Source organism: Heptranchias perlo, chromosome 12 (genome assembly GCF_035084215.1).
Source record: "Heptranchias perlo isolate sHepPer1 chromosome 12, sHepPer1.hap1, whole genome shotgun sequence".
Lineage (NCBI taxonomy): Eukaryota > Metazoa > Chordata > Chondrichthyes > Hexanchiformes > Hexanchidae > Heptranchias > Heptranchias perlo.
This window is the reverse complement of record NC_090336.1, coordinates 38,081,685-38,294,816: the sequence shown is the minus strand read 5'-3', so window position 1 is coordinate 38,294,816 and position 213,132 is coordinate 38,081,685. Positions and strand designations below refer to the sequence as shown.

At 46.1% G+C, this 213,132-nt stretch overlaps 1 protein-coding gene across 2 annotated transcripts; it reads left to right on the top strand.

Moving 5' to 3' along the window:
- Positions 1–40,345: 40,345 nt before the first annotated feature.
- syt19 (synaptotagmin XIX) lies at positions 40,346–195,969 on the top strand. Of its 2 annotated transcripts, none has more exons than XM_067993997.1 (7): positions 40,346–40,424; positions 63,396–63,583; positions 67,182–67,321; positions 67,447–67,854; positions 71,494–71,613; positions 72,294–72,405; positions 192,948–195,969. In XM_067993997.1, exons 2-7 carry the CDS (start codon positions 63,409–63,411, stop codon positions 193,253–193,255), a joined length of 1,263 nt encoding a protein of 420 aa, XP_067850098.1. In that variant the 5' UTR covers positions 40,346–40,424; positions 63,396–63,408; the 3' UTR covers positions 193,256–195,969. The 2 variants fall into 2 exon arrangements, with proteins under 2 accessions (XP_067850098.1, XP_067850099.1); XM_067993998.1 differs by lacking the exon at positions 192,948–195,969 and adding an exon at positions 170,108–171,067.
- Positions 195,970–213,132: the final 17,163 nt, after the last annotated feature.

The window sequence follows — 213,132 nt, the reverse complement described above, 5'->3', positions numbered from 1 at the left end:
CCACCCTCTGGGTGAAAAATGTTTTCCTCAGCTTCCCTCTCATCCTTCTACCAATCTATGCCCCCTGGTTATTGATCCCTCTGCTAAGGGAAATAGGTCCTTCCTATCCACTCTATCTAGGCCCTTCTTAATTTTATACACCTCAATTAAATCTCCCCTTAGCCTCCTCTGTTCCAAGGAAAACAACCCCAGCCTATCCAATCTTTCCTCATAGCTAAAATTCTCCAGTCCTGGCAACATCCTTGTAAATCACCTCTGTACCCTCTCGAGTGCAATCACATCTTTCCTGTAATGTGGTGACCTGAACTGTTTGCCGTACTCAAGCTGTGGCCTAACTAGTGTTTTATACAGTTCAAGCATAAACTACCTGCTCATATATTCTATACCTCGGCTAATAAAGGAAAGTATCCCATACGCCTTCTTAACCTGTCCTGCTACCTTTAGGAATCTGTGGACATGCACTCCAAGGTCCCGCAGTTCCTTTACACCTCTCAGAATCCTCCCATTTATTGTGTATTCCCTTCCCTTGATTGCCCTCCCAAATGCATTACCTCACACTTCTCTGGGTTGAATTCCATTTGATACCTTTCTGCCCACCTGACCTGTCCATCGATATCTTCCTGCAGTCTACAGCTTTTCTTCTCGCTATCAACCACACGGCCAATTTTTGTATCATCTGCAAATTTCTTAATCATGCCCCTTACATTTAAGTCTAAATCATTGATATATACCAGAAAAAGCAAGGGACCTAGTACTGAACTCTGTGGAACTCCACTGGAAACAGCCTTCCAGTCATAAAAACACCTGTCGACCATTACCCTTTGCTTCCTGGCACTGAGCCAATTTTGGATCCAACTTGCCACTTTCCCTTGCATCCCATGGGATTTTACTTTTCTGACCAGTCTGCTGTGAGGGACCTTGTCAAAAGCCTTGCTAAAATCCATGTAGATTACATCAAAAACGGTACGCACATCGGCCCTCCTCAAAAAATTCAACCAAGTTAGTCAGACACAACTTTCCCTTAACAAATCCATGCTGACTGTCCTTGATTAATCTGTGCCTTTCTAAACGACAATTTATACTGTCCCTCAATAATTTGCCCACCACCGAGGTTAGGCTGACTGGCCTGTAATTACTCGATCTATCCCTTTCTCCCTTTTTAAACAACGGCACAACGTTAGCAGTCCTCCAGTCCTTCGGCACCACGCCTGTAGCCAGAGAGGATTGGAAAATGATGGTCAGAGCCTCCACTATTTCCTCCCTTGCTTCTCCTAACAGCCTGGGATACATCTCATCCAGGCCTGGCAATTTATCTGCTTTCAAAGATGCTAATCCCCTTATTACTTCCTCCTCACTGTGTTTATCCCATCCAATATTTCACACTCCTCCTCCTTAAACTACAATGTCTGCATCAACCCCCTCTTTTGTGAAGACAGTCGCAAAGTATTCATTAAGAACTATACCCACATCTTCCACCTCCAGACATAGGTTACCTTTTGGGTCTCTAATAGGGCCTACTCTTTCCTTAGTTATCCTCCTGCTCTTTATATTTTTTTTATTCATTGGATGTGGGTGTCACTAGCAAGGCCAGCATTTATTACCTATCTCTAGTTTCACTTGAGAAGGCTAGACCATTTCAGAGGGCAGTTAAGAATTAACCACTTGCTGTGGATCTTTAGTCTCCTTCCCTAAAGGACGTTAGTGAACCAGATGGTTTTTACAACAATCTGGTAGTTTTATGTTCATCATTACTGATACAACCTTTTTATTCCAATTTTTTTTATTTTTAATTAACTGAATTTAAATTCCTCAGCTGCCATGGGGATCTGAAATCATGTCTCTGGATTATTAGTCCAGAGGAACATAGGAACAGGAGTAGGCCACTCAGCCCCTCGTGCCTGCTCCGCCATTTGATAAGATCATGGCTGATCTGTGATCTAACTCCATATACCTGCCTTTGGCCCATATCCCTTAATACCTTTGGTTGCCAAAAAGCTATCTATCTCACATTTAAATTTAGCAATTGAGCTAGTATCAATTGCTGTTTGCGGAAGAGAGTTCCAAACTTCTACCACCCTTTGTGTGTAGAAATATTTTCTAATCTCGCTCCTGAAAGGTCTGGCTCCAATTTTTAGACTGTGCCCCTACTCCTAGAATCCCCAGCCAGCGGAAATAGTTTCTCTCTATCCACCCTATCCGTTCCCCTTAATATCTTATAAATAGTCCAGGCCTCTGGATTATTAATCCAGTAACATAACCACTATGCTACCGTACCCACAGCTTATAAAACATCTTTATGTTTATACAAGTTTATAAAACATCTTTGGGTTTTCCTTGATTTTACTTGCCAATATGTTTCCATGCCCTCTCTGTGCTTTCCTAATTTCCTTTCTCATTTCACATTCCCGACATGAACCTTGTAGATGGTGGAAATCCTTTGAGGGGTCAGGAGGTGAGCCACTTGTCACAGAGTACCCAGCCTCTGCCCTGCTCTTGCAGCTACGGTGTTGATACAGCTGGCCTAGTTAAGTTTCTGGTCAATGGTGGTCCTCAAGATATTGATGAGAGACTCAACAATGAGGTACAGTTCCACCACACCCACGTGGTCATTCTTCATGTGTGAACTCAAAACTGTGTTTAACACAAATTTGAACCTGATGCTTTCCTCACTTGAAATCCAAACATGCACACTTTCCAGTAAGGGTTACTGGATAGCACCCTTGCTAATTTTGCCCTCCCAAGCTCAGGGTTACCAAAGCCGGTTATACTGCTTGAATTGCTGCCCTGGCTGAGATCAGATAACTTGGGACGAAATGGAACTCAAACCTGGAACCTTCTCGTCTATATGACTAAGAAGTGCTATATCAGGTAGTGCATTCGCCAACAGTGCAATGGGGATAAGGAGGTGTTTTTCAGGACATTTGACATGGTTTTGAAAAACAGAGTTAACAGTGTCAAAATTGCAAAGACATAATCTGACATGGAATAAAATTTCCACCGCTGTCACCGCTTCCTGAGATCCACGTTCAACTCCATGTGCCGCCACAATCACGCCCTCGACCTCACTCTATTTCAGAGTTGTCCTGTTCCGCAGTTCCATTTCATCCTTTGCCTCATCCGATGCTTTAACAAAAAACTTTTTTCTTTCTTTCAAGTGTCAAGGGCAGCAAGCTTCAACAGCTCTCAGATACCGACGCCCTCCTGATACTCCTTCCCCATCACTTTTCTCTGACCCCATCCCCTCCCTCCAATCTCACCCTTTGTCGTGTTTTCACTATCCCCGCTGACCTTCCCCTATCTGACCCTGAACGATCAGTCCTCAGCAAAGGCCTTAGCTTCATCCCCTTACGCCCCCACCTCAACGAATTTCGAGCTTGACACGATGCTGAGCTCTTATTCTGTCGCCTTCGCCTCCGTGCCTCCTTCTTTGGCCAGGAGTCTTCTCTCCGCACAGCGGACCCTTTCTCATGTCTTCAGAATTCTCGTTGCATCTGGACTCCTCCCTCTGGCCTCTTACCCTCTCTTGATCTTTTCATTGCGAACTGCCAGCGTGACATCGGCCGTATCAATTTCTCTACTCCCCTCACTCACTCTAACTTACCACCCTCTGAACTTGCAGCACTCCGTTCTCTCAGGTCCAACCCTGACATTGTCATTAAACCTGCTGACAAGGGTGGCACTGTTGTTGTGTAACAAACAGACCTCTACCTTGTGGAGGCTGAATGCCAACTCTCCGACACCTCCTCCTACTCTCTCTGGACCACGACTCCACCACTGAACATCAAGCCATAGTTTCCCAGACCATCACTGACCTCATCTCCTCTGGAGATCTTCCCCTACGACCTCCAGCCTCACAGTCCCCCAACCCCGCACAGCCCCCTTCTACCTCCTTCCCAAGATTCACAAACAGGACTGTCCTGGGAGACCCATGGTTTCAGCCTGTCCTTGCCCCATGGAACTTAGAACCATAGAACCATGGAAAAGAAATAGCACAGAAGGGGAGCATTCGGCCCAACGTGTCCACGCCGGCTCGAAGAACAACCAGGTGCCCATTCTAATCCCATCTTCCAGCACCCGGTCCATAGCCCTGCAGCTTACAGCACTTTAGGTGCAGGTCCAGGTACTTTTTAAAAGAGTTGAGGGTCCCTGTCTCTACCACCAATTCGGGCAGAGAATTCCATACACCCACCACCCTCTGGGTAAAAAAAGTTTTTCCTCATGTCCCCTCTAATCCTTCCGCCAATCAGCTTAAATCCATGTCCTCTAGTTCTTGAACTGTGCGCTTGGGGAAACAGGTACTTCCTGTCTACTCTATCTGGGCCCCTCATAATTTTTACCACCTCAATCAAGTATCCCCTCAGCCTCCTCTGCTCCAAGGAAAACAACCCTGGCCTATCCAATCTCTCCTTGTAGCTGCAATTTTCAAGCCCTGGCAACATTCTTGTAACTTATTTCCTACTATTGCAACTCTTTTTTCTCCCCTTGTCCAGTCTCTTCCCACCTACATCCGCGACTTCTGATGCCCTCTGCCACTTTAACAGTTTCCAGTTACCCAGCCCTAACTGTCTCCTTTTCACCGTGGATATCCAGTCCCTCTACACCTCCAGCCCCCACCAGGGAGACCCATGGTTTCAGCCTGTTCTTGCCCCACAGAACTTATTTCCTCCTATCTCAACTCTTTTTTCTTCCTTTGTCCAGTCTCTTCCGACTTACACCTGCGACTCTTCTGACACCCTCCGCCACTTTAACAGTTTCCAGTTCCCCGGCCTAAAAGTCTCCTTTTCACCATCGACGTCCAGTCCCTCTACACGTCCATCCCCCTCCAGGACGGCCTGCGGGCCCTCCGCTACTTCCTTGAACGGAGGCCCATCCAGTCCCCATCCATCACCACCCCCCTCCGCCTGGCAACAACTTCTCCTTTGGTCCACTCACTTCCTCCAAATAAAAGGTGTCGCTATGGGAACCCGTATGGGTCCCAGCTATGCCTGCCTTTTTGTGGGATATGTGGAACATTCCTTGTTCCAGTCCAACTCAGGTCCCCTCCCTCACCTCTTTTTCCGGTACATTGGTGACTGTATTGGTCCCGTTTCCTGCTGTTGCCCCGAACTGGAAAATTTCATCAACTTTGCTTCCAATTTCCTTCCTTCCCTCACCTTCACATGGTCCATCTCCGATGCTTCCCTTCCCTTCCTCGACTTCTCTATCTCCTTTTCTGGGGATAGGCTGTCAACCAATATCTATTATAAGCCCACCTATTCCCACAGCTACTTTGAGTACACTTCCTCCCACCCCGCTTCCTGTAAGGACGCTATTCACTTCTCCCGGTTCCTCCGTCTCCGTCACATCTGTTCTGACGTTGCCATCTTCCGCACCATTGCTTCCAATATGTCTTCCTTTCTCCTCAATTGAGGACTCCCCTCCACTGTAGTTAACAGGGCACTCGACCATGCCCGTCCTATTTCCCGCACTTCTGCCAGGGCCCCTTCCCTTCCCTCCCTGAACCATGATAGGGTCCCCCTTGTCCTCACCTTCCACCCCACCAGCCTCCACATTCAATTTAACATCCTCCGCCATTTCCACCACCTCCAGCGTGATCCCACCACCAAACACATCTTCCCTTCCCGTCCCCTTTCAGCATTCCAAAGGGATAGCTCCCTCCGCGACACCCTAGTCCACTCTTCCATCACCCCTGACATCCACTGTCCTCCCCACAGCACCTTCCTGTGCGAGCGCAGGAGATGCTAACCTGCCCCTTCACCTCCTCCCTTCCCACCGTCCAGGGCCCCAAACACTCCTTCCAGGTGAAACAGCAGTTTACTTGTACTTCTTTCAATGTAGTATACTGTATTCGCTGCTCTCAATGCGGTCTCCTCTACATTGGGGAGACCAAACATAGATTGAGTGATTGCTTTGCTGAACACGTCTGCTCTCTCCGTAAGCGTGACCCGACCTGCCAATCGCTTGCCATTTTAATTCCCCGTTCCACTCCTACTCTGACCTCTCTGTCCTCGGCCTCTTACACTGTTCCAATGAAGCTGAACCTAAGATCAAGGAACAGCACCTCATCTTTCGTTTAGGCACTTTACAACCTTCCGGTCCCAACATTGCTTTCAGTAACTTCAGATCATAACCCTGCTCCCATTTTTTCGGACAGCAAGTGCTGGGAATGGTTCTGCTGCTGTCATTTCCAGCTACTTCTGACCAATCTTTTGTTTCTTAACCTGTCCCATTACCACCTTCCTTGCCTTGCACCATCATCCCTTTTGTTATTTAATCACTCCTGACCTCTACCCTATCATAGACCTTCTCTTTTGTTCTTTCCTTCCCTCCCCTCCCTTCTCCCTCCCTTTCCCAGACTCGGTACTTGCTTAAAAACTTTAACTCTATAACATCTTCCAGTTCTGACGAAAGATCTTTGACCTGAAACGTCAACTCTGTTTCTTTCTCCGCAGATGCTGCCTGACTTGTTGAGCTTCTCCGGCATTTTCTGTTTCCCTTATATAAAATTTCCTTACCGCATACCTTTTCAAATGCAACAATTGTTGCTTAGGCTACATCTCCCACAACAAACAAAATCCTAACTAGTTTCAGATCAAACAAAAGGAACCTTTTGTTCTAAGCTCTTTATGCAGAAAAAAGTCATATCAAAACCAATTTTTAAAATTGCTTATTTGAAACCTTTGGAATTCCCCAATCCATTGTTTTCCCCAATCCTTTGTATTGCTCAATCTGGAATGGCTCATGTATCAGTATAGGGCATTGTCCTGAATACCAGCTGTATAAGAATACAGCTATTCTCTAAAGAATTAACCATACAAGATAAAATTGAAAGCAAAATACTGTGGATGCTAGAAATCTGAAAAAAAAACAGAAAATGCTGGAGAAGCTCAGCCACTCAGGCAGCATCTGTGAAGAAAGAAACAGAGTTAACGTTTCAGGTCGAAGTCCTTTCGTCAGAACTGGAAGATGTTAAAAGAGTTAAAGTTTTTGAGCAAGTACAGAGCCAGGGAAAGGGGGGGAGGGAGAGGAGCGGGAGGAAAAAACAAAAGGGAAGGTCTGTGATGGGGTAGAGGGCAAGAGTGATTAAATGGCAAAAGGGATGATGGTAGAAGGCAAGGAAGGAGGCAATGGGACAGGTTAAGAAACAAAAGATTGATCAGGAGTGGCTGTAAATGGCAGCAGCAGAACCATTACCAGCGCTAGCTGACCGAAAAAATGGGAGAGGTGGTTATGATCCGAAGTTATTGAAATCAATGTTGAGTCCTGAAGGTTGTAAAGTGTCTAAACGAAAGATGAGGTGCTGTTCCTCGAGCTTCCATTGAGCTTTATTGGATCAGTGTAAGACGCCGAGGACAGAGAGGTCAGAGTGGGAGTGGGAAGGGGAATTAAAATGGCAAGCGATTAGCAGGTCAGGGTCACACTTGCGGATAGAGCGGAGGTGTTCAGCAAAGCGATCACGCAGTCTGCGTTTGGTCTCCCCAGTGTAGAGGAGACCGCATTGAGAGCAGCGAATACACTATACTAAATTGAAAGAAGTACAAGTAAACCGCTGTTTCACCTGGAAGGAGTGTTTGGGGCCCTGGATAGTGGGAAGGGAGGAGGTGGAGGGGCAAGAGCTCGCACAGGAAGGTGCCGTGGGGAGGAGAGCAGGTGTTGGGGGTGATGGAAGAGTGGACTAGGGTGTCGCAGAGGGAGCAGCCCCTTTGGAATGCTGAAAGGGGACGGGAGGGGAAGATGTGTTTGGTGATGGGATCACGCTGGAGGTGGCAGAAATGGTGAAGGATGATACGTTGAATGTGGTGCCTGGTAGGGTGGAAGGTGAGGACACGGGGGACCCTATCATGGTTCTGGGAGGGAAGGGTAGGGATAAGGACAGAAGTGCGGGAAATAGGAAGGACACGGTCGAGTGCCCTATCAACCACAATGGAAGGGAATCCTCGGTTGAGGATAAAGGAAGACATTTCGGAAGCACTGGTGCGGAAGGTGGTATCGTCAGAATAGATGCAACAGAGATGGCGAAACTGGGAGAAGGGAATAGAGTCCTTACAGGAAGCGGGGTGGGAGGAAGTGTAATCAAAGTAGCTGTGGGAGTAGGTGGGCTTATAATAGCTATTGGTTGACAGCCTATCCCCAGAAAAGGAGACAGAGAAGTCGAGGAAGGGAAGGGATTCACTGGAGATGGACCATGTGAAGGCGAGGGAAGGGTGGTAATTGACTTGTTTTGTGATCTTCAGAATAAACATACTCGATAAAAACTGGCAGTCCATTTCAATTAATGCTGCATGGCTAAGGTATGCCTCCTGACAACTCCTATACAGATATTCTATAAATTGGGCAAATTGTATGTGTCATGTTATCAGAGCCAATACTGGAAGGCAGAATATTCTGTGCTGGTTTTGAAAAAGTTGACATTTATTTCTCCAATATTTCAGATAAATACAACAACTATAAGAATGCAAGCCTATAGTGTAAACAACAACAACAACTTGCATTTATATAGCGCCTTTAAAGTTGTAAAGGCGCTTCACAGAAGCGTTATCTAACAAAATTTAACACCGAGCCACATAAGGAGGTATTAAGACAGGTGCTTGATCAAAGAGGTAGCTTTTAAGGAACGTCTTAAAGGAGGAAAGAGCGGCTGAGAGGTTTAGGGAGAGAATTCCAGAGCTTAGGACCCAGGCAGCTGAAGGCACGGCCTCCAATGGTGGAGCGATTAAAATCAGGGATGCGCAAGAGGCAAGAATTGAAGGAGCGCAGGGATCTAGGAGGGTTATAGGGCTGGAGGAGGGGCGAGACCATGGAGGGATTTGAAAACAAGAATGAGAATTTTAAAATTGAGTCGTTCCCGGACCGGAAGCCAATGTAGGTCAGCAAGCACAGGGGTGATGGGCGAACAGGACTTGATGTAAGTTAGGATACATGCAGCAGAGTTTTAGATGAGCTTAAGGTTATGGAAGATGGGAGGCTGGCCAGGAGAGCATTGGAATAGTCAAGTCTAGAGGTAACAAAGACATGGATGAGAATTTCAGCAGCAGATGGGCTGAGGCAGGGGCGGAGATGGGCGATGTTACGGAGGTGGAAGTAGGTGGTCTTGGTGATGGAGTGCATATGTGTTCGGAAGCTCATCTCACAGTCAAATAGGACGCCTTGTTGCAAACGGTCTGGTTCAGCCTCAGACAGTGGTCGGGGAGAGGGATGGAGTTGGTGGCTTGGGAACGGAGTTGGTGGCAGGTGACATTGGTCTTTAGTCCTGAACTCGCATCTTTCTCTAGTTTCTCTCTTATCTCACCTCATGCCCTCTCTGAGTTCATCTTGACCATGAGACCCACCTCCTGCTCCCTCGACTCTATTCCCACCAAACTGATGACCACCCAGTTTCCCTTCCTGGCCCCCATGTTAGCTGATATTGTTAACGGTTCCTTCTCTGGACAATATTTAGTAGGAGGAAATTTTTGCTCATCCACGACTGGATGTTGGATAAGCAGTGTGATAAATGAGAATCAGTGGAGGAGTCGAGAGAGGTGGTGGTGAGGTAGAGCTGGGTGTCATCACCATATATGTGGAATCTGAAGTTGTGCCTTTGGATGATGTGGCTGAGGAGCAGCATATAGATGAGAAATAGGAGGGGGCCAAAGATAGATCCTTGGGCGACTCCAGAGGTAACGATGCAGGAGTGGGAAGGGATGACATTGCAGGTGATTCTCTGCCTACGAATGGATGGATAAGAATGGAACCAGGTGAGCACAGTCCCACCCAGCTGGATGAAGGAGGAGAGGCGTTGGAGGAGGATGATGTGGTCAACCGTGTCAAAAGTTGCAGACAGGTGAAGAAGGATGAGGAGGAATAGTTTTCCTTGGTCACAGTCACATAGGTTGTCATTTGTGACTTTGATAAGGGCCGTTTCAGTATTATGGTAGGGTGGAAACTGATTGGAGGGATTCAAACATGGAGTTGCGGGAAAGATGGGCATGGATTTGGGAGGCGACAACACGTTCAAGGACTTTGGAGAGGAAAGGTAGGTTGGAGATGGGGCGGTAGTTTTCAAGGACAGAGGAGTCAAGGGTGGGTTTTATGAGGAGGGGTGTGATGATAACAGATTTGAAGGGGAAGGGGACAGTACCTGAGGAGAAGGAACTGTTAACAATATCAGCTAACATGGGGGCCAGGAAGGGAAGCTGGGTGGTTAGCAGTTTGGTGGGAATAGGGTCGAGGGAGCAAGAGGTGGGTCTCATGGTCAAGATGAACTCGGAGAGGGCATGAGGTGAGATAGGAGAGAAACTAGAGAAAGATGCGAGTTCAGGGCTAGGGCAGGGGGGGAGCTGGGGGGGGAAGTTTGGCTTGGTGGGCTAGGGGAAGGGAGGGAAGCGGCAGAGGCAGCTGAACAGATGGTCTCAATCTTAGTGACAAAGAAATCTATGAGCTCCTCACACTTTTCATTGGAGGTGAGGGTGGAAGGGACGGGAAGAGAGGTTTAAGAAGGTGGTTTGTAGTGGCGAAGAGGAGCCGAGATTACCTTTGCATTCCAGGATGATCCTGGAATAGTGAGCAGTTTTGGCAGAGGAGAGCAGGACCCAATAATGCTTAATGTGGTCCAGCCAGATTATGGCTAAGCCAGTTGTTCACCATAAATGTTCAAGTCTGCGTTCCTTGGATTTAAGGAAGTAGAGATGAGGGCCATACCAGGGGGGCGTGACCAGGGTGAGAGTGGGTAATAGTTTTAATAAGGACAAGGGCATCAAAGGTGGAGGTGAGGGTGTGATTGAGCAGATCGGTAGCTGCAGAAATGTCATGGTGAATGGAGGGCCAAAGGCTAGACAATTGGGAATTTGAAAGTGCAATTGTAAGTGACTTGGCAGAGAGTTTTTTCTAGGGGTGGACGCAGAAGGAAGTGGGGTTCGGAGGGGGAAGGGGGATGTGGGTGGAGAGGGATACAAGGAAGTGATCAGAGATGGTCTTATCCATGATTGACACAATGGGAGCAGAGAGGCCTGTAAATGGCATATATCTCCTGTAGGACAGGCATCCGACACATGCATTGGTATTAACTTTTATGCAAAGTGTAGTGTAAGCTACTGTATCATTTTTATAGTAGAAGGCAACTAGTTGGCATCTGTTTATGAAAAAATATATTGCATACAAACTAAACTAAAACTTTCTGAAGCAGCTAAGTCCTGAGATGGTCTTACATGAACAATGTAAAATGCCCTGTTTGTACTGTCATTTGGAAACAAGAGTGCTTCCCAATTCTGGCAAAGTACAGGCCTCGATATCGCCCAGCGAGAATGGTGCATGGGAGGGGTTAAGGTTAGGCCGAATCCACTTACCGGCCTGAGGTTGCTCCATTCCAGCCCAGCGCCATTTCATCTTTGCCGACTTTCAAGTCAGCCGGGGCTCCCGCCTCAGGCAGGCGGGGGCCTACTTTAAATTCAAAAGTCATGGCCCGATGACATCATCAGTGCTGCAATGTCGGGGGAAAGCCCACACAGTGTAAATCCCGACAGCTGAACCACGGCGGGAGGCACAGACTGGCCAGAGGAGGCCAAGGTAAGTTTTGCAAAATTACTTTTGTGAGAACTCCATGTGGGCCAGCAGGAAGGCTCCCCCCAGGACCCACAAGGAGTCTTCGGGCCTCCCCAACCCACCCTTACCTCTCCCTCTGCACGCGGGAACTGGCTGTCAAAGCCCTTGCCCAGCGTTAACTTCACGCCAAGGACCATTCATTTGAGTCTCTGGTGTCCTAAGGATCCCGACCCAATTTCCCACTCCCACCTGCCGGCCCTGATGTCAGTCCTGCTTGTTTCAGGAAGGAGATTATCCTACGTTATTTAAATAAAGCCAGTGAGTTAAAATGGCTCAGGCTTTACGCTGAGATCCCCATGGGGGTTTCCCTCCGGCCCGTAGCCCTGCCCGTCCCAAACGTGCCCCCCAGCAACAATCGAGGCCATGGTTTCAAAATAACAACAGAAACATTCCAAAGTAAAGCCCTACGGATTCTAGCCCTGTGGACCAGGAACCATTGTAGGTCAGCGAGCACATGGGTGATGGGTGAATGGGACTTGGTGTGAGTTAGAATACGGCAGCAGAGTTTTAGATGATCTGAAGTTTCCGCAGGGTGGGAGGGGGGAGTCTGGCCAAGAGATGGCAGTAGAATAGTAGAGTCTGGAGGTAACAAAGGCATGGATTAGGGTTTCAGCAGCCAATTGGCTGAGGCAGGGATGGAGACGGGCAATATTACGAAAGTAGGCAGTCTTGGTGATGTAGAGGATATGGGGTCGCAAGCTCTGCTCAGGGTCAAATAGGACGCCGGGTTACAAACAGTCTGATTCAGCCTCAGACAGTGGCTAGGGAGGGGGATGGACCTGGTGGCTAGGGAATAGAATTTGTGGCGGGGACCAAAGACAATGACTCCATAGGTAGGTACAGCACAGGAAGATGCCATTCAGCCCATCGTGCCTGTGCTGGCTCTTTGAACAAGCTATACATTTAGTCCCATTCCCCAGCTCTTTCCCCATAGCTCTGTAATTTTTTTCCCTTCGAGTATTTATCCAGTTCCCTTTTGAAAGCTACTATTGAATCTGCTTCCACCACCCTTTCAGGCAGTGCAGTCCTTCCTAAAATGTGGTGCCCATAATTGAACACAATATTCTAGCTGAGGCCTAACCAGTGTTTTATAAAGGTTTACTATAATTTACTTGCTTTTGTACTCTATGCCTCTATCAATAAAGCACAGGATCCCATATGCTTTTTTAACTGCCTTCTCAACTTGTCCTGCCACCTTCAAAAATTTGTGTATGTGCACCCCCAGGTCTCTCTATTCCTGCATCCCCTTTAAAATTGTGCCATTTAGTTTATATCACCTCTCCTCATTCTTCCTACCAAAATGCATTACTTCACACTTCTCTGCATTAAATTTCATCTGCCATGTGTGCCCATTTCACCAGTCTATGTCCTCCTGAAGTCTGTTACTATCCTCCACATTGTTTACTACATTTCCTAGTTTCATGTCATCTGCAAACTTTGAAATTATACCCTCTTTACCCAAGTCCAGGTCATTAATATATATCAAAAAGAGCAGTGGTCCTAATACTGACCCCTGGGGAACACCACTGTATACTTCTCTCTAGTCTGAAAAACAACCGTTCACCACTACTATCTGCTTTCTGTCCTCTCACCAATTTTGTACCCATGCTGCCACTGTCCCTTTAATCCCGTGGGCCTTAATTTTGCTAACAAGTCTATTATGTGGTACTTTATCAAATGCCTCTTTAAAGTCCATATACACAACATCTACTGCACTACCCTCATCAACCCTCTCCGTTGCTTCATCAAATATCTCAAATCAAGTAAGTCAAACATGATTTTCCTTTAACAAATCCGTGCTGACTTTCATTTATTAGCCCATACTTTTCCAAATACCAATTAATTTTGTCCCGGATTATTGTCTCTAAAAGTTTTCCTACCACCGATATTAGGCCTGTAATTGCAGGGTTTATTCCTCTCCCCTTTTTTGAACAGGGGTGTAACATTTACAGTCCTACGGCACCATCCCCATATCTAAGGAGGATTGGAAGATTGTAGCCAGAGCCTCCGTAATTTCCACCCTTCCTTCCCACAGTAGCCTAAGATGCATTCCATCTGGACGGGTGACTTTTCTACTTTGAGTACTGCCAATCTTTTAAGTACCTCCACTTTATCTATTTTTATCCTATCCAATATCGCTACTACCGCCTCCTTTACTGCTATAATGGCAACATCATCTTCTCTAGTGAAGACAGATATGAAGTATTCATTTAGTGCCTCAGCCATGCCCTCTGCCTCCACAAGAAGATCTACTTTTTTGTCCCTAATCGGTCCCACACTTCCTTTGACTACCCTTTTACAATTTATATGTTTATAAAAGACTTTTGAGTTCCCTTCTATATTGGCCGCTAATCTATTCTCATACTCTCTCTTTGCCCCTCTTATTGCCTTTTTTGGATCTCCTCTGTACTTTTTGTATTCAGCCTGGTTCTCTACTGTATTATGAACCTTACATTTCATCATAAGCCTCCTTTTTCTGTTTCATTTTAATCTCTGTATCATTAAATCATCCAGGGAGCTCTAACTTTGGATGCCCTTCCTTTCCCCCTTGTAGGGATGTGTCCACTCTATACCTGAACCAACTCTTTAGTGAAGGCCTCCCATTATTCAATTACTGTTTTGCCTACCAATTTTTGATTCCAATCCACCTGGGCAAGATCCCTTTTTAACTCACTGAAATTTGCTCTCTTCCAGTTAAGCATTTTCACATTTGATTGTTCCTCGTCCTTTTCCATAACTATTCTAAACCTAATGATATTATGATCACTGTCCCCCAAATGCTCCCCCATTGAAACATGCTGCTCCTGCCTCACACCTTCCCCAGAACTAGATCCAGCAATGATTTCTTCCTTGTTGGGCTGGAAACACACTGTTCCAGAAAGTTCTCTTGAACACATTTCAGGAATTCCTCCGCCTCTTTGCCCTTTACATTGTTACTGTCCCAGTCTATATTAGGATAATTGAAGTCCCCCGTTATAACTACTCTATAGTTCATGCATCTTTCTGTAATTTGCCTGCAAATGTTCTCCTCTATCTCCTTCCCACTATTTGGTGGTCTATAGTATATACCCAGTAGTACAATAGCTCCTCTATTGTTCCTTAGTTCTAACCAAATAGATTCTGTCTTTGACCCCTCAACTACATCTTCCCTTTCCAGTGCGAGAATAGTTTGTTTGATCAATACTGCCAACCCCCACCCCCCCCATTCTTTCCTTCCCTATCTTTCCTGAATACCTTGTAGCCAGGAATGTTGAGTACCCTATCCTCCCCTTCTTTGAGCCAGGTATCTGTTATTGCTACTATATCATAGTCCCATTTGGCGACTTGAACCTGCAGCTCACCAACCTTATTTACCAAGCTACGTACATTATTGCACATGCACTCCAATCTCATAGACTGCCTTGCATTTGCCTCCTGTCTGATCCATCCTATTTCTGAACTATTCTTTACTCTAGTGCTACTTGACCCTCCCAGTCCTCTGTGCACCTTGTTTCTCCTCTCTAATGATTCATCCTGGTGCCCATCCCCCAGCCAAATTAGTTTAAGCCCTCCCCCACAGCACTAGTTAACCTCCCCGCGAGGACATTGGTCCCAACTCTGTTGAGGTGCAACCCATCCATCTTGAACAGATCCCTCCTGCCCCAGAACTGGTCCCAATGTCCCAGGAAATTGAAGCCCTCCCTCCTGCACCATTGCTCCAGCCAGGCATTAACCTGTCTTTTCCTAGTATTCCTATATTCCTTAGCACATAGAACTGGGAGTAATCCAGAGATTACTACCTTTGAGGTCCAGCTTTTTAACTTTCTCCCTAGCTCCTGAAACTCTGGCTGCAGGACCTTGACCCTTTTCCTTCCTATGTCATTGGCTCCCACGTGGACCACGACTTCTGGCTGTTCCCCTCCCCCCTCAAAATGTTCTGTATCCTCTCAGTGATGTCCTTTATCCTGGCATCAGGGAGGCAACACACCATGTGGGACTCATGTCGGCAGTTGCAGAAACGCCTGTCTATTTCCCTGACTATCGAATTCCCTACAACAACTGCATTTCTTTTGTTGCCCCCCCTCCCCATGCAGCCGAGTCTCCCATGGTGCCACAGATTTGCTCCTGACTGCACTTCCCTGAGGTGAAAACACCCTCACTGATATTCAACACTGAATACTGGTTTGTGAGTGCCATATTGCCAGAGGACTCCTGCACTGCCTGTCTGTTCCTCCTAGTCTGACTGGTGGTCACCCATTCTCTTTCCACTTGAACTCTCTGTAGTTGCGGGGTGACCACCTCCTGAAACATGCTATCCATGAAACTCTCAAATTCCCGTATGCACTGTAGTGACGCCTGTCACCCCTCAAGCTCAGAAAGCCTGAGCTCGAGCAGTTGGCAGCATTTCCTGCACATGTGGTTCTCCACGACACAGTGTTCTGGAGTTCCCACATGGCACAGGATGTGCATGTGACGGGCCTCAGCTGTCCTGCCATGTTAGCTAGCAGTTATTTGAACTTTGTTTAGCTTTAAGGCACTTTACTGTTTATCTGCCACTAAAACACTAACCACTAAAAAAATACAACCAGTGAACTAAATACTTACTGACTTACCCTCAGTACTCCTCCTTGCCTTGTTTTGCTTCCTCGTGTGGCTCCCTTTATGCTTCGCTCAATCTTAGTCTATAGTGCTTTGGTATTAAATCACTTAGCACCTAATTCCCACACTCACTGAATTCCCAGTTGAATGTCCTCACTCTATTAGCGCTTCACTCTGTTAGAGGTTCAATCTCTGTCTTTCCCAACCTCTGTGCTCAAGCTTGGCTTCAGACTTCCCAATATTTAATTGGAGGAAATTTCTGCTCATCCAATACTGGATGTCGGATAAGCTGCATGACAAATCAAATGCAGTGGACGGGTCGAGAAAGGTGGTAGTGAGGGTGTCAGCAGTGTACATGTGGAATCTGAGGTTATGTTTTCGGATGATGTCACATGTAGGAGAGGGAGAAGGATAGACCCTTGAGGGGACTCCAGAGATGGCAACTACACATCCCATTCCTACCATTCCACTGTCCCATGTCACATTTCCCACAATGTTTGAGTGAAAAATGAAGAGGTTGCTGTCTTGCCTGTACCTGAAAGCAGGATCACAACAACATTTCTGCAGACATTTGGGTGAAGCGAAATTGTATATTAGTCTGTAGCCTGTCTAAATCTTTATGTTCTTTACAAAGGCGAAGCATGCACAGAACAAAGGCAAAGAAGTGCCATGAGTGGAGGAAGGACTACCTGAGTAGACATGAGGAAGAAGCTCTACAATTCCTCGACAGACACAATGGGAAATGGTAAAACTGGAAGACAGCTTTGGTTTCAAGTTGATAATGGGATGGATCACTTCCAATATTGAAATTTTGCTGTCTTCACACATTCTGCTTACTTGAAAGCCCTCCTATTACTGCTCAGGAACTTCTGATTCACATATTACAACGCACCCTCTTAAAATGAATATCCTTTGTGCCCTTCACAGGTGCTGGTCCTTTAGAGAAAGAAAGATCTGACAAGCAGCCTGGCAGCTCCATAGTGCCCATTTCCGCACCTGATTCACTGACTCCATCATGGCACCGTACTTACTCAAGTACAACCCAAATACACCTGGTCAGAAGGAGATAAATAGTGAGGCAGATGGTACATCACAGGGTGAGTCACAGAGCACCAATGAGCAGGAGGAACTGAAAAGGAATCATGAGGAAACAGCCGTCTCTCCCCAGAGGGGGCAGACACGATTGCTTTAAGCCGAGGAGCCCAAGAACCAAGAGCTCAGGGGCCCAGTCTTTAAAATATCTATAAATCGGTAGCATAGGTCTCATGTGCACACAGTGGAGACAGTCTCCTATCATGTATTGCAGCAGGTGGATAAGTTGGAGGAGTCCAAAAACCACATCTGCAACACCATGAATAAGGTATCGCATGGCATGAAGAGCACTCTGGTGCATGTGACAGTCCAGGAGATCTGTACAACATCAAGTTATCAGGAGGAAATACTAAGGGCAATTGTTGCTTCTCAAGAGGCAGCAACAATTACTTCAACAGATGCCCTGAAAACTACTCTACTTTTAGGCTTTTAGGACTTAATTAGGGCGTTCAATCTGCTCTCATGCAGACCATTAGCATAACAGCCTGTGCCCAGCACTTGTGGGTTGCAAGCAGTGGTCACTGATGACCCTGTTTCTCTGGATGTTGACAATGCAGCTGCATCAATGCAACCCTCTCCCATGCTAGTACAGGATGGACCTTTGGGGGCAGTAGGCATTGGACCCTTAAGCGACACAATACCAGAAGCAAGTCCTGCAAGGACATCAGAATCATTGAGATAAGTACCACTTCAGTCTTTGAGAGCACCATAATACAATCCCAGCCACAAAATCTCACAAGCCCCTGACACTGAGGTAGCACCACAAGGGAGTCAGAGATTAGGGTCAGAAGTGAAAAGAGTTTTTCAGAAAAGGGAGACTGATGGTGATAAGTAGCAGTAGTAGTAATAATAATAGGGAATAATGAATGGACAAGAAGGAATTAAATATGTAAATATTTGGCAATTCAGTGTTTGTGTCTTATTTCAATGGAGCCTTCCTGTTACCTTTCTTTTGTGGCGATTGTTTGCAAGTGTTTTCTGCAAGAGGATATTAGAGCTTTCATAGAGTTGGATAATGATTATCAGAGAGCAAGGCAAGGGATAATCAAGGGCTTTTTGTGTTATGCACCCTTTCTAGTGTAAAAAGTTAATCATGTTATCCTATCTGATGGCACATGGTGCTGCCAGCAGGTTGTCCTGTGCCACCTCTTCTCTTTCCTGGGTGTCCTTCTTCCTCTTTATCTGTGGGTGGAAGTCCCAACCCCTTTCTAATGACCAAATTATGGAGGATGTAATTCCAGAAAGCCTTGCTGGACTTTACTTTTGGGAGGATTCCTCTGACATATCAAGACCATGGAAACAGGACTTGAGAATCCAATCCTGTGATCAAATATTACTCATGTAGCACTCAATACTTCCTTTGGTTTCAGATGATGGAAAGGAGTTATCAGTCATGGATGAAGTGGGCACCCCAGTCTCCTATCAGTTCATCCTGATACAGTGCTCTTGCTGAGCAGTACAGGTATTCTGGATTGTTTGAGAATAAAAGAATCATGGCTGCTTCATCAATGGCGTCCTACACTTGGGGGAATCCAGCCGCTTGAAAAAAGTTGATTTCATGTCCTGTACTGTCCACGCCGCCTCTCCCCGCACCCCGCCCCCCCACCCCAGCTTTGCTGGGTCCATAGGGAAGTTAAAAAACTCAGGGCACATGAACAGGGTATTTGTCAACCGTTTAATGCACCAATGTAGTGCAGATTGATTTAAAATCATAGAAATTTATGGCATAGAAGGAGGCCATTCGGCCCATCATGTCTGTGCAGGCCAAAAAAGGGCCATCCAGCCTAATCCCACTTTCCAGCTCTTGATCTGTAGCCTTGTAGGTTACGGCACTTCAAGTGCACTTCCAAGTTCCTTTTAAATGCGATGAGGGTTTCTACCTCTACCACCCTTCCAGGCAGTGAGTTTCAGACCCCTACCATCCTCTGGGTGAAAAACATTTTCCTCAACTCCCCTCTAATCCTTCTATCAATTAGTTTAAATCTATGCCCCCTGGTTATTGACCCCTCTGCTATAGGAAATAGAGCCTTCCTATCCACTCTATCTAGGCCCCTCATAATTTTATACACCTCAAATAAATCTCCCCTTAGCCTCCTCTGTTTCAAATAAAACAGCCCCAGCTCCAGTCCTGGCAACATCCTCGTAAATCTCCTCTGTACCCTCTCTAGTGCAATCACATCTTTCCTGTAATGTGGTGACCAGAAACGTACGCAGTACTCAAGCTGTGGCCTAACTAGTGTTTTACACAGTTCTAGCATAACCTCCCTGCTCTTATAGTCAATGCTTCGGCTAATAAAGGAAAGTATTCCATATGCCTTCTTAACCACCTTATCTACCTGTCTTGCTACCTTCAGGGATCTGTGGACATGTACTCCAAGGTTCCTCTGTTCCTCTACGCTTCTCAGTATCCTCCCATTTATTCTGTATTCCCTTGCCTTGTTTGCCCTCCCCAAATGCATTACCTCATACTTCTCTGGATTGAATTCCATTTGCCACTTTTCTGCCCACCTGACCAGCCCATTGATATCTTTCTGCAGTCTCCAGCTTTCCTCCTCACTATCAACCACATGGCCAATTTTTGTATCATCTGCAAACTTCTTAATCATGCCCCCTACATTTAAGTCTAAATCATTGATGTATACCACAAAAAGCAAGGGACCTAGTACTGAGCCCTGCAGAACCCCACTGGAAACAGCCTTCCAGTCACAAAAACACCAGTCGACCATTACCCTTTGCGCCACTGAGCCAATTTTGGATTCAACTTGTCACTTTCCCTTGGATTCCATGGGCTTTTACTTTTCTGATCAGTCTGCCATGTGGGACCTTGTCACTTGCTAAAATCCATGTAGACTACATTAAATGTGCTGCCCTCATCAACCATCCTTGTTACCGCCTCAAAAAATTCAGTCAAGTTAGTCAGATACGATCTTCCCGTAACAAATCCATGCTGACTGTCCTTGATTAATCCATACCTTTCTAAATGATGATTAATACTGTCCCTCAGAATTGTTTCAAATAATTTGCCCACCACCGAGGTTAGGCAATCTGGCCTGTAATTACTTAGTCTATTCCTTTCTCCCTTTTTAAACAACAGTACAACATTAGCAGCCCTCCAGTACCACGCCTGAGGCCAGAAAGGATTGGAAAATGATGGTCAGAGCCTCCGCTATTTCCTCCCTTGCTTCTCTTAACAGCCTGGGATATATTTCATCCGGATCTGGCGATTTGTCTACTTTCAAAGCTGCTAAGCCCTTTAATACTTCCTCTCTCACTATGTTTATCCCATCCAATATTTCACACACTTCCTCCTTAACTACAATTTCTGCATCGTCCCCTTCTTTTGTGAAGATAGACGCAAAGTATTCATTAAGAACCATACCCACATCTTCCGCCTCCTCACCTAGGTTACCTTTTTGGTCTCTAATAGGCCCTACTTTTTCCTTAGTTATCTCTTGCTCTTTATGTATTTATAAAACATCTTTGGGTTTTCCTTGATTTTACTTGCCAATATTCTTTCATGGCCTCTCTTTGCTTTCCTAATTTCCTTTTTAATTTCACCCCTGCACTTCTTATACTCCTCTAGGCTTTCTGCAGTATTGAGCTCTCGGTGTCTGACATAAGCTTCCCTTTTTTGCCTTGTCCTACCCTGTATGCTCTTTGACATCCAGGAGGCTCTAGATTTGGGAGTTTCCCCTTTTTCTTTGTGGGAACATATTTGCTCTGAACCCTCACTATCTCCTCCTTGAATGCCTCCCATTGTTGTGACACTGATTTACCTTCAAGTAGCTGTTACCAGTCCACTTTTGCTAAATCACTTGTCAGCTTAGTAAAATTGGCCTTTCCCCAATTGAAAACTTTTACTCCTGTTCTATCTTTGTCCTTTTCCATAACTACTGGTTCATGATCACTACCACCAAAATGCTCTCCTACTGATACTCCTTCCACCTGCCCAGCTTCATTCCCTAAAACTAAGTCCAGAACTGGCCCCTCTCTTGTTGGGCCTGCGATGTACTGACTAAAAAAGTTCTTGTGATTTATGTGAGTAATATCACCAGAAGTTGCATGGAAACATCTGGATGCATAAATGTTTAGTTTTCACCTTTACAGCCACCAACAAAGCTGTGCCCCTGGTGGAAAGAGGCAGGTCAGGTCCAACCTCTGACATATCTCACTTACTGTATTCAGGGGAAACTAGCCTTCTCAGACACGGCCTAGGAGAAATATCCAGATTGAAACTCATTCATCTGTAGACCCTGTGGCGTGATACCTACACATTAGGTGTTGTCTGGTGCATGATACTGCATTCTCCTGGCTTCTATCTGCTCCTCCTCCACAAACTCATCTTCCTCCTCTTCAAAGCGCAAGACCAATGGAATATCCAGACAGAAATGTATTATTTCCCTAAATACAGCTTTTTATATAGCCAGAAAAAAATCAGCAAATGCCTCTTAGTAAAAAGATGTTGCAGCTTTTAAATACTACAAATCACTTCCAACCAAAGCACCATTGCAGGATTGCTACGCTGTGTAATCTATATGACCTTCCCGATTCTTTCTCACCCCTGGTACAACATTTAGGCCCCACATTACACCTTTATAGTGGTGGTGATTTGTGGGGGCAGTCAATGGGTGGTAAATCAGGGAAGCTTTGTGCAAAATTAAGTCATGCCCCCTGACTTTATCTGCATGCATCAAGGTGGGCCATGGGCAGCCAAATCAGCGTTACAGCAGGGTGGCAGGAGAGAAACCATAGCAACCAAGTTTTGGGGCTAAGTTTTTTTTTATTCGTTCATGGGATGTGGGCGTCGCTGGCGAGGCCAGCATTTATTGCCCATCCCTAATTGCCCTCGAGAAGGTGGTGGTGAGCCGCCTTCTTGAACCGCTGCAGGAGAAGCCCTCTTGAACAGTTGCAGGAGAAGACCTCTTCATCTCATTTTACTTGTCAAGCTGCCTCTATACCACCTGAAAACGGACAGTTTCAGCAAGTAAAAACCAGGCCATTGAGTCTCTCTGAGCACAATGCATTTTCTAAAGTGTATAGTACACAAAGCAAAGGCCTCTCCGAGCTCATTTTGTCCATGCTACCGAGCTTCTGCTCTCTTGACCCTATTCCCTAAATTTTATAATATTTTATTCCAACATTAAAACCTGCAACCTAAACAGACGAGACAGAGTGTTCATTTGATATCCTAAACAGAGTTGCTCCCCTTGTGAGATATGCACAGATTTATGTAACTGTGGTATTTGAAGGGAACAAATTTATTTATTTATATACCTCATAAACGTCTTTCCAAATCCTTCCAGAAACTATGAACCTCTCCGACACACACCCCAGCACCCCTACCCCCTTTAAACAGTCTGACTTCCAATTCACCAGAGATCCACCATGGGAGATGAGTTAGTGACTAAAAATATTAGTACTTAGGCAATTTTTGTTGCTTAGGAATCATTCTAAAATAAAGGGATTTAGGAAATTATTCCAAAAAGTAATCTATATGTTATTAGAAAAAGATTAAGTATGAGAGTGTCCTTTTCTAGTGGGCCAATTGGCCCATGGTATAGTGACTCTTTTGTAAAGTTTTCAGATTTTCAATGATCCATAGACTGACAGAGTCTACATGACAAGCAATGGCAGCCATCAGAAAATTTTGACAAAGGGTCCACACCCAAAACGTTAACTCATCTGTTCTCTACATAGATGCTGACTGACCTGTGGGGAGTTTCCCACATTTTCTGATTTTGTTTTGGGTTTGCAGCATCAGCAGTCCCTGGCTTTATTACAAGGATAACAAACTGATCACAGGGACAGGTAAAAACCAATGGATCACAGAGATACAAATAAATCCAGAGTACTTTTCTAGTAACTTGATTGACCCATGGGAATCGCATGACCACAAAATCTTCCTCCTGTTGCTCCCGCTAACCTCTTTTCATTAATCGGTTGTAATCTCATGACCATTAATCGATTATCAATTGGATTTCATTTTTTATGGTAATGGCAGCAGTCTCAAGACCCACTCCTCATCTGTGGGCTCACCTCCTCCCTGATCCCAAGACCTGCAACTTACCTAATTTAAAAAAATCCTCCTTCCCGCTCCCCAGCTTTGTGCTCCACTTCCCAACCCCAAAACTCAAGTCATTGCTGACAAATTGTCCTACAATAGTGCTCAAGTATTCTGGATTAACAACAGAGATAACACATGGAATTTATTTCCAATCTGTCCTAAAATCTTAGGAAAATTATTGTTAGCTTTCATTTTTATAAGTTTGACATTCAAGATGATGCACTTGATGAAAACATGGGGTATAGGCGGGATAATATGCTTTCTCTGATTTAGAATTTGGTGAATTTATTTGAGTTTATACTGAATAATTATTTAACTTTTAATTCATTGGATTTATTACTGATGCCATCCCATCATGGTGAATATCAGAAACTGCATTTCAGGCTCCAACTACTCATGAGCAATGTAACTGGAGATCTACCAGAGGAAATAATAAATGTACAAATTTACCCCATGTTTTTGTATCGTGGTTTATGAAGAAGTACAAAGAGAAGATACAGGGTTGTAATGGCAACTAGGAAAGCAAAAGTTTTAATTATTTTTGAAGTTATTTTTCACTCTTTTTACTTTTCCCTTGCACTGTGACTCAATCATTTAGACACTGGGCACACGACTTTCTTCAAGGTGACCAGAACTCTTGTAATGATGCTATGCAACTGTCCTCTAGGCTCAAGTGGACTTGTATGTTGTTGCCATCATCTCCAAGGAAGTACCTTACCTCTGCTCAAACAGCCAAACAACCATACTGTGAGGTACTGCGGACACAGACTCAACATCCCACAATCCTTTTCAATGGCTCACTCAGTTAAAGATTTAATTCTCCTGCCTTCCGACCCCCATTCCATCCACCCCCCCCCCACCCCACCCCACCCAAACTGAAACAGTTGAAAGTGCCTCACGGGTCACAAAATATAGCTAAAAATATTGTCAAAATTCCACAAAATCAGTTTTAAAAATTGATACATAACCACACCTTTTCCAGGTAGGGCCATCCACTCATGCTCTCATATGAACTAAATAAAACACAACATGCACAATTCAGTTTTAACCCTTGAAATTTTGGGCACCAAAATAAAAGAGAGTTGTAACAAAAAAATGTACACATATTTCCAACATGCCTACACCCACATATTGTGAAGGAAGTGTATTAAGACCAACTTTTTGATAACCAGCAATTGTAAGAAACGTATTAAATACAAAAAAAATAGTTTGTGTTCATTAGTTTGTTATACATCTTTCGGATGAGACGTTAAACCAAGGCCCCATCTGCCCTCTCAGGTAGACGTAAAAGATCCCATGGTACTATTTCGAAGAAGAGCAGGGGAGTTCTCCCCATTGTCCTGGCCAATATTTATCCTTCAACCATCATCACTAAAACAGATTATCTGGTCAGCTTCACATTGCTGTTTGTGGGATCTTACTGTGTGCAAATTGGCTGCCACATTTCCTACATTACAACAGTGACTACATTTCAAAAGTAGTTAATTAGCTGTAAAGTGCTTTGGGATATCCTGAGGTCATAAAAGGCACTATATAAATGCAAGTCTTTCTTTTTAAGCAGGATTTAGGACCTGGGGAAGTGCAGTTTCACAGAATATTTTGTTGACAGAATGAAACCACTAGATGGCACAATTTGACTTAAAATTATTTCAATTTCCTTTGAATTCAGGGAACTGATGATTTGTCAAATGTGGAGTTCAGTTCCCAATGGTCAGTATACTCAATTTGTGGCATTCCTGATTTCCCTATCACTTAATGACTGGAAAATCAGGAGCAGTGCAAATAAGATAAGTTGACTTTAGTACCTAATTCTCCAATTCACACTCCCATCGAGTGAGATTCTGCGCTGTAAGCGAAGGCTTGCAAAATTTACCATACAAAGTGTGCTGAAGTACAAAAATATCCTGGACACATTTTTAATAAGCTTAGGCTGATGTTCCATTGCAGCTGCTGGCCTTGGAACAGCAATGCAAACCTCACAAACTGCATTTATGGGCCTGACATGTTGCTACGGGTTGTCAGCAGTGATGTGTCAGGAGCATAGCCTAGCACATAATTCCTGACAATCTAGAGCTCTCTTAAACACATGCACAGAGTTCCACTCACCGGGTTGGGGGAGCACTTTCTCGTAATATTAAAACATCAAAATGTCAATTTTTGAAGTGCCCTCGGGGTCCAACAGAAACCCTGGTCACTCTTAAATGTAGATTTGCACTGGCTGGAGTTAAACTACACCTAGTGCAAGCTGAAACCAGTGAAAGGGGCCTTTTGAAGGTGGTCTTACACATCCTGGGTTTAGAGCACTTGGGAGTGAGACTGCCATCTCCCGTATTATACTGCCACTTTCATAACAATGCACAGTCAAAACTGTTTGGCATCACAGTAAAAGTGGCAACATAGAATCAGACAGCATTGGAGGCCATTCGGACCATTGTGCCCCGCTCTCGTTCCCATGGCCCTGCAAATACTTCCTTTTCAAGTATATATCCAATTCCCTTTTGAAAGTTACTACTGAATCTGCTTCCACCACCCTTTCAGGCAATGCATTCCAACTCGCTGCATGTAAAAAATTCTCCTCATCTCCACTCTGCTTCTTTTGCCAATTATCTCAAAAATATCTATATAATTGCAGCCTTAGAGTAGCACATATTGAGGGTGAAATATGTGCCAGGAGTGCATATGGCAAAACCACGGGTTAGGACTGCAGTTTTATGATACATACTCCTGCCACATGCCAGGACCGGGTATTTGGAATGTTTATCCCTTATAGTGCCTAAATAACAGTATTTCTTGTAGTGAGAATCAGGTTGGAGATTTTTGACTACATATTAAACAACTCAAGAACCTAGTTACATATTTAAAACATCGGAAAGAATGGAATGGAAAAGACTATTCTCCCATCAAGTCCATTCCTTTCATAGACCATGTACAAAGGGAAATGACTGAGAAGGAAGTTTATAGAGGTATGTAAAATATTAAAGACAGAAAAGTTAAATCTATTTCAAGGTAAACTTTGTCAGTAGGATAAGGCCATATGTCCAAGCTGGTGAAAGGCAAAATGAGGGCAGTGGAGGCAAAAACCTTGCATTGTTTATGATAGCAGCACAGTAGCTTTTTCTGGATGGATGAAGTTAGATAGATCAAATATCCTAATTCATCTACATTTTTCTTGCTTTATTTTCTATCCAAAATGCTTCCCTAACATCTCACGAGCAAAGTTCGATGGCCAGGAATTTCCTCCAAGCTGCTCCCACTCCACTGGAGAGTTAAGCTTGTGCTGTCAATGTATATGTTTAAATGAGGGGACCTTGAAATGCGCACAGTCCTTCCCATGCAACAGGACTGTGCGCATGGGAAGGCATGATTTCCACATTATAAACAAGACCACAGAACACAATGAATTTAAATGCTGTTTGGTTCTAAATGCTGCTCCAATTCTACTTTCTGTAATCCAAGACCATAAATCTACACCAGGACATTTTTTTGTCAATAAACTGGCTTGGAGATCTTTGGATATAGGAATTAAATAGGAAGCTGAATGTTCAAGGGGTTAAAAGTTTAGTAGTTTTGAAATAATTTTACAGACCATCAAAGGAAGGCACCATCCGTTTAATGTGGTACAAGGCTGCAACAGCAATAATGGATTAGTGTGGATATTTCTAAGAAGAAATTATACACTATGCACAGGAATCTCACATTTGCTGAGGAAAGATTAAAGTGCAGATGTTTCATTTGATTATTGGGAGCTGACCTTGCCAGATGACAGCAGCACCTTATCTCATGGCACTGGTTCAGGCTTTAAAAGGTATGCGTACACATAATTTTAAAACTTACTATGTGCATTTCACCTTTCCTTACAAACTAATTTATTTAAGCTTATTAAATCTACTTACTTCTTTTTTAGTTATAGCCAATTCTCCAAACTTGCAATGATAGAAATGATACTCACATTACTTAGTGAATTGGATCTACCAACTCCCATGTTTTTCCTGAGGAAATGAAGCAGCTCCATTAGAGAGAGATTTACAGCCTATTGAATCTCAGTGGCTGTGCCTCCATCTTAGTATTTCAAGTGCTAAGCGTGTGATTTATTCAAGGAATGAATCACAGAAGCCTGTGGTGATTTGCTTTTCCCCCCTAACAACATGGCAAGGATCAGAAGCACATTGTGTGGTGAATTACGGGCCAGGATCCTTGCAGCTAATGGCACGGTGCTTTAAAGCACCAGAGTGCTGCTTCCCTTCTCTTACCTCTCTCCCATCTATTATTTTGTTTTTCTCTATTTTTCTCTGTGCTGGTACTTCAGAATTTGGTGCTCTAGATTCTGTTTGTGGCCCGATATGTTATCCAAAACTGCACTGTTTTATAGAAACATGCCTACCTACATGTAATTTTCCCCTGGGCAATGCATGCTAGCCTTTTCTCTGCTCAATGAGCAAGTATTACATGAGATCCCGACCAGCCCAATGCTATTGATGCCACTGAAATACCTTTTCTTAAAGGTGGACTGCCATTATGCAAAATTGTCTGGCAATCTTTTTTCATTTGTTTACATGCACACATTATACTGTAAATTGCATTGAAATGTGTTATCATTTCACTGGTATGTGACATCATTCTGCTTTATCCCCCCTTCCTAAATGAAAAAAAAGGCCTACCTGACACTTTTTCATGAAAACAATTTAAAAGAGACCAAAGTTTTTTGTTTGGAGAGGTAAATGATCCTGGCCACATTTTCCTCTGTGTTACCGTGGTACTGGGACAGGCACAGGTAGCAAATTGGACAAGACTCCTTCTGCCGATCTCCGCCTATTTTCTCATTTGTTCCAGTTTTCCACTGTCATTTCTGCACGAGGTCAGAAGCACTTGGTTTAAAAGTTTGGCCCAAAAATGGGTGGACCCATTTCAATGATGCAACAATCACGGTGTGATGATATACGTCAGTTGCCATTATTATCGCCTCGTTAATACTGCACATTATTCCCATATGGACACAACAGGCATTCAATGTTACTAGGCAAAGGGGGAATCCAGAAGAAAGTGTTTTTAGTAACAGCAGCCTCTTTAATCAAGAGAGGGAGGATCAAGGCAACTAGCCTTATTGGTATAAATTTGCATTGTTATTGGAGGTGATGCTCCATTGCTCTGTGAGCTGCTGCAGGCATTGGTGAGTTCCCAAGTGTAGGCAGAAACGTGGTCCAAAAAAATTAAATAAAGCGGAGACTGGAAAATTTGCCAGTCAGAACTAGGTCAGTCAGGGGGCAGACAATCCTGGTTGTATCACTATTGTCCTGATAATTTGCGGTCGCGTCGATTGCCACCACCATAGTGGCAGTAACATAATCTGGATTTCAACATGAGGATGAGAATTTTAAAATCAAGGTGTTGGTGGACTGGGAACCAATGTAGGTCAGCAAGCACAGGGGTGAAGTGTTAACAAGACTTGGTACGAGTTAGGATACATGCAGCAGAGTTTTGGATGAGCTCAAGTATATTGAGGGTGGAAGATGGGAGGCTGGCCAGGAGAGCATTGGAATAGTCAAGTCTGGAGGTAACAAAGGCATTGATGAGGCTTTAAGCAGCAGATGGGCCTATGCAGGGGCTGAGACGGGCAATGTTGTGGAGGTGGAAGTAAGTGGTCTTTGTGATGGAGAAGATACAGGTCAAAAGCTCAACTCGGGGTCAATTAGGATGCCGAGGTTGTGAACAGTCTGTTTCAGCCTGAGACAGTGGCCAGGGAGGGGGGTGAAATCAGTAGCGAGAGAACGGAGTTTTTGGTGGGGACAAAAGACAATGGGCTCGATTTTAGCACCCGCGATCGGGTGCGTTCCTGGCGGGGGTGGGGGGGGCTACGAAAATCGGGGATTCCTGGGGCAGGTCGGGAGCCCGGCTCCAACCCGCCCCATTTCCGGGTTCCCCACTGACGTGCTGACATGCGCACGCAGCCCCCGCATTTGGGACTCCCGCTGGCAATTAAAGCCGGCGGGGTGCCACTTAAGGTATTTATTTAGGTATTTCAGGTCGTTTAGAGACCTGATTAATATGATATTTTAGGAGGGGTGGGATTTTGCAAACAACTGGGACTGTTTCCCGTACTGGGGGAAACACTCCCAGTTGAAATGGACGTGATGCAGTCATCAGCCTGTGGCAGCTGCAAAGGTCCATTTGACAGGTGGTGGGGGGGGGAGACCCTCACTCATTGCAGGAGGCCACTCTGTCACCTTGGACAATGTTTGGCCTCCACCACCCTCCTCCTAACAATAAAATTCACCAACTTGCACACTTACCCCAGTGTCCAGACACATGTACCTACCTTGCGGACTCCCTCAGAATTGCAGATTCCGGATGGGGGCCGCCGTAGCTGCAGTCATGACCTCCTCGGAGGGCGAACAGCATCACCAGCCTCGCCGGCCACGCCGTCCACCTCTGACACGTGGAGCTCCACAACACAGTGCTGTGACACATCCACCTGCACAGCAGGAGGGAAGGCAATCGCAGAGAGAGTCCGCCCGCCGCGCAGCTTAGCAATGGGGAACCCGGAAGAACAGGTAAGTGGATCCAATCAGCCTGCGATTGCGCGCGGGGCAGACTGATTTCACCGGACGCGCTACCCACACTCCCAATCGATCCCCCGCCGCGAACCCGCCGCCCTGGTAATATCGGGCCCAATGTCTTTGGTCTTCCCAATGTTTAATTGAAGGAATTTGCAGTTCTTCCAAGACTGGATGTTGGAGAAAGATGGTGTGATTAACCGCGTTTAGAAGCTACTGAAATAAAGATGAAGAGGGATAGTGCACCGAGGCCACAGTCACAGAAGATGCCACTTTTGACTTTGATTATTGCCGAAACCTGATCGGAGAGGTTCAAACATGGAATTGTGGGAAAGTTGGCAGACAGGTATGGGGTCAACGGACAGCAGCATTGGCTTCCACTCCACAGTTGCAGATAACGCAGTGTCTTTTGGAACACAGGCCATAGCTGTTGGGAATTGCAGGCAACACAAACTGCGCAATGCCTCCTTCTCATTCTTACAGCTGCCCTGCCAGTTGGTTATGTGTATCTATGAATGCTGCTCATCCTCCTTCTCTTCTTGATGGGCCGAAGGGCCTCTATCCGTGCTGTATGACTCTAAGAAAAAGTGATCACAGGATAACTATGGATGAGCATGGCCACTTGGCTTGCCTGGAATCAAGTGTTGATCTATCTTAGTGTGAAGAATGATTTCTTGATATCATTCCTACATTTGAATTTATGTTGATTTCTCCTATACTAGCGATCCTCCTTGTGGCTTTTCTCTGCACTGGCCACAGCACAGCCTCAGTGACCAGCACTGCACAAGGGAGTCAAGGTGTGGTCTGAGCAGCAGACTGTTCACAACTTCCTCTGACATAAAGGCCTGGACCTTCCTTCTGGAATCCACCCACTTCTGGGTGGTGGTCTGACAAGTGGAGTGGGGCAGGCTACCTCAGCCAAAATTCTGCACCAGAACTGGCCACCTCGATTTCTGCCATGATTTCCTTCCCATGACCCCTCTGTGGTCCTGATCATTCAGCTAGCAGTGCACCCACCAGAATTAAATGAACAGCGGGGGGAAGTTGCTAAGTTCAAACACAAGGGCGGGCAGTAACTGTTGCCAATTGAGAAGTGACAGCAACTGCTACAGTCTCCTCCTAATGTTTGGCTAGAGGCTACATTGATCTCCTGGACTGCCACAGGAACATAGGATTAGGAGTTGGCCATTCAGCCCCTCGAGCCTGTTCCGCCATTCAATTAGATCATGGTTGATCTGTATCTTAACTCCATCTACCCGCCATGGCTCCATATCCCTTAATACCCTTGCCTAACAAAATTTTATCAATCACAGTGTTGAAATTTTTAATTGACCCCCAGCCTCAACAGCTTTCTGGGGGAGAGAGTTCCAGATTTCCACTATCCTTTATGTGAATATGTGCTTTCTAACATCACCCCTGAATGGCCTAGTGCTAATTTTAAGGTTATTCTCCTTTGTTCTGGACTCTCCCACAGAGAAAATTGTTTCTTTCTATCTACCCTATCAAATCCTTCAATCATCTTAAACACCTCAATTAGATCACCCCATAATCTTCTATACTCAAGGGAATACAAGCCTAGTCGATGCAACTTGTTCTCATAATTTAACCCTTTTAGCCCAGTATAATTCTAGTGAATCTGCGCTGCACCCCCTTCAAAGCCAATATATCCTTTCTGTGGTGCAGTGCCCAGAACTGAATGCAGTGCTCTAGATGGGGTCTAACCAGAGCTGCAACATGACTTCCACCCCTTTGTATTCCAGCCCTCTTGAGATAAAGGCCAACATTCCATTAGCCTTTTTAATTATTTTTTGTACCTATCCACTAGCTTTTAGTGATTTCTGCATTTGGGCCTCTAAATCTCTCTGCTCATCCACAGTTCCTGGTTTCTCGCCATTTAGAAATACGCTGATCTATCTTTCTTAAGTCCAAAGTGGATGACCTCACTTTCCACATTAAACTCCATTTGCTACAGTTTTGCCCACTCACTTAATCTATCAATGTCCCTTTGCAACTTTCTGCTCCCATCTACACTATATAGTGTTGTCAGCAAACTTTGATATACAGCTCTCTATTCGTTCATCTAAGTCATTTATAAATATAGTAAAAAGCTGAGGCCTCAGTACAGATTCCTGGGGGACACCACTAGTCACATCCTACCAATTTGAGTATATACCCATTATCCCTACTCTCTGTCTCCGACCTACTAATCAATTCCCCATCCAATAGGTTGCCTCCAATTCCATGTGCTCTCATTTTTGTTAACAGTCTCTTACATGGAACCTTGTTGAATGCTATCAGCATGATCTGTAAAAACTCCAACGAAACTCCCTTGTCTGTTGGGGGAGTGAGGCCTCCACATTGCGAGTAGCTGCTGGTGGGATTGCGTGGGCAGGCATAAGTCCCACCCTGCCACTTCACCAACACCAGGGGAATGTGGTAGTGGTATGGGATAGTATAGTCAGGGGGATAGACTCTGTTCTCTGCAGCCGCAACCAAGAGTCCCGAAGGCTGTATTGCCTGCCCGATGCCAGGTTTAAGGACATCGCCTCACAGCTGGAAAAGAACTTGGTGCATGAGGGGGAGTATCCAGTTGTCGTGGTCCACGTAGGAACCAACGACATAGGTAGAACTAAGAATGAGCTTCTGCTGAGACCGATTGAGGAGCTAGGGTCTAAATTAATGAGCAGAACCTCAAAGGTAATAATCTCTGGATTACTACCTGCAAACAGATCAGAGAGTTAAATGTGTGGCTCAAAGAGTGCTGTGGGAGACAGGTTTCAATTCATGGGGCACTGGCGCCAGTACTGAGAAAAGAGGGAGCTGTTCTGTTGGGACGGGCTCCACTTAAACCAGGATGCGACCAGCGTACTGGCGAATCAAATAACGAGGGCTGTAGACAGGGCTTTAAACTAAAAAGGGGGAGGGAGGGATCAGGCGAGGGGAAATTTCGAAATCTAATGAGGAAAGTCAAGCAACAGAGCAGCGTAGTGATTTGTGTAAAGATAAGCAGAGTGTGGCAGGAAGGGACAGAGAGTTTATCAATAATAGGGCATCAGCAAATAATGTCAAAGCAGGAAAAAATGGTAAAAAGTCAAAATTAAAGGCCCTTTATCCAAATGCACGGAGCATTTGTAACAAGATGGATGAGTTAGTTGCACAAGTAGAGATAAATGGGTTTGATCTACTAGCCCTTACAGAGACATGGTTGCAAAGTGACTGAGGTTGGGAACTAAATATTCCAGGGTACATGACGTTTAGAAAAGACAGGCAGAATGGAAAGGGAATGGAAAGCCCTAATAATAATGGATGACATAAGGACAGTGGTGAGAAAGGATCTTGGCTCGGAAGATCAGGAAATAGAATTAGTATGGGTGGAAATAAGAAATAAGAAGGGGTAGAAAACATTGGTGGGAGTAGTTTATAGGCCCCCTAATAGTAGCTATACCGTTGGACAGAGTATTAATCATGAAATAATAGGAGCTTGTAACAAAGATAATGCAGTAATCGTGGGGGACTTTAATCTTCATATAGACTGGACAAATTAAATTGACAAAGGTAGTCTGGAGGACAAGTTCTTGGAATGCATTCAATACAGTTTCCTAGAACAATATGTCATGGAACCAACCAGGGGACAGGCTATTTTAGATCTTGTCTTAAGTAATGAGACAGGGTTAATTAGTAATCGCACAGTAAGAAATCCTCTGGGGAAGAGAGATCATAATATGATAGAATTTCACATTGAATTTGAGAGTGACGTACTTAAGTCAGAAACTAAAGTCTTAAACTTAAATAAAACCAATTACATGGGTATGAGGGGCGAGTTGGCTAAGGTAGATTGGGAAACCAAATTAAAGGGTATGATGGTTGAAAAGCAATGGCAAACATTTAAAGAAATATTTCAATATTCTCAACAAATATACATTCCATTGAGAAATAAAAACTCCATGGGAAAAGTGATCCATCTGTGGCTAACAAAAGAAGTTAGGGATTGTATTAGATTAAAAGAAGAGGCCTATAATGTTGCCAAGAAGAGTACTAAGCCTGAGGATTGGGAGAGTTTTAGAAACCAGCAAAGGACGACCAAAAAATTCATAAAAAGAGAGAAAATAGAATATGAAAGTAAACTAGCAAGAAATATAAAAACTGATTGTAAGACTTCTACAAATTTGTAAAAAGGAAGAGAGTAGCGAAAGTAAACATTGGTCCCCTAGAGGCTGAGGCAGGAGAAATTATAATGGGGAATCACGAAATGGCAGAGACATTAAACAAATATTTTGTGTCTGTCTTCACAGTAGAAGACATAAAAAACATACCAGACTCTGGGGGAATCAAGGGATATGGGGATCAGGCAGGTAAGTGGAGTTGAGGTTGAAGATCAGCCATGATCTGATTGAAAGGCGGAGCAGGCTCGAGGGGCCATGTGGCCTATTCCTACTCCTATTTCTTGTGTTCTTATGTTCTTACCATCTCATTGCCGTTTGTGGGAACTTGCTGTGTGCAAATTGGCTGCCGTGTTCTGGTTCCTTTACTTCTTTCCTTCCTTCATTTCTTCCTCTGGTATGGCCCCCATCTTCACTCCTGCAAGCCCAAGAGCCACAGGCTTGGGTGTATCCGGTGTATAACACGCTTAACCATCCATCACCATATCAGGATGGACAATATCAAGCGCTGTCAGGCCTCACCCTCCTCTACAAAGACTGTCTACTACTCCAGGGTCATCCTGGAAAGCAACGATAACCCTCTGCTTCTTTACTGCACCATCAATCATTTCCATAAAACATCCCTACTTACCCCTCACCATTAAGTTGTGAGGAACTCACTGTTGCCGTGGAACACTATCCCCCCTCGTCCTCAACCTCATGGCCTATGGTCATCGTTCACCATTGTGCCTGTGGACTCGGGCCTGCTGCAATGCGTGGTGTGGAAGGGCATCTCGGGAGCAGCAGCAGGTGTACCTTTGAATGGCCTGTGAACCTAGAGAAGCTCCCATGAAGGCCTGCCTGCACACAGAATATCAAAACAGCAAATAACACATTAATGTAGTGTCATGCATGTTGGTAGGACCAACACAGAATACGCTATCATTTACAGGGAATAATACTGAAAGAGGTTGAGAGAGAAAAAGATGTAAGTATTATTGTACACAGATCACTGAAGGTTCATGACCAATGTAGAGAGGCTGTAACTAAAGCTAATCTTATTGGGTTGTATTAATTGAACCATTCAATACAAATCAAAGGACCACCTTCTGTCATTGTACAGGATTGCACCTGGAATACTGCACCCAGTTTTGGTCCCTTACTTGGTGGTGATATAATAGCCTTGGAAAAGGTTCAAAGGAGAGCGATGAGAATAATTCCTAGCTTAAAGAACCTTAATTACACAGATAGGCATAAAGAGCTGGGTCTATTTACTTTAGAGCAGCGTAGACTTAGATGCGGCCTGATAACAGGGAGATTGGAGAATGGGGGTGGGTAGAGAGGAACAGGGCAGGATAAGTCAGGCAGCGTCGGGAGCAGCATCAAAAACATGGTGAGTGGGATCGATGCTGAGAGAGGAGCAGATAGCAAAGGGATGAGTGAAACCTGGGGAACCTTACTGTGGGAAATGGAAGCTGCACTAATGGCTAAGCACCCACCATTTCAACAGCAAGATTATGCAAAATCCCAAATTTCCCGTCCTTCAATTAAGCTCCACTCCCAATGCTAACTTTGCCATTATAAAATGGTACATAACTGATGCATAGGCTTGACCTGCAGAACCTGGACTGTTGGAAAAGTTGCTGCAAAGCTTATATTTTCTTTTGAAGAAACATTGAAATGTAATTATATTTTGCTCCCTACATTAGTTTCTGTTGGTGTAAAGCGTGCCACTTTTCTGTTGTAAGGTTTTTTCCCTAATACTTTTCTACAGTATTGTGGTTTGCTGCTGAAATTCAATTTGCTGAGGATGGGAAAGCTTTTGTGGGTTCTTATAGCTCTCCCTGATTTAGATGAGGGAGACAATTTCTTGATTGGATACCAAATGCAAGTGCAAAGCCACCTGATGCATTATGTACCCGTCAGTAATCCAGGAACATGCATTTGCTGTGCCTTCCTGGGCATCTCAGAAATTACCTATTTATGATCCATCCACTTCATGAAGGAGACTGCCATGCAGCTATGTCATTTCCTAGAGGCTGACCTGCAGACAACTTGTACCACAGGGACGGCTGTCCCTGTCAGCAAGAAGGCCAATACATGAAACCGCCAGCGACATATGGTCTCACATTTCCAATTATCTTTATTCTTTAAACAACTACATTAATTGACTGTCAGATTGTCTCCCGCAATGTTGTGTTGCTGAGTCCTCACTTTCTTTGGTTAGCATTTTTGTATTCAAATGTAAATCACGAGATACATACAGGCTAAGAAAGTCATTCAGCCCATCTTAGGTCATATCTCCAAATCAACTGTCCCCTATCACAGCATCCCTCTGGATCTTGAATGACTCTAAAACCTAGATTTTCCAATCGGGTGTATTTCTGACTGAAAGAAGGACAAATCATGAATCACACCCACTTGACATTATGAGTGCTGACTCCACCATCATTTCTGGGGTCAGCCACATTTTAATATTTCTGGTGAGCTCCTGGGTTTAGGTCAAGCAAGATAAGTGAATTTAGGTACACCTTCTAAGCATGCACTGTACCAAGTAATGTGCAACATTCAATGACCTTCCTCTTACACTGTGTTTGAATTGCTTACCATAAATGCCCTTGAGATAGCATGCTGCCCTTTATATCCCAGGCTTCACCTTAAATTGCTTTTCCACTCATATCTTTACATACTTTTAGACCAAAAAAAACCTCACATGTTCTGTAACTATCTGTTGCATGCATGTCATCACAGCCATATTATGGGCTGTATATAAAAGTAACAAAAATTACATAGAATTATATAGAAACAGGCCATTTGACAAAACAGGTCTATGCTTGTGTTTATGCTGCACACGTGCCTCCTCCCACTTCACTTCACCTCACCCTATCAACATATCCTTCTATTCCTTTCTCCCTCATGTACTTATCTAGCTTCCCCTTAAATGCATCAATGTTATTTGCCTCAACTACTCCATGTGGCAGCTAGTTCCACATTCTCACCACTCTCTGAGTAAAGAAGTTTCTCCTGAATTCCTTATTGTGTTTATTGGTGACTATCTTGAATTTCTGGCTCCTAGATTTGAATTCCCCCACAATTGGAAACATCAAATTGAACTCCTTTAAATTTTAAAGACCTCTATCAGGTCACCTCTCAGTCTTCTCTTTTCTAGAGAAAAGAGCCCCAACCTGTTCAGTCTTTCCTGATAGTTGTACCCTCTTAGTTCTGGTATCAACCTTGTAAATCTTTTTTGCACTTTCTCCAGTGCTTCTATATCCTTTTTGTGATGTGGAGACTAGAAGTGTGCACAGTACTCTCTAATTGTGGTTCAACCAAGAGTCTATATAAGTTTAACATAATTTCTCTGCTTTTGAATTCTATTCCTCTAGAAATCACCCCCAGTGCTTTGTTTGCACTTTTTATAATTTTGTTAACTTGTGTTGCTAATTTTAATGATTTGTGAATCTTTACCTCTCAATCCCTTTGCACCTCTACCCCATTTAGAGTCTTATTATCCAAGGAGTAGATGGCCACCTTATTCCTCCTTCCAAAATGTGCCACCTCACATTCATCCATATTGAAATTAATTTGCCATTTACACACCCATTCTGCAAGTTTGTTAACGCCTTCTTGTTTTTTGTCGCAGTCATCTGCAGTATTAACTATACCTCCCAATTTGGTGTCATCTGCAAATTTTGATATCGTATTTCCAATTCCCGATCATTTATGTAGATGGTGAACAATAGTTGTCCCAGCACCGATCCCTGTGGAACACCACTTCCCACCTTTTGCCAGTCTGAGGAACTACCTTTAACCCCTACTCTTTGTTTTCTGTTTTGTAACCAGTTTGCTATCCATTCTGCTACTTGTCCACTGACTCGTAATGTGCCCAAAAAGAGAGGAGGGGGGCTCAAAGCCGTGTGAGAACCAATGGGTGGTTATAACATATATAAATTGAGACTTAAAGCGTACTATTTAGAATATACTCGGAGCGAAAACTGGGCCACTCAATATCTTATCACAAGGGCCATTTGAGTTTGATCACCTTGTCGATGTAAAACTTTGCCAGGTTGTATCGCAACGTATTATATTTTAACATCTTTCACTACTTACCTTGTAACTTCTCAATAAAACCTTTCCGCATTGGAACAAGACATACTCCTAGCCTTTTTGATTAAAGGCCGAACCGTAAACAAATTACTTACATCCTCACTGGTGGTTTATGTGCCCACTTTCCTCACTTTGATTCATATGTGTTCAGTTCTGATTTACTGCTGTTTTATGAATAAGAAATTGACCAAATGAGGTGTACATTTGGTACATAATTTGCATATCGTATGTGACATTAGAAATGTGACACAGGAATTTTTTTTTTTATTCGTTCACGGGATGTGGGCGTCGCTGGTGAGGCCAGCATTTATTGCCCATCCCTAATTGCCCTCGAGAAGGTGGTGGTGAGCCGCCTTCTTGAACCGCTGCAGTCCGTGTGGTGATGGTTCCCCCACAGTGCTGTTAGGAAGGGAGTTCCAGGATTTTGACCCAGCGACAATGAAGGAACGGCGATATATTTCCAAGTCGGGATGGTGTGTGACTTGGAGGGGAACGTGCAGGTGGTGTTGTTCCCATGCGCCTGCTGCCCTTGTCCTTCTAGGTGGTAGAGGTTGCGGGTTTGGGAGGTGCTGTCGAAGAAGCCTTGGCGAGTTGCTGCAGTGCATCCTGTGGATGGTGCACACTGCAGCCACAGTGCGCCGGTGGTGAAGGGAGTGAATGTTTAGGGTGGTGGATGGGGTGCCAATCAAGCGGGCTGCTTTATCTTGGATGGTGTCGAGCTTCTTGAGTGTTGTTGGAGCTGCACTCATCCATCACTCATCATGATACCTGATGGGTGATGGAGATATGTGCTAAGCGTACAATTTTTATATATGCACGAGCTGATCTCCATGGTATGTTACACGCTAAGTCACAGGAGGTGCTGTTTTATATGGTCAGGAACATTAAACCATGTCAAGTACAATGTTTTATTCTGTTGCTGGAGTGCCAGTATGTGTCTCTCCAACGCTGCAAGGTACAATTGTTCTGCATTCTTGAAATCAGTGCTTGCGTCACTGGGAGGTCAGACTGACATTTTTGCTCTTACAGACATTCTGAATCCTAGGTCAATAAAATATTTTCCGTGACTAATACCACACCATGCCATGCCACCACCCCCACCTGAAAGAGAAAGAAGCAAAAAGAGCTAAGGAAATGGTAGCAAAGGATAAACACAGAAAAAGAAGCGGAAGAGGAGAGACAGAGAGAGAAACAGCAACACGAAGACAACAGAGACAGGTAAGAGAGAGACTATATTGTCTGCCTTATCACGTGCAATGTCATGAGAGTATATTAAAAACAGTACATCTAGTGAATGCAGATGTGACACTCCAGATCTGACACTTTGTTAAAGATGACGGTTGCTTCTAAGCTGCAGTCTAAAGCTGATAAGCACATTCCAATCTTCAAAGTCCCATAACCAACAAAAATCAAACTCTGATTGACCTTGCTGTCAGCATTGGCTTAGTGGTAGCTAAATTTGTTGCATATTCAGGGGTTGCTTAAGATCCCTAATAACTTTGGGCTGTTACAAAACCTTTTATTTACTCTGTTTAATTCAAAATATGCCAGTACATTAAGTGATGAAATAAGTATATGCATATTAAAAAAAAAATCAGGTAATTGTTCACAAATGAGATTGACCGTGAAGATCTGGTAAGACTAAATGGGAGGTTGTTTTCTTTCTAATGTCCTACAAAAAAATGTACCTACAAGTAAAATACAAGCTCCTTCTAGTTTAGTTTTGACCACTTTTAGATCAAAGGATAAAGTATTGGAAAACATCCAAAGTGGGTCAGACTCAATGAACCACAGCCTGTTACTGTGTGACTAAGAAGGAAGGATTGTACTGGCATTATACTACTATGGCTCCCCATGTCCAGCCACCCCATAAGTGACAAAACTAAATATTGTTTCCAGGAAAAATTATTTTGGTGTTATGGCTATCTCAAAATCCTAGAACATTTCCCACAAACAAAAGGAAACTGGACACCGCACACTCATCCTGGTAAAGCGCATATAGTCAATCAATGCAACTATTGTTATTGCGAGTATTTTCGTCTGTGTATTTACATTTTGCTTCCTGATTCAGTTCACTGGAAAATGGTGTCAAATAACCTCCAAAACGTCTTCGTTCTGCATTCTTGTTAAACTAGAATATAAGCACCTTATCAACGAAGGAGGAGAGTTTAAATATTAACCAAAGCGTTCACTGGCTGATTTGAATATTGCCTCACTTGTTCCACTTGTGTCCGTCTACATTTAATTCTCAGGAACAGAAAGTCTTGCCAAGTCAACAAAGATTATCTTTTTCCGGTAGATTTTAATTTACAGGTAAAGTGAGTGGAATTTCTTTATCCCTAAACTTAAAATTTGACTTAGTTATTTTTATTGCTTATTTATGAATCTAAACTAAGGTTAGGACAACTGCTTACTACAAACCTGAAACCTGATTGCATTATGTCGGTCTGCTAACCTGTTTACTTTTCACAGCATATGAAATCCTATTATAGGTAAAACACAGCATTGAAAATAAACGGGTCAATTTTGCAAAAACACTAAAGACAGTTGTTCTTTTTGTTGATTCATTATTAAGTTACATGCAAGTAAAATCTTTAGCAAGTTTGTGTATGTCAGTGTGCGTAATCACAACATCAATCTGCTGTCGCGGTTTTCTGGATTTTGTTATTGTGGTTATCTGCAATACTGGACATAAATAGTTGCTTACAGGTTTAATTATAGCTCCGAGAATTTATCCAGCTTAGCCATGCAGCCAAGAAATTTCAAGTTTGATTCCTGGTCTGTGCTGAGTTAGAAGTGTTACAGTTGGCTTCAGCACTCCTGATTTAGGAAGGGGAAAATCGGCGTGAGTTCCCACTCTTGACTGTTATCCAGCTACTCCTACTGGAAGTTTGTCTGGATGTTGAATTAAAACCGGATTAGGCTTGCCTGTTGAATAGCACACTAATGCATATAGTCATGGCTCACGTATGAATAATGGCTACTTAGGTAAAGTACCAAAGGATGATATCTGTGTAACTGTACCCCAGTAAATAGTCATTGCCATCAGAAAAGGAAAGGAGGAGAGAAGATTGCCTAGTAAAGAAAAAAAGTATAAAAACTTGCATTTTACAGCTTAAATGTTTGATGTTGGCCATAAACAGTTGCTGAAACTTCATTAGTCTGAAGCACAGAAATATGCTTCTTTAGTTCTGAGGCTTGCTAATACTGGGTTCCCTTAAGCTGCAGCTCAATATAGTGAAGTGTTATTCATGGGACGATTTCTCATATGTATGTTTTAACTTCATGTTGAGAACCAGGAGTGGCACCTCTTGTATATTTTAGGGAAGTCAAATATTTAACATGGATTCTTGTCTGGATGCCAAAATTTAAATTAGGAATAATCTGTGTATTGTGTAGCTGCTAAGTCAGATGTCCTTGTGGCTTTCTTTTTTTGTACGTGGCTAACTGGAGTTGGTAAGTTAAAACAGAGCAAATCTTAAAAGACAAAGCTCGACAAAGTTTGTTACTATAGTAATCTAAGAATGGTTCCAGGGATGAGGAACTCCAGTTACGTGGATAGACTGGAGAAGCTGGAGTTGTTCTCTCTAGAGCAGAGAAATTTAAGAGGAGATTTGATAGAGGTGTTCAAAATCATGACTGGTTTAGATAAAGTAAATAAAGAGAAACTGTTCCCATTGGCAGAAGGGTCGAGAACCAGAGGACACAAATTTAAGGTGATTGGCAAAAGAACCAAGGCAACATGAGGAAAAACTTTTTTACGCAGCAAGTAGTTATGATCTGGAATGCAGTGCCTGAAAGGGTGGTGGAAGCAGATTCAATCATGGCTCTCAAAAAGGAATTGGATAAATACATGAAGGGAAAAATTTGCAGGGCTACTGGGAAAGAGTAGGGGAGTGGGACTAACTGGATTGCTCTTACAAAGAGCTGGCACGGGCTCTATGGGCTGAATGACCTCCTTCTGTGTTGTAACCATTCTATGATTCTATGATTCTAAGTTAAACAATTGAACTTGCAATAATACAATGCAAAATATGCTGTTTTCCTGATAACATACAAAAGCTTAGCATTGAGACGGGTAGACTAGTAACCCATTTCACACTGGGCTACGGCAGGCACCTGTTCCTAAAATCTTGTCATTTTTGGACGTGCTTGGATGTAAAGATCTATTCCAGTATAAAGGTGCTACAAATTGCTAGGGAATACAAAAAAAATGAACCTATCATGTACTGAAGAGAGAATATGAAATGTGTACATTATGAAGGGGTATCTATTAGCAAAATAGGAAGGCAAGGGGGTTTAGATTATTGATCAGTCATTGAGAGTATCAACAAGGCTAATAATTTACTGGGATCATCTCAAAAGGCCAATTAACATTGAAAAATTACTATAATCTTGTACAGATCATTGGTGATGCCATATTTGGAGCACTATGTGCAGTTTTGGGCATGCTACATTAAAAATGCACTGATATATTAGAGAATGACAAGGACGATGTGGCAAAAATGGAAATTTCCATTTTTATTTTATATAATTTTAAAAATAGCTAGGGTTGGAATAGAGGTTGTTCTCCTTCACTAAGGTTCAAAATGATTAGTTTGTGAGAAAGAAGGAAATGCCTTTTGTTCATAAATCAGTTCAGATAAAGATACTTTGATTCTGACACAACAGGTTCAAAGCATGTTAGCGCATGTAGCTTGACGGATGTAGATGTAATTCCTCTGGTTCTCCAGCAACTGTGATTTAACTGCTGGTTGCAATGGCATCATGCTCTTGGTTGCTAACCGAATGGAAATCCATTGTGAAATGTTATTTAAGATTAGTCTCATGTCATTATTATTTTGATGACTAGTGCAATCAATGGTAGGTGGTATCATCTTCAAGGAATATGCTTGAACTCCAAAGCAAAACATCCTTATAATCCAGGGACTATCACATGGTCTTTAATTTTTTTTATCTGCCTGCTCTCTATACAGAATAGAAGGGCAATGCTCTGTAAGAAAAAAATCTTATGTATATAACACCAAATACTTTGTTGAGAGACCTTGGATTCCGTTTAATGTAGTAATGAACCCACTTTGTATGTCATGTAAGCTTGATTACTGCACTGAATAGTTTCTCATCCCTCTTTGTGCATCTCTATATTATTTGATCTGTACAAAGATCCTAACACAGTTAAACTCTGGATAATAAATTTCAACATCTCTAACTTCCAATTTTCAAAACATGAGCCATGAAGGCACAAAAGATTTGCCAATTTTTATCCATCCTTTGTAATTGAAAATCCATTAAAAACAGCAGAAATCAATAGTATTTCCTTCTATTAACTTTAAATATTCTATGAAACAATTCTACAGTACAAGTAACTACTCCCGATCGTTATCACAGAGATAGCAGAGATCCTTTAACCATTATTTTTCTTCTTCATGGTCATTTTGGTTTGACCACCATCAATCACAAGATCAAAGGGTCAGTTTGCTAACAGCTATCACATTTCAGTAAAACATGATTAAACAAAGAGTTACTTCAAGATGTCCCAATATTTTAACACAGCAATTCACGCTCACCAATACTCAACACAACTTAACTTCAAATCACTCGACATTTACTTCAAATCATTAAGCATTTAAGAAATTCAAAATGCCAATTTTTATGTGATGATCTTGTGTCTGGAATTTGAGACGCTCACCGTTTCCTTAAAAGAACCTGAATTTTATGTGGCCACAGCAAAAATCTGGTTTCCATAATTTAATAGGTCAATAAACGTCAATAACTCCAATTTTAATTCATCAATATTTGAATTAAACATAAGACAAAACAGATATTAAACACAAGACAAACAGATAAAATTATCAATATAGCACATGCTTACTAAAATCCACTACATTACATTGTCTTTCGTTTTGTTCTTTCTTCAGGCGTGCCTTTCCTACAAACTGTAAAAATACTGGAAATAACTGATTCACAGCTAAACAAAACCTTTGTTACATTACACAAAAAGGGAAACACATAACAAACATTAAAAAGGGCCATTGCCCACAACAGCGAAAAGAAAGCACTCACAATGAGAACAGACTTTTTAAAGAGACAGTACACGGAAAACAAAAGAACACTTGTGACCCTTTCCCTTTCTCCTTCTTGATTCCATCATAGAACCCCATTCTGTACCAACTGAAAATCTCAAGCTCACAGTCTGTGTCCTCACCCAAGCCTGGTGTGGTGAAGGACCCTGCATCTTTTTGTTCTTCTTTATTCCTCATCTTTCAACCTACCCTTCTGAATTTCAACTTCCTCTCTCAACCTCCCTAACTCCTGTGGCTGAAACAACAAGACACCCACTTTCCTGTCCTCTTTAATTCCTTTCTCCTTTTCCAGATTTTTTAATCTTAGTCTCCACCTCACACAAAGTCTGACAGGTTTTAACTAATACAGTACTAGTTCCCATGTTCTCATTGTCCTCCTGCACAATCTTATCCACATTTGCTTGATTTTGAATCCATTTTGTCACCTTTTGACACAAGTCCCCTTCTGGACTAGTCAAAAACGACACTAAATTTCTTACACATAATTTCTCAAACTTCTTATCTTCTCCCTCTTTCTGAATCCTTTCTCGGGTGGCACTATAAGGCAGTCCCTCTGAGGTCAGACATGCTAACAGCCATGTCACGTCTTTTGGACTCAAGTCCTTGGACAGTTCCATAACCTTACATAGATCTTCGGCCACACTTCTCCGCCTTTGTTACTGGTATGTAATAAAACCTACACTCCCCTCAAGACAACCTCAAGGGCTTTCTACACAACCGATGTGGTGTCTCAAGGGTTCCCTACCCAATCGCCATGGTGATCAATCAGGTCGGCTGAGTCTATCTGTGAAGGGCAAAAAATCAACTCTCTTTGTCAGTCTCCTGGCTGGCTTGTCATTGTTGGAATCCCTTATGCCGGTACGGTGATTCCTTTCAATTAGTCCGAACAGACACCATATTGGTTAGAGAATTGAGGTTTTTATTGTTCACAGATAGCGTTTGATCATTTTATATAACAATCATTGAGCAGTAACAAACAGCCAGCACAGATGGCCCGTTCCTAGTTGTTCCTCGGAGAGTTGTACGGGGTTAGGCTGAAGCCAGCATTTACATCCCCTGGAAGTATGTAACTGTCGGAGAGTTATACAGGGTTAGGCCTGAAGTCAGCATGGATCCCCAGGATATGTCTAACTCTCCTTCTCCTCCGACTGTGGGGCTGCTGGTTAAAAGCCAGTCTTTATAGACCCTACTTCTGCCTGAGGAATATGCAGTTTTGCACGTACTGTTTGCAGGTGGTGGGCTAGATAATAGTATCAGTTCCTCTTTTTCTTATCTGGGCAAGGGTGGTCAAAATTTTCCTGGAATCGGTGCAAAGGTTATTCTGCAAGCGGTACCATTTTCGCTGAAGGAGAACAAAGGTTCGCCAAAATAGCTGACTCAGGCAGTTTCCTGAGGGTCTGCAGCTTTCCTGTTGTCTGACCACATTGATCTGTTAGAAGGGTCAATAGTTTTCCATGCTGCTGCTTCATTATACTTTATCCACTGCCTGGTTCTGTCACCTAATCTTTATTCTTTATCCTGTTTATAGCTGATTAAATATTTAATACATTCTTAGCTTATTTAATAGATTCTTACACAGTGATCTAACAAACATCCTGAATGTCTATGCTATGGAGTTGTTCCATGTTGCCACTGGAGCAGTCACTAACTTTAGCCGATCAGCTGTGCACCAATGCATAAAGCCAGTGATCAATACATTGTTGTGTTAGAACAAGCAATTTAGAATCATAGAATCATAGAAAGGTTACAGCATGGAAGGAGGCCATTCGGCCCATCGAGTCCGCACCAGCTGTATGCAAGAGCAATCCAGTTAGTTCCACTCCCCTGCCCTATCCCCGTAGCCCTGCAAATTTTTTTCCTTTCAAGTACTTATCCAGTTCCCTTTGAAAGCCATGATTGAATCTGCCTCCACCACCCCCTCGGGCAGTGCATTCTAGATCCTAACCACTCGGTGTGTAAAAAAGTTTTTCCTCATGTCACCTTTGGTTCTTTTGCCAATCACCTTAAATCTATGCCCTCTGGTTCTTGACTCTTCCACCAATGGGAACAGTTTCTCTCTATCAACTCTTTCTAGACACTTCATGATTTTGAATATCTCTATCAAATCTCCTCTCAACCTTCTCTGTTCCAAGGAGAACAGAGACGGTATCCCTTTTAGAGTTGTGCCCTCTAGACTATATTGCCTCTCCTCGCTCTTCCTACCGAAATGTATCACTTCGCATTTTCCTGCGTTAAATTTCATCTGCCAGGTGTCCACCCATTCTACCAGCCTGTCTATATTTTCTTGAAGTCTATCACTATCCTCCTCACTGTTTACTACCCTTCCAAGTTTTGTGTCATCTGCAAATTTTGAAATTGTGCCCTGTACACCCAAGTTATTGATATATATCATGAAAAGCGGGGTCCTAGTACCGACCCTTGGGGAACACCACTGTACACCACCCTCTAGTCCGAAAAACAACCGGTCACCACTACTCTCTGCATCCTGTATTTAGCCAATTTTGTATCCATGCTGCTACTGCCCCCTTTATTCCATGGGCTTCGATCTTGATGACAAGCCTATTATGCAGCATTTATCAAACGCCTTTTGAAAGTCCATGTACATTAAATCAACTGCATTGGCCTCATCGACCCTCTGTTACCTCATCAAAAAACTCTATCAGGTTAGTTAAACACGATTTGCCTTTAACAAATCCATGTTGGCTTTCCCTAATCAATCCACACTTGTCCAAGTGACTGCTAATTCGGTCCCGGATTATCATTTCTAAAGGTTTCCCCACCACCGAGGTTAAACTGATTGGCCTGTAGTTGCTGGGTTTATCCGTACAACCTTCTTTGAACAAAGGTGTAACATTTGCAATTCTCCAGTCCTCTGGCACCAATCCCGTATCTAAGGATGTTTGGAAGATTATGGCCAATACCTCTGCAATTTTCACCCTTATTTCCCTCAGCAACCTAGGATCCATCCGGACCAGGTGACTTATCAACTTTAAGTACAGCTAGCCTTTCTAGTACCTCCTCTATCAATTTTTAGCCCATCCAGTATCTCAACTACATCTTCCTCTACTGAGACTCGGGCAACATCTTACTCCTTGGTAAAGACAGATGCAAAGTACTCATAGAGCACCTTGGCCATGCCCTCTGCCTCCATGAGTAAATCTCCTTTTTGGTCCCAGATCAGCCCCACCTCTCCTCTTACTACCCGTTTACATGCCTGTAGAGGACTTTTGGATTTCCTTTTATGTTGGCTGCCAGTCTATTCTCATACTCTCTCTTTGCCCCTGTTATTTCCTTTTTCACTTCCCCTCTGAACTTTCTATATTCTGCCTGGTTCTCACTTGTGTTATCAACCTGACATCTGTCATACGCCCCTTTTTTTTGTTCCATCACTATCTCTTTTGTCATCCAGAGAGCTCTGGCTTTAGTTGCCCTACCTTTCTGCCTCCTGGGAATGTGCCTAGCCTTTACCCGACTGTACTCGACTGTATCCGAACCTCCTGGGTCTCCTTCCCCATGGACTGTCGGCTCCAGCATGACAGATCACTGCAATTGTACAGTGGCAGAAATCTCAAAGGTCCAAGGGGTCTTAGATTGCACCAGGTAACAGGAAAGGATTCCACTCTCTCAACGTACAGCTTTCTTGTGACCAGCAACACAATGTTATATAAGTGAATGTTCGCTTCTCCAGGAGCTGCCATGATGCCTTCATTTTAAATCAGTCGTCATGCCAGTTCTCTTTGACCGAGAAATCAAAGTTCTGGGTTGGCTTCTGGGAGATCAAGGCTATCCTCTGCAACGATGGCTCATGAAATGTGACATGAGCTGAACAATAATGAGGTCCCTTCATACACCAGAGTAAATGCTGAACATACCATTGACATGGTGAAGGTGTGCTTCAGGTGCCTGGATTGATCTGAGGGCATTCTGCAACATATTCTTGCTGCACAACTCTGCCTCAATAAGAGACCTCATTGTGGAAGCACTGGAGGAGGAAGCAAGGAGAGCAGCAGCAGCCTGAAGAGGATATGGAAGACAACATGTTGCTGGTTGCAGGGGACATTTAAGCCACTCTCATACAGGAGACCTTTTCTTCACTTCCATATCAACCGCTGCATTAACAATGATGTCTACATCTCCCCTATTCCATTTACAAATATGCCATCATCTGCAGACCTGTCTCTGTAAGTAACTCACCAAGCTTCAATTCACGCCACCCGATAAAAGCAACTTCCAAACCTTTCCAAGACCAATTAGACCTGATTTCGCAATTCCAGCAAAATTGGATCTGCACACCTGTGCCCACAGGGTGGTGATGGTGGTGGGGGGTGGGGGGGGGGGTGTTGGGCCTTGACAAATTTTGCAATGTTAGCTCTACTACTTTGGATCAGCTACAGTTATAGAAAAAGCTGACCCAGAGAGCTTGGCCTATAGCACATTTGGATGGAAAGTGCAAAAATCAGGTGAGGAAGCAACTTTAAAGGGCTGACATTCACCATTAAAGGGCTGAAGTTCACCATTAAAGGGAATTTGTGGCAAAAAGTGAACTAATTGAGGTAAGTTCTGTCTTCACCATCTGGGCAGTCATCTGACAGAATGCATTTCCTGCCCGTAATAGAAGTCACCCGATTTTCAATCTGGTGAGGATGAAAATTTAACCTATTGTTTCCAATGGTACAATGGAGGTAACATTTTACCCTTGGTGCTGAACAGTTGGAGGTCCTGCTGCAGGCGGAGCTAAGGAAGGTACTCTTATTTAGGACTGAAGGTCACCCTCCAGTAAAAATACAGTTGGTAGCTGCAAGGAGGGAGGTCGCCAATTAAGTCAATGTAGCCACCCATCTCCTTTGTACCTGTCTGCAAACGAGGAAGAAGTGTGTGCTGCTATCAGGAACAAGGCGAAGGTGAGTGTGCTCCTCATTTCTGTACACATTTCTTCTGAGTTCTGATGAAAGGTCTTCGACCTGAAATGTTAACTCTGTTTCTTTCTCCACAGATGCTGCCTCACTTACGGAGCTTTTCCAGCATTTTCTGCATTTATTTCACTTTTCTTCTGAGGCCCATCAAGCAAGACACAAACATAAGTTGGGAACTGCCACACTCTCTTTGAGATACCATTTCAAGCATTGTACACAGCCTTTTTGCTCACGCTGTTTCATTGTATCTAAGTTGCATGGCATACTTTTGTTGATGGTGGAGGTGGCAGCTGAGGAACAGCAAACAGATACGAATGTGTCCAGGATGAGTTGCTTCTTGGTGTTGGGGGGTTTCACAGTGGAATAAGCAGCCCTGGAAGTGGAGGATAGCCCTGTTTTCCTAATTGCCATACAAGTAGTATTTAATCTCCTTCAAATAATGCAGTCACTGTGGACCACCGCACAATGAAAGCATCACAGTTGCTTCCTGTGGAACTGCCACCAACGTGCATGATGATGTTTGTGATCAAATTCCTCCGACATGTTCAGGTGCAGACCCTGGATAGTGATGGGTGTGGTCTGAATGCTTCAGAATGCACTGACATTCCCTTCAGGAACTTCCCTTCGGAATCTCAGTTATGCAGTACGTTTGGAACCTCCAAACAAATATGCATGCTGACCTCTTTCTCCTCCACTGGGGAGTCCTCCTGGAGTGGGGGCGGAGTTTTGCTATGGCAAGCCACACAGGCCACACAGGCCTCCCATAGCATAGTGTTAATGGTGGCCTCAGTGCTACTGATATAAATCCAAAAAAATATTTTAACATTTTTTTCAAATTTACCATAATTTTCCTATCATAACAATATGCCTGTTCATACATGAAAACAGCAGGGAGAAGACAGATTGGCTGCTGTTGCAATTCCATCCCAAGTCCACCCAACTAAAAAATCTAGGCATCTCTCTGAATGTTGCTGTAAACAATTCTGATGATGCCTGCCCCTTTAAGCTGCTGCAGGTCTTTAATCCTGCAGCTGCACAGTATTTATTTTCCAATGAGGCTGACTCCGGAAATCACAGCAGTGTCATGTCTCCACATCACTTCTATTCAGGCTCAGGGCTGTGTGGAAACTCTAAGCAAAGGTGTCAAAAATTGGAAGAAGTGTTTTATTCCCCAGCAGTAACATCACTCAACTTTCTGTGCATAAAAATTCACCAAAGAAAATAAAATTAAAACAGACTGTCAGTACAAACACTTTGTAAATAATGTGCATGGCTTTGTTTTGAAGATGGAACCAAATTCAGTCTCTGTTTATTTCCAACTCTTGGTTTAAGATTTTTCTTGAATATTAGATGGCATACCAGGTAGCAGCTGCTGCCAAGACGGATTTAATCGAGTCAACTGAATGCATTATACTGCATTCCTTTGGTACAGAATGCAAATGACTCCCAATTATATAACTTTAATGTGCATATCGATATCAGCTTTAGCATGGTGTACACCACACATTACCAATACATTTCTGGGTCAAACTGCACCATGATCGGTAAAAATTGTTAATCCTGTGCATTATTATGTTTATCGAGTACAAATTTATTTTAATTATTTTTGGAACTGAAGATGGTTACTACAAGGTGTGATATAAGCATTCTGTGTAGGTGGAAAAGGACAATTCATCAGAATTTGTATGAACATGTTCAGGTAATCATTTGCGTATATGTGACAGGTAATCATTTCCACAGAGAGCTGATCTGTTTAGCTACATGCACTGATGAGATTTTGGCAAGCTTGCCACTTATGTAGGAAGAAGACATTTCTGTGCTTATAACCACTAGCAGGAGGGAGCCAAGCGCAGTTTGCAATGAGCTGCAGATGATTGAAGTTTAATGCTTGGAAGATTTTGGAAAAATGGGACTGTGGTTTTGACATTTTACTTCATTCAGGGAAATATTCTCTGGTCTCATATGTTTCTTTACTTATAATTTGCATTATTCAGCACACTGGGAATAGCATCCATATGTATGCTGATGACGCCCAGTTCTATGTTGTGGTTTGTTCGTCCAATCTAATCTTGGCAAGATTAAAGCCCTCACCCTGACTGCTTGCTCAAGTTGAACCAGGGAATGCCAACCTTACTGTCCAGTTCAACCCAGATCTGAGCTCCAACCCCATATCCTATCCGTCATCCTCCATATTATTATTAATATATGAGCCCAGACAGTAAGGGCTGGCTGGCTATCTTTACCCAACATCCAAACAAGCACATTTCCAGCATGATTCACTGGATGATGATGACAGGAACAGAAATCTTGGATGATTTTCCCCTCCTTAACCAAGGGGCATTTGGATCTTCCTGGTCTGTATGGTTCATTACTCACTTGGTTAACTCACTGAGCTACTGGAGGAGCTTGCAGTCAATTTTCAAGCCTCCCTCAAACCACCATACTGCTGCTTCTCTTTTTTCCCCACCAATTGCTGTTGCCGAATCCAGACCTCAGTGTGGGTAAGACAAATTTGGCACAAAAAGTACTGGGTTATATTGCAAATGGTTCTTTAATAAAATGTGGCATAAAACATGTTCTTGAAAAAGATTACTTGGCCCTTGCTGTTCACTGCCATGTTAGGGAGATGTGTAAATATTGATAACCACTTGGACTGTATGAGGCAGATCATAATTTCTCAATCACTATAGCAGAAGAAGAAAATTTCCTTATAGCTAACTGGATTACTTTTGATGTAGTCACTTTTGGTGCAGTCACTGTTGTTATGTAGGCAAATGCAACAGCCAATTTGTGCACAGCAGGGTCCCACAAACAGCAAATAATTGAATGACCAGATAATCTGTTTGTTGGTGGGAGTTAGCTGAGGGAAGAGTGTTGGCCAGGGCACCAGGAGAACTCCCTGCTTTTCTTTGAATACTGCTGTGGGATCTTTAATGTCCACCTGTGCAAGACTTCCACCTCCCTGGATGACCCACAATGATCAAAGATTAAAAACATTGACTACTACCTTCTATCGTTATCCTTGCCTTGCAAACAGACCGGGCAAACTTGTAAGTGGTGTATGAATGTAGTATAACCTGTTATTTTTGCATTAAACTATCAGAGGTGCTAATTTAGAAAATACTTTGTTGTTGGCAGATGTCAAGAGTTGTGGATTATCTACAATACACTGTGTGTCAGGTATGAGTTGAAGTTGAGAAAGCCTCATGGGCCATAGTAATTTAATATTTTTGTTTGTTTTGTTGACAAATGTTTGTCTATATTTAATAAACCTACAAGGCAGCTGCTTACATCTCAATTTACAATGACCTGCATAACATCCTTTGTGTAGTCTTTTACTGAAGTATAGACTGCTTAGGATATGTTGTTATCTAATTAAAGAACTGAAATCTGATCATTTTTATTTTTAAAATGTCCTCTTTATAGTATTTTTAGACTATAATATAATCAACCAGTTTTGAAAGTGGAAAGGAGCATGTCTGGCCTGTGGTAACACGAGCATTTGGCCGATATGTATTTATATTTCTTCCTTAAATTTTGTTTGATAACGCTCCTGTGAAGCGCCTTTGGACATTTTACTATGTTAAAGGTGCTATATAAATGCAAGTTGTTGTTGTCGTTGTTGGTGTTTATCTGACTGGGTGAATGCTTCTCCAAGAGTTGTAAAGGGACAATAGGGGATATTTGAGTGAGGAGGGAGAGAGGACATAGACCATACTAAAAAAAAAATTGAGGGCTTGTGTCTTCATTCACTGAGTCACTGGTATATATTGCACTGATGTACAAGTTGTTAACCATGAGTAAAAGATACAAAATGTACATTGACATCCCATTACTGCAGTAATACTTTTGTTATTATAATGTATTATGCGATCACTCCATAACTGCCATATCAGCTGTGGCTCAGTTGTTGCACTCTTGCTTCTGAGTCAGAAGGTTGTCGGTTCAAGTTCCACTCCAGAGACTTGAGCACAAAATCTAGGCTGACACTACAGTGCAGTACTGAGGGAGCGCCGTATTGTTGGAGGTGCTGTCTTTCGGATGACATGTTAAACTGAGGCCCTCTCAGGTGGATGGAAAAGATCCCATGGCACCATTTCGAAGAAGAGCAGGGGTGTTCTCACTGGTGTCTTGACCAATGTTTATCCCTCAACCAACATCACTAAAAAGGATTATCTGGTCATTATCAAATTGCTGTTTGTGGGAGCTTACTGAGCGCAAATTGGCTGCCATGTTTTCTACATTACAACAGTGACTACACTTCAAAAATATTTCATTGGCTGAAAAGCGCTTTGGGACGGCCTGAGGTCGTTGAAAGTGCGATATTAATGCAAGTCTTTCTTTAATTGTATATCATCTTTGTAATTTTACCTTTGTTTACGGAACTTAAAAATTAAATGCTAGCACCTTTGTTTATCAGACTTTTCAAGCCCTCTGAAAACTGAATTATTATAATTATTACAATCTTGCTGCCATCTTCACCATCCCAAACAGGCACACTTGCCCAAGATTCCTTAAGACTCGCAACCCTTAACTCTACAAATTACCCTATTTGCACAGAAATCAGTGATTGATTGATTTGACATTACGAGCCTGACATGACTAATCAATCCCCATCAAAAGGCAACCATGACTTTAAAGGCCCTGCTTGCAAAATCCCTCCGATACATTATTGGAAAATCGCCAGTATGTGTCTGTTCTAATTAGATAGATCAATAGTGGGTGACAGAGACCTGGCATTGTTTCAAATCTCTCTGAAGCCACAATGTTCATTTAAAAAGAAACAAGCATTGAAATCATTGCTCAACTGTAGTGACAACCCTGAAATACCACTATATTCCTCTGTGTGATAAAACTGTATTTCACAAAATATCTATGTGTGTATCCTTTTCTCTGTATAAAAATATACAAAAAAAAACATTCACCCAGTTAAACACATGCATGTATATACAGCCTTACTCAAAGTTTTTTTTACATTGTTTTTCAGTTTTAATCTGCGGCAGAAAAATATTTTGTTATCAAAGGTTCTCCTGTCAAATCAGATATTGTTAGTGACAAGATGATGTTGGAGCATTTAAAGTTTACCCAGCTGTTATCTTTCTGGAAGTAAAGCAAATGTGTAAGTGTGAAGAAAATGTCAGAAAACAAAACAATGGAGGTTGGGGCAAGATTTACTCAATTTCTTTCTTTTTGGAATGGGATATTAGGAACGTCACATGCCCATTTCAGAAGTATCTTTGACCCTCTCCCCTGGGTCTTTAGGAGGTCTGTACCTAGCCACTGGTAAGTGCATGAGGTATCTGCTATCTGTGTCCCTTTGATTCATCTTCCTTCTGTGGGAGAATTTTCAGTTTCTACTTATCTCCTCCCCCAGTATCCTGGTCACGATCAAGAACTTGCCATGTGAGAAATCACAGGTTTAAAACTGTGCTCCATGATGCAATACTTTTACACACGAAAGCATAGGTTAGCAGAGTTATTTTGGCAGTAATGTAACTTATGGTGCAATTACCTCAAGGTCATATTTTCCCTATTGAATCAAAACAAAGCCATATTTCATTGCCACAGAAATACTGGTTATTAGTTGATGTACTACACCAACTCAACTGAAGTGGGTTTAACTGCTGCTAACACATGCCCCTTTAGCCATGCAAGTGAATTAAGTAGCCTTCATTAAAATCATAGAAATGATAGAATGAGGCTAATAAAGCAAATGCCTATGCCAGTGCCGGCTCTTTAACTGAAGCTAACTACTCTAATCCCTTTTCCCTGTACCCTTTCATATTCTTCCTTTCCAAATGCTTATCTAATTCCCTATTGAATTATGCTATAGTCCCTGCCTCTGTAGCTACTTGTGATAAAGCATTCCATGTTCTAATAATACTCTATTCTATTGATAATCATGAGTTCTGTATCCCCTTGTTGGACTCCAAGGGTTGATTTTCCTCCCTCCCCCACACCCAAGTGTAAGTCAGGCAGAACTGCAGAACGGAACTACACCTGCCTGTATTTCTGGGATCAGGTAATTTGCATTTTGCAGGCATACCTAGTGCCTGGTCCCGTTAGAAGGAGGGAATTGATGTGCTGCTACAGATGTTAAAGCTCTGCAACTACTTCAAGAGATAATCACTGTTTGGGATGTTGACTGTATTGTCTAGCTGAAGACATGTCCGACAGCAGTCTGCTCCACTCGCCATAAGTCTACTACAGGGTATGGTACAGTTATGGTTAATGGAGCTATGTTGGATTCGAGAGAAATAGGGGAAAAGAAAAATGACTCTGAAGGATGAGGAATGGCATTGAAAGTGCAGGACTGTGTGTTATTTTCACCTCTTGAGTGACACAATCAATAATATATGCCATCAGTGATATGCTGACCTGAAACCACCCTCTTTGATTATCATTGTATTACTGTAGCTGCGCTGGTAACAACAGCCATGAATATCTATATTACATGATCCTCCAGGCACTGTAGGGAATTATATTGCCATTGTATCCAGCAGCCTAATGCTCATGAGAGATTCCAGGTTCATGTTTGCCAGCAGATGACGTGCAACAGGTAGTAATGATTTTATGCAATAGTAGAGTTTTCACAGGTTCTGGATGTAGTTGACTTGACCAATATGAAAGCAAGAGCACCGTAACACAATGTCATTGAGATAGTGTACATAAATCACATCTACTAGGTGATGATTATGCAAGTTGTAAATGATGCAGAACAGAGCCCGCGTGACTTTCATTTAGAACCAATGCTGTCTATGCTTTGGTTATTTAAACAAAGGAACATGGGAACAGGAGTGGGCCATTCAGCCCCTTGAGCCTGTTCCGCCATTCAGTTAGATCATGGCTGATCTGTACCTCAACCCCATTTACCCACCTTTAATCCATATCCCTTGATACCCTTACCCAACAAAAATCTATCAACCTCAGTCTTGAAAATTTCAATTGACCCAGCATCCACAGCCTTTTGAGGGAGAGAGTTCCCGATTTCTACTACCCTATGTATGAAACAGTGCTTCCTGATTTCACTTATGAACGGCCTAGCTCTCATTTTAAGATTGTGGCCCCTTGCCCTGGATTCACCCACCAGAAGAAATAGTTTCTCTTTATCTACTCTACCAAATCCTTTTATCATTTTAAACAACTCAATTAGATTACCCCTCAATCTTCTACACTAAAGGGAATATAAGCCAAGTTTATGCAACTTGGCCTCATAATTTAACCCCCGGTATAATTCTGGTGAATCTATGCTGCACCCCTTCCAAGACAAATATATCTTGCTTGAGGTGCGGTGCCCAGAACTGAACTCAGTACTCCTTGGGTCTGACCAAGACTCTATGCAACTAAAGCATAACTTCCTGGGGAAAGAGCGGGGGAGTGGGACGAATTGGATATTTCTTTCAAAGAACTGGCACAGGCATGATGGGCCGAATGGCCTCCTTCTGTGCTGTATGATTCTATGATTCCTCACCTTTGTATTCCAGCCCCGAATAAAATTGATGAACTCCATATTTAAGACATGGGTGACGTTGATAATGGACTAAACTCTTGGTTTATGAGTCCAGTATGTGATATTCATAACCCTGCAGAGCATAAATGTGATAAAAAAACCCAGGTGAGAATTTCCGCTGGGTTCACATGATCTCGCACCATAACTTTAGCAAAAATGCTGGAGAAATGGTGTAAACGGCCATTTTTAGCTGTTTCTCTGGTGGTTCTGCCAACTTTCGCCAAAGTTACATACGTGAATTTTGATGGTTCAATTTAGTCTTAAATTTTCATATGAAAAGGGAGAATATATCTTCTGTACTGTTTAGCAGTAACTACGTCTGGTTAGTGTATCGTTACACCCACATGTAGGAGCATTAACCAGTACGTTTCCGACCCAACGAGGAAGGAGGCATTGATGGACTTGGTTCCAGGGAATGAGACGGCCAAGTGGAGCAAGTGTCAGTGGGGGAGCATTTAGGGATCAGCGATCATAGTATCATAAGGCTTAGAATAGTTATGGAAAAGGACATGGACCACTCTAAAATAAAAATACTCAATTGGAGGAGGGCCAATTTCAATGGGATGAGAACAGATCTGGCCCGGGTGAATTGGAATCAAAGATTGGCAGGCAAAACTGTAATTGAACAGTGGGCGGCCTTTAAAGAGGAGATGGTTCGAGTACAGTCTAGACACATTCCCATGAGGCAGAAGGGTAGGGCAACTAAAGCCAGAGCTCCCTGGGTGACAAAAGAGATAGTGAGTAAGATGAAATGGAAAAAAGGGGCGTATGACAGATGTCAGGTTGATAACACAAGTGTGAACCAGGCAGAATATAGAAAGTTCAGAGGGCAAGTGAAAAAGGAAAGAAGAGGGTCAAAGAGAGAATATGAAAATAGACTGGTGGCCAACATAAAAGGGAATCCAAAATTCTTCTACAAACATGTAAACAGTAAACGGGTAGTAAGAGGAGGGGTGGGGCTGATTAGGGATCATAAAGGAAATCTACTCATGGAGGCAGAGGGGATGGTCGAGGGTCAAAATGAATATTTTGCATCTGTCTTTACCGAGGAAGAAGATGCTGCCAGAGTCTCAGTAAAGGAAGATATAGATGAGATACTGGATGGACTAAAAATTGATAAAGAAGAGGTATCAGAAAGGCTAGCTGTACTTAAAGTGGAGAAGTCACCCGGTCCGGATGGGATACATCCTACGTCGCTGAGGGAAGTAAGGCTGGAAATTGCGGAGGTACTGGCCATAATCTTCCAAACATCCTTAGGTACAGGGGTGGTGCCAGAGGACTGGAGAATTGTAAATGTTACACCCTTGTTCAAAAAAGGGTGTAAGGATAAACCCTGCAACTATAGGCCAGTCAGTTTAACCTCAGTGGTGGAGAAACTTTTAGAAACGATAATCCGGGACAGAATGAACAGTCACTTGTTCGAGTGTGGATTGATTAGGGAAAGCCAGCGCAGATTTGTTAAAGGCAAATCATGTTTAAGTAACTTGATTGAGTTTTTTGATGAGGTAACAGAGGGGGTAGATGAGGGCAATGCAGTTGATCTGGTGTATATGGACTTTCAAAAGGCATTTGATGAAGTGTCGCATGGTAGGCTTATCATCAAGATTGTGGCCCATGGAATAAAGGGGGGCAGTAGCAACATGGATACAGAATTGGCTAAGTGACAGGAAACAGAGAGTAGTGGTGAACGATTGTTTTTTGGCCTGAAGGGAGGTGTACAGTGGTGTTCCCCAGGGGTCGGTGCTGGGACCACTGCTTCTCTTGATATATATTAATGACTTGGACTTGGGTGTACAGGACACAATTTCAAAATTTGCAGATGACACAAAACTTGGAAGGGTAGTAAACAGTGAGGAGGATAGTGATAGACTTCAAGAGGATATAGACAGGCTGGTGGCATGGGCGGACACGTGGCAGATGAAATTTAACGCAGAAAAATACGAAGTGATACATTTCGGTAGGAAGAACGAGGCGAGGCAATATAAACTAGAGGGCACAATTCTAAAAGGGGTACAGGAACAGAGAGATCTTGGGGTATACGTGCACAAATTGTTGAAAGTGGCAGGGCATACGTTTAAAAAGCATACAGGATCCTGGGCTTTATAAATAGAGGCATAGAGTACAAAAGCAAGGAAGTTATGTTGAACCTTTATAAAACACTGATTCAGCCACAACTGGAGTATTGTGTCCAGTTCTGGGCACTGGACTTTAGGAAAGATGTGCAGGCCTTAGAGATGGTGCAGAAAAGATTTACTAGAATGATTCCAGGGATGAGGGACTTTAGTTATGTGGATAGACTGGAGAATCTGGGGCTGTCCTCCTTGGAACAGAGACGGTTGCGAGGAGATTTGATAGAGCTATTCAAAATCATAAAGGGTCTAGACAGAGTAGATAGAGAGAAACTGTTCCTATTGACGTGACAAGCCCAACAAGAGGGGATGCAATTCTAGATTTAGTCCTGGGAAATGAAGATGGACAAGTGGATGAAGTGACAGTGGGTGACCATATTGGGGATAGTGACCACAGTTCAGTTAGTTTTAGCGTTATTATGGAAAAGGACAGAGTTAAATCAGGAGTAAACGTTTTAAATTGGGGGAAGGCAAATTTTACAGAACTAAGAGGTGATTTGGCAGAAGTGGACTGGACACAACTACTTGAGGAGAAATCAGTGGCAAGCCAGTGGGAGGCACTAAAAAGTGAAATTCTACGGGTACGATGCAGACTCGTCCCCTCAAAGAAAAAGGGTGGCACTGCCAAATTTAGAGCCCCCTGGTTGTCTAGAAGTATATGGGGCAAGATAAAGCAGAAAAAGAAAGCTTATGACTGTCACAGAAAACTGAATACTGCAGAAAGCCTGGAGGAGTATAGAAAGTACAGGGATGACGTAAAAAAGGAAATAAGGAAAGCAAAGAGAGGGCATGAAAAAATATTAGCTAGTAAGATTAAAGAAAACCCAAAGATGTTTTATCAGTACATTAAGAACAAGAGGATAGCTAAGGAAAAGGTGGGTCCTACCAGGGATGATAAGGGTAACTTGTGTGTAGAAGCAGAGGATGTGGGTAGGGTTTTAAATGAATATTTTGTCTACGTATTCACAAAGGAAAGGGATGATCCGGACATAGTAGTTAAAGAAGAGAGGTGTGAAATATTGGATAAGGTAAACATAACGAGAGAGGAAGTATTAGAGCGACTGGAATCCTTGAAAGTTGATAAGTCACCAGGGCTGGATGGATTATTTCCTAGGCTATTGAAGGAAGCCAGGGAGGAAGTAATGGATGCTCTGAGGATCATTTTCCAATCCTCACTAGATACAGGGGAGGTACCGGAGGACTGGAAGACTGCAAACGTAGTACCATTATTTAAAAGGGTACGAGGGAAAGGCCGAACAATTATAGGCCGGTCAGTCTTACCTTGGTGGTGGGCAAACTATTAGAATCAATACTGAGAGATAGGATAAACTGTCACTTGGAAAGGCATGGTTTAATCCGGGATAGTCAGCATGGATTTGTTCAGGGAAGGTCATGCCTTACAAATCTGATTGAATTCTTTGAGGAAGCGACAAGGAGGATTGATGAGGGTAGTGCAGTGGATGTTGTCTACATGGATTTTAGTAAGGCATTTGACAAGGTCCCACATGGCAGACTGGTCAGAAAGGTAAAAGCCCATGGGATCCAGGGAAATGTGGTGAATTGGATCCAAAATTGGCTCAGTCACAGGAAATAAAGGGTAAAAGTCGATGGATGTCTTTGCGAATGGAAATTCGTTTCCAGTGTTGTGCCACAGGGCTCAGTGTTCGGTCCCTTGCTGTTTGTGGTATATATTAATGATTTGGACTTGAATGTAGGGGGCATGATTGGCAAATTTGCATACGACACTAAAATTGGCCATGTAGTTGATAGTGAAGAGGATAGCTGTAGACTCCAAGAAGATATTAATGGGTTGGTGGAGTGGGCAGAAAAGTGGCAAATGGAGCTCAACCCGGAGAACTGTGAGGTAATGCACTTCGGGAGGGCAAACAGTAAAAGGGAATATGCAGTAAACGGGAATATATTGAGAGGGGTAGAGGAAGTGAGAGACCTTGGAGTGCATGTGCACAGGTCCCTGAAGGTGGCAGTACAGGTAGATAAGATTGTGAAGAAGGCATACGGAATGCTCTCTGTTATTAGCCGAGGTCTAGAATACAAAAGCAGGAATGTAATGATGGAACTGTATAAAACACTGGTAAGGCCACAGCTGGAGTATTGTGTGCAGTTCTGGTCGCCACATTACAGGAAGGACATAATTGCTCTGGAGAGAGTGCAGAGAAGATTTACAAGAATGTTGCCAGGGCTTGAAAATTGCAGCTATGAGGAGAGATTGGATAGACTGGGGTTGTTTTCCTTAGAGCAGAGGAGGCTGAGGGGAGACTTGATTGAGGTGTACAAAATTATGAGGGGCCCAGATAGAGTAGACAGGAAGTACCTGTTTCCCCTAGCGGAGAGTTCAAGAACTAGAGGACATGGATTTAAGCTGATTGACGGAAGAATTAGAGGGGAAACGAGGAAAAACTTTTTTACCCAGAGGGTGGTGGGTGTATGGAATTCGCTGCCCGAATTGGTGGTCGAGGTAGGGACCCTCAACTCTTTTAAAAAGTACCTGGACCTGCACCTAAAGTGCTGTAAGCTGCAGGGCTATAGATCGGGTGCTGGAAGGTGGGATTAGAATGGGCACCTGGTTGTTCTTCGAGCCGGCGGGGACACGATGGGCCGAATGGCCCCCTTCTGTGCTGTATCTTTTCTATGGTTCTATGGTTCTAAGGGTCAAGAACAGAGGGCATAGATTTAAGGTGATTGGCAAAAGAACCAAAGGTGACAGGAGGAAAAACTTTTTTACGCAGTGAGTGGTTAGGATCTGGAATGCACTGCCCGAGGGGGTGGTGGAGGCAGATTCAATCATGGACTTCAAAAGCGAACTGGATAAGTACTTGAAAGGAAAACATTTGCAGGGCTACGGGGATAGGGCGGGGGATTGGGACTCGCTGGATTGCTCTAGCATAGAGCCGGTGCGGACTCGATGGGCCAAATGGCCTCCTTCCGTGCTGTAACCTTTCAATGATTCTATGATTCATTCTGGCCGATGTTATCTAGGCTATGTTGATACTATAAATTTGGAGGCTAAAATAATATTTATTAATCTAAGCTGAAATGAATTAAGCAAAAAGCAAAAAAAGGTGCAGATTCTGGCAATCTGAAACAAAAACAGTACAGTTTGGAAACACTAAGCAGATCAGGCAGCATCTGTGGAAAGAACAGGCAAGTTGATAATCCAATGAAGCCTGAGGATGAATTTAGGATGGGCCTCAGGCCTCTCTCTTTAAGCACGGAGTTCAACGTGCTAATCATTTCGTGCCCGTCATCGGGTGCTATTGAATTAGGACCCATTCATACAGTCTTTCCTTTCAATGCATATCTCTCTGAAATGTTATAAAGTAGAGAAACCTAATTAAATGTAATTGTATTCTGCAGAGTTTATTATTTCTAATGGAATCACTTGTTATTTTCCCAGTGCATATGGTTGAAAAGTAATCATGAAAGAAATAAAAAAAAGTATTTAAAAATCTTTTTCTTAAATGCATGCTTTCAGATATTCTTACATGGGATAGGTGGGGAGAGGGCAGTTCTACAAGATTACTGTAGGTGAAGTGCTGCAGATTGCTGTAAAGATGATGTGCAAAATCAGGATATGGTCCTCAGAAGTACACGGGGCTTTTAATAGCACTTGCTGTGCACGAACTGGGACCTGCTTAGATCATCTTGACCTAAACTGCATGCAGTCATGCAATGTGGATACAGCATTAAAGGGAAAGGAGTGAATGTGACATTAAAGGGGAAGGTACCACAAGCGATTAGCCCTTCAAACAGTAAATCCTTTGTCCGAAATGTATCCAAGAAGGTTTTTTTAATAATTAACTTTCAAAAAGGTCACATTTCAAGTCTTCTCCTAGAGGCCTGTACATTTCATTATGCAATGATTCAGGCACACAACATGTACCCCAAGAGTTAACTACTGCTTTAAATGGAAAAGCAATTCTACAGTTAAAGTCTTTAACAGTTAAAGCCTTCATCCGTTGGTGCCAATTTTGTATTAAAATCCCTTTCAAAATTTACCAGCATTTCCCCTGGGATATTTTGACTCTTTTATCTGCACATATAAACTGTTGACAAAAGTACTTTTAAAGAATCCTTTCTTGAGACTACTAGAATTTACAGCCCATTTTGTAATATTTTTCTTGTGTTTTTTGGTTTCTTTTTCTTGTCACTTAGGAGTTCAGGTACATTTGTTGCAACTGTTGGGCCAATGGCATTTTACACCAACCTCATCCAAAATAGGAATCCCCTGTTTTTGAAAGAGTAGGACCAATGGAAGGATGCAAGGCAGGTCAGGCTGCAGCAAGTAGCTAGTACCCTTGCACCTGCATTTACAAACTAAGGTGCACATACCTCCATCTATCATAGGAGCAATGCTTGTGCAGACTGCAATTTGTAAGGGACAATGTGACTGAATTGTGTCATATGCTGCAAAGTGACCTGCAGCCAAACTCATTCACAGCCACAGCACTGCCTGTGGCTAAGAAGCTCACAACAGCTCTTGACTTCTATGCTCCTGGACATATTATAAACAAGAGTTTTAAATTACTTGTACAATATCTTTTCCGTGTACCATAAAAATCTATTAGTGGGAACCTGCCATCGGCATTCACTAAAATGTTCTTCTGGTGTAACTTTGTTTTATCTTTCAGACACAGGTGGAACATGGGTAGTACCAGCAAATTCCTGTTTTTTATTCAAAACCTGAACATTCATCTGGACAGCACAGTGAAAGTTGGCCTTTTGGTTGCAGCAGCCCTTTTTCTGTTGGTATGCATGATAATTCTAGGGTGGCAGATCTACCTTTACTGCAAACACAGCAAAGCAAAGACTATAAAAGGTGGGTTTTGGGTAAATTCTAGAAAAGAAACGTCTGAGATTATTCAATGCTTAGAACTTCATTGTCAGTCCTTACCTATTTGACGCCAAATACAACTCTAAACACCATTGCCGTCATAATCTATGGCAGTAATGCTATTTAGTGACTTGAAAGCCGTATCACCTCTCTTTAATGGTAGCACTCGATTATTAAATTGCAGTACTGTGGGACAGTGAGAGTCACATTCAGGAATTGGTGAGATTTAGAATGCCATTTAATTAGTTATTACTGATGCACCAGCCTCAGTCCCACAACACATGTGCCACAATCTCACCTCAACACTGCTGCTCCCACCTTGGAGGTGTTATCACAACAGTACTATCTCATTTAGTCCCATGCTAGTTAAGTGCTATTGACCCAGAAGGGTCAAGTATTTCCAGCAGAACTTGCAATTCGCATTAATGAATTCAAAAAACTATTTTACAACAGGGAACTATTGTGAGGGAGGAAATGGTTGCTTGTTCTGCCTCTCCATGTTGTTCCTCCCAAAGTGCATCACTTCACACTTATCCACATTAAATTGCATGTGCCATGTGTCTGCCCATTTCATCAGTCTGTCTATGTCCTCCTGAAGTCTGTTATTATCCTGCTCACTATTTATTACATAAGAACATAAGAAATTGGAGCAGGAGTAGGCCATACAGCCCCTTGAACTTGTTCCGCCATTCAATAAGATCATGGCTGATCTTCTACCTCAACTCTACTCTCCTGCCCTATCCCCATATCCTTTGATTTCCTTAGTGTCCAAATAACCATTGATCTCAGTCTTGACTCAATCTTTGTTTCCAGTCCACCTGCACTAGATCCCTTCTCAAATCACTGAAATTGGCTCTCTTCCAGTTGGGTATTTTCACCTTTGATTTTTCTTTGAGAGAGAAGCAGGTTCATTTCATTTTCACCCAAACTTTTTCATAAACTTGCAGTAGTGATATTAGACACTAACATGAGGTCAATAGCACAAATCTGAGCACTACAGAACCCATTGTGATCGATTTAACCTCATTCTATTATTATTTTGTGGAGATAAATAGTTAGAAGATAAAGGATAATTTTGTCAGGCTCCACTCCTGGCATTGAGCCTCACTAGGTGGGAGCATGGGTAGCAGAATTGGTTCTATAATGTTATAGTCCCTCTCTCTGACTCATGTTCCTGTCTGGTGAGGCTTTGCATTAGAATTGGAGCCTTGCAAAATTACCCCTTTAGTTTATGTCTAATTGTTGATTTTGGAACTCTGTGACGAAACTAGTATCAGCCACCTTGCTTATTGAACCAATATCGTAACAATGCTTTCTTTCAATCATATCTTTTTGGCTGGGAGGAAAGTATCTGATATCACTCCTGTAAATTTATGAAAAATCTTGGATGAAAATTAAATGGACCTGCTTGTCTTCTGACTGGCTCCACCCTCTCTTCATGGCTATTATACTAGTTCCCGAATGGTGGCACACATGGGTGTATGAATATAACTTGAACGTAGCATTTAGCACAGATCTCCCCTTTGCTCCAGCATTAAGGGCAAAAATACATTTATGCTGTGTATGGTGTGAACTGTATTTATGTTATTGATGCTAGGCTAACATCATTTTGGGAGGTGTGATTGAAGAAAAGTCAAGGATGAGAAAAGGTAATTTGGCCCATTGACGTTCATCCCTTCAGTACAACTGAGGAAATGAACGCTGAACAATACAGCCAAAAACAGTAGAGAACAAATTGGAGGAAGTCATGTTTAAACTATATAGTCCTCTGGCCAACTAAAGCATGAGTACGATATCCCAATATGGTCACTCAGAGATTCAATCTTGGAGGTGGCGCAGAGAAGAGCCACAGGATTGATTCCTTGGTCTTGATTTTAACACCAAGTGGGTTTTTGTGGGGTGGTTGGTGAGGTGAGTTGGAAGCTCACCCACTACTGCAGGAATGAGGCCCAGGCTATTTTAATTCCTGGGGTTTATTAACATGCCACTGGTTCACGTCCTGCCTGGGATGGATGGGAAGCGACTGCCGGCCTAAAGAAAATAGACCCATGGCCACCCTGCTGTCACAAGGTAGGTTGCAGGATCAGTTCTGAAGGCATCGCGCAATGGGCTTGGGCTTAGGAAGGGATTGGCCGGGTTTGGGGGATGGGGGGGTGGGTGACGGGGCAGAGAGACCTGAACTTTTCTTGTGGGGCCTGGAGGAGCACTCTTGCTCTTCCTTGCCCCACAAACTTATCTTTCTCAGCCTCTTCCGGGCTGATCCTCTTCTGTCCCAGACGGCCTGGAGGGAAAACCACAAGGGCTTCCCCACTCAGGCCTGAGTTAAAATTGCACTCGGGTCCCTTGGAATCCACACGTGCGGTACTTTGATGGATGGTGTCTAACCACTGCAGCCCACACTGAAGTGTGTGGCAGCTCCAGGCAGATCTGCAGTGGATGTCACCATAACAGAGGTCCTTGGGTCCTTTTACTATGTTAAAGGCACTATATAAATGCAAGTTGTTGTCTATGTTTTCTCCTTGGATGCTCAGACTGCTGCCAGGAGGCCTGGGGTGGCAAACTGGAGATGCTCCAAGCAATTGGGACTGAGTTTACAGATTAAGTATCTCACAGGGCTTCACTGATCTCGTTGACGCTATTAGGTCTGCTTTCCTACAGATCAGTGTTCAAAAACAGCCAGTGCATGAGAGTACCCATCAGTACCCAACATGCATATGTAAAGAAATCCCCTGCCGGATTTGGGTGGGGGTCCCTGCCGCCTGCTCAGGAGAGCAGATTAAAATCACAGACCGTGAGATCCTGGCAGCTGCAGGGCGGGTTAGTAACTCGTGGCATTTTAACTGCCTACAGCCTAGCATCAAAAGACTGAGGCGAGAGGAAAAGATGAAAGGAAGAGCTGTATAAGATAGTGAGCAGTGAAAAAAAGGTAAATCTGGCACACCAGTTCAAATTAGACCATGACAGTAGGACAAGGTTTAGAATAGCAAATGGTAAATTTAGAACTGATGCTTTGGCACAGAGTTATCAACATACAGAATGTATTTCTGGGTGCTGTAGCAGAAACAAAATCCCTGGAATCATTTAAGAAACAGCTAGGTGCTATGATAGGGTTCTGTAAGTTCTTTGTGGTTGGATGGGTCAAAAAGCTTTCCTCTCCAAATCCATCATGTGAACTTGTGAAATGTGTTGTAACATAACACAAATAAATTTTAGGTTTTGTACACCTACAATTAGGATATAAAGACCAGATATGGAAATTCCCTGTATCCTACTACAAATTATTTTTCAAACTCCCAGTTGTGGTATCAGGAAGGAGTGTAATATCCTCCTGTGCATGTCATTTGAACACTGCACTAAGACATTGCAAGGCTACCAAGACTATACACATAATAATATAAAAACCGGTGCTTGTGAGTCAGTTGTCTTCTTCCAGGATACTCTCAGAAACCCTTCAACATGCTGCACCAGGAGATGATGGGACCCAGGTTTGGGACTGTGGTCTCCCACATAGTGAGTGCCTGATTTTAATCATTCCATTAATACACATTGCCTGCTTAACTTTCAACTAACATTGTGTTTGCAGCAAAAAAGGTCGTGGATGGGACTGATCCCAACAAGCAATCCACAGAAAAAAGCAACTTATCATCCTGTAGCAACTCTACGGACTTTCTGGACATGCCCGATGAAGATGAATATTCAGATCTGAATAAACACAATTACAAGGCAAGCGAATTTCAGGATTGTTAATATATTTATTCTTTTACTTGACAAGTTGAAATAATTCATGTTACACATTGATTAATGTATTCATATAATGTAGTCATGTGTGTATGTGTCTTTTTTTAAAGGTATACAAGCTCCAAGAGAGTATACAAAAGCTGAACTTTTATCTTCAAAGTAGGGACCCTGATCATCTTAAACTGATTCAATCAAACGACGATCTCGTCGCTGACTCAAAGTATGAGGTTGCAGGAAAGATGACATTTTCTCTATCATATGATAAAAAACAATCAAAATTACAACTGACAGTTTCTAAAGCGTCTAATCTTCCTGCTCGACACTACGATCAAAGTGCTGACTCTTTCATTCGGTTAAAGCTATTTACCAGTTTACCGTCGCAGCAGTCTAAATATCAATGTATCCTTCACCAATGGGACACAAAGATTGTGAAGAACACTACAAATCCCTCTTTCGGAGACCAGTTTAACTGTTCCATTGAAAAGAATGTTCTCAGGAAGGCTACTTTAAAACTCCAGGTACTTATTTGTTTTTTTTATTCTTGTACTTCAATCCTCCTGCTGGCTTTTTATGTTTATTCAAAGATCTCATTACAGCAATCATTCTTTTGCCAATGTCAATAAGCCACTGAGTTTGGGGTTCAGGTAAACTGTTCTGTTATATTTTGGCTATAGTGTGGGAGGCTCTCTCATCACTGCTGTCTGTTCGCTGTCCTCCTCCTGTTGTCAGGCTCTTGCTTTGTGTGATAATCATAGACTGAATAATTTATTGCTGTATATCATTCACCAGAGGACAGATCACAGCCGTCTATGTATGAATGAATACAGCGATGGACCTCATTTGGTTCTGAATGCTTCTGTTCCTTGTATCGCAAATGTTATAGTTTTGAGTTTTGAATCATTGTGAAGTTTTGGTGCTTTTATGCTTCTTTATCTGTAACAACTTTTTGTCAGTAACATTCTTTCAGTGCTTCACTAAGTATAGCACAAAAACACTAAAACAAGTTATATTAATGTTAAATATTACATAAGCGAATCAAATTCATTATTAAATTGAAGGTCGCACTTGTAATTATAGTACTTCAGCTTTTCCAGAGAAATAATCACCTGACTTGTCTCTCCTCCAACTACTTTGTAATGAAATCATTGCCTCTAATTAAATCAACCAGGTTGGGTTTGTTAATGTAACATCTTTATGTTTCAAGGAATTGATGTGGTGTTTAACGCAGAGTAGCCCTTCACCGGATCAGAGTCATAATTTAACTCGGACAAACTGCTACTCTAATTTGGTGAGAGTCAGAATGTTAATCCCTAAGTTATTAGAATCACTATGTTAGCCTTGAAGTTGGTCAAGTCTGCAAGTGAAACCGAATAGCCTGCTTTCTCACACAGAGATGGTTTGTGACACAAGGACATTATAAACTGGGGAACAGAAGGAAAATAAATAAATACTTTGTAAAACATCAAAAATACATTCCCTGAACCAAATGTATGCCAAGATGGTTCGTTGTGATCACGGAAAGCTGCAGTTTAATTCTATCTAAAAGAACTGGTTATTCCTTATTTTTAAATTTTGTAACAATTGTTTACAACCCAGTAGATTGCCAGGCAACTTAATAAAGCATTAAGAGACAACCACGTAGGTGAGGTGAGAGTAGCTGCCCCTGACATCAAGGTAGCATTCAACCGAGTTTGGCACCAAGGAGCTCTAGTAAAACTGAGGTTCATTGGCAGTCATACCCTCCAGTGGCTTGAATGATATCTGACACAAAGAAAAATGGTTGTGGTTGTCAGACGCCAATCATTTCAGCCTCAGAAGAACACTGCAGGATTTTCTCAGCATCCTTGGCCCAATCATCTTTAGCTGCTTCATCCATGACCTTCCCTCTATCATGAGCTCAGGAGTGGCACTGTTCGCTGTTCAGCTCCATTAATAACTCCCCAATAATGAAGCACCCAGGGCTGACTAAAGTTGACAAGTGGAAGGTAAAATTCATGCCACATAGCTACCGGATAATGACCCCCATCTCAAAAAATAGAAAGCCCAGCCATCTCCCCCTGTTCTTTAATGGCACTACCATCACCAAGTCCCCCACCATCAACATCTTGGGAGTCACCATTGAGTCACCAAGCTTATCTGGACCAGCCAAAAACTTCACTGTGGCTACGTGAGCAGGGCAGAGGCCAGATACAATGCAACAAGGTGCTTGCCTCCTGCCTCCTCAAAGTCTCTCCACCATCTACAAGGCTCACGTCAGGAGTGTGATGGAATACTTACCACGCCCTTGAATGGGCACAGCTACAACAACACTCAATCATTCAGGGCGGAGCAATTCGCTTGGCTAGTCCTTGTATCAATATCCACCCATTCCACCGTCAGCGCATTGTGGCAGCAGTACATATGATCTACAGGATGCACTGCAGCAACTCACCAAGGTTCCTTCGAAAGCACCTCCCTCCCCTGCAACCTCAATGAGCAGCAATGTCGTATCAACCATTATCACCTACAAGTACCCCTAAGTCACACACCATCCTGACTAGGACATATATTGCGGTTCCTTCATCGTCACTGCACCAATATTCTGTAATTCCTTACCTAACAACATCATGGGAGCACCATTATAACAAGTACTACAGTAGTTCAAGGAGAAGGGCCATCACCACCTTCTCAGCAGAACTAGGGGTGAGCAATTAATGCAGCCTTGCCAACGTCACCCACATCCTGAGAACAAATAAAAAAGACTGGTTATTCAATGAGTTTTGATCTTTCAATCTGTAGGAGCACCATCAATGACATTATTCAGAAAATGAATTGTTCAAATAAAACCCCTTGAGGATAAATAGTTACCTACTGCAAAATTCAGAGTACTCATCTATTTTAAGCACTGATAGTTGAACATTTCATTTTTCATCGACTGCTTTCATAAAACCTGTGAGTGCAGCAATGACATTTCTGTCTCAGAATCTAAAATCTAATTAGATGTTCTTTGCTGGTTGGCATTCTATTAATTTCAATCATTAGACATTTGCAGAAAAATCATTGCTGACAAAAATAACACACACAATCGTCAGGTGATGGGCACCAGTTTACTTTAATGAAATAATCACCTCTACCGTGACATGAAAACAAATAATTTACAACCCTACAATTTATACTCTGTGAGTAGAATCATCTTAATGTGCCTATCTTGTAAAGCTTTTGACATCACAACATACTCTGACAATGATGCCCGCTCTATCATCACTGAGATATGTCTGGTGAGAGAGGCCTGAAGTAAGATTAGGCTGTATATTTTCCTCTGCACATTGTTCGTGAAATATAAATACACTTAACATTTATTGGCTTTTTGTTATTATTAGTGAACAGATGTACTCCTGTATTTGGAAAAGATGCACAAGGTTTGAAAAGTGAAAAAGGTTCAACAAAACAGAGGTGGTTATTTTATTTGAATCCCTTTTTAAAAATATTCCTTCCCCCCACAAACCCAGTTTTAGCTGCTCCCAGCACCGGCTGTTCACTGGCTAAGAGGCTGAGCAGATTCCCAGGCTTCTGTCAATACTGTTCTGTAACCAGCTTCATGGAGGAGCGTGAGCAGGCTAACAGTGACTCACCCTTGTGAGGTTGTACCTGGTCTCTGTTCAACATCTCTTCACTGGCATGGCCAGCAACGGGATTAAGACAAAAATCATTTGCTTCTCTATATTTACTATTGCTTTATATCAAATCTTCAGGTCCACACTGTAGATCTTAGCACCTCTGTATTTTGCTATAGTTCTCCAAAGTGGTGTTCTGATCCAATGCCGTGTGTTACTATTTCTGAAAAATTTGAGAAATCTGCAGAACCACACAAAATATTTCATAATTCAGAGTATTCTGACGATACTCAAAATTTCTAATGTGTGTATACTTTTTGTATTTAATTTCCCCTCCCCTGCACACCATCCGTCCACAGTGACTTGTGTGTGATCATTTTGCTGTTTTCTTTTACACTGTTTAAACTTCACTTGACTAACAGGCTAGACGGAAACATTTTTAATACACCAATAAACAGAAGTTGGCAGTCTGTGTATGCAGCTCTTGTTGACATTTAATGGTCTGTCTTCTCTGAACTTTAGTCCTTTGTGCAATGTAATTCTGAGTAAATATTCTTTTGCCAGGTCTGGGATTTTGACAAATATTCACGACGTGATGTTCTAGGAGAAGTGCGGATGTCATTTAGCAACTTGGATTTATCAAACACAGTAGAATTGTGCAAGGAGTTACAGAAGGTCCAAAAGGTACAAATGATGTTATTCTCTGGGCTCTCCACTACAATAGTATCCTTTGTTTATCATCAGTATTAGTATTATTCAGTAGCCACTTATTGAACACCACAATTCGAACCAAAATCTTTGTCATTGGAGTACTCTGAAGAATACTACAAAATGAAGTGAAGGGACGCTAGCCTGTACCTGCAATTTGCAACACAGTTTAATTGTGCCACTATGGGGTGTTGCTGAGTTGAGGCCGGAGATTTTCCCAGAGGAAGAGGAAAAAAATTATCCATTGTAGTTCTATTTGATACTTCTAATCTGATTGAGCCCTTTCATTTGCTGTATGGACACCGGGATAACCGTGCTTCCCATGTCTTTCCCAAGAGGAGGAGAGGAAAGTCAACATCCCACAGCAAGTCAGGAGTAGCAAATAAACTGCGAGCCACATGTGAATGGAACGTAGGCCACAAATGCCCAAAAAGTCACCTCAGAAGAACCATCGCAATGTAACGCAATGTGCTGTTTGCTCCAAGAACTGGCTAGCAAGCAAGAGATTGCTTGCACTTCCAGGACTCCAGCAATAAAAACCTGCCTGAAGATGCAGCTGGTGCACCAGATTTCACAATTGACAGAAGGTGAAACGACTAAGGCACCTGTGTAAACATCAGGTCTATTATCATTTTATTTGTTTTTGCTTCCTTCAGGAGGTCGTTGGAGAAATCCTCGTGACTCTTAAATATCTTCCAACAGCCCAGAAATTGGAAGTTGCACTGCTGAAGGTGAAAACTGGCTGCCTGAGCAACAGTCCAGATACAGGTATTCAAGGATCTAATTTTTATATCACATTGAACCTGGGCCATTTAGGGATAATGCCTTTTGATAACAGTAATTTAAATCTTAGTATATGCTCAGAAGTTAGCAGACATGTTTTCACTTAAATTTGTATTCAATAAACCCTTTCCTCTCAGGCAATTTTCCTCAGGTAAATGTCTTCAGTAATCTTATCTTTATTGTTCTTCTAAGTCTAGTGTGTTTATAATGGATGTTCAAGCCTGAATCGTTAAATATTCTATTGGGACTGGAGGTAGTGCTGTGGGTCGGTGACTTAATGCACTGATATTTCAGTGCCATGCATTTTCCTTGTCTGGCCAGTAAGTTCCTGACCTTGGACCATACTGTCAAGTGGAGGGTTCCACATAAGAGACCACATGATGCTCCATTGGAAAATTGATTGCAAATCACCAAGGGTAATCTTACGCACCACCTACTGGCTGCATCAGTAGTTGCACATCCAGAAGTCGAGGAGGCCTCACCCTAAAAATGGTTCAGGGCAAGTAAAATAAAATGGAGAATATAAATTTTGTTTTAAACCCTGTTGGTGTTGGTGTTTTCACAGTATTTCATAAACTCAAGAGTTAGTCTCTGTTTTAGCACACTTAGCAGCTCATTTTTTAATAGACATATTACTTTTAGAAAACTCAATACATGGAATAATTGATACAAGGGAGTAATTAGAAAAGATTGATTCCGTAGAAGGTTTGGAAAGGACTTAATAAAAATTGAAAGAACAAAGGTGGAGTAATACTTGAGATGGGATTAATGCCTTTAACTGTCATTTATTTTGTACAATACATACTGTCTTTGTTATTCACGTTGTCAGTATTACTGTGTTTAAATTTGGTTCCTTTGATGTAGTAACTTTGAAAGTAGTGTTGCTGAGATGAGTGCTGAATGAAAATGAAGTAGATACAGTACAATCTGGAATACTAAATGAAGGTGTGTCAATACATTAGAGCAAGGCGATAAAGATTACAAGGTCAAGAAAAATGTCTTCATGCAAAGAGTGATCAACATTTGCAATGGTCTCCTGGATAGTGTTGTGGAGGCTAAAACCATAGATCCAGTAAGATGATCTAAGTTATATTTTTCAAATAGATGAGTTAAGACAGGGTGCTATAGCCTAGTAGTTAAGGCACTGGAGTAGCAAACCAGAGATTGTGAGATCAAAGTTGTGAAATTGAATTCAATGAATCTGATCATTTGTGGGCTCGCACCACTAAATAACCATGAAAGTTGCTGGTTTGTTGTAAAAACCAAACTGGCTCATTAATGTCCTTCAGAGAAGAGAACCATCCACCCTTCCCTGGTCTGGCCTACATGTGACTCCAGTCCTACACTACGTGGTTGACTCTTAGTGTCTTCAGAGCAAATAGAGATGGACAATAAATACTGCCTGCCAGTGTCACCCACACCCAAGTACAAATAACAGAAAACCTCTTTCATCTGTGTTTATCTTGTGATAGTGATGTCTGATGATGAATAATAGGAGCATGTGACAGGTACTGCAGACGAACAACATTAGGTTTTTAGCAAGTTAGCACGGAATAACACATATAGCAAAGTACTTTGAATTTGACAGACTGTGATAATATGATTCAATTGAATCATAGAATTATACAGCACAGAAGGAAGACATTCGTCCCACTGTGCCCTTGCCGGATCTTTGAAAGAGCTATCCAATTAGTTCCACTCCCCTGCTCTTTCCCCATAGCCCTGCAAATTTTTGCCTTTCAAGCATACATCCAATTCCCGATTGAAAGTTACTATTAAATCTGCTTCCACCGCCCTTTCAGGCAGTGCAATTGTTTATTGAAGGGGGTGGAAAATGACACATGCAAGGAGCCCCTGAAGGGCTGCAGCAAATATTTAAAGGGGCAACAATTATTTTAGCCATTCTAAAAGCTGCAATCATCCTTTCCAAAGCTGTAGGAAGGAAAAAAGTGGCCGGTAAATACCAAGGGGAGGCAAAACAAATGTGGAGGCAGGAAATGGAGTCTGTGACCAAGTGAAACAGTGAGTCAGCACTCATCCCTCCCCCCCTGATTCACAGCTGGTGAAGGGAAGATGTTGCTGCTTGATTTGGATACAAGAAGGGTTGCCCTGTTTGGCACTCCAGGGAACCCTCCCTAGTAGATCACAGTGCAGAAGTCTTGCAGGAGGTGGCAGCCAGGCTCAATGCTGTGCCAACCAACATAATTTGAGAAAAGATGCAGAAGATGTTGGCACCCATCAAGGAAGCTACAAAGGCAAGACCATCCAACTTTAGCAATTATCAGGTAGATGGCCAAAATAGGTATGCAACAAATGTGGCCTGTCAACCTGATCTGCATTTACTGCTGGCTCATGTCATGCCCTCACACAAACTTATGGCGCTTTCGTTGCTTGCCATGCTACCCTGACACACAAAGGGCACACATTCAAGCTTCAACTTACAACTGAAACCCTTGGTACACTCACATCTTCATGGGTCTTCACCCATAAAATCATTCGAACACACCTGAGTCACAGAATTCATGATGATGTCCTGACACACAGGATGAACGAAAAGTTGGCCACATGTATGTCCGTCTGTATGTCCCTTTCACTTAAAACTTTTCAAAGCTATTTCTTTGCTTGAACGACAAAATAGCAAATAATGAGAGGGAGCAGAATCAAACTGGAGGACAGCTCAAAAATTATACGTGCTGGAGCGCGGGATCAGCGATAAAAGGAGGAGTGAGAGAGGAGACCGAGAGTGGAACATGGGATCAATGATAAAAGGAGTGAGAGAGGAGACCGAGAGTGGAGTGCGGGATCAGCGATAAAACAAATGAGAGAGGAGAGAGAGAGTGGAACGTGGGATCAGTGATAAAAGGAGTGAGAGAGGAGAGAGAGAGTGGAACGTGGGATCAGTGATAGAAGGAGTGAGAGAGGAGAGAGAGAGTGGAGTGTGGGATCAGTGATAGAAGGAGTGAGAGAGGAGAGAGAGAGTGGAACGTGGGATCAGTGATAGAAGGAGTGAGAGAGGAGAGAGAGAGTGGAGTGTGGGATCAGTGATAAAAGGAGTGAGAGAGGAGAGAGAGAGTGGAGTGTGGGATCAGTGATAAAAGGAGTGAGAGAGGAGAGAGAGAGTGGAGTGTGGGATCAGTGATAGAAGGAGTGAGAGAGGAGACCGAGAGTGGAGTGTGGGATCAGTGATAGAAGGAGTGAGAGAGGAGAGAGAGAGTGGAGTGTGGGATCAGTGATAGAAGGAGTGAGAGAGGAGAGAGAGAGAGTGGAGTGTGGGATCAGTGATAGAAGGAGTGAGAGAGGAGACCGAGAGTGGAGTGTGGGATCAGTGATAAAAGGAGTGAGAGAGGAGAGAGAGAGTGGAGTGTGGGATCAGTGATAGAAGGAGTGAGAGAGGAGAGAGAGAGTGGAGTGTGGGATCAGTGATAGAAGGAGTGAGAGAGGAGAGAGAGAGTGGAGTGTGGGATCAGTGATAGAAGGAGTGAGAGAGGCGAGAGAGTGGAGTGTGGGATCAGTGATAAAAGGAGTGAGAGAGGAGAGAGAGAGTGGAGTGTGGGATCAGTGATAAAAGGAGTGAGAGAGGAGAGAGAGAGTGGAGTGTGGGATCAGTGATAGAAGGAGTGAGAGAGGAGAGTGAGAGTGGAGTGTGGGATCAGTGATAAAAGGAGTGAGAGAGGAGAGAGAGAGTGGAGTGTGGGATCAGTGATAAAAGGAGTGAGAGAGGAGAGAGAGAGTGGAGTGTGGGATCAGTGATAGAAGGAGTGAGAGAGGAGACCGAGAGTGGAGTGTGGGATCAGTGATAAAAGGAGTGAGAGAGGAGAGAGAGAGTGGAGTGTGGGATCAGTGATAAAAGGAGTGAGAGAGGAGACCGAGAGTGGAGTGTGGGATCAGTGATAGAAGGAGTGAGAGAGGAGAGAGAGAGTGGAACGTGGGATCAGTGATAGAAGGAGTGAGAGAGGAGAGAGAGAGTGGAACGTGGGATCAGTGATAGAAGGAGTGAGAGAGGAGAGAGAGAGTGGAGTGTGGGATCAGTGATAAAAGGAGTGAGAGAGGAGAGAGAGAGTGGAGTGTGGGATCAGTGATAGAAGGAGTGAGAGAGGAGAGAGAGAGTGGAGTGTGGGATCAGTGATAGAAGGAGTGAGAGAGGAGACCGAGAGTGGAGTGTGGGATCAGTGATAAAAGGAGTGAGAGAGGAGAGAGAGAGTGGAGTGTGGGATCAGTGATAAAAGGAGTGAGAGAGGAGAGAGAGAGTGGAGTGTGGGATCAGTGATAGAAGGAGTGAGAGAGGAGAGAGAGAGTGGAGTGTGGGATCAGTGATAAAAGGAGTGAGAGAGGAGAGAGAGAGTGGAGTGTGGGATCAGTGATAAAAGGAGTGAGAGAGGAGAGAGAGAGTGGAGTGTGGGATCAGTGATAGAAGGAGTGAGAGAGGAGACCGAGAGTGGAGTGTGGGGTCAGTGATAGAAGGAGTGAGAGAAGAGAGAGAGTGGAGTGTGGGATCAGTGATAAAAGGAGTGAGAGAGGAGACCGAGAGTGGAGTGTGGGATCAGTGATAAAAGGAGTGAGAGAGGAGAGAGAGAGTGGAGTGTGGGATCAGTGATAGAAGGAGTGAGAGAGGAGAGAGAGAGTGGAGTGTGGGATCAGTGATAGAAGGAGTGAGAGAGGAGAGAGAGAGTGGAGTGTGGGATCAGTGATAAAAGGAGTGAGAGAGGAGAGAGAGAGTGGAGTGTGGGATCAGTGAAAGAAGGAGAGAGAGAGTGGAGTGTGGGATCAGTGATAAAAGGAGTGAGAGAGGAGAGAGAGAGTGGAGTGTGGGATCAGTGATAAAAGGAGTGAGAGAGGAGAGAGAGAGTGGAGTGTGAGATCAGTGATAAAAGGAGTGAGAGAGGAGAGAGAGAGTGGAGTGTGGGATCAGTGATAAAAGGAGTGAGAGAGGAGACCGAGAGTGGAGTGTGGGATCAGTGATAGAAGGAGTGAGAGAGGCGAGAGAGAGTGGAGTGTGGGATCAGTGATAGAAGGAGTGAGAGAGGAGAGAGAGAGTGGAGTGTGGGATCAGTGATAGAAGGAGTGAGAGAAGAGAGAGAGTGGAGTGTGGGATCAGTGATAAAAGGAGTGAGAGAGGAGAGCGAGAGTGGAGTGTGGGATCAGTGACAAAAGGAGTGAGAGAGGAGAGAGAGAGTGGAGTGTGGGATCAGTGATAAAAGGAGTGAGAGAGGAGAGAGAGAGTGGAGTGTGGGATCAGTGATAGAAGGAGTGAGAGAGGAGAGAGAGAGTGGAGTGTGGGATCAGTGATAAAAGGAGTGAGAGAGGAGACCGAGAGTGGAGTGTGGGATCAGTGATAGAAGGAGTGAGAGAGGAGAGAGAGAGTGGAGTGTGGGATCAGTGATAGAAGGAGTGAGAGAGGAGAGAGAGAGAGTGGAGTGTGGGATCAGTGATAAAAGGAGTGAGAGAGGAGAGAGAGAGTGGAGTGTGGGATCAGTGATAGAAGGAGTGAAAGAAGGAGAGAGAGAGTGGAGTGTGTGATCAGTGATAGAAGGAGTGAGAGAGGAGAGAGAGAGTGGAACGTGGGATCAGTGATAGAAGGAGTGAGAGAGGAGAGAGAGAGTGGAACGTGGGATCAGTGATAGAAGGAGTGAGAGAGGAGAGAGAGAGTGGAGTGTGGGATCAGTGATAAAAGGAGTGAGAGAGGAGAGAGAGAGTGGAGTGTGGGATCAGTGATAGAAGGAGTGAGAGAGGAGACCGAGAGTGGAGTGTGGGATCAGTGATAGAAGGAGTGAGAGAGGAGACCGAGAGTGGAGTGTGGGATCAGTGATAAAAGGAGTGAGAGAGGAGAGAGAGAGTGGAGTGTGGGATCAGTGATAGAAGGAGTGAGAGAGGAGACCGAGAGTGGAGTGTGGGATCAGTGATAAAAGGAGTGAGAGAGGAGAGAGAGAGTGGAGTGTGGGATCAGTGATAAAAGGAGTGAGAGAGGAGACCGAGAGTGGAGTGTGGGATCAGTGATAGAAGGAGTGAGAGAGGAGAGAGAGAGTGGAACGTGGGATCAGTGATAGAAGGAGTGAGAGAGGAGAGAGAGAGTGGAACGTGGGATCAGTGATAGAAGGAGTGAGAGAGGAGAGAGAGAGTGGAGTGTGGGATCAGTGATAAAAGGAGTGAGAGAGGAGAGAGAGAGTGGAGTGTGGGATCAGTGATAGAAGGAGTGAGAGAGGAGAGAGAGAGTGGAGTGTGGGATCAGTGATAGAAGGAGTGAGAGAGGAGACCGAGAGTGGAGTGTGGGATCAGTGATAAAAGGAGTGAGAGAGGAGAGAGAGAGTGGAGTGTGGGATCAGTGATAAAAGGAGTGAGAGAGGAGAGAGAGAGTGGAGTGTGGGATCAGTGATAGAAGGAGTGAGAGAGGAGAGAGAGAGTGGAGTGTGGGATCAGTGATAAAAGGAGTGAGAGAGGAGAGAGAGAGTGGAGTGTGGGATCAGTGATAAAAGGAGTGAGAGAGGAGAGAGAGAGTGGAGTGTGGGATCAGTGATAGAAGGAGTGAGAGAGGAGACCGAGAGTGGAGTGTGGGGTCAGTGATAGAAGGAGTGAGAGAAGAGAGAGAGTGGAGTGTGGGATCAGTGATAAAAGGAGTGAGAGAGGAGACCGAGAGTGGAGTGTGGGATCAGTGATAAAAGGAGTGAGAGAGGAGAGAGAGAGTGGAGTGTGGGATCAGTGATAGAAGGAGTGAGAGAGGAGAGAGAGAGTGGAGTGTGGGATCAGTGATAGAAGGAGTGAGAGAGGAGAGAGAGAGTGGAGTGTGGGATCAGTGATAAAAGGAGTGAGAGAGGAGAGAGAGAGTGGAGTGTGGGATCAGTGAAAGAAGGAGAGAGAGAGTGGAGTGTGGGATCAGTGATAAAAGGAGTGAGAGAGGAGAGAGAGAGTGGAGTGTGGGATCAGTGATAAAAGGAGTGAGAGAGGAGAGAGAGAGTGGAGTGTGAGATCAGTGATAAAAGGAGTGAGAGAGGAGAGAGAGAGTGGAGTGTGGGATCAGTGATAAAAGGAGTGAGAGAGGAGACCGAGAGTGGAGTGTGGGATCAGTGATAGAAGGAGTGAGAGAGGCGAGAGAGAGTGGAGTGTGGGATCAGTGATAGAAGGAGTGAGAGAGGAGAGAGAGAGTGGAGTGTGGGATCAGTGATAGAAGGAGTGAGAGAAGAGAGAGAGTGGAGTGTGGGATCAGTGATAAAAGGAGTGAGAGAGGAGAGCGAGAGTGGAGTGTGGGATCAGTGACAAAAGGAGTGAGAGAGGAGAGAGAGAGTGGAGTGTGGGATCAGTGATAAAAGGAGTGAGAGAGGAGAGAGAGAGTGGAGTGTGGGATCAGTGATAGAAGGAGTGAGAGAGGAGAGAGAGAGTGGAGTGTGGGATCAGTGATAAAAGGAGTGAGAGAGGAGACCGAGAGTGGAGTGTGGGATCAGTGATAGAAGGAGTGAGAGAGGAGAGAGAGAGTGGAGTGTGGGATCAGTGATAGAAGGAGTGAGAGAGGAGAGAGAGAGAGTGGAGTGTGGGATCAGTGATAAAAGGAGTGAGAGAGGAGAGAGAGAGTGGAGTGTGGGATCAGTGATAGAAGGAGTGAAAGAAGGAGAGAGAGAGTGGAGTGTGTGATCAGTGATAGAAGGAGTGAGAGAGGAGAGAGAGAGAGTGGAGTGTGGGATCAGTGAAAGAAGGAGAGAGAGTGGAGTGTGGGATCAGTGATAAAAGGAGTGAGAGAGGAGAGAGAGAGTGTCGTGTGGGATCAGTGATAAAAGGAGTGAGAGAGGAGAGAGAGAGTGGAGTGTGGGATCAGTGATAAAAGGAGTGAGAGAGGAGAGAGAGAGTGTAGTGTGGGATCAGTGATAAAAGGAGTGAGAGAGGAGAGAGAGAGTGGAGTGTGGGATCAGTGACAGAAGGAGTGAGAGAGGAGAGAGAGAGTGGAGTGTGGGATCAGTGATAAAAGGAGTGAGAGAGGAGAGAGAGAGTGGAGTGTGGGATCAGTGATAGAAGGAGTGAGAGAGGAGAGAGAGAGTGGAGTGTGGGATCAGTGATAGAAGGAGTGAGAGAGGAGAGAGAGAGTGGAGTGTGGGATCAGTGATAAAAGGAGTGAGAGAGGAGAGAGAGAGTGGAGTGTGGGATCAGTGATAGAAGGAGTGAGAGAGGAGATAGAGAGTGGAGTGTGGGATCAGTGATAGAAGGAGTGAGAGAGGAGAGAGAGAGTGGAGTGTGGGATCAGTGACAAAAGGAGTGAGAGAGGAGAGAGAGAGTGGAGTGTGGGATCAGTGATAGAAGGAGTGAGAGAGGAGAGAGAGAGTGGAGTGTGGGATCAGTGATAGAAGGAGTGAGAGAAGAGAGAGAGTGGAGTGTGGGATCAGTGATAAAAGGAGTGAGAGAGGAGAGAGAGAGTGGAGTGTGTGATCAGTGATAGAAGGAGTGAGAGAGGAGAGAGAGAGTGGAGTGTGGGATCAGTGATAGAAGGAGTGAGAGAAGAGAGAGAGTGGAGTGTGGGATCAGTGATAAAAGGAGTGAGAGAGGAGAGCGAGAGTGGAGTGTGGGATCAGTGATAAAAGGAGTGAGAGAGGAGAGAGAGAGTGGAGTGTGGGATCAGTGATAGAAGGAGTGAGAGAGGAGAGAGAGAGTGGAGTGTGGGATCAGTGATAGAAGGAGTGAGAGAGGAGAGAGAGAGTGGAGTGTGGGATCAGTGATAGAAGGAGTGAGAGAGGAGAGAGAGAGTGGAGTGTGGGATCAGTGATAGAAGGAGTGAGAGAGGAGAGAGAGAGTGGAGTGTGGGATCAGTGATAGAAGGAGTGAGAGAGGAGAGAGAGAGTGGAGTGTGGGATCAGTGATAGGAGGAGTGAGAGAGGCGAGAGAGAGAGTGGAGTGTGGGATCAGTGATAGAAGGAGTGAGAGAGGAGAGAGAGAGTGGAGTGTGGGATCAGTGATAGAAAGAGTGAGAGAGGAGAGAGAGTGGAGTGTGGGATCAGTGATAGAAGGAGTGAGAGAGGAGAGAGAGAGTGGAGTGTGGGATCAGTGATAGAAGGAGTGAGAGAGGAGAGAGAGAGTGGAGTGTGGGATCAGTGATAGAAGGAGTGAGAGAGGAGAGAGAGAGTGGAGTGTGGGATCAGTGATAGAAGGAGTGAGAGAGGAGAGAGAGAGTGGAGTGTGGGATCAGTGATAGAAGGAGTGAGGGAGGAGAGAGAGAGTGGAGTGTGGGATCAGTGATAAAAGGAGTGAGAGAGGAGAGAGAGAGTGGAGTGTGGGATCAGTGATAGAAGGAGTGAGGGAGGAGAGAGAGAGTGGAGTGTGGGATCAGTGATAGAAGGAGTGAGAGAGGAGAGAGAGAGTGGAGTGTGGGATCAGTGATAGAAGGAGTGAGAGAGGAGAGAGAGAGTGGAGTGTGGGATCAGTGATAGAAGGAGTGAGAGAGGAGAGAGAGAGTGGAGTGTGGGATCAGTGATAAAAGGAGTGAGAGAGGCGAGAGAGAGAGTGGAGTGTGGGATCAGTGATAGAAGGAGTGAGAGAGGAGAGAGAGAGTGGAGTGTGGGATCAGTGATAGAAGGAGTGAGAGAGGAGAGAGAGAGTGGAGTGTGGGATCAGTGATAGAAGGAGTGAGAGAGGAGAGAGAGAGTGGAGTGTGGGATCAGTGATAGAAGGAGTGAGAGAGGAGAGAGAGAGTGGAGTGTGGGATCAGTGATAGAAGGAGTGAGAGAGGAGAGAGAGAGTGGAGTGTGGGATCAGTGATAAAAGGAGTGAGAGAGGAGAGAGAGAGTGGAGTGTGGGATCAGTGATAGAAGGAGTGAGAGAGGAGAGAGAGAGTGGAGTGTGGTATAAGTGATAGAAGGAGTGAGAGAGGAGAGAGAGAGTGGAGTGTGGGATCAGTGATAGAAGGAGTGAGAGAGGAGAGAGAGAGTGGAGTGTGGGATCAGTGATAGAAGGAGTGAGAGAGGAGAGAGAGAGTGGAGTGTGGGATCAGTGATAGAAGGAGTGAGAGAGGAGAGAGAGAGTGGAGTGTGGGATCAGTGATAAAAGGAGTGATAGAGGCGAGAGAGAGAGTGGAGTGTGGGATCAGTGATAAAAGGAGTGAGAGAGGAGAGAGAGAGTGGAGTGTGGGATCAGTGATAAAAGGAGTGAGAGAGGAGAGAGAGAGTGGAGTGTGGGATCAATGATAGAAGGAGTGAGAGAGGAGAGAGAGAGTGGAGTGTGGGATCAGTGATAGAATGAGTGAGAGAGGAGAGCGAGAGTGGAGTGTGGGATCAGTGACAAAACGAGTGAGAGAGGAGAGAGAGAGTGGAGTGTGGGATCAGTGATAGAAGGAGTGAGAGTGGAGAGAGAGAGTGGAGTGTGGGATCAGTGATAGAAGGAGTGAGAGAGGAGAGAGAGAGTGGAGTGTGGGATCAGTGATAGAAGGAGTGAGAGAGGAGAGAGAGAGAGTGGAGTGTGGGATCAGTGATAGAAGGAGTGAGAGAGGAGAGAGAGAGTGGAGTGTGGGATCAGTGATAGAAGGAGTGAGAGAGGAGAGAGAGAGTGGAGTGTGGGATCAGTGATAAAAGGAGTGAGAGAGGAGAGAGAGAGTGGAGTGTGGGATCAGTGATGGAAGGAGTGAGAGAGGAGAGAGAGAGTGGAGTGTGGGATCAGTGATAGAAGGAGTGAGAGAGGCGAGAGAGAGTGGAGTGTGGGATCAGTGATAGAAGGAGTGTGAGAGGAGAGAGAGAGTGGAGTGTGGGATCAGTGACAAAAGGAGTGAGAGAGGAGAGAGAGAGTGGAGTGTGGGATCAGTGATGGAAGGAGTGAGAGAGGAGAGAGAGAGTGGAGTGTGGGATCAGTGACAAAAGGAGTGAGAGAGGAGAGAGAGAGTGGAGTGTGGGATCAGTGATGGAAGGAGTTAGAGAGGAGAGAGAGAGTGGAGTGTGGGATCAGTGATAGAAGGAGTGAGAGAGGAGAGAGAGAGTGGAGTGTGGGATCAGTGATAGTAGGAGTGAGAGAGGAGAGAGAGAGAGTGGAGTGTGGGATCAGTGATATAAGGAGTGAGAGAGGAGAGAGAGAGTGGAGTGTGGGATCAGTGATAGAAGGAGTGAGAGAGGAGAGAGAGAGTGGAGTTTGGGATCAGTGATAAAAGGAGTGAGAGAGGAGAGAGAGAGTGGAGTGTGGGATCAGTGATAAAAGGAGTGAGAGAGGAGAGAGAGAGAGTGGAGTGTGGGATCAGTGATAGAAGGAGTGAGAGAGGAGAGAGAGAGTGGAGTGTGGGATCAGTGAAAGAAGGAGAGAGAGAGTGGAGTGTGGGATCAGTGATAAAAGGAGTGAGAGAGGAGAGAGAGAGTGGAGTGTGGGATCAGTGATAAAAGGAGTGAGAGAGGAGAGAGAGAGAGTGGAGTGTGGGATCAGTGATAGAAGGAGTGAGAGAGGAGAGAGAGAGTGGAGTGTGGGATCAGTGATAAAAGGAGTGAGAGAGGCGAGAGAGAGAGTGGAGTGTGGGATCAGTGATATAAGGAGTGAGAGAGGAGAGAGAGAGTGGAGTGTGGGATCAGTGATAGAAGGAGTGAGAGAGGAGAGAGAGAGTGGAGTTTGGGATCAGTGATAAAAGGAGTGAGAGAGGAGAGAGAGAGTGGAGTGTGGGATCAGTGATAAAAGGAGTGAGAGAGGAGAGAGAGAGAGTGGAGTGTGGGATCAGTGATAGAAGGAGTGAGAGAGGAGAGAGAGAGTGGAGTGTGGGATCAGTGAAAGAAGGAGAGAGAGAGTGGAGTGTGGGATCAGTGATAAAAGGAGTGAGAGAGGAGAGAGAGAGTGGAGTGTGGGATCAGTGATAAAAGGAGTGAGAGAGGAGAGAGAGAGTGGAGTGTGGGATCAGTGATAGAAGGAGTGAGAGAGGAGAGAGAGAGTGGAGTGTGGGATCAGTGATAGAAGGAGTGAGAGAGGAGAGAGAGAGTGGAGTGTGGGATCAGTGATAGAAAGAGTGAGAGAGGAGAGAGAGAGTGGAGTGTGGGATCAGTGATAGAAGGAGTGAGAGAGGAGAGAGAGAGTGGAGTGTGGGATCAGTGATAGAAGGAGTGAGAGAGGCGAGAGAGAGAGTGGAGTGTGGGATCAGTGATAGAAGGAGTGAGAGAGGAGAGAGAGAGTGGAGTGTGGGATCAGTGATAGAAGGAGTGAGAGAGGAGAGAGAGTGGAGTGTGGGATCAGTGATAGAAGGAGTGAGAGAGGAGAGAGAGAGTGGAGTGTGGGATCAGTGATAGAAGGAGTGAGAGAGGAGAGAGAGAGTGGAGTGTGGGATCAGTGATAAAAGGAGTGAGAGAGGAGAGAGAGAGTGGAGTGTGGGATCAGTGATAGAAGGAGTGAGAGAGGAGAGAGAGAGTGGAGTGTGGGATCAGTGATAGAAGGAGTGAGGGAGGAGAGAGAGAGTGGAGTGTGGGATCAGTGATAAAAGGAGTGAGAGAGGAGAGAGAGAGTGGAGTGTGGGATCAGTGATAGAAGGAGTGAGGGAGGAGAGAGAGAGTGGAGTGTGGGATCAGTGATAGAAGGAGTGAGAGAGGAGAGAGAGAGTGGAGTGTGGGATCAGTGATAGAAGGAGTGAGAGAGGAGAGAGAGAGTGGAGTGTGGGATCAGTGATAGAAGGAGTGAGAGAGGAGAGAGAGAGTGGAGTGTGGGATCAGTGATGGAAGGAGTGAGAGAGGAGAGAGAGAGTGGAGTGTGGGATCAGTGATAGAAGGAGTGAGAGAGGAGAGAGAGAGTGGAGTGTGGGATCAGTGATAAAAGGAGTGAGAGAGGCGAGAGAGAGAGTGGAGTGTGGGATCAGTGATAGAAGGAGTGAGAGAGGAGAGAGAGAGTGGAGTGTGGGATCAGTGATAGAAGGAGTGAGAGAGGAGAGAGAGAGTGGAGTGTGGGATCAGTGATAGAAGGAGTGAGAGAGGAGAGAGAGAGTGGAGTGTGGGATCAGTGATAGAAGGAGTGAGAGAGGAGAGAGAGAGTGGAGTGTGGGATCAGTGATAGAAGGAGTGAGAGAGGAGAGAGAGAGTGGAGTGTGGGATCAGTGATAAAAGGAGTGAGAGAGGAGAGAGAGAGTGGAGTGTGGGATCAGTGATAGAAGGAGTGAGAGAGGAGAGAGAGAGTGGAGTGTGGTATAAGTGATAGAAGGAGTGAGAGAGGAGAGAGAGAGTGGAGTGTGGGATCAGTGATAGAAGGAGTGAGAGAGGAGAGAGAGAGTGGAGTGTGGGATCAGTGATAGAAGGAGTGAGAGAGGAGAGAGAGAGTGGAGTGTGGGATCAGTGATAGAAGGAGTGAGAGAGGAGAGAGAGAGTGGAGTGTGGGATCAGTGATAAAAGGAGTGATAGAGGCGAGAGAGAGAGTGGAGTGTGGGATCAGTGATAAAAGGAGTGAGAGAGGAGAGAGAGAGTGGAGTGTGGGATCAGTGATAAAAGGAGTGAGAGAGGAGAGAGAGAGTGGAGTGTGGGATCAATGATAGAAGGAGTGAGAGAGGAGAGAGAGAGTGGAGTGTGGGATCAGTGATAGAATGAGTGAGAGAGGAGAGCGAGAGTGGAGTGTGGGATCAGTGACAAAACGAGTGAGAGAGGAGAGAGAGAGTGGAGTGTGGGATCAGTGATAGAAGGAGTGAGAGTGGAGAGAGAGAGTGGAGTGTGGGATCAGTGATAGAAGGAGTGAGAGAGGAGAGAGAGAGTGGAGTGTGGGATCAGTGATAGAAGGAGTGAGAGAGGAGAGAGAGAGAGTGGAGTGTGGGATCAGTGATAGAAGGAGTGAGAGAGGAGAGAGAGAGTGGAGTGTGGGATCAGTGATAGAAGGAGTGAGAGAGGAGAGAGAGAGTGGAGTTTGGGATCAGTGATAAAAGGAGTGAGAGAGGAGAGAGAGAGTGGAGTGTGGGATCAGTGATAGAAGGAGTGAAAGAAGGAGAGAGAGAGTGGAGTGTGGGATCAGTGATAGAAGGAGTGAGAGAGGCGAGAGAGAGTGGAGTGTGGGATCAGTGATAAAAGGAGTGAGAGAGGAGAGAGAGAGTGGAGTGTGGGATCAGTGATAGAAGGAGTGAGAGAGGAGAGAGAGAGTGTAGTGTGGGATCAGTGATAAAAGGAGTGAGAGAGGAGAGAGAGAGAGTGGAGTGTGGGATCAGTGATAGAAGGAGTGAGAGAGGAGAGAGAGAGTGGAGTGTGGGATCAGTGATAAAAGGAGTGAGAGAGGAGAGAGAGAGTGGAGTGTGGGATCAGTGATAGAAGGAGTGAGAGAGGAGAGAGAGAGTGGAGTGTGGGATCAGTGATAAAAGGAGTGAGAGAGGCGAGAGAGTGTCGTGTGGGATCAGTGATAGAAGGAGTGAGAGAGGAGAGAGAGAGTGGAGTGTGGGATCAGTGATAGAAGGAGTGAGAGAGGAGAGAGAGAGTGGAGTGTGGGATCAGTGATAAAAGGAGTGAGAGAGGCGAGAGAGAGAGTGGAGTGTGGGATCAGTGATAAAAGGAGTGAGAGAGGAGAGAGAGAGTGGAGTGTGGGATCAGTGATAAAAGGAGTGAGAGAGGAGAGAGAGAGTGGAGTGTGGGATCAGTGATAGAAGGAGTGAGAGAGGAGAGAGAGAGTGGAGTGTGGGATCAGTGATAGAAGGAGTGAGAGAGGAGAGAGAGAGTGGAGTGTGGGATCAGTGATAGAAGGAGTGAGAGAGGAGAGAGAGAGTGGAGTGTGGGATCAGTGATAAAAGGAGTGAGAGAGGCGAGAGAGAGAGTGGAGTGTGGGATCAGTGATAAAAGGAGTGAGAGAGGAGAGAGAGAGTGGAGTGTGGGATCAGTGATAAAAGGAGTGAGAGAGGAGAGAGAGAGTGGAGTGTGGGATCAGTGATAGAAGGAGTGAGAGAGGAGAGCGAGAGTGGAGTGTGGGATCAGTGACAAAATGAGTGAGAGAGGAGAGAGAGAGTGGAGTGTGGGATCAGTGATAGAAGGAGTGAGAGAGGAGAGAGAGAGTGGAGTGTGGGATCAGTGATAGAAGGAGTGAGAGAGGAGAGAGAGAGTGGAGTGTGGGATCAGTGATAAAAGGAGTGAGAGAGGAGAGAGAGAGTGGACTGTGGGATCAGTGATAGAAGGAGTGAGAGAGGAGAGCGAGAGTGGAGTGTGGGATCAGTGACAAAACGAGTGAGAGAGGAGAGAGAGAGTGGAGTGTGGGATCAGTGATAGAAGGAGTGAGAGAGGAGAGAGAGAGTGGAGTGTGGGATCAGTGATAGAAGGAGTGAGAGTGGAGAGAGAGAGTGGAGTGTGGGATCAGTGATAGAAGGAGTGAGAGAGGAGAGAGAGAGTGGAGTGTGGGATCAGTGATAGAAGGAGTGAGAGAGGAGAGAGAGAGTGGAGTGTGGGATCAGTGATAGAAGGAGTGAGAGAGGAGAGAGAGAGTGGAGTTTGGGATCAGTGATAAAAGGAGTGAGAGAGGAGAGAGAGAGTGGAGTGTGGGATCAGTGATAGAAGGAGTGAAAGAAGGAGAGAGAGAGTGGAGTGTGGGATCAGTGATAGAAGGAGTGAGAGAGGCGAGAGAGAGTGGAGTGTGGGATCAGTGATAAAAGGAGTGAGAGAGGAGAGAGAGAGAGTGGAGTGTGGGATCAGTGATAGAAGGAGTGAGAGAGGAGAGAGAGAGTGGAGTGTGAGATCAGTGATAAAAGGAGTGAGAGAGGAGAGAGAGTGTCGTGTGGGATCAGTGATAGAAGGAGTGAGAGAGGAGAGAGAGAGTGGAGTGTGGGATCAGTGATAAAAGGAGTGAGAGAGGAGAGAGAGAGTGGAGTGTGGGATCAGTGATAGAAGGAGTGAGAGAGGAGAGAGAGAGTGGAGTGTGGGATCAGTGATAGAAGGAGTGAGAGAGGAGAGAGAGAGTGGAGTGTGGGATCAGTGATAGAAGGAGTGAGAGTGGAGAGAGAGAGTGGAGTTTGGGATCAGTGATAAAAGGAGTGAGAGAGGAGAGAGAGAGTGGAGTGTGGGATCAGTGATAGAAGGAGTGAAAGAAGGAGAGAGAGAGTGGAGTGTGGGATCAGTGATAGAAGGAGTGAGAGAGGCGAGAGAGAGTGGAGTGTGGGATCAGTGATAAAAGGAGTGAGAGAGGAGAGAGAGAGTGGAGTGTGGGATCAGTGATAGAAGGAGTGAGAGAGGAGAGAGAGAGTGGAGTGTGAGATCAGTGATAAAAGGAGTGAGAGAGGAGAGAGAGTGTCGTGTGGGATCAGTGATAGAAGGAGTGAGAGAGGAGAGAGAGAGTGGAGTGTGGGATCAGTGATAAAAGGAGTGAGAGAGGAGAGAGAGAGTGGAGTGTGGGATCAGTGATAGAAGGAGTGAGAGAGGAGAGAGAGAGTGGAGTGTGGGATCAGTGATAGAAGGAGTGAGAGAGGAGAGAGAGAGTGGAGTGTGGGATCAGTGATAGAAGGAGTGAGAGAGGCGAGAGAGAGAGTGGAGTGTGGGATCAGTGATAAAAGGAGTGAGAGAGGCGAGAGAGTGTCGTGTGGGATCAGTGATAGAAGGAGTGAGAGAGGAGAGAGAGAGTGGAGTGTGGGATCAGTGATAAAAGGAGTGAGAGAGGAGAGAGAGAGTGGAGTGTGGGATCAGTGATAGAAGGAGTGAGAGAGGAGAGAGAGAGTGGAGTGTGGGATCAGTGATAGAAGGAGTGAGAGAGGAGAGAGAGAGTGGAGTGTGGGATCAGTGATAGAAGGAGTGAGAGAGGAGAGAGAGAGTGGAGTGTGGGATCAGTGATAAAAGGAGTGAGAGAGGCGAGAGAGAGAGTGGAGTGTGGGATCAGTGATAAAAGGAGTGAGAGAGGAGAGAGAGAGTGGAGTGTGGGATCAGTGATAAAAGGAGTGAGAGAGGAGAGAGAGAGTGGAGTGTGGGATCAGTGATAAAAGGAGTGAGAGAGGAGAGAGAGAGTGGAGTGTGGGATCAGTGATAGAAGGAGTGAGAGAGGAGAGAGAGAGTGGAGTGTGGGATCAGTGATAAAAGGAGTGAGAGAGGAGAGAGAGAGTGGAGTGTGGGATCAGTGATAGAAGGAGTGAGAGAGGAGAGAGAGAGTGGAGTGTGGGATCAGCGATAAAAGGAGTGAGAGAGGAGAGAGAGAGTGGAGTGTGGGATCAGTGATAGAAGGAGTGAGAGAGGAGAGAGAGAGTGGAGTGTGGGATCAGTGATAGAAGGAGTGAGAGAGGAGAGAGAGAGTTGAGTGTGGGATCAGTGATAAAAGGAGTGAGAGAGGCGAGAGAGAGAGTGGAGTGTGGGATCAGTGATAAAAGGAGTGAGAGAGGAGAGAGAGAGTGGAGTGTGGGATCAGTGATAAAAGGAGTGAGAGAGGAGAGAGAGAGTGGAGTGTGGGATCAGTGATAAAAGGAGTGAGAGAGGAGAGAGAGAGTGGAGTGTGGGATCAGTGATAGAAGGAGTGAGAGAGGAGAGAGAGAGTGGAGTTTGGGATCAGTGATAGAAGGAGTGAGAGAGGAGAGAGAGAGTGGAGTTTGGGATCAGTGATAAAAGGAGTGAGAGAGGAGAGAGAGAGTGGAGTGTGGGATCAGTGATAGAAGGAGTGAAAGAAGGAGAGAGAGAGTGGAGTGTGGGATCAGTGATAGAAGGAGTGAGAGAGGCGAGAGAGAGTGGAGTGTGGGATCAGTGATAAAAGGAGTGAGAGAGGAGAGAGAGAGTGGACTGTGGGATCAGTGATAGAAGGAGTGAGAGAGGAGAGAGAGAGTGGAGTGTGAGATCAGTGATAAAAGGAGTGAGAGAGGCGAGAGTGTGTCGTGTGGGATCAGTGATAGAAGGAGTGAGAGAGGAGAGAGAGAGTGGAGTGTGGGATCAGTGATAAAAGGAGTGAGAGAGGCGAGAGAGAGAGTGGAGTGTGGGATCAGTGATAAAAGGAGTGAGAGAGGCGAGAGAGTGTCGTGTGGGATCAGTGATAGAAGGAGTGAGAGAGGAGAGAGAGAGTGGAGTGTGGGATCAGTGATAGAAGGAGTGAGAGAGGAGAGAGAGAGTGGAGTGTGGGATCAGTGATAAAAGGAGTGAGAGAGGCGAGAGAGTGGAGTGTGGGATCAGTGATAAAAGGAGTGAGAGAGGAGAGAGAGAGTGGAGTGTGGGATCAGTGATAAAAGGAGTGAGAGAGGAGAGAGAGAGTGGAGTGTGGGATCAGTGATAGAAGGAGTGAGAGAGGAGAGAGAGAGTGGAGTGTGGGATCAGTGATAGAAGGAGTGAGAGAGGAGAGAGAGAGTGGAGTGTGGGATCAGTGATAGAAGGAGTGAGAGAGGAGAGAGAGAGTGGAGTGTGGGATCAGTGATAAAAGGAGTGAGAGAGGAGAGAGAGAGTGGAGTGTGGGATCAGTGATAAAAGGAGTGAGAGAGGAGAGAGAGAGTGGAGTGTGGGATCAGTGATAAAAGGAGTGAGAGAGGAGAGAGAGAGTGGAGTGTGGGATCAGTGATAAAAGGAGTGAGAGAGGAGAGAGAGAGTGGAGTGTGGGATCAGTGATAGAAGGAGTGAGAGAGGAGAGAGAGAGTGGAGTGTGGGATCAGTGATAAAAGGAGTGAGAGAGGAGAGAGAGAGTGGAGTGTGGGATCAGTGATAGAAGGAGTGAGAGAGGAGAGAGAGAGTGGAGTGTGGGATCAGCGATAAAAGGAGTGAGAGAGGAGAGAGAGAGTGGAGTGTGGGATCAGTGATAGAAGGAGTGAGAGAGGAGAGAGAGAGTGGAGTGTGGGATCAGTGATAGAAGGAGTGAGAGAGGAGAGAGAGAGTTGAGTGTGGGATCAGTGATAGAAGGAGTGAGAGAGGAGAGAGAGAGTGGAGTGTGGGATCAGTGATAAAAGGAGTGAGAGAGGCGAGAGAGAGAGTGGAGTGTGGGATCAGTGATTGAAGGAGTGAGAGAGGAGAGAGAGAGTGGAGTGTGGGATCAGTGATAGAAGGAGTGAGAGAGGAGAGAGAGAGTGGAGTGTGGGACCAGTGATAGAAGGAGTGAGAGAGGAGAGAGAGAGTGGAGTGTGGGAACAGTGATAGAAGGAGTGAGAGAGGAGAGAGAGAGTTGAGTGTGGGATCAGTGATAAAAGGAGTGAGAGAGGCGAGAGAGAGAGTGGAGTGTGGGATCAGTGATAAAAGGAGTGAGAGAGGAGAGAGAGAGTGGAGTGTGGGATCAGTGATAAAAGGAGTGAGAGAGGAGAGAGAGAGTGGAGTGTGGGATCAGTGATAAAAGGAGTGAGAGAGGAGAGAGAGAGTGGAGTGTGGGATCAGTGATAGAAGGAGTGAGAGAGGAGAGCGAGAGTGGAGTGTGGGATCAGTGACAAAACGAGTGAGAGAGGAGAGAGAGAGTGGAGTGTGGGATCAGTGATAGAAGGAGTGAGAGAGGAGAGAGAGAGTGGAGTGTGGGATCAGTGATAGAAGGAGTGAGAGAGGAGAGAGAGAGTGGAGTGTGGTATAAGTGATAAAAGGAGTGAGAGAGGAGAGAGAGAGTGGAGTGTGGGATCAGTGATAGAAGGAGAGAGAGAGTGGAGTGTGGGCTCAGTGATAGAAGGAGTGAGAGAGGAGAGAGAGAGTGGAGTGTGGGATCAGTGATAAAAGGAGTGAGAGAGGAGGGAGAGAGTGGAGTGTGGGATCAGTGATAAAAGGAGTGAGAGAGGCGAGAGAGAGTGGAGTGTGGGATCAGTGATAAAAGGAGTGAGAGAGGAGAGAGAGAGTGGACTGTGGGATCAGTGATAGAAGGAGTGAGAGAGGAGAGAGAGAGTGGAGTGTGAGATCAGTGATAAAAGGAGTGAGAGAGGCGAGAGTGTGTCGTGTGGGATCAGTGATAGAAGGAGTGAGAGAGGAGAGAGAGAGTGGAGTGTGGGATCAGTGATAAAAGGAGTGAGAGAGGCGAGAGAGAGAGTGGAGTGTGGGATCAGTGATAAAAGGAGTGAGAGAGGCGAGAGAGTGTCGTGTGGGATCAGTGATAGAAGGAGTGAGAGAGGAGAGAGAGAGTGCAGTGTGGGATCAGTGATAGAAGGAGTGAGAGAGGAGAGAGAGAGTGGAGTGTGGGATCAGTGATAAAAGGAGTGAGAGAGGCGAGAGAGAGAGTGGAGTGTGGGATCAGTGATAAAAGGAGTGAGAGAGGAGAGAGAGAGTGGAGTGTGGGATCAGTGATAAAAGGAGTGAGAGAGGAGAGAGAGAGTGGAGTGTGGGATCAGTGATAGAAGGAGTGAGAGAGGAGAGAGAGAGTGGAGTGTGGGATCAGTGATAGAAGGAGTGAGAGAGGAGAGAGAGAGTGGAGTGTGGGATCAGTGATAGAAGGAGTGAGAGAGGAGAGAGAGAGTGGAGTGTGGGATCAGTGATAAAAGGAGTGAGAGAGGAGAGAGAGAGTGGAGTGTGGGATCAGTGATAAAAGGAGTGAGAGAGGAGAGAGAGAGTGGAGTGTGGGATCAGTGATAAAAGGAGTGAGCGAGGAGAGAGAGAGTGGAGTGTGGGATCAGTGATAAAAGGAGTGAGCGAGGAGAGAGAGAGTGGAGTGTGGGATCAGTGATAGAAGGAGTGAGAGAGGAGAGAGAGAGTGGAGTGTGGGATCAGTGATAAAAGGAGTGAGAGAGGAGAGAGAGAGTGGAGTGTGGGATCAGTGATAGAAGGAGTGAGAGAGGAGAGAGAGAGTGGAGTGTGGGATCAGCGATAAAAGGAGTGAGAGAGGAGAGAGAGAGTGGAGTGTGGGATCAGTGATAGAAGGAGTGAGAGAGGAGAGAGAGAGTGGAGTGTGGGATCAGTGATAGAAGGAGTGAGAGAGGAGAGAGAGAGTTGAGTGTGGGATCAGTGATAGAAGGAGTGAGAGAGGAGAGAGAGAGTGGAGTGTGGGATCAGTGATAAAAGGAGTGAGAGAGGCGAGAGAGAGAGTGGAGTGTGGGATCAGTGATTGAAGGAGTGAGAGAGGAGAGAGAGAGTGGAGTGTGGGATCAGTGATAGAAGGAGTGAGAGAGGAGAGAGAGAGTGGAGTGTGGGATCAGTGATAAAAGGAGTGAGAGAGGAGAGAGAGAGTGGAGTGTGGGATCAGTGATAAAAGGAGTGAGAGAGGAGAGAGAGAGTGGAGTGTGGGATCAGTGATAAAAGGAGTGAGCGAGGAGAGAGAGAGTGGAGTGTGGGATCAGTGATAAAAGGAGTGAGCGAGGAGAGAGAGAGTGGAGTGTGGGATCAGTGATAGAAGGAGTGAGAGAGGAGAGAGAGAGTGGAGTGTGGGATCAGTGATAAAAGGAGTGAGAGAGGAGAGAGAGAGTGGAGTGTGGGATCAGTGATAGAAGGAGTGAGAGAGGAGAGAGAGAGTGGAGTGTGGGATCAGCGATAAAAGGAGTGAGAGAGGAGAGAGAGAGTGGAGTGTGGGATCAGTGATAGAAGGAGTGAGAGAGGAGAGAGAGAGTGGAGTGTGGGATCAGTGATAGAAGGAGTGAGAGAGGAGAGAGAGAGTTGAGTGTGGGATCAGTGATAGAAGGAGTGAGAGAGGAGAGAGAGAGTGGAGTGTGGGATCAGTGATAAAAGGAGTGAGAGAGGCGAGAGAGAGAGTGGAGTGTGGGATCAGTGATTGAAGGAGTGAGAGAGGAGAGAGAGAGTGGAGTGTGGGATCAGTGATAGAAGGAGTGAGAGAGGAGAGAGAGAGTGGAGTGTGGGACCAGTGATAGAAGGAGTGAGAGAGGAGAGAGAGAGTGGAGTGTGGGATCAGTGATAGAAGGAGTGAGAGAGGAGAGAGAGAGTGGAGTGTGGGATCAGTGATAAAAGGAGTGAGAGAGGAGAGAGAGAGTGGAGTGTGGGATCAGTGATAGAAGGAGTGAGAGAGGAGAGAGAGAGTTGAGTGTGGGATCAGTGATAGAAGGAGTGAGAGAGGAGAGAGAGAGTGGAGTGTGGGATCAGTGATAAAAGGAGTGAGAGAGGCGAGAGAGAGAGTGGAGTGTGGGATCAGTGATTGAAGGAGTGAGAGAGGAGAGAGAGAGTGGAGTGTGGGATCAGTGATAGAAGGAGTGAGAGAGGAGAGAGAGAGTGGAGTGTGGGACCAGTGATAGAAGGAGTGAGAGAGGAGAGAGAGAGTTGAGTGTGGGATCAGTGATAAAAGGAGTGAGAGAGGCGAGAGAGAGAGTGGAGTGTGGGATCAGTGATAAAAGGAGTGAGAGAGGAGAGAGAGAGTGGAGTGTGGGATCAGTGATAAAAGGAGTGAGAGAGGAGAGAGAGAGTGGAGTGTGGGATCAGTGATAAAAGGAGTGAGAGAGGAGAGAGAGAGTGGAGTGTGGGATCAGTGATAGAAGGAGTGAGAGAGGAGAGCGAGAGTGGAGTGTGGGATCAGTGACAAAACGAGTGAGAGAGGAGAGAGAGAGTGGAGTGTGGGATCAGTGATAGAAGGAGTGAGAGAGGAGAGAGAGAGTGGAGTGTTGGATCAGTGATAGAAGGAGTGAGAGAGGAGAGAGAGAGTGGAGTTTGGGATCAGTGATAAAAGGAGTGAGAGAGGAGAGAGAGAGTGGAGTGTGGGATCAGTGATAGAAGGAGTGAGAGAGGAGAGAGAGAGTGGATTGTGGGATCAGTGATAGAAGGAGTGAGAGAGGAGAGAGAGAGTGGAGTGTGGGATCAGTGATAAAAGGAGTGAGAGAGGAGGGAGAGAGTGGAGTGTGGGATCAGTGATAGAAGGAGTGAGAGAGGAGAGAGAGAGTGGAGTGTGGGATCAGTGATAGAAGGAGTGAGAGAGGAGAGAGAGAGTGGAGTGTTGGATCAGTGATAGAAGGAGTGAGAGAGGAGAGAGAGAGTGGAGTTTGGGATCAGTGATAAAAGGAGTGAGAGAGGAGAGAGAGAGTGGAGTGTGGGATCAGTGATAGAAGGAGTGAGAGAGGAGAGAGAGAGTGGATTGTGGGATCAGTGATAGAAGGAGTGAGAGAGGAGAGAGAGAGTGGAGTGTGGGATCAGTGATAAAAGGAGTGAGAGAGGAGGGAGAGAGTGGAGTGTGGGATCAGTGATAAAAGGAGTGAGAGAGGCGAGAGAGAGTGGAGTGTGGGATCAGTGATAAAAGGAGTGAGAGAGGAGAGAGAGAGTGGACTGTGGGATCAGTGATAGAAGGAGTGAGAGAGGAGAGAGAGAGTGGAGTGTGAGATCAGTGATAAAAGGAGTGAGAGAGGCGAGAGTGTGTCGTGTGGGATCAGTGATAGAAGGAGTGAGAGAGGAGAGAGAGAGTGGAGTGTGGGATCAGTGATAAAAGGAGTGAGAGAGGCGAGAGAGAGAGTGGAGTGTGGGATCAGTGATAAAAGGAGTGAGAGAGGCGAGAGAGTGTCGTGTGGGATCAGTGATAGAAGGAGTGAGAGAGGAGAGAGAGAGTGCAGTGTGGGATCAGTGATAGAAGGAGTGAGAGAGGAGAGAGAGAGTGGAGTGTGGGATCAGTGATAAAAGGAGTGAGAGAGGCGAGAGAGAGAGTGGAGTGTGGGATCAGTGATAAAAGGAGTGAGAGAGGAGAGAGAGAGTGGAGTGTGGGATCAGTGATAAAAGGAGTGAGAGAGGAGAGAGAGAGTGGAGTGTGGGATCAGTGATAGAAGGAGTGAGAGAGGAGAGAGAGAGTGGAGTGTGGGATCAGTGATAGAAGGAGTGAGAGAGGAGAGAGAGAGTGGAGTGTGGGATCAGTGATAGAAGGAGTGAGAGAGGAGAGAGAGAGTGGAGTGTGGGATCAGTGATAAAAGGAGTGAGAGAGGAGAGAGAGAGTGGAGTGTGGGATCAGTGATAAAAGGAGTGAGAGAGGAGAGAGAGAGTGGAGTGTGGGATCAGTGATAAAAGGAGTGAGCGAGGAGAGAGAGAGTGGAGTGTGGGATCAGTGATAAAAGGAGTGAGCGTGGAGAGAGAGAGTGGAGTGTGGGATCAGTGATAGAAGGAGTGAGAGAGGAGAGAGAGAGTGGAGTGTGGGATCAGTGATAAAAGGAGTGAGAGAGGAGAGAGAGAGTGGAGTGTGGGATCAGTGATAGAAGGAGTGAGAGAGGAGAGAGAGAGTGGAGTGTGGGATCAGCGATAAAAGGAGTGAGAGAGGAGAGAGAGAGTGGAGTGTGGGATCAGTGATAGAAGGAGTGAGAGAGGAGAGAGAGAGTGGAGTGTGGGATCAGTGATAGAAGGAGTGAGAGAGGAGAGAGAGAGTTGAGTGTGGGATCAGTGATAGAAGGAGTGAGAGAGGAGAGAGAGAGTGGAGTGTGGGATCAGTGATAAAAGGAGTGAGAGAGGCGAGAGAGAGAGTGGAGTGTGGGATCAGTGATTGAAGGAGTGAGAGAGGAGAGAGAGAGTGGAGTGTGGGATCAGTGATAGAAGGAGTGAGAGAGGAGAGAGAGAGTGGAGTGTGGGACCAGTGATAGAAGGAGTGAGAGAGGAGAGAGAGAGTGGAGTGTGGGATCAGTGATAGAAGGAGTGAGAGAGGAGAGAGAGAGTGGAGTGTGGGATCAGTGATAAAAGGAGTGAGAGAGGAGAGAGAGAGTGGAGTGTGGGATCAGTGAGAGAAGGAGTGAGAGAGGAGAGTGAGAGTGGAGTGTGGGATCAGTGATAGAAGGAGTGAGAGAGGAGAGAGAGAGTGGAGTGTGGGATCAGTGATAGAAGGAGTGAGAGAGGAGAGAGAGAGTGGAGTGTGGGATCAGTGATAGAAGGAGTGAGAGAGGAGAGAGAGAGTGGAGTGTGGGATCAGTGAAAGAAGGAGTGAGAGAGGAGAGAGAGAGTGGAGTGTGGGATCAGTGATAAAAGGAGTGAGAGAGGAGAGAGAGAGTGGAGTGTGGGATCAGTGATAGAAGGAGTGAGAGAGGAGAGAGAGAGTGGAGTGTGGGATCAGTGATAAAAGGAGTGAGAGAGGAGAGAGAGAGTGGAGTGTGGGATCAGTGATAAAAGGAGTGAGAGAGGAGACCGAGAGTGGAGTGTGGGATCAGTGATAAAAGGAGTGAGAGAGGAGAGAGAGAGTGGAGTGTGGGATCAGTGATAGAAGGAGTGAGAGAGGAGAGAGAGAGTGGAGTGTGGGATCAGTGATAGAAGGAGTGAGAGAGGAGAGAGAGAGTGGAGTGTGGGATCAGTGATAAAAGGAGGGAGAGAAGCGAGAGAGAGAGTGGAGTGTGGGATCAGTGATAGAAGGAGTGAGAGAGGAGAGAGAGAGTGGAGTGTGGGATCAGTGATAGAAGGAGTGAGAGAGGAGAGAGAGAGTGGAGTGTGGGATCAGTGATAGAAGGAGTGAGAGAGGAGAGAGAGAGTGGAGTGTGGGATCAGTGATAGAAGGAGTGAGAGAGGAGAGAGAGAGTGGAGTGTGGGATCAGTGATAGAAGGAGTGAGAGAGGAGAGAGAGAGTGGAGTGTGGGATCAGTGATAAAAGGAGTGAGAGAGGAGAGAGAGAGTGGAGTGTGGGATCAGTGATAGAAGGAGTGAGAGAGGAGAGAGAGAGTGGAGTGTGGGACCAGTGATAGAAGGAGTGAGAGAGGAGAGAGAGAGTGGAGTGTGGGATCAGTGATAGAAGGAGTGAGAGAGGAGAGAGAGAGTGGAGTGTGGGATCAGTGATAGAAGGAGTGAGAGAGGAGAGAGAGAGTGGAGTGTGGGATCAGTGATAAAAGGAGTGAGAGAGGCGAGAGAGAGAGTGGAGTGTGGGATCAGTGATAAAAGGAGTGAGAGAGGAGAGAGAGAGTGGAGTGTGGGATCAGTGATAAAAGGAGTGAGAGAGGAGAGAGAGAGTGGAGTGTGGGATTAGTGATAGAAGGAGTGAGAGAGGAGAGAGAGAGTGGAGTGTGGGATCAGTGATAGAAGGAGTGAGAGAGGAGAGAGAGAGTGGAGTGTGGGATCAGTGATAGAAAGAGTGAGAGAGGAGAGAGAGAGTGGAGTGTGGGATCAGTGATAAAAGGAGTGAGAGAGGAGAGAGAGAGTGGAGTGTGGGATCAGTGAGAGAAGGAGTGAGAGAGGAGAGTGAGAGTGGAGTGTGGGATCAGTGATAGAAGGAGTGAGAGAGGAGAGAGAGAGTGGAGTGTGGGATCAGTGATAAAAGGAGTGAGAGAGGCGAGAGAGAGAGTGGAGTGTGGGATCAGTGATAAATGGAGTGAGAGAGGAGAGAGAGAGTGGAGTGTGGGATCAGTGATAAAAGGAGTGAGAGAGGAGAGAGAGAGTGGAGTTTGGGATCAGTGATAAAAGGAGTGAGAGAGGAGAGAGAGAGTGGAGTGTGGGATCAGTGATAGAAGGAGTGAGAGAGGAGAGAGAGAGTGGAGTGTGGGATCAGTGATAAAAGGAGTGAGAGAGGAGAGAGAGAGTGGAGTGTGGGATCAGTGATAGAAGGAGTGAGAGAGGAGAGAGAGAGTGGAGTGTGGGATCAGCGATAAAAGGAGTGAGAGAGGAGAGAGAGAGTGGAGTGTGGGATCAGTGATAGAAGGAGTGAGAGAGGAGAGAGAGAGTGGAGTGTGGGATCAGTGATAGAAGGAGTGAGAGAGGAGAGAGAGAGTGGAGTGTGGGATCAGTGATAAAAGGAGTGAGAGAGGCGAGAGAGAGAGTGGAGTGTGGGATCAGTGATTGAAGGAGTGAGAGAGGAGAGAGAGAGTGGAGTGTGGGATCAGTGATAGAAGGAGTGAGAGAGGAGAGAGAGAGTGGAGTGTGGGATCAGTGATAGAAGGAGTGAGAGAGGAGAGAGAGAGTGGAGTGTGGGATCAGTGATAGAAGGAGTGAGAGAGGAGAGAGAGAGTGGAGTGTGGGACCAGTGATAGAAGGAGTGAGAAAGGAGAGAGAGAGTGGAGTGTGGGATCAGTGATAGAAGGAGTGAGAGAGGAGAGAGAGAGTGGAGTGTGGGATCAGTGATAGAAGGAGTGAGAGAGGTGAGAGAGAGTGGAGTGTGGGATCAGTGATAAAAGGAGTGAGAGAGGAGAGAGAGAGTGGAGTGTGGGATCAGTGATAGAAGGAGTGAGAGAGGAGAGAGAGAGTGGAGTGTGGGATCAGTGATAAAAGGAGTGAGAGAGGAGAGAGAGAGTGGAACGTGAGATCAGTGATAAAAGGAGTGAGAGAGGAGACCGAGAGTGGAGTGTGGGATCAGTGATAAAAGGAGTGAGAGAGGAGAGAGAGAGTGGAGTGTGGGATCAGTGATAGAAGGAGTGAGAGAGGAGAGAGAGAGTGGAGTGTGGGATCAGTGATAGAAGGAGTGAGAGAGGAGAGAGAGAGTGGAGTGTGGGATCAGTGATAGAAGGAGTGAGAGAGGAGAGAGAGAGTGGAGTGTGGGATCAGTGATAAAAGGAGTGAGAGAGGAGAGAGAGAGAGTGGAGTGTGGGATCAGTGATAGAAGGAGTGAGAGAGGAGAGAGAGAGTGGAGTGTGGGATCAGTGATAGAAGGAGTGAGAGAGGAGAGAGAGAGTGGAGTGTGGGATCAGTGATAAAAGGAGTGAGAGAGGAGAGAGAGAGTGGAGTGTGGGATCAGTGATAGAAGGAGTGAGAGAGGAGAGAGAGAGTGGAGTGTGGGATCAGCGATAAAAGGAGTGAGAGAGGAGAGAGAGAGTGGAGTGTGGGATCAGTGATAGAAGGAGTGAGAGAGGAGAGAGAGAGTGGAGTGTGGGATCAGTGATAAAAGGAGTGAGAGAGGATAGAGAGAGTGGAGTGTGGGATCAGTGATAAAAGGAGTGAGAGAGGAGAGAGAGAGTGGAGTGTGGGATCAGTGATAAAAGGAGTGAGAGAGGAGAGAGAGAGTGGAGTGTGGGATCAGTGATAGAAGGAGTGAGAGAGGAGAGAGAGAGTGGAGTGTGGGATCAGTGATAAAAGGAGTGAGAGAGGAGAGAGAGAGTGGAGTGTGGGATCAGTGATAGAAGGAGTGAGAGAGGAGAGAGAGAGTGGAGTGTGGGATCAGCGATAAAAGGAGTGAGAGAGGAGAGAGAGAGTGGAGTGTGGGATCAGTGATAGAAGGAGTGAGAGAGGAGAGAGAGAGTGGAGTGTGGGATCAGTGATAGAAGGAGTGAGAGAGGAGAGAGAGGGTGGAGTGTGGGATCAGTGATAGAAGGAGTGAGAGAGGAGAGAGAGAGTGGAGTGTGGGATCAGTGATAAAAGGAGTGAGAGAGGCAAGAGAGGGAGTGGAGTGTGGGATCAGTGATAGAAGGAGTGAGAGAGGAGAGAGAGAGTGGAGTGTGGGATCAGTGATAGAAGGAGTGAGAGAGGAGAGAAAGAGTGGAGTGTGGGATCAGTGATAGAAGGAGTGAGAGAGGAGAGAGAGAGTGGAGTGTGGGATCAGTGATAGAAGGAGTGAGAGAGGAGAGAGAGAGTGGAGTGTGGGATCAGTGATAGAAGGAGTGAGAGAGGAGAGAGAGAGTGGAGTGTGGGATCAGTGATAGAAGGAGTGAGAGAGGAGAAAGAGAGTGGAGTGTGGGATCAGTGATAAAAGGAGTGAGAGAGGAGAGAGAGAGTGGAGTGTGGGATCAGTGATAGAAGGAGTGAGAGAGGAGAGAGAGAGTGGAGTGTGGGATCAGTGATAGAAGCAGTGAGAGAGGAGAGAGAGAGTGGAGTGTGGGATCAGTGATAGAAGGAGTGAGAGAGGAGAGAGAGAGAGTGGAGTGTGGGATCAGTGATAGAAGGAGTGAAAGAAGGAGAGAGAGAGTGGAGTGTGTGATCAGTGATAGAAGGAGTGAGAGAGGCGAGAGAGAGTGGAGTGTGGGATCAGTGATAAAAGGAGTGAGAGAGGAGAGAGAGAGTGGAGTGTGGGATCAGTGATAAAAGGAGTGAGAGAGGAGAGAGAGAGTGGAGTGTGGGATCAGTGATAAAAGGAGTGAGAGAGGAGAGAGAGAGTGGAGTGTGGGATCAGTGATAGAAGGAGTGAGAGAGGAGAGAGAGACAGTGGAGTGTGGGATCAGTGATAGAAGGAGTGAGAGAGGAGAGAGAGAGTGGAGTGTGGGATCAGTGATAAAAGGAGTGAGAGAGGAGAGAGAGAGAGTGGAGTGTGGGATCAGTGATAGAAGGAGTGAGAGAGGAGAGAGAGACAGTGGAGTGTGGGATCAGTGATAGAAGGAGTGAGAGAGGAGAGAGAGAGTGGAGTGTGGGATCAGTGATAAAAGGAGTGAGAGAGGCGAGAGAGAGAGTGGAGTGTGGGATCAGTGATAAAAGGAGTGAGAGAGGAGAGAGAGAGTGGAGTGTGGGATCAGTGATAGAAGGAGTGAGAGAGGAGAGAGAGAGTGGAGTGTGGGATCAGTGATAGAAGGAGTGAGAGAGGAGAGAGAGAGTGGAGTGTGGGATCAGTGATAGAAGGAGTGAGAGAGGAGAGAGAGAGTGGAGTGTGGGATCAGTGATAAAAGGAGTGAGAGAGGAGAGAGAGAGAGTGGAGTGTGGGATCAGTGATAGAAGGAGTGAGAGAGGAGAGAGAGAGTGGAGTGTGGGATCAGTGATAGAAGGAGTGAGAGAGGAGAGAGAGAGTGGAGTGTGGGATCAGTGATAGAAGGAGTGAGAGAGGAGAGAGAGAGTGGAGTGTGGGATCAGTGATAGAAGGAGAGAGAGAGTGCAGTGTGGGATCAGTGATAAAAGGAGTGAGAGAGGAGAGAGAGAGTGTAGTGTGGGATCAGTGCTAAAAGGAGTGAGAGAGGAGAGAGAGAGTGGAGTGTGGGATCAGTGATAGAAGGAGTGAGAGAGGAGAGAGAGAGTGGAGTGTGGGATCAGTGATAGAAGGAGTGAGAGAGGAGAGAGAGAGTGGAGTGTGGGATCAGTGATAGAAGGAGTGAGAGAGGAGAGAGAGAGTGGAGTGTGGGATCAGTGATAGAAGGAGAGAGAGAGGAGAGAGAGAGTGGAGTGTGGGATCAGTGATAGAAGGAGTGAGAGAGGAGAGAGAGAGTGTAGTGTGGGATCAGTGATAAAAGGAGTGAGAGAGGAGAGAGAGAGTGGAGTGTGGGATCAGTGATAAAAGGAGTGAGAGAGGCGAGAGAGAGAGTGGAGTGTGGGATCAGTGATAGAAGGAGTGAGAGAGGAGAGAGAGAGTGGAGTGTGGGATCAGTGATAGAAGGAGTGAGAGAGGAGAGAGGGAGTGGAGTGTGGGATCAGTGATAGAAGGAGTGAGAGAGGAGAGAGAGAGTGGAGTGTGGGATCAGTGATAAAAGGAGTGAGAGAGGAGAGAGAGAGTGGAGTGTGGGATCAGTGATAGAAGGAGTGAGAGAGGTGAGAGAGAGTGGAGTGTGGGATCAGTGATAGAAGGAGTGAGAGAGGAGAGAGAGAGTGGAGTGTGGGATCAGTGATAAAAGGAGTGAGAGAGGCGAGAGAGAGAGTGGAGTGTGGGATCAGTGATAAAAGGAGTGAGAGAGGAGAGAGAGAGTGGAGTGTGGGATCAGTGATGGAAGGAGTGAGAGAGGAGAGAGAGAGTGGAGTGTGGGATCAGTGATAGAAGGAGTGAGAGAGGAGAGAGAGAGTGGAGTGTGGGATCAGTGATAGAAGGAGTGAGAGAGGAGAGAGAGAGTGGAGTGTGGGATCAGTGATAGAAGGAGTGAGAGAGGAGAGAGAGAGTGGAGTGTGGGATCAGTGATAGAAGGAGTGAGAGAGGAGAGAGAGAGTGGAGTGTGGGATCAGTGATAAAAGGAGTGAGAGAGGAGAGAGAGAGAGTGGAGTGTGGGATCAGTGATAAAAGGAGTGAGAGAGGCGAGAGAGAGAGTGGAGTGTGGGATCAGTGATAAAAGGAGTGAGAGAGGAGAGAGAGAGAGTGGAGTGTGGGATCAGTGATAAAAGGAGTGAGAGAGGCAAGAGAGAGAGTGGAGTGTGGGATCAGTGATAAAAGGAGTGAGAGAGATAGAGAGAGTGGAGTGTGGGATCAGTGATAAAAGGAGTGAGAGAGGAGAGAGAGAGTGGAGTGTGGGATCAGTGATAAAAGGAGTGAGAGAGGAGAGAGAGAGTGGAGTGTGGGATCAGTGATAGAAGGAGTGAGAGAGGAGAGAGAGAGTGGAGTGTGGGATCAGTGATAAAAGGAGTGAGAGAGGAGAGAGAGAGTGGAGTGTGGGATCAGTGATAGAAGGAGTGAGAGAGGAGAGAGAGAGTGGAGTGTGGGATCAGCGATAAAAGGAGTGAGAGAGGAGAGAGAGAGTGGAGTGTGGGATCAGTGATAGAAGGAGTGAGAGAGGAGAGAGAGAGTGGAGTGTGGGATCAGTGATAGAAGGAGTGAGAGAGGAGAGAGAGGGTGGAGTGTGGGATCAGTGATAGAAGGAGTGAGAGAGGAGAGAGAGAGTGGAGTGTGGGATCAGTGATAAAAGGAGTGAGAGAGGCGAGAGAGAGAGTGGAGTGTGGGATCAGTGATCGAAGGAGTGAGAGTGGAGAGAGAGAGTGGAGTGTGGGATCAGTGATAGAAGGAGTGAGAGAGGAGAGAGAGAGTGGAGTGTGGGATCAGTGATAAAAGGAGTGAGAGAGGAGAGAGAGAGTGGAGTGTGGGATCAGTGATAAAAGGAGTGAGAGAGGAGAGAGAGAGTGGAGTGTGGGATCAGTGAAAGAAGGAGAGAGAGAGTGGAGTGTGGGATCAGTGATAAAAGGAGTGAGAGAGGAGAGAGAGAGTGGAGTGTGGGATCAGTGATAAAAGGAGTGAGAGAGGAGAGAGAGAGTGGAGTGTGGGATCAGTGATAACAGGAGTGAGAGAGGAGAGAGAGAGAGTGGAGTGTGGGATCAGTGATAGAAGGAGTGAGAGAGGAGAGAGAGAGTGGAGTGTGGGATCAGTGATAGAAGGAGTGAGAGAGGAGAGAGAGAGTGGAGTGTGGGATCAGTGATAGAAGGAGTGAGAGAGGAGAGAGAGAGTGGAGTGTGGGATCAGTGATAGAAGGAGTGAGAGAGGAGAGAGAGAGTGGAGTGTGGGATCAGTGATAAAAGGAGTGAGAGAGGAGAGAGAGAGTGGAGTGTGGGATCAGTGACAGAAGGAGTGAGAGAGGAGAGAGAGTGGAGTGTGGGATCAGTGATAAAAGGAGTGAGAGAGGAGAGAGAGAGTGGAGTGTGGGATCAGTGATAAAAGGAGTGAGAGAGGAGAGAGAGAGTGGAGTGTGGGATCAGTGATAGAAGGAGTGAGAGAGGAGAGAGAGAGTGGAGTGTGGGATCAGTGATAGAAGGAGTGAGAGAGGAGAGAGAGAGTGGAGTGTGGGATCAGCGATAAAAGGAGTGAGAGAGGAGAGAGAGAGTGGAGTGTGGGATCAGTGATAGAAGGAGTGAGAGAGGAGAGAGAGAGTGGAGTGTGGGATCAGTGATAGAAGGAGTGAGAGAGGAGAGAGAGAGTGGAGTGTGGGATCAGTGATAGAAGGAGTGAGAGAGGAGAGAGAGAGTGGAGTGTGGGATCAGTGATAAAAGGAGTGAGAGAGGCGAGAGAGAGAGAGTGGAGTGTGGGATCAGTGATAGAAGGAGTGAGAGTGGAGAGAGAGAGTGGAGTGTGGGATCAGTGATAGAAGGAGTGAGAGAGGTGAGAGAGAGTGGAGTGTGGGATCAGTGATAAAAGGAGTGAGAGAGGAGAGAGAGAGTGGAGTGTGGGATCAGTGATGGAAGGAGTGAGAGAGGAGAGAGAGAGTGGAGTGTGGGATCAGTGATAGAAGGAGTGAGAGAGGAGAGAGAGTGGAGTGTGGGATCAGTGATAGAAGGAGTGAGAGAGGAGAGAGAGAGTGGAGTGTGGGATCAGTGATAAAAGGAGTGAGAGAGGAGAGAGAGAGTGGAGTGTGGGATCAGTGATAGAAGGAGTGAGAGTGGAGAGAGAGAGTGGAGTGTGGGATCAGTGATAGAAGGAGTGAGAGAGGTGAGAGAGAGTGGAGTGTGGGATCAGTGATAAAAGGAGTGAGAGAGGAGAGAGAGAGTGGAGTGTGGGATCAGTGATAGAAGGAGTGAGAGAGGAGAGAGAGAGTGGAGTGTGGGATCAGTGATAGAAGGAGTGAGAGAGGAGAGAGAGAGTGGAGTGTGGGATCAGTGATAGAAGGAGTGAGAGAGGAGAGAGAGAGTGGAGTGTGGGATCAGTGATAGAAAGAGTGAGAGAGGAGAGAGAGAGTGGAGTGTGGGATCAGTGATAGAAGGAGTGAGAGAGGAGAGAGAGAGTGGAGTGTGGGATCAGTGATAAAAGGAGTGAGAGTGGAGAGAGAGAGTGGAGTGTGGGATCAGTGATGGAAGGAGTGAGAGTGGAGAGAGAGAGTGGAGTGTGGGATCAGTGATAGAAGGAGTGAGAGAGGTGAGAGAGAGTGGAGTGTGGGATCAGTGATAGAAGGAGTGAGAGAGGTGAGAGAGAGTGGAGTGTGGGATCAGTGATAAAAGGAGTGAGAGAGGAGAGAGAGAGTGGAGTGTGGGATCAGTGATAGAAGGAGTGAGAGAGGAGAGAGAGAGTGGAGTGTGGGATCAGTGATAGAAGGAGTGAGAGAGGAGAGAGAGAGTGGAGTGTGGGATCAGTGATAAAAGGAGTGAGAGAGGAGAGAGAGAGTGGAGTGTGGGATCAGTGATAGAAGGAGTGAGAGAGGAGAGAGAGAGTGGAGTGTGGGATCAGTGATTGAAGGAGTGAGAGAGGAGAGAGAGAGTGGAGTGTGGGATCAGTGATAGAAGGAGTGAGAGAGGAGAGAGAGAGTGGAGTGTGGGATCAGTGATAAAAGGAGTGAGAGAGGCGAGAGAGAGAGTGGAGTGTGGGATCAGTGATAGAAGGAGTGAGAGAGGAGAGAGAGAGTGGAGTGTGGGATCAGTGATAGAAGGAGTGAGAGAGGAGAGAGAGAGTGGAGTGTGGGATCAGTGATAGAAGGAGTGAGAGAGGAGAGAGAGAGTGGAGTGTGGGATCAGTGATAGAAGGAGTGAGAGAGGAGAAAGAGAGTGGAGTGTGGGATCAGTGAAAAAAGGAGTGAGAGAGGAGAGAGAGAGTGGAGTGTGGGATCAGTGATAGAAGGAGTGAGAGAGGAGAGAGAGAGTGGAGTGTGGGATCAGTGATATAAGGAGTGAGAGAGGAGAGAGAGAGTGGAGTGTGGGATCAGTGATAGAAGGAGTGAGAGAGGAGAGAGAATGGAGTGTGGGATCAGTGATACAAGGAGTGAGAGAGGAGAGAGAGAGTGGAGTGTGAGATCAGTGATAGAAGGAGTGAGAGAGGCGAGAGAGAGTGGAGTGTGGGATCAGTGATAAAAGGAGTGAGAGAGGAGAGAGAGAGTGGAGTGTGGGATCAGTGATAAAAGGAGAGAGAGGAGAGAGAGAGTGGAGTGTGGGATCAGTGATAAAAGGAGTGAGAGAGGAGAGAGAGAGTGGAGTGTGGGATCAGTGATAAAAGGAGAGAGAGGAGAGAGAGAGTGGAGTGTGGGATCAGTGATAGAAGGAGTGAGAGAGGAGAGAGAGAGTGGAGTGTGGGATCAGTGATAGAAGGAGTGAGAGAGGAGAGAGAGAGTGGAGTGTGGGATCAGTGATAGAAGGAGTGAGAGAGGAGAGAGAGAGTGGAGTGTGGGATCAGTGATAGAAGGAGTGAGAGAGGAGAGAGAGAGTGGAGTGTGGGATCAGTGATAAAAGGAGTGAGAGAGGAGAGAGAGAGTGGAGTGTGGGATCAGTGATAGAAGGAGTGAGAGAGGAGAGAGAGAGTGGAGTGTGGGATCAGTGATAGAAGGAGTGAGAGAGGAGAGAGAGAGTGGAGTGTGGGATCAGTGATAGAAGGAGTGAGAGAGGAGAGAGAGAGTGGAGTGTGGGATCAGTGATAGAAGGAGTGAGAGAGGAGAGAGAGAGTGGAGTGTGGGATCAGTGATAGAAGGAGTGAGAGAGGATAGAGAGAGTGGAGTGTGGGATCAGTGATCGAAGGAGTGAGAGAGGAGAGAGAGAGTGGAGTGTGGGATCAGTGATAAAAGGAGTGAGAGAGGAGAGAGAGAGTGGAGTGTGGGATCAGTGATAAAAGGAGTGAGAGAGGAGAGAGAGAGTGGAGTGTGGGATCAGTGATAGAAGGAGTGAGAGAGGAGAGAGAGAGTGGAGTGTGGGATCAGTGATAGAAGGAGTGAGAGAGGAGAGAGAGAGTGGAGTGTGGGATCAGTGATAAAAGGAGTGAGAGAGGAGAGAGAGAGTGGAGTGTGGGATCAGTGATAGAAGGAGTGAGAGAGGAGAGAGAGAGTGGAGTGTGGGATCAGTGATAAAAGGAGTGAGAGAGGAGAGAGAGTGGAGTGTGGGATCAGTGATAGAAGGAGTGAGAGAGGAGAGAGAGAGTGGAGTGTGGGATCAGTGATAGAAGGAGTGAGAGAGGAGAGAGAGAGTGGAGTGTGGGATCAGTGATAAAAGGAGTGAGAGAGGAGAGAGAGAGTGGAGTGTGGGATCAGTGATAAAAGGAGTGAGAGAGGAGAGAGAGAGTGGAGTGTGGGATCAGTGATAAAAGGAGTGAGAGAGGAGAGAGAGAGTGGAGTGTGGGATCAGTGATAGAAGGAGTGAGAGAGGAGAGAGAGAGTGGAGTGTGGGATCAGTGATAGAAGGAGTGAGAGAGGAGAGAGAGAGTGGAGTGTGGGATCAGTGATAAAAGGAGTGAGAGAGGAGAGAGAGGGAGTGGAGTGTGGGATCAGTGATAGAAGGAGTGAGAGAGGAGAGAGAGAGTGGAATGTGGCATCAGTGATAGAAGGAGTGAGAGAGGAGAGAGAGAGTGGAGTGTGGGGTCAGTGATAAAAGGAGTGAGAGAGGAGAGAGAGAGTGGAGTGTGGGATCAGAGATAAAAGGAGTGAGAGAGGAGAGAGAGAGTGGAGTGTGGGATCAGTGATAAAAGGAGTGAGAGAGGAGAGAGAGAGTGGAGTGTGGGATCAGTGATAGAAGGAGTGAGAGAGGAGAGAGAGAGTGGAGTGTGGGATCAGTGATAGAAAGAGAGAGAGTGGAGTGTGGGATCAGTGATGGAAGGAGTGAGAGAGGAGAGAGAGAGTGGAGTTTCTGATCAGTGATAAAAGGAGTGAGAGAGGAGACCGAGAGTGGATTGTGGGATCAGTGATAGAAGGAGTGAGAGAGGAGAGAGAGAGTGGAGTGTGGGATCAGTGATAGAAGGAGTGAGAGAGGAGAGAGAGAGTGGAGTGTGGGATCAGTGATAAAAGGAGTGAGAGAGGAGAGAGAGAGTGGAGTTTGGGATCAGTGATAAAAGGAGTGAGAGAGGAGAGAGATACTGGAGTGTGGGATCAGTGATAGAAGGAGTGAAAGAAGGAGAGAGAGAGTGGAGTGTGTGATCAGTGATAGAAGGAGTGAGAGAGGCGAGAGAGAGTGGAGTGTGGGATCAGTGATAAAAGGAGTGAGAGAGGAGAGAGAGAGTGGAGTGTGGGATCAGTGATAGAAGGAGTGAGAGAGGAGAGAGAGAGTGGAGTGTGGGGTCAGTGATAAAAGGAGTGAGAGAGGAGAGAGAGAGTGGAGTGTGGGATCAGAGATAAAAGGAGTGAGAGAGGAGAGAGAGAGTGGAGTGTGGGATCAGTGATAAAAGGAGTGAGAGAGGAGAGAGAGAGTGGAGTGTGGGATCAGTGATAGAAGGAGTGAGAGAGGAGAGAGAGAGTGGAGTGTGGGATCAGTGATAGAAGGAGTGAGAGAGGAGAGAGAGAGTGGAGTGTGGGATCAGTGATAGAAGGAGTGAGAGAGGAGAGAGAGAGTGGAGTGTGGGATCAGTGATGGAAGGAGTGAGAGAGGAGAGAGAGAGTGGAGTTTCTGATCAGTGATAAAAGGAGTGAGAGAGGAGACCGAGAGTGGATTGTGGGATCAGTGATAGAAGGAGTGAGAGAGGAGAGAGAGAGTGGAGTGTGGGATCAGTGATAGAAGGAGTGAGAGAGGAGAGAGAGAGTGGAGTGTGGGATCAGTGATAAAAGGAGTGAGAGAGGAGAGAGAGAGTGGAGTGTGGGATCAGTGATAAAAGGAGTGAGAGAGGAGAGAGAGAGTGGAGTTTGGGATCAGTGATAAAAGGAGTGAGAGAGGAGAGAGATACTGGAGTGTGGGATCAGTGATAGAAGGAGTGAAAGAAGGAGAGAGAGAGTGGAGTGTGTGATCAGTGATAGAAGGAGTGAGAGAGGCGAGAGAGAGTGGAGTGTGGGATCAGTGATAAAAGGAGTGAGAGAGGAGAGAGAGAGTGGAGTGTGGGATCAGTGATAAAAGGAGTGAGAGAGGAGAGAGAGAGTGGAGTGTGGGATCAGTGAAAGAAGGAGAGAGAGAGTGGAGTGTGGGATCAGTGATAAAAGGAGTGAGAGAGGAGAGAGAGAGTGGAGTGTGGGATCAGTGATAGAAGGAGTGAGAGAGTAGAGAGAGAGTGGAGTGTGGGATCAGTGATAAAAGGAGTGAGAGAGGAGAGAGAGAGTGGAGTGTGGGATCAGTGATAAAAGGAGTGATAGAGGCGAGAGAGAGAGTGGAGTGTGGGATCAGTGATAGAAGGAGTGAGAGAGGAGGGAGAGAGTGGAGTGTGGGATCAGTGATAGAAGGAGTGAGAGAGGAGAGAGAGAGTGGAGTGTGGGATCAGTGATAGAAGGAGTGAGAGAGGAGAGAGAGAGTGGAGTGTGGGATCAGTGATAGGAGGAGTGAGAGAGGAGAGAGAGAGTGGAGTGTGGGATCAGTGATAGAAGGAGTGAGAGAGGAGAGAGAGAGTGGAGTGTGGGATCAGTGATAGAAGGAGTGAGAGAGGAGAGAGAGAGTGGAGTGTGGGATCAGTGATAGAAGGAGTGAGAGAGGAGAGAGAGAGTGGAGTGTGGGATCAGTGATAGAAGGAGTGAGAGAGGAGAGAGAGAGTGGAGTGTGGGATCAGTGATAGAAGGAGTGAGAGAGGAGAGAGAGAGTGGAGTGTGGGATCAGTGATAAAAGGAGTGAGAGAGGAGAGAGAGAGTGGAGTGTGGGATCAGTGATAGAAGGAGTGAGAGAGGAGAGAGAGAGTGGAGTGTGGGATCAGTGATAAAAGGAGTGAGAGAGGAGAGAGAGAGTGGAGTGTGGGATCAGTGAGAGAAGGAGTGAGAGAGGAGAGAGAGAGTGGAGTGTGGGATCAGTGAAAGAAGGAGTGAGAGAGGAGAGAGAGAGTGGAGTGTGGGATCAGTGATAAAAGGAGTGAGAGAGGAGAGTGAGAGTGGAGTGTGGGATCAGTGAGAGAAGGAGTGAGAGAGGAGAGAGAGAGTGGAGTGTGGGATCAGTGATAAAAGGAGTGAGAGAGGAGAGTGAGAGTGGAGTGTGGGATCAGTGATAGAAGGAGTGAGAGAGGAGAGAGAGAGTGGAGTGTGGGATCAGTGATAGAAGGAGTGAGAGAGGAGAGAGAGAGTGGAGTGTGGGATCAGTGAAAGAAGGAGTGAGAGAGGAGAGAGAGAGTGGAGTGTGGGATCAGTGATAGAAGGAGTGAGAGAGGCGAGAGGGAGAGTGGAGTGTGGGATCAGTGATAGAAGGAGTGAGAGAGGCGAGAGAGAGAGTGGAGTGTGGGATCAGTGATAGAAGGAGTGTGAGTGGAGAGAGAGAGTGGAGTGTGGGATCAGTGATAGAAGGAGTGAGAGAGGAGAGAGAGAGTGGAGTGTGGGATCAGTGATAAAAGGAGTGAGAGAGGAGAGAGAGAGTGGAGTGTGGGATCAGTGATAGAAGGAGTGAGAGAGGAGAGAGAGAGTGGAGTGTGGGATCAGTGATAGAAGGAGTGAGAGAGGAGAGAGAGAGTGGAGTGTGGGATCAGTGATAAAAGGAGTGAGAGAGGAGAGAGAGAGTGGAGTGTGGGATCAGTGATAGAAGGAGTGAGAGAGGAGAGAGAGAGTGGAGTGTGGGATCAGTGATAGAAGGAGTGAGAGAGGAGAGAGAGAGTGGAGTGTGGGATCAGTGATAGAAGGAGTGAGAGAGGAGAGAGAGAGTGGAGTGTGGGATCAGTGATAGAAGGAGTGAGAGAGGAGAGAGAGAGTGGAGTGTGGGATCAGTGATAAAAGGAGTGAGAGAGGAGAGAGAGAGTGGAGTGTGGGATCAGTGATAGAAGGAGTGAGAGAGGAGAGAGAGAGTGGAGTGTGGGATCAGTGATAGAAGGAGTGAGAGAGGAGAGAGAGAGTGGAGTGTGGGATCAGTGATAGAAGGAGTGAGAGAGGAGAGAGAGAGTGGATTGTGGGATCAGTGATAGAAGGAGTGAGAGAGGAGAGAGAGAGTGGAGTGTGGGATCAGTGATAGAAGGAGTGAGAGAGGAGAGAGAGAGTGGAGTGTGGGATCAGTGATAAAAGGAGTGAGAGAGGCGAGAGAGAGAGTGGAGTGTGGGATCAGTGATAAAAGGAGTGAGAGAGGAGAGAGAGAGTGGAGTGTGGGATCAGTGATAAAAGGAGTGAGAGAGGAGAGAGAGAGTGGAGTGTGGGATCAGTGATAAAAGGAGTGAGAGAGGAGAGAGAGAGTGGAGTGTGGGATCAGTGATAGAAGGAGTGAGAGAGGAGAGAGAGAGTGGAGTGTGGGATCAGCGATAAAAGGAGTGAGAGAGGAGAGAGAGAGTGGAGTGTGGGATCAGTGATAGAAGGAGTGAGAGAGGAGAGAGAGAGTGGAGTGTGGGATCAGTGATAGAAGGAGTGAGAGAGGAGAGAGAGAGTGGAGTGTGGGATCAGTGATAGAAGGAGTGAGAGAGGAGAGAGAGAGTGGAGTGTGGGATCAGTGACAGAAGGAGTGAGAGAGGAGAGAGAGAGTGGAGTGTGGGATCAGTGATAAAAGGAGTGAGAGAGGAGAGAGAGAGTGGAGTGTGGGATCAGTGATAGAAGGAGTGAGAGAGGAGAGAGAGAGTGGAGTGTGGGATCAGTGATAGAAGGAGTGAGAGAGGAGAGAGAGAGTGGAGTGTGGGATCAGTGATAGAAGGAGTGAGAGAGGAGAGAGAGAGTGGAGTGTGGGATCAGTGATAGAAGGAGTGAGAGAGGAGAGAGAGAGTGGAGTGTGGGATCAGTGATAAAAGGAGTGAGAGAGGAGAGAGAGAGTGGAGTGTGGGATCAGTGATAGAAGGAGTGAGAGAGGAGAGAGAGAGTGGAGTGTGGGATCAGTGATAGAAGGAGTGAGAGAGGAGAGAGAGAGTGGAGTGTGGGATCAGTGAAAGAAGGAATGAGAGAGGAGAGAGAGAGTGGAGTGTGGGATCAGTGATAAAAGGAGTGAGAGAGGCGAGAGGGAGAGTGGAGTGTGGGATCAGTGATAGAAGGAGTGAGAGAGGAGAGAGAGAGTGGAGTGTGGGATCAGTGATAGAAGGAGTGAGAGTGGAGAGAGAGAGTGGAGTGTGGGATCAGTGATAGAAGGAGTGAGAGAGGAGAGAGAGAGTGGAGTGTGGGATCAGTGATAAAAGGAGTGAGAGAGGAGAGAGAGAGTGGAGTGTGGGATCAGTGATAGAAGGAGTGAGAGAGGAGAGAGAGAGTGGAGTGTGGGATCAGTGATAGAAGGAGTGAGAGAGGAGAGAGAGAGTGGAGTGTGGGATCAGTGATAGAAGGAGTGAGAGAGGAGAGAGCGAGTGGAGTGTGGGATCAGTGATAGAAGGAGTGAGAGAGGAGAGAGAGAGTGGAGTGTGGGATCAGTGATAAAAGGAGTGAGAGAGGAGAGAGAGAGTGGAGTGTGGGATCAGTGATAGAAGGAGTGAGAGAGGAGAGAGAGAGTGGAGTGTGGGATCAGTGATAGAAGGAGTGAGAGAGGAGAGAGAGAGTGGAGTGTGGGATCAGTGATAGAAGGAGTGAGAGAGGAGAGAGAGAGTGGAGTGTGGGATCAGTGATAGAAGGAGTGAGAGAGGAGAGAGAGAGTGGAGTGTGGGATCAGTGATAGAAGGAGTGAGAGAGGAGAGAGAGAGTGGAGTGTGGGATCAGTGATAAAAGGAGTGAGAGAGGCGAGAGAGAGAGTGGAGTGTGGGATCAGTGATAAAAGGAGTGAGAGAGGAGAGAGAGAGTGGAGTGTGGGATCAGTGATAAAAGGAGTGAGAGAGGAGAGAGAGAGTGGAGTGTGGGATCAGTGATAAAAGGAGTGAGAGAGGAGAGAGAGAGTGGAGTGTGGGATCAGTGATAGAAGGAGTGAGAGAGGAGAGAGAGAGTGGAGTGTGGGATCAGCGATAAAAGGAGTGAGAGAGGAGAGAGAGAGTGGAGTGTGGGATCAGTGATAGAAGGAGTGAGAGAGGAGAGAGAGAGTGGAGTGTGGGATCAGTGATAGAAGGAGTGAGAGAGGAGAGAGAGAGTGGAGTGTGGGATCAGTGATAGAAGGAGTGAGAGAGGAGAGAGAGAGTGGAGTGTGGGATCAGTGACAGAAGGAGTGAGAGAGGAGAGAGAGAGTGGAGTGTGGGATCAGTGATAAAAGGAGTGAGAGAGGAGAGAGAGAGTGGAGTGTGGGATCAGTGATAGAAGGAGTGAGAGAGGAGAGAGAGAGTGGAGTGTGGGATCAGTGATAGAAGGAGTGAGAGAGGAGAGAGAGAGTGGAGTGTGGGATCAGTGATAGAAGGAGTGAGAGAGGAGAGAGAGAGTGGAGTGTGGGATCAGTGATAGAAGGAGTGAGAGAGGAGAGAGAGAGTGGAGTGTGGGATCAGTGATAAAAGGAGTGAGAGAGGAGAGAGAGAGTGGAGTGTGGGATCAGTGATAGAAGGAGTGAGAGAGGAGAGAGAGAGTGGAGTGTGGGATCAGTGATAGAAGGACTGAGAGAGGAGAGAGAGAGTGGAGTGTGGGATCAGTGAAAGAAGGAGTGAGAGAGGAGAGAGAGAGTGGAGTGTGGGATCAGTGATAAAAGGAGTGAGAGAGGCGAGAGGGAGAGTGGAGTGTGGGATCAGTGATAGAAGGAGTGAGAGAGGAGAGAGAGAGTGGAGTGTGGGATCAGTGATAGAAGGAGTGAGAGTGGAGAGAGAGAGTGGAGTGTGGGATCAGTGATAGAAGGAGTGAGAGAGGAGAGAGAGAGTGGAGTGTGGGATCAGTGATAAAAGGAGTGAGAGAGGAGAGAGAGAGTGGAGTGTGGGATCAGTAATAGAAGGAGTGAGAGAGGAGAGAGAGAGTGGAGTGTGGAATCAGTGATAGAAGGAGTGAGAGAGGAGCGAGAGAGTGGAGTGTGGGATCAGTGATAAAAGGAGTGAGAGAGGAGAGAGAGAGTGGAGTGTTGGATCAGTGATAGAAGGAGTGAGAGAGGAGAGAGAGAGTGGAGTGTGGGATCAGTGAAAGAAGGAGTGAGAGAGGAGAGAGAGAGTGGAGTGTGGGAACAGTGATAAAAGGAGTGAGAGAGGAGAGAGAGAGTGGAGTGTGGGATCAGTGATAGAAGGAGTGAGAGAGGAGAGAGAGAGTGGAGTGTGGGATCAGTGATAGAAGGAGTGAGAGAGGAGAGAGAGAGTGGAGTGTGGGATCAGTGATAGAAGGAGTGAGAGAGGAGAGAGAGAGTGGAGTGTGGGATCAGTGATAGAAGGAGTGAGAGAGGAGAGAGAGAGTGGAGTGTGGGATCAGTGATAGAAGTAGTGAGAGAGGAGAGAGAGAGTGGAGTGTGGGATCAGTGATAAAAGGAGTGAGAGAGGCGAGAGAGAGAGTGGAGTGTGGGATCAGTGATAAAAGGAGTGAGAGAGGAGAGAGAGAGTGGAGTGTGGGATCAGTGATAAAAGGAGTGAGAGAGGAGAGAGAGAGTGGAGTGTGGGATCAGTGATAGAAGGAGTGAGAGAGGAGAGAGAGAGTGGAGTGTGGGATCAGTGATAAAAGGAGTGAGAGAGGAGAGAGAGAGTGGAGTGTGGGATCAGTGATAGAAGGAGTGAGAGAGGAGAGAGAGAGTGGAGTGTGGGATCAACGATAAAAGGAGTGAGAGAGGAGAGAGAGAGTGGAGTGTGGGATCAGTGATAGAAGGAGTGAGAGAGGAGAGAGAGAGTGGAGTGTGGGATCAGTGATAGAAGGAGTGAGAGAGGAGAGAGAGAGTGGAGTGTGGGATCAGTGATAGAAGGAGTGAGAGAGGAGAGAGAGAGTGGAGTGTGGGATCAGTGATAGAAGGAGTGAGAGAGGAGAGAGAGAATGGAGTGTGGGATCAGTGATAAAAGGAGTGAGAGAGGAGAGAGAGAGTGGAGTGTGGGATCAGTGATAGAAGGAGTGAGAGAGGAGAGAGAGAGTGGAGTGTGGGATCAGTGATAGAAGGAGTGAGAGAGGAGAGAGAGAGTGGAGTGTGGGATCAGTGATAGAAGGAGTGAGAGAGGAGAGAGAGAGTGGAGTGTGGGATCAGTGATAGAAGGATTGAGAGAGGAGCGAGAGAGTGGAGTGTGGCATCAGTGATAAAAGGAGTGAGAGAGGAGAGAGAGAGTGGAGTGTGGGATCAGTGATAGAAGGAGTGAGAGAGGAGAGAGAGAGTGGAGTGTGGGATCAGTGATAGAAGGAGTGAGAGAGGAGAGAGAGAGTGGAGTGTGGGATCAGTGATAGAAGGAGTGAGAGAGGAGAGAGAGAGTGGAGTGTGGGATCAGTGATCGAAGGAGTGAGAGAGGAGAGAGAGAGTGGAGTGTGGGATCAGTGATATAAGGAGTGAGAGAGGAGAGAGAGAGTGGAGTGTGGGATCAGTGATAAAAGGAGTGAGAGAGGAGAGAGAGAGTGGAGTGTGGGATCAGTGATAAAAGGAGTGAGAGAGGAGAGAGAGAGAGTGGAGTGTGGGATCAGTGATAAAAGGAGTGAGAGAGGAGAGAGAGAGTGGAGTGTGGGATCAGTGATAGAAGGAGTGAGAGAGGAGAGAGAGAGTGGAGTGTGGGAACAGTGATAAAAGGAGTGAGAGAGGAGAGAGAGAGTGGAGTGTGGGATCAGTGATAGAAGGAGTGAGAGAGGAGAGAGAGAGTGGAGTGTGGGATCAGCGATAAAAGGAGTGAGAGAGGAGAGAGAGAGTGGAGTGTGGGATCAGTGATAGAAGGAGTGAGAGAGGAGAGAGAGAGTGGAGTGTGGGATCAGCGATAAAAGGAGTGAGAGAGGAGACCGAGAGTGGAGTGTGGGATCAGTGATAGAAGGAGTGAGAGAGGAGAGAGAGAGTGGAATGTGGCATCAGTGATAGAAGGAGTGAGAGAGGAGAGAGAGAGTGGAGTGTGGGATCAGTGATAGAAGGAGTGAGAGAGGAGAGAGAGAGTGGAGTGTGGGATCAGTGATAAAAGGAGAGAGAGAGGAGAGAGAGAGTGGAGTGTGGGATCAGAGATAAAAGGAGTGAGAGAGGAGAGAGAGAGTGGAGTGTGGGATCAGTGATAAAAGGAGTGAGAGAGGCGAGAGAGAGAGTGGAGTGTGGGATCAGTGATTGAAGGAGTGAGAGAGGAGAGAGAGAGTGGAGTGTGGGATCAGTGATAGAAGGAGTGAGAGAGGAGAGAGAGAGTGGAGTGTGGGATCAGTGATAGAAGGAGTGAGAGAGGAGAGAGAGAGTGGAGTGTGGGATCAGTGATAGAAGGAGTGAGAGAGGAGAGAGAGAGTGGAGTGTGGGATCAGTGATAGAAGGAGTGAGAGAGGAGAGAGAGAGTGGAGTGTGGGGTCAGTGATAGAAGGAGTGAGAGAGGAGAGAGAGAGTGGAGTGTGGGATCAGTGATAAAAGGAGTGAGAGAGGAGAGAGAGAGTGGAGTGTGGGATCAGTGATAGAAGGAGTGAGAGAGGAGAGTGAGAGTGGAGTGTGGGATCAGTGATAGAAGGAGTGAGAGAGGAGAGAGAGAGTGGAGTGTGGGATCAGTGATAGAAGGAGTGAGAGAGGAGAGAGAGAGTGGAGTGTGGGATCAGTGATAGAAGGAGTGAGAGAGGAGAGAGAGAGTGGAGTGTGGGATCAGTGATAAAAGGAGTGAGAGAGGAGAGAGAGAGAGTGGAGTGTGGGATCAGTGATAGAAGGAGTGAGAGAGGAGAGAGAGAGTGGAGTGTGGGATCAGTGATAAAAGGAGTGAGAGAGGAGAGAGAGAGTGGAGTGTGGGATCAGTGATAGAAGGAGTGAGAGAGGAGAGAGAGAGTGGAGTGTGGGATCAGTGATAGAAGGAGTGAGAGAGGAGAGAGAGAGTGGAGTGTGGGATCAGTGATAGAAGGAGTGAGAGAGGAGAGAGAGAGTGGAGTGTGGGATCAGTGATAGAAGGAGTGAGAGAGGAGAGAGAGAGTGGAGTGTGGGATCAGTGATAGAAGGAGTGAGAGAGGAGAGAGAGAGTGGAGTGTGGGATCAGTGATAAAAGGAGTGAGAGAGGCGAGAGAGAGAGTGGAGTGTGGGATCAGTGATAAAAGGAGTGAGAGAGGAGAGAGAGAGTGGAGTGTGGGATCAGTGATAAAAGGAGTGAGAGAGGAGAGAGAGAGTGGAGTGTGGGATCAGTGATAAAAGGAGTGAGAGAGGAGAGAGAGAGTGGAGTGTGGGATCAGTGATAGAAGGAGTGAGAGAGGAGAGAGAGAGTGGAGTGTGGGATCAGCGATAAAAGGAGTGAGAGAGGAGAGAGAGAGTGGAGTGTGGGATCAGTGATAGAAGGAGTGAGAGAGGAGAGAGAGAGTGGAGTGTGGGATCAGTGATAGAAGGAGTGAGAGAGGAGAGAGAGAGTGGAGTGTGGGATCAGTGATAGAAGGAGTGAGAGAGGAGAGAGAGAGTGGAGTGTGGGATCAGTGACAGAAGGAGTGAGAGAGGAGAGAGAGAGTGGAGTGTGGGATCAGTGATAAAAGGAGTGAGAGAGGAGAGAGAGAGTGGAGTGTGGGATCAGTGATAGAAGGAGTGAGAGAGGAGAGAGAGAGTGGAGTGTGGGATCAGTGATAGAAGGAGTGAGAGAGGAGAGAGAGAGTGGAGTGTGGGATCAGTGATAGAAGGAGTGAGAGAGGAGAGAGAGAGTGGAGTGTGGGATCAGTGATAGAAGGAGTGAGAGAGGAGAGAGAGAGTGGAGTGTGGGATCAGTGATAAAAGGAGTGAGAGAGGAGAGAGAGAGTGGAGTGTGGGATCAGTGATAGAAGGAGTGAGAGAGGAGAGAGAGAGTGGAGTGTGGGATCAGTGATAGAAGGAGTGAGAGAGGAGAGAGAGAGTGGAGTGTGGGATCAGTGAAAGAAGGAGTGAGAGAGGAGAGAGAGAGTGGAGTGTGGGATCAGTGATAAAAGGAGTGAGAGAGGCGAGAGGGAGAGTGGAGTGTGGGATCAGTGATAGAAGGAGTGAGAGAGGAGAGAGAGAGTGGAGTGTGGGATCAGTGATAGAAGGAGTGAGAGTGGAGAGAGAGAGTGGAGTGTGGGATCAGTGATAGAAGGAGTGAGAGAGGAGAGAGAGAGTGGAGTGTGGGATCAGTGATAAAAGGAGTGAGAGAGGAGAGAGAGAGTGGAGTGTGGGATCAGTAATAGAAGGAGTGAGAGAGGAGAGAGAGAGTGGAGTGTGGAATCAGTGATAGAAGGAGTGAGAGAGGAGCGAGAGAGTGGAGTGTGGGATCAGTGATGAAAGGAGTGAGAGAGGAGAGAGAGAGTGGAGTGTTGGATCAGTGATAGAAGGAGTGAGAGAGGAGAGAGAGAGTGGAGTGTGGGATCAGTGAAAGAAGGAGTGAGAGAGGAGAGAGAGAGTGGAGTGTGGGAACAGTGATAAAAGGAGTGAGAGAGGAGAGAGAGAGTGGAGTGTGGGATCAGTGATAGAAGGAGTGAGAGAGGAGAGAGAGAGTGGAGTGTGGGATCAGTGATAGAAGGAGTGAGAGAGGAGAGAGAGAGTGGAGTGTGGGATCAGTGATAGAAGGAGTGAGAGAGGAGAGAGAGAGTGGAGTGTGGGATCAGTGATAGAAGGAGTGAGAGAGGAGAGAGAGAGTGGAGTGTGGGATCAGTGATAGAAGGAGTGAGAGAGGAGAGAGAGAGTGGAGTGTGGGATCAGTGATAGAAGGAGTGAGAGAGGAGAGAGAGAATGGAGTGTGGGATCAGTGATAAAAGGAGTGAGAGAGGAGAGAGAGAGTGGAGTGTGGGATCAGTGATAGAAGGAGTGAGAGAGGAGAGAGAGAGTGGAGTGTGGGATCAGTGATAGAAGGAGTGAGAGAGGAGAGAGAGAGTGGAGTGTGGGATCAGTGATAGAAGGAGTGAGAGAGGAGAGAGAGAGTGGAGTGTGGGATCAGTGATAGAAGGATTGAGAGAGGAGCGAGAGAGTGGAGTGTGGCATCAGTGATAAAAGGAGTGAGAGAGGAGAGAGAGAGTGGAGTGTGGGATCAGTGATAGAAGGAGTGAGAGAGGAGAGAGAGAGTGGAGTGTGGGATCAGTGATAGAAGGAGTGAGAGAGGAGAGAGAGAGTGGAGTGTGGGATCAGTGATAAAAGGAGTGAGAGAGGCGAGAGAGAGAGTGGAGTGTGGGATCAGTGATAAAAGGAGTGAGAGAGGAGAGAGAGAGTGGAGTGTGGGATCAGTGATAAAAGGAGTGAGAGAGGAGAGAGAGAGTGGAGTGTGGGATCAGTGATAAAAGGAGTGAGAGAGGAGAGAGAGAGTGGAGTGTGGGATCAGTGATAGAAGGAGTGAGAGAGGAGAGAGAGAGTGGAGTGTGGGATCAGTGATAGAAGGAGTGAGAGAGGAGAGAGAGAGTGGAGTGTGGGATCAGTGACAGAAGGAGTGAGAGAGGAGAGAGAGAGTGGAGTGTGGGATCAGTGATAAAAGGAGTGAGAGAGGAGAGAGAGAGTGGAGTGTGGGATCAGTGATAGAAGGAGTGAGAGAGGAGAGAGAGAGTGGAGTGTGGGATCAGTGATAGAAGGAGTGAGAGAGGAGAGAGAGAGTGGAGTGTGGGATCAGTGATAGAAGGAGTGAGAGAGGAGAGAGAGAGTGGAGTGTGGGATCAGTGATAGAAGGAGTGAGAGAGGAGAGAGAGAGTGGAGTGTGGGATCAGTGATAAAAGGAGTGAGAGAGGAGAGAGAGAGTGGAGTGTGGGATCAGTGATAGAAGGAGTGAGAGAGGAGAGAGAGAGTGGAGTGTGGGATCAGTGATAGAAGGAGTGAGAGAGGAGAGAGAGAGTGGAGTGTGGGATCAGTGAAAGAAGGAGTGAGAGAGGAGAGAGAGAGTGGAGTGTGGGATCAGTGATAAAAGGAGTGAGAGAGGCGAGAGGGAGAGTGGAGTGTGGGATCAGTGATAGAAGGAGTGAGAGAGGAGAGAGAGAGTGGAGTGTGGGATCAGTGATAGAAGGAGTGAGAGAGGAGAGAGAGAGTGGAGTGTGGGATCAGTGATAGAAGGAGTGAGAGAGGAGAGAGAGAGTGGAGTGTGGGATCAGTGATAAAAGGAGTGAGAGAGGAGAGAGAGAGTGGAGTGTGGGATCAGTGATAGAAGGAGTGAGAGAGGAGAGAGAGAGTGGAGTGTGGGATCAGTGATAGAAGGAGTGAGAGAGGAGAGAGAGAGTGGAGTGTGGGATCAGTGATAGAAGGAGTGAGAGAGGAGAGAGAGAGTGGAGTGTGGGATCAGTGATAGAAGGAGTGAGAGAGGAGAGAGAGAGTGGAGTGTGGGATCAGTGATAAAAGGAGTGAGAGAGGAGAGAGAGAGTGGAGTGTGGGATCAGTGATAGAAGGAGTGAGAGAGGAGAGAGAGAGTGGAGTGTGGGATCAGTGATAGAAGGAGTGAGAGAGGAGAGAGAGAGTGGAGTGTGGGATCAGTGAAAGAAGGAGTGAGAGAGGAGAGAGAGAGTGGAGTGTGGGATCAGTGATAAAAGGAGTGAGAGAGGCGAGAGGGAGAGTGGAGTGTGGGATCAGTGATAGAAGGAGTGAGAGAGGAGAGAGAGAGTGGAGTGTGGGATCAGTGATAGAAGGAGTGAGAGTGGAGAGAGAGAGTGGAGTGTGGGATCAGTGATAGAAGGAGTGAGAGAGGAGAGAGAGAGTGGAGTGTGGGATCAGTGATAAAAGGAGTGAGAGAGGAGAGAGAGAGTGGAGTGTGGGATCAGTAATAGAAGGAGTGAGAGAGGAGAGAGAGAGTGGAGTGTGGAATCAGTGATAGAAGGAGTGAGAGAGGAGCGAGAGAGTGGAGTGTGGGATCAGTGATGAAAGGAGTGAGAGAGGAGAGAGAGAGTGGAGTGTTGGATCAGTGATAGAAGGAGTGAGAGAGGAGAGAGAGAGTGGAGTGTGGGATCAGTGAAAGAAGGAGTGAGAGAGGAGAGAGAGAGTGGAGTGTGGGAACAGTGATAAAAGGAGTGAGAGAGGAGAGAGAGAGTGGAGTGTGGGATCAGTGATAGAAGGAGTGAGAGAGGAGAGAGAGAGTGGAGTGTGGGATCAGTGATAGAAGGAGTGAGAGAGGAGAGAGAGAGTGGAGTGTGGGATCAGTGATAGAAGGAGTGAGAGAGGAGAGAGAGAGTGGAGTGTGGGATCAGTGATAGAAGGAGTGAGAGAGGAGAGAGAGAGTGGAGTGTGGGATCAGTGATAGAAGGAGTGAGAGAGGAGAGAGAGAGTGGAGTGTGGGATCAGTGATAGAAGGAGTGAGAGAGGAGAGAGAGAATGGAGTGTGGGATCAGTGATAAAAGGAGTGAGAGAGGAGAGAGAGAGTGGAGTGTGGGATCAGTGATAGAAGGAGTGAGAGAGGAGAGAGAGAGTGGAGTGTGGGATCAGTGATAGAAGGAGTGAGAGAGGAGAGAGAGAGTGGAGTGTGGGATCAGTGATAGAAGGAGTGAGAGAGGAGAGAGAGAGTGGAGTGTGGGATCAGTGATAGAAGGATTGAGAGAGGAGCGAGAGAGTGGAGTGTGGCATCAGTGATAAAAGGAGTGAGAGAGGAGAGAGAGAGTGGAGTGTGGGATCAGTGATAGAAGGAGTGAGAGAGGAGAGAGAGAGTGGAGTGTGGGATCAGTGATAGAAGGAGTGAGAGAGGAGAGAGAGAGTGGAGTGTGGGATCAGTGATAGAAGGAGTGAGAGAGGAGAGAGAGAGTGGAGTGTGGGATCAGTGATCGAAGGAGTGAGAGAGGAGAGAGAGAGTGGAGTGTGGGATCAGTGATATAAGGAGTGAGAGAGGAGAGAGAGAGTGGAGTGTGGGATCAGTGATAAAAGGAGTGAGAGAGGAGAGAGAGAGTGGAGTGTGGGATCAGTGATAAAAGGAGTGAGAGAGGAGAGAGAGAGAGTGGAGTGTGGGATCAGTGATAAAAGGAGTGAGAGAGGAGAGAGAGAGTGGAGTGTGGGATCAGTGATAGAAGGAGTGAGAGAGGAGAGAGAGAGTGGAGTGTGGGAACAGTGATAAAAGGAGTGAGAGAGGAGAGAGAGAGTGGAGTGTGGGATCAGTGATAGAAGGAGTGAGAGAGGAGAGAGAGAGTGGAGTGTGGGATCAGCGATAAAAGGAGTGAGAGAGGAGAGAGAGAGTGGAGTGTGGGATCAGTGATAGAAGGAGTGAGAGAGGAGAGAGAGAGTGGAGTGTGGGATCAGCGATAAAAGGAGTGAGAGAGGAGACCGAGAGTGGAGTGTGGGATCAGTGATAGAAGGAGTGAGAGAGGAGAGAGAGAGTGGAATGTGGCATCAGTGATAGAAGGAGTGAGAGAGGAGAGAGAGAGTGGAGTGTGGGATCAGTGATAGAAGGAGTGAGAGAGGAGAGAGAGAGTGGAGTGTGGGATCAGTGATAAAAGGAGAGAGAGAGGAGAGAGAGAGTGGAGTGTGGGATCAGAGATAAAAGGAGTGAGAGAGGAGAGAGAGAGTGGAGTGTGGGATCAGTGATAAAAGGAGTGAGAGAGGCGAGAGAGAGAGTGGAGTGTGGGATCAGTGATTGAAGGAGTGAGAGAGGAGAGAGAGAGTGGAGTGTGGGATCAGTGATAGAAGGAGTGAGAGAGGAGAGAGAGAGTGGAGTGTGGGATCAGTGATAGAAGGAGTGAGAGAGGAGAGAGAGAGTGGAGTGTGGGATCAGTGATAGAAGGAGTGAGAGAGGAGAGAGAGAGTGGAGTGTGGGATCAGTGATAGAAGGAGTGAGAGAGGAGAGAGAGAGTGGAGTGTGGGATCAGTGATAGAAGGAGTGAGAGAGGAGAGAGAGAGTGGAGTGTGGGATCAGTGATAAAAGGAGTGAGAGAGGAGAGAGAGAGTGGAGTGTGGGATCAGTGATAGAAGGAGTGAGAGAGGAGAGTGAGAGTGGAGTGTGGGATCAGTGATAGAAGGAGTGAGAGAGGAGAGAGAGAGTGGAGTGTGGGATCAGTGATAGAAGGAGTGAGAGAGGAGAGAGAGAGTGGAGTGTGGGATCAGTGATAGAAGGAGTGAGAGAGGAGAGAGAGAGTGGAGTGTGGGATCAGTGATAAAAGGAGTGAGAGAGGAGAGAGAGAGAGTGGAGTGTGGGATCAGTGATAGAAGGAGTGAGAGAGGAGAGAGAGAGTGGAGTGTGGGATCAGGGATAGAAGGAGTGAGAGAGGAGAGAGAGAGTGGAGTGTGGGATCAGTGATAGAAGGAGTGAGAGAGGAGAGAGAGAGTGGAGTGTGGGATCAGTGATCGAAGGAGTGAGAGAGGAGAGAGAGAGTGGAGTGTGGGATCAGTGATAGAAGGAGTGAGAGAGGAGAGAGAGAGTGGAGTGTGGGATCAGTGATAAAAGGAGTGAGAGAGGAGAGAGAGAGTGGAGTGTGGGATCAGTGATAGAAGGAGTGAGAGAGGAGAGAGAGAGTGGAGTGTGGGATCAGTGATAGAAGGAGTGAGAGAGGAGAGAGAGAGTGGAGTGTGGGATCAGTGATAGAAGGAGTGAGAGAGGAGAGAGAGAGTGGAGTGTGGGATCAGTGATAGAAGGAGTGAGAGAGGAGAGAGAGAGTGGAGTGTGGGATCAGTGATAAAAGGAGTGAGAGAGGAGAGAGAGAGAGGAGTGTGGGATCAGTGATAGAAGGAGTGAGAGAGGAGAGAGAGAGTGGAGTGTGGGATCAGTGATAGAAGGAGTGAGAGAGGAGAGAGAGAGTGGAGTGTGGGATCAGTGATAGAAGGAGTGAGAGAGGAGAGAGAGAGTGGAGTGTGGGATCAGTGATAGAAGGAGTGAGAGAGGAGAGAGAGAGTGGAGTGTGGGATCAGTGATAGAAGGAGTGAGAGAGGAGAGAGAGAGTGGAGTGTGGGATCAGTGATCGAAGGAGTGAGGGAGGAGAGAGAGAGTGGAGTGTGGGATCAGTGATAGAAGGAGTGAGAGAGGAGAGAGAGAGTGGAGTGTGGGATCAGTGATAAAAGGAGTGAGAGAGGAGAGAGAGAGTGGAGTTTGGGATCAGTGATAAAAGCAGTGAGAGAGGACAGAGATAGTGGAGTGTGGGATCAGTGATAGAAGGAGTGAAAGAAGGAGAGAGAGAGTGGAGTGTGGGATCAGTGATAGAAGGAGTGAGAGAGGCGAGAGAGAGTGGAGTGTGGGATCAGTGATAAAAGGAGTGAGAGAGGAGAGAGAGAGTGGAGTGTGGGATCAGTGACAAAAGGAGTGAGAGAGGAGAGAGAGAGTGGAGTGTGGGATCAGTGATAGAAGGAGTGAGAGAGGAGAGAGAGAGTGGAGTGTGGGATCAGTGATAGAAGGAGTGAGAGAGGAGAGAGAGAGTGGAGTGTGGGATCAGTGATAAAAGGAGTGAGAGAGGCGAGAGAGAGAGTGGAGTGTGGGATCAGTGATAAAAGGAGTGAGAGAGGAGAGAGAGAGTGGAGTGTGGGATCAGTGAAAGAAGGAGAGAGAGAGTGGAGTGTGGGATCAGTGATAAAAGGAGTGAGAGAGGAGAGAGAGAGTGGAGTGTGGGATCAGTGATGGAAGGAGTGAGAGAGGAGAGAGAGAGAGTGGAGTGTGGGATCAGTGATAGAAGGAGTGAGAGAGGAGAGAGAGAGTGGAGTGTGGGATCAGTGATAAAAGGAGTGAGAGAGGCGAGAGAGAGAGTGGAGTGTGGGATCAGTGATAGAAGGAGTGAGAGAGGAGAGAGAGAGTGGAGTGTGGGATCAGTGATAGAAGGAGTGAGAGAGGAGAGGGAGAGTGGAGTGTGGGATCAGTGATAGAAGGAGTGAGAGAGGAGAGAGAGAGTGGAGTGTGGGATCAGTGATAGAAGGAGTGAGAGAGGAGAGAGAGAGTGGAGTGTGGGATCAGTGATAAAAGGAGTGAGAGAGGAGAGAGAGAGTGGAGTGTGGGATCAGTGATAGAAGGAGTGAGAGAGGACAGAGAGAGTGGAGTGTGGGATCAGTGATAGAAGGAGTGAGAGAGGAGAGAGAGAGTGGAGTGTGGGATCAGTGATAGAAGGAGTGAGAGAGGAGAGAGAGAGTGGAGTGTGGGATCAGTGATAGAAGGAGTGAGAGAGGAGAGAGAGAGTGGAGTGTGGGATCAGTGATAGAAGGAGTGAGAGAGGAGAGAGAGAGTGGAGTGTGGGATCAGTGATAAAAGGAGTGAGAGAGGCGAGAGAGAGAGTGGAGTGTGGGATCAGTGATAAAAGGAGTGAGAGAGGAGAGAGAGAGTGGAGTGTGGGATCAGTGATGAAAGGAGTGAGAGAGGAGAGAGAGAGTGGAGTGTGGGATCAGTGATAGAAGGAGTGAGAGAGGAGAGAGAGAGTGGAGTGTGGGATCAGCGATAAAAGGAGTGAGAGAGGAGACAGAGAGTGGAGTGTGGGATCAGTGATAAAAGGAGTGAGAGAGGCGAGAGAGAGTGGAGTGTGGGATCAGTGATAGAAGGAGTGAGAGAGGAGAGAGAGAGTGGAGTGTGGGATCAGTGATAAAAGGAGTGAGAGAGGAGAGAGAGAGTGGAGTGTGGGATCAGTGATAAAAGGAGTGAGAGAGGAGAGAGAGAGTGGAGTTTGGGATCAGTGATAAAAGGAGTGAGAGAGGAGAGAGAGAGTGGAGTGTGAGATCAGTGATAAAAGGAGTGAGAGAGGAGAGAGAGAGTGGAGTGTGGGATCAGTGATGGAAGGAGTGAGAGAGGAGGGAGCGAGTGGAGTGTGGGATCAGTGATAAAAGGAGTGAGAGAGGAGAGAGAGAGAGTGGAGTGTGGGATCAGTGATAAAAGGAGTGAGAGAGGCGAGAGAGAGAGTGGAGTGTGGAATCAGTGATAGAAGGAGTGAGAGAGGAGAGAGAGAGTGGAGTGTGGGATCAGTGATAGAAGGAGTGAGAGAGGAGAGAGAGAGTGGAGTGTGGGATCAGTGATAGAAGGAGTGAGAGAGGAGAGAGAGAGTGGAGTGTGGGATCAGTGATAGAAGGAGTGAGAGAGGAGAGAGAGAGTGGAGTGTGGGATCAGTGATAGAAGGAGTGAGAGAGGAGAGAGAGTGGAGTGTGGGATCAGTGATAGAAGGAGTGAGAGAGGAGAGAGAGAGTGGAGTGTGGGATCAGTGATAGAAGGAGTGAGAGAGGAGAGAGAGAGTGGAGTGTGGGATCAGTGATAAAAGGAGTGAGAGAGGAGAGAGAGAGTGGAGTGTGGGATCAGTGATGAAAGGAGTGAGAGAGGAGAGAGAGAGTGGAGTGTGGGATCAGTGATAGAAGGAGTGAGAGAGGAGAGAGAGAGTGGAGTGTGGGATCAGTGATAGAAGGAGTGAGAGAGGAGAGAGAGAGTGGAGTGTGGGATCAGTGATAAAAGGAGTGAGAGAGGCGAGAGAGAGAGTGGAGTGTGGGATCAGTGATAAAGGAGTGAGAGAGGAGAGAGAGAGTGGAGTGTGGGATCAGTGATGAAAGGAGTGAGAGAGGAGAGAGAGAGTGGAGTGTGGGATCAGTGATAGAAGGAGTGAGAGAGGAGAGAGAGAGTGGAGTGTGGGATCAGTGATAAAAGGAGTGAGAGAGGAGAGAGAGAGTGGAGTGTGGGATCAGTGATAGAAGGAGTGAGAGAGGAGAGAGAGAGTGGAGTGTGGGATCAGTGATAGAAGGAGTGAGAGAGGAGAGAGAGAGTGGAGTGTGGGATCAGTGATAGAAGGAGTGAGAGAGGAGAGAGAGAGTGGAGTGTGGGATCAGTGATAGAAGGAGTGAGAGAGGAGAGAGAGAGTGGAGTGTGGGATCAGTGATAGAAGGAGTGAGAGAGGAGAGAGAGAGTGGAGTGTGGGATCAGTGATAAAAGGAGTGAGAGAGGCGAGAGAGAGAGTGGAGTGTGGCATCAGTGATAAAAGGAGTGAGAGAGGAGAGAGAGAGTGGAGTGTGGGATCAGTGATGAAAGGAGTGAGAGAGGAGAGAGAGAGTGGAGTGTGGGATCAGTGATAGAAGGAGTGAGAGAGGAGAGAGAGAGTGGAGTGTGGGATCAGTGATAGAAGGAGTGAGAGAGGAGAGAGAGAGTGGAGTGTGGGATCAGTGATAGAAGGAGTGAGAGAGGAGAGAGAGAGTGGAGTGTGGGATCAGTGATAAAAGGAGTGAGCGAGGCGAGAGAGAGAGTGGAGTGTGGGATCAGTGATAAAAGGAGTGAGAGAGGAGAGAGAGAGTGGAGTGTGGGATCAGTGATAAAAGGAGTGAGAGAGGAGAGAGAGAGTGGAGTGTGGGATCAGTGATAGAAGGAGTGAGAGAGGAGAGAGAGAGTGGAGTGTGGGATCAGTGATAAAAGGAGTGAGAGAGGAGAGAGAGAGTGGAGTGTGGGATCAGTGATAAAAGGAGTGAGAGAGGAGAGAGAGAGTGGAGTGTGGGATCAGTGATAAAAGGAGTGAGAGAGGAGAGAGAGAGTGGAGTGTGGGATCAGTGATAGAAGGAGTGAGAGAGGAGAGAGAGAGTGGAGTGTGGGATCAGTGATAGAAGGAGTGAGAGAGGCGAGAGAGAGTGGAGTGTGGGATCAGTGATAAAAGGAGTGAGAGAGGAGAGAGAGAGTGGAGTGTGGGATCAGTGACAAAAGGAGTGAGAGAGGAGAGAGAGAGTGGAGTGTGGGATCAGTGATAGAAGGAGTGAGAGAGGCGAGAGAGAGTGGAGTGTGGGATCAGTGATAAAAGGAGTGAGAGAGGAGAGAGAGAGTGGAGTGTGGGATCAGTGACAAAAGGAGTGAGAGAGGAGAGAGAGAGTGGAGTGTGGGATCAGTGAAAGAAGGAGAGAGAGAGTGGAGTGTGGGATCAGTGATAAAAGGAGTGAGAGAGGAGAGAGAGAGTGGAGTGTGGGATCAGTGATAAAAGGAGTGAGAGAGGAGAGAGAGAGTGGAGTTTGGGATCAGTGATAAAAGGAGTGAGAGAGGAGAGAGATAGTGGAAGTGTGGGATCAGTGATAGAAGGAGTGAAAGAAGGAGAGAGAGAGTGGAGTGTGGGATCAGTGATAGAAGGAGTGAGAGAGGCGAGAGAGAGTGGAGTGTGGGATCAGTGATAAAAGGAGTGAGAGAGGAGAGAGAGAGTGGAGTGTGGGATCAGTGACAAAAGGAGTGAGAGAGGAGAGAGAGAGTGGAGTGTGGGATCAGTGAAAGAAGGAGTGAGAGAGGAGAGAGAGAGAGTGGAGTGTGGGATCAGTGATGGAAGGAGTGAGAGAGGAGAGAGAGAGAGTGGAGTGTGGGATCAGTGATAGAAGGAGTGAGAGAGGAGAGAGAGAGTGGAGTGTGGGATCAGTGATAAAAGGAGTGAGAGAGGAGAGAGAGAGAGTGGAGTGTGGGATCAGTGATAGAAGGAGTGAGAGAGGAGAGAGAGAGAGTGGAGTGTGGGATCAGTGATAGAAGGAGTGAGAGAGGAGAGAGAGAGTGGAGTGTGGGATCAGTGATAGAAGGAGTGAGAGAGGAGAGAGAGAGTGGAGTGTGGGATCAGTGATAGAAGGAGTGAGAGAGGAGAGAGAGAGTGGAGTGTGGGATCAGTGATAGAAGGAGTGAGAGAGGAGAGAGAGAGTGGAGTGTGGGATCAGTGATAGAAGGAGTGAGAGAGGAGAGAGAGAGTGGAGTGTGGGATCAGTGATAGAAGGAGTGAGAGAGGAGAGAGAGAGTGGAGTGTGGGATCAGTGATAGAAGGAGTGAGAGAGGAGAGAGAGAGTGGAGTGTGGGATCAGTGATAAAAGGAGTGAGAGAGGCGAGAGAGAGAGTGGAGTGTGGGATCAGTGATAAAAGGAGTGAGAGAGGAGAGAGAGAGTGGAGTGTGGGATCAGTGATGAAAGGAGTGAGAGAGGAGAGAGAGAGTGGAGTGTGGGATCAGTGATAGAAGGAGTGAGAGAGGAGAGAGAGAGTGGAGTGTGGGATCAGTGATAGAAGGAGTGAGAGAGGAGAGAGAGAGTGGAGTGTGGGATCAGTGATAAAAGGAGTGAGCGAGGCGAGAGAGAGAGTGGAGTGTGGGATCAGTGATAAAAGGAGTGAGAGAGGAGAGAGAGAGTGGAGTGTGGGATCAGTGATAAAAGGAGTGAGAGAGGAGAGAGAGAGTGGAGTGTGGGATCAGTGATGAAAGGAGTGAGAGAGGAGAGAGAGAGTGGAGTGTGGGATCAGTGATAGAAGGAGTGAGAGAGGAGAGAGAGAGTGGAGTGTGGGATCAGTGATAGAAGGAGTGAGAGAGGCGAGAGAGAGTGGAGTGTGGGATCAGTGATAAAAGGAGTGAGAGAGGAGAGAGAGAGTGGAGTGTGGGATCAGTGACAAAAGGAGTGAGAGAGGATAGAGAGAGTGGAGTGTGGGATCAGTGAAAGAAGGAGAGAGAGAGTGGAGTGTGGGATCAGTGATAGAAGGAGTGAGAGAGGAGAGAGAGAGTGGAGTGTGGGATCAGTGATAAAAGGAGTGAGAGAGGAGAGAGAGAGAGTGGAGTGTGGGATCAGTGATGGAAGGAGTGAGAGAGGAGAGAGAGAGAGTGGAGTGTGGGATCAGTGATAGAAGGAGTGAGAGAGGAGAGAGAGAGTGGAGTGTGGGATCAGTGATAAAAGGAGTGAGAGAGGCGAGAGAGAGAGTGGAGTGTGGGATCAGTGATAGAAGGAGTGAGAGAGGAGAGAGAGAGTGGAGTGTGGGATCAGTGATAGAAGGAGTGAGAGAGGAGAGAGAGAGTGGAGTGTGGGATCAGTGATAGAAGGAGTGAGAGAGGAGAGAGAGAGTGGAGTGTGGGATCAGTGATAGAAGGAGTGAGAGAGGAGAGAGAGAGTGGAGTGTGGGATCAGTGATAAAAGGAGTGAGAGAGGAGAGAGAGAGTGGAGTGTGGGATCAGTGATAGAAGGAGTGAGAGAGGAGAGAGAGAGTGGAGTGTGGGATCAGTGATAGAAGGAGTGAGAGAGGAGAGAGAGAGTGGAGTGTGGGATCAGTGATAGAAGGAGTGAGAGAGGAGAGAGAGAGTGGAGTGTGGGATCAGTGATAGAAGGAGTGAGAGAGGAGAGAGAGAGTGGAGTGTGGGATCAGTGATAGAAGGAGTGAGAGAGGAGAGAGAGAGTGGAGTGTGGGATCAGTGATAAAAGGAGTGAGAGAGGCGAGAGAGAGAGTGGAGTGTGGGATCAGTGATAAAAGGAGTGAGAGAGGAGAGAGAGAGTGGAGTGTGGGATCAGTGATAAAAGGAGTGAGAGAGGAGAGAGAGAGTGGAGTGTGGGATCAGTGATAGAAGGAGTGAGAGAGGAGAGAGAGAGTGGAGTGTGGGGTCAGTGATAGAAGGAGTGAGAGAGGAGAGAGAGTGGAGTGTGGGATCAGTGATAGAAGGAGTGAGAGAGGAGACAGAGAGTGGAGTGTGGCATCAGAGATAAAAGGAGTGAGAGAGGAGAGAGAGAGTGGAGTGTGGGATCAGTGATAAAAGGAGTGAGAGAGGAGAGAGAGAGTGGAGTGTGGGATCAGTGATAGAAGGAGTGAGAGAGGAGAGAGAGAGTGGAGTGTGGGATCAGTGATAGAAGGAGTGAGAGAGGAGAGAGAGAGTGGAGTGTGGGATCAGTGATAGAAGGAGTGAGAGAGGAGAGAGAGAGTGGAGTGTGGGATCAGTGATAAAAGGAGTGAGAGAGGAGAGAGAGAGTGGAGTGTGGGATCAGTGATAAAAGGAGTGAGAGAGGAGACCGAGAGTGGAGTGTGGGATCAGTGATAGAAGGAGTGAGAGAGGAGAGAGAGAGTGGAGTGTGGGATCAGTGATAGAAGGAGTGAGAGAGGAGAGAGAGAGTGGAGTGTGGGATCAGTGATAGAAGGAGTGAGAGAGGAGAGAGAGAGTGGAGTGTGGGATCAGTGATAGAAGGAGTGAGAGAGGAGAGAGAGAGTGGAGTGTGGGATCAGTGATAGAAGGAGTGAGAGAGGAGAGAGAGAGTGGAGTGTGGGATCAGTGAAAGAAGGAGTGAGAGAGGAGACCGAGAGTGGAGTGTGGGATCAGTGATAGAAGGAGTGAGAGAGGAGAGAGAGAGTGGAGTGTGGGATCAGTGATGGAAGGAGTGAGAGAGGAGAGAGAGAGTGGAGTGTGGGATCAGTGATAAAAGGAGTGAGAGAGGAGAGAGAGAGTGCAGTGTGGGATCAGTGATAGAAGGAGTGAGAGAGGAGAGAGAGAGTGGAGTGTGGGATCAGTGATAAAAGGAGTGAGAGAGGAGAGAGAGAGTGGAGTGTGGGGTCAGTGATAGAAGGAGTGAGAGAGGAGAGAGAGTGGAGTGTGGGATCAGTGATAGAAGGAGTGAGAGAGGAGAGAGAGAGTGGAGTGTGGGATCAGTGATAAAAGGAGTGAGAGAGGAGAGAGAGAGTGGAGTGTGGGATCAGTGATAGAAGGAGTGAGAGAGGAGAGAGAGAGTGGAGTGTGGGATCAGTGATAAAAGGAGTGAGAGAGGAGAGAGAGAGTGGAGTGTGGGATCAGTGATAGAAGGAGTGAGAGAGGAGAGAGAGAGTGGAGTGTGGGATCAGTGATAGAAGGAGTGAGAGAGGAGAGAGAGAGTGGAGTGTGGGATCAGTGATAGAAGGAGTGAGAGAGGAGAGAGAGAGTGGAGTGTGGGATCAGTGATAGAAGGAGTGAGAGAGGAGAGAGAGAGTGGAGTGTGGGATCAGTGATAAAAGGAGTGAGAGAGGCGAGAGAGAGAGTGGAGTGTGGCATCAGTGATAAAAGGAGTGAGAGAGGAGAGAGAGAGTGGAGTGTGGGATCAGTGATGAAAGGAGTGAGAGAGGAGAGAGAGAGTGGAGTGTGGGATCAGTGATAGAAGGAGTGAGAGAGGAGAGAGAGAGTGGAGTGTGGGATCAGTGATAGAAGGAGTGAGAGAGGAGAGAGAGAGTGGAGTGTGGGATCAGTGATAGAAGGAGTGAGAGAGGAGAGAGAGAGTGGTGTGTGGGATCAGTGATAAAAGGAGTGAGCGAGGCGAGAGAGAGAGTGGAGTGTGGGATCAGTGATAAAAGGAGTGAGAGAGGAGAGAGAGAGTGGAGTGTGGGATCAGTGATAGAAGGAGTGAGAGAGGAGAGAGAGAGTGGAGTGTGGGATCAGTGATAAAAGGAGTGAGAGAGGCGAGAGAGAGAGTGGAGTGTGGCATCAGTGATAAAAGGAGTGAGAGAGGAGAGAGAGAGTGGAGTGTGGGATCAGTGATGAAAGGAGTGAGAGAGGAGAGAGAGAGTGGAGTGTGGGATCAGTGATAGAAGGAGTGAGAGAGGAGAGAGAGAGTGGAGTGTGGGATCAGTGATAGAAGGAGTGAGAGAGGAGAGAGAGAGTGGAGTGTGGGATCAGTGATAGAAGGAGTGAGAGAGGAGAGAGAGAGTGGTGTGTGGGATCAGTGATAAAAGGAGTGAGCGAGGCGAGAGAGAGAGTGGAGTGTGGGATCAGTGATAAAAGGAGTGAGAGAGGAGAGAGAGAGTGGAGTGTGGGATCAGTGATAAAAGGAGTGAGAGAGGAGAGAGAGAGTGGAGTGTGGGATCAGTGATAGAAGGAGTGAGAGAGGAGAGAGAGAGTGGAGTGTGGGATCAGTGATAAAAGGAGTGAGAGAGGAGAGAGAGAGTGGAGTGTGGGATCAGTGATAAAAGGAGTGAGAGAGGAGAGAGAGAGTGGAGTGTGGGATCAGTGATAAAAGGAGTGAGAGAGGAGAGAGAGAGTGGAGTGTGGGATCAGTGATAGAAGGAGTGAGAGAGGAGAGAGAGAGTGGAGTGTGGGATCAGTGATAGAAGGAGTGAGAGAGGCGAGAGAGAGTAGAGTGTGGGATCAGTGATAAAAGGAGTGAGAGAGGAGAGAGAGAGTGGAGTGTGGGATCAGTGACAAAAGGAGTGAGAGAGGAGAGAGAGAGTGGAGTGTGGGATCAGTGATAGAAGGAGTGAGAGAGGCGAGAGAGAGTGGAGTGTGGGATCAGTGATAAAAGGAGTGAGAGAGGAGAGAGAGAGTGGAGTGTGGGATCAGTGACAAAAGGAGTGAGAGAGGAGAGAGAGAGTGGAGTGTGGGATCAGTGAAAGAAGGAGAGAGAGAGTGGAGTGTGGGATCAGTGATAAAAGGAGTGAGAGAGGAGAGAGAGAGTGGAGTGTGGGATCAGTGATAAAAGGAGTGAGAGAGGAGAGAGAGAGTGGAGTTTGGGATCAGTGATAAAAGGAGTGAGAGAGGAGAGAGATAGTGGAATGTGGGATCAGTGATAGAAGGAGTGAAAGAAGGAGAGAGAGAGTGGAGTGTGGGATCAGTGATAGAAGGAGTGAGAGAGGCGAGAGAGAGTGGAGTGTGGGATCAGTGATAAAAGGAGTGAGAGAGGAGAGAGAGAGTGGAGTGTGGGATCAGTGACAAAAGGAGTGAGAGAGGAGAGAGAGAGTGGAGTGTGGGATCAGTGAAAGAAGGAGTGAGAGAGGAGAGAGAGAGAGTGGAGTGTGGGATCAGTGATGGAAGGAGTGAGAGAGGAGAGAGAGAGAGTGGAGTGTGGGATCAGTGATAGAAGGAGTGAGAGAGGAGAGAGAGAGTGGAGTGTGGGATCAGTGATAAAAGGAGTGAGAGAGGAGAGAGAGAGAGTGGGAGTGTGGGATCAGTGATAGAAGGAGTGAGAGAGGAGAGAGAGAGAGTGGAGTGTGGGATCAGTGATAGAAGGAGTGAGAGAGGAGAGAGAGAGTGGAGTGTGGGATCAGTGATAGAAGGAGTGAGAGAGGAGAGAGAGAGTGGAGTGTGGGATCAGTGATAGAAGGAGTGAGAGAGGAGAGAGAGAGTGGAGTGTGGGATCAGTGATAGAAGGAGTGAGAGAGGAGAGAGAGAGTGGAGTGTGGGATCAGTGATAGAAGGAGTGAGAGAGGAGAGAGAGAGTGGAGTGTGGGATCAGTGATAGAAGGAGTGAGAGAGGAGAGAGAGAGTGGAGTGTGGGATCAGTGATAAAAGGAGTGAGAGAGGCGAGAGAGAGAGTGGAGTGTGGGATCAGTGATAAAAGGAGTGAGAGAGGAGAGAGAGAGTGGAGTGTGGGATCAGTGATAAAAGGAGTGAGAGAGGAGAGAGAGAGTGGAGTGTGGGATCAGTGATAGAAGGAGTGAGAGAGGAGAGAGAGAGTGGAGTGTGGGGTCAGTGATAGAAGGAGTGAGAGAGGAGAGAGAGTGGAGTGTGGGATCAGTGATAGAAGGAGTGAGAGAGGAGACAGAGAGTGGAGTGTGGCATCAGAGATAAAAGGAGTGAGAGAGGAGAGAGAGAGTGGAGTGTGGGATCAGTGATAAAAGGAGTGAGAGAGGAGAGAGAGAGTGGAGTGTGGGATCAGTGATAGAAGGAGTGAGAGAGGAGAGAGAGAGTGGAGTGTGGGATCAGTGATAGAAGGAGTGAGAGAGGAGAGAGAGAGTGGAGTGTGGGATCAGTGATAGAAGGAGTGAGAGAGGAGAGAGAGAGTGGAGTGTGGGATCAGTGATAAAAGGAGTGAGAGAGGAGAGAGAGAGTGGAGTGTGGGATCAGTGATAAAAGGAGTGAGAGAGGAGACCGAGAGTGGAGTGTGGGATCAGTGATAGAAGGAGTGAGAGAGGAGAGAGAGAGTGGAGTGTGGGATCAGTGATAGAAGGAGTGAGAGAGGAGAGAGAGAGTGGAGTGTGGGATCAGTGATAGAAGGAGTGAGAGAGGAGAGAGAGAGTGGAGTGTGGGATCAGTGATAGAAGGAGTGAGAGAGGAGAGAGAGAGTGGAGTGTGGGATCAGTGATAGAAGGAGTGAGAGAGGAGAGAGAGAGTGGAGTGTGGGATCAGTGAAAGAAGGAGTGAGAGAGGAGACCGAGAGTGGAGTGTGGGATCAGTGATAGAAGGAGTGAGAGAGGAGAGAGAGAGTGGAGTGTGGGATCAGTGATGGAAGGAGTGAGAGAGGAGAGAGAGAGTGGAGTGTGGGATCAGTGATAAAAGGAGTGAGAGAGGAGAGAGAGAGTGCAGTGTGGGATCAGTGATAGAAGGAGTGAGAGAGGAGAGAGAGAGTGGAGTGTGGGATCAGTGATAAAAGGAGTGAGAGAGGAGAGAGAGAGTGGAGTGTGGGGTCAGTGATAGAAGGAGTGAGAGAGGAGAGAGAGTGGAGTGTGGGATCAGTGATAGAAGGAGTGAGAGAGGAGAGAGAGAGTGGAGTGTGGGATCAGTGATAAAAGGAGTGAGAGAGGAGAGAGAGAGTGGAGTGTGGGATCAGTGATAGAAGGAGTGAGAGAGGAGAGAGAGAGTGGAGTGTGGGATCAGTGATAAAAGGAGTGAGAGAGGAGAGAGAGAGTGGAGTGTGGGATCAGTGATAGAAGGAGTGAGAGAGGAGAGAGAGAGTGGAGTGTGGGATCAGTGATAGAAGGAGTGAGAGAGGAGAGAGAGAGTGGAGTGTGGGATCAGTGATAGAAGGAGTGAGAGAGGAGAGAGAGAGTGGAGTGTGGGATCAGTGATAGAAGGAGTGAGAGAGGAGAGAGAGAGTGGAGTGTGGGATCAGTGATAAAAGGAGTGAGAGAGCGAGAGAGAGAGTGGAGTGTGGCATCAGTGATAAAAGGAGTGAGAGAGGAGAGAGAGAGTGGAGTGTGGGATCAGTGATGAAAGGAGTGAGAGAGGAGAGAGAGAGTGGAGTGTGGGATCAGTGATAGAAGGAGTGAGAGAGGAGAGAGAGAGTGGAGTGTGGGATCAGTGATAGAAGGAGTGAGAGAGGAGAGAGAGTGGAGTGTGGGATCAGTGATAGAAGGAGTGAGAGAGGAGAGAGAGAGTGGTGTGTGGGATCAGTGATAAAAGGAGTGAGCGAGGCGAGAGAGAGAGTGGAGTGTGGGATCAGTGATAAAGGAGTGAGAGAGGAGAGAGAGAGTGGAGTGTGGGATCAGTGATAGAAGGAGTGAGAGAGGAGAGAGAGAGTGGAGTGTGGGATCAGTGATAAAAGGAGTGAGAGAGGCGAGAGAGAGAGTGGAGTGTGGCATCAGTGATAAAAGGAGTGAGAGAGGAGAGAGAGAGTGGAGTGTGGGATCAGTGATGAAAGGAGTGAGAGAGGAGAGAGAGAGTGGAGTGTGGGATCAGTGATAGAAGGAGTGAGAGAGGAGAGAGAGAGTGGAGTGTGGGATCAGTGATAGAAGGAGTGAGAGAGGAGAGAGAGAGTGGAGTGTGGGATCAGTGATAGAAGGAGTGAGAGAGGAGAGAGAGAGTGGTGTGTGGGATCAGTGATAAAAGGAGTGAGCGAGGCGAGAGAGAGAGTGGAGTGTGGGATCAGTGATAAAAGGAGTGAGAGAGGAGAGAGAGAGTGGAGTGTGGGATCAGTGATAAAAGGAGTGAGAGAGGAGAGAGAGAGTGGAGTGTGGGATCAGTGATAGAAGGAGTGAGAGAGGAGAGAGAGAGTGGAGTGTGGGATCAGTGATAAAAGGAGTGAGAGAGGAGAGAGAGAGTGGAGTGTGGGATCAGTGATAAAAGGAGTGAGAGAGGAGAGAGAGAGTGGAGTGTGGGATCAGTGATAAAAGGAGTGAGAGAGGAGAGAGAGAGTGGAGTGTGGGATCAGTGATAGAAGGAGTGAGAGAGGAGAGAGAGAGTGGAGTGTGGGATCAGTGATAGAAGGAGTGAGAGAGGCGAGAGAGAGTAGAGTGTGGGATCAGTGATAAAAGGAGTGAGAGAGGAGAGAGAGAGTGGAGTGTGGGATCAGTGACAAAAGGAGTGAGAGAGGAGAGAGAGAGTGGAGTGTGGGATCAGTGATAGAAGGAGTGAGAGAGGCGAGAGAGAGTGGAGTGTGGGATCAGTGATAAAAGGAGTGAGAGAGGAGAGAGAGAGTGGAGTGTGGGATCAGTGACAAAAGGAGTGAGAGAGGAGAGAGAGAGTGGAGTGTGGGATCAGTGAAAGAAGGAGAGAGAGAGTGGAGTGTGGGATCAGTGATAAAAGGAGTGAGAGAGGAGAGAGAGAGTGGAGTGTGGGATCAGTGATAAAAGGAGTGAGAGAGGAGAGAGAGAGTGGAGTTTGGGATCAGTGATAAAAGGAGTGAGAGAGGAGAGAGATAGTGGAATGTGGGATCAGTGATAGAAGGAGTGAAAGAAGGAGAGAGAGAGTGGAGTGTGGGATCAGTGATAGAAGGAGTGAGAGAGGCGAGAGAGAGTGGAGTGTGGGATCAGTGATAAAAGGAGTGAGAGAGGAGAGAGAGAGTGGAGTGTGGGATCAGTGACAAAAGGAGTGAGAGAGGAGAGAGAGAGTGGAGTGTGGGATCAGTGAAAGAAGGAGTGAGAGAGGAGAGAGAGAGAGTGGAGTGTGGGATCAGTGATGGAAGGAGTGAGAGAGGAAGAGAGAGAGAGAGTGGAGTGTGGGATCAGTGATAGAAGGAGTGAGAGAGGAGAGAGAGAGTGGAGTGTGGGATCAGTGATATAAGGAGTGAGAGAGGAGAGAGAGAGAGTGGAGTGTGGGATCAGTGATAGAAGGAGTGAGAGAGGAGAGAGAGAGAGTGGAGTGTGGGATCAGTGATAGAAGGAGTGAGAGAGGAGAGAGAGAGTGGAGTGTGGGATCAGTGATAGAAGGAGTGAGAGAGGAGAGAGAGAGTGGAGTGTGGGATCAGTGATAGAAGGAGTGAGAGAGGAGAGAGAGAGTGGAGTGTGGGATCAGTGATAAAAGGAGTGAGAGAGGAGAGAGAGAGTGGAGTGTGGGATCAGTGATAGAAGGAGTGAGAGAGGAGAGAGAGAGTGGAGTGTGGGATCAGTGATAGAAGGAGTGAGAGAGGAGAGAGAGAGTGGAGTGTGGGATCAGTGATAGAAGGAGTGAGAGAGGAGAGAGAGAGTGGAGTGTGGGATCAGTGATAGAAGGAGTGAGAGAGGAGAGAGAGAGTGGAGTGTGGGATCAGTGATAGAAGGAGTGAGAGAGGAGAGAGAGAGTGGAGTGTGGGATCAGTGATAAAAGGAGTGAGAGAGGCGAGAGAGAGAGTGGAGTGTGGGATCAGTGATAAAAGGAGTGAGAGAGGAGAGAGAGAGTGGAGTGTGGGATCAGTGATGAAAGGAGTGAGAGAGGAGAGAGAGAGTGGAGTGTGGGATCAGTGATAGAAGGAGTGAGAGAGGAGAGAGAGAGTGGAGTGTGGTATCAGTGATAGAAGGAGTGAGAGAGGAGAGAGAGAGTGGAGTGTGGGATCAGTGATAAAAGGAGTGAGCGAGGCGAGAGAGAGAGTGGAGTGTGGGATCAGTGATAAAAGGAGTGAGAGAGGAGAGAGAGAGTGGAGTGTGGGATCAGTGATAAAAGGAGTGAGAGAGGAGAGAGAGAGTGGAGTGTGGGATCAGTGATGAAAGGAGTGAGAGAGGAGAGAGAGAGTGGAGTGTGGGATCAGTGATAGAAGGAGTGAGAGAGGAGAGAGAGAGTGGAGTGTGGGATCAGTGATAGAAGGAGAGAGAGAGGCGAGAGAGAGTGGAGTGTGGGATCAGTGATAAAAGGAGTGAGAGAGGAGAGAGAGAGTGGAGTGTGGGATCAGTGACAAAAGGAGTGAGAGAGGATAGAGAGAGTGGAGTGTGGGATCAGTGAAAGAAGGAGAGAGAGAGTGGAGTGTGGGATCAGTGATAGAAGGAGTGAGAGAGGAGAGAGAGAGTGGAGTGTGGGATCAGTGATAAAAGGAGTGAGAGAGGAGAGAGAGAGAGTGGAGTGTGGGATCAGTGATGGAAGGAGTGAGAGAGGAGAGAGAGAGAGTGGAGTGTGGGATCAGTGATAGAAGGAGTGAGAGAGGAGAGAGAGAGTGGAGTGTGGGATCAGTGATAAAAGGAGTGAGAGAGGCGAGAGAGAGAGTGGAGTGTGGGATCAGTGATAGAAGGAGTGAGAGAGGAGAGAGAGAGTGGAGTGTGGGATCAGTGATAGAAGGAGTGAGAGAGGAGAGAGAGAGTGAGTGTGGGATCAGTGATAGAAGGAGTGAGAGAGGAGAGAGAGAGTGGAGTGTGGGATCAGTGATAGAAGGAGTGAGAGAGGAGAGAGAGAGTGGAGTGTGGGATCAGTGATAAAAGGAGTGAGAGAGGAGAGAGAGAGTGGAGTGTGGGATCAGTGATAGAAGTAGTGAGAGAGGAGAGAGAGAGTGGAGTGTGGGATCAGTGATAGAAGGAGTGAGAGAGGAGAGAGAGAGTGGAGTGTGGGATCAGTGATAGAAGGAGTGAGAGAGGAGAGAGAGAGTGGAGTGTGGGATCAGTGATAGAAGGAGTGAGAGAGGAGAGAGAGAGTGGAGTGTGGGATCAGTGATAGAAGGAGTGAGAGAGGAGAGAGAGAGTGGAGTGTGGGATCAGTGATAAAAGGAGTGAGAGAGGCGAGAGAGAGAGTGGAGTGTGGGATCAGTGATAAAAGGAGTGAGAGAGGAGAGAGAGAGTGGAGTGTGGGATCAGTGATAAAAGGAGTGAGAGAGGAGAGAGAGAGTGGAGTGTGGGATCAGTGATAGAAGGAGTGAGAGAGGAGACCGAGAGTGGAGTGTGGGATCAGTGATGAAAGGAGTGAGAGAGGAGAGAGAGAGTGGAGTGTGGGATCAGTGATAGAAGGAGTGAGAGAGGAGAGAGAGAGTGGAGTGTGGGATCAGTGATAGAAGGAGTGAGAGAGGAGAGAGAGAGTGGAGTGTGGGATCAGTGATAAAAGGAGTGAGCGAGGCGAGAGAGAGAGTGGAGTGTGGGATCAGTGATAAAAGGAGTGAGAGAGGAGAGAGAGAGTGGAGTGTGGGATCAGTGATAAAAGGAGTGAGAGAGGAGAGAGAGAGTGGAGTGTGGGGTCAGTGATAGAAGGAGTGAGAGAGGAGAGAGAGTGGAGTGTGGGATCAGTGATAGAAGGAGTGAGAGAGGAGAGAGAGAGTGGAGTGTGGCATCAGAGATAAAAGGAGTGAGAGAGGAGAGAGAGAGTGGAGTGTGGGATCAGTGATAAAAGGAGTGAGAGAGGAGAGAGAGAGTGGAGTGTGGGATCAGTGATAGAAGGAGTGAGAGAGGAGAGAGAGAGTGGAGTGTGGGATCAGTGATAGAAGGAGTGAGAGAGGAGAGAGAGAGTGGAGTGTGGGATCAGTGATAGAAGGAGTGAGAGAGGAGAGAGAGAGTGGAGTGTGGGATCAGTGATAAAAGGAGTGAGAGAGGAGAGAGAGAGTGGAGTGTGGGATCAGTGATAAAAGGAGTGAGAGAGGAGACCGAGAGTGGAGTGTGGGATCAGTGATAGAAGGAGTGAGAGAGGAGAGAGAGAGTGGAGTGTGGGATCAGTGATAGAAGGAGTGAGAGAGGAGAGAGAGAGTGGAGTGTGGGATCAGTGATAAAAGGAGTGAGAGAGGAGAGAGAGAGTGGAGTGTGGGATCAGTGATAGAAGGAGTGAGAGAGGAGAGAGAGAGTGGAGTGTGGGATCAGTGATAGAAGGAGTGAGAGAGGAGAGAGAGAGTGGAGTGTGGGATCAGTGATAGAAGGAGTGAGAGAGGAGACCGAGAGTGGAGTGTGGGATCAGTGATAGAAGGAGTGAGAGAGGAGAGAGAGAGTGGAGTGTGGGATCAGTGATGGAAGGAGTGAGAGAGGAGAGAGAGAGTGGAGTGTGGGATCAGTGATAAAAGGAGTGAGAGAGGAGAGAGAGAGTGCAGTGTGGGATCAGTGATAGAAGGAGTGAGAGAGGAGAGAGAGAGTGGAGTGTGGGATCAGTGATAAAAGGAGTGAGAGAGGAGAGAGAGAGTGGAGTGTGGGGTCAGTGATAGAAGGAGTGAGAGAGGAGAGAGAGTGGAGTGTGGGATCAGTGATAGAAGGAGTGAGAGAGGAGAGAGAGAGTGGAGTGTGGGATCAGTGATAAAAGGAGTGAGAGAGGAGAGAGAGAGTGGAGTGTGGGATCAGTGATAGAAGGAGTGAGAGAGGAGAGAGAGAGTGGAGTGTGGGATCAGTGATAAAAGGAGTGAGAGAGGAGACCGAGAGTGGAGTGTGGGATCAGTGATAGAAGGAGTGAGAGAGGAGAGAGAGAGTGGAATGTGGCATCAGTGATAGAAGGAGTGAGAGAGGAGAGAGAGAGTGGAGCGTGGGATCAGTGATAAAAGGAGTGAGAGAGGAGAGAGAGAGTGGAGTGTGGGATCAGTGATAGAAGGAGTGAGAGAGGAGAGAGAGAGTGGAGTGTGGGATCAGTGATAGAAGGAGTGAGAGAGGAGAGAGAGAGTGGAGTGTGGGATCAGTGATCGAAGGAGTGAGAGAGGAGAGAGAGAGTGGAGTGTGGGATCAGTGATAGAAGGAGTGAGAGAGGAGAGAGAGAGTGGAGTGTGGGATCAGTGATAGAAGGAGTGAGAGAGGCGACCGAGAGTGGAGTGTGGGATCAGTGATAAAAGGAGTGAGAGAGGAGAGAGAGAGTGGAGTGTGGGATCAGTGATAGAAGGAGTGAGAGAGGAGAGAGAGAGTGGAGTGTGGGATCAGTGATAGAAGGAGTGAGAGAGGAGAGAGAGAGTGGAGTGTGGGATCAGTGATAAAAGGAGTGAGAGAGGAGAGAGAGAGTGGAGTGTGGGATCAGTGACAAAAGGAGTGAGAGAGGATAGAGAGAGTGGAGTGTGGGATCAGTGAAAGAAGGAGAGAGAGAGTGGAGTGTGGGATCAGTGATAGAAGGAGTGAGAGAGGAGAGAGAGAGTGGAGTGTGGGATCAGTGATAAAAGGAGTGAGAGAGGAGAGAGAGAGAGTGGAGTGTGGGATCAGTGATGGAAGGAGTGAGAGAGGAGAGAGAGAGAGTGGAGTGTGGGATCAGTGATAGAAGGAGTGAGAGAGGAGAGAGAGAGTGGAGTGTGGGATCAGTGATAAAAGGAGTGAGAGAGGCGAGAGAGAGAGTGGAGTGTGGGATCAGTGATAGAAGGAGTGAGAGAGGAGAGAGAGAGTGGAGTGTGGGATCAGTGATAGAAGGAGTGAGAGAGGAGAGAGAGAGTGGAGTGTGGGATCAGTGATAGAAGGAGTGAGAGAGGAGAGAGAGAGTGGAGTGTGGGATCAGTGATAGAAGGAGTGAGAGAGGAGAGAGAGAGTGGAGTGTGGGATCAGTGATAAAAGGAGTGAGAGAGGAGAGAGAGAGTGGAGTGTGGGATCAGTGATAGAAGGAGTGAGAGAGGAGAGAGAGAGTGGAGTGTGGGATCAGTGATAGAAGGAGTGAGAGAGGAGAGAGAGAGTGGAGTGTGGGATCAGTGATAGAAGGAGTGAGAGAGGAGAGAGAGAGTGGAGTGTGGGATCAGTGATAGAAGGAGTGAGAGAGGAGAGAGAGAGTGGAGTGTGGGATCAGTGATAGAAGGAGTGAGAGAGGAGAGAGAGAGTGGAGTGTGGGATCAGTGATAAAAGGAGTGAGAGAGGCGAGAGAGAGAGTGGAGTGTGGGATCAGTGATAAAAGGAGTGAGAGAGGAGAGAGAGAGTGGAGTGTGGGATCAGTGATAAAAGGAGTGAGAGAGGAGAGAGAGAGTGGAGTGTGGGATCAGTGATAGAAGGAGTGAGAGAGGAGACCGAGAGTGGAGTGTGGGATCAGTGATGAAAGGAGTGAGAGAGGAGAGAGAGAGTGGAGTGTGGGATCAGTGATAGAAGGAGTGAGAGAGGAGAGAGAGAGTGGAGTGTGGGATCAGTGATAGAAGGAGTGAGAGAGGAGAGAGAGAGTGGAGTGTGGGATCAGTGATAAAAGGAGTGAGCGAGGCGAGAGAGAGAGTGGAGTGTGGGATCAGTGATAAAAGGAGTGAGAGAGGAGAGAGAGAGTGGAGTGTGGGATCAGTGATAAAAGGAGTGAGAGAGGAGAGAGAGAGTGGAGTGTGGGGTCAGTGATAGAAGGAGTGAGAGAGGAGAGAGAGTGGAGTGTGGGATCAGTGATAGAAGGAGTGAGAGAGGAGAGAGAGAGTGGAGTGTGGCATCAGAGATAAAAGGAGTGAGAGAGGAGAGAGAGAGTGGAGTGTGGGATCAGTGATAAAAGGAGTGAGAGAGGAGAGAGAGAGTGGAGTGTGGGATCAGTGATAGAAGGAGTGAGAGAGGAGAGAGAGAGTGGAGTGTGGGATCAGTGATAGAAGGAGTGAGAGAGGAGAGAGAGAGTGGAGTGTGGGATCAGTGATAGAAGGAGTGAGAGAGGAGAGAGAGAGTGGAGTGTGGGATCAGTGATAAAAGGAGTGAGAGAGGAGAGAGAGAGTGGAGTGTGGGATCAGTGATAAAAGGAGTGAGAGAGGAGACCGAGAGTGGAGTGTGGGATCAGTGATAGAAGGAGTGAGAGAGGAGAGAGAGAGTGGAGTGTGGGATCAGTGATAGAAGGAGTGAGAGAGGAGAGAGAGAGTGGAGTGTGGGATCAGTGATAAAAGGAGTGAGAGAGGAGAGAGAGAGTGGAGTGTGGGATCAGTGATAGAAGGAGTGAGAGAGGAGAGAGAGAGTGGAGTGTGGGATCAGTGATAGAAGGAGTGAGAGAGGAGAGAGAGAGTGGAGTGTGGGATCAGTGATAGAAGGAGTGAGAGAGGAGACCGAGAGTGGAGTGTGGGATCAGTGATAGAAGGAGTGAGAGAGGAGAGAGAGAGTGGAGTGTGGGATCAGTGATGGAAGGAGTGAGAGAGGAGAGAGAGAGTGGAGTGTGGGATCAGTGATAAAAGGAGTGAGAGAGGAGAGAGAGAGTGCAGTGTGGGATCAGTGATAGAAGGAGTGAGAGAGGAGAGAGAGAGTGGAGTGTGGGATCAGTGATAAAAGGAGTGAGAGAGGAGAGAGAGAGTGGAGTGTGGGGTCAGTGATAGAAGGAGTGAGAGAGGAGAGAGAGTGGAGTGTGGGATCAGTGATAGAAGGAGTGAGAGAGGAGAGAGAGAGTGGAGTGTGGGATCAGTGATAAAAGGAGTGAGAGAGGAGAGAGAGAGTGGAGTGTGGGATCAGTGATAGAAGGAGTGAGAGAGGAGAGAGAGAGTGGAGTGTGGGATCAGTGATAAAAGGAGTGAGAGAGGAGACCGAGAGTGGAGTGTGGGATCAGTGATAGAAGGAGTGAGAGAGGAGAGAGAGAGTGGAATGTGGCATCAGTGATAGAAGGAGTGAGAGAGGAGAGAGAGAGTGGAGCGTGGGATCAGTGATAAAAGGAGTGAGAGAGGAGAGAGAGAGTGGAGTGTGGGATCAGTGATAGAAGGAGTGAGAGAGGAGAGAGAGAGTGGAGTGTGGGATCAGTGATAGAAGGAGTGAGAGAGGAGAGAGAGAGTGGAGTGTGGGATCAGTGATCGAAGGAGTGAGAGAGGAGAGAGAGAGTGGAGTGTGGGATCAGTGATAGAAGGAGTGAGAGAGGAGAGAGAGAGTGGAGTGTGGGATCAGTGATAGAAGGAGTGAGAGAGGCGACCGAGAGTGGAGTGTGGGATCAGTGATAAAAGGAGTGAGAGAGGAGAGAGAGAGTGGAGTGTGGGATCAGTGATAGAAGGAGTGAGGGAGGAGAGAGAGAGTGGAGTGTGGGATCAGTGATAGAAGGAGTGAGAGAGGAGAGAGAGAGTGGAGTGTGGGATCAGTGATAAAAGGAGTGAGAGAGGAGAGAGAGATTGGAGTGTGGGATCAGTGATAAAAGGAGTGAGAGAGGAGAGAGAGAGTGGAGTTTGGGATCAGTGATAAAAGGAGTGAGAGAGGAGAGAGAGAGTGGAGTGTGGGATCAGTGAAAGAAGGAGAGAGAGAGTGGAGTGTGGGATCAGTGATAAAAGGAGTGAGAGAGGAGAGAGAGAGTGGAGTGTGGGATCAGTGATAGAAGGAGTGAAAGAAGGAGAGAGAGAGTGGAGTGTGGGATCAGTGATAGAAGGAGTGAGAGAGGCGAGAGAGAGTGGAGTGTGGGATCAGTGATAAAAGGAGTGAGAGAGGAGAGAGAGAGTGGAGTGTGGGATCAGTGACAAAAGGAGTGAGAGAGGAGAGAGAGAGTGGAGTGTGGGATCAGTGAAAGAAGGAGAGAGAGAGTGGAGTGTGGGATCAGTGATAAAAGGAGTGAGAGAGGAGAGAGAGAGTGGAGTGTGGGATCAGTGATAGAAGGAGTGAGAGAGGAGAGAGAGAGTGGAGTGTGGGATCAGTGATAGAAGGAGGGAGGGAGGAGAGAGAGAGTGGAGTGTGGGATCAGTGATAGAAGGAGTGAGAGAGGAGAGAGAGAGTGGAGTGTGGGATCAGTGATAGAAGGAGTGAGAGAGGAGAGAGAGAGTGGAGTGTGGGATCAGTGATAGAAGGAGTGAGAGAGGAGAGAGAGAGTGGAGTGTGGGATCAGTGATAAAAGGAGTGAGAGAGGAGAGAGAGAGTGGAGTGTGGGATCAGTGATAGAAGGAGTGAGAGAGGAGAGAGAGAGTGGAGTGTGGGATCAGTGATAAAAGGAGTGAGAGAGGAGAGAGAGAATGGAGTGTGGGGTCAGTGATAGAAGGAGTGAGAGAGGAGAGAGAGAGTGGAGTGTGGGATCAGTGATAGAAGGAGTGAGAGAGGAGAGAGAGAGTGGAGTGTGGGATCAGTGATAAAAGGAGTGAGAGAGGAGAGAGAGTGTGGAGTGTGGGATCAGTGATAGAAGGAGTGAGAGAGGAGAGAGAGAGAGTGGAGTGTGGGATCAGTGATAGAAGGAGTGAGAGAGGAGAGAGAGAGTGGAGTGTGGGATCAGTGATAGAAGGAGTGAGAGAGGAGAGCGAGAGTGGAGTGTGGGATCAGTGACAAAAGGAGTGAGAGAGGAGAGAGAGAGTGGAGTGTGGGATCAGTGATAGAAGGAGTGAGAGAGGAGAGAGAGAGTGGAGTGTGGGATCAGTGATAGAAGGAGTGAGAGAGGAGAGCGAGAGTGGAGTGTGGGATCAGTGATAAAAGGAGTGAGAGAGGAGACCGAGAGTGGAGTGTGGGATCAGTGATAAAAGGAGTGAGAGAGGAGAGAGAGAGTGGAGTGTGTGATCAGTGAAAGAAGGAGAGAGAGAGTGGAGTGTGGGATCAGTGATAAAAGGAGTGAGAGAGGAGAGAGAGAGTGGAACGTGGGATCAGTGATAGAAGGAGTGAAAGAAGGAGAGAGAGAGTGGAGTGTGGGATCAGTGATAGAAGGAGTGAGAGAGGCGAGAGAGAGTGGAGTGTGGGATCAGTGATAAAAGGAGTGAGAGAGGAGAGAGAGAGTGGAGTGTGGGATCAGTGATAGAAGGAGTGAGAGAGGAGAGAGAGAGTGGAGTGTGGGATCAGTGATAGAAGGAGTGAGAGAGGAGAGAGAGAGTGGAGTGTGGGATCAGTGATAGAAGGAGTGAGAGAGGAGAGAGAGAGTGGAGTGTGGGATCAGTGATAAAAGGAGTGAGAGAGGCGAGAGAGAGAATGGAGTGTGGGATCAGTGATAGAAGGAGTGAGAGAGGAGAGAGAGAGTGGAGTGTGGGATCAGTGATAGAAGGAGTGAGAGAGGAGAGAGAGAGTGGAGTGTGGGATCAGTGATAGAAGGAGTGAGAGAGGAGAGAGAGAGTGGAGTGTGGGATCAGTGATAGAAGGAGTGAGAGAGGAGAGAGAGAGTGGAGTGTGGGATCAGTGATAGAAGGAGTGAGAGAGGAGAGAGAGAGTGGAGTGTGGGATCAGTGATAAAAGGAGTGTGAGAGGAGAGAGAGAGTGGAGTGTGGGATCAGTGATAGAAGGAGTGAGAGAGGAGAGAGAGAGTGGAGTGTGGGATCAGTGATAAAAGGAGTGAGAGAGGAGAGAGAGAGTGGAGTGTGGGATCAGTGATAAAAGGAGTGAGAGAGGAGAGAGAGAGTGGAGTGTGGGATCAGTGAAAGAAGGAGAGAGAGAGTGGAGTGTGGGATCAGTGATAAAAGGAGTGAGAGAGGAGAGAGAGAGTGGAGTGTGGGATCAGTGATAAAAGGAGTGAGAGAGGAGAGAGAGTGGAGTGTGGGCTCAGTGATAAAAGGAGTGAGAGAGGAGAGAGAGAGTGGAGTGTGGGATCAGTGATAGAAGGAGTGAGAGAGGAGAGAGAGAGTGGAGTGTGGGATCAGTGATAGAAGGAGTGAGAGAGGAGAGAGAGAGAGTGGAGTGTGGGATCAGTGATAGAAGGAGTGAGAGAGGCGAGAGAGAGTGGAGTGTGGGATCAGTGATAAAAGGAGTGAGAGAGGCGAGAGAGAGAGTGGAGTGTGGGATCAGTGATAGAAGGAGTGAGAGAGGAGAGAGAGAGTGGAGTGTGGGATCAGTGATAGAAGGAGTGAGAGAGGAGAGAGAGAGTGGAGTGTGGGATCAGTGATAGAAGGAGTGAGAGAGGAGAGAGAGAGTGGAGTGTGGGATCAGTGATAGAAGGAGTGAGAGAGGAGAGAGAGAGTGGAGTGTGGGATCAGTGATAGAAGGAGTGAGAGAGGAGAGAGAGAGTGGAGTGTGGGATCAGTGATAAAAGGAGTGAGAGAGGAGAGAGAGAGTGGAGTGTGGGATCAGTGATAGAAGGAGTGAGAGAGGAGAGAGAGAGTGGAGTGTGGGATCAGTGATAGAAGGAGTGAGAGAGGAGAGAGAGAGTGGAGTGTGGGATCAGTGATAAAAGGAGTGAGAGAGGAGAGAGAGAGTGGAGTGTGGGATCAGTGATAGAAGGAGTGAGAGAGGAGAGAGAGAGTGGAGTGTGGGATCAGTGATAGAAGGAGTGAGAGAGGAGAGAGAGAGTGGAGTGTGGGATCAGTGATAGAAGGAGTGAGAGAGGAGAGAGAGAGTGGAGTGTGGGATCAGTGATAGAAGGAGTGAGAGAGGAGAGAGAGAGTGGAGTGTGGGATCAGTGACAGAAGGAGTGAGAGAGGAGAGAGAGAGTGGAGTGTGGGATCAGTGACAAAAGGAGTGAGAGAGGCGAGAGAGAGAGTGGAGTGTGGGATCAGTGATAAAAGGAGTGAGAGAGGAGAGAGAGAGTGGAGTGTGGGATCAGTGATGAAAGGAGTGAGAGAGGAGAGAGAGAGTGGAGTGTGGGATCAGTGATAGAAGGAGTGAGAGAGGAGAGAGAGAGTGGAGTGTGGGATCAGTGATAGAAGGAGTGAGAGAGGAGAGAGAGAGTGGAGTGTGGGATCAGTGATAAAAGGAGTGAGCGAGGCGAGAGAGAGAGTGGAGTGTGGGATCAGTGATAAAAGGAGTGAGAGAGGAGAGAGAGAGTGGAGTGTGGGATCAGTGATAAAAGGAGTAAGAGAGGAGAGAGAGAGTGGAGTGTGGGATCAGTGATAAAAGGAGTGAGAGAGGAGAGAGAGGGTGGAGTGTGGGATCAGTGATAGAAGGAGTGAGAGAGGAGAGAGAGAGTGGAGTGTGGGATCAGTGATAGAAGGAGTGAGAGAGGAGAGAGAGAGTGGAGTGTGGGATCAGTGATAAAAGGAGTGAGCGAGGCGAGAGAGAGAGTGGAGTGTGGGATCAGTGATAAAAGGAGTGAGAGAGAGAGAGTGGAGTGTGGGATCAGTGATAAAAGGAGTGAGAGAGGAGAGAGAGAGTGGAGTGTGGGATCAGTGATAAAAGGAGTGAGAGAGGAGAGAGAGAGTGGAGTGTGGGATCAGTGATAGAAGGAGTGAGAGAGGAGAGAGAGAGTGGAGTGTGGGATCAGTGACAAAAGGAGTGAGAGAGGAGAGAGAGAGTGGAGTGTGGGATCAGTGATAGAAGGAGTGAGAGAGGAGAGAGAGAGTGGAGTGTGGGATCAGTGATAGAAGGAGTGAGAGAGGAGAGCGAGAGTGGAGTGTGGGATCAGTGATAAAAGGAGTGAGAGAGGAGACCGAGAGTGGAGTGTGGGATCAGTGATAAAAGGAGTGAGAGAGGAGAGAGAGAGTGGAACGTGGGATCAGTGATAGAAGGAGTGAGAGAGGAGAGAGAGAGTGGAGTGTGGGATCAGTGATAGAAGGAGTGAGAGTGGAGAGAGAGAGTGGAGTGTGGGATCAGTGATAGAAGGAGTGAGAGAGGTGAGAGAGAGTGGAGTGTGGGATCAGTGATAAAAGGAGTGAGAGAGGAGAGAGAGAGTGGAGTGTGGGATCAGTGATAGAAGGAGTGAGAGAGGAGAGAGAGAGTGGAGTGTGGGATCAGTGATAAAAGGAGTGAGAGAGGAGAGAGAGAGTGGAGTGTGGGATCAGTGATGAAAGGAGTGAGAGAGGAGAGAGAGAGTGGAGTGTGGGATCAGTGATAGAAGGAGTGAGAGAGGAGAGAGAGAGTGGAGTGTGGGATCAGTGATAGAAGGAGTGAGAGAGGAGAGAGAGAGTGGAGTGTGGGATCAGTGATAAAAGGAGTGAGCGAGGCGAGAGAGAGAGTGGAGTGTGGGATCAGTGATAAAAGGAGTGAGAGAGGAGAGAGAGAGTGGAGTGTGGCATCAGTGATAAAAGGAGTAAGAGAGGAGAGAGAGAGTGGAGTGTGGGATCAGTGATAAAAGGAGTGAGAGAGGAGAGAGAGAGTGGAGTGTGGGATCAGTGATAGAAGGAGTGAGAGAGGAGAGAGAGAGTGGAGTGTGGGATCAGTGATAGAAGGAGTGAGAGAGGAGAGAGAGAGTGGAGTGTGGGATCAGTGATAAAAGGAGTGAGCGAGGCGAGAGAGAGAGTGGAGTGTGGGATCAGTGATAAAAGGAGTGAGAGAGGAGAGAGAGAGTGGAGTGTGGGATCAGTGATAAAAGGAGTGAGAGAGGAGAGAGAGAGTGGAGTGTGGGATCAGTGATAAAAGGAGTGAGAGAGGAGAGAGAGAGTGGAGTGTGGGATCAGTGATAGAAGGAGTGAGAGAGGAGAGAGAGAGTGGAGTGTGGGATCAGTGACAAAAGGAGTGAGAGAGGAGAGAGAGAGTGGAGTGTGGGATCAGTGATAGAAGGAGTGAGAGAGGAGAGAGAGAGTGGAGTGTGGGATCAGTGATAGAAGGAGTGAGAGAGGAGAGCGAGAGTGGAGTGTGGGATCAGTGATAAAAGGAGTGAGAGAGGAGACCGAGAGTGGAGTGTGGGATCAGTGATAAAAGGAGTGAGAGAGGAGAGAGAGAGTGGAACGTGGGATCAGTGATAGAAGGAGTGAAAGAAGGAGAGAGAGAGTGGAGTGTGGGATCAGTGATAAAAGGAGTGAGAGAGGAGAGAGAGAGTGGAGTGTGGGATCAGTGATAGAAGGAGTGAGAGAGGAGAGAGAGAGTGGAGTGTGGGATCAGTGATAGAAGGAGTGAGAGAGGAGAGAGAGAGTGGAGTGTGGGATCAGCGATAAAAGGAGTGAGAGAGGAGAGAGAGAGTGGAGTGTGGGATCAGTGATAAAAGGAGTGAGAGAGGCGAGAGAGAGAGTGGAGTGTGGGATCAGTGATAAAAGGAGTGAGAGAGGAGAGAGAGAGTGGAGTGTGGGATCAGTGATAGAAGGAGTGAGAGAGGCGAGAGAGAGAGTGGAGTGTGGGATCAGTGATAAAAGGAGTGAGAGAGGAGAGAGAGAGTGGAGTGTGGGATCAGTGATAAAAGGAGTGAGAGAGGAGAGAGAGAGTGGAGTGTGGGATCAGTGAAAGAAGGAGAGAGAGAGTGGAGTGTGGGATCAGTGATAGAAGGAGTGAGAGAGGAGAGAGAGAGTGGAGTGTGGGATCAGTGATAGAAGGAGTGAGAGAGGAGAGAGAGAGTGGAGTGTGGGATCAGTGATAGAAGGAGTGTGAGAGGAGAGAGAGAGTGGAGTGTGGGATCAGTGATAGAAGGAGTGAGAGAGGAGAGAGAGAGTGGAGTGTGGGATCAGTGATAAAAGGAGTGAGAGAGGAGAGAGAGAGTGGAGTGTGGGATCAGTGATAAAAGGAGTGAGAGAGGAGAGAGAGAGTGGAGTGTGGGATCAGTGAAAGAAGGAGAGAGAGAGTGGAGTGTGGGATCAGTGATAAAAGGAGTGAGAGAGGAGAGAGAGAGTGGAGTGTGGGATCAGTGATAAAAGGAGTGAGAGAGGAGAGAGAGTGGAGTGTGGGATCAGTGATAGAAGGAGTGAGAGAGGAGAGAGAGAGTGGAGTGTGGGCTCAGTGATAAAAGGAGTGAGAGAGGAGAGAGAGAGTGGAGTGTGGGATCAGTGATAGAAGGAGTGAGAGAGGAGAGAGAGAGTGGAGTGTGGGATCAGTGATAGAAGGAGTGAGAGAGGAGAGAGAGAGAGTGGAGTGTGGGATCAGTGATAGAAGGAGTGAGAGAGGCGAGAGAGAGTGGAGTGTGGGATCAGTGATAAAAGGAGTGAGAGAGGCGAGAGAGAGAGTGGAGTGTGGGATCAGTGATAGAAGGAGTGAGAGAGGAGAGAGAGAGTGGAGTGTGGGATCAGTGATAGAAGGAGTGAGAGAGGAGAGAGAGAGTGGAGTGTGGGATCAGTGATAGAAGGAGTGAGAGAGGAGAGAGAGAGTGGAGTGTGGGATCAGTGATAGAAGGAGTGAGAGAGGAGAGAGAGAGTGGAGTGTGGGATCAGTCATAGAAGGAGTGAGAGAGGAGAGAGAGAGTGGAGTGTGGGATCAGTGATAAAAGGAGTGAGAGAGGAGAGAGAGAGTGGAGTGTGGGATCAGTGATAGAAGGAGTGAGAGAGGAGAGAGAGAGTGGAGTGTGGGATCAGTGATAGAAGGAGTGAGAGAGGAGAGAGAGAGTGGAGTGTGGGATCAGTGATAAAAGGAGTGAGAGAGGAGAGAGAGAGTGGAGTGTGGGATCAGTGATAGAAGGAGTGAGAGAGGAGAGAGAGAGTGGAGTGTGGGATCAGTGAAAGAAGGAGTGAGAGAGGAGAGAGAGAGTGGAGTGTGGGATCAGTGATAGAAGGAGTGAGAGAGGAGAGAGAGAGTGGAGTGTGGGATCAGTGATAGAAGGAGTGAGAGAGGAGAGAGAGAGTGGAGTGTGGGATCAGTGACAGAAGGAGTGAGAGAGGAGAGAGAGAGTGGAGTGTGGGATCAGTGATAAAAGGAGTGAGAGAGGCGAGAGAGAGAGTGGAGTGTGGGATCAGTGATAAAAGGAGTGAGAGAGGAGAGAGAGAGTGGAGTGTGGGATCAGTGATGAAAGGAGTGAGAGAGGAGAGAGAGATTGGAGTGTGGGATCAGTGATAGAAGGAGTGAGAGAGGAGAGAGAGAGTGGAGTGTGGGATCAGTGATAGAAGGAGTGAGAGAGGAGAGAGAGAGTGGAGTGTGGGATCAGTGATAAAAGGAGTGAGCGAGGCGAGAGAGAGAGTGGAGTGTGGGATCAGTGATAAAAGGAGTGAGAGAGGAGAGAGAGAGTGGAGTGTGGGATCAGTGATAAAAGGAGTAAGAGAGGAGAGAGAGAGTGGAGTGTGGGATCAGTGATAAAAGGAGTGAGAGAGGAGAGAGAGAGTGGAGTGTGGGATCAGTGATAGAAGGAGTGAGAGAGGAGAGAGAGAGTGGAGTGTGGGATCAGTGATAGAAGGAGTGAGAGAGGAGAGAGAGAGTGGAGTGTGGGATCAGTGATAAAAGGAGTGAGCGAGGCGAGAGAGAGAGTGGAGTGTGGGATCAGTGATAAAAGGAGTGAGAGAGGAGAGAGAGAGTGGAGTGTGGGATCAGTGATAAAAGGAGTGAGAGAGGAGAGAGAGAGTGGAGTGTGGGATCAGTGACAAAAGGAGTGAGAGAGGAGAGAGAGAGTGGAGTGTGGGATCAGTGATAAAAGGAGTGAGAGAGGAGAGAGAGTGTGGAGTGTGGGATCAGTGATAGAAGGAGTGAGAGAGGAGAGAGAGAGTGGAGTGTGGGATCAGTGATAGAAGGAGTGAGAGAAGAGAGAGAGTGGAGTGTGGGATCAGTGATAAAAGGAGTGAGAGAGGAGAGGGAGAGTGGAGTGTGGGATCAGTGATAGAAGGAGTGAGAGAGGAGAGAGAGAGTGGAGTGTGGGATCAGTGACAAAAGGAGTGAGAGAGGAGAGAGAGAGTGGAGTGTGGGATCAGTGATAGAAGGAGTGAGAGAGGAGAGAGAGAGTGGAGTGTGGGATCAGTGATAGAAGGAGTGAGAGAGGAGAGCGAGAGTGGAGTGTGGGATCAGTGATAAAAGGAGTGAGAGAGGAGACCGAGAGTGGAGTGTGGGATCAGTGATAAAAGGAGTGAGAGAGGAGAGAGAGAGTGGAACGTGGGATCAGTGATAGAAGGAGTGAAAGAAGGAGAGAGAGAGTGGAGTGTGGGATCAGTGATAAAAGGAGTGAGAGAGGAGAGAGAGAGTGGAGTGTGGGATCAGTGATAGAAGGAGTGAGAGAGGAGAGAGAGAGTGGAGTGTGGGATCAGTGATAGAAGGAGTGAGAGAGGAGAGAGAGAGTGGAGTGTGGGATCAGCGATAAAAGGAGTGAGAGAGGAGAGAGAGAGTGGAGTGTGGGATCAGTGATAAAAGGAGTGAGAGAGGCGAGAGAGAGAGTGGAGTGTGGGATCAGTGATAAAAGGAGTGAGAGAGGAGAGAGAGAGTGGAGTGTGGGATCAGTGATAGAAGGAGTGAGAGAGGCGAGAGAGAGAGTGGAGTGTGGGATCAGTGATAAAAGGAGTGAGAGAGGAGAGAGAGAGTGGAGTGTGGGATCAGTGATAAAAGGAGTGAGAGAGGAGAGAGAGAGTGGAGTGTGGGATCAGTGAAAGAAGGAGAGAGAGAGTGGAGTGTGGGATCAGTGATAAAAGGAGTGAGAGAGGAGAGAGAGAGTGGAGTGTGAGATCAGTGATAAAAGGAGTGAGAGAGGAGAGAGAGAGTGGAACGTGGGATCAGTGATAAAAGGAGTGAGAGAGGAGAGAGAGAGTGGAGTGTGGGATCAGTGATAAAAGGAGTGAGAGAGGAGAGAGAGAGTGGAGTGTGAGATCAGTGATAAAAGGAGTGAGGGAGGAGAGAGAGAGTGGAGTGTGGGATCAGTGGTAAAAGGAGTGAGAGAGGCGAGAGAGAATGGAGTGTGGGATCAGTGATAGAAGGAGTGAGAGAGGAGAGAGAGAGTGGAGTGTGGGATCAGTGATAAAAGGAGTGAGAGAAGAGAGAGTGGAGTGTGGGATCAGTGATAAAAGGAGTGAGAGGAGAGCGAGAGTGGAGTGTGGGCTCAGTGATAAAAGGAGTGAGAGAGGAGAGAGAGAGTGGAGTGTGGGATCAGTGATAGAAGGAGTGAGAGAGGAGAGAGAGAGTGGAGTGTGGGATCAGTGATAGAAGGAGTGAGAGAGGAGAGAGAGAGAGTGGAGTGTGGGATCAGTGATAGAAGGAGTGAGAGAGGCGAGAGAGAGTGGAGTGTGGGATCAGTGATAAAAGGAGTGAGAGAGGAGAGAGAGAGTGGAGTGTGGGATCAGTGATAAAAGGAGTGAGAGAGGAGAGAGAGAGTGGAGTGTGGGATCAGTGAAAGAAGGAGAGAGAGAGGAGAGAGAGAGTGGAGTGTGTGATCAGTGATAAAAGGAGTGAGAGAGGAGAGAGAGAGTGGAGTGTGGGATCAGTGATAAAAGGAGTGAGAGAGGAGAGAGAGAGTGGAGTGTGGGATCAGTGATAGAAGGAGTGAGAGAGGAGAGAGAGAGTGGAGTGTGGGATCAGTGATAGAAGGAGTGAGAGAGGAGGGAGAGAGAGTGGAGTGTAGGATCAGTGATAGAAGGAGTGAGACAGGAGAGAGAGAGTGGAGTGTGGGTTCAGTGATAAAAGGAGTGAGAGAGGAGAGAGAGAATGGAGTGTGGGATCAGTGATAGAAGGAGTGAGAGAGGAGAGAGAGAGTGGAGTGTGGGATAATTGATAAAAGGAGTGAGAGAGGAGAGAGAGAGTGGAGTGTGTGATCAGTGAAAGAAGGAGAGAGAGATTGGAGTGTGGGATCAGTGATAAAAGGAGTGAGAGAGGAGAGAGAGAGTGGAACGTGGGATCAGTGATAGAAGGAGTGAAAGAAGGAGAGAGAGAGTGGAGTGTGGGATCAGTGATAGAAGGAGTGAGAGAGGCGAGAGAGAGTGGAGTGTGGGATCAGTGATAAAAGGAGTGAGAGAGGAGAGAGAGAGTGGAGTGTGGGATCAGTGATAGAAGGAGTGAGAGAGGAGAGAGAGAGTGGAGTGTGGGATCAGTGATAGAAGGAGTGAGAGAGGAGAGAGAGAGTGGAGTGTGGGATCAGCGATAAAAGGAGTGAGAGAGGAGAGAGAGAGTGGAGTGTGGGATCAGTGATAAAAGGAGTGAGAGAGGCGAGAGAGAGAGTGGAGTGTGGGATCAGTGATAAAAGGAGTGAGAGAGGAGAGAGAGAGTGGAGTGTGGGATCAGTGAAAGAAGGAGAGAGAGAGGAGAGAGAGAGTGGAGCGTGTGATCAGTGATAAAAGGAGTGAGAGAGGAGAGAGAGAGTGGAGTGTGGGATCAGTGATAAAAGGAGTGAGAGAGGAGAGAGAGAGTGGAGTGTGGGATCAGTGATAGAAGGAGTGAGAGAGGAGAGAGAGAGTGGAGTGTGGGATCAGTGATAGAAGTAGTGAGAGAGGAGGGAGAGAGAGTGTAGTGTGGGATCAGTGATAGAAGGAGTGAGACAGGAGAGAGAGAGTGGAGTGTGGGATCAGTGATAAAAGGAGTGAGAGAGGAGAGAGAGAGTGGAGTGTGGGATCAGTGATAGAAGGAGTGAGAGAGGAGAGAGAGAGTGGAGTGTGGGATTAGTGATAAAAGGAGTGAGAGAGGAGAGAGAGAGTGGAGTGTGGGATCAGTGATAGAAGGAGTGAGAGAGGAGAGAGAGAGTGGAGTGTGGGATCAGTGATAAAAGGAGTGAGAGAGGAGAGAGAGAGTGGAGTGTGTGATCAGTGAAAGAAGGAGAGAGAGAGTGGAGTGTGGGATCAGTGATAAAAGGAGTGAGAGAGGAGAGAGAGAATGGAACGTGGGATCAGTGATAGAAGGAGTGAAAGAAGGAGAGAGAGAGTGGAGTGTGGGATCAGTGATAGAAGGAGTGAGAGAGGCGAGAGAGAGTGGAGTGTGGGATCAGTGATAAAAGGAGTGAGAGAGGAGAGAGAGAGTGGAGTGTGGGATCAGTGATAGAAGGAGTGAGAGAGGAGAGAGAGAGTGGAGTGTGGGATCAGTGATAGAAGGAGTGAGAGAGGAGAGAGAGAGTGGAGTGTGGGATCAGCGATAAAAGGAGTGAGAGAGGAGAGAGAGAGTGGAGTGTGGGATCAGTGATAAAAGGAGTGAGAGAGGCGAGAGAGAGAGTGGAGTGTGGGATCAGTGATAGAAGGAGTGAGAGAGGAGAGAGAGAGTGGAGTGTGGGATCAGCGATAAAATAAGTGAGAGAGGAGAGAGAGAGTGGAGTGTGGGATCAGTGATAGAAGGAGTGAGAGAGGAGAGAGAGAGTGGAGTGTGGGATCAGTGATAGAAGGAGTGAGAGAGGAGAGAGAGAGTGGAGTGTGGGATCAGTGATAAAAGGAGTGAGAGAGGAGAGAGAGTGGAGTGTGGGATCAGTGATAGAAGGAGTGAGAGAGGAGAGAGAGAGTGGAATGTGGCATCAGTGATAGAAGGAGTGAGAGAGGAGAGAGAGAGTGGAGTGTGGGATCAGTGATAAAAGGAGTGAGAGAGGAGAGAGAGAGTGGAGTGTGGGATCAGAGATAAAAGGAGTGAGAGAGGAGAGAGAGAGTGGAGTGTGGGATCAGTGATAAAAGGAATGAGAGAGGAGAGAGAGAGTGGAGTGTGGGATCAGTGATAGAAGGAGTGAGAGAGGAGAGAGAGAGTGGAGTGTGGGATCAGTGATAAAAGGAGTGAGAGAGGAGAGAGAGAGTGGAGTGTGGGATCAGTGATAGAAGGAGTGAGAGAGGAGAGAGAGAGTGGAGTGTGGGATCAGTGATAGAAGGAGTGAGGGAGGAGAGAGAGAGTGGAGTGTGGGATCAGTGATAGAAGGAGTGAGAGAGGAGAGAGAGAGTGGAGTGTGGGATCAGTGATAGAAGGAGTGAGAGAGGAGACCGAGAGTCGAGTGTGGGATCAGTGATAAAAGGAGTGAGAGAGGAGAGAGAGAGTGGAGTGTGGGATCAGTGATAGAAGGAGTGAGAGAGAGAGAGAGAGTGGAGTGTGGGATCAGTGATAGAAGGAGTGAGAGAGGAGAGAGAGAGTGGAGTGTGGGATCAGTGATAAAAGGAGTGAGAGAGGAGAGAGAGAGTGGAGTGTGGGATCAGTGATAGAAGGAGTGAGAGAGGAGAGAGAGAGTGGAGTGTGGGATCAGTGATGGAAGGAGTGAGAGAGGAGAGAGAGAGTGGAGTGTGGGATCAGTGATAAAAGTAGTGAGAGAGGAGACCGAGAGTGGAGTGTGGGATCAGTGATAAAAGGAGTGAGAGAGGAGAGAGAGAGTGGAGTGTGGGATCAGTGATAAAAGGAGTGAGAGAGGAGAGAGAGAGTGGAGTGTGGGTCAGTGATAAATGGAGTGAGAGAGGAGACCGAGAGTGGAGTGTGGGATCAGTGATAGAAGGAGTGAGAGAGGAGAGAGAGAGTGGAGTGTGGGATCAGTGATAGAAGGAGTGAGAGAGGAGAGAGAGAGTGGAGTGTGGGATCAGTGATAAAAGGAGTGAGAGAGGAGAGAGAGAGTGGAGTGTGGGATCAGTGATAGAAGGAGTGAGAGAGGAGAGAGAGAGTGGAGTGTGGGATCAGTGATAAAAGGAGTGAGAGAGGAGAGAGAGAGTGGAGTGTGGGATCAGTGATAGAAGGAGTGAGAGAGGAGAGAGAGAGTGGAGTGTGGGATCAGTGATAGAAGGAGTGAGAGAGGAGAGAGAGAGAGTGGAGTGTGGGATCAGTGATAGAAGGAGTGAGAGAGGAGAGAGAGAGTGGAGTGTGGGATCAGTGATAGAAGGAGTGAGAGAGGAGAGAGAGAGTGGAGTGTGGGATCAGTGATAAAAGGAGTGAGAGAGGAGAGAGAGAGTGGAGTGTGGGATCAGTGATAGAAGGAGTGAAAGAAGGAGAGAGAGAGTGGAGTGTGTGATCAGTGATAGAAGGAGTGAGAGAGGCGAGAGAGAGTGGAGTGTGGGATCAGTGATAAAAGGAGTGAGAGAGGAGAGAGAGAGTGGAGTGTGGGATCAGTGATAAAAGGAGTGAGAGAGGAGAGAGAGAGTGGAGTGTGGGATCAGAGAAAGAAGGAGAGAGAGAGGAGAGAGAGAGTGGAGTGTGTGATCAGTGATAAAAGGAGTGAGAGAGGAGAGAGAGAGAGTGGAGTGTGGGATCAGTGATAGAAGGAGTGAGAGAGGAGAGAGAGAGTGGAGTGTGGGATCAGTGATAGAAGGAGTGAGAGAGGAGGGAGAGAGATTGGAGTGTGGGATCAGTGATAGAAGGAGTGAGAGAGGAGAGAGAGAGTGGAGTGTGGGATCAGTGATAGAAGGAGTGAGAGAGGAGAGAGAGAGTGGAGTGTGAGATCAGTGATAAAAGGAGTGAGACAGGAGAGAGAGAGTGGAGTGTGGGTTCAGTGATAGAAGGAGTGAAAGAAGGAGAGAGAGAGTGGAGTGTGTGATCTGTGATAGAAGGAGTGAGAGAGGCGAGAGAGAGTGGAGTGTGGGATCAGTGATAAAAGGAGTGAGAGAGGAGAGAGAGAGTGGAGTGTGGGATCAGTGATAAAAGGAGTGAGAGAGGAGAGAGAGAGTGGAGTGTGGGATCAGTGAAAGAAGGAGAGAGAGAGGAGAGAGAGAGTGGAGTGTGGGATCAGTGATAAAAGGAGTGAGAGAGGAGAGAGAGAGTGTGGAGTGTGGGATCAGTGATAAAAGGAGTGAGAGAGGAGAGAGAGAGTGGAGTGTGAGATCAGTGATAAAAGGAGTGAGAGAGGAGAGAGAGAGTGGAACGTGGGATCAGTGATAAAAGGAGTGAGAGAGGAGACCGAGAGTGGAGTGTGGGATCAGTAATAAAAGGAGTGAGAGAGGCGAGAGAGAGTGGAGTGTGGGATCAGTGATAGAAGGAGTGAGAGAGGAGAGAGAGAGTGGAGTGTGGGATCAGTGATAGAAGGAGTGAGAGAAGAGAGAGAGTGGAGTGTGGGATCAGTGATAAAAGGAGTGAGAGAGGAGAGCGAGAGTGGAGTGTGGGATCAGTGATAAAAGGAGTGAGAGAGGAGAGAGAGAGTGGAGTGTGGGATCAGTGATAGAAGGAGTGAGAGAGGAGAGAGAGAGTGGAGTGTGGGATCAGTGATAGAAGGAGTGAGAGAGGAGAGAGAGAGTGGAGTGTGGGATCAGTGATAGAAGGAGTGAGAGAGGAGAGAGAGAGTGGAGTGTGGGATCAGTGATAGAAGGAGTGAGAGAGGAGAGAGAGAGTGGAGTGTGGGATCAGTGATAGAAGGAGTGAGAGAGGAGAGAGAGAGAGTGGAGTGTGGGATCAGTGATAGAAGGAGTGAGAGAGGAGAGAGAGAGTGGAGTGTGGGATCAGGGATAGAAGGAGTGAGAGAGGAGAGAGAGAGTGGCGTGTGGGATCAGTGATAAAAGGAATGAGAGAGGAGAGAGAGTGGAGTGTGGGATCAGTGATAGAAGGAGTGAAAGAAGGAGAGAGAGAGTGGAGTGTGTGATCAGTGATAGAAGGAGTGAGAGAGGCGAGAGAGAGTGGAGTGTGTGATCAGTGATAAAAGGAGTGAGAGAGGAGAGAGAGAGTGGAGTGTGGGATCAGTGATAGAAGGAGTGAGAGAGGAGAGAGAGAGAGTGGAGTGTGGGATCAGTGATAGAAGGATTGAGAGAGGAGAGAGAGAGAGTGGAGTGTGGGATCAGTGATAGAAGGAGTGAGAGAGGAGAGAGAGAGTGGAGTGTGGGATCAGTGATATAAGGAGTGAGAGAGGAGAGAGAGAGTGGAGTGTGGGATCAGTGATAGAAGGAGTGAGAGAGGAGAGAGAGAGTGGAGTGTGGGATCAGTGATAGAAGGAGTGAGAGAGGAGAGAGAGAGTGGAGTGTGGGATCAGTGATAGAAGGAGTGAGAGAGGAGAGAGAGAGTGGAGTGTGGGATCAGTGATAAAAGTAGTGAGAGAGGCGAGAGAGAGAGTGGAGTGTGGGATCAGTGATAGAAGGAGTGAGAGAGGAGAGGGAGAGTGGAGTGTGGGATCAGTGATAGAAGGAGTGAGAGAGGAGAGAGAGAGTGGAGTGTGGGATCAGTGATAGAAGGAGTGAGAGAGGAGAGAGAGAGTGGAATGTGGGATCAGTGATGGAAGGAGTTAGAGAGGAGAGAGAGAGTGGAGTGTGGGATCAGTGATAACAGGAGTGAGAGAGGAGAGAGAGAGTGGAGTGTGGGATCAGTGATAGAAGGAGAGAGAGTGGAGTGTGGGATCAGTGATAAAAGGAGTGAGAGAGGAGAGAGAGAGTGGAGTGTGGGATCAGTGATAGAAGGAGTGAGAGAGGAGAGAGAGAGTGGAGTGTGGGATCAGTGATAGAAGGAGTGAGAGAGGAGAGAGAGAGTGGAGTGTGGGATCAGTGATAGAAGGAGTGAGAGAGGAGAGAGAGAGTGGAGTGTGGGATCAGTGATAAAAGGAGTGAGAGAGGAGAGGGAGAGTGGAGTGTGGGATCAGTGATAGAAGGAGTGAGAGAGGAGAGAGAGAGTGGAGTGTGGGATCAGTGATAGAAGGAGTGAGAGAGGAGAGAGAGAGTGGAATGTGGGATCAGTGATGGAAGGAGTGAGAGAGGAGAGAGAGAGTGGAGTGTGGGATCAGTGATAAAAGGAGTGAGAGAGGAGAGAGAGAGTGGAGTGTGGGATCAGTGAAAGACGGAGAGAGAGAGTGGAGTGTGGGATCAGTGATAAAACGAGTGAGAGAGGAGAGAGAGAGTGGAGTGTGAGATCAGTGATAAAAGGAGTGAGAGAGGAGAGAGAGAGTGGAGTGTGGGATCAGTGATAAAAGGAGTGAGAGAGGCGAGAGAGAGTGGAGTGTGGGATCAGTGATAGAAGGAGTGAGAGAGGAGAGAGAGAGTGGAGTGTGGGATCAGTGATAAAAGGAGTGAGAGAGGAGAGAGAGAGTGGAGTGTGGGATCAGTGATAGAAGGAGTGAGAGTGGAGAGAGAGAGTGGAGTGTGGGATCAGTGATAGAAGGAGTGAGAGAGGAGAGTGAGAGTGGAGTGTGGGATCAGTGATAGAAGGAGTGAGAGAGGAGAGAGAGAGTGGAGTGTGGGATCAGTGATAGAAGGAGTGAGAGAGGAGAGAGAGAGTGGAGTGTGGGATCAGTGATAAAAGGAGTGAGAGAGGAGAGAGAGAGTGGAGTGTGGGATCAGTGATAGAAGGAGTGAGAGAGGAGAGAGAGAGTGGAGTGTGGGATCAGTGATAGAAGGAGTGAGAGAGGAGACCGAGAGTGGAGTGTGGGATCAGTGATAGAAGGAGTGAGAGAGGAGAGAGAGAGTGGAGTGTGGGATCAGTGATAAAAGGAGTGAGAGAGGAGACCGAGAGTGCAGTGTGGGATCAGTGATAGAAGGAGTGAGAGAGGAGAGAGAGAGTGGAGTGTGGGATCAGTGATAGAAGGAGTGAGAGAGGAGAGAGAGAGTGGAGTGTGGGATCAGTGATAAAAGGAGTGAGAGAGGAGAGAGAGAGTGGAGTGTGGGATCAGTGAAAGAAGGAGAGAGAGAGTGGAGTGTGGGATCAGTGATAAAAGGAGTGAGAGAGGAGAGAGAGAGTGGAGTGTGAGATCAGTGATAAAAGGAGTGAGAGAGGAGAGAGAGAGTGGAACGTGGGATCAGTGATAAAAGGAGTGAGAGAGGAGACCGAGAGTGGAGTGTGGGATCAGTGATAAAAGGAGTGAGAGAGGCGAGAGAGAGTGGAGTGTGGGATCAGTGATAGAAGGAGTGAGAGAGGAGAGAGAGAGTGGAGTGTGGGATCAGTGACAGAAGGAGTGAGAGAGGAGAGAGAGAGTGGAGTGTGGGATCAGTGATAAAAGGAGTGAGAGAGGAGAGAGAGAGTGGAACTTGGGATCAGTGATAGAAGGAGTGAGAGAGGAGAGAGAGAGTGGAGTGTGGGATCAGTGATAGAAGGAGTGAGAGAGGAGAGAGAGAGTGGAGTGTGGGATCAGTGATAAAAGGAGTGAGAGAGGAGAGAGAGAGTGGAGTGTGGGATCAGTGATAAAAGGAGTGAGAGAGGAGAGAGAGAGTGGAGTGTGGGATCAGTGATAGAAGGAGTGAGAGAGGAGAGAGAGAGTGGAGTGTGGGATCAGTGATAGAAGGAGTGAGAGAGGAGAGAGAGAGTGGAGTGTGGGATCAATGATAGAAGGAGTGAGAGAGGAGAGAGAGAGTGGAGTGTGGGATCAGTGATAAAAGGAGTGAGAGAGGAGACCGAGAGTGGAGTGTGGGATCAGTGATCGAAGGAGTGAGAGAGGAGAGAGAGAGTGGAGTGTGGGATCAGTGATAGAAGGAGTGAGAGAGGAGAGAGAGAGTGGAGTGTGGGATCAGTGATAAAAGGAGTGAGAGAGGAGAGAGAGAGTGGAGTGTGGGATCAGTGAAAGAAGGAGAGAGAGAGTGGAGTGTGGGATCAGTGATAAAAGGAGTGAGAGAGGAGAGAGAGAGTGGAGTGTGGGATCAGTGAAAGAAGGAGAGAGAGAGTGGAGTGTGGGATCAGTGATAAAAGGAGTGAGAGAGGAGAGAGAGAGTGGAGTGTGGGATCAGTGATAGAAGGAGTGAGAGAGGAGAGAGAGAGTGGAGTGTGAGATCAGTGATAAAAGGAGTGAGAGAGGAGAGAGAGAGTGGAACGTGGGATCAGTGATAAAAGGAGTGAGAGAGGAGACCGAGAGTGGAGTGTGGGATCAGTGATAAAAGGAGTGAGAGAGGCGAGAGAGAGTGGAGTGTGGGATCAGTGATAGAAGGAGTGAGAGAGGAGAGAGAGAGTGGAGTGTGGGATCAGTGATAGAAGGAGTGAGAGAGGAGAGAGAGAGTGGAGTGTGGGATCAGTGATAAAAGGAGTGAGAGAGGAGAGAGAGAGTGGAGTGTGGGATCAGTGATAGAAGGAGTGAGAGAGGAGAGAGAGAGAGTGGAGTGTGGGATCAGTGATAGAAGGAGTGAGAGAGGCGAGAGAGAGAGTGGAGTGTGGGATCAGTGATAGAAGGAGTGAGAGAGGAGAGAGAGAGTGGAGTGTGGGATCAGTGATAGAAGGAGTGAGAGAGGAGAGAGAGAGTGGAGTGTGGGATCAGTGATAAAAGGAGTGAGAGAGGAGAGAGAGAGTGGAGTGTGGGATCAGTGATAAAAGGAGTGAGAGAGGAGAGAGAGAGTGGAGTGTGGGATCAGTGATAAAAGGAGTGAGAGAGGAGAGAGAGAGTGGAACTTGGGATCAGTGATAGAAGGAGTGAGAGAGGAGAGAGAGAGTGGAGTGTGGGATCAGTGATAGAAGGAGTGAGAGAGGAGAGAGAGAGAGTGGAGTGTGGGATCAGTGATAAAAGGAGTGAGAGAGGAGAGAGAGAGTGGAGTGTGGGATCAGTGATAAAAGGAGTGAGAGAGGAGAGAGAGAGTGGAGTGTGGGATCAGTGATAGAAGGAGTGAGAGAGGAGAGAGAGAGTGGAGTGTGGGATCAGTGATAGAAGGAGTGAGAGAGGAGAGAGAGAGTGGAGTGTGGGATCAGTGATAGAAGGAGTGAGAGAGGAGAGAGAGAGTGGAGTGTGGGATCAGTGATAAAAGGAGTGAGAGAGGAGAGAGAGAGTGGAGTGTGGGATCATTGATAAAAGGAGTGAGAGAGGAGAGAGAGAGTGGAGTGTGGGATCATTGATAAAAGGAGTGAGAGAGGAGAGAGAGAGTGGAGTGTGGCATCAGTGATAGAAGGAGTGAGAGAGGAGAGAGAGAGTGGAGTGTGGGATCAGTGATAGAAGGAGTGAGAGAGGAGAGAGTGAGTGGAGTGTGGGATCAGTGATAGAAGGAGTGAGAGAGGAGAGAGAGAGTGGAGTGTGGGATCAGTGATAAAAGGAGTGAGAGAGGAGACCGAGAGTGGAGTGTGGGATCAGTGATAAAAGGAGTGAGAGAGGAGAGAGAGAGTGGAGTGTGGGATCAGTGATAGAAGGAGTGAGAGAGGAGACCGAGAGTGGAGTGTGGGATCAGTGATCGAAGGAGTGAGAGAGGAGAGAGAGAGTGGAGTGTGGGATCAGTGATAAAAGGAGTGAGAGAGGAGAGAGAGAGTGGAGTGTGGGATCAGTGAAAGAAGGAGTGAGAGAGGAGAGAGAGAGTGGAGTGTGGGATCAGTGATAGAAGGAGTGAGAGAGGAGAGAGAGAGTGGAGTGTGGGATCAGTGATAGAAGGAGTGAGAGAGGAGAGAGAGAGTGGAGTGTGGGATCAGTGATAGAAGGAGTGAGAGAGGAGAGAGAGAGTCGAGTGTGGGATCAGTGATAGAAGGAGTGAGAGAGGAGAGAGAAGTGAAGAAACACTTAAAGTGACGTCGGCACAAGGGAATGAGCTGATTGGTGAGTAGCTGGTGAGTGTTTTCTTTTCTGGTGAATATTTTTTTTAAGTCTTTAAGTTTATTTTTGTTATTTTATTTAATAATCTAATAAATAGAGGCATGGCAGGGCACCTCAGTCCCGTCGAATGTGCATCCTGTGCCATGTGAGAACTCCAGGATGCATCCCGTGTTCTGGACAACCACAGGTGCAGGAAGTGTCGTCAGATAGAGGAGCTCGAGCTATGGGTTTCGGAGCTTGAGCAGCAGCTGGCGTCCCTGCAGTGTATCCGCCAGGCTGAGAGCTACATGGATAGCACATTTCTGGAGGTGATCACCCACAGCTTAAGAGAGTGCAGGCAGAGAGGGACTGGTGACCGTCAGACAGACAAGGAGGACCAGGCAGGTAATGCAGGAGTCCCCTGAGGGCATCTCACTCTCTAACCAGTATTCAGTTCTGAATTCTGGTGAGGGAGAGGGTTCCTCTGAGGAGTGCAGCCAGAGACCAAGACCATAGCACCGTGGGTGGCTCAGCTGTACAGTGGGGGGGAGGAGAAAGGTCAGGAGAGCGATAGTGATAGGGGATTCTATAGTTAGGGGAACAGTCAGGCATTGCTGTGGCCGCAGACGTGATTCCAGGTTGGTATGCTGCCTCCCTGGTGCCAGGGTCAAGGATGTCACTGAGCGGCTGCAGAACATTCTGGAGGGGAGGGTGAACAGCCAGAGGTCGAGGTCCATATCGGTACCAATGACATAAGTAGAAAGAGGGGTGAGATCCTGCAGGCAGATCTTAAGGAGTTAGGAAAGAGATTAGTCAGAGTAGGAATGACAGGATAGCTAGGATGAATATGTGGCTTGAGAGATGGTGCAAGAGGGAGGGATTCAAATTCCTGGGCCATTGGAACCGGTTCTGGGGGAGGTGGGACCAGTACAAATTGGACGGTCTGCATCTGGGCGGGACTGGAACCAATGTCCTAGGGGGAGTGTTTGCTAGTGCTGTTGGGGAGGGTTTAAACTAATGTGGCAGGGGGATGGGAACCGATGCAGGAAGTCAGTGGGAAGTAAAGTGGTGACAGAAACAAAAGGCAGTAAGGGAGAGTGTACAAAACATGACCGGAAAGATGGTCTGAGAAAGCAGGGCAAAGACCAAGGGAAGTCTAGATTAAACTGCATTTATTTCAATGCAAGAAGTCTGATGGGCAAGGCAGATGAACTCAGGGCATGGATGGGTACATGGGACTGGGATGTTATAGCTGTTACTGAAACATGGCTAAGGGAGGGGCAGGACTGGCAGCTCAATGTTCCAGGGTACAGATGCTATAGGAAAGATAGAGCAGGAGGTAAGAGAGGAGGGGGAGTTGCGTTCTTGATTAGGGAGAACATCACGGCAGTAGTGAGAGGGGATATATCCGAGGGTTCGCCCACAGAGTCTATATGGGTAGAACTGAAAAATAAGAAGGGAGAGATCACTTTGATAGGATTGTACGACAGACCCCCAAATAGTCAATGGGAAATTGAGGAGCAAATATGTAAGGAGATTACAGACAGCTGCAAGAAAAATAGGGTGGTAATAGTAGGGGACTTTAACTTTCCCAAAATTGACTGGGACAGCCATAGCATTAGGGGCTTGGATGGAGAGAAATTTGTTGAGTGTATTCAGGAGGAATTTCTCATTCAGTATGTGGATGGCCCGACTAGAGAGGGGGCAAAACTTGACCTCCTCTTGGGAAATAAGGAAGGGCAGGTGACAGAAGTGTTAGTGAGGGATCACTTTGGGACCAGTGATCATAATTCCATTAGTTTTAAGATAGCTATGGAGAAGGATAGGTCTGGCCCAAAAGTTAAAATTCTAAATTGGGGAAAGGCCAATTTTGATGGTATTAGACAGGAACTTTCAGAAGTTGATTGGGAGAGTCTGTTGGCAGGCAAAGGGACGTCTGGTAAGTGGGAGGCTTTCAAAAGTGTGTTAACCAGGGTTCAGGGTAAGCACATTCCTTATAAAGTGAAGGGCAAGGCTGGTAGAAGTAGGGAACCTTGGATGACTCGGGAGATTGAGGCCCATTCAAAAAGAAGAAGGAGGCATATGACATGCATAGGCAGCTGGGATCAAGTGGATCCCTTGAAGAGTATCGAGATTGCCGGAGTAGAGTTAAGAGAGAAATCAGGAGGGCAAAAAGGGGACATGAGATTGCTTTGGCAGATAAGGCAAAGGAGAATCCAAAGAGCTTCTACAAATACATAAAGGGCAAAAGAGTAACTAGGGAGAGAGTAGGGCCTCTTAAGGATCAACAAGGTCATCTATGTGCGGAACCACAAGAGATGGGTGAGATCCTAAATGAATATTTCACACGGTATTTACGGTTGAGAAAGGCATGGATGTTAGGGAACTTGGGGAAATAAATAGTGATGTCTTGAGGAGTGTACATATTACAGAGAGGGAGGTGCTGGAAGTCTTAACACGCATCAAGGTAGATAAATCTCCGGGACCTGATGAAATGTATCCCAGGACGTTATGGGAGGTTAGGGAGGAAATTGTGGGTCCCCTAGCAGAGATATTTGAATCATCGACAGCTACAGGTGAGGTGCCTGAAGATTGGAGGGTCGCAAATGTTGTGCCTTTGTTTAAGAAGGGCGGCAGGGAAAAGCCTGGGAACGACAGACCGGTGAGCCTGACATCTGTAGTGGGTAAGTTGTTAGAGGGTATTCTGAGAGACAGGATCTACAGGCATTTGGAGAGGCAGGGACTGATTAGGAACAGTCAGCATGGTTTTGTGAGTGGAAAATCATGTCTCACGAATTTGATTGAGTTTTTTGAAGGAGTAACCAAGAAGATAGATGAGGGCTGTGCAGTAGACGTGGTCTACATGGACTTTAGCAAAGCCTTTGACAAGGTACTGCATGGTAGGTTGTTCCATAAGGTTAAATCTCACGGGATCCAAGGTGAGGTAGCCAATTGGATACAAAATTGGATTGACGACAGAAGACAGAGGGTGGTTGTAGAGGGTTGTTTTTCAAACTGGAGGCCTGTGACCAGCGGTGTGCCTCAGGGATCGGTGCTGGGTCCGCTGTTATTTGTTATTTATATTAATTATTTGGATGAGAATTTAGGAGGCATGGTTAGTAAGTTTGCAGATGACACCAAGATTGGTGGCATTGTGGACAGTGAAGAAGGTTATCTAGGATTGCAACGGGATCTTGATAAATTGGGCCAGTGGGCCGATGAATGGCAGATGGAGTTTAATTTAGATAAATGTGAGTTGATGCATTTTGGTAGATCGAATCGGGCCAGGACCTACTCCGTTAATGGTAGGGCGTTGGGGAGAGTTATAGAACAAAGAGATCTAGGAGTACAGGTTCATAGCTCCTTGAAAGTGGAGTCACAGGTGGATAGGGTGGTGAAGAAGGCTTGGTTTCATTGGTCAGAACATTGAATACAGGAGTTGGGATGTCTTGTTGAAGTTGTACAAGACATTAGTAAGGCCACATTTGGAATACTGTGTACAGTTCTGGTCACCCTATTATAGAAAGGATATTATTAAACTAGAAAGAGTGCAGAAAAGATTTACTAGGATGCTACCGGGACTTGATGGTTTGACTTATAGGGAGAGGTTGGATAGACTGAGACTTTTTTCCCTGGAGAGTAGGAGGTTTAGGGGTGATCTTATAGAAGTCTATAAAATAATGAGGGGCATAGATAAGGTCGATAGTCAAAATCTTTTCCCAAAGGTAGAGGAGTCTATAACAAGGGGGCATAGATTTAAGGTGAGAGGGGAGAGATACAAAAGGGTCCAGAGGGGCAATTTTTTCACTCAAAGCGTGGTGAGTGTCTGGAACGAGCTGCCAGAGGCAGTAGTAGAGGCGGGTACAATTTTGTCTTTTAAAAAGCATTTGGACAGTTACATGGGTAAGATGGGTATAGAGGGATATGGGCCAAGTGCAGGCAATTGGGACTAGCTTAGTGGTATAAACTGGGCGACATGGACATGTTGGGCCGCAGGGCCTGTTTCCATGTTGTAAACTTCTATGATTCTATGATTCTATTAATAAGCAGGACCTCAAAGGTAGTAGTCTCCGGATTACTGCCGGTGCCACGCGCTAGTGAATATAGAAATAGGAGGATAGAGCAGATGAATGCGTGGCTGGAGAGATGGTGCAGGCGGGAGGGCTTTAGATTCCTGGGGCATTGGGACCAGTTCTGGGGGAGGTGGGACCTGTACAGGCCGGACGGGTTGCACCTCAACGGAAATGGGACCAATGTCCTCGCGGGGAGGTTCGCTAGTGCTGTGGTGGGGGGTTTAAACTAATTTGGCAGAGGAATGGGCACCGGGATGTAGCATTGGAAAGGAGAAACAAGGTGCACGAAGGATTGGGAGAGAAAGATAGCACTAGAATAAGAAATAGTATGGTTTTAGGTGGGAGCAGACTAAGAGAGAGTACAAGAAAGTCTAAGATAGGTTTACAGTGCATGTGTGTAAACGCACGAAGCGTAGTGAACAAGGTTGGAGAGCTGCAAACGCAATTAGCCACATGGGAATATGATGTTGTGGCGATAACAGAGACCTGGCTCAAAAAAGGGCAGGATTGGGTACTAAATATTCCTGGATACAAGGTGTTCGGGAAAGATAGGGAAGGAAAGAAAGGGGGTAGGGGGGGGGTGGTGGCAGTATTGATTAAGGAGAATATTGCAGTGCTGGAGAGAGAGGATGTTCTGAAGGGGTCAAGGACTGAATCTATTTGGTTAGAGTTAAGAAACAATAGAGGTGCCAAAAGAACCAAAGGTGACATGAGGATAAACTTTTTTACACAGCGAGTGGTTAGGATCTGGAATGCACTGCCCGAGGGGGTGGTGGAGGCAGATTCAATCATGGCTTTCAAAAGGGAACTGGATAAGCACTTGAAAGGAAAAAATTTGCAGGGCTACGGGGATAGGGCGAGGGAATGGGACTAGCTGGATTGTTCTTGCATAGAGCCGGCACGGCCTCATTGGGCCAAATGGCCTCCTTCCGTGCTGTAACCTTTCTATGATTCTATGATTCTATTCTATGATTTCCTTGGAGAAGACTATCTCGGACATCTTGCATATAAGAGTGTTGATGGAGTAGAGAAAGGTGAAGATGCAGCTCAACTCAAACTTCGGGTTAGTACTAGTCACCTTCTTTGATCCCTTCTCAATCACAGTCATACAGACAGACACACACCGCAGAAACATCACTCGGGATCACTGCTCTTCAAGTGGTGCACACTTCTGTACTGGACTGAATTGATCTGGTGCTATAATGCAAGGTCAGCTTATTTAAGTCTTAGCATGATGCTCTTGGCATATAGCACATTGTGGTGTTGGGCGCACACAAGAGCCAAGGGGCAGGATATCTACCACCAGCAACATGTAAAGGTTGCTGGTCATCCTCAAAGGGGAGCTGGCTCAAAATTCCAAAAATGTTACAAGCAAGGCACAGAGACAGATGAGGTCAAGCTTTAAGATGCAGTCTGTAAATTCATTTCTAGCAGCTGAACAGCTTATTTTATTAACAATTACAAAACACCAAAGAACCACAGAAATAGGTTCAAACAAATAGAGCAGCAACTGGCAGCAAGTCACTCTAAGCTAAAGGACCGTAAATGTTGGAAGAGGCTTCCCCTGCAGCATCCATTTCATTTGGGTGCTTAGCATTTGGAGTGTTATTCAGACATCCAAATGCATTATGGGCATTACGCAATGATCCCCTAACTTACATAACATTGTGCTCACAATGAGCCTAACACATGGTAAATGCACAGGCTCCTGATGCACACACGAGCATCAGGGCTCCCTTTATCAGGCACTCTACACACCAGATTCCTAGTAGACCTCAGGCCTTGGTGCCAGCTCTCAATGCACTGCAGCACGTTGAGTGCTGAAGACCGCACTATCGTCCCCACAGTTAGTTTCTTGTAACACAAGCTTTGTTTGAAGATGTGTTTTGCAGACAGAATCCTAACATATATTCCTTTTCTGTCTTTGTAGGCCTGGAAGAGCAACCTGCCAGCACTGTCATTGGTCCAGAACAAGAGAGCACCTTGCAGCATCCTGCATCTCTTTCACCAACATTTACAAATACCAGCACAGCTAAACACATCCTGTAGGGTGCAATGAGCAAGCTTGGGAAGGTAGCAGTGGGGAAGTCACAATTCACTGGTGAGGAGGAGCAAGTGGTGGTGGCAGAGGAGGGGCAAGAATCTACTGCATGGATGGCCACGTGGCTGTCATCATCGGCCTATAGTTTGAGAAATTCAGCAATGTGGGAACATTGGACGGCTGTGTCGTATTGCTATTCAGCAAGAAAGGAGGTGAAAGTGCTAGAGGTGCTACCTGATGCACGAGTTAATTTTTTGATACATGTCTGGGCAACGATGATACTGCAGTTGATCTTTATGCTAGCCTGGATGGAGATGGAAGCATAAAAGTCCAGGGCATTGGTGACCTTCACTCCGACTGAAAGTGCCATCCTTATGGCTGCAATGCTCTTGCAGCAGATGGGACAGCTTTGAAACTAGCATCCTGCTGACCCAAGAGCTTGCAAAGAATGTTCCTCTTGATTGCCAAGGATTATGGACATGGTTACTGGTATAATGACAGGTGCAAGCAGTGTGCTTTTGGTGTCTGCTAATCTCATTCGCTAGTCTTCTTTCCTCTTATACCACTTCAACCATGAAATACTGTATTTGGACACTTCAAAATCAACCTACATCATTAATTTTACCTTGACTTCCTGAACATCAGGGGACTTTGTACCTTGCACTTAGATGCTCTGTCCTTCTTGTTCTCCTGTGAATTGGTCTTGGAAGAGCTCCATTTTTATGTGCCTTCTCTTTTTTTATATGATCCTGTTCTGCCAAACTCTTGTAAATGCCAGTGATTTAGTGAACCATAATTAGCTATTTTTTAGGTTTGCCTTATGAATTACCTACAGTTCTGACAAAATAAACAGAGAAATACGTACAAAAACATTTAATATTCTTAATTAAAACTGACAAAAAACTAAATAACACAACCCAATACTAAAAATGTACTGTAAAAGTGGAAATTTAAAAATGACTTAAAAAGCCCTTCCCCCTTTAAGAGCCCCATTGCACAAGGAGCTTTCCTTAGGCTCAGTCCAAAGCAAATAGCATGATTCTGGTGGAGAAAAGAAAGGTATCCGCATCTTCACTCAATGTAAATATTTAAAAATAACTTGGTGTCCTTTAATGAGGCTTACACACATCACATGTGAGAGCATTCTTAGGCAGGAATATTATGGCCAGAATATAATACGTACTCAGAATTGCGTGAGAAACAGGCCTAAGGCCTGATTGCCTGATTTTCTGACATGATTCACACAAGTACAACCGGCGAAGCAGATTGGAAATTCTACCATATTAATTCAAGGGATAAGACATAGATACTCCTCCCAGTCATAGTTAGTACATGAAACATTAGTCCAAGGCAGTACACAAGAGATAAACTGAGAGATAATAAAATGTTAGTGGGAAGGAGGGACAGCTTGCCGGAGAGCAAAACACAGGCAATAGAATCATGTGAAGGCAGAATTGAATGTTGCCTCATCTCAAAAAGCTGAGGAGACTTGCTTAAATATAACTTATAGGATTATAAGATCAAATCCTCACAGACAACAGGGCTAATTGTTCTCCTGTTTTACTATATTGTTTCACTGCCGCTGTGTCTAGCAATTTGAGAACACTGGCTCCAGTGTCTGAACACTGATTAGAAAATGAAATCCCAGCTTAGTGTCTTAGCCTGAAGTGATTTCTGCTTTGTGTGTGTGTTATTTTGTGGCGGCTTCCAGAGCTATCAATGATACAGGCGCTTATTAAAGTTTAATGTTCTTATGGGGACAGTGCAGAGATCACTCAGAGTTATATATTAAAACCCTGATCAGGTAAGGAGGGCAATCAGGAAGGCATAGTATGGCTGAAGGACAAGGTCCATTCACCAAAGTGATCCTTATTAATTAACGTACACTGTCAGCCCAGTAATGGCATAATCACTTGTACACCCAAAAAGGAGCTAGGTTAATCACAATGATATGTGAACGAGATTGTTATCAGAAATGGTTCTGCTCTCTTCATTATAGCAAAACAAACAAAACCTCTTAAGATTCAATAACTGCAGTGATGAAAACTAAAAGGGGGAAAACCAGGTTCATTTTTATCACTTTATAAATGTTTCTTTACTCTAAAATATAGGGAGATAATTATTGAGTTGGGAGCGGAGTGTTAGCATTGGCACAGACCTGGGTCAGGTTGACTTTCATTCTCATGATCCAAATTGTATATTGAACCTGAAAGAGCAAGGAAAATAACCGGAGCAAATAAAAAGAATCTAAAACAAAGTAAAGCACATTTTCTGGATAGAACTTAACATTAATTAATTGCTTACCTATTCAGCCATTATAATAGGCTGATGAACACCAGGTATGGGAAAGCTAATGATTACCGACAGATCCTGAAAGGCTAGTAACAGAACAGAAAGACAAATAACTTTAAGGGCACTAGAGGACACTGTTACTCTATGGCTATGGAAAGGCTATACTGAGTGAGCAAAAATAATTTTCACATTGAAGGAAATCTGAGTATTTATTCACAATTATTTAAGGAAGCAATAGCCAAACAATAGATGCAAGAAGTTCACCAAGGAACATATTGAACACAAGAGTTTAGAAAATAATAATATTTTGTTGAACCATCCAAAAGAATCACAGAGGTGACAGTGAGCAGAATGAGGAGGGCTGTATGTTAGAGGATCAAACAAGCAGAGAGAAGCAAGGAGAACAGGGAAAAATGTGTAGAAATGAAAACAGCAAGGAGAAGACCTGTTACGACCAGAGTCATGGTGTAGGTCGGTAAGGATGTTATGCAAGATATTTTAGGTTCTAAATTGAAAAGGGGTTTTAGGAAGATTCATGTCCTTTTTCAACTGTTTAACCTTTATTTGTGGGGATCTATTAGTCCAAAAGTAACAATAATAGTGGGGAAACAAGGGGATTAAAATATGTGGCCAGTATGCTAAGAATTAATTGTAGGGCAGTTTTGGAATAAGTTATTCAGAACCAGTGGGAGAACTTGCACAACTCTCGGGGAGAACCTACCAACCGGAAATGACCATCTCTCCCAGATGTGTGGCTGATTATAAAAATAAAATGCATTTTTGCATCTTAAGCTTCATTGTAGATTGTGCGTGGCTGAGCAATCTGAAAGTTGTAACATACAATGGGGCTAATTTTGATCCCTCTGTGAAACCATTTCTTGGCGGGAACGTGGCATTACTGAGCTTGAAATTACTAAGAGATTTACTGGCCATTGCAGGCAACATCCGGCTCACTCCCATTTTGGTCCAGGCCAGGAAATAAGCAGACAAGGATCCTGCAGGAGCCTCATTAACTTATGTAGATCAGGTCTGATGAAGCAGACAGAATCTCAGTGCCATTTCAGAGTTCCAATGGGCGGTGTGCGCATGGCAAGAGGTGGCCAGCCAAATAGGTGCCCATGGGTCATGGGTGCAAATGGTAAAGATGTTCTCTGGGCTGAAGAAGAAGGCCAAGGAGGGTTGTTTAAACTGTTCTCACTCAAAGGAAGGGAATGCCTGTACAATGCATGCACCAAGCACCGAGCCCACAACATAGTGCCATATCAGCAATGCACCCCTCACATCTCACCACTGCTCCACACTACCATGTCTGTAAAGCTGCAGCTTGATGGCTGCCAACAGGAAAGGCTTCCTTTACCTCATGTAACTGATGCATGTTTTGTCACCCAGTCACCCGTGACTCCTCAAACTACTTGCAAGCTCTGTACTCATCTTTTTGCAGCAAGTGGAATGTAGGCTGGTCACTGGGATGCCTGCAGAAAGCAACTGTTTGGTCTGTTTTTCAAGAAAAAACTGGCCATAAGAAGCAGGAGCAAAACTGCACTGGTGGTGGACCAGCCAACCTGTGCTGCCTCACTTGCCATGTATTGGTACATTTACTACATGACCCATGCTAACAAATGTGCACTTTCTCTTTGCGTAGGTGACTCTTAAGATAATGCAGCTGGTACTAAGGATGAATGGGAAGCTGGTCTATTACATGAGCACATTTCAAAGACTCCTCAGCACACAGGCACCAGCATGGAAATATCCATTTCAGGGGAATCAGGGAGAGTCAGCGGGGAGCACCTGTTGAAGCACCCAGCACCAGTCAGGAAGAGTAAGTGGAAGTGGCAGCAACCAAGCAACAACAAGAGTAAGGGAGGCCAAGGGCCATCCGTCCAGTCTGCCTCATCCTTGAAATAGCATTGGCACAGTAGATTGACACAAGATAGAGGCATCATGGCTGCTGCCGGGTTATTGTGCATTCACCTGCATTATTCTGACACAACCTGTGATGGACTGAAAGTCTTTCTAATTCATATATGCCACAGGGTTGTTGTTAATGGACTTTGTGCCTTTTGTACACCATTATATGAGACACTTTAGGGAGTTCTGCCATATGGTAAATGTACTGTACCCTCTCTTACTGTCACTCCCTTTCCATGGGTAAAGTACAAAGTTGTTGCCCCGGCAAACAAGGTTTCAGTGACCTCCTTGATGCATTGATGGACCAAAGTCTGACCAATGTGGCAAATATCACCAATGGTGACTTGAAAGAATCTAGTGGCATAAAAGTCCAATGGTGTGGTGACTATCATGGCAACGGGCAGGGCTGTTGATGTGCCGGATCTTATTTGCAGATCAGGCTCCAGTAGGTTGCACAACAGGCTCCCTCATGACACAGAGACAGCAAAGGCTTGTTTCCTCAGACTTGGCCAAATAGCTGTGCTAACTATGTGCTGAAAACATAGTTTCTGTGCCGAATCCGAGTAGCCGCCAGACACCTGAGTTGCAAGTACAGCTGCCTCTTATCCCTTTGCCTGAATTCCTTTGCTTCCTGTTAATCCATGGCAGCCATTGACCCAATGGAATGTCCATATAGAGCAGAGTAGTTAGAGCCGAGGTTGACAGCTGGTGGCAGCAACTGTGGCTGGAGCTCTGTGCAAAAGAACTCCTGTATTGCAGAAAAATCAGCAAACAGTAGAAATAAAACTATTCAAAAAGCAATAATACAGAATCAGCAGTCTGACAAGTTAAAAACTGCAGCATAAATATACTTCCCAAAAACCAATCTCAGCTTCATGAATGAATGTTCTGCAACAAACTGCATTGAAGTGACCAAGCGCCCATTTTAAACATGTGAGGAGTGCGCACAGAGCAGTTCTCCAAGAAAAGACAGAGAATACATCGTGAGATTAATTTCAGGTCTAAAATAAGGCCTGTGCACACTTCTAACACAGCCTCGAAAAACCTTTAAATTCTTCTGCCACTAAATCTGGAGTGCAATGCTGCTGGCACTCGAGCTCACTGCTTCATTCCACACTGTACACACACTGGCTGCAAGAGGCCATTTCCCCAAATGCCTTATCAGGAAATTTCCCCTTATACAAAGGCTACAGAAGAAATTGGTCAAAGCTCAAGATATCATGAAAATACCGATTAAGAAGGATTGGATCAGTCCTTCCGCCTTTGCACTGAGTGAATTCAACCTTCATCTAAATTCTCCAGGCCCCTTTTCTGATAACTTCTCTGTCCTCAGTTAACCTCACCCACACCTACCCCCTCGATCTTGCTATCATGCGGGGCCTCACCATCTTTGAGGTTTCACTCACCGACAGAGCCATCTCCAATCAGTTCCTCATCTCCCTCGCCATCCCTCTGCTCACTCAAGCCTGAGAGCATAGACTCTAGCACATCATTGGTACCAGAGAGTTCAGCTGCCTCAGCACTACTATCTGAACGCCCTCTCTAAATCCCTTCACCTCACTATTTCTGTCTTTATAAGCCTCCTCATTACCTATTTCACTCTTCTATTACTGCTCAGCATCCATTACACCTTTGTGAAGCACCTTTGGGCATTGTACTATATTAAAGGTGCTATATAAATGTATGTTGTTGTTACATAGAATTACATAGAATTACTTAGAACGTACAGCATAGAAACAAACCATTCGGCCCAACAGGTCCATGCCAGTGTTTATGCTCCACACGAACCTTCTCCCTCCTTACTTCATCTAACCCTATCAGGATACTCTTCTATTCCTTTCTCCTTGTGTGTTTATCTAGCTTCCCTTTAAATGCATCTATGCTAGTCACCTCAACTACTCCTTGTGGTAGGGAGTTCCACATTCTAACCAATCTCTGGGTAAAGACAGTTCTCCTGAATTCCCAATTGGATTTATTAGAAATTATCTAGATATCATGAAAATACCGATTAAGAAGGATTGGATCAGTCCTTTCGCCCTAGTTCTGGTCTCCCCCGCAAGTGGAAGCATCTTCTCCACCTCTACCCTATCAAACCCCTTCATAATCTTAAAGACCTCTATCAGGTCACCCCTCAGTCTTCTCTTTTCTGGGGAAAAGAGCCCCAGCCTGCTCAATATTTCCTGATTGGTAAAACCTCTCAGTTCTGGTATCATTCTAGTAAATCTTTTTTGCACCTTCTCCAGTGCCTCTATATCCATTTTATAATATGGCGACCAGAACTGTTTACAGTATTCCAAGTGTGGTCCAACCAAGGTTCTATACAAGTTTAACATAACTTCTCTGCTTTTCAATTCTATTCCACTAGAAATGAACCCCAGTGCTCTGTTTGCACTTTTTATGACTTTATTAACCTGCGTTGCTACTTTTAATGATTTGCGAATCTGTACCCCTAGATCCCTTTGTCTCTCTACCCCATTTAGACACTTATTTCCAAGGAGTAGGTGGCCTTATTTTTCCTACCAACATGCACCACCTCATACTTAGAATCATAGAATCATAGAATGGTTACAGCACAGAAGGAAGTCATTTGGCTTGTCGAGCCTGTGCCGGCTCTCTGCAAGAGCAATCCAGCTAGTCCCACTCACCCGCCCTTTCCCTGTAGCCCTGCAAATTTTTTTCCTTCAAGTACTTATCCAATTCCCTTTTGAAAACCACTATTGAATCTGCCTCCGCAACCCTTTCAGGCAGTGTATTCCAGATCATAACCACTCGCTGTGTAAAATAGTTTTTCCTCATGTCATCGTTGGTTCTTTTGCCAATCATCTTAAATCTGTGTCCTCTGGTTCTCGACCCTTCCGCCAATGGAACAGTTTCTCTCTGTCTACTCTGTCTAGACCCCTCATTGACCACCTCTATCAAATCTCCCCTCAACCTGCTCTGCTCTAAAGAGAACAACCCCAGCTTCTCCAGCGTATCCACATCACTGAAGTCCCTCGTCCCTGGAAGTATTCTAGTAAATCTCTTCTGCACCCCCTCTAAGGCCTTCACATCCTTCCTAAAGTGCGGTGCCCAGAATTGGACACAATATTCCAGTTGTGGCCGAACCAGTGTTTTATAAAGGTTCATTGTAACCTCCTTGCTTTTGTACTCTATTCCTCTATTTATAAAGCCCAGGACCCTGTATGCTTTTTTAACCGTTTTCTCAGCCTGCTCTGCCATCTTCAGTGATTTGTGCACATATACTCACAGGTCTCTCCATTCCTGCAACCCTTTAGAATTGTACCCTTCAGTTTAAAGTGCCTCTTCCCGTTCTTCCTACCAAAATATATCATCTCCCACTTCTCTGCGTTAAATTTCATTTGCCACGTGTCCGCCCGTTCAACCAGCCTGTCTATGTCCTTTTGAAGTCTATCACTATCCCCCTCACTGTTGACTACACTTCCAAGTTTTGTGTCATCTGCAAATTTTGAAATTGTGCCCTGTACACCTAAGTCCAAGTCATTAATATATATCAAGAAAAGCAGTAGTCCCAGCACCGACCCCTGGGGAACACCACTGTATACCTTCCTCCAGTCTGAAAAACAACCGTTCACCACTACTCTCTATTTCCTGTCACTTAGTCACTTAGCGAAGTGATCTATCCAAGTGAAATTCATTTGCCAATTGCATGCCCATTCTACAAGTTTATTAATGCCTTCCTGTATTTTGTCGCAGTCCTCCTTGGTATTAACTATACCCCCCAATTTGGTGTCATCCGCAAATTTTGAAATTGTACTTCCGATTCCCGAATCCAAATTGTTTATGTAAATGGTGAATAATGGTGTTCCCAGCACCGATCCTTGTGGAACACCACTTCCCACTTCTTGCTAGTCTGAATAGCTACCCTTAACCCTTACTCTCTGTTGTTTTATAGCCAACTTGCTATCCATTCTGCTACTTGTACCCTGACTCCACTTAATCATGAGTCTACTATGTGGTACCTTATCGAAGGCCTTTTGAAAATCCAAATATATTACATCGACTGCATTACCCTTGTCTACCCTTTCTATTACTTCTTCAAAGAATTCAATAAGTTTGGTCAAGCATAACCTTCCCTTTTGAAATCCATGATGACTATTCTTTATTATATTTTCGGTTTCTAGATGTTTTTCTATTACATCTTTGAGTAAGGATTCCATTATCTTTCCTACCACCGACGTTAAGCTAATGGGTCTATAGTTCCCTGGACTGGTTCTATCTCACTTTTAAAATATAGGAATGTAAACTCACCACAGCATGTTGATGGATGCTGTGGTGAGTTTACATGTTAACTTCTGAGATATGGGTTTGAACACAGCCTGGTCTGGCGGGATGTGTGGTTCCTTTCTCTGCCTACTGTAATGGTCCTACATGAAATGAATTTGGATCAATTCCAAACCAATTCCTGTGGGCAAAACTTGGTGATAAATTGATAAGCTGATTTGGTGAGTAGTGATGACTGCATGTCACACTGGTGTAGTAGAGGCACTCTGCTAAAGGCAAGGGGTGGGAGCTTTGATGCGCAGCTGGCTGTGCTGTACATGAGTGCTCATCTCCAGCACGTCACTCACCTTGATAAAGTGAAAAATTAATTTAAAAACTATTTTGAGAATGGATTAAAACCAAAATCCAAATTTAAACAAAAACATGTTTGTCTTGCATATTGTTTTGTACAATGATAATTTATGAGTGCGTTGATTGGTCCGTGGGAACGGCCAATCAGTGAAAATCATTGTATATTCATGGATGACATCAGAAAGCAGCTTCAAACCTTCCCAAACTTGACAGAATTGGGAGGTATTTTTAAATACCGACCTGGTTATGGCAGACTGTTTGAAAGACTTCATTTTGCTCAACACAAAAAAAGAGAAAGATTTTATTGAATTAAAAATGTTCTACCTATTTACTTTATCAGTGTGGAAACATTTCATTTTATTGAAATTGAAAGATTTTTTAAAAAAACATTTGATTCCTATTTATTAAAACTAATAGACAAACAACAACAACAACAACAACAACATGCATTTTTAAAGTGCCTTTAACGTAGTAAAACATCCCAAGGCGCTTTACAGGAGCGTTATCAAACAAAATTTGACACTGGGCCACATAAGGAGATATTAGAACAGGTGAAAACTTGCTCAAAGAGGTAGGTTTTAAGTAGCACCTTAAGGGAGGCGGAGAGGTTTAGGGAGAGAATTCCAGAGCTTAGGGCCTAGGCAGCTGATGGCATGGCTGCCAATGGTGGAGTGATTAAAATTGGGAATGCGCAAGGACACCAAACTAGTCCAAACCAATATTTTTCTCGGCTTTCTCCATGTGCAATGCTATGAGAAATCAACTAGCATAATCTAATTCAATAATTATCACCAATTCAGGATTCATATTATATTGAGACAAGAGACTGCACAAGGCAATTAGGTAGTAATGTTGCTTCCGGGGAAGCTTATGAAAATGAAGGATAATTCCTGTGCAGAGGGCAAGTCCATGGGAAAATTGGTATATTGAATTCTCAGGAAATTGTATCAGTCTGAACGACCAACATGTCCCCTGCATTTAGAAACAAATGTAACATGTTACCTGAATATAAGGAGATGCAAGAACGAAATTTCAGCTTTGGAAATTCAGAAAATCATTACATGATCCCTTCAAGGCCCCCTTCTCCCTGAGCAGATGGACAGTAGAATTTTATTATGTACTTAATACTACCAGCATCCAGCCATTTGAAGCTACACAAGGCAATTCAGTCCAAACGATTAGTTCTACTTAGATTTAATCAGGCAATTATTTCAGTCCCAAACAAATAAGACAAAGATCCCATACAACATGGGAACTATAACCACATATCCCTCCTCAGGATCAATTTCATGGAAGATATATTTGAAAGGTTAACGGGGGTTTATTAAGTGGGATTTGTAAAAATAAAATTGTTGTTCAGCAGACAGTATCTTTTGAATGTTATGAAGGAAGCGAGATCTAGGGGGCCTTATGCACCTCTTTGTGCAGAAAAGAAACACTCAGCACAACTCACACATAGAATCACAAAATGATACAGCACAGAAGGAGGCCATTCAGCCCATTGAGCCTGTGCTGGCTCTTTGAAAGAGCTAAGCAAATAATTCCCACTCCCCTGTTCTTCCCCATAGCCCTGCAGATTTCTCCCCTTCAAGTATTTATCCAACTCACTTTTGAGTGTTACTATTGAATCTGCTTCCACCACCCTTTCAGGCAGCGCATTCCAGATCATTACAACTCGCTGCGTAAAAAAATTTCTCCCTATCTCACCAATTTTGCCAATCAACTTAGATCTGTGTCCTCTGGTTACCGCCCTTTTGCCACTGGAAACAGTTTCTCCTCACTTACTCTATCAAAACCCTGCATGATTTTGAACACCTAGAATCATAGAATTGTACAGCACAGAAGGAGGCTATTTGGCCCATCATGCCTGTGCTGGCTCTTTGAAAGAGTTATCCAATTAGTCTCACTCACCCCTGCTCTTTCCCCATAGGCCTTGCAAATATTTCCTTTTCAAGTATTTATCCAATTCCCTTTTGAAAGTTACTATTGAATCTTCTTCCAGCACCCTTTCAGGCAGTGTGTTCCATAGTGACAGAATATGCAGGACTTTTGAAAGCAAAATATGTATACTGAATATATTTCACAGCATCAATACACGACCAGGGTCCAACATCGTGAACTGGGTAAGGCCAATTACCTACCTGTTTTTGAATTCTTGAGGGACCTTAACTAGATATCCACTATACCCATCTGATCTACACACAGTGAAAACAATGGGAGAGGGGCTCTCCCCCAGTGTTTCAATGGGCAACCTCTATTAAACCTCCCCTTAACCTTCTCTAAGCAGAACAACCCAGCTTCTCCAGTCTCTCCACGTAACTGAAGTCCCGCATCCCTGGTACCATTCTAGTAAATCTCCTCTGCACCCTCCCTAAGACCTTGACATCCTTCCTAAAGTGTGGTGCCCAGAATTGGACACAATGGGCATGATTTTTACATGGAGCCGGGAACTCAGTGGGTGGGTAGATAATTGCATGGGAAACCCGGAAGTAATTTGAGCGTGTCGAAATTTGCGATCATAACTAAATTGAAGGCACTTAATTTTACTTCCGGGTTTCTCGTCTCCAAGCTGCGTAGCGAGCACACTGCGCACCCACATGATGCGATCTGAGGTCTACTATTTAAAGGGCCAATGTAAAGATGGATTTTGGAGGAGAAAGGAGGAAATAAAGGTATGGAAGCAAATAGAGGAAAGGCAGCACCCAGGTTTTCGGACGCATCCCTCGAAGTACTGCTGGGTGTTGTGAGAAGCAGGAGGGAGGTCTTCTACCCAAGTGATCGGAGGAAGAAACCTGGTTCTGCCACCAAGAAGGTGTGGCTGGAGGTGGCAGAAGAGGTCAGCAGCGGGAGCACAGAGCCTATATCTTGGCTGCAGTGCAGGAAGCATTTGAATGACCAAACCAGGTCAGGAAAAGTGAGTAAGTTTGTGAATCGCCCATATCCTGTGTAGTGCAACACCGCCCACCCCCCCCACCCCCCACTCTGTGTTGGCACACCTACTCCATCACATCACTCCTCACATCCACTTAAGTTTCAACATCAACCATCCTTCACTTTCCATGTACTTTCTCAACTCCCCATTTGTGCACCCACCACTGCCACTCACCCCAATCCTGATGCAATGTGATGTATCGGTCTGATAGCCACCCTCTAATGCACCTGTTTCATAGTCAGCCTCACCCAAAGCAATACATCCACTGGGAGAATACGGCACCTTCGGTCACTCACAGGTCTGTTCTTTCTCCCCTTGTAGGAGAAGAGAGCGCAAAATACAAGGGAGAGGATGAGGTGGGCCACCACAATAGTCCAGTTCACAGATGTGGAGAAGGAGACCATGGAAGTAAGTGGGACAGTTGCATCCCTATCCATCGGAGATGGAGAGACTGGGAACCTGCAGATGGCTGGTGACAGAACTTTAACATCCTTCACACACATGATAAATTTATTTCATCAATGAGTGAACTCTGACAGACTGTGGTGATTGGAAAGATTGCCACTTTGCCGATGAATAATTAATATCTGTTGTCTTCCAGGGCCTACACGAGTTCAAGAAGAATGTGGCGAGATGGAAGATATCGATTCCTCAGAGAATCTCATTCCTTCTGAGGGTGCACTGTCACAGGACATACGGCATGCCAGAGCAGATACTGGCACTTTGGTGGGTCCTGTTAGCCAGATAGTTGGCTTGTCACCTGGTGATTCACCACGCACAAGTGAACATGAGCAGATACTGATGGCGGGGGCAGCTGTGGTGAGTCTACGTTGGAAGGCGCACTCCTCTCCATGCACTGCTCAGCTGGACACAGATGCTGAACCTCGAGGGCCTTCGTTGAGAAGGAGAATGATTGAAGTACAGATTCAGCTTTGCGATGTACTGGAAAAAGTGCCACGCAGAGTCGTAGGAGTGATGTGGCGCTGGCCCGGGAGAGGGATGATGGCGAAAGGGGACATGGAAGTGAGAACGCCACTCGAAGCGATTCCATGTCTCCCCTGTTTCCCCCCCCCCCCCCCCCTCAACCAGTACACAAAATGCTGGCTCCTCGCCCGATGGCCGAGTCTGCCCCTGCACAGGTGCAGGTGGAGAACTCTTTGATGGGGCCTTAGGCCAAAAGCATCTCAGCAGTCAGGACAGGGATCTGAGCAGCCTGCCTCTACCTCTGCTGAAGCCACAGGGGATGCACCACATAGAAGCGGTAGAAAGTGTAAGGTTAAGCAATTGTAGTTCCCCATGGGTATGTACAAAGGTGATTGAAGAAATGTTATGTTGTTAATTTATCTTTTTTTATATATTGGCACTTTAAATTTATTGAGTATCACTTTCATGTCTTGGCCATTATTGCATTCCGAGTATAAAGTCGCCCTTTCATTTGCTTCATCATGAATGCCAATACATGATGATACCCATTGGATGGCTGTGCGTGGTTGAAGGACTGTTTTGTGCGAGTTGGGGGGGTGGTGGTGGTGTTTATGATGGCGACGCTGGTTGTGGTTGTTCCAGACAGCCTGAGTATCTCAAATTCTTTATTTTGCAATTCTCATGATGAGAACCTGTTAGAGATGAGGGCACCCCTGGCATCACGGGCAGCAATGTGTACAGCTGGTCTGGCAATTGGTGCTCTACATTCATTTTCCTCATCCTATTCCTCAATGTTGCCACCAGCAGAGGATGGTTGACGAGCGCTGTCATTGTCCTTTACCTATAAACCTCTCTGCTGCGCTATGTTGTGCAGGTCGCAGCACACGATTGTTCTGGGCACCCTCGATGGCGAGTACTGAAGGGCTCCCCCAGATATATCCAGGCACCTTCAATATGCCTATGGCTTGCTCAATGACACACCTACTGGTTATGTCGCTCTGGTTGTTTGTGCCTTGTTTCTCACAGGTGTCACAAGCCACGTTTGTAGGAGGTATCCCTTGTCTCCGACAAGCCAGCCCTTAAGTCTGTCTCCTGTCTGGAAGAGGTGTGGAACATTGAACTGATGCAAAATGAATGAATCATGATAGCTGCCAGGGAATCTGGCGCACACCTGCAGAAATCTCTTCTGGTGTTCACACACCAGCTGCGCATCGATGGAGTGCTAGCCCTTTCGGTTTATGAAGACTCTTGGCTCAAGTGATGGTCCTCGGATTGTTATGTCTGTGCAATCGATTGCACCCATGAGAAGCCAGCCAGAGAGGTGAAACCCACTGATATCGTTGTGGGGGAAGTTCACGTAGTCGGACACCCTGGCAAACAAGCCATCTGTCAACTGCCTTATACACTATGTGCAGATGATTGATACACCCTGGAGATATCACCGGTGGCACCTTGGTTGGATCTTGAGGTGAAGAAATTGAGGGCATTGATAACTTTAACTGCGACGGGCAATGCGTGGCCACCAGGCCCAGCTGGGAGCAGCTGTTCCTGAAGGAGACTGCAGATGTTTGTGACCACCTGCCGACTCAATCTCAGCCTGCGTAGGCACTGCTCCTCAGAGAGGTCCAGGAAGCTCAGCCTCTGGCTGTAGACCTCTCACATGGGTAGTGCCTCCTGCGATGTCGAAACCTCTGTTGGTCCCCTCTCTGCTGTTCTCCAGGTCCTTGTTGCGCACCTCTGCCTTATGCACCAGTATATCCCAACACAGCACGACATGACTGATGTGGATGGTCATTTTCCTCCTCCTCGGATGTCCTCTGGAATATATCCATTGCGCCCCCCCCCCATCTTGACCTTGTCAGTTTGAGAGGGTCCAAAGGCTTCCTTAAGTTGCCTCAACAAAGAACTCTCAGTCTCAACAATGAACTCTCAGTCTCAACACAAGATGAACTCTCAGCCAAACGTTTGCCTGAGAGAACTGAAAGTCTAGTTGCAATGCTTGAGCTTTTATTGCGATGTGTCAATCACAGGTTTAAAGGGCCAACTCAACTTCTGCATGAAACTTGCCTTTGTTTCTCTGGTGAGTTTGAGAAGCCATGGGAAACCTGTGCAGGTAACGTTAAATTAGTTTCAGGTTCAGAATCCACAAAAAATTACCTACCGCAAGAATTTGAAGTAGGTAAATTGCCCCTTTACCAATCCGTCCACCGGCATTAATAGGGGACATGACTTCTGGGTTTTGGATGCATGCCTGGGTTAAACCCGGAAGTGGGCGCGATGGAGTCGGGTTGCGGTCCCGCTGATGAAACCTACAGTTTTGACTACCCACCCGCCCCCAGCCCACCTATTCTTGGGGTTTAAAATTACCTCCAATACTCCAGCTGGAGCCTAATCAGTGATTTATAAAGGTTTAGCAGAACTTCCTTGCTTTTGTGCTTTATGCCTTTTTCTATAAAGCCAAGTATCCCGTATGCTTTTTTTTATCAGCCTTCTCAACTTGTCCTGCCACCTTCAAAGATTTGTGTACCTACACCCCCAGGTCTCTCTGTTCCTGCACCCCCTTTAAAATTGTATCCTTTCGTTTATTTTGCCTCTCCTCATTCTTCTTACCAAAATGCATCACTTTACACTTCTCTGCATTAAATTACATCTGCCTCTAGTCGATCTACGTACTCCTGAAGTCTGTTACTATCCTGCTCATTGTTTAATACATTTCCAAGATTCGTGTCATCTGCAAGCTTTGAAATTATACCCTGTATACCCAGGTCCAGGTCATCAATATATATCAAAAAGAGCAGTGGTCCCAATACTGACCCCTGGGGGACACCACTGCACTTCCCTCCAGCCTGAAAAACAACCGTTCACACTACTCTCTGCTTTCTATCCCTTAGCCAATTTCGTATCTATGCTGCCACAGCCCCTTTAATCCCATGGGCTTCAATTTTGCTAATAAGTCTATTATGTAGTAGTTTATTAAATGCCTTTTGAAATAGACATAAGAAATAGGAGCAGGAGTTGGCCATATGGCCCCTCGAGCCTGCTCCGCTATTCAATCAGATCACAACATCAACCGTACTACCTTCATCAACCCTTTCTGTTACTTCACTCTGTTCAGATGTTCATTATTGCAACATTCACAGGTAGGGATGAAATACGTCTTGGAAAACATTGCAGAATCTGTGCACTTGCCAGGTAGGGATGAGCACCAAAAAATTCAGAATCTGAAGGTTAAGAAATTGGGCCATTTTGGGTCAGCCTGCAAATACTTCATTTTTTTCCATTTCTGCTGATCTTAGTTTTGGGTTGGACTGTTCCTTTATAAAATGTTATATCCCACTGTGTATATCTCACCAGATGCCTCCCTCATGGTGAGTGATAAGTTACCAACTGTGTATGATACCGCAGCAAGGAGGATAGTTAACTGCAACAGTATTATTTTTAATGAGCTGGTAATCTTGTAGTCTGGTTGGTCTATTGGAGCGTACTGCATCTCCGATGGTCCAAAGATGAATTTGTTTCATTTTCTCATGTAATTTTACGAAGGTTGCCTAATCTCTAGCAACCTAGTAGCACGGCACCTGAGCTCCAGAAATTTACTATGCACCTGCTGTATACTACGGGTCTGCTGTATATGTGAGAGTGTGTCTGTGTGTGAGTGTGCATTTGGGTGAACTGATTCTTCTCGTCTAGAGTATGGAACCATTTTCATAGGTAATGCTGATACAGTAATTGATTGGGGATGATGGGGCCGTGTCTAATCCCCATTGTGTGCAGGTCAATAACTTTGTTTTCCATAGAATAGGATTACAGCTAGAGCAGAGGAATAAATATATAATTACTGGTGGTATAAAGAGACTAGTGAGATCGTCAGCTTTGGGAACTCCTAAATTATAGCACCTCTTTAGGTTCCAAAGCAACACTAATTATCAATACTAATATTGGATCAAAACAGGGAAAATATATGACACCAAGAGCTTAGTCTAATCGATCTGTTGCCTGGGACAGATAAAGAGTTGTATTTTACTCCGCTATCCTGCGCAAGACCTGGCGGGACAGCAGTGGAAACAGCCAGAAAATGGGACAATGAGCCTCCCGGCCCCAACCTGGATTTACCTCCCCCTGCCTCCCACCATGGCCACTACTTGCAGCCCCTCGCTGCCTGCCACATGCAAATTCCCAGAAGATTTTCCATCTGTCTGCCTCTCTTACTTCTGCTCCTTGGGAACCACCTGAAGAGAAGGCCCAGGGTAGTGGCGGTAACGGTTCCAAAGTCTCCTGATGGAGGGAGAGGGCGTAGCAGAGGTCTGGTCTAATTTAGCTCCCAGCATTTATTTTTGTAGGCTTCGGTTTCTGCCAAAAAGGCAGAGGCTCTTCTGCCTTTACTGGGTCCCTTGCTGCCTCTTCTGGTGCTGCAGTGGGATTATTGCAGCTGTTGAGAGCTTCTTGTGTCGGGAGCCCTCTGCTACGCCCTCTCCCTCCATCAGGAGACTTTGGAACCGTTACCGCCACTACCCTGGGCCTTCTCTTCAGGTGGTTCCCGAGGAGCAGAGTTAAGAGAGGCAGACAGATGGAAAATCTTCTGGGAATTTGCATGTGGCAGGCAGCGAGGGGCTGCAAGTAGTGGTCATGGTGGGAGGCAGGGGGAGGTAAATCCAGGTTGGGGCAGGGAACCTCATTGTCCCATTTTCTGGCTGTTTCCACCGCTGTCCCGCCGGACCCCCAACTGCAGGAAAATGGGTCAGGGTCAAGGTGGAGTCGGTGGTACAGGGAGAAGTCCCTTCCCACTGCTATTCCACCCTCAAACAGGAAAATCCAGCCCAAAGTGTTTGGGGCCAGTACTCAAACTAACATTTTAAGATATACAAGTTACTTTTGCTTACAATGGAGACTCAGCTGGGGAAGGGAACAAGAACAAATCACACATAAATCTGACTAATGTCTAAAAACTTTACCCAAGTATCTTCATCTACTGTTTTATTTAACTGAGACATCTGTGTCAGTATAGTTGAAAAATTGATTGATTGATACAATTCAGAATAAGACAGTACCCCCTCCTGTTTAAAGAAGGTAAATCTCAGCAAATGGATGCGATCAAAGCAGTAGGCACTGTATGACTGCCCAGTCACTCCTCATTCTAGTCTGGGATAAGGGTTTTGAGAAACTCGATTAAAACCTTCTCCAGACCAGTTGGTCAAAATCCCAGAATGGCAGTAAGAGGGACATTAGGTTACTTATTTGTAGAGTGAGTCATTAATTGTGCTTACTCATCATGCTTTAACCGTCCTAGGATCATTGCCCTTCCTTGGTTAATTATATGTGGTTCTAAATGTTACTCAGTACACAACAGTTATCTAACGTCATTCACTATAAACACTTTCACATGCAGTGCTCCCTTTCTTGATTTTTAATCTGTTATATTCTGAATTTTATTCTACCTCTGCCCATTTACCAAAATGTACAATTAAATGTGTGTGAAAACATTTATGAGCAAGTTGTATTTTTAGCTAGAAACATTTTATTTTGAAGATTTATTTTATTTAGCTCCTTTTTAAGAAATGCATAGGAAATTTTTTAAATGTTCACAGGCCTTTGAATATGGTCAAAGCAGGGAAAAATGGTAAAAAAATTAAAATGAAAGGCTCTTTATCTGAATGCATGAAGCATTCGTGATAAGATAGACGAATTAGTGGCACAAATAGAGATAAATGAGTTTGATCTAGTAGTCATTACTGAGACGTGGTTGCAAGGTGACCAAGGTTGGGAACTAAATATTCCAGGGTACTTGAAGTTTCAAAAAGACAGACAGAATGGAAAAGGAGGGGGAGGGGGGTGGGTAACCCTGATAATAAAGGATGACATAAAGACAATGGTGAGAAAGGATCTTGGCTCGGAAGATCAGGAAGTAGAATCAGTATGGGTAGAGATAAGAAATAATAAGGGGCAGAAACACTGGTGGGAGTAGTTTATAGGCCCCCTAATAGTAGTTATATTGTTGGACAGAGTATTAATCAAGAAATAAGAGGCGCTTGTAACAAAGGTAATGCAGTAATTGTGGGGGACTTTAATCTTCATATAGACTGGACAAATTAAATTGACAAAGGTAGTTTGGAGGACAAGTTCATGGAATGCATTCAAGACAGTTTCCTAGAACAATACGTCATGGAATAAACCAGGGAACAGGCTATTTTAGACCTTGTATTATGTAATGAGAGAGGATTAATTAGTAATCGCATAATAAAGAATGCTCTGGAGAAGAGTGATCATAATATGTTACAATTTCACATTGAGTTTAAGAGTGACATACTCAAGTCCGAAACTAGAGTCTTAAACTTAAATAAAGCCAATTACATAGGTGTGGGGGGGGGGGGAGGCGGTGAGGTTGGCTAAGGTAGCTTGGGAAATTAAATTAAAAGGTACGATGGTAGATAAGCAATGGCAAACATTTAAAGAAATATTTCAAAATTCTCAATGAATATACATTCCATTGAGAAATAAAATCCACGGGAAAAGTGACCCACCCGTGGCTAACTAAAGAAGTTATGGATAGTATTACATTAAAAGAAGAGGCTTATAATGTTGCAAAGAAGAGTAGTACGCCTAAGGATTGGGAGAGTTTTAGAAACCAACAAAGGATGACGAAAACATTGATAAAAAGGGAGAAAATAGAATATGAGAGTAATCTAGCAGGAAATATAAAAACAGATTGTAAGAGCTTCTACAAGCATGTAAAAAGGAAGAGAGTAGCAAAAGTAAACATTGGTTCCTTAGAGGCAGAGACAGGAGAAATTATAATGGGGAATAAGGAAATGGCAGAGATGCTAAACAAATAAGTTGTATCTGTCTTTACAGCAGAAGACACAAAATGCATACCAGAAATAATGGGGAACCAAGGGGCTAATGAGAGTGAGTAATTATTATCAGTAGAGAAAAAGTACTAGAGAAACTAATGGGACTAAAAGCCAACAAATCTCCTGGACCTGATGACTTACATCCTAGGGTTCTAAACGAGGTGGCTGCAGAGATGGTGGATGCATTGGTTTTGATCTTCCAAAATTCTCTAGATTCTAGAACAGTCCCAGCAGATTAGAAGGTAGCAAATTTAACGCCGCTATTCAAGAGAGGAGGGAGAGAGAAAACAGGGAACTATAGGCCAGTTAGACTGACATCGGTTGTCAGGAAAATATTGGAATCCATTATTAAGGAAGTGGTAACAGGACACTTAGAAAATCATAATATGATTAGGCAGAGTCAACATGGTTTTATGAAAGGGAAATTGTGTTTGACAAATCTACTGGAGCTTTTTGAGGATGTAATTAGCAAGGTAGATAAAGGGAAACCAGTGGATGTAGAATATTTGGATTCTCAAAAGGCATTCGATAACGTGCCACATAAAAGGTTGTTACACAAGATAAGGGCTCGTGGGGTTGGGGGTAATATATTAGCATGGATAGAGGATTGGCTAATGGACAGAAAACAGAGAGTAGGGATAAACGGGTCATTTTCAGGTTGGCAGGCTGTAACTAGCAGGGTGTTGCAAGGATCAGTGCTTGGCCCTCAGCTATTTACAATCTATATTAATGACTTAGTTGAAGGGACCAAGTTTAATGTATCCAAGTTTGCTGATGATACAAAGCTAGTTGGGAAATTAGGCTGTGAGGAGGACATAAAGAGTCTGCAAAGGGATATAGACAGGTTAAGTGAGTGGGCAAGAAGATAGCAGATGGAGTATAGTATGGGGAAATGTGAGGTTATTCACTTTGATAGGAAGAATAGAAAAACAGAATATTTTTTAAATGGTGAGAAATGTTGGTGTTCAGAGGGATTTCGGTGTCCTTGTACACGAAACACAGAAAGTTAACATGCAGGTACAGCAAGCAATTAGGAAGGCAAATGGCATGTTGGCCTTTATTGCAAGAGGGTTGGAGTACAAGAGTAAGGAAGTCTTGCTACAATTGTACAGGGCTTTGGTGAAACCATACCTGGAGTATCGCATACAGTTTTGGTCTCCTTATCTAAAAAAGGATATACTTGCCTTGGAGGTGGTGCAATGAAGGTTCACTAAATTGATTCTTGGGATGAGAGGGTTATCCTATGAGGAGAGATTGAGTAGAATGGGCCTATAGTCTCTGGAGTTTAGAAGAATGAGAGGTGATCTCATTGAAACATATAAGATTCTGAGAGGGCTTGACAGGGTAGATGCTGAGAGGTTTTTTCTCCTGGCTGGAGAGGCTAGAACTAGGGGGCATAGTCTCAGGATAAGGGGTTGGCCATTTAAGGCTGAGATGAGGAAAAATTTCTTCACTCAGAGCGTTGTGAATCTTTGGAATTCTCTACCCCGGAGGGCTGTGGCTACTGAGTCATTGAGTATATTCAAGGCTGAGATAGATAGATTTTTGGACTCTAGCGGAATCAAGGGATATGGGGATCGGGCGGGAAAGTGGAGTTGAGGTTGAAGATCAGCCATGATCTGCTTGAATGGCGGAGCAGGCTCGAGGGGCCATATGGCCTACTCCTGCTCCTATGTCTTATGTTCTTACTAAATATTAACCGGAGGCACATAATAAATATTGTGATTTTAAAAAAATACCAATCTATCTTCGTACGATATGTGAGAGGACCAATGTTCAGATACTGCAAGTACCCATATATGAAAGAAGACAAACGCTGAAGGTTAAGACATTTACATCAGTGTGGGGCAAACCGTATAATATGAAAGGCAAAAAGGTTAAAGACATCTATATTCAACTGGCTTCTTGTGTTTATGTATTACTGAGGTCTGAAAGAACACATTAGCACAGCATGTCTCTATCTATATGACAGTGTCCATCTATACATGTCTGTGTCTTGGTGTGTTTGTGTGTGCAAATGTAGCGATGTATGTGTGCATATCCATCTGTCTATGTGCATGTTTATAACCATGTGATTGTGTATACTTGGATGTATTCTTTATTTCTGTGGCTGTTTGCACATATGCATGTATTCGTGCATGTGTGGGTATCTGGGTATCTCTGCACGTGTGTACCAATGTCTGGGTGTGTTTGTGTATGTATATCCATGGTCATTTCTGTATGCAGGTCTCTGTATGTGTATAGTGTTGTACCTGTGCATCTCTATTGGTGTGCATTGGTTTGTACTATTTGCAACCTTGACATCCTATTTGACCCTGAGCTGAGCTTCCAACCCCATATCCTCTCCATCACCAAGGCCGTCTACTTCCATCTCCATAATATCGCCTGTCTCCACCCCTGCATCATCTCATCTACTGATGAAACCCTCATCCATGGTTTTGTTACCTCCAGACTCGACTATTCCAATGCTCTCCTCCCATCCATTTCCCCCTGTCCTCGCTAACCTACATTGATTCCTGGTCCCCGAAACACCTTGATTTTAAAATTCTCGTCCTCGTGTTCAAATGCCTCCATGGACTCGCCCCTCCCTAATTTCTGTAAGCTCCTCCAGCCCTACAACCTTCCGGAGCTCCGTATTCCTCCATCCCTTCTTTCTTTGCCCCACCTTTGTTAGCCGTGTCTTCAGCCATCTAGGCCCTAAGCTCTGAAATTCCCTGCCTAAACCTCTCCGCCTCTCTACCTCTCTCTCCTCCTTTAAGACACTCCTTAAAACCTATCCCTGTGACCAAGCCCTGTCCTAAAGTCTCCTCCTTTGGCTCGGTGTAAATTTTTTTCTGATTACGCTCCTGTGCAGGTGCTATATAAATGAAAGTTGCTGTTGTACATGTGTGTATCTGTGTGTATCTGTGTACCTAATTTAAACTTGATAGTCACAATATCTGAGACCTATGGATTAGCCTGACTGATAGGTAGACTATTTTGAATTAAATCTGCTCTTAAATTGCAAAATTGCAAATTATTCTAACATTAGAATCTCTATAAAGCTAAAAAAAATTGTATTGCTGGAAAATATTCATTGCGCTGCTGGTCGACTGAATATTGTGAATTATTAACGCAGAATATACATACTGAAGCTCTACCAGTGGTATGTGAGGATGTGGCATTGTCCTACAGGGTTTGCTGTTGCCAGGCACAAGTTCAGTCTGACCTTGTTTGCTCCCTTTCCTTTCAGGTATTTACACAAGAGTAGATTTCTATGTCAATCATCACAAACTGAGGCACCAGAAAACACCAACAAAGCCGAAGTCTGAAATAACTGTGTTTAATGAAGTTATTTTGTTCACTGTGTCAGATTCTATTATTAATCAGTCCATGATTATAACCTCTGTGTATGAAACTTCTCGCTCCAATGACAGTGCAAGGCATCTTTTAGGTCGTGCGTATGTGGGAAGGAAGAACTCCAAAGAGGATGATCATTGGTTCTCTATGCTGCAGTTCTTACGACAGCCTGTGCCAAAGTGGCATCCACTCTTAATGTAAGCACACCCTCTGGCATCTGTCTTACCATCACCATTAATTATCTCTTGAAGACAGCAGAAATGTGGCAGTGGATGCCTAGAGCACAGTGTGCACTCTCTCCTTTCAAGCCAACAGAATTCTACATTATATGTAACATATAATTCTGCAAAAAGCACAATCTGAATTCAGTTCAAATATTCACAAATGTTCATAAAACCTGAAGGGAAATTACATATAAAATGGAATCTCAAGATTGATTCTGAACCGTAAAATAAAGAACATTGAACACCTAGTGATTCTACAACCCAGCATCTTGCCTGTTAACGAGTAGTTAGCTTGTATGTTTAAGTAATAATAGCACAAAGGGAATTCATCATTACTATTCAATCATCAGTATTCTATTGATTGCAGCTTTTAGAAGTTGCTGGGCCAGCTAGAAAAACACACAGCTGAGCAGTGGTGGAAAATCCTCCACTGGCACTGGCTGATTGACAGCTCATCAATTGTTAACGTGTCTCCAGTATTTTCACAACTGTTCTCAATCAAGTTTGAAGAATATTTAGTCAATCAGCAGCTTTATTTAAAAACATCAAATGCTGGATTTTTACATTTATGAAATCAAATCACATGATCCAACTTACAGTTTTTAAGCCAAATAGCTAAATATAAAAGCTGTAGGAAACAAATGTGTCATATCTGAAGAGTACAGGTTCAGATCCCTGGTGAAAATAGATGAAATACAATCTCTTACAAAAGTCAGCTTTATTAAATCAATGCAAATACCAGTCGAATATGCTTACCTCTAGGAGCTTTCTCCTGGGGTGCTTTGGCAATGGTGTTTTAATTGGATACAGTTGAAGTTTCTTCTAACATTCTGACTTGAACTTTCCATGATTTCCACAGTCCGGTGAAATTGCCACACAGGCTATTTATTTGCATCTCCTAGTTCACCACAGCTACTTTGGCTGTCAGTTTTCTGCATTCCTGACATTCATTGCCATTTTAGTAGCCCATGGCTCACAAAGTTCTGCCATACAAATATCATACTTGGACAAAACACATAACCCGCAATTAGGGCTGCAGGATTTTTGGGTAAAGACAGCAGTGACTTCCAGACATTTGTAAAAATACAACACAACCAAACCAATAGTTTACAACAGTGCTGATCCTTATTAGTGACACTTTTGATTTGCCAGCTGAAATAGCAACACACGTAATATGATAACATGGCTTCACTCAAATATGATCTACTTTTCCTCAGCGACATTTAGATGAACCATCTTACAGTAACATCAATGCGCAATAAATCAAATCACTTTTTTGCAGTGGAGTTTGGTTCTGCATACAGTGAGCTGCAAACACTGCCAAATCTCACTGAGCACCGGGTGGATCTCACCATCTTTTTGCTGTATTTACAACCTCAATCTCATCCCCCATTCCAATCTCATCCCCCCATTCCAATCTCATCCCCCATTCCAATCTCATCCCCCCATTCCAATCTCATCCCCCATTCCAATCTCATCCCCCCATTCCAATCTCATCCCCCCATTCCAATCTCATCCCCCATTCCAATCTCATCCCCCCATTCCAATCTCATCCCCCATTCCAATCTCATCCCCCCATTCCAATCTCATCCCCCATTCCAATCTCATCCCCCCATTCCAATCTCATCCCCCATTCCAATCTCATCCCCCATTCCAATCTCATCCCCCCATTCCAATCTCATCCCCCATTCCAATCTCATCCCCCATTCCAATCTCATCCCCCATTCCAATCTCATCCCCCATTCCAATCTCATCCCCCCATTCCAATCTCATCCCCCCATTCCACTGTTTATGATGTTTGTGAAAATTGCACTGTTTTGGTATATACATTTACACCTTTCTGTTTTGACTTTGTATTTTCTCTCACAAATATAAAATAATGCATGAAATTCAGCAATTTCACTGCACACTCTCAAAGTACAGAATGTAAAGAATGATACTACTTGGTTTACTACCGATGGCTCAGTTGGTAAGTGCAGCACAGAGTGTGAGAGTGAGCAGATAGTTCCCAGGTTTGATGCCCATTTTGTGTTATGTTTGCTGATCTCAGCTGCAGTGGGGGTAGAGGTACTACAATTGGCTGCTGCACCTCTGAGCTAGTGAAGGAAAATAAACAAACAGCCAGGGTTCCTGACCCTGACTACTATTCAGGGACGTGACCATGTAGATGTTAGGCAAATACAGGATTGGATTCTGATGTAGTGTTTACATTGATTAGTCTACTGACACACGTTATCTCAGTGTGCACATAAATAATAACTACTTTAGTGATGTATTGCAGGGCATCCAGTGCCTAACCCTAACCCTAATGTATCCAATGCCTGTAAATCCATATTCCAGTAATGAATCAGTGCATTCAAGAGAGTCATAGAGTCATAGAGTTATACAGCACGGATAGAGGCCCTTCGGCCCATCGTGTCCGCGCCGGCCATCAGCCCTGTCTACTCTAATCCCATATTCCAGCATTTGGTCCGTAGCCTTGTATGTTATGGCATTTCAAGTGCTCATCCAAATGCTTCTTGAATGTTGTGAGGGTTCCTGCCTCCACAACCCTTTCAGGCAGTGAGTTCCAGACTCCAACCACCCTCTGGGTGAAAAAGTTCTTTCTCAAATCCCCTCTAAACCTCCCGCCTTTTACCTTGAATCTATGTCCCCTTGTTATAGTACCCTCAACGAAGGGAAAAAGCTCCTTAGTATCCATCCTATCTGTGCCCCTCATAATTTTGTACACCTCAATCATGTCCCCCCTCAGCCTCCTCTGCTCCAAGGAAAACAAACCCAATCTTCCCAGTCTCTCTTCATAGCTGAAGCGCTCCAGCCCTGGTAACATCCTGGTGAATCTCCTCTGCACCCTCTCCAAAGCGATCACATCCTTCCTGTAGTGTGGCGACCAGAACTGCACACAGTACTCCAGCTGTGGCCTAACCAGTGTTTTATACAGCTCCATCATAACCTCCTTGCTCTTATATTCTATGCCTCGGCTAATAAAGGCAAGTATCCCATATGCCTTCTTTACCACCTTATCTACCTGTTCCGCCGCCTTCAGGGATCTGTGAACTTGCACACCAAGATCCCTCTGACCCTCTGTCTTGCCTAGGGTCCTCCCATTCATTGTGTATTCCCTTGCCTTGTTAGTCCCTCCAAAGTGCATCACCTCGCACTTTTCTGGGTTAAATTCCATTTGCCACTGTTCCGCCCATCTGACCAACCCATCTATATCGTCCTGCAGACTGAGGCTATCCTCCTCGCTATTTACCACCCTACCAATTTTTGTATCATCAGCGAACTTACTGATCATACCTTTTACATTCATATCCAAGTCATTAATGTAGACCACAAACAGCAAGGGACCCAGCACCGATCCCTGTGGTACCCCACTGGCCACAGGCTTCCAGTCACAAAAACAACCTTCGACCATCACCCTCTGCCTTCTGCCACTAAGCCAGTTTTGTATCCAAAGTGCCAAGGCACCCTGGATTCCATGGGCTCGTACCTTCTTGACCAGTCTCCTGTGGGGGACTTTATCGAAGGCCTTACTGAAATCCATGTATACCACATCCACTGCGTTACCCTCATCCACACGCCTAGTCACCCCCTCAAAAAATTCAATCAAATTAGTCAGACATGATCTTCCCTTGACAAAGCCATGTTGACTATCCCTGATTAATCCTTGCTTCTCCAAGTGGAGACTAATTTTGTCCTTCAGAATTTTTTCCAATAATTTTCCTACCACTGATGTTAGGCTCACTGGCCTGTAGTTCCCCGGTTTTTCCCTACTCCCCTTCTTGAATAATGGTATTACATTAGCGGTTCTCCAGTCCTCTGGCACATCCCCTGTGGCCAGAGAGGTTCTGAATATATGTGTCAGAGCCCCCGCAATCTCCTCCTTTGCTGTAGAGATATTTCAAAAAAAAAATTATGGGGGTGAGAATGAAGTTGGCATTACTTGCAGTTCTCAAGAATCTCACTCAAATTCATTTTTAAAACTTGGGAACTCTGCACTTACCGTAATGTATACAATGAGAGGACAATAAAGATTTAATGTGTTTGAAAATTTAGTGTAAAAAAGTGAGAAATAACAATAAAAATGACATTGTCAAGTAAAAATGATGGAATGTATTACTTTATATGTATTTATTAGCTTAAAATAGGGGTATATAACTTATCAGACACTGATCTTTCACAGTCACTCTTCTCCTGTCCAAAACTTAAAATAAGGGTTCTGACATTTGTTAGTAATGAAAGCTATGCTATACTATCACTTGCGTTCTGCTGCTTGTGCTGTCTGCTCTGCATCAGTGCAAAACAAAAAGAAATTTCACCCCAATGCAATCTGGGTCCCATGTGAAATTAGTTTGGCTCTCAATCCAGCTTAAATGGGTACAAACCCATAGTACATAACTGCCCATAAGTCTGCAGTAATTGTCACTAAATTGACAGCCTCATTTAGAGAGTCCACAAAAATAGCTTGGGGACAAAAAGATGCACACTGGTGCTCTCTTCTAAGAAAAATATTTAATTCTTCACACTGTTGTCCCTCACCTTAATGACTATAAAATTCACTTGACTTGTTGACGCACACAAAATACCAAAAAGTACTTGAGCTGGTTGTATTTGTCTAACTATAATCCACCATAGGACCATGGGCATTAGTTAAATGGTTCCTGTGATGCTTTTGAGGTCTAAATTTATTTGCTTCCTTGTGGTTTTCTTTTACTCTCACTTGAGAGAGGCTGTGGAGATCTCAAATGCATTGGTGGTCAGCTAGTTTGTTTTGCTTTTTGTGTTGTTTATAGAGACAATGAAAAAATACAACATTTCTCCAGAAATAAGTGAACAGATGCACAAATTGGAGCCTGCCCTCTGGACATGAGAGAAGGTGCACTGGAATAAACAGCTTGAATGTTCCAGAAATTGAAATGTGTCTCATACAGCCTAATAAAATGTTTAAAAAAACATGTGCTGGAATGTGGGGATCGGTATCTGGTGAAAAGAGCCAAGATGCTGACACACTTAAATAGAGCACAGTGCTACAGTGTTCTGTCAGAGACAAACTACAGAGGCTGGATGGACAAAATAGTGATATCTCACTGTAACACACACAAAAGGGATTAAATGTTGGGCATGCTGACAGATCGCCTTCTACCAATTACCAGACATTTTTTCTGAATTGAACAAGGAAACTTAAAATTTGTCTCAAGACTACAGAGTAAATCTGTCAAGTCTCATTTATTTGGAGTGAGGCTCAATCTTTTTGTCTTAAAAATATAAACTAAATTTTACATGGGTCTCATGGACAAGATGACCTCATAAAGGGTACGAGGGGAGATGGGAAGGAAACAAGAAAGCAATGCAGGTACAGTGCTAGGGCAGGGAGGAACTGGGAGAGTTTTGGCTTGGTAGGCAAGGGGGAGAGGGGGAGCAGAAGACACAGCTGAACAGATGATCTCAATCTTAGTGACAAATAAGTTCATGAACTCCTCACACTTGTTGTTGACGGCGAAGGTGGAGGGAGCAGGGGAGAGGGATTTGAGGAGATGGTTGATAGTGGAGAACAGAAGCCAGGGGTTATCTTTGCTCTCCCAGGATGATCCTGAAGTAGCAGGTGGTTTTGGCAGAGGAGAGTTAAGCTCGATGGTGCTTGACGTGGTCCAGCCAGATCTGGTGATGGATGACTAAACCAGTTGTGTGCCAAATATGCTCACGTTGGCGTCCCTTAGACTTGAAGGAGAAAAGGTGGCCACCGTACAATTTCTGCTTTTGACTCAGGTCCAAGGGAAGAATCCAAGGGGAACAGTTTCAATGGGGTTAGGTTGGGGATAAGTAAAAGGATAAATAATGAAGCCTAAGGGAAACGACCTTTATATTGTGAGGTAAATTTTTCTGTAGTCTACTAATGTTTAAATAATATTGTAGCTAGTGAGCAGTCACTGAAATACTACACTTGCAAATCTTTTAATAAAGTTTTTCTGGCACACAGGGGAAAACTGTGACTTGCAAATGTTAGCAATCTGTATGGTTCTGTTCTTCACTTAGTCCATAGCTAGTTTCAAGAATCACACTCATTATCCTTTCAGTATGGTTTCTTACAAACCAACTCGCTGTGGTAAGTGTGCCCAGCTCTTTTAAAATTAATAGCTTTTCACGGCCTAAACATCTGCTCCTGCATGGACCACAATTACGTAAGTACTCTTTAAATTGTAAAATATGGTGCTTTACCAAGGACTCTACTTTCAGATGCAACCACTCGGTAACACAGTGATGATTTTTATCCTCTGGGTGGTGCTGTTATGCACTTTAGAGAGGAGTATGATTTAAAATGTTGTGTAACAGTCCATTAATTAATTATATATACAAAAACTCAGGTGCAGATTTTCAAAGTACTTATTATCCATTTATGGTGTATTGGCAGAGAAGCAGGATTCCTACTTGTCACATGGTCCAAAATAAGTTTAAGTGTCCTAAAACTGTCCGAATTTTTTTAAGGACAATTGTTGATCTTCAGAGATTTCACACTTTTCCAGATCATAGTTGCTCATCCATGTTGAGGAAAAACCCCTCCCCACAATGTCAGTATTATAATTAATTCTGCTCCTGCCATTGTGAATGAATGTGAATTCTTCCACATTTATCGTATGGTATGTGATGCACTGAGTCTTCTAGCATGCAGTGTTGCATTTCAAGTCAATAGTGATGAGCATACAGCTCTGGAATATTGCTATGGAGACACTCGATTAGTTGATTGCAACATAATTGCAAGCTCCAAAGATGCAAAAATTGATTTTCCCCCAACCATCATGTCTTGAGACTTGTTTTGTATTTTAAGAAAAATAAATAAAATTAGCAATATTTAGCACAAATTTTTTTTTTCCATATCCAGCCTTGTGATATTTAAACTATAAATATTAGGAAAAAACTAGAACATTATGAAAACTTGAAATGAAGCATTTAGTTTAACTTCTTAACTTCAATGTTCTAAATTTTCTTTTGTTTAAGGTACATTTTTTCAAATGTACCTCCCTGTCCTTTCTCTGTGAGGATGTGTTGTAGAGCTGGTAGAGGAGGTCTCGTTGAAAAGGCTTTCTTCACCTCAGGTGGAAGTCATACATTGCTCACTTTAACCAGCAGATTCCCCATAGGTGCTTAATCAGCAAGTTAGTAACAAATAATACTTGGATTGTAACATCAAAACATCTCAAAACAGTTTGTGCAATGAATTACTTTAAAATGCTGTGACTGTTGTAAAGACAATACAGCAAAAATTCCACCATATCAACATCCCGCACACAGCAATGAGCTGTGGGACCCGTTATTCTGTTTTTGGTGGTGTTGATTGAGGGAGGAATGTTGGCCAGGACTTCAGCGGAAAGGAAAATCAGATGGAGTGTATAATGGGCGGCCAATCTACTACTGCCAGTTTTCCACCCCCACTGAAAGTGAAAATCAGCCCCAAAGACCTTAACATCCACCTGAGCCAATGGGACATTAGTTTAACATCTCATACAAAAGACGGCGCCTCTGACACTGCAACAGTCCCTGAATACTGCACTGAAGTGTCAGTTTGGATTCTGAACACAAATTCACAACCCTCTGATTCAGGAGAAAGAAGGCAACCAATTGAACTGAGTTGGCGCATGTATCTGTGATATTGCAGCTTCGCTGTGGGAAGGCTATGGATGGTCTTGGAATTAGCAGCAAAAATTCTGCATGACAGAAATTGGGGGATTATCACCTCCCACTCCAGGCATCAACAGAATAGTAAACCTACCCAGTGACACTTCCAATCAATGTAGGGTAGCGCCCATGTAGAGCTCCTCATCTGATGCTGCCGGCAAAAGCAGTTCACACAACATGTGTAACTGCAGCAAGATGTAAACCAGTGTAACACTGAAAAAATATTCGATTTTACTCCCACCTGGTTACTGCTGTTCCATTGTTACTGCATCACAAATGTATACAAAAAGGTGAAAATGATATCGATAGTAATATTTTACCCCAGTCCTGAGTAATTTATGAGGCAGCCAATCTCATGGAGCTGCCCAGTGTTTGATCACTCAGGACTGGGGTAAAATATTATACTACCAATCAGACGGATGGGAAAAAAGGCTTGAGAAAAACATCTTACTATCGATATCATTTTCACCTTTTTGTATACATTTGTGATGCAGTAACAATGGAACAGCAGTAACCAGGTGGGAGTAAAATCGAATATTTTTTCAGTGTTACACTGGTTTACATCTTGCTGCAGTTACACATGTTGTGTGAACTGTTTTTGCCGGCAGCATCAGATGAGGAGCTCTACATGGGCGCTACCCTACATTGATTGGAAGTGTCACTGGGTAGGTTTACTATTCTGTTGATGCCTGGAGTGGGAGGTGATAATCCCCCAATTTCTGTCATGCAGAACTCTTGCTGCTAATTCCAAGACCATCCATAGCCTTCCCACAGCGAAGCTGCAATATCACAGATACATGCGCCAACTCAGTTCAATTGGTAACCTTCTTTCTTCTGAGTCAGAGGGATGTGAATTTGTGTACAGAATCCAAACTGACACTTCAGTGCAGTATTCAGGTTTTGGAAAGCATGGAGATACTCTCCTATCTCTCATATGAAATCAAGTCTTGCTTTTGCTGAAGCCTCATGTAGTAATCTTTTTCATACACTAGGTGGAAGTGTCTTTCATTTTAGTTACACAGGCATTACAATGGAGCCTAAGCCTATTTTAGCCTTGAAATTATTCTGCAGGATACTTACTACCTGATATGTGTGTGTTTGAAATTTCTTTCTGTTATTTTAAATGGGTTCAACTTCATCATTAAAATATCTGAGGAATATATTCCCACTAAACTGCTGACCCCTTAACTTCCCTTCCTAGTCCCCAAATTAGCTGATATTGTTAACGGTCCCCTCTCCATAGGTACTGTCCCCCTCCCCTTCAAATATGATGTCATCACCCCCTCAAAAAAAAAACACCCTTGACCCCTCTGTCCTTGCAAACTACGGCCCCATCTCCAACCTCCCTTTCCTCTCCAAAATCCTTGAATGTGATGTTGCCTCCCAAATCCATGTCCACTTTTCCTGCAACTCCATGTTCGAATCCCTCCAATCAGGTGTCCGCCCCTGCCACAGTATTGAAATGGCCCTAATCAAAGTCATAAATGACATCCTATGTGACTGTGACCATGGTAAACTATCTCTCCTCATCCTTCTCAACCTTCGACAGCCTTTGGCACAGTTGACCACACCATCCTCCTCGAATGCCTCTCCTCCGTCTTGCAGCTAGGTGGGACAGCGCTCGCCTGGTTCCATTCTTATCTATCCAGTCATAGCCAGAGAATCACCTACAATGGCTCCTCTTCCCGCTCCCACACTGGAGTCCCCCAAGAATCTATCCTTGGCCCCCTCCTAGTTCTCATCTACGTGCTGCACCTAGGCGACATCATCCAAAAACACGACGTCAGGTTCCACATGTACACTGAAGACGCCCAGCTCTACCTCACCACACCTCCCTCGACCCCTCTGCTTTGTCACACTGCTTGTCCAACTGGATGAACAAAAATTTCCTCCAACTAAATATTGGGAAGACTGAAGCCATTGTCTTTGGTCCCCATCACAAACTCCGTTCCCTAGCCACCAACTCCATCCCTCTGCCTGGCCACTGTCTGAGGCTGAACCAGACTGTTCACAATCTTGGTGTCCTATTTGACCCCATGATGAGCTTCCGACCACATATCTGGTCCATCACCAAGACCGCCTACTTCCACCTCCGCCCTTGCCTCACCACATCTGTCACTGAAACCTTCATCAATGCCTTTGTTACTTCTAGACTTGACTATTCCAATGCTCTCCGCGCTCGCCTCCCAACTTCCACCCTCCATAAACTTGAGCTCCTCCCAAACTCTGCTGCCGCATCCTAACTCGTACCAAGTCCCGTTCTCCCATCACCCCCGGGCTTGCTGACCTACTTTGGCTGCCGGTCTTAAAATTCTCATCCTTGTTTTCAAATCCCTCCATGGCCTTGCCTCTCCCAATCTCTGAAAGCTCCTTCAGCCCTACAACTTTCCAAGATCTCTGCGCTCCTCCAATTCTTGCCTCTTGCGCATCCCCAATTTTAATTGCTCCACCATTGGTGGCCGTGCCTTCAGCTGCCTAGCCCCTAAGCTCTGGAATTCCCTCCCTAAACCTCTCCACCTCTCTCTCCTCCTTTAAGACACTCCTTAAAACCTACCTCTTTGACCATGCTTTTGGTTGCCTGTCCTAATTTCTCCTTAGGTGGCTTGGTGTCAAATTTTGTTTGAAAATTGCTCCTGTGAAGCACCTTGGGACATTTTACTACATTAAAGGCACTATATAAATGCACGTTGTCGTTGATGAACAGGAGTATGCCGTTCAGCACCTTGAGCTTGTTCTGTCATTCAATTACATTATGGCTGCTCTGAACCTCAACTCCATTTACCCACCCTTACCCTTATGTAACAAAAATCTATCTATCTCAGTCTTGAAAGTTTCAATGAACCCTGCATCCACAGCCTTGAGGATCTAGTTCCACATTTCCACTGCTCTTTGTGTGAAAAACAGTTTCCTGATTTCGCTTCCGAATAGCCTAGCTCTAATTTTAAGATTATGTCCTCTTTTTCTGGATTCCCCCACCAGAGGAAATGGTTTGATTACGTCTGCCCTATCGAATCCCTTTATCATTTTAAACACCTCAATTAGATCACCCATCAACCTCCTAAGCTCAAGGGCCTATAAGGCAAGATTATGCAACCTGTCCTCATAATTTAACCCTTTAAACCCTGGTATCATTCGGCTGAATCTGCCCTGTAAGCTTTCCAAGGCCAACATATCTTTCCTGAGGTTCAGTGCCCAAAGCGGAACACAGTACTCCAGATGGGTTCTGACCAAGGCTCTGTAAAACTGAAGCATCACTTCCTCACTTTTGAATTCTAGCCCCCTTGAGATAAAGGACAAAACTCCATTCACCCTTTTGATTACTTTTTGTACCCGTGCACTAGCTTTTAGTGATTTGTGTATATGGACACCTAAATGCCTTTGCTCCTCGGCAGCTCCAAGTCTCTCACCGTTAAGAACATTTTTTGATTTGTCTCTCTCAGATCCAAAGTGGATGACCTCACACTTCCCCACATTGAACTCCATCCGCCATAGTTTTGCCCACTCACTTAATCTGTTTATGTCCCTTTGTAACTTCTTGCTCCCATCTACATAACTTACCATGCCTCCTAACTTAGTGTCATCTGCAAACCAGGATATACAATTCTCTATTTGTTCATCCAAGTCATTGAAACATATTGTGAAAAACTGAGACCCTGGTACCGATCCCTGGGGAACATCACTTCTCACATCCTGCCAATCTGAGAATGAACCCTTTATCCCTACTCTCATACCAATCCCTACTCCCAACCAATTACGGACCCATGTCACAAGGTTACCTACAATTCCATGCACTCTCATTTTTGCTAATAATCGTTTGTGCGGAAACTTGTCGAATGCATTCTGGAAGTCCATATAGACATCCATAGACACTCCTCTATCCACCATGCTAGTGGTCTCCTCAAAAAATTAAACTAGATTAGTCAGAAATGACCTACCGTTCACAAATCCATGCTTTACTCTCTTTGATCATCTGATACCCCCTGTCCAAGTGCTCACAATGTCTCTGATGATAGATTGCAATAACTTCACCACAATTTTGTTTTAAGTTGATCCGCAGGATGACATTTTGGACTAATTGTGGGCCTTGCTATTCCCATTTTACGTCTGATTATTGTAATCAATGAATGTAGCATATTCTCTATCAAAGTGTTCTCTAATGAGAATGGAATCACAGAGGATTCTGCCATCCTTTCTGGGGACAAGAATTTTTAAGGCTACAAGAAACAGGAAAACTACCTGTTTTCTTACGAACCAGCAAGTCTAAGAATCTACAAAGTGACTTTTCAGGGATTACAAGCTGGTACATTTGGCCACATTAAAGGCACTATATAAATGCAACTTGTTGCTGTCATAGAAGAGGCCACGGGGTCTCACAGAAAAACAAACTAAATTGCAGAATTCTATCCCAAAACTTTGTTAAAAATCTTCAAATTCCATGTGACAAAGAAAGAATTTAACTTACTCTGTCACATTAAAGTCAGATTTACATTCAAGGCTGTTTCTGAGTTGCCAGCTTTTTAAAAAACTGTTTGCCTTTACAATTATTTTTAGGTTGGCATGTATGTATCTTGTGACATTTTTTGTCAGTGTGTTGAGCTGTAATTTTTAATTAAGTGTTCTTTTGAACAAGTTGATTTTAGAAAACTTTGAGGGACTTAAAAAAATTGTGAATTATGTTTTTGAATAATTTTGCTTTATAAAAATGTGGTCATTTGTTTTTTAGCCTATGACAATGTTTTAGTCATGTGGTATCGTCTACGTGTTGTGATTCGACAATAGCTACAGTGGGAGCCTGTATCAATGAACCTCAGTTGGTCCCATGACCTTAGCCTTCCGGTGATTGGTGCACTGCATCGTTTAATATAATGAATGCTACAGAATTGCAGTTACAGATCATTGCTGTATGAAAGAAAATCATTGTTTCAGAAGCTGTAAAAAAAGAAATTCTGCAATTTGTCCTCTACTTTGACTCCCAAAGCTATCGTCCCTCCTTGTTTTGCCCGTTGTTTAGGAGGGTGGGTCACTACAGCCAATAGATTAGATCAAAGTTACACATTAACCAACGACCAGGAAGTGCACTTCAGCAACACATGAGTTTTCCTCTCTCCCATTCGTGATCTTGAATAATCCAGTAAGGACTGGAGATTCATCCCCTGGAGAGACTAGTTCAACTGCAAATGACGGTTGAAGCTAAGCTTTGAACTTGTGCCAGCAAGTTTACAGTCCAAAGCTCCAGCATTGTAGCTTCTGCTTTTTAAAAAAATATATATTGCATGTTCTTTTGATTTTGTTAAAAGCAGAAAAATAAATCAGCATTGTTTCAGCACCTTGTCGGGTGTGATGCCAGTGTTATTGTGATACAGAACTTTGGGTCTGTAAAATGTTAGCAATGTCTGAAGACCCATTTTTCATCAGTCTGCACAGCAGTCATTGCAGGTCACTGCTAAATAACAGAATTAGTGACTGCCAATCTGATACCCGAGCAGATTGCAGGCTGCGGACTTGGCCATTTCAATTATTAACTACCTATTTGTACAATATTCTAATACATTCCAAGTGTGATACAAGGACAAGAACAAAGACTGCTTTAAAAACAATTTTATCTGCTTTATTCATTTTGAGAAAAGAGTCTGAATGGGGAAGTGATTGTAGATTTGAGTTTTCCTTTGATAAACTTTATGTATGGTTTTATAGAGTCTGCTATGAAGCTCTGAACCCTACTTCTCCCCTTACTGTTCATTCGTGGTGAAGAGGGTGGGGCCACAAGCCGCCGCACACCGCTCTTAGGTGCTAGGATTGCGTGATGACGCTCGGTAGAGTTTTACCTTCCATCCCCCGTCTGGGAAACTGCACCTGTTAGTCTCTGGCACTGCCTTCAAATGTAGAAATGTGGAATCAAAAGCAAAATACTGCGCAGGCTAGAAATCTGAAATAAAAACAGGAAATGCTGGAAAAGCTCAGCAAGTGAGGCTGCATCTGTGGAGAAAGAACCAGAGTTAACCTTTCAGATCGAAGACCTTCTGTCAGAACTGGAAGGCAGTTTCACTTTTGTGTCAACATGGTTGAGGTGTTTAAAGGAGACCAGTCGTCTCTCTCACTGTCTGTGGTCCTCTGTGGGCAGGCGCTTGGCACCTCCCAGGGAACAGCAACTCCACCAGTGGAAACACAGCGGAATGAGGAAATAAAACTACACCCCACCATCCTGAGGTACTGCTTTCGCATATGGAATTGTGAGAGAGCCATTTTCAGCCCCATCTCACAAAACGTACTTAAAAGGGAAGTTAAGTACTTTGCCATTAATAAGGGTGCCGGTCAGCTACTGAAATACTGCTGCAGACTCTTGCTTCTAACTACCGAATTCATTAACTGCCATTTTTAACCTAGTTTCCTTTAGGATTCTTATCTTCCTTTTGCAGAGAGATAGAGGTTCATTTTCTGCTTCACTGCTTTCTTAATTTATCAATTTTCATCCCGATTGAAACCATATAATTGAAGTGGCACACTAATCATGGCACTCTCACATAACCATCCCAGCATCTCTGAGACGAGAGGTCGAGCAGGTAACCCATTGAATTTGAAAATTATATTCTTAACAATTACAGAGATTTTAACTGGCTTTTAGCAAATATGTTTTTTAAATGTAAATCTTTAAGGTGTCTAAGAAAATCACAACAAAGGATAAAAGTTTAGCAATATTCCCTTAACAGCAAACATCTCCAAATAAACCTTTGCCAGAGCCTAATTTCATAAAACATTCTAAAGCTGCCATAAGTTTTTGAAGTAACTCTGATAACATTTTTGAACAAGACATTTGGCAATTAGGGTAATGCAGTATCAAATTACTGTCCTGCAGATTATCTCATGCAGATGTCTGTTTGCAATCCTTTAATTCATATTTTTTTTAAACTTTAATCTTTTGTAATTCATAGGGTGTGAAACACTTTAGGACATCCTGAATTACGTGCTAAGGCACGACGGGAAGGATCAAAGCAATCTTGATCTATATTACAATATGATTTACCACACATTCAATTCCTTTTAACTGTTCTAAACATCTTGGCATCGGTATACATCCTAACTATCCTACATAAGGTCATTTTGTAATAAAATGGTTTACAAAATATGCTCCAAAAATTACAATATGCTCAATCTGTAATAATATTTATGGTAATACTGAAACATAGAGAGACACATTAGGGTACATGTTTTAGTCTGGAAAATGACTGGAGGCAGTTTGCTGGAGAGCTGGTAATGGAAAATATAATTGGCCTCCATGGTAAAGATCAAGATAAAGCTAATGTTTTTAAAAATTGTGGTTCTAATCATAGAATGGTTACAGCACAGAAGGAGGCCATTCAGCCTGTCGAGTCCATGTCGGCACTCTACAAGAGCAATCCAGCTAGTCCCAGTCTCACTCCCGCTCCCTTTCCCCGTAACTCTACAAATGTTTTCCCTTCAAGTACTTATCCAATTCCCTTTTGAAAGGCACAATTAAATCTGCCTCCATCATCTCCTCAGGCAGTGCATTCCAGATCATAACCAGTCACTGCGTAAAAAAGTTTTTCCTCATGTCATCTTTGGTTCTTTTGCCAATCACTTAAATCTTAACCTTTGGTTCTTGATCCTTCCACCAATGGGAACAATTTCTCTTTATCTACTCTGTCTAGACCCCTCATGATTTTGACCACCTCTATCAAATCTCCTCTCAACCATCTCTGCTCCAAGGAGAACAACCCCTACTTCTCCAGTCTATCCATGTAACTGAAGTCCTTCATCCTGGAACCATTCTAATAAATCTTTTCTGCACCCTCTATAAGGACTTCACATCCTTCCTAAAGTGCGTTGCCCAGAATTGGACACAATAATCCAGTTGTGGTCGAACCAGTGTTTTATAAAGGTTCATCATAACTTCCTTGCTTTTGTACTCTATGCCTCTATTTATAAAGCCCAGGATCCTGCATGCTTTTTTAACCACTTTCTCAATCTGCCCTGCCACTTTCAATGATTTGCACAAATACCCCCAGGTCTCTCTGTTCCTGCAACCCCTTTAGAATTGTACTCTTTGGTTTATATTGCCTCTCCTCATTCTTCCTACCAAAATGTATCACTTCACACTTCTCTGCCTTAAATTTCATCTGCCACCTGTCTGCTCATTCCGCCAACCTGTCTATATCCGCTTGAAGTCTATCACTATCCTCCTCACTTCGTGTCATCTGCAAATTTTGAAATTGTGCCCTGTACACCCAAGTCCAAGTCATTAATACATATCAAGAAAATCAGTGGTCCTAGTACATACCCCTGGGTAACACCACTGCACACCCCTCTTTAGTCTGAAAAACAACTGCTCACCATTACTCTCTAACAATCATTATTTTCTAAACTTTTAATAGAGAATCAGTATTGTTTTCAATAAACTCCTCCATACAAGCCATCACACTGTGCAGTGTTCATTACATATTCTCAAAGAACTCAATGAATTGATGGTGTTCAACATGCAAACCATTTTTTTCTTCATTCTTGGGGTGTGGGCGTTGCTGGCAAGGCTGGTATTTATTGCCCATCCCTAGTTGCCCTTGACAAGGTGATAGTGGGCCTTCTTGTTGAACCATTGCAGTTCTTTGTAGCAGTTTGATACAACTGAGTGGCTTGCTAGGCCACTTCAGATGGCAGTTAAGAGTCAACCACGTTGGTGTTTTTTTTTTACTCGTTCATGGGATTTGGGCATCGCTGGCAAGATGGCATTTATTGTCCATCCCTAATTGCGCTTGAGAAGGTGGTGATGAGCCAACTTCTTGAACCGCTGCAGTCCGTGTGGTGAAGGTTCTCCCACAGTGCTGTTAGGTAGGGAGTTCCAGGATTTTGACCCAGCGATGATGAAGGAACGACGGTATATTTCCAAGTCGGAATGGTGTGTGACTTGGAGGGGAACGTGCAGGTGGTGTTGTTCCCATGTGCCTGCTGCCCTTGTCCTTCTAGGTGGTAAAGGTCGCAGGTTTGGGAGGTACTGTTGAAGAAGCCTTGGTGAGTTGCTGCAGTGCATCCTGTAGATGGTACACACTGCAGCCATGGTGCGCCGGTGGTGAAGGGAGTGAATGTTTAGGGTGGTGGATGGGGTGCCAATCAAGCGGGCTGCTTTATCCTGGATGGTGTCGAGCTTCTTGAGTGTTGTTGGAGCTGCACTCATCCAGGCAAGTGGAGAGTATTCCATCACACTCTTGACTTGTGCCTTGTAGATGGTGGAAAGGCTTTGGGGAGTCAGGAGGTGAGTCACTCACCGCAGAATACCCAGCCTCTGACCTGCTCTTGTAGCCACAGTATTTATGTGGCTGGTCCAGTTAAGGCAAACCAAACCCAGTCGACCCAGCAAAGTCCTCCTCACTAACATCTGGGGACTTGTGCCAAAATTGGGAGAGATGTCCCACAGACTAGTCAAGCAACAGCCTGACATAGCCATACTACCAGAATCATATCTTTCAGCCAACGTCCCAGATTCTTCTATCAACATCCCTGGGTATATCCTGTCCTACCGGCAGGACAGACCCACTAGAGGTGGCGGTACAGTGATATACAGTCAGGAGGGAGTGGCCCTGGGAGTCCTCAACATTGACTTCGGACTCCATGAAATTTCATGGCATCAGGTCAAACATGGGCAAGGAAACCTCCTGTTGATTACCACCTACCGTCCTCCCTCAGCTGATGAATCAGTCCTCCTCCATGTTGGGCACCACTTGGAGGAAGCACTGAGGGTAGCAAGGGCACAAAATGTACTCTGGGTGGGGGACTTCAATGTCCATCACCAAGAGTGGCTCGGTAGCACCACTACTGACCGAGCTGGCCGAGTCCTGAAGGACATAGCTGCCAGACTGGGCCTGCGGCAGGTGGTGAGCGAACCAACACGAGGGAAAAACCTACTTGATCTTGTCCTCACCAATCTACCTGTCACAGATGCATCTGTCCTTGACAGTATTGGTAGGAGTGACCACCGCATAATCCTCGTGGAGACAAAGTTCCATCTTCGCACTGAGGAGACCACCCAATATGTTGTGTGGCACTACCACCGTGCTGAATGGGATAGATTCAGAACAGATCTAGCAGCTCAAAACTGGGCATCCATGAGGCACTGTGGGCCATCTGCAGCAGCAGAATTGTATTCCAGCACAATCTGTAACCTCATGGCCCATCTCTACCATTAACAACAAGCCAGGGGATCAACACTGGTTCAATGAGAAGTGTAGAAGAGCATGCCAGGAGCAGCACCAGGCGTACCTAAAAATGAAGTGCCAACCTGGTGAAGCTACAACACAGACTACATGCATGCTAAACAGCGGAAGCAACATGCTATAGACAGAGCTAAGCGATTCCACAACCAATGGATCAGATCAAAGCTCTGTAGTCCTGCCACATCCAGTCGTGAATGATGGTGGACAATTAAACAACTAACGAGAGGAGGAGGATCTGTAAACATCCCCATCTTCAATGATGGCGGAGTTCAGCACGTGAATGCAAAAGTCAAGGCTGAAGTGTTTGCAACCACCTTCAGCCAGAAGTGCCGAGTGGATGATCCATCTCGGCCTCCTCCCGATATCCCCACCATCACAGAAGCCAGTCTTCAGCCAATTCGATTCACTCCACGTGATATCAAGAAACGGCTGAGTGCACTGGATACAGCAAAGGCTATGGGCCCTGACAACATCCCAGCTGTAGTGCTGAAGAATTGTGCTCCAGAACTAGCCGCGCCTCTAGCCAAGCTGTTCCAGTACAGCTACAACACTGGCATCTATCCGACAATGTGGAAAATTGCCCAGGTATGTCCTGTCCACAAAAAGGAGGACAAATCTAATCCGGCCAATTACCATCCCATCAGCCTACTCTCAATCATCAGCAAAGTGATAGAAGGTGTCGTCGACAGTGCTATCAAGCGGCACTTACTCACTAATAACCTGCTCACTGATGCTCAGTTTAAGTTCCGCCAGGACCATTCGGCTCCAGACCTCATTACAGCCTTGGTCCAAACATGGACAAAAGAGATGAATTCCAAAGGTGAGGTGAGAGTGACTGCCCTTGACATCAAGGCAGCATTTGACTGAGTGTGGCACCAAGGAGCCCTAGCAAAATTGAAGTCAATGGGAATCAGGGGGAAAACTCTTCAGTGGCTGAAGTCATACCTCGCACATAGGAAGATAGTAGTTGTTGTTGGAGGCCAATCATCTCAGCCCTCGGACAGTGCTGCAGGGCAGTGTCCTAGGCCCAACTATCTTCAGCTGCTTCATCAATGACCTTCCCTCTATCATAAGTTCAGAAATGGGGATGTTCGCTGATGATTGCACAGTGTTCAGTTCCATTCGCAACCCCTCAGATAATGAAGCAGGCTGTGCTTGCATGCAGCAAATCCTGGACAACATCCAGGCTTGGGCTAATAAGTGGCAAGTAACATTCGCTCCAGACAAGTGCCAGGCAATGACCATCTCCAACAAGACAGAGTCTAACCAACTCCCCTTGACATTCAACGGCATTACCATCGCCGAATCCCCCACCATCAACATCCTGGGGTCACCATTGGCCAGAAACTTTTAAAAATTATTCGTTCATGGGATGTGGGCATCGCTGGCAAGACCACCATTTATTGCCCATCCCTAATTCCCCTTGAGAAGATGGTGGTGAGCCGCCTTCTTGAACCGTTACAGTCCGTGTGGTGAAGGTTCTCCCACAGTGCTGTCAGGTAGGGAGTTCCAAGATTTTGACCCAGTGACGATGAAGGAACGACGATATATTTCCAAGTCGGGATGGTCTTCGTTTGTGCTAGGTACGACTCCAGCCATTGGAGAGTTTTCCCTCGATTCCCATTGACTTCAATTTTACTAGGGCTCCTTGGTGCCACACTCGGTCAAATGCTGCCTTGATGTCAAGGGTAGTCACTCTCACCTCACCTCTGGAATTCACCTCTTTTGTCCATGGTTGGACCAAGGCTGTAATGAGGTCTGGAGCCGAGTGGTCCTGGTGGAACCCAAACTGAGCATCAGTGAGCAGGTTATTGGTGAGTAAGTGCCGCCTGATAGCACTGTCGACGACATCTTCCATCACTTTGCTGATGATTGAGAGTAGACTGATGGGGCAGTAATTGGCCAGATTGGATTTGTCCTGCTTTTTGTGGACAGGACATACCTGGGCAATTTTCCACAT

Coding starts and splice junctions, on each gene's coding strand:
- syt19 (XM_067993997.1), top strand. CDS start 63,409: ATGGGTAGTACCAGCAAATTCCTGTTTTTTATTCAAAACCTGAACATT. Junction 71,614..72,293: donor AGTTACAGAAGGTCCAAAAG/GTACAAATGATG, acceptor TGCTTCCTTCAG/GAGGTCGTTGGAGAAATCCT. Junction 72,406..192,947: donor GAGCAACAGTCCAGATACAG/GTATTCAAGGAT, acceptor CTTTCCTTTCAG/GTATTTACACAAGAGTAGAT.